The sequence below is a fragment of the Giraffa tippelskirchi genome, chromosome 5 (assembly GCF_054371585.1).
Source record: "Giraffa tippelskirchi isolate mGirTip1 chromosome 5, T2T-mGirTip1v1.2.pri, whole genome shotgun sequence".
Taxonomy (NCBI): Eukaryota; Metazoa; Chordata; class Mammalia; order Artiodactyla; family Giraffidae; genus Giraffa; species Giraffa tippelskirchi.
In genome coordinates, this window is record NC_137279.1 from 131,068,973 (window position 1) to 131,320,644 (window position 251,672).

A 251,672-nucleotide genomic window follows, 5' to 3' on the forward strand; every position below is an offset into this window, starting at 1 on the left:
GACACCCCCCTTTCCTACTGTCTCCCATTTGTCTATCAAATCTACTTGAAACAACTTCAGAAACATCTCTCAGACTCAGCCTCCCTCTCCTGTTTCATCCTTCTTGCCACCGCATCTGTTCAGATCCTTGTCATCTCTTAGGTGAACTAATTGGACTCTCTTTGCAGTATTTTCTTCAACCTAATTGAATTGAAATGAATTATCTCTTCATGGTTGTCTTCCCCAGTAGATTATAAGATCACTAAGGTCAGAGACCAAAGAGAATTGATTAGCCCAGAACATAGATTAGAGTCTGCCATCTAAAGGGATTAAATTAGCATTTGTGAAGGAATATTCAGTGTCATACTATGCCCAGCATCTACAAATCCTTTAGGGGAAAAAAAACACAAAAAACCTTTGTAATAATAACAATTAAATATTATGTGACCCAGATATCACATGAACCCTTTCTGTCCAGCTATGTACCTGAACTGCTAGCACTTGTGGGGGGATCAAGACAAAGTAGGCAAGTTGTCTTCCATTTTAGGGAGTCACCTGCTGGCCTGTAAATTTCTCTTTATTTTAATCATGAAAGAGAGTCTGACCCATGTCCCTCTCAGACCCGTCTCCATCAGGACACACCAAGTGATCAGGGAGTTTGCTGTCTTTCTCAAACGCACCCATACCTGTTTCCCTGAGTCCCCTGAACACTGATAGATTAACTGAGACAGGGTGGAAACTGAGACCCTTTATTGCAAAATACAAAGGAACTATTGTTGTTGCTGTTCAGTTGTTTCTGATTTTGTGACCCCATGGACGGCAGCACTCCAGGCTTCACTGTCCTCCACTGTCTCCTGGAGTTTGCTCAGACTCATGTCCATTGAGTCAGTGATGCCATTCAACTATCTCATCCCCTGTTGTCCCCTTCTCCTCTTGCCCTGAATCTTTACCCACATTAGGGTCATTTGCAATGAGTCAGCTCTTCACATCAGGTGGCCAAAGTGTTGGAGCTTCAGCTTTAGCATCAGTCCTTCCAATGAATATTCAGGATTGATAGCCTTTAGAATTTACTGGTTTGATCTCCTTGCTGTCCAAGGGACTTGTAAGGGTCTTCTCCAGCACCACAATTCGAAAGCAATAATTCTTCAGCTCTCAGCCTTCTTTATGATCCAACTCTCACATCCATACATGATGATTGGAAAAACCACAACTTTGACTCTATGGACCTTTGTTGGCAAAGTGATATCTCTGCTTTTTAATATGCTATCTAGGTATACAGCACCAAAAATAACTGCAAGCATGGGCAGTTGGGACAAATTATGAAAAATAAGATACAAAAATACCAAAAACTGCCACTTCTGAGGAGCTGGGAGCAAAAACAGGGTATCCAGAGCAAAAACAGGGTACTGCACATAAACACAACACCACCAAACAGGTGGTCAAACCACCTCAGCCACCACTCCATCCTGAGCCTTGGACTTTCCCCTACCCTCACCCCATATAAGGATCCAGCTCACTCTACTTGGGGAGTGAGTAAGGGAAGGTGACTTGTTTTCACCCCCACCTGCTGTAGCAGGAGCTCTAATAAATCCTTGCTGGAATTTCTTGTCTGGCCTCTTGTCAATTTCTATTGATTAAGGAGGCCAAGAACCCAGGTCAGTAACATAACCAAAAAAGGGTAAGTTAGCTAAGTATTGCGGGCTTTTCTGGTAGCTCAGTTGGTAAAGAATCCACCTGCAGGAGACCTCGGTCCAATTCCTGGGTCAGGAAGATTCCCCTGGAGAAGGGATAGGCTACCCATTCCGGTATTCTTGGGCTTCCCTGGTGGCTCAGAGAGTAAAGAATCCACCTGCAGTGTGGGAGGCCGGGTTCAACCCCTGGGTTGGGAAGATCCCCTGGAGGAGGGCATGGTAACCCACTCCAGTATTCTTGCCTGGAGAATCCCCATGGACAAAGGTGCCTGGTGGGTCCATTGGGTCACAAAGAGTTGGACACGACTGAGTGACTAAGCACAGCACAGGTAAGTATTGCAAAATCATTCCTAGTAGGAGGAATAGTAGTTATAATCCTACCTTAGTAACCTGCTCCCTACTAGCATCTGGGAAAAGGTAGAGATGAGCAGACGGGACAAGGACTCACAATTGAGGTCTTCGGGAACTATCCCGAATGGATGCTATGTCACTCTCTAGTTCTCTCTCCTCAGACCTCTGCTGTCCTCCTCTTATGTGCTCCCCTCAAGTTTCCCAGATAACATCTCCATCCTTCTGCCACAGAGAATGGCCCCATTCTGCCCTATTCTCCACTAGAGGAAGTGGCCCCATGTTGCTGCTGTCTCTTCTTTTTAAGGGCAAAAATTAATACTGTGGGCTTCAGCTGGATGTTGATGGAAGTTTGCTTGCCCAGCCTGCAGCTCTCTCTGAAGCGGGAGGAACTTGGGCTGGTTTTGTAGCAGAACACAGGTGTACCTTCCCTCTCAGGCAGTGGAGGCTGCTGGTGGGAGCAAGTTTCTTCATGAATTACCTAATGACAAATATCTCCCCATGGTCAGAATTACTTTTCTTCCAAAGACAATGCCGGTCAGGAACAGAGGAGCAAAATATTTTTCAGTGTATTAACGTGTTTTGGGCCTGACCCTTTTATTAAAATTTTGGCATTGTTGTGATAAAGTAGTTTTTGTTTCCTTCCTGAATCTATTTCATTAGAAAGGTCCTTCATTAATGGAGTATGTTTACTTCCTAGGATAGAATTTTGTGATTCCCAAGCTCTCCCCAGATGGAGGGGGAGGTGGGAAGGATCTCGGCTTACCCTGCCACAGCAGTAAATAGAGACTTAAAAGTTCATGTGTACAGTTGGCAAGATCATTGCAAATGGAATGTTGATGGATTCGGGGCCTTGATCTATAAAGTGTCCTTTAGAAACTGAAGGTTTCGATTTCAAAGGAAACAGTGACGTTCCTAACCAACATGTGTCTTTTTGCCTAGGAGCTAGACTCTCCACTCCTCCCCCTCCACTTCCAGCTTCCTATCTGCAAGATGAAAGGGACCAATCTAAGATTTGTAGAAGATTCTTGGAACCCAGATGTAATTCAATTAACATCTTCTGAATGTCTGCATCTGCTATGTGCAGTACAGTGTGGTAAAAATGCAATTTTGTATCATCCAGGGAGGCATTCCCATGGTTTCTACAATCTCGCTTTGAGAAATCAAGCTAGAACGAAGGCTGACACAAAGAGTATTATTTCTTTTGCTGTGTCTACCTAACGGCAAAGGAAGAAAACATTTGTCCAAAATGATTTAGCCTAAAAACCCTGAGCCCTACCGGAAATTCTTGTGGACTAGGTCACTGAGGTTCAGAGTTTATGGAAAGACATTCCTTCTGTCCTTTTCTTCAGTACTGACTTCACTTAAACTTTCCAGTGACAAAGCAACTAATTAAAGGAAAAACAACTTTAAAATAAAAAAAAAGACTTGAACAATAATATTGAATTATTACTGAATATTGAATTATTACTGAACCATCCTTTCTATTGGACATATAATCATATTAGTGGTACCAGAAAAATGTGTTAGAGGCTCAACTGGAGAAAAAAAATATAACTTTTTCTTAAACTCTTTCAAATGACAGAAATCATTTGTAGAAATCCCAAAGGAAGCAATCTTGAAACACTACTGTTTTTACTAGTGGGTCTTCAGAAATACCCTAACTTTCCATCCATCCCTGTTCTAAGAAATCATCTCCTTTCACTGGAAATTCCAGGCTTAGGCAAAAGAGGCTATTAAACTTGCATCATAATGAAAAATATCGTTTGCCAGAGAACTTCCATCATTTATAACACTTATCAGGATAGCTTCTTTTTTAATGATAATTACCAAATTATTCTAAATTCTCAGATACATTTTCTCTTCTACCTTTATTCTAATGTCAGCTTCTAAATGAAATTGCATCAGCACACATACAAACAGACAATTTAGAAAGAAGAGTCATTCTTGATAATTTTCTTTTTCCCATTTATCAAAAATACAAGTTTGGGTTTTTGTTGTTGCTTTTGGTTTTAGTTTCATATCTTAGGAAATGGTGTTACCTGTTACTTATTGTGGAGAAGGACATGGCAACCCACTCCAGTGTTCTTGCCTGGAGAATCCCAGGGACGAGGGTGCCTGGTGGGCGGCCGTCTATGGGGTCACACAGAGTTGGACACAACTGAAGCGACTTAGCAGCAGCAGCAGCTACTTATTGATCAAAACATAAATCTAATTGACATCCTTGATATCTCTTTCCCACCTTCGCTATATCCAATCCATCCATTCGTTCTGTTGGCTCTGCCGTTAAATCATAACCAAAGTCTTCTTCTCTTATCTCTATTGGTCCAAGCCACTGACATCTTGCACAAGGAGTACTACTCTGGTCTCCTAAAACTTCTTCTCCTTCCACTCTTGTTCCTCTAACATTCATTCTTCTCAGTTGCCAGTTTGATCTTCAAGATCTTAAATTTGATCATGTTACTCCTTGTCCCAGGAAGCCCCATAGGTATTTGATAGATGAATGAATATTAAAAATACATACTTCATCTTAGTGATCAATGAGATGGTGGACTAGAACAAGGTTTTGATTTCTGTTTATCTGGATTTGCTGACCTAACTACCAGCCAGAAAAACTATGAGTCAAATCAGTTATTTCAGCATAAATCACTTGCCATACCCTAACTGAAGGAAGGCAGGAAAGAAAGAGAGAAGGCTGGCTTTGAAAGATGACATGGTAATGAATGAAATGGCCCTGCACAGGAATGCCCAGGACAGGCTTGCACAGACAAGGGAAAGAAGATCACATTTGGCTCCTTATGTGATGTAGCTCAATTGGTAAAGAAACTGCCTGCAATGCAGGAGACCTGGGTTCAATTCCTGAGTCAGGAAGATCCCCTGGAGAAGGGAATGGCAACCCACTCCAGTATTCTTGCCTGGAGAATCCCATGGACAGAGGAGTCTGGTGGGCTACTGCCCATGGGGTCACAAGAGTCAGACATGACTTAGCAACTAAACCATCACCGTGGTGTAAATTATGCTAGCTTCTCACTTTCTAGAGCTTATAAAAGACTGAGGCTTGAAGTTCTATATTCCTTTCTCTTTTTTGATTTGTTTATAATTTTATTTATTTATTTATTTGGCTGTGCTGGGTCTTCATTATTGTACAGGCTTTTCTCTAGGTGCAGTGGGCAGGGGCTACTCTCTAGTTGCGGTGTGCAGACTTCTCATTGCAGTGTCTTCTCTTATTGCGGAGCACAGTCTCTAGGCTCACAGGCTTCAGTAGTCGTGGCACATGGGCTCAGTAGTTGTGACTCTAGGGCTCTAGAGCACAGACTCAATGGTTGTGGTGTGTGGGCTTTGTTGCTCTGTGGCATGTGGAATCTTCCTGGACCAGGGATCGAACCTGTGTCTCCTGTATTGTCAGGCAGATTCTTTACCACTGAGCCACCAGGGAAGTCCCTGAATTCTTTTTTTTAATTTTTTATTTTATATTGGAGTGTAGTTGGTTTACAATGTTGTATTAGTCTCATGTGTACAGCAAAGCAATTCAGTTATACATACACAAGTGTCTATTCTTTTCCCATTTAGGTTATTACAGATTATGGAGCTCAGTATTTCTTATCATTCTGCCTAGACTACATTACTAATTAGTGGCCATTAAGAAGGGAAAGGTATTTTAACAATATCTGTGTAGTGACAAACCTCAATTTTGGTTTCTTCTTTACTCCAAACTTCTGCCATGCTCACAACACCTCTGATACCAGATGTATGAGGTTTGTCTGGTGGCTTTTCCCATCCCATGAATTCTATGACATTAGCTGGGTATCCTCCAGTTTTATCCAATTCTGACAGAATCACCTGGAGATAGTATCAGAGTCCACAGGTTAAGGGCTTAGTCCCATGAGACCCTACTTCAAATACCAATTGCAAGCTCTAGGTCGCCAGGTAACTCACAACTTCTGTTCGACTTGGCTACAAATTGGAGGTTCTCATGATCTCTGCCCCTTGGATTCAATTATTTGCTGGAATAGCTCATAGACTTCAGGGAAATACTTAGTACATTTACCAGTTTATGAAAAGATATGATAAAGAATACAGATCAACAGCCAGATGAAGAGATATGTAGGGCAAGTTCTGGGAGGGTCCTGAGCATAGGGAGCTTCTGTCCCCATGGAGTTGGGGTGCATTATCTTCCCTGTAGGTAGATGTGTTGATAAACTTGGAAGCTCCCCAAACCCTATGCTACTGGGACTTTATGGAGATTTTCTCAAGTTCATGTGCATGCTCAGTAGCTCAGTTGTGTCCAGCTCTTTGTGGCCCTGTGGACTGTAGCCTGCAAGACTCCTCTGCCCATGGAATTTTCCAGGCAAGAATACTGGAGTGGGTTGCCATTCCCTTCTCCAGGGGATCTTCCCAAACCAGGGGTTGAGCCTAGGTCTCCAGCATCACAGGCAGATTCTTTACTGTCTGAGCCACCATGGATTAACTCCATTTCCAGCCCTTCTCTCATGCAGGAGACCCAGGTTCAATCCCTGGGTTGGGAAGATCCCCTGGAGAAGGAAATGGCAATCCACTCCAGTATTCTTGCCTGGAGAATCCCGTGGATAGAGGAGCCTGGTAGGCTACAGTCCATGGGGTTGCAAAGAGTCGGACACGACTGAGTGACTTCACTTTCACTTTTCACTTTCTCTTCTCTGGAGAATGGAGGGTGGGGCTGAAAATTCCAAACTCCTTACCATGGCTTGGTCTTTCTGGTGATTGGCCTTCATCCAGGAGCCTACCCAGAGCCCACCCAGAGTCATTAGATTAAAAGATGCTCCTATTGGTCTTATCACTTAAGAGTTGATAAGGGATTTAGGAGACCTGTGTCAGGGACCAGAGGCAGAGACCAATATCTTTTCTATTATCACAGAATATCCCATGAAGAAAAATAATCACGTGACAACTTAATGCAATGCATGACACTTGATTAGATCCTGGGTCAAAATAAAGAACATTTTGGGGACATTTTGGGAAAGTTTGAGTACAAATTGTGTATTAACTACTGCTGTGTAACCAGTCATTTCAAAACGTGGTGGCTTAAAAGACCAATAATCATTTAATTTCTCACAATTTCTTTGCTTAGGCATTTGGGAGTGGCTTGGTTGGACAGATCTGGCTCAGGCTCTATTTTGAGGTTGTATTAAGAGGTTTAACTTGGGTTGCAGGATCCACTTCCAAGGTGGTTCACTCAAACGGTTTAAGTTAGTGCTGGCAAATTGGCTCCTCTTCATGTGGCTGCTTGGGTATCCTCATTACATGGCAACTGGCTTCCCCCAGAATGAGCAAGCCAAGAGACCAAGGTGGAAATTGTAATGCCCCTAGATTTAGAAATCACAAACCATCACCTCCATCCTGTTGTATTCTATTTGTTACAAGAACCAGCCCTGATTCAAAGTATGAGAGAACTGCATAAATGTGTGAATACCGAGAGATGAAGATTGGGTACCATCTTGGAGGCTGGCTGGTACAGATTTTATATTAGATGAAACATTATATTAATTTAAATTTCCTGTATATTATGACTGTAATGTCTTTGTTCTTAAGAGAAATGTGCTAAGGTATTTAAGCTGAAATTTCAAAATGTGAGCAATTCACTCTCAAAAGGTTGAGCAAAAGTAATCATAAATCAGTTCAGTTCAGTTCAGTCGCTCAGTTGTGTCCAACTCTTTGCAACCCCATGAACCACAGCACGCCAGGCCTCCCTGTCCATCACCAACTGTCGTAGTCCACCCAAACCCATGTTCGTTGAGTTGGTGATGCCATCCAACCATCTCTTCCTCTGTTGTCCCCTTCTCCTCCTGCCCTCAATCTTTCCCAGCATCAGGGGCTTTTCAAATGAGTCAGCTCTTCACATCAGGTGGCCAAAGTATTGGAGTTTCAGCTTCAGCATCAGTCCTTCCAATGAACACCCAGGATTGATCTCCTTTAGGATGGACTGGTTGGATATAAATAAAAACAACTTAAAACACCCTATCGGGGCTTCCCTGGTGGCTCAGTGGTAAAGAATTTGCCAGAAAATGCAGGAGGCACAGGTTTGATCCCTGACCTGGGAAGATCTCACATTCATTTACGCGCCACAGAAGACCAACAAACTCTACTACTAGGACTCCTCCTCCCGACCTTGCCCAAGAGCCAGTTATTAAACTTTACTAGCACATACACATTCACACACACACACACACACACACACACACACACATTTGCACACATATAGCTAGAAAGACAGAGGCGAAGAGAGAAAGAGAGGGAAGAAACAAATGAGGCAAATGACAAAAACTGGGCAACCTAGGTGAAGAATACATGGGTGGATTCTTACACTATTACACTATTCTTGCAACTTTTCTATAGATTTAAATTTTTTTCAGATGAAAAGCTGGGGAAAAATTCAAAATATAATTAGGGAAAATACGTAGAAATATATCATAGATAAAAAAATATTGGTCATTAGTTGATCTAGTTAAGTTGGATGAAGTGCTTTTATGATTTATTATAATATTCTTCCTACTTTGGTATATTCTTAAAATTTTTCATAATAAAAAATTAACAAAGTGTATACAAAACAAATTAATATACAAAGGCAGTTAACCAGCAAGAAACATTGCCAATGCATGACAAATGTTAAGGGCAAAAATGTTCATTGAAATCTGCTAATTAGGCTTAGGTGAAGCACTACCCAGAGACAGTACATATTCAAAGGACAAATGTTTGCAAGAAAATCTGAATGTTCAATAACCATACTAGGGATAGGTTGCCTCTACTTTTATAAGGCCTGAACCTTAATCCCTCATGCTACCTGACTTCTATTGAGAGTCAAATTGAACAACTGAACATCAGGAATTTGTGTTTTGTACACAGTAGGCAATCAATATCTATGCATTGAATGAATTAAGAGAAGAATGGATCCCTGTCCTTCTCTCTTTCTAGAACGGTAACTCCATAAACGAGCACAAACACTCTTCTGGCCTAAGACAGAGAGAGACCAGGTAATGAGAACTGTTGCTCAGTAGCTCAGTCATGTCCGACTCTTTGTGACCTAAGAGACTGCAGCACACCAGGCTTCCCTGTCCTTCACCATCTCTTAGAGCTTGCTCAAACTCATGTCCTTTGAGTCAGTGATGCCATCCAACAATCTCATCCTCTGTCATCCCTTCTCCTTCTGCCTTCAATCTTTCCCAGCATGAGGGTCTTTTCTAATAAGTCAGCTCTACACATCAGATAGCCAAAGTATTGGAACTTCAGCTTCAGCATCAGTCCTTCCAATGAATATTCAGGATTGATTTCTTTTAGGATTGACTGGTTTGATCTCTTTGCAGTTCAAGGGACTCTCAAGAGTCTTCTCCAATACCACTGTTCGAAACTATCAATTCTTTGGTGGTTCAGCTCTCACATCTGTACATGACTACTGGAAAAACCATAGCTTTGACTATATGGACCTTTGTCAGCAGTCTCTGCTTTTTAATATGCTGTCTAGGTTTGTCATAACTTTTCTTCCAAGGGGCGTCTTTTAATTTCATGGCTGCACTCACTGTCTGCAGTGATTTTGGAGCCCAAGAAAATAAAGAGAAAATAATGAGAGCCATGGAGAGTCCAGTTGGAAGGATGGGTATTACAGCTCCTGAAGAAACTCTCCTTTCCCCCAGAGATGGGGCAAGGAGCAAGTCCTGCTTTAAAGTCATGAGACCTGTATGGTCACACCACACTTGATTTAATGCTTTGTTGTTGCCATTCTGAAATTTAAAAATTTTTAAACTGCTATTTATTATTATTCTTTCTTTTTGCCTGAGCTGTGCAGCATGTGGGATTTTCTTTCCCTGATCAGGGATCTAACTCATGTCCTCTGCATTGGAAATGGCATCTTAACAGCTCCCACTAGACTACCAGGGAAGTTCCCATTCTGAAATTTTTAATCATTTTATCTTTGGACTTGGATTTTGCAAGTCACATTGATGGGACAAGGGAACTTGTATGAGCAGAGGAGAGAGGTATAATATCAGTTTTTACTCTCTCTGCCTGTTCTGTTTGCATATAACATTCTGGATGTTCCTTGAGCACAGAGCTCCCACAGATTCCGGGATGCCTGGGAGCCCAGCAAGACTCAAGGCAAGAACAGTGTGAGTTCCACCTACTGGAGGGGGAGGGAGAGGCAAGGCACTCACAGTCTTGAGAGGCCCTGCTGTGTGAAGCAGAACTTGATTTGAATGCAGAAAGAAAGAAATGGTGCTCTAGATATCTAGATATAGAGCAATGGTGCTCCCTATCTATATCTATATCTGCATATAGATATCTGTGGAGATAAATGTTTGCTTGGTGATGGCTGGCTCAATCAATGGACGGACAGTTGGACATACATATTGCAAAGGGAAAGAACAGAGTCTGTGAATAAATATATATATATATACATTTATACATACGTTGTTGTTGTTCAGTCACTCAGTCATGTCCAACTATTTGCTACCCCATGGACTGCAGCACACCAGGCTTCCCTGTCCTTCACCATCTCCCGAAGCTTGCTCAAACTTATGTCCATTAATCGGTGATGCCATCCAACCATCTCGTCCTCTGTTGTTCCCTTCTCCTCCTGCCCGCAATCTTTCCCATCATCAGGGTGTTTTCCAATGAGTTGACTCTTCGCATCAGGTGACCAGAGTATTGGAGCTTCAGCTTTAGCATCAGTCCTTCCACTGAATATTCAGAGTTGATTTCCTTTAGGATTGACTGGTTTGATCTCCTTGCAGTCCAAGGGATTCTCAAGAGTTTTCTGCTGCTGCTACTGCTGCTAAGTCGCTTCAGTCGTGTCCAACTCTGTGCGACCCCATAGACGGCAGCCCACCAGGCTCCACCATCCCTGGGATTCTCCAGGCGAGAATACTGAAGTGGGTTGCCATTTCCTTCTCCAGTGCACGAAAGGGAAAAGTGAAAGTGAAGTTGCTTAGTCGTGTCCGACTCTTAGCGACCCCATGGACTGTAGCCTACCAGGCTCCTCCGTCCATGAGATTTTCCAAGCAAGAGTACTGGAGTGGGGTGCCATTGCCTTCTCCCCAAGAGTTTTCTACAGCACCACAATCCCAAATCATCAATTCTTCAGTACTCAGCCTTTTTTTATGGTGCTCTAGATGTAAATGTAATTTAAACATTGAGTAAAGAACCCTATGGATCCTTTCTTATTCATGTTACTTCTCTGAATTAGCTAACTGCTAACATGGAAAGCTATGCCATAGAAGGAAAGGGCAAAATGGTGACCCGCTGTTTCTTTTCAAGTGTTTGTTTATTCACCAGGAAACTAAAGGTAGAGAGTTGGGAGAATGTGTGTGTATCAATACATGAAATAAAAGCAGTTGACTTAGTTTTATCCAGTGTTTCTACTGTTTTATTTAGTAAGCACAAAATCTGTATGTATCTTTGAGCTACAAAATACAAACTGTGTAATCTTACTGTTCTCCATACACATTTAATGCTCTCAAATTTGTATTTAAAATGGACACTGCACAATAAAAAGATGAATGGTAAAATTTATGATAATAATCTAAAACTTTTTTCTTTTCTTAGAATGATATTAAATAGCAAATAAAAAATACCGTTAAGTTGACAGAATGAGGCAGAAAGCATAAAACTTTGTATTTTAAAAATGACCTCTTTCACCCCTAACTTGCTTCTAGCCCCAGTCAGCAAGTGATTTCTCAAGGGGCTTTTCTGCAAGGGGACAAGCCTTTCAACACATTTTTAACATACAGAGCTGTGTACTTGCTCCATCTGCTATCATTTTCCTGTGATATTAAGATTTGCTTATTAATCAAACCTCTCAGTGGAACAGCCGCTCAGTGCTTGAGAGGAGATTATTTTCTGCTCTCTACAGGCTCAAGCCAAGGCTTATCCAGACCAGAACAGCCTGGCAACCATGGGTTGGACACGTGGCTTTAAAGTTTAACTTTATACAAACAGTGCATGCAGCTCAGGGCAACGTCCATATAGGTCCTGACAGCCTTCCCTTTTAGTGCCTTGATGGCTCTGGGTCATTGAGGCCTTTAAGTTTTGGTTTCTACAGGAGAGATTTCAGAGAGATAGTGCTGCTTCTCTTGGCCCTGTGGCTTGTAGCCAGTTGGGTAACCGAAATTATTTCCTCTTCATGCTCTCCAAGCATGAAGCCCTGAGGAGGGAAATATAAGAGGCAGAAAGTACCTTTCACCTGAAAATTTGCATGACAGCTGGTGGAAAGCCTGGGACATGATGTCAGAAGCTCTGTTCTTTTCAGCTGTGTGACTTTGGGCAAGGCTCTCTTTCTGTCTATGCCTCAGATTCCTCATTTTCAAAGTGGGAGCAATGATACTGATCCTGCCTGTTTCTTGAAGTTGTGAAAAGTAAAATGGGATAATTTTATCAGAAAGTTCTTTTATTGGAAAGATCGCAGAACAAAAGCACAACTAAAGTTATAAAAGCATTAAGGATGAAGGGTTCCAGAAAACAGCTTCAAATTAATGTCTTCAATGAACTGAACAAGTGTTTATTAAGTTCCCACCATGCTAGGTTCCATTCTAGGTGATGGAGATAAATCAGTGAACAAACACTTTTTGTGGAGAATTTGTAGTTTGTTATCCAAAGATAGTAACTGTGCAAAAGAGGAAGAGTGGAGTTGCAATTTTAAATCAGATCCTGTGGCAGTTTGCCATAATTATGACCACTGACAAATCAGGCCATCCTGGATCCACATCCCCTTGCAATGGACTCTGCTGTTTCTGACTTGCTCATCAGGAGCCCATGCCCTGAGGAGCCTGGAAGCTTCCACTCTTGCCTTTTTGAAACCTTCATGCTGTTGTGTGAGGAAGCCTGGACTAGACCATAAAAGAAGAAGATACTCCATGAAGAGTGAAACCCTGCCTTCAGCAGCACTGAGGCCCAGCTCTGGGTGAGGCAATTTATATGTTCTGGTCCCAGTTTAGCTGCCAGATGATTGCACCTCAGGATTATCCTGATGAACCTAGCTGATCTACAGAATTGAGGGAAATAATAAATCAGTGTTGTTATGAGGAGGCCAGAGAAAGGAGATGCTTCTCAGAGAAAGCATCTCTGAGAAGGTGAAATGTAAATAAGAAGAGAAGAAGGAAGAAGCTGTTATGGCCTGAATATATGTGTCCTCCCCAAATCCTTATGTTGAGGCCCTAACCCTTCTATGGCTGTACTAGAAGATGGGACCTTTCAGGACATATCTGAGGTTAAACCAGGTCATGAGGTTGCATGGTGTAAAGGCCATGCATGGACATAGCAAGAAGATGGTTGTCTGCAAGCCAGGCGGTGAGCTCTCACCAGAAATCAAATTGGCTCAAAACTTGATGTATGCTTCTGTCTTCCAGGCCTGAGAGAAAATAAATGTCTATTGCTTAAACTGTCCTGTCTGAGGTATTCTGTCGTGGCAACCCGAGCAGACTAAGACAGAAGCCAGGCAGGTATCTGGGGGAGAGCAGGGCCACAGAAGGAACGGCTGGTGCAAAGGCCCTGATGTGACGGTCCGCTGGAGTGTTGATGCTGAGCACAGGAAACGGGTGCAGAACCAGAGGACACGAGATCAGAGGGTAAGGCATGCAAATCAGCAGACCATTGCGAAGCTTTGCCTTTTACCCTCGGTTAAAAGGAAAGTCTGTGCAGTTTTTTGGGGGGTGTGTGTGATATGTTTTCAAAAGACATGCATTTCTGAAATATTTGACTTTTATGTAATGATGAACATGTGCTACTTTGTAATCAGAAAAAAAACCCAAAACATTAGAACACTTAGAAGGCCACATAAGAATAAACAAACAAGTACGAGCTGTGTCCTTTAATGCCAACCTGTGGGTACAGAGGAAAGAGGGGAGGGAGAAAGAGAAAGCAAATGGTAGGAGGCAGAGATCGCAGCTGATTAAAATGCTCATCTTGCTGTGCCACTGCCCTTGGATTCTCTGAGGACCTGTGTGTTCTTTGTCCTCCCATTCGTAATTGCACGCCTGTGCAATTGGTGCCTGGCAAGAGATGGGGGCAGAGGATAGGGCAAGAAGAGAAAACAAGGCCTGGGTTGAATGTTTCTTGAGAGGAATCAAGTACATCTGATTATCCCAGCATTGAGCATATTGTCCAGCCTATGGGGTAGAGCTAGGTTATTTCTTGAAGAAATGAATGAACAGACCTGAGAAGACTCCCTAAATTATTCTGCACCCCGCTTTCCCCATTCTCCCTCCTTCTTTGTTGGTAAAACTGAATTCTAAAAGGGATCTTTAAAACAAAGAATGGATGTAGTGGAGGGTTGATCTTTAACATAATAAAAGAGTATTTAAGCCCTGTATATCTCATGACTGTTTCTAGTTTTAAAAATGTAATAAATTGGGCTGAACTTTCAGGATCTCAGATGTTCTCAGATAACTCTTTACATTAAATCATTTATTTCTAAGTGTGGACTGAGACTGGTAGTGTTAAAAGTGCAGTCATCAAATATTATAAATAAGATACACACATACATACATTGAAATGAATTCTTTAAAGGAAGCAATGACCAGCTATTTGTGATCACAGAGATGATTTTTTCACCCTCTTGAATAAATTAGAAAAGGTTGAATAGTTTCAGCCCCAGTGACCAGTCTTAGGTACAAGTTTTAAGTTGACGAAAAGAAATACAAAATACTGATCAGCTTAGTGAAGGGTGACAGAATATGCCATCCCCAAATATGCTACTTTGGCCTGAGGATTATTTTGAGCTAAAGGAAACTGAGAAGAAGCAAATACAAGAAAAGCTCTCTGCCCATCCCTATTTGCCTAAAAAACGAAACTACACTTGCAAAGGTTTCCTGTCCCTCCTCTCTACTAATAAGGACAGAAGTTAATCCCTGGGGACAACTCTAGACCTCTACCAGCTCAGAGATGGAGCCAGATGATCTATACAACAAGTCTGGCCTAAACTAGCCCTTATTTCATGGGCTTCCCAGGTGGTTCAGTGGTAAAGAATCCGCCTGCCAATGCAGATGCGGGGTTGATCCCTGGTGGGGAAGATCCCCTGGAGGAGGAAATGGCAACCCACTCCAGTATTCTTGCTGGGATAATCCCATGAACAGAGGAGCCTGGCGGGCTAGAGTCCATGGGGTTCCAAAGAGTTGGACATGACTGAGCACGCACGCAGTAGCACACTAGCCCTTATTTACCATTAGGTTCCCCATATATTTGCCTTCCCACAATTTGCCACCTTAGGAGCTCAAAGTCTTTTTCCATTGTCTTGTCACCTCTCTAAAACTTTATTGTTCTTTTGTTAAAATGCTGTATAAGCCCACGCTCTAACCACTCCTTTGAATTACTCATCTTTAGGTGTATACATGATGCACTTATTAATAAAATTCTGTTTGATTTTCTCTTGTTGATATCTTTTCTCAGTCTGATTTACAGCGGCCTGCCAATGAACCTAAGATAAGTAGAGGGAAAATACGTTTTTTCCTCCCTTATACCAGCAACCAATTCCACATCTCCTTTACAAGTAAAAGAGTCAACATGACTTACAAGGACCCAATAAATTAGCCCAAGACAGAGTTCCTTGCAGCTGTTCTTTGGAAATCAGTCTTCAGGCCTTTGGCCAGATGGGTCATTGGGTCTGACCCAAATTTAGAGAACTACTTAGAAACATTCATAACCAACCAAAGAGGGTTCTTATTAATACAAAGTCTGGTTCCTCTGACTTGCTAAGTAAAATAAACAGATTAATAAATGTATAAAAAGCTTCTTGTGAGACATAAAGTCCCCAGTGACTTGTCTTTGTTGGCTTTTGAAAGGAGAGAAAGGCATGATTAGTTCCTACTTGGGAAGTGTCCACTTCCTGAGCTCTAGTATAATTCAAATAGCTTTATTTTCCAGATTTTTTTTTTTTTTTTGCTTATGGACAGATCCTCCAAGTATTTTAGAAACATTATTAGTAAAAACCACTAAAATATATTAAGCATTCAACGTGCTAGACATTGTCCTAAGTGCTTCATGTGTGTTAACTCACTGATTCCACACAACTCTGCTATGAGATAAATATATCATTAACCCCATTTCACAGATGAGGAAGCAAAGGCACACCCATGTCACCCAGGCAAGTGACATGTGAGACAGTTTCAGTCACTTGAACCCTGGCCACTAACTAGGCTGCAGTTTTCCCATTTCAGAGACAAAGAGCAGATCATTGAACTGTTGGCATGTTCTGTCTGAGGCCAAGAAAATTGAACTCACACAATGAGATTTTAGCAACTAAGAAGTCAGTATCAGTAGAGTTAACTCACTCTGTAAGCTTCCCCAAAGCATCTGCAAACAGGTCTGATTCACTGCAATTGAGCACACATGTTATTTACTATGTCTAGCTCTGGCTGGTAGAAGAACTGAGGCCATACTTAGAATGTGTCATTGGGCTAATTTTATTCTGTAAATAATAGAATAACTGTTTACAATATTTTAAAACATCTCCACCTTTTCCCAGGCCCACAGACTTATTGCTCCAGACACAGAGTTTCTTGGTCACTACAGACTTGAAATTTAGTCCTGGCGAATGACAAGATTCTTCTGCTTGTATTGGTTGTCCGTGAGTTATGTTAGCTCGTAAAAGCTCTACTCACTTTTTACAAGGGGTCCAAGTTATAAAACATACATTAGTGTTTCTCAAATGGCAGTTCATGTTTTGGTGAAAATTTGTTCCGTCAAACTGAGCTGACTTTAGGTAAGATGTTAGAACAAATTTAAATGGATAAGGAAGGAAGGCAAAAAAAAAAAAAAAAAAATCAAAATACAAATCTCGAGGTGGTGGTTGTAGATACAGAGATACCAACAGTGGAGCCAGGGGGCGGGAGGCGGTACCTGATTTCTTCTCCTTAGAGTCTTCCATGTGAAACTGGGTTCTTTCTCTACGTGGACCATAGATATAGCATTTCTCTTCCAGCCCAGATAGTGGAGTGTAGTGACCAACAGAAGAGATCCAGTAAAAATGTCAGGATGATGCAGGCACTGGGTGCCTCTTGGGTTAGTAACAGCTTGAGAATCTGTGTCTGAAATGCCAGGCTGGACAGGAAAGTCACATCTGCCCAGAGGGCCTGGCACATGTTACTGTGTTTTTGTGCACCCACCTTTCTGGACCTGTTGAATGTCAATCTCTACTATGTTTACTCTGCATCACATAGCCCAGACAGAGCTTTCTCGTTTCAGAGTAAATGACCATGTGTAAAGACAGTCATGCCTTGAACATTTAGTGAAGGTAACTAATTTCATTACCTTGGGTGGAGCGCCCTTTCACAACCGTCAGGCAGCCTAACAGAGGAAACAAGTCGTATCGCTAAGGGCAGATGCTGAGACACATCAAAAAGTTTTCTCTAGTACTAAAGAATGAAGGAAAATCCTAGCCTGGGGCAGATTTATGTAACCGGATGTCAACACAGATTTCAAAACCTCGTTTGGAATTGCTGACAGAGCCCCAGACATCCGCTGTGTAGCTGGGTGGAAGAGCCGAGCTCTGGTTTCTGACCAGTATCTGCAACTTATGAGGTGGGACCAGAGACAAATCAGCTTCTCTGATACAGTTTCTTCACCTCCTAAATGGGGATAATGCCTTTGTTGTAGTGGTCTTGTGAGGATTCAGTGAGATCAGACAAGTCATTGTCTGACTTAGCAGTGTTCCTGTCACCTGCTGGCTAGGTGACCTTGGGCAGATCGCCTATCTTCACAGTTTCTTCATCTCCTGTTATTGTTGTTCAGTCACTGTCATCTCTCTTTGCGACCCCACAGACTGCAGCATGCCAGGCTTCCCTGACCTTCACTACCTCTTGGATTTGCTCAAACTCATGTCCATTGAGTCAGTGATGCCATCCAACCATCTTATCCTCTGTCGCCTCCTTCTCCTCCTGCCCTCAATCGTTTCCCAGCACCAGGGTCTTCTTCATCTCTATCATAGAGATAATCCACACGTCCCAGGTCTGCGTGACAAGTAGTCAATAAATCAGAGTGAGTTGTATTTATCTAGCATAGAATCCGAGCTATGATTATTCCTACTTATATTGTCCAATCTACCTCCTGTCTTCTTCCACTTTCAGAAATGGAAACTTGAAACACATAATCTGCCAAAGAATCTCCTAAAATAACAGCAGTTACTTAGGCAATGGCACCCCACTCCAGTACTCTTGCCTGGAAAATCCCATGGATGGAGGAGCCTGGTAGGCTACAGTCCATGGGGTCGCTAAGAGTCGGACACGACTGAGCGACTTCACTTTCACTTTTCCCTTTCATGCACTGGAGAAGGAAATGGCAACCCACTCCAGTATTCTTGCCTGGAGAATCCCAGGGAAGGCGGAGCCTGGTGGGCTGCCGTCTATGGGGTCGCACAGAGTCGGACACGACTGAAGTGACTTAGCAGCTTAGCAACTTACAATTGAGAAGTGGAAGGTAGAAGCCTGATTATGCATCAGCTACTTGTTAGGCAGAGATGAAAGCACGGTCTTCAACTGAATTTCCTGCCGACCGTGATGATAAATTAATAGCGAACTATTTAGGCACCGTTTATCTCTAGGGAGCTCTAGTCATTGTGCTGACACAATCTTCACAACATCCTGGGAAGAGAGGATGAGTGATTTAATCACTGTATTCAAGATGGACGGTTATCATCTGGCTGGTGACCAGCTGATTTCACCCCAACCAAAGCCAGATAAAGAGCCAGCAGGCCTAAGTTGCTGTAAAGATCTGAGTTAAACCCTTCAAGATACGTCTTAAAGAGAGTTCCACTCAGGCAGTACTTCATTTCAAAGTACTGAATCATGTGGCTACTATTTACAGTTTTCCAGTGGCAAAGTGAAAAATGTATTTCTTTACTGTATCTACACGGTTTGGCTTAACACCTGGGTGATTCCTTTGGGCAGGTCTACCCTTGAAACTACTCCAGCAAATTTTCATGACAGGCTACTTGGCAGTTTCCCAGGGACATTCAGAAAAGGCTCTGAGCAGGTTATCCCACGGCTGGGTGAGCTTCAAGCAGCTAACCCAGACCCAGTCTGAAGGTTAAACAATGAAATGGGTTTGGCTACCTGAGACTGTGTAGGGTGTCCATGTGTTGAACACGAGTGTGTATGTCACTAGAGCGGTTGTAGGACCTTCAAAACCTCAGGTTCTTGGGAGAATGATATATAATTAATTATAATTATAAGCAGTCAACTATCACCCTTCCTTTCTCTGGTTGCCATGGTGAATGAATGGTACAGATGCCTTTCTCCTTAAGGGCCTGATTCAGAAATTGCATGTTCCCCTTTCATTCCCACCTTTTGGGCTAGAATTAGGTCATTTGGCCCCATCTAGTCTCAAGTAAGGTTGGGAAATAATTTATTTTACACACATTTTATGTTTCCAGGTGTTCACTGAAAATCCCATGACTAAGGAAGTTGAGAATGTATATTAAGGAAGGCTAATAGTCTCTGTCACAGTGGGGGATAAAAACAAGGCTAGCTGAATGCTATTGAGTACTTACTTTCTGCCAGGCAGAGTCCGTTAAATCATTCAGTCTTCACAAAAAAAACGCCACTGGAAGGCATTATTATTTCCAGGCTTCCCAGGTGGCGCTAGAACCCCCCTGTCAATGCAGGAGATGCAAGATACTCAGGTTCCATCCCTGGGTCGGGAAGATCCCCTGGAGGAGGACATGGTAACTCACTCCGGTGTTCTTGCCTGGAGAATCCCATGGACACAGCCTGGTGGGCTACAATCCATGGGGTCGCAATACATGACTTTCAGTCACAACTGAAGCAACTGAGCACACATGGACACACATTATTATTCTTATTTACAGATAAAGCAACTGAGGCTTAGAGAGGTTAAGTTACTTGCTATGGTCATACAGCTGAGGCCAAGGCAGGATTCAAATCCAGACCCTCTCACTCCAGAGCTTGATATCTTGGGAGTAAAGAAAGAACTAAGTATAGAGATGGCAAGCAGGACGGGGCAGTTATCAGAGAGGTCCTGCACTGTGGGAGGGTGGTGAGTTATGAGTCAGAGATGAAGCTGCAGGACTAACCAAGCAAAACAGCTTGCTCATTTCCACCAGCAAGTTGTGGCTTACCTGGGGCAATTTATCTACTGTATTTCCAGAAGAAGTAAGGATGAAGATGGGACTACTATTCCTCTTTGGAGTTTTAAGACTGCCGAGTTAAGGGGCTTTTTCCCCTGATGTTGGTGGTATGATCACCTCCCCAGCCTAGGCCAGACTTGAGGGGTGAGGGCTCTGGCCTTCTGCCACCTCCTCACCAGCAGACACTGCTCTAAATATCTAATGTGCTGTCCCAGAAGGGCCACAGCTGGCTGGGCCAGATGGGGCCACTTCTTTGTATCACAGTCACAAGTTAGAGGACATTTGAAAACTGTTTTTCAGGTTTTTTTTTTTTCCTTCTCTTTTTCATGAAAGGGGCTTTTTGTTAGTACAGTCTTTGTTTAAGGATGATAAAGGGACCATTTTATTGGAATGAATTACTGACGCAAGTGCTGCCAGAGGTCTGAGGGAGAGGACAGCCCTCTGGCTTCACTTCAGCAGGTGAATGGAAACACCCAGTGGGTGCTGGTCTCAAGGGCACTTGGGAGCTTGCTCCATCAGCAACTTCGAGTTTAGCTGCTGGCTGAAGCTGAGTCCAGGAGAGGCAGTCAGAGAAAGTACTAGCAATAATACTAATAAAACATAAGACCTTTTCCTTTGCGCATGAAAAATGTTGAACGATCAGGAATTTTGTCCAGGGCTTACAGAGAATGAACTCTTTCTACCTATTATCAAATTGCTAAGAATCACCTGCAGTGCAGGAGACATAGAAGATGTGGGTTCAACCCCTGGGTCAGGAAGATCTTCTGGAGGAGGAAATGGCAACCCATTCCAGTATTCTTCCCTGCAGAATCCCATGGACAAAGGAGCCTGGTGGGCTACAGTCCACGGGGTTGCAAAGAGTCAGACGCGAGTTACAGACTAAACAACAACAAATCACTACTATGAATGGGGCCCCAGTAACAATCTCAGCTCGTCTTTCTGAACCCCTGAAAAAGCCAATCCTTTCCGCTAAGCCAAAACTGAATGTTGATGGGAAAAAAGTCAAACAGCTGAAAATAAGCCAGGTTCTCAGAAATTCGCATATACATGTAACATTTAAAGATACTTCAAAATAATTTTCTTCAAGTGGTGCTCAAGGAACTTTAGAAGATACGAAAATGCTAGTAAGCCAAACTTGTACATTTTAACTTATGTTTTCCCCATGTCTAGAGCGTGCAGTGCCAACATAAATTTGTGAAGACATATGGGTTGATAGTATATTTGGGCCCATAATCTCATCTGCTGTTTTATTGAGACTCCAAGACCCAGTGCATTTAAAATCTGTTGGATGAATCAGCATTTCTTAGGAAGCCTTGTTTAAAATATGGCTATTTGCAAACAGTGGCAAGGAATGTGGCATTTAAATCAATTGACCATGAACTCTTCAGAGTTCAAGGAAATCATTAAGGGCTGATAAAGTCAATAGAAGTTTGGGTAAGAGCAAAGATACTCCTTGATATTGTTTGAAGGCATGTAATACCAATCAGTTCTAAGTGACTGAACCCCAAGTATTGATAAAGAGACAGGTTCCTAAGGGCAGTTGCCAGTGGTCAAGCTGTGGGAGGGTCGGACTCTGGGTTCCTCCAGGCCTCTTCTCTGACAAGCAAGGTGAGCTGTCACCTGTGCCTACAAGAACAACATGCACTTTTTAGAGAGGAAGACAAGCTTCCTAGTCCATAAAGCAAGGATCCTAAGATCTGGCCTGTTTATCTCACAAGTGAGGCATCCTGCTAAAGATGTTGTACCAATTTTGGGTGGTGGCCTTACTCTTTAGGGAGAACAGCGCCCTGTGGGGCTGGTGGGGAGGAAATGTCCAGGAGTGTCGACAGGCAGAGTTTCTAACTGCAAACTTCCCTGAACCTCCGTTTGAACCAAATGTGCCCCTTTCCAGCTGTTATTCATGCACAGATCCTGTACGCCTTCTACATGACAACTGTAACCAATTATTCGTATTAGTTGCCTAATTGATATGATCTCTCACAGTCTGTTATAAACCCAAGGCTGGGACTTATTCCAACAGTGAATCCTCAGTTCCTTGAATTTCCAAGGCACAAAGTAGGTACATGATCAATACCAGTGAAAGTATCAGTGAATGCTGAGAGAAATGGAAGGTGCCTGCACCGGAGAGAAACTGCTTACACCAAAACTCAGTCACGGTCCTCTGATCTTCTAAACCTGGCCTTTTATGTTACTCTTCTACCTCAAGTCTTCTAGGAAGAGAGGGAGTGGCCAGGATGCTGACGCTGGGGTCAGTTGCTCATTCAGCCACGGTGGCCGCAGCTTCTCCTATCAGTGATAACACCTCTGAAGGTAAGTATTCAGAAGCTATACAGTAGGTAAAGACCACCACTACTTGCAACAGGCCAGCAGCCCCAGAGATCAGTTTGGGGGAGGAAAAGCATGCATGCAAGTCCATCTTTTCACGTTCTCTGCAAAATCTTTCAAGCCATGCTAAGGTGTGATGAGAGACTATCCGAGTGTACAAAAGCCTATGAAATACCTGCCAACCTATACACAGACAGGTGGCAGGAAATTTTTTTATTTTCTGAGATCGATTTAGCTACTTTCTAAGTTAGATAAAGAAGGAAAAACCATCACCCAAAAAGTACATTCTGCTAGCATTTCCCTGAACATGACCCTTTCTAGCTGCACACAAACACAGGAAGTACAGCCTGTCACTAAAATGAATAGAAATAGTTTTCCAACTCAGTGAACTACAAATTCTACTTTTTTCCCCCACAACAGTGGAAAGGGTAAGTAATTTAATGATATTTGCTTTGAATTTGTGTTATCTTCCAAATGGAGATAAATTGTAAGGATGTTAGTCATTAAAACATTAAAACTTTATTTTGGTTGTAATTAAATTTATTTTAAACTAACATTTTCTATTTATTGGCAGGTCTATAGTAGTGATAGAAAAGCATATCATATAATCAGAACTCCAGACTATGGAAAACAACTATTAATAAGGAGAGAGTTCTTTTATTTTTTGCTATTTATTCTTAAAAAACAAACAAACAAAAGTCCCTCAATGATCTATACTCTTTTACTGTATTTCAGGCCTTCAAGAGTGTAAAATCTATAAAATGGGCTTCTCAGAAGTGGTAGTACCAGTTAAATATTATAAGAAGTGCTTATTTTAGGTGCTTGAAATTAAAACAAAAAAGAAATCAGTATTTCAGCAAATCTAAATTTACCTGATATGCCTTCAGTGGTCTGAATTAAAGCATTATTATACCAATTAAGCAAAGTAAATCAAGACACCTCAAAAAAGGTGGTATAGTAAGAAAATGTCAATTTAATCATTTACTTTAGCAGGCAAGCAATTTGTAAACATTCAGTAGCGGCAGCATCCAAGTTACAAACAATTTAAAAAGAAACCAAGATTAGTGATTATAATTTTTCCTTCCCTTTCCCCAGAAAAAAGAAAAAGAGAGAAAAGATTTGGAAGTAAATGACTTAAAACACTACAAACGCTGAACATTCAGTTATGTCTTCTATCAGCCTTCTATGCGTCCTCTCCCTGTGTTGTATTTTTAAAGGTGTATCTACTCCTAAAATGCATCATCTTGCAATAACTGGTACGTGAACATCTGCAATCTAGGAAATGGTTCCTGCACACGTATGTGCACGCAGGATCTCAGTTTAAATCCCATTTGCAAAGGGAATATTTATATCTTGATTCAATGCTTCTTTGACTTCGAGGGGCAGGGTGTCAAAAAGGTGATCTTCCACCACAAGCCCACTTTTCTTGAGCAGGCGACACTGGCCCAGCTGGGCTGGCAGGCGGTCCAAGCAGTTCCCCTTTAGCTCCAGCTGGGTGAGCTGTGACAGCTGACCGATTTTCTCTGGGAGGGATGTGATGCAGTTCTGCCCCAGATTCAAAGTCCTCAACTTAACACATTTAAACAGCTGTTTCGGCAGAACGTCCACTTTGTTCCCCGTGATATGCAAATGCTGCAGGTTCTGAAGTGATCCTATTTCTACTGGGATCATGGAAATGTTGTTGTAACTCACATCTAAGCATCTGAGTTTCTGTAAACTAAACACTGCCACTGGTAGGGATTCCAGCTTGTTGTTAGAGAAATAAAGTGACTCCAAGTTTTTGACGTGGGTGATGGAGGGTGGAATGGTGACAATTTTATTATGCCATAATTTTAAACAAGTCAGTCGTTTTAAATGCTGGAAACTGATGATTTCTTCAATTGTACGGATGTTATTTGACTTTAAATCCAGTTCCTGTAAGTTAGAGAGGCTGAAAATAGCATGTGGAATTCTCTCTAGCTCACAGTTCTGGAGTTCAAGCTCGGCGACATTCATCATTTTCTTAAGGCTGTTCAGTACCAGGAGTTTAGTGCCGTCATTATGAATGACTAACTTGGTGAGATGTGGGGCCACATCAGTAACGTTGGAGGGGACTTTGGTCAAATTGCTCTTCACGTGGAGGATCTTAAGGTGCCGCAATTCTCGGAGAGATTCGAGGCCTATCATCTTATTGTTTTCAGAGTTCAAATTGCCTATCAAGTACAGTTCGCGAAGGTTTTTGAGCAGATATACCCAGGCAGGAATTTCCGCCACATCAGTGAACTTCACGTGAAGGCATCTCAAGTGATCGCGGAGAAAGCTGAAAGCAGTCTGCTCCACTTTTGCAGGGCAGTGGCACAGGTGAAGCTCTTGGAGATTAGTCATCTGAGAAATCTTAGCAGGAAGTTTAGCTTCTGGAATCAGCTCGAGTTTTAGCACATCCAGGTCTGTGAGGTCAAAGACGGCGTCAGGCACGCCTGACAGCATAAACAAATGGAGCTCCTGCTTGTCCTGGGCGTTGCGTGACACGTGTTGTCTCAGTTTTTCAAATGTCCACTCGTGGTTCAAACTAATTTCCCGAAGTTTATTTTCACTGACTTCTGACAAGAACACCCCAAAACGCTTGGAATAGAGCTGGTCATACTGGTCTACCATGTGGAGAAGGAACGCAAAATCGTTTTTGACATCTGGAATGTCACTGAAACTGCTCTCTTCTCTGACTTTTTCAAAAGAATATTCCTTCAAAGGAATCCTGAATAACCAGAAGAGAGTGTAGAGACAGATAAAACCATACACACAAATAATGGATATGTAACTGATGAGCAGCTTTTTCAGCATGTACGCCATGTTGTGAGTGCACTCGAACACTTCGTAACCAGTCAGGTGCTCCACTTTGGGTTTGCAGACGTGTTCAAAGCTGATTGCGTTGACAAAGTTTGCTGTGTAGCAGAGAATAAAAATGAATTTGGCCGTTTTGATAACTGTTTGGACCACATAGAGTTTATAGATCAGGTCACTGTCTTCCACGTGAGCACGGAACTTTCGCACTTTCTCGAACAGGGCTTTAGCCTGTTCCCCGTCCTTTTTATCCAGGATGGTCATGCTGGGGACTTCGATCACCGGCTTCTCGGCTGAAAATTTGAATCCAGTCTTATTGATCATCGGGGTGCTGGCGCTGGGACTCCCTTCATCACTGCTGGTAGACACATGCTTTGGTAGAGTCTGGGCACCTGTTATTCTCTGCTTGTTTTCTTCCGAGTCTTCACACGCTGTCTCAGACAACGCTTTAGTAGTCCAAGGAGATTCAAAGCACTTTCCTAAGATCGAAACGAAATGCTCTACTTTTGAGCATGTTTTGGGATATTTGAACCAAAAGTTGCTACTGACCATGAGAATAATAGTATGTATAAGAGCAAGGTATGGAAAGTACTTGGAATACCACGGAAGGGCTAGATGGTAACACATCTGATTAATAAATACATATTGCTGAAAATCCAAGTTTGTTTTTCGGCCTGTTGGGTCTTTCTTTTCTTTCTTGGCCTCCTGATTTGGAACTGTGGAATCTGCATGAGGATATGTGGCTCTGAGAGGTATGTCAGGTGTGACAGCAGATGCGCCAAAGGAAATCTCATTTGTCATCCGCCCATCTTGGTCTTGGTCTGTGGCTGATTCCATCTTCGGGATGTTGGTGGCAACGTCGGCATTTCCTGGTGTAGCATGTGCCTTTGAATTTACAGGAGCTGGCAATACTGGCAAGCAGACCACCTGATCTTTGGTAAGTTGCATGGTTCCTGCAAAGATGGCTACCATCAGCATAACGACAGCCAGGTAATCCATAAACACGTCCCACCATGGTTTCAGGATTCGGTAAGTTGGCTGAATGTCATTAAGTGAAGCAACTTCCGCAAGGGTAAACATTCCTAGAAAACAGGCAAACAAAAGATATTATGACATAGATGCAAATGAAAACATTAAGTGGCAAAATGCTTTCTATTTCTAGCCTCTTTTTCCACCTTCTCCAATCAGCCAACCTCCCTTGCACTCTACTCCTCCTACGCACTATTTCCTCTGCCTGGAATACTTCCTCCCCACTTCCCTTCACGAGGCTATCAGGTTTATGTTGCCTTTCCCAGGAAGCCTTCCCTGATTCCTAGTCTGGGTGAGGTGTTTCTTTGATGTGCTCTCACAGAACTATGTACTTCTATCCATCACAGCCCTTATTACACTAGTAGAACCAACTGTTTACTTGTCTGATCCTCCCTAAGATTCTAAGTTCCATGGGCACAGGGATCATGTCCATCTTCCTTACTGTTATACAGCCAATGCTTGACACACAGTTGATGCTAAATCAATGAGACATTGTATGTATTCTTGATCATCACCTTTATCGCCATCATCATAATCATCAAAATTCCTCAAGAACATTTATCCATGGTCTACATATGGTACTGGGCAGAAGAGCATTTTATTAAACTTAATTGCCACCACAAGCAACCTGGACGCACATGAGAATAAAAACTATTAGCCAGTCCTCAACATAAACATGGTTAAAGGAATACACAGCAAAGAAGCTGTGGGATCCTTGTAACCACTGACATTTTGCAGCTATCAAAGCTTCAGTGGTGGTTTTCAAGCACCTTGTACTCAGGACAGGTTTTGATCCAAAGAGAAGAGAAGGCTGATTATTTTCCTAGAGGAGGAAGCAAATAAAAGATGGAGGGTGAAGAACACAGCAGGGTACTATAATGTCACACTGACCCTGAATGGTCACCAGCTCTGCCCCATGCATCCTAGCAAGGGTGACAACATCCGAAAAACCAACATCAGCACGCAATGATTCCAGCCTCAGATGGCTCTTCTCTTCTAGCATGCTGCCCACAGCAGCCGCTCCCCACCAAGGGTTCTGTGCCCCTGGCATTTCCTCCAGCCAGTTTCCTTTTTTTTTTTTTTTTTTTCTGTTGAACTCTGACTTATTCTTCAAGTCCCAGCTTAAGCACTACCTCTTTCTCAAGTCCCTATTGTACCCTCTAAAAATAATCTATTTCCAGTGTTGGCCTCTTCAGCTAGCTCTTGAGCTCCTACTGGGTAGAGACTATGTCTTATTCACCCTTGGATCTACCGTGTCCTACTCTCTACCCTTAAGAGCAGAGAAGGCAGTGAGTAGTGATGATGATGATGACGAGGAGGATGATAATGATAGCAGCTATCATTTGTCATCTTCCTTCCGTATACCAAGCACCATACCAGGAGCTATGTATCTTCATAATCCCCTGCTTCTGTACACAGCACACTCCTGAAAATGAATTTGAAGCTTTGGGGGCTGAGGGAATGATTCCACTTCCAAAATGCTACACAGTCTTATAAAATCCACCAGAATGCCTAAAATTAAAAATACAGATAATACTGAAGATGCGAGGATGTGGAGCAATTAGAACTCCAACACTTCTGGTGGGAGTATGAATTTATACAAATATGCTGGGAAATTTTTTTTAGTATCTACCCAAACTGAATAAATGCATACTCTATGGCCCAGAGCTCCCACTGCTACGTATACACCCGTAAGAAATACATATACCCATCAAAAGGCATGAATAAGCAATCACAGTAGCACTCTGCAACACCCCTCAACTGTAGATTATCCAAACATCCATCAGCACTAGAACAGAAAAATCAAATGTGGTGCATTTACAAAGTGGAACTTCAGGCAGTAACGAGAATGAATGATCTGGTGACATGGGTGTGTTCAGTTTATAAAACGTGATCTATACACTTAGGCTATGTACCTTTTTTGGCATGCATGCTTTAACTTCAATAAGGAGCTTCAAAAAGAAATGATAAAAGAAGCTGCAGCAGAAACAGCTGCCCTAGGAATGTGCTGGGACACCACACTGAGGCTTTGCCTCACCCCTGTCCCAAGGCACACCCAGGCCAGCTGGGGTCACAGGCCAGGAGAGTTAGCAACTTCCTCCAACAGCCTGCCCTTACTGTCCTCTCCCTGGCCTGAGAGGAAGGGCCTTCTCTCCCTGGGGTAAAATCTGCCACAGAAAAGAGGGTGCAGAGGTATGAATATATAGTGTGCAAAAGCTCTGGTTGCTAACAGTTGAACATACACAGATGGACTATAAATGGTACACTACCTGGATTCCATCTAACCTTCACAACATTCCTCTAACCTGCCTAGGTGTTACTGCTTTCCTTTGACAAGCAAAGACATAGGCTCTCAGGAGTTAAGTTGTGCAAGTCAAATAATTAGTGGTGGAGTCTCAGCTTAAAATCTGATTTAAGGCCAAACCACCTGTTCTTTCTACCAGATTCTAAGGTCTCTTCTCATGTTTGCAGTGCTTTACAGTTTGCAAGCTACTTTTCCATAAAGTGTCTCAACTGATTCTCACAATAACCCAGTGAACTAGACATTACTATTGCCCAAGGATATGAGGAAACCTGAGGCACAAAAATCTTAAGTGACCTTCCTGAGCCAATTAAGCGACAGAGCTAACAGAATCTTTCATCTTCAAATCTCTTTCTCTATCACACTGTTATCCAGTGACTGTGCTCTTGGTTAAGGCTTGGCTGTTGAAGGAAGGACCTTCTCACTGTTGTCCTTGGCTTTGAGGAGACAGAGGAATGAAATTATGTAATCAACACCTTCCCTAGAACAACCTTTCATGACATTCACTCAGAATTAAAAAAAAACATGCGTCAGGCACCATGGAGGAGAAGATAGAAATGGTCCCTCAAGGAGCTCCTGCTCAAATGGTAGACGGCAAGCAATAAGTGTATTATTATGACATGGTAAGAAAATTGCTCTTACCTGGTTAATGCAAAGTATAGGGGAGGCACAGAACAGGGCAAACTTACAGCCACACTGGGTAAATGGGAGGACTGCAGAGATCTGGTTTTTCAGATGAGACCGGGAGGATGAGAACTTCCATGGGGTTGTGGGGAGTAGAGGAATATAATTTTGGCAGAACAAGTAGCAAGTCAATGGCATAGACACATTGGAGAAATTACATTACAGAAACTATAAGGAATTCTTGTTGTTCAGTCACTAAGTTGTGTCCGACTCTTTGTGATCCTATGAACAGTGGCACACCAGGCTTCCTTGTCCTTCACTATCTCCCTGAGTTTGCTCAAACTCATGTCCACTGAGTCAGTGATGCCATCCAACCATCTCATTCTCTGTTGCCCTCAACCTTTCCCAGCATCAGGGTCTTTTCCAGAGTCAGCTCTTCACATCAGGTGGCCAAATAATTGGAGCTTCAGCATCAGTTCTTCCAACGAATATTCGGGGTTGATTTCCTTTAGGATTGACTGGTTTGATCTCCTTGCTGTCCAAGGGGCTCTCAAGAGTCTTCTCTACCACCATAGTTCAAAACCATCAATTCTTTGATGCTAAGCCTTCTTTATGGTCCAGTTCTCACATCTGTACATTCTAATGTTATTCTATTATTAGTCTAGTATGCCTCTGTATAGATATCACATTTAATGGGTAAGTCAAGAGATGTAAACCAAGGATGGTTTCAATGAAGTTATAAGGAAGTGCCTGGGCCATAAGGCAGGAAACCAGTACTTTTTTGCAATGTCGACCATTGACTAGGTCTTATCTTGAACACAGGACTTCAATTAATGTGTCCATTCTCCAATTTCACCTATCAAAAACTGGGTGGAAAACTGGAAGTGTTTCAACCACTACCTGAATTAAAGATGCAGTGGCACTTTGAAAATAAAAATTGCTCTGCATATATAGTACACGTGTGTGTTTACAAAGTACATTAACTACATATTCATATAACATAGTTTATTAAGTCTCTTATGATCCTCAGGTGATTTTTTTCTAATCTAAAAGTCAAGTTAATGAGGGAGGAGACTGTATCTAGATATCTTGAGGCTTGATCTCCTTAGCCATTAGTCAGAATGGCTATCAATGGTTATTAGGGGATTTTTTTTTTAACCTGAAGAAGGCACATTGATAAATACTAATTGCATACATGCTTTGAGTTCCCCTTTATATGTCTTCAAGAATTACATTATAAGCAAGTAGATTTCACATTCCAAGACTTCTCTATGGCACATATGAAAGTCAGCTTAATATCTTATAAGCAAATATTTCTCATGGATGGTGAGGAAGCTTTTTGTAATAACGTTGAAAGGGGGAAGTTACTGGACTTTGGTTGGACAAAGATGAATCAGAAAATTATAGAGAATGGGTCTATATTATTTTATGATATATGATTCTATTTCTTATCTTACGGCCAATGACAGTGGAATAAACCAACAACTAACAGTCAGATTCAGAAATTAGAAATTACAATGGTTTGACAACCCTGTGACTATACTAAATTAAGCACTGAACTGTACACCTTAAAGGGCTTCCCTGCTGCCTCAGATAGTAATAATTTGCCTGCAATGTAAGAGACCTGGGTTCGATCCCTGGGTTGGGAAGATCCCCTGGAGAAAGAAATGGCAACCCACTCCAGTATTCTTGCCTGGGAAATTCCAAGGACTGAGGAGCCTGGTGGGCTACAGTCCCTGGGGTCACAAAGAGTGAGACATGGCTGAGTGACTATCACTGTACACCTTTTAAATGGGTAAATTTTATAGTATATGAACTATACCCTAGTAAAACTATTAAAATTTAGAAGCTAGACCTCAATCTTTGTTATTTTATTGCCTAAACCAACTCTCAGCAGAAACAGCAAAGTGAAAGTAAATAGGAGTATAGCCTCATTGTTGGCTGGACTACATATATTCTAAGTGCAAATATGTTTTTTATTTATTTTTTATTTTTTTAATTTTTTTTAAAAAGAAATTTATTTATTTTAGTTGGGGGCTAATTACTTTACAATATTGTAATAGTTTTTGCCATACATTGACATGAATCAGCCATGGGTTTACATGTGTTCCCCTTCCTGGACCCCCCACCCACCTCCCTCCCCATCCCATCGCTCTGGGTCATCCCATTGCCCCGGCCCTGAGCCTTTGTCTCATGCATCGAACATGGAATGGTGTTCTGTTTCACATATGATAATATACATGTTTCAATGCTATTCTCCCAGAACGTCCCACCCTCACCTTCTCCCTCAGAGTCCATAAAATTGTTCTATGCATCTGTGTCTCTTATTCTGTCTCGCATATAGGGTTATCGTTACCATCTTTCAAATTCCATATATATGCATTAGTATACTGTATTGTTGTTTTTCTTTCTGGCTTACTTCACTCTGTATAATGGGCTCCAGTTTCATCCATCTCAGTAGAACCGACTCAAATGTATTTTTTTTAATGGCTGAGTAATATTCCATTGTGTATATGTACCTCAGCTTCCTTATCCATTCGTCTGCTGATGGACATCTAGGTTGCTTCCATGTCCTGGCTATTGTAAACAGTGCTGCGATGAACATTGGGGTACACGCATCTCTTTCAATTCTGGTTTCTTCGGTGTGTATACCCAGCAGTGGGATTGCTGGGTCATACGGCAGTTCTATTCCCAGTTTTTTAAGGAATCTCCACACTGTTCTCCATAGTGGCTGTACTAGTTTGCATTCCCACCAACAGTGTAAGAGGGTTCCCTTTTCTCCACACCCTCCCCAGCATTTATTGCTTGTAGACTTTTGGATAGCAGCCATTCTGACTGGTGTGAAATGATACCTCATTGTGGTTTTGATTTGCATTTCTCTAATAATGAGTGATGTTGAGCATCTTTTCATGTGTTTGTTAGCCATCTGGATGTCTTCTTTGGAGAAATGTCTGTTTAGTTCTTTGGCCCATTTTTTGATTGGGTCGTTTATTTTTCTGGAATTCAGCTGCAGAAGTTGCTTGTATATTTTTGAGATTAATTGTTTGTCTGTTGCTTCGTTTGCTATTATTTTCTCCCATTCTGAAGGCTGTCTTTTCACCTTGCTTATAGTTTCCTTTGTTGTGCAAAAGCTTTTAATTTTAATTAGGTCCCATTTGTTTATTTTTGCTTTTATTTCCAATATTCTGGGAGGTGGGTCATGGAGGATCCTGCTGTGATTTATGTCGGAGAGTGTTTTGCCTATGTTTTCCTCTAGGAGTTTTATAGTTTCTGGTCTTACATTTAGGTCTTTAATCCATTTTGAGTTTATTTTTGTGTATGGTGTTAGGAAGTGTTCTAGTTTCATTCTTTTACAAGTGGTTGACCAGTTTTCCCAGCACCACTTGTTAAAGAGATTGTCTTTTCTCCATTGTATATTCTTGCCTCCTTTGTCGAAGATAAGGTGTCCATAGGTGCGTGGGTTTATCTCTGGGCTTTCTATTTTGTTCCATTGATCTATATTTCTATCTTTGTGCCAGTACCATACTGTCTTGATGACTGTGGCTTTGTAGTAGAGCCTGAAGTCAGGCAGGTTGATTCCTCCAGTTCCATTCTTCTTCCTCAAGATTGCTTTGGCTATTCGAGGTTTCTTATATTTCCATACAAATTGTGAGATGATTTGTTCTAGTTCTGTGAAAAATACCATTGGTAGCTTGATAGGGATTGCATTGAATCTATAGATTGCTTTGGGTAGTATACTCATTTTCACTATATTAATTCTTCCAATCCATGAACACGGTATATTTCTCCATCTGTTTGTGTCCTCTTTGATTTCTTTCATCAGTGTTTTATAGTTTTCTATATATAAGTCTTTTGTTTCTTTAGGTAGATATATTCCTAAGTATTTTATTCTTTTTGTTGCAATGGTGAATGGTATTGTTTCCTTAATTTCTCTTTCTGTTTTCTCATTATTGGAGTATAGGAATGCAAGGGATTTCTGTGTGTTAATTTTATATCCTGCAACTTTACTATATTCATTGATTAACTCTAGTAATTTTCTAGTAGAGTCTTTAGGGTTTTCTATGTAGAGGATCATGTCATCTGCAAACAGTGAGAGTTTTACTTCTTCTTTTCCTATCTGTATTCCTTTTATTTCTTTTTCAGCTCTGATTGCTGTGGCCAAAACTTCCAAAACTATGTTGAATAGTAGTGGTGAAAGTGGGCATCCTTGCCTTGTTCCTGACTTTAGGGGAAATGCTTTCAATTTTTCACCATTGAGGATAATGTTTGCTGTGGGTTTGTCATATATAGCTTTTATTATGTTGAGGTATGTTCCTTCTATTCCTGCTTTCTGGAGGGTTTTTATCATAAATGGATGCTGAATTTTGTCAAAGGCTTTTTCTGCATCTATTGAGATAACCATATGGTTTTTTTCTTTCAATTTGTTAATGTGGTGTATTACATTGATTGATTTGCGGATGTTAAAAAAGCCTTGCATTCCTGGGATAAAGCCCACTTGGTCATGATGTATGATCTTTTTAATATGATGTTGGATTCTGTTTGCTAGAATTTTATTAAGGATTTTTGCATCTATGTTCATCAGTGATATTGGCCTGTAGTTTCAGGTTTGCAGTGTTCCTCCCCACAGTACGATTGAACAAGCAAATATGTTTTTAAATGACTGCTATGCTATTGTGAGAAGGCAATGGCACCCCACTCCAGTACTCTTGCCTGGAAAATCCCATGGACGGAGGAGCCTGGTAGGCTAGCTACAGTCCATGGGGCCGCTAGGAGTCGGACACAACTGAGCGACTTCACTTTCCCTTTTCCCTTTCATGCACTGGAGAAGGAAATGGCAACCCACTCCAGTATTCTTGCCTGGAGAATCCCGGGGACCGCAGAGCCTGGTGGGCTGCGGTCTATGGGGTCGCACAGAGTTGGACACGACTGAAGCGACTTAGCACAGCATAGCATAGCATAGCATAGCATAGCATAGCATAGCATAGCATAGCATAGCATAGCATGCTATTGTGATTTGACAGAACTGGTTCTGGAGAAAAATATTTAGCATTTTACTCATCTTCATCCATGCCTCACATATAAAATCTTGATATTAATATCTACCTCTCAGGGTCATGTGGGCCAGGTATTGGAAATGCCTAATTCAGGGTCTGACACAAAGTAAGACTCAAAGACGCCTGCTGAATCAGAATGCAGAGCAGAAAGCAAGGCCATCTTAATCAGTCCTTAATGAAAATGATTAGGCCAAATTCTTGAATTTTGAACTTAGCGTGTAGCACTATGTACACAGAATTCATTCTAAAAAAAAAAAAAAAAGAAAAATTCTGCATTCAATTTCATTTATTCATTCAAAAACATTTCAATTAAAATTATTTATATTAGGAGGTGGCAAATTACCCTAGAAAGAACACAACTTTTATCCAAAGAGACCAGGATTCAAATCCTGCTCTTTTTTCCTGTTTATTAGCATGTAAATGTGGCAGTGTTTGCTGGAAAACATATTAATGAGATTATTCTTAGCATAAAGAAAAAGTCTAGCATTAAAACAGAAAAATACAATCATCTACCCCTACTAAAAAGAAAAAAGTGGGAGAACAAGATGGCAGAGGAGTAGGTGGACATGGAGTACATCTCTCTCCGTGGATACATAAGGAATACACCTTCAGACACAGAAGTGCATGCAGAACACCAGCTGGGAGAGGACAGGAGGACCTGACCAGTGGAAAAGAATATATAGAATCACGCAAAACTCGGTAGGAGGAAGGAACTAGCGGGAAAAAGCAGGAGTATTAATAGGACTGGACCTACCCTCGGCGGGTGGGGGAACTGAAGCAGGAGTCCGATCCCCACAGCGGGGCAATTGTCTGAGTCAGAGGAAAAACATTTAAGGCTGAGATTGAAAGAGTTGATCTGTGGCAACCTAAATGGAATGAGAATCAGACAGTCCTTGCTGCAACCATACATATGCCAGGCAGAAACGCAGGTCTCCTGGAAGGGGCAGTGGCTGGGAGCTGGAGTTTAGGGATTGTGGAGCAATCCCAGTGGTAGGGCTGCTGTTGACTGCAGAGAGACCGATCGAGGGGCTGTGAGGCAGGAGATCATGGTGGGAGATGCCCGTGGAGGAAAGCCAGGCAGCCATGGAAGCAAGGTGATACTGCTGAGTCATGCGTAGGGGGTGTAACTATTACCATAGCCTCTCTCTCCCCACACGCCAGCATCAACAGCTGAACAATAGAGAGGCTGGCCCATCAAACAACTGACACACTGAACTACAGGGTAGGACCCCACCCAGGGGGCCCCTTTAAGTGCCTGATGCGCAGGTCCACAGGGGGGCCCCTCTATATGCCTGATGTGCCGAACAACAGAGAACAACCCCAGGCAAAGGATCCCCCAGGCAAAGTGCCTGAACTGGCGGAGCTACGGAGAAAGACCGACCAAAGAGGCCTTCTGATTGCCAGGTACAAGAGGCTTGGAAAAAAAAGACTCTGATAGGGCCATAACTCCTGCCTCGGAGGCAGTTTGTGTCCCTGAACACTTGGCACCGCCAGGGTCCCTGCAAGCCAAGCAGCTGCACCACCTTCACGCTCAACTCTCACTGGGGCAGAGCTGCCACAGGCAAAAAAAAAAAAAAAAGTCTTGTGTTTATGTATGCAGGGTCCCTTCAGTCCTGTCCGAGTCTCTGCGACCCTGTAGACTGCAGCCTGCCAGGCTTCTCTGTCAGAGAGGGGGTTCTCCAGGCAAGAATACTGGAGCGTATTGGCAAATACTGGTTGCCGTACCCTTCTAGAGCACTATATTTCCTGCCGCCCTAGCCGCCAACCCCCCTGAGTACTTGGTGCTGCCAGAAACCCTGCGACCCAAACAGCTGCACCATTTCCACAGCTGGCCCTCACAGGGGCAAACCTAAATGCTCCAGGGCAGTCTCAGGAGCTAAACCCCAGTGGACAACCGACATGTAATGTGGAAATAAAACCACAATTGAAACCCAGGGGCAGTGTGGCTAAGGAAGAAGACCCAAAACCTTCCTACGAGCTGTACAAGCTGCAGATTAAATCCATATGATCAAATAAGCAAATTCTGTGTCTATGGAATATATAAAAGGCCATTGAGAGCTCTCACAAAAGAAAACGCACTAGCTCTGATAGCTGTGGACACTGGAGGCGAGAACACACAGGTGTAGGACCAGATTAGAATCTGAGCTACCCCCACAGCAGGTCCAGAGATCAGTACAGTGTTGGAGGGCATCCTAGGGAGGTAAGGTGGACTGTGATTCCCAGTGCAGGAAAGGACTCTGACAACAGAGACTCAAGAAAAGCATTTATTATTCTTATTTTTTGACTTGTTCTGTAGATTCTTTTGGATATTTCTTCTTTTTTTCCCCTCTCTGTTGTAGTTGTCGATTTTATTGGCACTAAGAAATCCAATTAAACTTTTGAGTTTTTTTTTTCTTTTTCCTCAGTCACATTTTTAATTGTTGTCATAAACCTCTACATTGGGCTTTTGCAGTTCTGTGGATTTTTCCTCTTTTTATTTTTTTTAATTTTTAATTTTTTAAACCTATTATTTTTTCTACATTTATTTCTTTGTTTGCTTTTCCTATTGTTCTTTTCCCCTTGCAGTTAATCTTTAACTGATATAAATCTTCTTTATCTACTTCTATTTAACCCTGCATATCTATTCTTTCTTTTCTTTCTGCCCTTTCCTCTCAACATATTTGTTAGTTTTATTTTCATTGCTTTATTCCTCAGTTGGCACCTTGCTTTAATTTTGTTTTCCAGTTTGTGCTTCAATTAGTTTTGTTCTGGTAGATATAATTTTTGTTTTCCTTTGTTTGCTAGGTCAATCTATTGTACTTAATTTTTGTTAGACTGTTTTGATTTTGCTTATGGGTGTATATGTATATGTGCATATTCAGTCACACTTTTTATTATTGTTATAACTCCACATTGGGCTTTTGCAGTTCTGTGGAGTTTTCCTTTTTTTCCCTCTTTTTTCTTTCTTCTTTCATTTTTTTTCTTTTCTCTTTTTTTAAAATTTTAATTTTTAATTTTTTAATTTTTTTAAACCTATTATATTTTTTCTACATTTATTCCTTCGTTTGCCTTTCCTACTGTTCTTTTCCCCTTGCAGTTAATCTTTAATGTATATAAATCTTCATCTACCTCTATTTAACTTTACATATCTATTCTTTCTTTCTTTCTTTCCTTTCCTCTCAACGTATTTGTTAGTTTTGTTTTCATTGCTTTATTCTCCACTTGGCACCTTGCTTTAGTTTTGTTTTCCAGTTTGCGCTTAAGTTAGTTTTGTTCTTAACTGGTAAATATAATTTTTGATTTCCTTTGCTCACCAGATCAATCTTCTGTACTTTATTTTTGTTGGACTGTTTTCACTTTGCTCATGGGTGTATATGTATATGTGTATATTCCATTATTTTGATTATTATTTGCCTGATTTTGTAACTGCCATTTGTCTGGCGTTCATCTTTGGTTTCTCGTTTTTGGATATTTGTTTTATTCTCACTTAATGCCATAATAAACCACTTGTGGAATCTTCATTCCTGACCAGAGATCAAACCCTGAGCCTTTAGAGTGGGAACACTGACTCCAAGACCCTAGACTACCAGAGAACTAACCCTAGGGAGTATCAAAGAGTGAGAACTCACACAAAGGAAACCACTTAAATACAAGACCCGGCATCACCCAACCACCAGTAGCACCCTGTGCAGGACGCCTCATCTAAACAACAAACAAAACAAAAACACAAACCCAATCATCAGGAGACAGGATTACCACTTCACTCAGCCTTGCCCATCAAAGGAAAAACAAACAAACAAACAAAAAATCAGCACAAATCTCACCCTATACAAGCTCATACAAACCACTGGACCAACCTTAGGAGGGCAGAAACCAAAAGGAAGAAAGAATTCAACCTTCTTCAAGGAAAGAATTCAACTTTCCTTGAAGCATGGGAAAAGGAGACCTCAAATACAATAACTTAAAAAAAAAATGAAAAGGCAGAGAAATACTGCACAATTGAAGGAACAAACTAGAAACACAGAAGTCCAAATAAATGAAGAGGAAATAGGAAAATTACCTGAAAAAGAATTCAGAGTAATGATAGTAAAGATGATCAAAAACCTTGAAAACAAAATGGAGAAAATGCAAGAACCAATTAACAAAGACCTAAAAGAATTAAAGAATAAGCACACAGAGACAACACAATTACATAAAACAACATAATTACTGAAATTAAAAATACTCTAGAAGGAATCAATAGCAGAAGAACGAATCAGTGAGCAGGAAGATAAAATGGTGGAAATAACTTCTGAAGAGCAGAATAAAGTAAAAAGAAAGAAAAGAGCTGAGGGCAGTCTCAGAGACTTCTGGGACCATATCAAACACACCAACATTCAAATTATAGGGGTCCCAGAAGAAGAAGAGAGAGAAAGAAAGGGTATGAGAAAATTTTTGAAGAGATTATAGTTGAAAATTTCCCCAACATGGAAAAGAAAATAATCAATCAATTCCAAGAGTCACAAAGAGTCCCATACAGGATAAACCCAAGGAGAAACACGCCAAGACACATACTAATCAAACTAACAAACACTAAACACAAGGAAAGAATATTAAAAGCAGCAAGGGAGAAGCAACAAGTAACATACAAGGGAAACCCCATATGCTTAACAGCTGATCTTTCAGCAGAAGCTCTGCAGGCCAGAAGGGCATGGCAGGATATATTTAAAATTGATGGAGAAATAAAAAGCTTTTCAGACAAGCAAAAGTTAAGAGAATTCAGTACCACCAAACCAGCTTTACAACAAATGTTAAATGGACTTATATAGTCAAGAAATACAACAGAAGAAAAAAGATCTACAAAATCAACCCCAAACAATTAGAAAATGGCAATAGGAACACATATATCAATAATTACTTTAAATGTAAATGGATTAAATGCTCCAACCAAAAGACACAGACTGGCTGAATGGATACAAAAACAAGACTCATATATATATGCTGGCTACAAGAAACCCACTTCAGACCTCAAAACACATAAAGACTGAAAGTGAGAGGATAGAAAAATATATTCCATGCAAATGGGAAGCAAAAAAAAAGGCTAGAGTAGCAATCCTCATATCAGACAACATAGACCTTAAAATAAAGAAGATTATAAGAGATAAGGAAGGACACTACATAATGATCAAGGGATCAATCCAAGAGGAAGACATAACAATTGTAAATGTCTATGCACCCAACACAGGAGCACCTCAATACATAAGACAAAACTAACAGACATAAAAGGAGAAATTGACAGTAACACAATAATAGTAGGAGACTTTAACACCCCATTCATACCAATGGACAGATCATCAAAAGGGAAAATTAATAAGGAAACACAAATCTTAAATGATACATTAGATGAGATGGATCTCATTGATATCTTCAGGACATTCCATTCAAATGCAGAATATACCTTCTTCTCAAGTGCACATGGAACATTCTCTAAGATAGACCACATGTTGGGTCACAAATCAAGCCTCAGTAAATTTAAGAAAACTGAAACTGTATCAAGCATCTTCTCCCACCACAATGCTATGAGACTAGGTATCAACTACAAGAAAAAAACTATAAGAAACACAAACACATGGAGATTAAACAACATGTTTCTAAATAACCAATAGGTTACTGAAGAAATCGAAAGGGACATCAAAAAATTTCTAGAAACAAATGACAATGAAAACATGACAACTCAAAACCTATGGGATGCAGCAAAAGCAGTTCTAAGAGGGAAGTTTATAGCAATACAATCCTACCTCAAGAAACAAGAAAACCATCAAATAGACAACCTAACTTCACATCTAAAGTAACTGGAAAAAGAAGAAGAAAAAACCCCAAAAATTAGTAGAAGGAAAGAAGTCATAAAGATCTGAGCAGAAATAAATGAAAAAGAAATGAAAGAAACAATAGTAAAGATTAATAAAACTAAAAGCTGGTTCTTTGAGAAGATAAGCAAAATTGACAAACCCTTAGCCAGATTCATCAAGAAAAAAAGAGAGAGGAATCAAGTCAACAAAATTAGAGATGAAAAAGGAGAGGGTACAATAGACAATGCAGAAATACAAAGGATTATAAGAGACTATTATGATCAACTATATGGCAATAAAATAGACAACCTGGAAGAAATGGACAGATCTTAGAAAAGTTCAATCTTCCAAGACTGAACCAGGAAGAAATAGAAATTATGAACAACCCAACTACAAGCACTGAAATTGAAGCTGTGATCAAAAATCTACCCCCCTCCAAAAAAAAAGCCTAGGACTAGATGGCTTCACAGGAGACGTCTATCAAACATTCAGAGAAGAGCTAATGTCTATCCTTCTAAAACTCCTTCAAAAAGTTGCAGAGGAAGGAACACTTCTAAACTCATTCTACAAGGCCACCATCACCCTGATACCAAAACCAGACAAAGACAACACAAAAAAAGAAAACTACAGGCCAATATCACTGATGAATATAGATGCAAAAATCCTCAACAAAATTTTAGCAAACAGAATTCAGCAACACATCAAAAAGCTCATACACCATGATTAAGTTGGGTTTATTCGAGGGATGCAAGATTCTTCAGTATGCACAAATCAATCAATGTGATACACCATATTAACAAATTGAAAGATAAAAACCATATGATCATCTCAATAGATGCAGAAAAAGCCTTTGACAAAATTCAGCACCCATTTGTGGTTAAAACTCTTCAAAAAACAGGCACAGAAGGAACCTACCTCAACATAGTAAAAGCCATATATAAGCCTACAGCAAACATAATTCTCAATGGTGAAAAACTGAAAGCATTCCCCCTAAGATCAGGAACAAGACAAGGGTGTCCACTTTTGCCACTATTATTCAACATAGTTTTGGAAGTCCTAGCTACAGCAATCAGAGAAGAAAAAGAAATAAAGGAATCCAGATCAGATAAGAAGTAATGTTCTCATTGTTTGCAGATGACATGATACTGTACTTAGAAAACCCTAAAGATAGTATCAGAAAATTACTAGAGTTAATCAGTGAATTTAGCAAAGTTGCAGGATACAAAATCAATACACAGAAATCACTTGCATTTCTATATACTAGCAATGAAAAATCAGAAAGAGAAATGAAGGAATCAATTCCATTCACCACTGCAACAAAAAGAATTAAATATCTAGGAGTCAATTTATCTAAGGAGACAAAAGAACTGTATACAGACTGAACTGAACTGAACTGAATGAAAGAAATCGAAGATGACATAAACAGATAGAGAGATATTCCATGTTCCTGGGTAGGAAGAATCAATACTGTGAAAATGACTATACTACCAAATGCAGTCTACAGATTTAATGCAATCCCTATCAAATTATCAATGGCATTTTTCACAGAACTAGAACAAAAAATTTCACAATTCATATGAAAACACAAAAGACCCCAAATAGCCAAAGCAGTCTTGAGAAAGAAGAATGGAGCTGGAGGAATCAAGCTTCCTGACTTCAGATTATACTACAAAGCTACAGTTATCAAGGCAGCATTGTACTGGCACAAAAACAGAAATATAGACCAATGGAACAAGATAGAAAGCCCAGAAATAAACCTATGCACCTATGGGTACCTTGTTTTTGACAAAGGAGGCAAGAATATACAATGAGGCAAAGACAGCCTCTTCAATAAATGGTGTTGGGAAAACTGGACAGCTACATGTAAAAGAATGAAATTAGAACACTTCTAACACCATACACAAAGATATACTCAAAATGGATTAAAGATCTAAATGTAAGACCAGAAACTGTAAAATATTTAGAGGAAAAAAGGCAGAACACCCAATGACACAAACCAAAGCAAAATCCTCTACGACCCACCTTCCTAGAGTAATGGAAATAAAAACAAAAGTAAACAAGTGGGACCTGATTAAACTTAAAAGATTTTGCACAGCAAAGGAAACTATAAGCAAGGTGAAAAGACAAACCTCAGAATGGGAGAAATTAATAGCAAATGAAACAACCGACAAAGGATTAATTTCCAAAATATATAAGCAGCTCATACAACTCAATACCAGAAAAACAAACAACCCAATCAAAAAGTGGGAAAAAGACCTAAACAGACATTTCTCCAAAGAAGAAACACAGATGGCTAACATACACATGAAAAGATGCTCAATATGGTTCATTATTAGAGAAATGCAAATCAAAACTACAGTGAGATATCACCTCACACTGGTCAGAATGGCCCTCATCAAAAAGTCTACAAACAATAAATGCTGGAAAGGGTGTGGAGAAAAGGGAACACTCTTGCCCTGTTGGTGGGAATGTAAATTGACATAGCCACTATGGAAGAAGGTATGGAGATTCCTTAAAAAACTAGGAATAAAGCCACCATATGACCCAGCAATCCCACTCCTAGGCAAATATCCTGAGGAAACCAAAACTGAAAGAGACACATGTATCCCATTGTTCATTGCAGCACTATTTACAATAACTAGAACATGGAAGCAACCTAGATATCCATCGACAGATGAATGGATAAAGAAGTTGTGGTACATATACACAATGGAATATTACTCAGCCATAGAAAGGAACACATTTGAGTCAGTTCTAATGAGGTGGATGAACCTAGAACCTATTATAGTGAAGTCAGTCAGAAAGAGAAAGATAAATACCATATTCGAACACATGTATATGGAATCTAGAAAAATGGTACTGAAGAATTTACTTACAACAATGGAGCAACAGACATAGAGAATAGACTTATGGGCATGGGGAGAGGGAAGGAGAAGGTGAGATGTATGGAAAGAGTAACATGGAAACTTACATTAGCATATGTAAAATAGATAGCCAATGGGAATTTGATGTATGGCTCAGGAAACTCAAACAGGGGCTCTGTATCAACCTAGAGGGGTGGGATGGGGAGGGAGATGGAAAGGAGTTTCAAAAGGGAGGGGATATATGTATACCTATGGCTGATTCATGTTGAGGTTTGACAGAAAACAGCGAAATTCTGTAAAGCAATTATCCTTCAATAAAAAATGAATTAAAAAAAAGAAAGATCTTATCAAAAAAAGAAAAAAGTCAAATAGCCTTGAAATGTCATTTAATGAAAGAGTTTAATGTATGAAGAAGCAAATATCTTAATTACTCAACCTAATACATATACTTTTCACTTACGCATGAGTATACTACCCAATCAAATACCAACTTTCATTTTCTTTCTACAATGTTCTGTGAGGCTCCCCTTGTGGCTCAGCTGGGATTCATGTTGAGGTTTGACAGAAAACAACAAAATTCTATAAATCAATTATCCTTCAATTAAAAAATAAATTAATTAGAAAAAATGAAATTACAAAAAAAAAAAAAGTGGGACATGAATAAAAAGAAAAACAATCAGCCTTCTTAGTCAAACTGGGAAAATGGGAGAATACCCAAGAGACTGGTGAGGATAAAATTCTCAAACCGTTCACTGAAACAAGTCAAAGGAGAACAAATTAAAGTTCATAAGAGGTAATAAACTATAACTATTACTAATTACCCTTCTTCAACACCCAATATATACTTGTCCATGGACACACACACACTATACCCAATTCAGATCCCTAAAATTCATACAGTTAAAGAAAATAAATGCTTCAGATATAGAATGAGAAGGAATGATTCAGTTTTTTCCCAACAGAGCTCTGTATGACTGGTATGACATAAATGTTGCTTGAAATTTTATTTATTTTATTTTTTAAATTTATTTTTTAATTGAAGGATAATTGCTTTACAGAATTTTGTTGTTTTCTGTCAAACCATCTCCCCCCTATCCCACCCCTCTAGGTTGATACAGAGCCCCTGCTTGAGTTCCCTGAAACATACAGCAAATTTCCTTTGGCTATCTATTTTACCTATGGTAATGTAAGCTTCCATGTTACCATCTCCATACATCTCATCTTCTCCTCCCCTCTCCCCATGTCCATAAATCTGTTCTCTATGTCTGTTTCTCCATTGCTGCCCTGCAAATAAATTCTTCGGTACCATCTTTCAAGATTATGTAAGTATTAACAGATATAGATTACAATGATACAAGATACTCTAATAGCTGATATAATTCTATATACAAATAAAACAAATCACTAGTGTTACTCCCTCAAAGATTATGAAAAGAAATTATGCTTTTAAGAATATTTTTCTTCTAATACTACCTTGGATTAGATGCCTCAAAAATAACTAAAAAGAGTATTCAAAAGAAAAAAATTCCAGATTTTTCAGAAAACTTCTTATATAAACCCTATCAAAATCAGATTCCACATTGGGCACAACTCATCCATTGAACACCAGAAAGAAGAGGACTAGAGAAAATTCAGAACTTGTGAACTCTAAAAAAACTTTACACAAAGTATATTTTAGTATCTACTGGGGTTTTTTCTCTAGAGTACTGCTATTCACAGAGAAAATTTACTTGAAAGCGCTTAAGCTGAGAAACAGAACTCTAAATACATTTTAGCAGATCTAAAGCAAATTTTAAAACAATTCACTGTTGTGAATTGTTTTGCTTTCTCTTTTAGCTTTTAATTCTAAAAGTCAAGGACCATGTTTGCGATCTTATTCATGGAACAATTACAAAAAAAAGCCTCTAAATCAATGGCTTTCCCATTTTATTCCATACAGCATCAGAGTCTCTTCTACAAGTTATCATTAGTGTTCCCTAAACCACAAACTCAGGCCAATAGGATTTCAGAAATGCTTCAGGACCTACAGGACTCCCTTAATATACCTTCTACTAGAAGCTTCATTTCATTCAACAAATATTTATGGAATACACTCTACATGCTGGATACAAGTCCTAGAGATAAAAAGGGAAATAATAATAATAAAGCAGCTGTCCTGCCTGAGAAAGCAGCCTGGAGAAACACAAACAGAAAAATAGATAATGGAAAAATGGTCTGATTAGCCCCTAAAAAAAGAGCCAGCAGGACATTAATAACTTATTGACCAGAGATACATTAATACATCTTGTTACCTGATCACTATTGACCAGAGACATTTCAATATACACTTACCTAACAAATTGCCTGCAGGCGTCAGCTTGGGCAAAACCCTCCCGGATAATAATGTGCATAAGGGATCCAGAGAAAGCTATCCCAAGCTCAGAACCAAGCGTTTGGTCAAACCTCGATAATCATAACCCCATCCAGTTTATTAGGCAGCCAGTGGGACTCCTAAAGGGAGCTTTATTTGCACTTCTGCTGCTTCTTTCCATCTGTAAGATGGAAACTTAGACCTTTTAAGGTCACTCACTTTCAATCTTGTTTCTTTAGAGTATGGCTGGCACATGCCTGAAACTGGGCTAAGTAAAGTGAACTAGGAGCTCCCTGAAGCCCTAGCAGCTTTCCATGGTCCTGGGAAATCTGCCACATTCTCTTCTAGCTGTGCTTGAGTCAGAAAGCTCTGCTGATGACAAACCCATAGATATCTGCTCTGAATGTGGACACCTAGGAGCCTAGTGGTTTTTAATTCCTGGTTTTGTAATAAAAACTGCTAGAAAGCATCTGGGGAGATGGCAATGGCACCCTACTCCAGTCCTCTTGCCTGGGAAACCCCATGGACGGAGGAGCCTGGTAGGCTGCAGACCATGGGGCCGTGAAGAATCAGACACGACTGAGCGACTTCACTTTCACTTTTCACTTTCATGCACTGGGGAAGGAAATGGCAACCCACTCCAGTGTTCTTGCCTGGAGAAACCCAGGGACGGGGGAGCCTGGTGGGCTGCCGTCTATGGGGTCGCACAGAGTCAGACACGACTGACGTCACTTAGCAGCAGCAGCAGCAGAAAGCATCTGAGTACCTCCCTCTTACTCTCAAACACTTCTCGAAGTCAGGAAAATATACTCAGATGCTGATACAGTGTACCTTGGATAGGTAGCTTATTTAGTTGAAAAAGGCTACTCTGCAGTTTATTAGGCGATCTTAACCATCAGTACTAAAAACATACACAGAGTTAAGACAATGGTTGCTCATGGAGACATTTCAATATACACTCAAACCTTTTAATCTGTCGCTCTGTCTGTCTGTCCAGCTCCCTTTCCTCCTCCATCTGGGTTTGAATCCCTAACCTAAAGGGAGGAGAGTTTCTTTCATCTGCGTGCCCTCAGGGGCATGGCACAGGACAGCCACCTGATAAAGGTCTATAACTGAATGAATCACACAGCCCATAACAGCATTCTAAGAGAGGGCTCAGAAGGCCCTGAACCTGGGAGCCAATGCTGTCACTATTAATTACAGTGACATACAAGGTCACTATTAAGGATGCCAAAGTTAAAGTGATCAGCTCTGACAGGCGTTCTTCAAAGTCTAGATGGATGGCACGACACAATTCTTTGGAACAAGTTATTCTGAAGGTAACTCATTCTGACAGACCATCTGCAGGCAGTTTGGTTCATAATTAGACATTTTACAGTAAAACAAAAAGACAAAGGTAAGTCTGGGCACACCTTGAACAGGACAGAATCTGATCCCTGATGGAGTGTGATTAAGTCAGTGTGAACTCTGGGCAGAGGCAAAGGAGCACCAGTTAAACACTCAGCCAGGTGATGTAAAAGGTCAGGAAGGAAGAAGCACAAAAGAGGCAGACTCCCTGAGATAATGAAGCTGCCAGAGCCTCAGGCCTTCCTTCTCCCTGTCCTTATGAGGGTTCGCTGTCCTTCCCCACAGGCAATGGACGCAGAAGTACTGACTGTGTGTGCACAGTTTACTAGGGTCAATAAACATTTAAATCAAAAAACTGTGTCAAAGCACTGAGCAAGTGCCCAGAACAGAGTAATAAGTGCTTAATAAAATTAGCCTTTGTTATTATTCACTGTGTTGAATAAGCTGCTTTATAGAAAGAACCCTAGAAAAATACATCTTTGCTACTAGGTGCAAAAAGATTGTCTCTCATGATTACTGATACAAAGAGCTATGGAGGGACTTCCATGATGATCCAGTAACTAAGACTCTGCATTCCCAATGCAGGGGCCCTGGGTTCGATCCCTAATCAGGGAATTAGATTCCACATGCCACAGTGAAGACTGAAGATTCCACGTGCTGCAATTAAGACCCAGCGCAGTGGCACCCCCCACCCCCCGAAAGGAAAGAGAGTTGTGGAATCCATATTTCTCCACTTAGCTTTGGCTTCCAAGCAATTCGGCTAAATTTTATATATGCATTATACACATTAACTCTTAGCCTGAGCTTTCACTTAATTATTCATTTACTCATACCTCCATCCATTAAAAACATACTGTAACCTCAAGTGTTAACATGATGCACATTCTTGGAGAAACCTTAGTGAGCAAATTCAGACCTACTTCCTTTGATAACATAATCTGTGTTATAGTGGAATTCATTATCAACACTGGAAACCATCTTAGAGTTGACTAAAAATTACCCCAAAGGGTTAGCCTTTTAGAGAAATGCAAACAAAGCCTTATTTTAGAATTAGTCGTGATAAACTGGTAAGTTTGGCAGAATACCACTTTTTTTCCTCTTTCAAAGGAATGCTTTAGTCATCTTCAGTTTGCTGAATCTTGTTTCTAAGGACTTACCATCTATTTATGCAGCTCTTGTGAAAATTATAAACAATATTCAGAAAAGCAGGTAAGATAGGACATTTAACTGGAAAGTCCTTTCACTAGCTAAAATGTGCATGGAGTTCATGCTCCTCTTTTGCCCCCAATTATACAAACTAGTGGTGCTTTAACAGAGAGCCACAGTCATGAGGTTATGAAAGTGAAAGTGTTAGCTGCTCAGTTGTGTCCAACTCTTTGCAACCCCATGGACTGTAGCCTGACAGGCTCCTATGTCCATGGAATTCTCCAGGCAGGAATACTGGAGTGGGTTGCCATTCCCTTCTCCAGAGGACCTTCCTGACCCAGGGATCGAACCTAGGTCTCCCATATTGCAAGCAGAATCTTTACTTTGGAGATGTGGGGATATTTACTTTCTGCTAAAGCAAGACATCTACTTAACTCTAAAAAAAATGGCTCAAGATAACATTTTTGAAAAACCGTGTTATATGCTTGAGTATCAGTGGTAAGTATCTGCAATTCCATTGCAGAGATCACTAATGGCGTTTCCCAAACTAGTTAATGTTGTGGGCCAAGAGAAGATGACATATTTACGTGCCTTTGGGTAAACTAAAGAGGGTGAACACAATCAGGCCCAAGGCTTCTGGCTCTGCCTGAATGAACTTACATTTAACCCATTTGGTACCCGTTCCTAGAACACCCACTGGGAATTTCAGACTAAAGTATCAGATATTGGATGTAAACTAAGGTCTAAATCTTCTAAGTGACAGAATTTATCCTTCTGAGGTCTGGTCATTCGGGGAGTGATTATCATTTCCCTTTCTCATGAGAGGCCAGAACAGTAAAAACAAATCATTACAACCAAGAAACAATTGGATCACTTGTGTAATTTACATGCAACACATTAGAAATATAATCATAATGCCTTCTGTCTTGATGGGCCAATATCATGAGGTAGAGGGTGCCAATGTTAAGACTGAGAGTAACTGTCAATCATTCAGCGATTCATTCTCAAACACCAGTCACTGTGTTAGGTAATAGGGATTTGTAGTTGAAGATAACTTATCTTACCCATCAGAGACCTTAGGAAACTTCTGTTGTCATGAGGTCATTAAGTCTGTACCATTTATATTTTCCATAAATATTTGGCTTAGGTGACCTGACAGTTGCTGAGAATATATACATAATGGAATAAGATAGATATAGTCCTGTGTTCCTAGAGCTTAAAGATCTGTCCATGCCTACCTTAAGTATTCTGCAAAAGATGAACCATGAACCACTACACCATTCTGTCCATAATTATTAGGGTAAACAGTCCTAAAAATGACATCAAAGTTAAGTACATGACCATCAAGGAAACTGCCAATAACTCAGACCAACTATAGGCAACATATAATACACTCTCTGAATTGGAAAACTCTTGATAGTGACAAATGCTAAACAAGGTGAGATGCCAGGATAAGGTATAACTGGGATTTTTCCAGGAAAACCAGAAGTTGTTGTCACCCTAATTATGGGCCACATGGCTAGAAACACATAATGCCATTTTGTAAGGCTGATGTATAAACAAGTCTACATCTTTTAGGCAAATAATCTGTAGACACATTCTATCTTAGGTATTTCACATTACAGCCAATTCAAAGTAGTTGATGTCTCACAGTAGTCTTTACTACTTTATGAATGGAGACACCTTTTATCATGGTAGCATGTTACATATTACAATTACTGAGTTGGCCAAAAAGTTCGTTTGAATTTTTATAAAGACCCAAATGAATTTTCTGGCCAACGCAATATTTTCTAGTAAGAAATCTAGAAACAAAAAAAATTTTTTTAAAAAGAAGAAATAGTCTGAAACCATCTAAACAGCATTTCTTATACTTTGCCCCAACAGGATATACAGAGAAAATGATAATATTTGTACTGTACAAAGTGGAAAAGTGCTGAGGTTGCTCCTCGCTGGAGTGCCCCGAACTGTGGGCTAAGAGGATTTGTATTTTGATAAACAGGTACTCAGGCTGTCACCTGTGTGCTACGTCACACCAGCTGAGAAACTGATCCAATGCTGCAACACACTGATGTTTATCGACAGATCTGAGAGTGAAGAATACAAGATGGCAGGACAAACGATAACTCCACTGAGAAAGAGAATCTGTCAACATTACCTTTCAGAAAATGTTTTGAAAATAATGATAAAATGCTACCAAAAGCTGTACTGAATGCAGAAATATAAATGGCAAGTGTAGAAAGAAATCCCAAGCCACGAACATTACTTTGTATGTATGCTCATGTTATCAAGCGCCACAAATTTTTACCACAGATGCATTAGTTGAAGTATTAGTTGAAGATATGAGCAGCTGACACCTGCTCTTTTTGTTCATATATTCTTAGCCTTGAATAATATACTTTTTTGGGAAGGGGAAGGGAAAAAAAAAGTAAAAAGTGTTGAGTGAATCCTGTAACTTGCATACTGCAGCTGCTGAAACCTTCCAGAGTAGATCCAGCTGAGCTTTTCAAAAAACCACTCATTTTCTGCCCGTTTGACTTTTTAATCAACATAGTTTTTTTTTGTTGTTGACAGAGGCAACTAAGTATCTTCCAGAAAAACCATTCTCCCTTTCCACTTTTTGGCAGTAGACAGGCAGCTTAGCTGGGTGCACTGCTGCCCAGCTAGAACATTTCCTAACCTCATCTGCAACCAGTGATGGCCATGTGACTAAGCTGGGCAAACAGGCTTTGAGAAGTGACTGTGCACTTCCTGGTCACCTCCACAAAGACAAGGCTACTGGACCTGGCCTTCCTTTTCCCCATTCCTGCAGGCTAGGAAACAGGGAACTGGGCACAGTCTTAGAACCCACATATTTCATGGCAGAGCTGTCCTGCCAGCCTTTGGCAGCTAGCACCTGAGCTGTCATATGAGAAGAAAATACACAATTAGTAAATTTCAAATTATTAAAGAGCACCTCTTAAATAAAAGCATCTAGAAAGATTTGGATAGACTCACTTGTGAGCACTCCCCTTTGTTGTTGCCCAGATCACAAAAGTGTGGGGGATTCTGCAGGATAAAGGCTCAGGGAAAGTGTCATCAGATCCAAATTAGAAAGGGACAATAAGGAACCCCTAAGAGTTTGAACAAGGCGAGCAATGAGATCAGCACTCAAGTTTAGAAAGAATTCTATCCAGAGTAAAGAAGGGGGACCAGAGGGAGGAAAGACTCAGGAAGGAACTGTATTAGAAAGTTTACTAGTCAAGATGATTTCCAGATAAATTCAGTTTTCCAGCTTGAAAAGTTTGTCATTCAGTTGCTCAGTCATGTCTGATTCTTTGTGACCCCACGGACTACAGCGCATCAGGCTTCCCTATCCTTCACTATCTCCCAGAGTTCACTCAAACTCACGTCCATTGAGTCAATGATGCCATCCAACCATCTCATCCTCTGTTGTCCCCTTCTCCTGCCCTCAATCTTTCCCAGCATCAGGGTCTTTTCCAATGAATGGGCACCTCACATAAGGTGGCCAAAGTATTGGAGCTTCAGCTTCAGCATCAGTCTTTCCAATGAATATTCAGGGTTGATTTCCTTTAGGATTGACTGATTTGATCTCTGTGCTGTCCAAGGGACACTGAAGAGTCTTCTCCATCACTATAGTTCAAAAGCATCAATTCTTCGGTGCTCAGCCTTATTTATGGTCCAACTCTCACATCCATACATGACTGCTGAAAAAAACACAGCTTTGACTATACAGACCTTTGTCGGCAAAGTGATGTCTCAGCTTTGTAATACGTTTTCTAGGTTTGTCATAGCTTTTCTTCCAAGGAGCAAGCATCTTTTAATTTCATGAAGAATTTCATTGAAGAGTTAGAATCGGTATAATATATTTAAGTAGAGATGACTAGCAGTCAGTAGGCCTGCATCTCAAGAGAAGGACCTGGGGTGAAATTATATTTTATGATTAATCAGTATATGGTAGATGAGACTACCTTAGCTGAGTCCATTTAGAGCAAAAGGTCAAAGAACATTGGAGATGAATAATATTTAGACAACAGGTAGAAGAAAAGAATTTAGCAAAGGAGAGTGAGAAGAAAGGCTCAGAGAAGGAGGAAGAGAACTCTGTCCTGGAAGATGAAGGAGGCACAAACACTCAGAGAATGGGAAGCAGTATCACTCATCACAAGTTAGTCAAGGAAGTTCAGGAGTAGATAAAGAGCGACTACTGGATCTGGCAGCTCAGAGTCCCCTGAGACCTCGGCTCAAGCACTCTTCATGAAGAAGTCTGGCCCACCGCAGGCAAGCAATAAGTGGGAAAGGAACATTCACTTCTCAAAAGTTGGGAAGAAAAACAACAAGCTGGGAAAACAGCAAGAAGGGGAGGCTGGCTTGATGGAAGCATGTATTTTTTAGAATGAAGAGGAACAGGGAGATAGAAGTTAAAAATAACAGAGTAAGAAAGTACAGAGATGTTTTCACTTGTCTGTTTCTTATTTCAAGCATAAAGTTAAATCATATACAGTAAACACATTTCCACTTGGGAACTCTCACCCAAGTAGGTAGCATGCTGTTATGACTACATAAGGGTGTCAAGATAAAAGAATTCATAATCCTATGGACATTCTTAAACCGAGTTTGGATATATATTGTTTGCTTTTCCCTTCAGTGAGCTGGTAAACATTAACCTTGCTAACCACCATATTACTTATCCGGTCGTAAAACTTTAAAAGGTCCTTTTTGGGGAAAGTCTAAAGGACAAAAAAAAAGGTGTCTCACAAAAATAATTCCACAACTCATATAACTCTGAAAAGAAAACACAGCCTGTGGACATAGGACTGAGTAGCTCTGTATATGTTCAAGGAAGCCAAACAGTGTCAAGCCTTCTCACCCACTGAAACTTTCTTTGAAGGTCAAGCATTCAAAGAACCCAAGTCAGATTACACTGAAAGGAAGAAGGTAGGAAAATAAATATTTATTATTCCTAAGGAGAGTGTCAGTGACCTAAAGTGGCTTTATTTTCTTCTCCTTTCCCTGACTGCAGTATGGGGGGGAGGAATATGAGGTGACGGGGCCATTTGGAGGTGGGACCCTTAGGCCACATCTCATCGTGCAACACTGAGACTTGTGCAAACATCTAAGAGGAGATGAGAACACCATCCTGACTGAATGACCAAGCACTCAAACACCAGACTTCATGAAACTGTTGCATCCTTTCTGAGTAGTAGCATTCCCGTTCTAGTTTCATTGAGAGAAAACTGAGGTTTAGAAAAGCCAAGCTTGACCAAGAATGTGCAGTTAAAATATTGTCAGTCAGGATTCAAACCTGGACCTGACTGACTCTATCAAGCTCATACCTGCCCACTTCAGCTTGTTTTAAATTCAAGATTGTTGTTGTTTATAGTCACTAAGTTGTGTCTGACTCTTTTGACCCCGTGAACTATAGCCCGTCATGCTCCTCTGTCCATGGAATTTCCCAGGCAAGCACACTGGAGTGGGTTGCCATTTCCTCCTCCAGGGAATCTTCCCAACCCAGGGATTGAACTCAAGTCGTGCATTGCAGGTGGACTCTACCACTGAGCCACAAGGGGAGAAATTTGATATTAGCTCAAATTTCACAAGTTATTAGAAGGAACTCTTAAGTGAAAGAGACAAAACCCTGGTGCTCAAAGGCTGCCTCAGGACACAAGGAGCAAAGTCTGAAATGTGAAATTACAATTTACAACCCAGGTGACATTTGTTAAGAGTATTACCTCATGTCCTTACCATCAACTCAGTTTTTAAAAGCATTTGCATGGATTCTAACTAATTTGATCTTTACAAACTACTAAGAGATGAAGAAACACTGTCAATTTCATTTTTGGGGCCAAGAAACCGTTGCAACAAGGGAACAGCATAGCTGAGATTAGAACTGGAGGGTTCCATAGCATCAAGTATACTTGAATGGGCCTCTAGCAAGTGTTACGGGCTTCCCTGATGGCTCAGATGGTAAAGAGTCTGCCTGCAATGCAGGAGACCCAGGTTCAATCCGAGTTGGGAAGATCCCCTGGAGAAGAGAATGGCAACCCACTCCAGTATTCTTGCCTGGAGAATTCCATGGACAGAGGAGCTTGAGGGCTTCAGTCCGTGAGGTCACAAAGAGTCAGATATGACTGAGCAACTAACAACTTAACAGTTTTTTCTCACAATTTATCTTCAGAAGGAGATGTTAACAAAGTCAGACCAAATATCCTGTATAAACTTATCTTTAAATTTAACTCACGAAGATTTTTTTATTCTAAATTCATTTAATATAAACTGTGACTCTAAAGGTATAAAGAAGTGACTTGGCCAGCCGGTTCCTAAATGCAATATGTAGTAATTACCCATCATGAACAGAGTACAGCCATAGCTATGCTTTTAGGACTACTAATGGAGGGGGCTAAGGGCTTAAATAAGTGGTAATATCCTTACTCAATAAGGGGACTGGTTATTTTTATTTATTCTTATAATTCTACTTTGCCAAATAAATTTCCTTCTCAAAAGATGTACCACTGTTGCTCCTATACACATTCTCTTTCTCTTAAATTAAAAAAAAAGAGACATTAGAGAAAATATTTCTACCTATTATTTGTAGTTATGGAGTCACTAGTTACACAACCAAATCCACCAAGTTGCAGCCTGGTAATCTATACTAATCTAATGTCAGCTTTCCATAAACTATGGCATATGAAGAGGCAGTGTATTTCTTAAATGAGTTAAGTCTTCATTCTCTAATAATACAACCACAAGCAGAAGAAAAACAAGACCTAAATTGCACAAGCATGACTGAGAGATAGTAATACCACTGATACAAATTACAGGCCTCCTCTAAATCAGACTGTCATCATTCTCACATTGAGCTTCCTGCCCAGTAAAACCTGCCTTAATTGGTTTTCTTTCTGTTGTTGTTGTTGAGAAACAGAGTGAGGCAGCTCAGGCAGCATCATGGGAATTTCAGACACACACACACAAGCACACCCTTTAAAACCCAAGTGAGTACATCTAGTTTTTAAGGAAATACTAACAAGGAACAGGTTGAGGGTATTTTCCACTGGTTTAAAAATAAAGCATTCTAGCCATAAATAAATAAATAAATAAATCTCAGAATTATAGAAACAGGAAGCGGCAGCTGGATTTATCATCCTTCATTTCCTGACAGTGGTAGTAAGGAACTCCCCCTCGAGACCGAAGCAATGGCGGGGTTTAGCCTCCTCCTGCCCAACCCACATGCCTGTGCCGCTGGCTCCAGTGCTGGCTGATCATTTCAGAATCACCCTGCTCACTGCATCTCATAAAGCTTTCTCTGCCCCAGCCCTGCATTTTGAGAAAACAAGAAATCTGACTGGAATTTAAGCACACACAGGTAACTGTCCTAATCCTAGAAGAGTCTGGCTCTCATCTCTCTTGGGCTCACTCACGGAGGCCTTCGGGGGCGGGGTGGGGGGGGCACACCACCCTCTGAGGGACTCTGAGCCTTCTGCAGGTGGCTGTGTTGGAAAGAGCACGAGGGTTGGGTTCAGGCATGCTCCAGCCACTTGTGATTGCAGCCCAAGGACTTCACCTTCCTCAGCTTAATTCTCTCACGTGTGAAACGGCAATGAGACACCTCCAGCAGTATTTCACAGGGGTGTGGTGAACAATACAGGAGACTATGCCTGTGAAGGTACTTTGTAAATTACACAGGCATAATAATAGAGTCCTCACTCCTCTGAGTCCTAGTAGGAGTGGTTGTAGGAGGGGTTTTACGGGTTCCAAAGCTTTCACAGACATTATCGTTTTTGTTTCATCCTCAAAATGATACATGAAGATACAGCGGCAGTGGAGGCATCCTCATCGACACTACCACTATTGTTTTATACACGAGCTAGTCTAGAGAAGCACAATGGGAAAACTGTGTCCTCCCTCCCTCTGTGCGTGAGCATGCGAATCATCTGAAAATATTTCTGGCAGCTTGTGAGCGGTAAGTCCTAGATGAGGAGTCACGAAAGTCCTTCACATTTCAGGTCGACTGGGCAAGTCCCTTAGCCTCTCCAAGCAACATGATTCATCCATTTGTCACCAGGCTGATGACAGATGAAAATTAACTAGACCTGGTTCCAGCACTTGAAGCCCTCACTTGGATACAAGGGTAGGGGGTGGAAAGAAGTGACATATAAACAGATTAATTACAAAATAGGATTTACTTAAAATATAGAGCAGGATCACAAAGCAGGAAATGACTAACTTTGTCTAGAGGGCTCATGGAAGAATTCCTCTCATTTATAAACTGGGAAAAGAAGGAAATCAGATGACATATTTATCAACGTCCCTTTTGTGTGGCTGAAACTCTGAAAAAACTAGGCCTAGAGAGATTGTCAGTAAAATTAATACACAGCACAACTCCTGTTTGTTTTTGTATTCAAATATAACTGCTTTACAAAGTTGCATTAAGCTTCTGCTGTACAACAAAGTGGACACAGTGTGGAAGGGGAGGGTAGGACAAATTGGGAGACTGCCATATACACACAGCATGACTCCTCTTACACGTCCACTCGGCCAACACATCAGTGAAAATAAGTTGGACAGCTTAAGAGCTAGATAACTGTATTCTAGAAAATGCTGAAAAACAAGATTTTTCATAATATTACTTAAACACAAATCACACTTGTAAGTCTGTGGACACTTGTGAAAGCTGGGTCTACAGTAGGCCCTACATGTGGTAATTAGACTGGATCCTAGAGTCAGACTATGTGGGTTAAACTCTTGACTTTATCAGGTAGTAGCTGTGCTACATGGGGTCGCAAAGAGTCGGACACGACCGAGCGACTGAACTGATACTGATAGCTGTGCTACTAGGCAAGTTACTAGGTTTCTCTGTGCTTCAGTTTTCTCAGTTAAGAAATGGTAGTGCTGATAGAAGTAGTGTGCTGAGAGGAGAAGGGAGAGTAATAATAATGATGATGACGGTGATGATGCCACTGCCTTCCTCATTGTTGTGAGGATTAAATGAGCTAATATACATAAGTACTCAGAATGGTTCTTGGCACAAAATAAAGGCTACTTGAGTTAGCCGCTATTGTGATTTGCAAAAGTGTAATAACCAGTATTTTTGAACTGCTTCTCTAAAACATTCTCTTAAGCTCGAAAATTTCCAATTTGATCTCAATCCACAGTTTTCATTTTTTAGAGCTGTATGGAAGATTCAATGAAATGTAGGCTGTCTGCTTCAGAAACAGACTTAAGCAGAATTTGGGGGGACGTACACTAAGTATGATTTTGAATGATATTTTGGAAAGTACAGAAAAGCAGAAATAAAGAAGGAGGAAAGCCCACATTTTCACAAAATTTTTCCTATTGTTTTAGATTTTATATTTAAAACATAATTTATGGTAGTTTAAAATTATCAGCAATTGAAGTAATATTAAAGATGCAAACTTAGTCACCCACTGAAAATCACAAGCATTTAAACAACAAAATTATTTTTACTTATCTCATTGAATAGAATTTTAGGAAATGATTTGGTTTGTTAATAGTATTTTAGAATCATCCTATAGTAACTGTCAAGTGAAATGAATTGTATCCAGATAAAATTAAACTTCTGCAAATCAAATTGTATGTTTTAATTGGTGGCATTAGCAACACTCACCAAACCCAAAGATTCTGCCTTTAATATTTTATATATTAAACATCATTCATCCATTGGCTCTCAACCAACATCAATACTTACTGACTCTTGTGACCTATGGTTTTCATCTCAGTCATTAATGCTTAGGGGTTCAGGCCTTAAATTAATCATTAAAATCTGCTGCTGCAAAAAAATGTTCCCCAGAAACCCAAAAGAATAGAGAGAGGCAGGACATTTATCACATTCTTATTAATGTTCTGAAAAGAGTAGGACAATTTTTCTTAATACAAAACAAGTTTGCTCTATTATAGTCATAGGAAATAAAGCAAAATAATTGAAGCCATAGTTTACTGAGATTCAAGTATGTGCCAGGCACACTGGGGGAGGGGTTTTACAAAGACCATTTAATTTCATTAATACAACTCTTTGAGACAAATTATTTCCCTAATTTTACAGGTTAAAAAAAAAAGTTTAGGAACGTTAGTTAACATCCCTCATAAAGTTCATGAAGTCACAGATTTAAAAACCAGGAGGCAAAACTAAACACATACACACTCTTATGCAGGTTGTCCAGGTAATCATTTTAGAGAAATACAAGGAAGGAAGGTGTTCAAATGATTCTTGACGAGAGTATTATACTAGTCTATTTAATTCTACTAGTCAGGAATTGCAAATGATATGAAAAATAAACTTATAAGTGCTTTGTGGATATATGGTCAAAAATTTAGAAATCAACTTTACAGGAACAGAAATTTTAGGCAGCCCTGAAGGTCAAAAAGCCACTCTAACTCTCATCTAATTAATCCTTTTAATCAGAATCAATTAAAAACAAAAAGAAAAATAGTGATATTTTAATAATTTTATAGAAATGGTTTATTTAAGATAGGATTCAACAGCCAAATAACTCGTGTAATTTATTAAGTTTCTGGTACATTTGGTGCAATGATTTATAGGTCCTAGATTACCTGGGGGCCATAGACTATTCCTATTAGGAAGTTTCCAGACTTCCTTGCTTTTTACTGTTTTTGTAATAAAATATTAAAATAATGCACCTAGTCCATGTACCAGGAAAGCTGTTATTTTAGATTCATACAAACAGTTACTAAATCAATCTTTCTAAGACAGCTTTATGATAAATGTGACTTTAAAAACAACAGGTTGTTTCAGGAGAAACTATACTCAAAACGAATCCCATTTTCCCAAAACAATTATTTCCTTGGGTACCTTGAGTTCTATTTCTAGAAGAAATAGTAAAGTTCTAGTGAAACTCTAGTTTGACACTGACTAGCTATTGTACCATAGCCATGGCAATTAAAATCTCTAGGTCTCCAGTTCCTTATCTGTAAAATGAGAAGACGGTATTAGATTGTCTCTTCCATCCTGATGTAAAATTCTAAGATTCAGTTCACACTTAAAATCCAAGCTCCATTACATCCTTCAGTGAAAGCCATTTGTCTCCCATCCATACTTCAAGGCTGAGTAAGCTACTCAGAGTAGCTGAGTCCCCACACAACTTTATTCACAGTTGTTACAATAATCATTAGGATATAATTATTTGTCTACCTAATAGACTGTACTGTTCATACTGTTCATGGGGTTCTCAAGGTAAGAATACTGAAGTGGTTTGCCATTCCCTTCTCCAGTGGACCACGTTTTGTCAGAACTCTCCACTATGACCCATCCATCTTGGGTGGCCCTACAAGACATGGCTCATAGTTTCATTGAGTTAGATCAGGCTGTGGGTCCATGTGATCAGTTTGATTAGTTTTCTGTGATTGTGGTTTTCATTCATTCGCCCTCTCACAGATAAGGATAAGAGGCTTATTTATGGAAGCTTCCTGATGGGAGAGACTGACTGGGGATTGGGGGGACTGGATCTTGTTCTGATGGGCAGGGCCATGCTCAATAAATATTTAATCCAATCTTCTGTTGATGGCCAGGGCTGTGTTCCCTCCCTGTTGTTTGACCTGAGATCAAACTACAGTGGAGGTAATGAAGATAATGGTGACCTTTTTCAAAAGGTCCCATGCACACACTGATGCACTCAGTACCCCTGACCCTGAAGTAGGCCACTACTGACTCACACCTCCGCCGGAGACTCCTGGACACTCACAGGCAAGTCTAGGTCAGTCTCTCGTGGGGTCACTACTCCTTTCTCCTGGGCCTTGGTGCATACAAGGTTTTTTTTGTGCCGTCCAAGAATCTGTTTCCCCAGTCCTGTGTAAGTTCTGTAATCAAATCCCTCATAGGTAAAGGCTGTATATTGTCACCCTGCTTATTTAACTTATATGCTGAGTACATCATGCGAAATGCCAGGCTGGATGAAGCACAAGCTGGAATCAAGATTGCCAGGAGAAATATCAATAACATCAGATAAGCAGATGACAGAAAGTGAAGAGGAACTAAAGAGCCTCTTGATGAAAGTGAAAGTAAAAGAGGAGAGTGAAAAAGCTGGCTTAAAACTCAATATTCAAAATACTAAGATCACGGCATCTGGTCCCATCACTCCATGGCAAATAGATGGGGAAACAATGGAAACAGTGACAGACTTTATTTTTTTAGGCTCCAAAATCACTGCAGATGGTGACTGCAGCCATGAAATTAAAAGATGCTTGCTCCTTGGAAGAAAAGCTAAGACCAACCTAGACAGCATATTAAAAAGCAGAGACAAACGTCTTTACCGACAAAAGTCTATCTAGTCAAAGCAATGGTTTTTTCAGTAGTCATGTACGGATATGAAAGCTGGAGTATAAAGACACTTGAGCACTGAAGAATTGATGCTTTTGAACTGTGGTGTTGGAGAAGACTCTTCAGAGTCCCTTAGACAGCAAGGAGATTAACCAGTCATCCTAAAGGAAATCAGTCCTGAATATTCATTGGAAGGACTGATACTGAAGCTGAAACTCCAATACTTTGGCCACCTGATGTGAAGAACTGACTGGCTCACTGGAAAAGACTCTGATGCTGGGAAAGATTGAAGGCAGGAGGAGAAGGGGACAGCAGAGGATGAAATAGTTGGATGGCATCACCCACTCGATGGACATGAGTTTGAGCAAGCTCTGGGAGTTGGTGATGGACAGGGAAGCATGGGGTCACAAAGAGTTGGACACGACTGAGCGACTGAACTGAACTGATCCGAATAGACTAAGTTATTTCAGAGGAGAGACTGTCTTAATGATCTTTCTATCTATATTTGTCATTTAACAGATAGATCCTAATTGCCTGCTATACAAAAGAAATGCAACAAATGTTTTTAGAATAAATTTTTTGAATTATCCTATCAAACATTCATAGGGTACTTTGCTTGCACCTAAAGCACATTCTGCAGATATACCAAAGTTCCCTCCCTTTTAAAGTATTTGCAATTTAGAAATAGGCAATCACATGTGATGATGAATAATAATACAAACTTTGTGCATTTTAATTCACTTTTGAGCTCTACAGGAAAAAACATTCTCGTGGCATTTAAGATCTCTAAGATCTTTGAGGCTTTATTTACCATTTTGTGACCGGCTTGCAGGGCTTTACTATTTTTCCTCCCCCATGTTAGCAGCATGAATCTGTTCCATGCTTATTTTTAATGACTCAATTTATGGAGAAGAAAGTGATCTCAAAAGGAGAAAGGCTGATTCAGAGGTAGAAAAGGCTAAAACACTTAAAGATCAGCAAGAGGAAAAACAGGTTAACAAAAATTTTTCATGGGGTGGTGTAAGTTAAGAGTGAGGTTACATTAGGTCAGGGCAAGGGGAAAAAAAAGAAGAAAGACATATATTTTTTGGCCTGAGAGTGTTTAGCTTTCAAGTTCCAAGAGAAAATTTCATGCAGTACTTGTCTGTTCTTTGGTATTTATTTTTCTTGTTCATGCACATCCCTGGCGATTAGTAACAAAGGAAGTGAAGGCTGCTGGCACCTGTGCATAAAGGCTCAGTGGAAGACAGAAGTCCAACACATGATTGGTGGCCAAGAAGCCCTTGGGGACCCTTTGTGTTCTGAATGACCAATCATAGTAGCCTATCTGCATGAGTAAATGCTGACAGGTTTGTATGGAGGAACTGGAGTTACCCACTCCTTTGTGTTTCTTCTAAAATAACACCTAAATCAATATGAGCTATTATAAATGTAGATTCCTTACGCTCCACCTGGGGCTTCTCTGATGGCTCAACGGTAAAGAACCTGCCTCCCAATGCAGGAGACACAGGTTTGATCCCTGGATTGAGAAGATCCTCTGGAGAAGGAAATGGCAGCCCATTCCAGTATTCCTGCCTGGGAAAACTCTCAGACAGAAGGAGCCTGGCGGGCTACAGTCCACAGGGTCACAAGAGTCAGACATGACCTAGCAACTAAACAACAACAACAAAGATCCACCTGGACCTAATCTTTCTATAGAAGCCCCCACTGATCTGCAAAAGAATTCTTGGCAGGTTGGAATGCAGTGAGCAGTAAAGCAAGCCAATGCAGCTGGGGAGCCCTTGCCAGCCAGGCTGAGCCGAGATGACTCAGCAGGCTAGAGCCATGACCCTTGCCTTCTGGAGTCATTATTCTGGTTCTTATTCAGTGGTTACTACAAATGCACACGCATGGATCGGTCTTACTCCAGAGCCCATCTGAGAACATCATGGAGTGACTACCACGGCTGGGCACAATCCACAGGCAGGTTTTCCCACAGAAAGTCAGTCCCAAGCCTGGATGACAACCGGGTTTGGCTGATAACACCAACAAAAAATATCCTGGTTTATCTTAAATTCTGTAAAACTCTTTCTTTAGAAAGCGCACCAAAGTTGGGGAAAGGAGAAAAGAAAAGCTGGGTGTGATTGTGGGGTTCAGTTCAGTTCAGTACTACAAATTCAATTCCCAAGCTAGGAAAAGTCATGGCAATAATAATGATGATGATGAATTCCCTTCAGCAATAATAGTGACTTCTTTTTTCTGTTCTTCAGCAGATTTAACACACTTGCTTCTGTTTGAGTCATGTCATCAGGCAAAGACTCTCTATCCTGCTTACATGTAGGGTAAAATTCACCTTTGGGCTAAGTTATATATACCACCAGATGTTTGAAAGGCAGTACCTTATAAAGAGGATCTGTTACTCTCATCATTTTTTAGTCAAGTAATGATTAATTTTTTTAAATCCTAAAGTGGTGATTGAAAGAAGCCTCAGATGTTGAAAGGGGGCCAGTTAACATGCCAGGGAGAAAGGCGGCAGCCACATAAAACATGCCCTTATTCCACATATAAAAATTCAGCCAGAGCTGTGCAGAATGGCAAAGAAGAGCCATCTAGGGTTCAATCATAGCTGAACAGATGCCCTGTCTCCCCTATCTCCTTTCCTTACTGAATGTCCCTGGAGAGAAAGGCCAGGACCAATCCACCTTTGAAGACCCCACTGCTGGTGTTACAAGAAGACTTTTTATTCCCTTTTTTCCAACCATCCCCTGGCGAGAATCCCCCACAGTAACAGACCTGGCCTCTCTCTCCACCTCCTCCTCCCTCCCTCTGCCTGCCTGCAGAAATGGTGCATTCTAGACTTTTCTCCTGCTGGGTGGTAGGAGGTTTTTTACTGCTCGTTGCCAACTTCCGCTGTTCTGAAGTGCCAGGGAAAGAGTGGGTAAATCTATCTAATTCGAGGATGAAATTTCAGAAGGCTCGCTTGGCTGCAGATCCAAAGTCACATTCTCCAAAAAGCATTTTCAGTAATAAAGATGGCATTTTACTGTCCATTTGCCTGGCTCCTTTATCTCTCTCAAATGCTTTTTAATTCAGGCATGGAGGAGGGCTTATTTATTGGCCTCCTCAAATCTCAAGATAGGGTGGGTCTCCTTGCCTTGGATGTCTGACAGTTTTTAACTGTTTACTGAATGCAAAAATGTGGTGAGAAGGAAACTAAATAATCTGATTAATCTTACTGTTCCTGAGTAGGTACGGGACTATACCCCAAACCACCAAAAGCTGGGCAAGATAGTCTAAAACATGGTAGCCAATTTCTGTGTGAATTCTGAGAGGGAAATAATTCATCTAAAATATACTTAAAAGAGAAACAATCCTATCCAAAATATTGCAGACAGACTCTTTACCATCTGAGCCACTAGGGAAGCTTATTGATGGCTTAGCACATGGAAATACTTTTCTGACCTATGAGAAGTGTTAACCACCTGGGAAGTTTCTTTCAAATGTTTTGTAAGCCAAATGACATAGGTGAACACTTAACCCTTGGGATGATTTCTTTGCGTGTGCTGAAGTAAATCTGAAGAGCACTATCAAATGTCTTCACAAGTTCCTCCTCATTTTTCCAGCCAGGTATTTTACACTATCCATCCTTTATAAAAGTGTTATTTAAAACCTTCAAAATAAATGTTTCCATGTAAAAATTCACGTAGTGAGCCATTGCCTGCAACTAGAAAAGCCAGCTATGGGTAGGAAACATAACAGCAAGGATCAACAGTTCGGTCGCTCAGTTGTGTTCAACTCTTTGTGACCCCATGGACTGCACCTTGCCAGGCCTCCCTGTCCATCACCAACTCCCAGAATTTAGTCAGATTAATGTCCATTGAGTCAGTGATGCCATCCAACCACCTCGTCTGTCGTTCCCTTCTCCTCCTGCCTTCAATCTTTCCCAGCATCAGGGTCTTTTCCAATGAGTCGGCTCTTCACATCAGGTGGCCAAAGTATTTGAGTTTCAGCTTCAGCATCTGTCCTTGCAATGAATATTCAGGACTAATTTCCTTTAGGATGGACTGGTTGGATCTCCTTGCTGTCCAAGGGACTCGCAAGAGTATTCTCCAACACCACAGTTCAAAAGCATCAATTCTTTGGTGATCAGCTTTCTTTATAGTCCAACTCTCACATCCATACATGACCACTGGAAAAACCATAGCTTTGACTAGACAGAATTTCGTTGGCAAAGTAATGTCCCTGCTTTTTAATATGCTGTCTAGTTTAGTCTTTTCTTCTAAGGAGCAAGTGTCTTTTAATTTCATGGCTGCAGTTACCATCTACAGTGATTTTGGAGACCCAAAAAATAAAGTCTGTCATCGTTTCCATTGTTTCCCCATCTATTTGCCATGAAGCGATGGGGCCAGATGGCATGATCTTAAGTTTTCTGAATGTTGAGTTTTAAGTCAATTTTTTTACTCTCCTCTTTCACTTTCATTTAGAGGCTCTTTAGTTCTTCTTCGCTTATGGCAGACCATAAGGGTGGTGTCATCTGCATATCTGAGGTTATTGATATTTCTCCTGGCAATCTTGATTCCAGCTTGTGCTTCATCCAGTCCACCATTTCTCATGATGTACTCTGCATGTAAGTTAAATAAGCAGGGTGACAATATACAGCCTTGACGTACTCCTTTCCTGATTTGGAACCAGTCTGTTGTTCCATGTCCAGTTCTATCTGTTGCTTCTTGACCTGCGTACAGATTTCTCAGGACGCAGGTCAGGTGGTCTGGTATTCCCATCTCTTGAAGAATTTTCCATAGTTTGTGGTGATCCACACAGTCAAAGGCTTTGGCATAGTCAATAAAGCAGAAATAGGTGTTTTTTTGGAACTCTCTTGCTTTTTCGGTGATCCAGTGGATGTTGGCAATTTGATCTCTGGTTCCTCTGCCTTTTCTAAAACCAGCTTGAACATCTGGAAGTTCACAGTTCACGTATTGCTGAAGCCTGGCTTGGAGAATTTTGAGCATTACTTTGCTAGCGTGTGAGATGAGTGCAATTGTGCGGTAGTTTGAACATTCTTTGGCATTGTCTTTCTTTGGGATTGGAATGAAAACTGACCTTTTCCAGTCCTGTGGCCACTGCTGCATTTCCAAATTTTCTGGCATATTGAATGCAGCACTTTCACAGCATCATCTTTGAGGATTTGAAATAGCTCAACTGGAATTCCATCACCTCCACTAGCTTTGTTCGTAGTGATGCTTCCTAAGGCCCACTTGACTTCACATTCCAAGATGTCTGGCTCTACGTGAGTGATCACACCATAGGTGCCCAATATGCTACTGCAGATCAGTGGAGAAATAACTCCAGAAAGAATGAAGAGATGGAGCCAAAGCAAAAACAACTCCCAGTTGTGGATGTGACTGGTGATGGAAGTAAAGTCTGATGCTGTAAAGAGCAATACTGCATAGGAACCTGGAATGTTAGGTCCATGAGTCAAGGCAAATTGGAAGTGGTCAAACAGGAGATGGCAAGAGTGAACATTGACATTTTAGGAATCAGCAAACTAAAATGGACTAGAATGGGTGAATTTAACAGCAAGGATACCAGGCAGCTGACAAAGTGACTTTAATATGTATCATCATCTTAATTTATTCTGAGGCTACCCTGTGAAATATGTACTATCATCAACCTCAAACAGGGGAGAAAACTGTGTTCAAGAGGTTCAACTTCTTGCCCAAGTTTACTTGGCCACTTAACAGTGGTAGCACTGGGACTCAAACCCAGGTCTTGCGATAAAAGAATATAAGTGCCTTCCATGCAATCTTGATTAGAACTGGGATGGGCACTGCATGCCAGCAAAAACAAAATAGAGTAGACAGAAAGGCAAGCTAGCTCACTGAGTTCAGATTCCTCTTTTGCATCCTGCAGAATCCTTTTAAGGAAGAAAAGGGAGTGAATTTGTTTCATTTTATTTCCTTCCTTGCCCTGGTCCTGACCCACAGACACAGCCCAGGAACCAGGCCAGTGGCAGCTGACATCTCTAAAAACAGTTTCACATCTGTTAAACTATAGATACTCCATTAATTCCAAAGAGAACCTGAAGGTCCAACTTCCCTGAATCCCCAGTGGTCAGATGGTCATTTACAGCTTCAATGCACAGCCGAGGCTGGGGACTCCTAAGGGAGCCAACGTAAAGGTGAAAGGTCTTTGGCTTTGATGGAAGCAGGCGGTGGGTGGGCAGTAGAGATCTTTCCAGAGTGCTCAGAACGATGTCTTTATTGTTAACTTTTCATCCCACCTCCTCATTTTAATTCTTAGACTCTACTTTCTCTGGTTTGTCCTTGGAGTACAGCAACAGTCTTGAGGTCTGAGTAGGGGGAATTTGGGTAGTCTCAGAATAAACCGGGAATTCCTAATGATTATTACTCTTTGGGGTGAAAACAATAAATAACTAGACTCCCTCAAGCCACTAGAACCATTAAAAAAAAGTGACACGTGGGCAGTAGATATCAGAATTGTGAGAAGAATCTTAAAAGCGTACTTATGCTTTGGAAGAAATCAATTCAAAGCTAAATATAAGGTTTCTGGGCTCAACTCAAGGCATCAAATTAGTCTTAAGAACTCTCAAAGGAAGTAGCTGACTGAAATGTTCATAGAATGAGACACACCTTTTTATGAACCATGGTTATCACATTTAGGAACATCAGTAAACACTCCCCAAAATCAATGTGGTAAAGAAGCAGAGGCATTATTCTACAATTAGCCAAACACAGAAAGATAAATACATGGTATCACAATATGTGGGATCTAAATAAAAGTTGAACTCATAGAAAAATGGTTACCAGGGTCTGAGGGAGTGGAAGACATAGGGAGATATTGGTAAAAAGGTACAAAAGATGAATATGTTCTGAGTCTCTATTGTGTAACATGGTGAGGATGGTTCATAACACTGTATAGAATAACTGAAATTTGCTGAGAGAAGAAGTTAAATATTCTCACTAAAAAGAAAAACTAAATATATGAGGTAATGGGTGTGTTCATTAATTTGATGGGAAGAATCCCTTCATAATATAACATATATGAAGTCTTCACATTGTACACTTTAAATATCTTACAATGTTGCCAATTATACGCTAGGAAATAAATAAATCAAAATGTATTATGAAAATAAAGGAGCAGAGGAAATAATGTTTAACTTTCTGAAGGACCCCTCCTTCTTAAAACAAACCAGTCAACATCACCAGGATCCTGAAAACACAACTCCATGTACAAAACTGTGCTTGCTTGCTCAGGGAGAGATAAGACACCTAACACCACTCTTTCTGGCTAAAGATGCTGTTTCTCTCAGTGGTGAGAAAAGTGTCACCTGAATGGAAATTACGTTTGGCAATGTGATCCTGTGGACCTCATTGAAAAGGCATCTGTATCAGATAGCTTTTATTTTGATCAAATACTAGTATTAAAAAAAAAAAGATGAGGAGAATAAAAAAGATGGCATTATAGATACTAAAGATATCTAACATATTTAGAGGAGGCACTTTCTGGAATTTCCTCTTTTTGAACAATTCAAACAACTTTCAACTTGTTGAAACTCAGAATGAGTTTTTCCTTCTTCATCCACACATTCTCCAGCCCACCCGACCACTCAGTTCCTTGTCCCCTGAACGTGTAGTACAATGTAATGGTTGAGAGCAGGGGCTCAGAATCACAGTGCTAGAATAAGAATCCTGGCTCTGCCATTAGCTTTATGACCTTCAGGTGTATCAACAGCATCTCTGTCTTTCCAAAACAGTAAGACAGAAAAAGCATCACTCATTTAAGAGGCTGTGGTGAGGATTTAATGAATCCACACATGGACTGCCTTGAGCATGGTGCCTGGCACACAATCCCACAAAACCTTTAACTTAACAATGACAATGACCGTCACATGGGCTTAACCAGACTGTGGTAAAAATAAGGGACTGGGGACCACTTAGTAAAGTGAAAGTCTTTCAGTTGTGTCTGACTCTTTGCAACCCCATGGACTATACAGTCCTTGGAATTCTCCAGGCTAGAATACTGGAGTGGGTAGCCTTTCCCTTCTCCAGGGGATCTTCCCAACCCAGGGATCGAACCCAGGTCTCATGCATTGCAGGAAGATTCTTTACCAGCTGAGCCACAAGGGAAGCCCGGGGATCACTTAGGGTCTATGAAAAAGCCAAATGTTCTCCTAAGCAACAACACAGAGTCTTCTAGAAAAAAGCTCTCTCACCCCGTGGGCCCAAGGGACTCTGCTTGGCTTTTCTTCTCAGTGGCTGCAGCAGCTTATCTGAAGGGACAGGCTCAAAGAACAGAAGACAGGCCAGGAGAGATACGATAAAGGGACAGAGACAGACAGTCCGAGTCTGGGAGAAACCAGTTTGAAGCAGTTCTGAGAATGGGTAGCAGCCAACAATCCACAATCATGGGATTCAGAATTTAGAAATAAAGTAACAGGCCATTCAGATACGCACATGTTGGTATTATGGTAAAACTCTCTACCACTTTTCCTTCAAGGTCCCTCCAGCAGGGAACATCTTTCAAAAACTGCTCTGCCCTTGAATTTCTGTAGCACTCCTTCAAATATTTACAAGCACGTGCAGCATTTAATTGTTGCAGAGAATAACTTATGTCTCAATTTGATGGAAAATTTTGGAGGGCGTGTCTTACAGTCAGATGTCTCTCTTCCTGGCCCCTCTCTGTCCCAGAGCTGAACTCCCCCCATGGAAATGTTCAACTAGAAAGTACACAATAAAATGGAAAGCTCTGAGTAATCCAGGGCTATAGAAATATTAATATACGCCACTGTACTAAAATAAGCACACATCACTTGTACAGAGAAGAGGGCACAAAGCAATGTGCTTGTCCCTGTCTCTGCGAGGCTGTAATGAAAAGGCCGAGTCCAAGAAGTTTACAGGTAGAAGATGAAGCCTTGGGCAGCCTTAAGTACTGACTAGTTGATACCATTCCTCTGAACAGAAATTAAACTAACAAACCATAAAATAATAAGGAAGTCCAGTAAAAGTCTGCAATTTTTTTGCCCCCATGATGACTGCTTGGATATTTTCTAAAGCAGTGAAGATTAAATTCTCTTGCAACCATTTTCTTGGGGTGCCTTTGCTTCGCAGGTGCCCTAAGCACACGTTTGGTCTATCTATCTGGTAATCTAGCTCTACTTGGGCACCAAAGGATTCCCTCTAGGTAGAAACAGGCAATCATGAAAAAACAGAGTCAGGAGGGGCAGCAGGTAGAGAGGGAAGAGTGAAGGAGGTGGTGGGAACCAAGGGGAGGGGCCAAGATGAGAAGAGTTGGAGGCCAGGCAGTGACGCAGTTAGAGTTAAGGTTAGTGCCTTTGACTCCTGCCAGCTTAAGTCCAGAGAGAACTTCAGAGATGATCTAAACCCAATCTTCTCCTTTCACAGGGGAGAAATTATAACTCATGGATGATGACTCACTCAAGGCCAAAACTGCTGCTCTCAGGCCAGAACTGAAATCTGGGTCTCGTGACTGCCCGCTTAGCGCTCTTTCTACTCAGCACATCCCTGCTTTACACTCCCAGGGCCTGGGGAGATCAGGGTTCAGGTAGATAGCTCAGAACTCAAGTAGCCATGAAAAAGCCCTTGCAGCCTCCCCAACCTCAACACCACACGCTGGCAGAGTCAACAGAAGAGACGGGAGAGATTAGGCCCCTTGTCATCATACTGCTTTTGATGAAGCCACTTGGCCTTCTCGGAGGAGTCACTGGACTAGAAATGCACAGGGACAGTCTGTTTCCCAGCCAGGAGGAAGTCTGGCTGGATCACGCTTGACAGTTTGTGGCATGAAAGCGTACAAGAATTACATACCTCTTACCTTACCAGCCCCCCTCCTCCCCCCACTGACAGTTGCAGGAGAAAAAAAAAAATCACCCCCGGGTAGCTGACTTTCTTGCTTTCTGTGATTTCTTGATTCTGAAGAGAGCACAACTGTGGAGAACACAAAGGGTGGGGATAAGACATGTAACTAACTGAGGCGGCTACTTGAAGAGCACTCTTGAGAGGATGACACTGCGATTTTGCTGGCTGTAAAATCAGGGCAGACATGATATTACTCAACAGAAGCCCCTGCTCAGTGTTCTGCATGGTTTGGGGACCATCTCTGGGTTTAATTACAATTCAGATCTCCTGAGCTATAAAGGCTTTCTTTATAAAAGAAAGTCTTCTAATCCACTAAGCTTCAATGCTTACCTCGAGTGTTCAACGTATACTACGCCTGACCTGAGCAAAGTGTTCTTTTTAATCATGGGATTTTGGAGATATATATAAATCACTCAGCCTCATTCCTGTTCCATATCCCTAACGCCTACACAAAATCAGGCAAATGAAGAGGAAAACAGATGACTGTTTTAACCTATAACCCTTGTCTTTCCTTCTCTGGATACTTGCCAATGCACCCTACTCAATGACAAGTCATTTCTCTCAAGGGAAAGCAAGCGAGCATTGAATAAAACACCTCTTAGCAGAAGCATCACAATATCCCTCTTCAGTGTTCTTACCCAGAAGCCTTTGCCCACTGTGTTCCCTCGTTCTCCAATTCGCCCTGTTAACCTCCACTTTGTCCTCCACTAGCATCCGTAGGAAGCCTTTCCTGAAATCCCCATCTCAAGAACCCAGTCCCTCCAGTCCTTCCTTAATGCCCCTAGAGTATCCTGGGCATTTCTGCCCCTCCACACTCTTTTTAAACAGTCACCTGGCTTTTAAGCCTATTCTTTTACTAAGCTGTAAAGTTCTCCAGGGCAGGAATCAAAACTTACTCATATCAAGTTTCCCCAGGGTCAGTACAACACTTGGCACACAGCAGGAGTACAGCAAATATAAGTTGTAAGGCATAATCACACACGTTTCTCAAGTGGATTCTTAAAGGGACACTTAGGCAGGAACTATCAGTCTCATTTTACAATGAGGCTCAGAGGGGTGTTAAGGCTCTCCAAGGCCATCAATTTCCATACTGTTTGGTTCCCTGACTAGATTCTCACTGGACCACATTATGATCAGTTAACTATACAAAGCTCCATATAGAAGATAAAACAGAAAGCACTGATGTTCTGATAGAGGCATATATGTAGTAACCCACATATATGGGGTCATAAACAACTGAAGAAAACATGCACAAAAACTTTCAAATATAGGTAAAAACCACTGTTCTGAAAGCAGGACCCCTGATCAGATTTGCGGCTGCAGCTGACGCTAGTTCTTTTCTCAAGGACCTTTCCATCCTAAAGCTCTGCAGAAATGTCTGTGGACACGACTTTAGATACAAATAAAGGTTTCGCTGGGCTGCTGACAAGTCATGAAACAAACTGTCTTCGGTTAAACTGCCAACACTGCCTTGGATGTCTTGAAGGAGCTGGACGTGGGACAGCAGCAGCTGTTGCCCAACAAGAAGTGATTCGGATGTGGCTGATTCACCATCAGGGCGCAGAGAAGGAACAACGTGCAGAAACCGGGGGCAGCTGGCAGGACGGGGTTGGTTTGGGTCTTTGACTCTTCATGACCCTCTAGGAGAGCTTGAGCCTCTTGCTGAGGAAAGCAGCTTTCAGCACAGCTGCCTCTAACAGGTATCCAACGCCGGGCCACACTCCGGAGGTGCTCACTTAGCTGGCCCTGGGGTGTGGCCCTCCAATCTGCACCTGGAGTGTTCAAAACCTCCCTGTAATTCTAGCATGCAGCCAAAGTTACGGTGACAAGCACAACTGGAGCATCTTCTGAGCCCTTCTACTGCCATGTATTCATCAAAGTTTAAAACACCTAAGTGAACAGCTGCTCAGTACTCTGGGAGTAGTGGCACCACTTTTAAGTTATTTAAAACCAACTTTTCTATGAAAGCAGGACATTGCTCTTACTATATCCTTGACTAAGAGATTTTCCAGCCTCTTCTACTCATGCAGTTCCAACAACAGGAAACTGGCAACCTTAAAAGGCACTTTGGAATTGTATACTTAGAATATGTGAATGTTACAGTTTATAAATTATATCTCGGTAAAGTTCTTTATGTGTGTGTTTAAGGCACTTTGTTTTATTTTGGGAAGGAACAGTGCTTGTTATGAGAAAGTGTTTTGGATTAACCTGTGAAATTAACCTGATGCGTGCATGCCAAGTCGCTTCAGTCATGTCTGACTCTTTGTGACCCCATGGACTGTAGCCCTCCAGGCTCCTCTGTCCATGGGATTCTCCAGGCAAGAATACCGGAGTGGGCTGCCATGCCCTCCTTCACGGGATCTTCCCAACTCATGAATCAAACCCACACCTCTTGCATCTCCTGCATGGGCAAGTGGATTCTTTGCCATTAGCACCACCTGCGAAGCCCACAAAATTGACCACATTATGGTATATACCTACTAGTTCTAGCTTTTTTACTGAGGCCACTCAGGTTTAGTCTAATCCCTCTTTCATTTGGAGGAGGAAATGGTAACCCACTCCAGTATTCTTCTTGCCTGGAGAATCCCATGGACAGAGGAGTCTGGAGGGCTATGGTCCCTAGGGTCGCAAAGAGCTGGACATGACTGAAGTGACTTATCACGTACACACACCTCTTCCACTTGACTTTGGATTCAAGGACAACAGGGTTTGAATTCATTACTAGCTGAGTGGGGCTTCCTAGGTGGCTCAGTGGTGAAGAACAGCCTGCAATGTAGGAGATGCAGGTTAGATCCCTGGGTTGGGAAGATCCCTTGGAGACGGAAAAGGCAACCCACTCCAGTATTCCCGCCTGGTAAATCTCATGGACAGAGGAGCCTGGCAGGCTACAGTCCTAGCGTCATAAAAGAGTCAGATATGACTTAGCGACTAAACAACAACAGCAACTAGCTAGGTGACCCACAGCAAATGATCTCCCTCCAAGATTCAATTTCCTTATTTACAGGAAATGGGAGTGTTACCTTTGTGGGACTGGTGAGGATCAGAAAGGACCTAATATCTGGATCACTGTAAGATGCTCAGTGAATTCTTTCCTTCCCTTCCCCATAAAAGGAGACTACAGGTCTTCCCCCAAAGTTCTTTTTCAGGCTAAACATCCATGAGGTTTCAGTCAGTTCAGTTCAGTTCAGTCATTCAGTCGTGTCTGACTCTTTGCAACCCCATGAATCGCAGCATGCCAGGCCTCCCTGTCCATCACCAACTCCTGGAGTTTACCCAAACCCATGTCCATCAAGTCGGTGATGTCATCCAGCCATCTCATCCTCTGTCGTCCCCTTCTCCTCCTGCCCCCAATCCTTCTCAGCATCAGGGTCTTTTCCAATGAGTCAACTCTTCGCATGAGGTGACCAAAGTATTGGAGTTTCAGCTTCAACATCAGTCCTTCCAATGAACACCCAGGACTGATCTCCTTTAGGATGGGCTGGTTGGATCTTCTTGCAATCCAAGAGACTCTCAAGAGTCTTCTCCAACACCACAGTTCAAAAGCATCAATTCTTCGGTGCTCAGCTTTCTTCACCGTCCAACTCTCACATCCACACATGACCACTGAAAAAACCATAGCCTTGACTAGATGGACCTTGGTTGGTAAAGTAATGTCTCTGCTTTTCAATATGTTATCTAGGTTGGTCATAACCTTCCTTCCAAGGAGTAAGAGTCTTTTAATTTCAACCCACAAATATTTAGTGAGTCCTCATCAGTGTATGGTTTTTCCATTCTTCACCATCTCAGCTTTCCTCCTCTGAACAATTTAAAATTTGGCAATGTTTGTGGTCACCTCACTTCCATAGCACCAGCGGATTCTGGTACAGTGAATGTAGTATACTACCAGCTGCTTACTGGCTCATGTGAAATGTTTTATGAGTTTTAGGAGCCCAAGATTTTCCCTTCTAATTAACAGTTGCCTATGGGCACTAAACCATATACAGAGGTTCAGTCACATTTCAGAGGCAATGAGTCATTTTTATTTAGCTCCTCAGGGGTAAGTGTGAGAATTAGGTAGGAATTCCTTCTGTTAGCCACTGTGCAAGGAGAGGTGACCTTCATTTATTACACCCCAGAAATGCCGTTCTTTTGCTGTAAGCCTTCAGGACTGGGCACACACCACACTGTACTTACCCCATGTCTAACCTGTCACATTTGCCAAGCCCTTTTAAAAAAAATCATTTATTTATTTATTTTTGGCTGTGCTGGGTCTTCATTGCTGCCCAGGTTTTTCTCTAGTTGTGACAAGTCGGGGCTACTCTTTAGTTGCGGTGTGTAGGCTTCTCACTGCAGTGGCTTCTCTTGTTGCAGAGCACCGGCTCTAGGGCACACGGGCTTCAGTAGCAACACATGGGCTCAGCAGTTGCGGCTCCCAGGCTCTGGAGCACAGGCTCAATAGCTGTGGCACATGGGCTCAGCTGCTCCGCCGCATATGGGATCTTCCCAGATCAGGGATTGAACCCGTGTCTCCTGCATGGGCAGGAGGATTCTTTACCACTGAGCCATCAGGGAAGCCCCATCCAGTGCTTTTCTATTTGTGATTCTGGCTTAGCAGAATTAAACTGCAGAAATCCAAGTGATCTGGCTAAAGTAGACAGGTTCAAATCACAGCATTCTCTCTCAGACAAGTTATGTGACCTTGTGCATGTCATTTAACTCTGAGTATCAGCACCCTGCTCTGTGAAAATGGGAACATAGTGCCTTTCTACAGAAGTTACTATGAAAATTAAATAATATGTTACAATAAAATGCATAGCCCAACACCTAATGCATAAGATATCCAAAAAGTAAAAGAGTAATTATTATCATCACTACCATGGTATGGCAATTTTCCATTCTTAGACTGGACTCAGTCCTACATGCTAATCTATTAATACCTGGTGAGGGTCCTGACCACTCTGCTTAGTTCCTGCCATCTCTAGCCTCCTGGAGAGGTAAAACCTGATCCTCATAGAGGAGCTTTCCCCACCCCGTGTCCTTCCTCATAGCGCTCTCTCTCCAAGTCCCAGGGTGTGACTTTCCTATCAGCCTGAATGAAGCAAGAGGGGAATTAGGAGACCTGGACTTTAGGTCCTGCCGGGCCACTAGCCATGTGACTCAGGCTAGTCACACAGATCTTTTGGATCTCTGCTTTCCCTTCTAATGATGGCATTAGATAACTTGATCTAAGATTATGCAGTTCAAACTTGTTCACATCAAAGTAAAATAAAAGTTAGAAACTAAAGATAAGTCAAAGAAAGAAGGAAGAGATACAGCTTTACATAAAAATTTCAAGTCAGCATATATGCTTCTTAGAAGATACATGTACTACATAAAAAAACTTTCTATATAATACATATATTTACATATAGTCTTCTGAGCTTGCTAATGGCTAACCTAAGCTGTCTTGGAAATTTAAGATATCTGGGATAAAACCATGTGGCCATGAATTTTTTCTAAGCCGTCTGCCTGTAATAATCGCTTGAAGAAAATACACCAAGTCTGTCAAGTGGGTAAATACACAGAAATTTAAAACTCTTGTCAAATAAGAAAACAAACAAACGTAATCATCATCTAACAGACTTCATAATTTATGGATATAGTAAGCTTATCTTTCAGGAGTAGGAATGTAAAAAGTCTACATATGCTCCCAAAGTATTGGTTATCATTTTAGGTATATGTAACAATTTGGTTTCTGAAACATTTTCACTATACTATCACACATGTAGCTATTAATCATCCAGCATGCCTATCTGTCCTCAGACAAAGCAGGTGCAGGAGTCAGTTGACGCTGTTCACTGAAACCCCCACCTGTGTGCTCACTGAGGATGGGTGGGCAGCGAGGAGGACATATTCAGGTCCTGGGGCTCACAGAGAAAGAACATGAGCTTGTAGCAGGGAATATGGCTGCTGTTTTTGCCAACTGCAGGGTTCTTTTTTTTTGGTTGTGCTACACAGCATGTGGGATCTTAGTTCATGGACCAGGGATCAAACCCACGTTCCCTGCATTGGAAGCATGCTGTCTTAAACCACTGAACCACCAGGGAAGTCCTTGCAGGGTTCTTTCTGAGCTCGACAGAACCTTCCCTAACATGTAACCAAGGAGTTTCCTCAGCTATAATATAATACAATACACAGAACACCTTGTGTCCTGGAGAAAGGTAAGGGACAACTATTTAAGCAGTGACTTGTGACTGCCTTTGTGAAAATACACTTAAGTCACTCACATCCAAATAATGATTAAGTGTAAACCATGTTTCTCTCATTTAGCTTACTTAATGTTGTACCGATGATGTACATGAACTTTTTCGACATGGTTTACCTTGTTCTCAATTCACTTTCAGCCCATCTATGCCAAGTGCTTAGTCGCTCAGTAGTGTCCTACTCTTTGTGGCACCATGGACTACAGCCCGCCAGGCTCCTCTGTCCATGGGGATTCTCCAGGCAAGAATACTGGAGTAGATTGCCATTTTCTTCTCCAGTGGATCTTCCCAACCCAGGGATCGAACCTGGGTCTCCCACTTGGGTCTCCACCACAGGTGGATTCTTTACTGTCTGAGCCACCAGGGAGGCATCCTTAATTATACTAACTACCTCTGAACCCCAAAGAATCTGACTCTGTTCAATTGACTAAAAGCATTTAACTTACATTTCTCTAAATGTCTATCTAAAAGAATGTTCAAGATAAGGGACCATCTGAATTTCCTATGTTCTGAAAGTTAACACTCAGAGATAAACAATACCCAGACATTTTGGACCCCACACTCCATCCATCGTCTCAGTGTTTCCTCTCATACTCTGTGACGTCAGTGCTGAGAATGCTATATACTTGGCTTACTCTGGGACAAGGAGCAGATAAGTGGTGAGATGACATGGAGATACGGAACCCTCTGCTCCCCGCATATACTGCTCTGCTGAGAGTTATGAAGGAACATTAAGCACATTTTAATTTGAAGTTCATTTGAAAAGAATTTATCAAAAACTAAAAAACATGATTATTTGCAAATATCAAAACACAACAATCCAAACCAAGAAATTATTCCAGATATATATCCAATAAAAGTATTTTTTTCCATTATGCTCTATTGAAAAGACTAAGAAAACAACTTATATTACTTGATTTATACCAAGTCTGAAATCATCAAAACATCCTCATTCTAAAAGCCAAGTGCATATTTCTAGGCAGTATTTTACAACAGATATTAATGCACCCAAAACAATAACCCATTATAGTCCAGTGGGTTTTCTATTTAGGAAATGTCATTGTATCTACCCTAGGGAGAAATGTACACTTGGAAAGATAGGAGTGTTCTTCCCAATTCTCAAACATCTATAATTTCCAACATTTTGTTGTGTTTTTACTTTCAGATGATACTCTGTTCCTGGGGAAAGGCACTAATTCTCTTCTTGCAATTCTGTTCAAACTTTTTTCCAGTCTAGCTGAGCAAACAAGATCAAATTTTAAGCATAAAATTAGACGATTTCTAGGGGGAAAAAAGGAGTAAGTATATCTGTGAAGTAACTAGATGTTATAACATTGTTCTAGCTTACTGACCGACCTTCTGTTCTTTGAGTACGACAAAATCACACCTGCTTCTGCACTTGCTCTTCCCTCTACAGAACCGTTCTTCCCCCAGATCCTCTTGTAGCTCCTTTCTCACCATTTAGCTGCTGCTGCTGCTAAGTCGCTTCAGTCGTGTCCGACTCTGTGCGACCCCATAGATGGCAGCCCACCAGGCTCCCCTGTCCCTGGGATTCTCCTGGGACAACTATCAACTGGGACAACTATCAACTATTCTCCTGGGACAACTAGATCCTGGCTCAACTATCAGCTCTTCACTGAGGCCTCTCCTGACTAGGTCCCAGTCTACTTTATCATCTTCATAGCTTTGATAACTATTTGAAATGTGTTCTTGCTTACATTTTTGTTTGCTTTTTATCCATAAACCAGCAACTCATATATTTTGTTCATATTAGAGTCTTATAAGTTAGAGCAGTGTCTGTTATATAGTAGATGTCCAATAAGTATATGTTTAATGAATGAATGAATGAAAGAAAAAATTAAACAGACATCATGGAAAGATCATAAAGGACATGTACTTAAAATCAACTTTGTCTTATCAAATTTTACCTTTCTGTAGTAAGGAACACCAAAGACAGTTTACTTTATTTTGAGAGAAGTGTTTCACTGTACCTGAAGAGTGCTATGTCAATGTCTCTGCATACTTGGTCCTATCTTATCTCACACTGCTATCAATCATTCGGAAGGAGAAAAATGCTTAGATTGCACAAAGCTGAAAAGATAGCAAATGGGCTAGAGAACAGAATTAGGTATTCAAAAGATCTCCAGTGTTGAAAAGACAGGCTAAACAAACAAGATGGTATTTATAGGGATCAGTCCAAAGCCTTGAACTTAATTTAAAAATTCAGGAGTACAGCGATGGAGTTCAGTATACCTGGTTTAACAGCAGCTGCAGCTGCTGCTGCTGCTGCTGCTGCTAAGTCGCTTCAGTCGTGTCTGACTCTGTGCGACCCCATAGACGGCAGCCCAGCAGGCTCCCCCGTCCCTGAGATTCTCCAGGCAAGAACGCTGGAGTGGGTTGCCATTGCCGTCTCCAAAGCGTGAAAGTGAAAAGTGAAAGTGAAGTCGCTCAGTCATATCTGACTCTTCGAGACCCCATGGACTGTAGCCTACCAGCAGCAGTGCCGGTAAAAAAAGGTCCAATTTTTAATCGATTGTGAACTTTATATGGCTTAGCTACCAAACAGTCAAAACAAGGATGTGAAACAGAACAATGTAACATGTCAGGGAGGATGAACCAAGGTTATAAAGGCTCTAAAACCATATTATTTCATTCAAGTTTCTGAGCATTTACGATGTGATCGGTATTACATACAGAACTGGGCATGCAGGGATAAGAGAACAAAGGTCTAGTGCAGGAGAGAGAAAGCCCAGAATTAGCACAGAGGGTGGGGAAGGATGGTGGCAGATGGGCAAACTGTTAAGTTATAGGAAAAAGAGAGTTATTCAGTCCAAACAGAGAGGCTGGAGAAGATTCTGCAGAAGAGACAACACTTGGGGACAAACTATCTAATTCAGAGGGTATTGTGAAAAGGTGAACTTAAGAGCTTAGCACAGCACCAGGCATATAGCAATTCATAACAACAAGGCTGGGCACTATGACTAACCCTACCTAATTAACAGTTGCAGGCAAGGATCATGGACTGGATGGCAAATATGCAAAAGTATGATGAGAAACAGAATATCTGCATGGTGTCAAAGTATCTATAAGATGCTTATTACAAAGAGAAAAGTAGTACTTTTACAGTGGAGAATCCTGGTAGACACCACTCTGACCAAGAGATCGAAGTTAACATTTGCAGTGATAAGATGTATCAACGTCACGTAGGCCCTGGGTATGACAGGCTGGGAAGAACACACTCTTGTGATTTTCTGGCCAACAATGCATAACCCCAATGCAATCATAAGAGCTGAAAACCCAACTGAAGGATAACATACAAAATAACATAGCCAATATGCTTCAAAAGTGTCAAGGTCATGAAAGACAAAGGAAAACTGAGAAGCTATCACAGAAGGAGGGTGAGGAGTGCCATGTGGGATACAGGGTTAGATCCTGAAATAGAGAAAGAACATCAACAGAAAAACTGGCAACATTCAAACAAGGTCTATAGATTAATCGCATTGCATGAGTGCTAACTTCCTGGCTTCTTCAATTGTTCTGCGTTCCCTAAGACTGCCATTAGGGGAAGCTGGGTGCAGGGTATTTGGGAAATTTCTGTATTATTTTTTGTGACCTTTTCTTTTTTTTAATTTTCTTGGCCGTATCGGGCGGCATGTGGGATCCTAGTTCTCTAGTCAGGGGTGGAGCACACGCTCCCTGCAATGGAAGCTCAGAGTCCTAACCACTGGACCTCCAGGGAAGCCCTTGTGAGTTTCTTAACTCTAAAAATACTTCAACAGATGGCTAACAAACACATGAAAAGATGCTCAACATCACTCATTATTAGAGAAATGCAAATCAAAACCACAATGAGGTATCATTTCACACCAGTCAGAATGGCTGCTATCCAAAAGTCTACAAGCAATAAATGCTGGAGAGGGTGTGGAGAAAAGGGAACCCTCTTACACTGTTGGTGGGAATGCAAACTAGTACAGCCACTATGGAGAACAGTGTGGAGATTCCTTAAAAAACTGGGAATAGAACTGCCATATGACCCAGCAATCCCACTGCTGGGCATATACACCGAGGAAACCAGAATTGAAAGAGACGCGTGTACCCCAATGTTCATCGCAGCACTGTTTACAATAGCCAGGACATGGAAGCAACCTAGATGTCCATCAGCAGACGAATGGATAAGGAAGCTGTGGTACATATACACAATGGAATATTACTCAGCCATTAAAAAAATACATTTGAATCGGTTCTACTGAGATGGATGAAACTGGAGCCCATTATACAGAGTGAAGTAAGCCAGAAAGAAAAACAACAATACAGTATACTAATGCATATATATGGAATTTGAAAGATGGTAACGATAACCCTATATGCGAGACAGAATAAGAGACACAGAGGCATGGAACAATTTTATGGACTCTGAGGGAGAAGGTGAGGGTGGGACGTTCTGGGAGAATAGCATTGAAACATGTATATTATCATATGTGAAACAGAACACCATTCCATGTTCGATGCATGTGACAAGGGCTCAGGGCCGGGGCAATGGGATGATCCAGAAGGATGGGATGGGGAGGGAGGTGGGTGGGGGGTCCAGGAAGGGGAACACATGTAAACCCATGGCTGATTCATGTCAATGTATGGCAAAAACTATTACAATATTGTAAAGTAATTAGCCCCCAACTAAAATAAATAAATTTATTAAAAAAAAATAAAATAAAAAATAAAAATAAAAATACTTCACAATAAAATGTTAATAAAAAGTGGACAAGGCAGAGATTCTGCCAGGGGATAAAAGGAGTGAGGAAAGGCTCCCTCAGACCTGAATTTTGACTATTGGGACTACTAGGCCAAACTACATCACAGGAAGATTGAATGGATGACAGACTGAATATAGAGCCCAGGGCTAGAAATATCAAAAAGTTGGCTCTGACCAAGAAAATGTAGGGAGAACCACTCTGAGTTACAGTGGTATGTGGAGAACAGTTGAACCTGTGCTTGGTGACTCAGCTCTAACATAGAGAACATCAATCAACACAGGGATTTTGTAACAGGAAGGCCCCAAGGCTCATGGGGTGTGGCGTGTTAGAACTCTTGCAATGCTTCTGCAGTCCTGCCACCTTTTTCTTTCTTTAAATAAACCCTTTATTTTAAAATAGTTTCAGATTTACAGAAATGTTGTGAGGCTACTACCAAGAGTGAGAATATAACTCACACTTAGTTTCCCCTATTATTAATATCTTACATTAGTATTATATTTGTCACAACTAATGAACCAACATTAATACATTATTATTCATTAAAAGTTACACTTTTTGCAGATTTCCTGTTTTTTACATAATGTTCTTTCTCTGATCCAGGATAGTAGCATTGTCTCCTTAGGCTCCTCTCGGTTGTAACTGTTGCTCAGACTTCCCTGGTTTTTGATGACCTTGATAGTTTTGAGGAGTGCTGGTCACAGATTTGTAGAATATCCCCCAGTTGGGATTTGTCTCATTTTTCTCAGGATTACGGGATTACACTGGAATTGTGGGTTTGGGGAAGGAACACCCCAGAGGTAAAGTGCCATTTCGTCATGTCGTATCAAGTAGAAATACTACAGTGACTTGTCACTGTGTTGTTATCACCTGTGAACAGCTGGCTGAGACGGTGTTCGTCAGTTCTGTCCCTCTTTCCCACACTGTACTCTTTGGTGGAAGTTACCCTGAAAATCCCACACTTGGGAAGTGGCAAGGATGATCCACCTCCTTGAGGGTGGAGAACATCTACCCACTCCAGCATTCTTGCTTGGAAAATCCCACAGACAGAGGAGTCTGGAGGGTTACAGTCCATGGGGTCAGAAAGCACTGGACATGATTGAGCGCCTAACACTTCCATCCCCATATACATATATATATATTATATATATATATATATAATATATATATATAGTGGTTTCAGATTCATTAACCTATACCCTCACCCTCATGGGAAATGTTCTTCAAGTTGAGTTGATAAAGTACTTTCGTGCATTTCCTCTGCCTTTAGTCTTGCAGTCTCCACTCAGATCCAAATCAGTGTAGATCAGTACCCTTTTCATCTATTCCCTTCAGTGACTTCACTGCATAACGTGTAACACAGTTGGATCCTTCTGTCATAGTTTGAATTCCATCCTGAGATCCTCCAACCCCCTAAATGTCATGTATCCCTCAGGCCTCATCTTTCTGTCTCCTCTGGAGGCATCAGACCATTATTTCAGGCTATGGTCAGTCCACTCATCTCTAAGAACTCTCTCTCCCTCTTCAACTTGTGGCTCCTTATCTGTCATTAGCCAAAAAACTAAATAGATGAGTTTTGTTAGCATTAAAAATAATACAAGAAAAAGCCAGCAGAGAATGAGAGGCTTAGATGTTCATCTATGCTAACCTACACTTTTTCCACAGGGAAGTCCTGAATGCCGGTGCCCAGGGCTCTATGTCCTGTTCCTGTCCTGTCCCACATTTTACATCAATAATATAGTTTCAGCGAAAGTTTTGATTGCACAAAGCTAAAGAGGATAGAGAATGGAACAGAAAAAGAATTGGCAACAAAAACATATCAACAGTCTGAAACTTGGGTCAAAACAAAATAGGTTAGATTTAGTAGGGATCAAGTTAAATATTTAATTCAAATAATTTAAGAGCATGGATTAAGGTTAGAAAACTGGCTTAATAGCTACTGCATCCATGAGAAACACTGCCATGTTTTCATAAATGGGCTCAATATGAGCAAAGATGAGACATGGCCCCAAACAAACATTACCAGAAGGACAATGATCAGGACAGGGGAGGAGATGGTCCCTCTAATCTTTGCACTTGTCAGATCACATCTGCCATGCCGTGTTCTGCCAAACTGGCAAAACTATTAGATGAACCAGGGTGTGAAAAGTCTTGGAAAATTAACCCAACCTTTAGTGAGTACTGGTGGCTCAGATGGTAAAGAATCCACCTGCAACGCGGGAGACCTGGGTTCGACCCCTGGGTCGGGAAGATTCCCTACAGAAGGGAATGGCAACCCACTCCAGTATTCTTGCCTGGAGAATCCCATGGACAGAGTAGCCTGGCAGGCTACAGTCCACAGGGTTGCAAAGAGTCAGACATGACTGAGCAACTAAGCACAGGGAACAGTGACTTATCCGAGGGCTTCCCTGGTAGCTCAGTGGTAAAGAATCCACCTGCAATGCAGAAGATGCGGGTTTGATCCCTGGGTTGGGAAGATCCCCTGGAGAAGGAAATGGCAACACACACCAATATTCTTGCTTGGGAAATCCCATGAACAGAGAAGCCTGGTAGCCTACAGTCCATGGAGTCGCAAAAGAGTCAGATACGACTTAGCAACCAAACGACGATGACAACAACAACTTATTCGAGTTGTTATAAGATGTGCTAATGTTCAGGGGTGATCATGATGAAAATAACCACATTCCAAGAATTGCTCTAAGCACTTTTTATATATTAGTTAATTTACCCAGATGACTGACTTTGCTTCTTGGTAACTTGTCCAGATAACTGAGGCTTCTAAATCTGCCCCGGTGAACAATCACTATATCCAACAGGTTGTATTTAATCCCTTATTCTCCCACATTTTATGCCACATGTTTCCCTTCATTTTCTTCTTTTAAAAAAATTTAATTAAACACCAAATTGATACGTAGCTGTCATTATTTGGCATAACCTTTAAAAAGTGACTTTATAAAGTTAATAACACTCACCAAAGAGAAGCTGGACAATATAGACACAGAGAAAGAAGTAAAAGAAGTGAAACAAATCAGAAAATTTTCTGACTACTGTATACATCTGTGGTACTCCCCTCTGCTTTTTGCTATAAATACATGTATGGTTTTCATGTTACACTGAAGCTATACGGTATATGTGTATTTGTATTTGACCTGGTTAACCTGATAAGCATTTTCCCTTTTACTAAATGAGCTGTGTTACTGTGAATTTATGGGCTGTGAATATACCATATGTTCTGGGATAAAAACTAGAGAAAATGTTTCCTCCTACGCCCCATTTTAAATCACTTATTACCAAGTGATGACTTTACGGTTTCTAAAAAGATGTCCTTAGAAATGAATGCAGTCTCTTAATTGTTACTATGACTTAAGGGCACTTATCTAACTGGACAAGGGGCAATTTTACTGAGTGGGCTAACTACGAGAGCTACCAGATCCTACCCCCATTTCTTATACCTTTAAGAAGAAATTTGGACCAAAAAAAAAGAAAATTCTAACTGCGACTGCTATCTCTTAGGCAGTTACAAATTATTACTTGGCCTGTGCCTCTCAAGAACAGTGTTTTCCATCTTAAGGTGTCTCTTCCACTCTTCACAGATGAAATGAATTGGCAAAAGGAGAAAATCTTGGGATATTTAAGTTCCTATCACCTGCCATGGATGAGGCACTAGATTCTACAAGATGGGAGAGAGAATTTCAAAGATTAATGGAATTCATCACGGATGAGGTGTGACATGGGAGAGATTCTCCCATTAATGCCCCTCTCAGCTTCTCCTTATAAAGTGAGGTAGTGTTTCAACAAACCAGAATAATTTCAATCGTAAAGACCAAGCAAAATAGCATTTGTCTATATGTCCAAGAAATACCTGGTTATGCCTAAAGAAAAATGAGGGGAAGCAACCTGGGGAGTGAACTTAAATGCCTTTTTGCCTATTTCACCACCAGAGGTTGTGGTCAGAAGCTATGGTTTGAGTGGCTGATGGTCCTGGCAGAGACAAGACCAGATCTTGCACTGGGCTCCACACACAGTCTTCACTGATGTCTGAGAAAGATGAGCTTATTCCATCTAAATAAAGGGTTAAAGGTCTTCCCAGGTGGCTCAGTGATAAAGAATCTGCCTGCAATGCAGGAGATGTGAGTTCGATCCCTGGGTAGGGAAGATTCCCTGGAGAAGGAAATGGCTACCCACTCCAGTATTCTTGCCTGGAGAATCCCATGGACAGAGGATCCTGGTGGGCTACCGTCCACGGGGTCGCAAAAGAATTGGACACAACTTAGGGACTAAACAAAAACAACAACAAAAAAAGGAGGCAGTAAATACCAACAATAGCAAAATAAGGATTCTCTGAGGAGTTTAGAAAAAATGTTTTTTAGTGCACATAAACCAGAAACTTACTGTCTTTTTGCTCTTTCCAATGCCTTAACTCAAAGACATCTTCCTCTGCAGTTCAATACTCGTACTAATCTTACAAGGATGTAGTGATACCATTATGAAGCTAATATATCTCAATGCTGTCAGAAAATTATCAAGGCCGAAATGAACCGGAAAGCTGAGGGATATGTGTCAAGATATGAAGTTCCTCATGACGTTTTAGATGAAAGATGAGTTTCTAAGCCCTCATGTTTCTTTCATAACTAATGACACATGCATACATACACATGTGTTTTAAAATGCAGACAATGCTGTATTCAGGCAGTAGAAATGGCCTGAGTAAAGGCACAATGGTAGGTCTGAGTTCATTGGACATCTAAGGTTAGGCTGCCTGATGTGACTGTAGCAAAAAGTTCATACTCAATAGTCATGCAAAATGAAGTCAAAGGTTAAGGTTGAGCTAGATTTCCAAGGACGCTGAATTCCAAAGGGAATTTGGTTTTATTTGGCAGGCAATGGAGAACACAAATTCACAGTAAACAGAGCTTTAGGAAGCAGTCACACCATGGTACATGAGATACGTGCTAAGGACATCATGGTGGTGGGGGAGGGGGAGAACGAGAGGCACCAGAGATAGGCTGGGAGGTTGCTGCCATCACTCAGCTGGAGATGAGGTCAAATATAGTACCAAGGGGACCCAGGCAGAAAGAGCACTTAGGTGAGAGAGACAAGGGACGAGGGACGTAGGTGGGAACTGTGACCATTTGAATAGGGAGGACAAAGGTGAGGGATGTTCAGTGACGCCCAGCTCTAACAGAATACAATCTAAGTAAGGGGTTCTTGGTATTTATCATCAGTCTCTGTACCTTTCTGGTTCAGGCCGTGTTTGCAAGCTTTATAAACCCAATTCCTTTCTACTGTGATACCAACTCTGAGATGAATTCTCATTCTAGTTTACCAAGAGGATGTTGGGATTTAGAGACACTCAGTAGCTTGGGATTTGAACCCTTGTTTGTCTAATTCCATGATTCTTATCCACACTACTGCTTCCTCTGTCAAGGCTTGGAAAAAAAAAAAAAACCAGAAGCAGGCTGCCCTCCACCAAAATTCTTACATCAATTAACATAGTCTCCTATATATCCAGTTCCTCTCTTTTCTTTCTTCAGTTTACAGTAGAACATCATATATATGATTTCTGATATTTGGATGTGAATATACACAGTGTCGGAGAGCTCTGAAGTGTTGAACAGATGTTAGATATTATTTTTATTATTATGTGGGTGTTTTCTTTCAGTGACTAATGGCAGGAAATAGAAAGGGCTCCATTACACAGAGTCTACCTCGTCTACAGCCCACCCTGAAGACTAACTTATTAAGGCTTACTGTGAGATCATTTTCCTTTATAGCAAGATATACAGAACACACAAGAATATGCATTCACGGGTTTGGGAGTCTCGCAGAAAGGTCCACCTGCAATTTTAGGTACAGGCTGCGGCACGACCAGCTGCTGTTCAGAGACCATGCCCTACTTTCTTCAACACTGACAGGGGGAAAAGGGTTAGCATAAAACACACTCTACACTAGCCAATGTGTTTCCCTATAACTTTACCTACAAACTATTAGTAATAATGAGTAAGCAAGCAATATAGATCAAAGTAGCCACACTCTGCCAGGCCCAGATGTCCTCTCTGAGCCGGATGCTGGCGGAGGGTGGCTGGCGCGGCTTTCAGAAAGCACCCAGGTGTTCTAGAGTCCCTGATGTCTCCAATGACGGATTCACAGACTGTTAGTGCTGACCAGGATCTGATGGGTTAATTTGACAAAGGAGGTAATTAAAGCCCTAAGAGATGAATGCTCAGTGTCCCACATTTTCTGCCCAGTTTTCAGTATTCCAGTGACACTACTGGTGCAACAAGTTAAGACACTGTGAAACATACAAGGGCGGGGGGCGGAGGGTAAGCTAGCATGAGCTCTTCTGGTTTTCCTCTCTTGTTCCCCTGCCCAGCTGAAACCCCAAGGTAAACCATGTTAACAGTGGCCCTGAAGGCCCAGAATCTGCAGCCTTGACCAGCTCCTCCAGGAACATCTCTCTCCAGCAGGGGTTTTGCTGAGGGTGTCCCACCCCTGCCTTGACCACGTTTCTGAAAGGCATGCTACTCATCTCACCATCTCAGAGTGACCGTGCACCTCAGAAAGCCTTCCCCCCTTCTCCTACTGGTCCCTTTCCCCTAACCTCCAGTCATGTTTGGGTCTGTTACTAAAACAAAACAAAACAAAACAAAAAACTCATATCTCAGTGACACTTGGAAAAAAAAAAAATCCTATTTTGAGCCTGTGAAAGTGAAGTCACTCAGTCGTGTCCGACTCTTTGCGACCCCATAGACTGTAGCCTACCAGACTCCTCCATCCATGGGATTTTCCAGGCAAGAATACTGGAGTGGGGTGCCATTCCCTTCTCCAGGAGATCTTCCCGACCCAGGGATTGAACCCGGGTCTCCCGTATTGTAGGCAGGTGCTTTACCGTCTGAGCCACCAGGGAAGTCCTGTAACCCCCACCAAATCCACACATCCCACTGCCATCAAAGGTAATTTGTGAAAGTACCCACTGGAACATCTCTTTAAGAACTCTGTTGCTTACTAACTGAAGTCTAAATTCACCTGACATAGCCCCTCCACCTTTTCTCACAACCCCACATTTCCCCACAAGCCTGGTGCTCATCACCAAACAGAATTCCCTGTAGTTTCCTGGGTTTAGTTAGTGGCTCGGGCCATTTCTGGTGCTTGGAATACCTTTGACCATCTCCTTTCTTCTCCTGTGGAACTGCCACCTACTGTCCCAGGTCTGGTTCAAATGAACTTGCTCTCTGCTAAAGTGATGTTAATTTCTGTCTTCCAACACACTTCGTTTTTTGTTAATTCAACCAACATTTATTCAGCACTTGAGCACCAGGTACTCTGCTGGGAATACAAAGATACCTGGAGTCTGAGATACAAATGATCAAATACTGGAAAACTTAAATAGCGGTATGTGCTTCTGGAAGTACAATACAGTGGCTTCTCTTCTTCTGAGTTGATTGTATACTGCCTGAGGGCGGGGGATGTGCCCTTCTCTTCAGCACCTTCCTCATCACTGAACACCATGTGTGGATGCACAGAACTCTCAGGCTATCTCAGTCACAGAGTAAATGTAAATGTACTGTCATTTGTCCGCTTACCCTTGAGCAGACTGACGTTAACATTTTTCCATTCCCAATAGCCAGCTCAGTGCCTGGCATGTAGCAGTCACTCAGTAATTCTGAGGATGAATGAATGAAGGGAAAGAAAGAAGCAAGAGACAAACCACCGTGACAGCAGGGATGTCTACTCTGTTCACCTTTGTGTCCCTGGTGTCAGGACCGAGCTTGGCACATCATGGGAATATAACACACACTGAGCAAATGACCATAGCCACTACCCTCGAGGAACCTGTCTCTCAACCAACTGTTGGGTTTCTATTCTTTCCCCTTGCACCATCAGAGAAAACACTATGGACAGGCTTAGGACAAGAAACAAAAGTCCTGGTCTCGACTCCAGTGGGAGCGAGAACTTAGCCTTGCTTTGCCCTCCCTGGCAGCTGCTCTGTTGGGTAGAACTTAGCACCCAACCCTCCCAAGACATCACTTTACCACCTAAGCAGGGCATGGACTAAGACTTGAGAACAGCTCATAGAGAGGCTTGAAGTGACCAGAGCCAATGCCACCTCTCGGTTCACAGCCAGGGGTACAGCGTGGCCTTGCTTCTCTTGGCTAAGGCTCATTAGGGCCAATGACCACTTTGCTCAGTTATCAGTTTGGAAATGAAAAGCAGAAGCTAAATATAATGTTTAGAGGAACTGTTCAAGGTTAATGGGATGGAAACCACAAAGAATTCATGCCTGAGGGCAAGGCCTGTGGCCTGGGGTGATAGCACACAATCAGCAAGAGACTGGTCAGCCCCCTGCAACCTCTCCAGGCCCCTTCTCAGAACTGCACTAGTGGCTGGGGCCTGCGGGGCACAACTCAGTACTTCATTTGCCTCCACCCACTGTGGCTTCAAATTCTTTCTTGAATAAGGTGAAGTACAGATGCAATTCCATGTGTAAAAACTTTATTTCCCTGGCAAGAATATCCTCAAGGGAAAAAGTGGTGGTCTGGAGGTCTAACTACAACTACTGTTGTTTAGTTAACAACAACAAAAAGTAGTCAGCATTTATAAATTGGGAAATGGCAGAGCAAAATCCTGACTCTACCTTTTCGAAACTGAAAGGTCTAGTAGTCTGGGATCCAGTACTCTTGCCTGGAAAAGCCCATGGACGGAGGAGCCTGGTAGGCTGCAGTCCATGGGGTTGCTAAGAGTTGGTCACAACTGAGTGACTTCACTTTCACTTTTCACTTTCATGCACTGGAGAAGAAAATGGCAACCCACTCCAGTGTTCTTGCCTAGAGAATCCCAGGGACAGGGGAGCCTGGTGGGCTGCCGTCTATGGGGTCGCACAGAGTTGGACACGACTGCCGCGACTTAGCAGCAGCAGCAGCAGTCTGGGATACACCCACCCAGGGTAATAATAGCTACAGCTGAGCTGCCCCACTTCAGAAGGACCAAGTGCCTGCCAGGTGCCCACAGTCTCCACCTACTCCTTATTTTCTGATACTCTTACCTGCCTGGCCTTGTGAACACCTGAACTTGGAAACCACATTTATCAAGTCAACCCAAGCTAAGCCCTGAGCATCATCTCTGACTTCCCTCTTTCCCTCACTCCCCACGTTGTATCAATCACAAAGTTCTACTCAGCTTTTTAAACGCTTCTGAAACCCTGAATTTTCCAAATCATTTCCTTTGACTTCACTCTAATAATCTGTTAACCCCACAGGGACTAAATTCCATGGATCCTATACTTTCTCACAGTCACTCAGCTGCTCATAGCCTCTCTTTCCACACACCTGCTATTTATAAACACTGCCTTCCTTCCTTATTTCCACCTCTGCTCCCCTCACCCCTCTTTCTTCATCCTGCCCATCTGAAAAACCATAGCTCTCATTACAAATCTTAATCTCTGCTCATTCTGCACCTGTACCCAGGCTGCTAAATGTGGCTGGAGAAAAAGATACTCACGGATCTATTTTACACTTATGATCACTTATCTCAGGTGGATCCTTGGGTTAGCCTTGGCAATCCGACTAGATTTATCAGTCCATCCAGCTTCCCCATCCTTGGTGACTATTCCATACATATGCTGCCCTCTCTTTAGTAGTCTCCTGCCCACCCACAGCTGCAAAACCATGTGCTTTGTGTTTCACCGAGAAACAGAAGTGACAAGAGAATTTCCACACACTTCCACTTTCCCCAACCTCCCTGCACTGATGCCCCAACTCTCAGTCCTTCTGTTTCTGTGGAGGAACTATCTGCCCCTATTTACAGCAACTCCTACATCTGTCTCCTAGAACCCACTTTGTCTAACTTCTGCACCACCATCCCCCCCAGCAGCTGTCTCTTCCTCTCCTCCGTCACCCAGCTTCCCCTCGACACTGGGTACTACCTGTCAGCAAACAGCACACTAGAGTTTGCTCATTTAAAAAAAAAAAAAAAACCTCCTTCCCCCACATCCTCCTCTGGGTTCTGTTTTACTCCTCTGATCCCCTTTGCAAGAAAACTCCCAAAAGAGATGTCTGCACTCATTCCTTTGTTGTTATTCAGTTGCTCAGTCGTGTCTGACTCTTTGCGACCCCGTGAACTGCAGCATGCCAGGCTTCCCTGTCCTTCACAATCTCCTAGAGTTCGCTCAGACTCATATTCATTGAGTCCATGATGCCATCCAACCATCTTATCCTCTGTCGCCCCTTTCTCCCCCTGCCCTTAATCTTTCCCAGCATCAGGGTTTTTTCCCAATGAGTCGGCTCTTTGCATTATGTAGCCAAAATATTGGAGCTTCAGCTTCAGCATCAGTCTTTCCAATGAATATTCAGGGTTGATTTCCTTTAGGATTGACTGGCTTGATCTTGCAGTCCAAGTTACTCTCACAGTCTTCTCCAGCACCACAGTTTGAAGGCATCAGTTCTTCAGCGCTCAGCCTACTTTACAGTCCAACTCTCATATCTGTGCCTGACTACTGGAAAAACCATAGCTTTGACTATATGGACCTTTGTCGGCAAAGTAGTATCTCTGCTTTTTAATACGCTGTCTAGGTTTGTCCACTCATTCCTACTCTCTGTCAAAGCCATCTCATCAGGCTTTCATCTCTTTCACTTCACTGGAAACATCAGGCCAGCTCCCCAGCCCCCAAACATTCTTCTGCACTAGAGGCTCGGCCCAGGTTGGCCTTCTGCTTGGCTCAGTCCTGCTCCAGATGTAGCCACACGGCTCCTGCATTCACTTCCTCCAGGCTTTCTTGACTGCTGCCCTTGCACACACACATCTTGACACTGTTTAGCCACCCCCCACCCCCCTTCCTGGGTTTTGTTTTTCTCCACAGCCCTTACTGCCACATGGCATACAGATCCTAAATTTGTTCAGCTGTTACCCATCTCTCTCCCCTCTCACTGGCTTTCTTGCTATTAAGTTTTCAATATGACAATGTGTGCAGGCTTTTATTCTATATGACCTGTGGATATTCTGAGATCACCAAATACTCCTTGGGTTATCTGGAATCTGATAATTCAAAGTACATAATGTACCCTCTTTAGCAGTGTCCCTTCCTCAGGGAAACATGTCTGCACCTCTCGGATGGGTGCCTGGGAAGACTGCTAGGAAACACTTAAGGTGCGTCATCCAACAGTAAACAGCTATAACTCACCGTGAGTCTTTAGACATCCTGATGGGATGGGTTACACATAAACTTGCCACTTACTAAATCACATACAAGTATGTACTGACCGTAAAACTCTATTCAATCATATGCTTGTCAACAGTGTTTTCAAGATTATTCCATAATTCTTCAGAGGCTGAAGTCACTCAGCATAAAATTTTTATAGGTATAAAATTTCTTTTGTCCAAATCACTCAAAGTTGGGGTAAGTGGAATATGTTCAAACCAATGTTTGGTTAAAAAGATGCCATGATTTGTTCATGTCCAGGGAGAGGACAAGTAAAACAAGTACACACTGTACTTTGAAAAATTATTCCATCAAATGGTTCTGGTTATTTTTAATATTAGAAAGACAAGAAGAGCCATTTTGGAAATCTCACCTAAGGAAATATGCCAAAATCTAGGAAAAACTACAGGCGCACAATAATCAGCAATATAGATTATATAGCATTTGGCATTACAGTAAAACACTGCGAACAACCTGATTTTGAACCATAGTGACATACAGTCGTAGAATAGCAATGACTCTACACTGCTGCTGCTGCTAAGTTGCGTCAGTCGTGTCCGACTCTGTGTGACCCCACAGACGGCAGCCCACTAGACTCCTCTGTCCCTGGGATTCTCCAGGCAAGAATACTGAAGTGGGTTGCCATTTCCTCCTCCAGTGCATGAAAGTGAAAAGTGAAAGTGAAGTCGCTCAGTCGAGTCCAACTCTTCACGACCCCATGGGCTCCAGCCTACCAGGCTCCTCCGTCCATGGGGTTTCCCAGGCAAGAGTACTGGAGTGGGGTGCCATTGCCTTCTCCGAATGACTCTATATTAATACGAAAAAAGGTATCTCAAATGCTCTGTATATCACAACTTTATGTTTTTAGAAACACTGAAAGACAGAGAGATATTAAGAGTGATTGTGTGAAGGTTACTTTTTTCTTTTCTCTATTTCCCCAAATCTATCATATTACTTTTTTAATTTAAAAGTGTAACTAAATTTTAAAATTAAGAAAACATAGGCATTTTTGACACACATGTATTAACTCGAAAAAGCTCAAGTGCACATGGTATTTTCTGACTACTGGGTCTTGAGACTTGAGTTCACATCCTGTTTCAAGTCCCCACTCATTCCTAACTTCCTTGTTAAATAGTTTCAGACAATCTTCTCTACTTGATAGTGCTGTTTTAACTTCTAAATAGTTTAGACTTCTATAAAAGTTACAACTTAAAAAATATAGAACAGAAAAATGTATACAGACAGTAACAGATACCTTAAGATGTTATCTCTTTTAACAGACTGAGTTATGTAATACACAAGTACCTATCAATATCACTTTTTTTGAAATAACTATTTCCTTTATTACCCATATTTTTAATTTTGAAGGAATGATATACTTATTTTGTAAATGCTAAGACGAAGAAACAAAGTAAGCAGTTATTGTCCCATTAAAAATTCCACAGTGCCTCAAGAATTTTATACAAGAAGTTGGAATAATTTTGTCAAATTGATATTTAATAATTTATGCAACCAATATTTAGATATCTCTAATGTCAAGTGCCTAGTGCTATATAGAAATGTAAAAATATGTAGTTCAAGTTCTCAGGGTGCTATAGTCTGGAAAGAGTGATATGCACACCTGGTAACATCACTAGGTGATTAAACTGGGATTAACTCCATCTTATTTATCCACCAGGCAATGAAAACGCAGTGTGTCACCATTATCAAGTGCTCAATAAATGCTGGTTGAATTGACGATTGAGTGAAATATGTTACAAGAAATTATAAAGAGCAATAAAAGAGGAAGAAATCCATTGAACCAGCAGAACTAGGGAGAACTAGAATTGGAGGCAGAAATGAGAAGAGGCCTAAGATAGGCAGGTGAGAAAGTGAGATTAATGTTGGTACAGTTGGAGCCAGTAGTTAAGAACCTGCTTTTCATTCTATGGGATGTGAAGTGTGATTGAGGACCTTTAAACAGGAAAGTAACATGATATATATTATACTTGAAAAAGTGAATCTGACCTTCTACATTTAGGATAGCAAGTGTGGAACTTGGTTCAGAGGCTATTGCTGGCTACTGCAAATGTCCTTGCAAGAAAAAATAAGGTGCTAAACTCAGAAGGCTGAGGAGGATAGAAAGAAAATAGATGCAGGATACGTGGCTAACTGGGCAAGAGCTGCTGCTTTAAACACCATTTTATATTTAGATTCAACTGATAACTAAGTTCCTCCTGTACACAAATGACAGGCTTCCCAGGTGGCCCTAGTGGTAAAGAACCCACCTGCCAATGCAGCAAACATAAGAGACGTAGGTTTGATCCTGGATTAGGAAGATCCCCTAGAGAAGGGAATGGCAACCCACTTCTTTAGTATTCTTGTCTGGAGAACCCCATGGACAGAGGAGCCTGGCAGGCTACAGTCCATGGGGTCATACAGAGTCGGACACGACTTAAGTGACTTAGCACGCACACATACACATATGATACCCAGACTAGAACTGTCATATACTCAAGGAACAGTACTTCTGCCCTCCATATTATGGATGAAGAGACTAAGTCTACACAAGATATTCAGCAAATCAGTGGTGGGAGAAAAAAAAAATCAAACCCAGCTCTCTCAACTACAGTGTTCTTGGTTTATGATGAATGTTCAACCTAATGAGATTTCTGTGCATTATACAATCTAGAACTGGAATCTAATGCTCTTCACTCCAAAGCCAATACGTCAGCCTGAAACACTTTGCCTCTTATGGTCCTAGACATGACTCTGGAGAGTCAGTCAGCTTTTGATTAGGATTAGTTAATTTGACCCAGTATACCTTTCCCCTCTCTTATCTGGGCTTCCCTGATAGCTCAGTTGGTAAAGCATCTGCCTGCAATGCAGAGGCCCCAGTTTGATTCCTGGGTCAGGAAGATCCACAGGGGAAGGGATAAGCTATCCACTGCAGTATTCTTAGGCTTCCCTTGTGGCTCAGCTGGTAAAGAATCCACCTGTAATGTGGGAGACCTGGGTTCAACCCCTAGGCTGCGAAGATCCCCTGGAGAAGGGAAAGGCTACCCACTCCAGTATTCTGGCCTGGAGAATTCCATAGACTGTATATTCTATGGGGTCATAAAGAGTTGGATACGACCGAGTGACATTCACTTTCACTTTCTCTCTTACCCAGTTCTCTGTCCTCACACACCCTACTTTCAGCTACTCAACAACTCCTCCTTCACAGACCCTAAATAACTCTCTCCTTGCCCCTAAGCAATTTCTCCATCTGTAGAAGGAGGGTTAATAGCACAGAACGATATAGAGACAAGCAAAGCATATAGAATAATGTCTCACATACGCAGGTACCAAATAAATGTTAATTAATTGTACCCACCCCCTCCAACCTTATTTGTCTTTTAAACTTCAGGCCACTTCAACTCCCTGGATTACTCCAAAAGAGTTAATGGCTTTCTCTTCAACTTTGGTGATTTAAATATTCTTCACAGTCTCAGTTTTGAAATTTATGTCTTGACTCAAGTACACATGCCTATTTCTCCAATTAGAATGCAAAGGCAGTGTCTCATTTATATTTTTATCCTCAATGAGGCTAGCACAGTGTGATGGGTAGAGTCGGCCCCAAATAAGTAACTGTTGAATTTATTCATGTATACTCTCATTAGTGGATAGCTAATTAATTTAAAATAAATCTGCACAGAAGACGATTATACAACACACATAATTAGAACAAATATATCTATTAGCGCCACACCCAGTAAGCTAGTCTCATTCACCTACAACTTTGGAAAAAAGAAGTAATTCTTTGAACATAACATTATAAATAAAGTATTAATAACATCAAGGGTTTAATGCAATTTGTTTTTGTTAAAATATCTTTGAAATATATGACATCATGGCATACAACATTATCTTATCCAGCTTCTTATTCATGTGTACATCCTAAAAGAATCCTAGCAGACTGCTGGTCAGTTCTAGTGCTTAACAAATGTTCCCCTATACTGAGCTTAAGTCAGTCTTCTCATAACTTCTACTCATTAATTCTAGCTCTGCAATTTATATTAATAAGGTTTCTACCCCAAGGAAATCTATAATTGGAACCATAGCCTTCTAAATTGCAAGCTGTACCCTTTCTCTACAGTTCAAACAAAAGGAGAAGAAAAACTATCAAACTTAGGACAGCAGAAGAAAAATTTTCATTGCTTACTGGACAACCTAACCCATTATGGGCCACATCCCATCAGACTTCAATGCTTCCAATCCTCCTATCCTACAGTGACCACAGTTTGAGGCTGTACAAGCTAGAGGATATTAAGAGATCAGCATTTGCTCATTCTTTCTGCTCTGTCCAGTGAGCCCAGGAAAACTCTCAGCAGGTTCAATGCATCTCAGACACACCCAAACACAACCTAGAATTTGAAAATAGAAAACAAGCAGAATACTATGGCCTAATACTCTGTGCATAATGAAACAGCCCCTGCCATCTGGATCTAGCTTTCTTCTCATATTATTTGCTTATCGAGGGGTGTTGCAACATGATCTTACAGATCAAAAAGGCAGCCTTGGGGAGCAACTGCTGAGCACATAAAATCTGCTGAACACTCTGTTGTTCCCTCCTTGGAGAACAGATCTAAGGACTGTTGCATCATTACTGTCTCAGAAAACCTAAAAGTTTATTTTCAAGAGGCCACATTCATTGGTCTCTGAGAAGTTTTACAAAGTGATATTGGTTAGTCATGGCAAGTACATAATGCTGGATTATCAGTAGATGACACTGAAGATGAGAAAGTTAACAAATGAACACGCAATTAAAAAACCTACAGCACTATCATTCTAAATACTTTCTTCACGTTTGGATTCCTGCTACTGTTGTCATTTACACAAAAGATACTCCCACCTCCCAATGTGTTCCTGCCAGCCCTGCTCACACTTCTATAAAAGGGGTGATGTCAAGCTTACTCATGTGAGGAGACTCCCACATGTCTTAAGATAAAATGGAAACATATTTCCTTTCAAATATTACTAGGATTTCTTCAGCCTAGGAACAAGCACTAACACTGTGAAACGTCCTGCTTCTAATTAAGTATTCCTCATTTACTTGTAAAGAGTTTCTACAATATAATGTGGCCATCTTTCAACATTTGCAGTAATCAGTAAAACTATGGCAATACCATGTCACATAAGCCACATGCTGGACCCAATCAGGTTAATCATAGTGAAACTACTGATACATGGAAGGATATGAAGCAGAGCTGGTCTCCAAGTTAGGAACAGACTACCCTAGCCAGGTTAGTGTCATGTTATTCTGGAATTCAAAATCTACTTTCCTTAAACAAAAAAAAAAGGCGGCATGGTAAATAATAAAAATTACTTTCCTAGACTAAGCTGTAAAAATGTATGAAATACTGGTAAAAGCAGAAAACATTTACAATGTTTTTACTATATACAAGGCACTGTTAAAGCCTTTAAACTGCACAACAATCTTGCAAGGTAGGTACTGTCACTCTCCATTTACAAATGCAGAAACTGAGGCAGAGAGAAGCTAAGAAACTTGACCAAGATCAAAAAGCTGATAAGCAGCAGAGGGGAATCCTCACAAAGGTAACACTTAAAACTCACAATGGAAAAATAAAAAGAAAAGTTCTAAAATGCACTCTTTTGGCATGTTCCTTTCTCCAGACTCCCTCTTCTCAGGGGCTTGAAGTAACCAGTATCTAAGACACCTCACAGCCAGCTCCAGTCTGAAACCTTCCCACTCATCCTGCAAAATCTGTTACAGTAGCCATTAGCTAAATTAAAACTAAATAAAATGAAAATTTCCATTACTTGATCACATGAGCTACTCTTCAAGTTCTAGTGGCGATCCTACTGGAGAGCAGGTAAAATGCTTCTATCTTTCCAGGAAGTTCTATTGGGTATTCAGTTGCCTGACAAACTTATTCCATAAAGGGCCAAATAGTAAATATTTTAGGCTTTGCAAGTTGTATAGTCTTTGTAGCAATTACTCAATTCCACCAGTATAGCGCAGTCATAGACAAAACATAAACAAATAAATGTGCCTGTTTCCCAAAAGTAGACAGCTGCCCCGTGGGTCACAATTTACCAATCCTTCTTCTAGATAACTGGAGCATACATGTATACTGCCTCTTAGTTTTTTTGTTTCTTAATTGGAGTATAATTGTATTACAATGCTGTGTTGGTTTCTGCTGAACAATGAACTGAATAAGCTATATGTACACATATATCCCCTTCCTCTTGGATCTCTCTCCCATCCCACCCTCCTTTTTGATCTGCAACTTCTCTTTCCTAACCAAGGGAAAAAAGAACGGTAGTAGGATTATAGATTTTCCTTCTCTCTCTGTGGAGAGAAGCATGCATCACATTGTTTCTTTGTCATCTCATCTCTTTCCCCTCATAAGGTACAAATGCATGTTCTCCAGCCCAATAGTTCTTAAGAAGCTGAAAATCAGATTTGGGGGCCCCATCTGTGAAGGTTAATTTAGCAGATTTAAGGTGAAAATGGCTGTCTGAGGAGACCTCACAAATAGCTGTGAAAAGAAGAGAAGCGAAAAGCAAAGGAGAAAAGGAAAGATATACCCCATTTGAATGCAGAGTTCCAAAGAATAGCAAGGAGAGATAAGAAAGCCTCCTTAGTGATCAGTGCAAAGAAATAGAGGAAAATAACAGAATAGGAAAAACTAGAGGTCTCTTCAAGAAAACTAGAGATACCAAGGGAACATTTCATGCAAAGATGGGCTCAATAAAGGACAGAAATGATATGGACGTAACAGAAGCAGAAGATATTAAGAAAAGGTGGCGAGAATACACAGAAGAACTATACAAAAAAGATCTTCACGACCCAGATAATCACGATGGTGTGATCACTCACCTAGAGACAGACATCCTGGAATGTGAAGTCAAGTGGGCCTTAGGAAGCATCACTACAAAGCTAGTGGAGGTGATGGAATTCCAGTTGAGCTATTTCAAATCCTAAAAGATGATGCTGTGAAAGTGTTGCACTCAATATGCCAGCAAATTTGGAAAACTCAGCAGTGGCCACAGGACTGGAAAAGGTCAGTTTTCATTCCAATCCCAAAGAAAGGCAATGCCAAAGAATGCTCAAACTACTGCACAATTGCACTCATCTCACATGCTAGTAAAGTAATGCTCAAAATTCTCCAAGCCAGGCTTCAGCAATACGTGAACCGTGAACTTCCAGATGTTCAAGCTGGTTTTAGAAAAGGCAGAAGAACCAGAGATCAAACTGCCAACATCTGCTGGATCATCAAAAAAGCAAGAGAGTTCCAGAAAAACATCTATTTCTGCTTTATTGGCTATGCCAAAGCCTTTGACTATTTGGATCACAATAAACTGTGGAAAATTCTGAAAGAGATGGGAATACCAGACCAGTTGACCTGTGTCTTGAAAAATCTGTATGCAGGTCAGGAAGCAACAGTTAGACCTGGACATGGAAAAACAGACTGGTTCCAAATAGGAAAAGGAGTACGTCAAGGTCGTATATTGTCACCCTGCTTATTTAACTTACATGCAGAGGACATCATGAGAAACGCTGGGCTGGAAGAAGCACAAGCTGGAATCAAGATTGCTGGGAGAAATATCAATAACCTCAGATATGCAGATGATACCACCTTTACGGCAGAAAGTGAAGAACTAAAGAGCCTATTGATGAAAGAAGAGAGTGAAAAATTTGGCTTAAAGCTCAACATTCAGAAAACTAAGATCACGGCATCCGGTCCCGTCACTTCATGGCAAATAGATGGGGAAACAGTGGCTGACTTTATTTTTTTGGATTCCAAAATCACTGCAAATGGTGACTGCAGCCATGAAATTAATAAAAGACGCTTACTCCTTGGAAGGAAAGTTATGACCAACCTAGACAGCATATTAAAAAGCAGAGACATTACTTGGCCAACAAAGGTCCGTCTAGTCAAGGCTATGGTTTTTCCAGTAGTCATGTATGGATGTGAGAGTTGGACTGTGAAGAAAGCTGAGTGCCAAATAATTGGTGCTTTTGAACTGTGGTGTTGGAGAAGACTCTTGAGAGGCCCTTGGACTGCAAGGAGATCAAACCAGTCCATCCTAAAGGAGATCAGTCCTGGATGTTCATTGGGAAGACTGATGTTGAAGCTGAAACTCCAATACTTTGGCCACCTCATGTGAAGAGTTGACTCATTGGAAAAGACCCTGATGCTGGGAAAGATTGAGGGCACGAGGAGAAGGGGATGACAGAGGATGAGATGGTTGGATGGCATCACCGACTCAAGGGACATGAGTTTGGGTAGACTCTGGGAGTTGGTGATGGACAGGGAGGCCTGGCGTGCTGCAGTCCATGGGGTCGCAAAGAGTTGGACACGACTGAGCGACTGAACTGAACTGAACTGAAGGTGGAGCCCAGAGAGTGGCATGTTAAATGAGACCCCACGGTGGTTTTAATCTTGGTTGTCTATGGACCACAATATGAAAACTCCTGCTGGTTTTCAAACACTAGTTGGGAGAAGGGATGCGGAGTTAGCTGCTGAATTCCCCTCCAGGAGGTGTAACTGCCAACCACAGAGAGAAATCTATCACTTAACCCCAGCAGTTCCAGGAGTGTCCAAGAGTCACTTGAGCAGATTAGAGGGCAAAGGAGGCTTCAATTATCTCTGGCAGGAAAGAGCTCGGGGTAGGAGTTGGCCTGGGGAAGACAGGTGTCTGCCTGGCGTGGAAGGCAGAGGACAAAGAAGCTTTTCAAAAGGACCTCAGGCACGGACAGGCTCCATGCCACCACGCTCCCAGCTGCTGGGGACCCACCCTGTCTGGTGTTCCTGGAGCCCTGAGGCAGCACAAGTAATCTTCAAGAACCTATCTTTCTTTTTTCTCCCTTTATAAATGGATTCATTCACTATTAGCTGTAACCACGAGCAAGCTTCTCAACATCTTGGTGCCTCAGTTTTCCCATGAAATGAAATAAAGCACACAAAGGGTTCTTGTGAAAATCAAACGAACCAACGCTTGCAAAGCACTCGGAACACAGCTTGGCACAGAGTTAAGTGGCTTTATAAGTGTTCATTAAAGTAATACAAATGCCATTTAACATTTAATTATCACCTCCTGTGTGTCAGGTATAGGGTTAGATGTAAAGATACAAAAATAAAGAGCACCTCAGAGGAGATGGAAGTGGATACACTGTCTGACACAGTGTTTATAGAGCACACAGTGCTGCGGGGACTCAAAAGATACAGTTCTAGAGCTCTCCTATGCTGAACATAGATATGTAATTACTAAACATATTCAAATCCTATGAAGAATAGACCCTGCACTACTGTACATATAGTTCAGGGGCTTCCCAGGTGGTGTAGTGGTAAAGAATCTGCCTGCCAGCACAGGACCTGCAGAAGATGTGGGTTTGATCCCCGGGTCAGAAAGTTCCCCTGGAGGAGAAAATGGCAACACACTCCAATATTCTTGCCTGGAAAATCACATGAACAGAGAAGCCTGGCAGGCTTCGGTCCATGGGGTCGCAAAGAATTGGGACACAGGACTGAGTACTCAAGCACTACACTGTACACTGGATTAAAATGGCAAATTCACATCACATGTTTTTTACCACAGTAGTAAAAACATCACAAATGAAAATTGAGGAGAGAATGTGAGGAGATGGGGAAAGGAAGCCGACTGGGGTAGTTTAGGGCTGCACAGAAGCAAGAGGATGCAGGAGGAATAGAAGACCCAGTTTCTAAGCGGAAGACTGAATTTCATGCACTGAGGATGGAGCCCAGAGATGTGACTAGGAGTTAGGCTAGTGATCTGAGATAGTGTGTGTGTGTGTGTGTGTGTGTATATATTTATATGTAAAAAACTACTTGCTTTTGTTTAGTCATTAAGTTGTGTCTGACTCTTTGCAATCCCATGGATTACAACAAGTCAGGCTTCCCTGTCCTGCACTATCTCCTGGAGTTTGTTTAAATTCATGTCTATTGAGTCGGTGATGCTATCTAATCATCTCATCCTCTGCTGCCCCCTTCTCCTCTTGCCTTCAAACTTCCCCAGCACCAGGGTCTTTTCCAATGAGTTGGCTCTTCACATTAGGTGGCCAAAGTATTAGAACTTCAGCATCAGTCCTTCCAATGACTATTCAGGGTTGATTTCCTCTAGGATTGGCTGGTTTGATCTTCACGCAGTCCAAGGGATTCTCAAGAGTCTTCTCCAGCACAATTTGAAAGCATCAATTCTTTGACACTTAGCCTTCTTTATACATAGTTAATAATACACTACTGTATATTTGAAACTTGTTAAGAGAAGATCTTAAAAGTTCTCATCACAAGGAAAACAAATATAACTATGTGTGGTGAGGAATGTTAACTAAACTTATTGAGGTGACAATTTTCAATATATACAAATATCGAATCACTATGTTTTATACATGAAACTAATGTAATATCATATGTCAATGATATCTCAATATAAAAATACTATCAAGCAGAAAATTGGTGCCTTTTTTTTCTTAAAAGGAAATTGAGTGTTTGGCCTTCCCATCTTGTTTCCAAGATAAAATGGTTTCAGAAACACTCTTTAGTAATGACTTTCACTGTAGATTTATGTGACTGGTATATTTTGTGATATGTGGTAGCATCTTCCTAGAAATGAGAATTTGTCATCTTATGGAAAAATAAAAATCTCATCACTATTCTAACAAACAAACCACCACCACCTAAATGTCAAGAGTATAGTCAGTGGCCCAGAAGGCCTCAGGCCACCTGCACAGCTGGCCTGCACCCTCCTCTGAACTGCGTCCTCTCTCCGCCCCATAGTTGACTCGGCTCCACCAGGGTGCCCTTTTCCAACTACACAGCTGCTGCACGGCTTCTACACCTGTGCTTCCTCTAACCAGAATGTTCCCGATATCCCACCTGGCTTGTACCTTCACTTCCTCCAGGTGTCTGCTCAAGTGTCATCTAAACAGAAGGGCCCTCCGTGACCACCAGCACCCACTTCTCCCCCTTCTCGGCCTCCTTATCACGCTCTAATTTTTTTTGTTAGCACTTACTAGAAGAGACGTAACAGGTTTCCACACTCTATGGTCTCTGGAAGAATCAGGACTTTGTTATACTCATTACATTTCTTCAGCTCCCCAAAACAGTGTGTGGTGTTCAGCAGATGACCAAAAACTATTTATGATATGAAATAGTAAGAATATGAGAAACACTTAATGGACCTTTACATTATGGTATTTTTTGTAAAAGCCAAGTACTCAAATGTTTTGGAGTCTCTCACTTTTAATCACTAGCATATTTTAAAAATTATCATCTAACAAACTCTTCTCATATTAAAGAAATCAAATAACAATATCTAACACTCAAATGGAGAAGGAAGTGGCAACCTACTTCAGTATTCTTGCCTGGAGAATCCCATGAACAGAGGAGCCTGGCAGGCCACAGTCCATGGGGTTGCAAGAGTCGGACACGACTTAGCAACTAAACCACCACCACCACCATCAACACTCAAAAGGACGTTTGAATTTTGAATCAAGTCCAGAAGATTCTACCTGGTTACTTTACACACAAATGAACACTGGTTTATAGCTTTATTTAGGTATTTAGTTTATCTTTATAATGTTCTGAAGGGATAAAGATGGGATAGATATTTCCACCACTTAATAATGGGAAAATAACCAAGAGAAGTTGCCTTGTCACACACATCCAGATCAGCAACAGAGCTGGAAATAAAGATAACTTTTTCTCCTCACAGACTCTGCTGAGTCATTAGGAGCAAATGATTCAAATTCCACTTATGAGATAACCCCGTAGTTTCATGGAAACTACTGAAATGACAGTCATGGCAAAGTCTTAGTAGAACCAGGAATTAAATGGATATGTGAATGAATACTCTCATTAACTAATTCACCCAGCCTCCTCTTCTACCAACCTCTTAACATCTTCAGCCTATGTCTTAAGGCATTATCCTTATGTTTATCTGTGGACATCACAGATACTCTTTAAATGCCACCTTTTGGCTGTAAGACAAATTAAACTTCCACATTCAGATTGCTGCATACTTCATCACTACCAGACGATACTGACATCCCACGTCAGTCCATACTGAATGGAGAAGGAGGCAGAATCCATGAATCAATGGTAACATGTAGACATGTGGCCCCAGTGCTGACTGAACAAGGTGTTTTTCAGGTAATAAAGTCACTGCTGTAGAACAAGAACCCTCAGTACTCTTGATATAGTGAGGCATATCCAAGCAGAACACCTCTTCTCAATAAAAAAAGGTTTGCACTTCTAGAGGAACAGCAAAAGAAAACTGATTTATCACTGAGGGGCATGTGGCCCAATTTCATCTTGTTACAGATAAGAAAACAGAGATCCAAATAAGTTAAAAGAGTTGTCTAAACCCACACAGCTACTTTTTGAAACAGCCATGGCTAAAACCTTAGCATTCTAACTCCCAATCCAGAGTTTTACATTCACAAGCTAGGTAATCCATACAAACTGGACTTTTTCCTCTTATTTCCCCTTGAATGATCTTTTAGGTTTTGTGCAGAGGAAAATTAGTCACGAAAACAAAGTCCCCCAGACTTTCTGATCATTAAATGCCTTATAAATATTTGAGTGAACTGAACCCAATCTGGATATGACTTATCCTCATAAGATGCAGAATGTTTGTGATTTTAAGGCTATACCCATTTGTGATTTTTGGTTTCCACAGTGATAAGTAACATTTACTGCTCCATGTGGTCTGGTTTGTGTCTATGAACAAGCATTTCCTGATGAATGGCAACTCCCATGTGATATAGTTTCCCAAATATTTTAGACAGCTGATGAAGGAAAAACGTTCCCCATAGAAAAGATTAATAACTGATTAGGTCATCTGACATTGAAAGGTGTTCTAAGTCTGCTATGATACAGCTGATACTCTGCCCTCATAAATTAGTTTTAAGAATGTAAGGGTAAACATTTGGCCTTTATTAGCAAACTTAACAGATGGGATTATAAAATTTAGGACTTTAAGAATCACACCATAAATGCAAGAGTTTTCAATCCCATACAATGACAAAGATGTATTTCATATTTTAGTGGTTCAACCATCAGTTTCAGCTTTACAGAGGGTTCTATTTTACATAATGGTGACATCCTCCTTCTGCTATATCTGGCATATTTGGAACATAACAATGCAGTCAGTCCATTTTAGATGTAAACATGGGGTGATGTTCAAAGGAGAAGCCATGGAAAGGAACTAGGAGCTTCAATTGAATCCTTCACTGCCTTCAGCTGCCTATTACGGGGGTAGTTCTGCAAGAACTAAACTTATCAAAAAATGTTCCAGGTATTAAGTCATTAAAAATACAAGAGGAACCTAAAAATGGTATATGTGTAATTATACTTTTTTTTTCCCCCAACATCATCTTCCAGAAGGCTGTAACACACAAACTGATTCTATTTCTTTATTTGGCAATTTTGTGTTGACAGCTTTCAGGGTGCTGAATTAGAGGGAAGGGGTCAAACATTCCCCAAAGAGGACAGGTTGAATCAGTATCTTGATGTTCCCTGCATCTCTATGATCTCTCCCCTATGCAATTACAGAAGCCTGTACATACTGTTTCTAAGAACATTTCAACAAAATTGCCTTTGGTGAGAACAAGACAACTGTTCACAGTCTGGAAAGAATAAGCAAATCTGCACTAGGAGCCTCGTTTTAATATGGCTTAAAAACATCTTTATTCATCTAAGGTCACAAACTATTTCCACCTAAAATTTCCAAGATTTGACCCCAATTTCAGCTCTACACTAATCCTCTCCCAACTTGTGGAAATTAACAAGCAAAATATTGTTACTTAAGAGTTAAGCCACTTGAAGTTTTCATTCATGCAAGCTTTGAGTAGGCACCATAAGCACTTATTATATACCCGGCATAGTGCAGAGGGCTTCCCTGGTGGCTCAGAGGTTAAAGCATCTGCCTGCAATGCAGGAGACCTGGGTTCGATCCCTAGGTTGGGAAGATCCCCTGGAGAAGGAAATGACAACCCACTCCAGTATTCTTGCCTGGAGAATCCCATGGACAGAGCAGCCTGGTGGGCTACAGTCCACGGGGTTGCAAAGAGTCAGACACGACTGAGCAACTTCACTTTCACTTTCACGGTGCAGAAGGTAGAGTGATGGGGGCCTTTAGTTATTTCCATTCACCTGAGAGGGGAGGCACAAAGTTGGGGAAGATGACAAAACATCGCAGTATTCACTTCAGGGAAACCTAGGTGTATTAAATAAGCAGACAGAATCCAGAGAAAAGTTAAATAGTTCAATACAGACACTGTCCAGTTTCTCCAAAGGCGAGCAGAGAGGTCTTTCAACATCAATTTCTAACAACATGGCCATCCTTACGGAAATTATCTTGAAAATGTGGAATGAAGAAATTAAAGCTGGGGAAAGGAGAACAGACTGTGAACATATTTGGAACAGAATATGTTTGGGTTGACGCATGTCTTGCCTCTTCTATTACAAACAACTGAACAAAGTTCTGATCACTATTGTAGAAGGACCCCCATAAAGAATAGAGAAAGGAGACTGACTGCCTCTGGGCAGTTTCAGACCTCATGTTTTAGTGATGAGTCATTTAGCCTGGTAAGGATACGCAACATCTCTGAAAGCAGCTAACAGAATACTCTATGTTCTGCTTCCAGGTAATAAGCCATCCATCGTGCACCCAGGGCAACTCCATTCAACCAGATATTACCAGGAAAGTACCACACAGTTAGCAACATACTGGTAATAATCTACATTTCAGTTAGAGTCCTTGTCACTAAACAACTATCATTTAAACTGGAGACAATATACTCCTAGAAGAATGATTGTTTATACCTTATGTTTATGATTACCTAAGCCACCTTCTAATTTATAAAATAAAAATTTGAAACTCTACAAGAGATTGTCACGTACCGAGGAAGAGATCACTCGAGGAACTGAGCTATACTAGGTAAACAGAGGTATAACGGTCCCAAAGCCAAATGAATGTAAAAGCTATAGATGCTCAAGAGCAAAACTGGAGAAATATGAGATAGCATCCAAAGCAAATAAGCAAAAGCAAATAAATGAATGAAACTATAAAAAAAAAAACCTCATAATAGTTTTCAATGGATTTTTACTACAGAAAAGAGCCACTGAGGGTACTGAAATAAATCTGCCCACCAACTGTACTAAGCCACAGGTAACCAGATATTATGAATCACTGACATGTTCCAACTGCAAGTCATCGGAAAACTTTAAAGTGAAGCCAACCAACATAAACCATTAACTCTCAAGATGATAGTTAAGGTATTTTGTTAGTATTCCTGTAAGTAGCAGAAAGAAGCAAGAGTGCTAATGAAAACTAGAATTCCAGTGCTATCAGAAATCTAAATTACTAAAGGTAATTATGCCCTATGTAAATGAATGCAAATAGCCTAACTCTAAGTTTTAAATTCTGTTCAAATATATTTTAAGTCTAAAAGTCAATATACTTTTTAGGAGTGGTAAGAGGATCTCTTCTGAATATCTCAGCCCCTAAAGACCATTATGTATAGGCACTCAGAAAAAAAGTGTGCTTCTGTATATTTTTAGGGCTTCCCTGATGGCTCAGACAGTAAGGAATCTGGCTGCAATGCAGGAGACCTGGGTTTGATTCCTGGGTCGAGAAGATCCCCTGGAGAAGGAAATGGCAACCCACTCCAATATTCTTACCTGGAGAATCCCATGAACAGAGGAGCCTGGTGGGCTATACAGTCCATAGGGTCGCAAGAGTCGGACATGACTGAGTGACTAATACTTTCTGTGTATTTTTAACTAACCATTAATGAGGCTCTAAATACCAATTCAACCTCAGGTAATCATCTACTCACTTTCTTAAACAAAATAGAAACTTTGTTTTACTGTATAACCCAAGAAACTGTGACACTTAACCCTAGACACATAAGATAATTTAACTTTGTAAACACAGGACAGCTGCAAGAGAAGACCAGACATTCACCATACTAAATGCTTGGGGTCTGTACTTCTGGCAGGAGCAAATAAACTTCTCTTTACTAGCATTTTATCTGTAAACAATTTACATAACTTTGCAACCTTGAGGCACTAAACACCAGAAGCAACTTCATCATCTATCACTGCTGCTGCTGCTAAGTCGCTTCAGTTGTGTCCGACTCTGTGCGACCCCACAGACGGCAGCCCACCAGGCTCCACTGTCCCTGGGATTCTCCAGGCAAGAACACTGGAGTGGGTTGCCATTGCCTTCTCCATCATCTATCACTACAATGCAATATTACCAAGTATCTCATCTCAGAAACAGATTTTGAAGTAAACTATTAAGGTTCAATTCTATGCTTTAACTGAAGGCACAAGTCTGAATTTAATTGTACTAAGAATAAAACGGTGAAATTACTACTGGTTCACTTAAAAATGATCAAATATTCATAAGGCTGATTTGGAAAGGGTACCTAGTTCCACCTTGTCCCTGCTCCATACAGGGTCTATTTCCCTTAAACTCAAGATTTATCTGAGGAATCTTGTAGCTAAGGATGGGATGGATGTGGGACCTACAACTGGGAAAACACTTGCATTATCAGATGGAATTCCTTTGGGGCAAAGCAGAGTTTAAAATGCCTTTCATCAGCTTAGTAACAAAATGTTTCTTGAGTTTCCTTCTAAATACTTCTACTTAAAAGAAAATTTTGCAAAAACCTAGGAAAAACTTTAGTAGGAGCACTAATAGTTTAACTAAATGCTTTTCTTGCCTTCAAGAACTATTTGATACCAGGAGAAATGTTAATGTTCATCAATTTTCTAGATAAACTAAAAGGCAAACAAACACAATTGAACTTCTATCTTCTAATTAAGTAGACTAAAGTACCCAAGATCAAGAGAACCACAAAGGTTCTCAGACCATCAAGAGCCTTGAACTTAAGTCTACCACTGGCTTTGATATTCCTAACCTCATCGATCACCCAATCCTACAACTCTGCATCAATATGGCACCTTGCCCAGGTTTTCTAAGCTACAATTCTTGAAGCATCTTCAAATCCTCTCTCTCTCTCAACTCTCACATCCACAAGGTTACCAGGTACTAAAGGATTCACCTTAGAAGACTTTCACTTTGGTCCTCTCTTCTTCACGGCCTACATTTAAGCTTTGACCCAAAGTCCCTGACACTCATCTCCACCTTCTTCAGCCTATCCTCCACAATGTCACCAGTTACATCTCTTTAGAAAAGAGAAACCTAATCATTACTCTCCCAGGTTAAAAATCCCCTGCTCTGCTGGCTCAAGAATCAAATCCAAACTTCTTAAGTGCGCACGAAGCTGCAGTACCTGCTTCAGGTGCAGCCATGGCCACACACTCTGCAAGGTTCTGCCACACTCAACTGCACCTACAGTGAGCAGGCCAGGGAAGCAATGACAAATCTCCCTCCAAATAACATGGCAGAGGTAGGTACATAAAATTCTCATTCTACATCTTCCCAATTCCTGCTGCATAGACTAAGCGGGGTAAGCAGGACTTTTGTATGGAGTTCAACATACTGTGACTTGTGAACATACCAGACTTGCCTGTGAGGGTCCAGGAGTCTCCAGCGGAGGCAAGGGTCGGTGGTGGCCTGCCGCAGGGTTGGGGGCACTGATGTAGCAGTACATGCATGGGATCTTCTGAAAGAGGTTGCCATTATCTTCATTACCTCCACCATAGTTTGGCCCCAGGTAAATAGCAGGGAGGAAACACAGGTCCACCCATCAACAGAAAATTGGATTAAAGATTTACTGAGCCTTCCCCGCCCATCAGAACATGACCCCGTTTCCCCTTCAGTCAGTCTTTCCCATCAGGAAGCTTCCATGAGCCTCTTATCCTTTTCCATCAGAGGGCAACAGAATGAAAAACACAATCATAGAAAACTAACAAATCTGATCACATGGACCACAGACTTGTCTAACTCAATGAAACTATGAGCCATGCTGTGTAGGGCCACCCAAGACGAACACGTCATGGTGGAGAGTTCTGACAAAACGTGGTCCACTGGAGAAGGGAATGGCAAACCACTTCAGTATTCTTGTCTTGACAACCCCAAGAACAGTATGAAAAGGCCAAAAGATAGGACATTGAAAGGTGAACTCCCCAAGTTGGTAGGTGCCCAACATGCTACTGGAGATCAATGGAGAAATAACTACAGAAAGAATGAAAAGACGGAGCCAAAGCAAAAACAACACCTAGTTGTGGATGGGACTGGTGATAGAAGCAAGGTCTGATGCTGTAAAGAGCAATGTTGCATAGGAATCTGGAATGTTAGGTTCATGAATCAAGGCAAATTGGAAGTGGTCAAACAGGAGATGGCAAGAGTGAACGTTGACATTTTAGGAATCAGTGAACTAAAATGAACTGGCATGGATGAATTTAACTCAGATGACCATTATATCTACTACTGTGAGCAAAAATCCCTTAGAAGAAATGGAGTAGGCATCATAGTCAACAAAAGAGTCTGAAATTCAGTATTTGGATGCAATCTCAAAAACGACAGAATGATCTCTGTTCATTTCCAAGGCAAACCATTCATTACCACAGTAACCCAAGTCTATGCCCTGACCAGTAATGCTGAAGAAGCTGAAGCTGAGTGGTTCTATGAAGACCTACAAGACCTTCTAGAACTAACACCCAAAAAAGATATCCTTTTCATTAAAGGGGAATGGAATGAAAAAGTAGGAAGTCAAGAAACACTTGGAGTAACAGGCAAATTTGGCCTTGGAGTACAGAATGAAGCAGGGCAAAGGCTAATATTTTGCCAAGAGAACACACTGGTCATGGCAAACACCCTCTTCCAACAACACAAGAGAAGACTCTACACATGGACATCACCAGATGGTCAACACTGAAATCAGATTGATTATATTCTTTGCAGCCAAAGGTGGAGAAGCTCTATACAGTCAGCAAAAACAAGACTAGGAGCTGACTGTGGCTCAGATCACGAACTCCTTATTGCCAAATTCACTCTTAAATTGAAGAAAGTAGGGAAAATCACTAGACCATTCAGGTATGACCTAAATCAAACTACTTACGATTATACAGTGGAAGCGATAAATAGATTTAAGGGACTAGATCTGATAGACAGAGTGCCTGGTGAACTATGGATGGAGGTTCATGACGTTGTACAGGAGACAGGGATCAAGACCATCCCCCAGAAAAAGAAATGCAAGAAAGCAAATGGCTATCTGAGGAGGCCTTACAAATAGCTGTGGAAAGAAGAGAAGCAAAAAGCAAAGGAGAAAAGGAAAGATATACCCATTTGAATGCAGAGTTCCAAAGAATAGCAAGGAGAGATAAGAAAGGCTTCCTCAGTGATGAATGCAAGAAATAGAGGAAAACAATAGAATGGGAAAGACTAGAGACCTCTTCAAGAAAATTAGAGATACCAAGGGAACATTTCATGCAAAGATGGGCTCAATAAAGGACAGAAATGGTATGGATCTAACTGAAGCAGAAGATATTAAGAAGAGGTGGCAAGAATACACAGAAGAACTATACAAAAAAGATCTTCACGACCCAGATAATCATGATGGTATGATCACTCACCTAGAGACAGACATCCTGGAATGTGAAGTCAAGTGGGCCTTAGAAAGCATCACTACGAACAAAGCTAGTGGAGGTGATGGAATTCCAGTTGAGCTATTTCAAATCCTAAAAGATGATGCTACGAAAGTGCTGCACTCAGTATACCAGCAAATCTGGAAAACTCAGCAGTGGCCACGGGACTGGAAAAGGTCAGTTTTCATTCCAATCCCAAAGAAAGGCAATGCCAAAGAATGCTCAAACTACCACACAATTGCACTCATCTCACATGCTAACAAAGTAATGCTCAAAATTCTCCAAGCCAGGCTTCAGCAATACGTGAACTGTGAACTTCCAGATGTTCAAGCTGGTTTTAGAAAAGGCAGAGGAACCAGAGATCAAATTGCCAACATCTGCTGGATCATCAAAAAAACAAGAGAGTTCCAGAAAAACATCTATTTCTGCTTTTTTTGAGTATGCCAAAGCCCTTGACTATTTGGATCACAATAAACTGTGGAAAATTCTGAAAGAGATGGGAATACCAGACCACCTGACCTGCCTCTTGAGAAATCTGTATGTAGGTCAGGAAGCAACAGTTAGAACTGGACATGGAACAACAGACTGGTCCCAAATAGGTAAAAGAGTACGTCAAGATCGTATATTGTCACCGCGCTTATTTAAGTTATATGCAGAGTACATCATGAGAAATACTGGGTTGGATGAAGCATAAGCTGGAATCAAGACTGACAGGAAAAATATCAATAACCTCAGATATGCAGATGACACTATCCTTATGGCAGAAAGTGAAGAACTAAAGAGCCTCTTGATGAAAGTGAAAGAGGAGAGTGAAAAAGTTGGCTTAAAGCTCAGTATTCAGAAAACTAAGATCATGGCATCCAGTCCCATCACTTCATGGCAAATAGATGGGGAAACACTGGCAGATTTTATTTTTTGGACTCCAAAATCACTGCAGATGGTAACTGCAGCCATGAAATTAAAACACGCTTACTCCTTGGAAGAAAAGTTATGACCAACCTAGACAGCATATTAAAAAGCAGAGACATTACTTTGCCAACAAAGGTGCATCTAGTCAAGGCTATGGTTTTTCCAGTAGTCATGTGTGGATGTGAGAGTTGGACTATAAAGAAAGCTGAGAGCTGAAAAATTGATGCTTTTGAACTGTGGTGTTGGAGAAGACTCTTGAGAGTCCCTTGGTCTGCAAAGAGATCCAACAAGTCCATCCTAAAGGAAATCAGTCCTGAATATTCATTGGAAGGACTGATGTTGATGCTGAAACTCCAATACTTTGGCCACCTGATGCGAAGAACTGACTCATTTGAAAAGACCCTGATGCTGGGAAAGATTGAACACGGGAAGAGACGGCGACGACAGAGGATGAGATTGTTGGATGGCATCAGCGACTCAATGGACATGAGTTTGAGTAAACTCTGGGAGTTGGTGATGGACAGGAAGGCCTGGTGTGCTGCAGTCCATGGGGTCGCAGAGTCGGACACAACTGAGAGACTGAACTGACAACATACTGAGAGCACCGGCTGGAAGCCTACAATCCTCCTGGCCTGTCTCTTTAGGGCTGGTGTGATATTGGTCAAGTTACTTAATGATGCTGAGCCTAATTTTTTTTTTTTTTGTATAATATAGGAATAAAAGTAGGACAGACCTCACTCAAGTTCTGTATCAATTAAATGGCACAATGATTGTATGTGGTTTTAGCACAGCGCTTAGCATATCCTGTGATCTCAGGATATTATTAGCTCTTCATTTCTGCAAGAACTCATCTGCCTTTGTGAGGGGGGAATGAAGTGAGACATAGAGACATACATAAATCTCATTGGTATCATGGACTCCATACATACTTTCAAGTGTGTGTGGTAACACTCATGGAAGATATTAGGCAGGTATTTTTGAAGAAATCTGTGCAATCTGAGGAGATCTGGTAGAATTTTCTCTATGGTTACTTCACATCACAACCTCACTTTACACAGTATAAAACTTCCATTTCTCATATTTTATAATTCTAAACTCTTGGTCTGTCTGCTATCCTTAAGGATAAACCTTCTCCAATGCCAAGAGTAAATAATTTGTGCCAAACACCAAACAAGATACTGGAGAATATAAAGATGACTTCTCTATTTTCCCATAATTTGAAGGCCATTCTTTGGCTTGGTTGTGTTGGTTAACTTAGGAGCTTGAAAGGGACTCTCCCACACTTGGGCCCATTTTACAACTTCTCCTTCCTTTGCTTATTATGGACAAGGATTCCATATGGAGGTCCCTGACAATGTGATGGTTCAATTGCTTCTACTTAAGTTCTGAATAGTCAGTCCTTAACACTAAGAGCAGTTATTTTCTATCTTCCAATCCCCAAAGATGTACTTGCTTCTTAACTTGTAACCCCAGGAGTAGAGGAAAATTTTAAGAAAAAAAACGTTTTAACTAAATTTTTTAAACTTCACATGAAAAGATGTTCTACACCATTAATCACAGGAGAAATACAAATAAAGATCACAATGGGATACTATTTCATACCTACTAAGATGGTTATAATCAAAAGACAGAAAATAACAAGTGTTGGCCAGAATGTGGAGGACTTGAATCTTCATATGTTGCTGATGGAAATGTAAAATGGTGCAGCCACTTTGGAGAACAGCTGGGCATTTCCTCAAAATGTTAAATACAGAATTACAATATGACATCAATTCTGCTCCTACGGATACACCAAGAAAAATGAAAACATATATCCACACAAAAACTTGTATACAAATAGGCAAAGTGGAAAAAAATGCAAATGTCCATCAACAAATGAGAATGGATAAATAAAATGATGAAGTATACCTAGTTTCAGTTTTGCAAGATGAAAAAGTTCTGGATATCTGTTTCACAACAATGTGAATATAATACTACCGAACAATATACTTGAAGTTTTGCTGGCAAATCTATATAATGAAATATTTGGCGATCAAAAGAAATGAAATACTGACACATGCTGTAACATGGCTGACCTTGGAAACATTACACTCCATGAAAGAAGCCAGAAACAAAGGACCTCATAATATATGATACTATTTATATTAAGTGTCCAGAATAGGCAAATCTACAGAGACAGAAAGTAGACTGGTGGTTGCCAGGGGCTAGGGGACTTGGGAAGAATGGGAATGACTTATAATGGATACAGGGTTTCTCTTGGGGTGATGAAATATTCTAAAATTGACTGTGATGATGGTTTGCAGAAATCCGTGAATGTACTTAACACCAGTGAATAGCACACTTTTATTGGGCCAACTGTATGTATATGAATGTTATCTCAATAATGCTATTAAAATTATATATGCAAAAAAGTTACTTCTAGGTCCTTAGGCTAAAGCCATAATGTAATAAAGTGTCTTCAACTTTGAGGTCTGTATCAGCAAGATCTGCATCAATTTTTCCTTTTCATATTAAGAGTAACAATCTGATATTCTTGAAATCCTCATTGCCTTCTCTACCTGCTCTGCTATGTTCCTCTATGCTCTCTCCTCAACAAGTGCTCTGTGCTCCTGAGTGACAGGCCTGCAGAGTTACCTAGGGAACCACAAAGAGCCAGAGAGAGACTCTGACAGAGAGCCTCTGAGGCCTTAGAGAGACCAGAAAATAAGGCTTCTCCATCCTGCATTGAGAAGGGGCTTGGTTAAGAGGCAGGGACAGAGGCTAACAGGCTAGAGAGAGATAGAGAACCAAGGCAATGACCCCCATGTACCAGAACATTTTCATAAACACAGTGATCTGGCTATGGTTTGTACATGGTCTGCTGCAAATGCTCTCAGCAAATATCCTCAACTAGGGGTCTCAGGATCTCTAGAGACCCACAGATACACTCAGGAAATCTGTGACTTCTCCAAAATAATCTTTCAGTTCTGTATTTTCATCCTAGTGTTCATCCGAAAGAAAGTGATATAAATCCAGATCAGATTATTTTAAGCACCCCTTTACCAACACAGTGCCCAGGTGTACATTTATTATTACATTAGTATTGAGTGATCCTCATCACAAAAACACAGTGTGCAGGCAGGCACACATATGACAGTGACAAAGGTCAACTTCAAGACATTTACTCAACACTAAGACTTTGATTTCATGACACCAGAATGACAGGCACTGGAGTTCTGTGCTATATTCACTGCTACAGCCTAATAAGGAAAAGGACAGAGGCAGACTAGATACATAATCAATGGAGTCACACCAAATGAAGGTCAAATGACATTAAGGCATTCATAACAGTATCTTCATAATGGCATGAAGGTATTGTAGAACAAAGGTTTTGTTTTGGTGGTTCAAAAATTTACAAAGAGAAGGCAATAATAAGAAAAGGAATTATTATGTTCAAGTTGTTTTCAAAACAGTGTAAATGAGTCATTTCCACTATCTATTGACTTCCTTCGGCAGTCTGACACTTGGCTGTATGCTGAAACTGTAAAAATCTGTAAGAACTAAATTTCACAAACATTGTGCTCCTTTTCCTGACTCTAGTAATCATTGAATTGGATGTATGTCTGATGTCAATTTCAGTACCTCTGGAATACTAGTCTTATCTTTGAATGTACAAGACACTAACTACACTAGCAAAGAAATTGGAAATCATTAAAATCATTAAAACTCAAGGACTGCTCACTGACACAGCTGCAGTCTGATGGCCCTGAGATAGCAAGCAAGGCCTTCAAGCCCATAATGTGATTTTGAATAATATATTTATTGCCAACAGGTATTTTTCGAATTACTATTATCAAAATCAAAAGACTGTTATGCATTAAGTATTTATTAGGACCCAAGGAAACAACTTTATATTATTTAAAATAAATAAACATAAGTGATGAAGACTCTTCAAAAAAGCATTCATTAATTTAAATTTTAATTGTTTAATAGTTTTTCCATTTATTGGTGATTTTTAAAAATGTTTTAATAGCTGTATAAAAGCTATAAGCATAAGAAGTATATATTTTATTTCATGTTTATATATAGTTAGTACAATTAAGCAAAGCTAATTTAAGTCAGCAAAAGGAGACGGCTGAAATGCATGTGTGGCTGGCAAACACTAATATGGGGTTGATCTGAACATGTTCATTCATTCAAAAAACATTCAAGATCCTACTGTGGGCCTGGTAATTACGATACAGTGTAGAACAAGACAGACACATCTATGCCTTCATGGGGCTTAGAATCTATTTAAAAAGGCATGTGAATGTAACAAGTGAAATGCCAGAGAGATAGGAAGTATTACAGAAAAAAATGGCAAGGAGACTTTATTTAGTTTATGGGGTGAAGAGGACTCCCTGAGAGGAAATTACATTTAAGCTAAGAAAAAGAGAAGAAATAGGAGCTAGCAGTGGCTTAGACAGTAAAGAATCTGCCTGCAATACAGGAGACCCAGGTTCAATCCCTGGGTTGGGAAGACTCCCTGGAAAAGGGGATGGCAACCCACTCCAGTATTCTCGCCTGGAAAATCCTATGGACAGAGGAACCCGGTGGGCTATAGTCCATGGGGTCACAAACAGTCAGACATGAATGAGTGACTAACACAACTTCAGAGACAAGTGAAGCAACAGAGGGGGAGAGTAATCTCGGCATCAGACACACCCTGCAGACTTGTCAGGAAAGCATAGAAGATTAGAGGAACAGAAAGAAGTCCTGCAAGGCTGTATGTGGAGTGTGAGGCTGGTGTATGCTGGTGGGGGCGAGGGGCTGGCCTGGTGGGGGTAGGGTAAGAGCTGTTGATTCTAGATACAGGCAGGGACTTCCTCTTGCAAGGTCCTAAAGACTTCTTAAGGGGTTTGACTTTTAACTCCTCAGGGAGGACTTCTGAGGGTGATGAGTAATCACTGGAGGGTTTTACACAGGTCACGCATGTTGAGTTTTATTTTGTAAAACCCCCTCAGACTTCAGGAGTACAGAGCACTGGAGGTCAAGGTCAGAAAGGATGGCTAGAGGCAGCTTCAGCAGGCCAGACAAGACAGGAAGGTGGCCACCTGGGAATCCTGCACTAGAGCAGCATATGGGAAAGTTTTATGACATATTGGATAAAATCTAGGAACTTAAGTTTAAGACAGAATTGAGATAGCTTGACAACTCATTGCAGGTGGGAGTTAAGTGAGAAGGATAGATTGGGTTGACCAAAAAGTTCATTCCAGTTTTTCAGTAAGCTGTTACAGAAAAACCTGAATGAACTTTTTGGCCAACCCAATATTATGGAAAATGGCCAAGTGGTAACTGGTGGATGGTGTCTTTCACCAGATGGAGGAAGAATTGCAAATCCTTGTAAGTTGAGGACCACCTGCATTCAAAGGCTGCTTTGTACAAGTTGTTGGAAAAAAAATACTTCTGTTTTTCTTGAAATTTCATACCTCTGCATCCATTATGAATATTTTTTAAAAATACTACTGACTTTCATAATCACTCACACCCAGAGGTGGCAATATTCAAAACAAGCCTGTGTTCTTTTGGGAAAGTCTTGGTTCAAAGACAAAATCTGAGAACAGACAAATCTTTTGATCCTTACTATTGACACGGTGCTTCAATGTAAACCCGAACTACTTGAGACCCTCCTTTGATGGGACAAAGAGCAACAGCTCAACACAGGCACTTAGGTTTAAAAGGCTCCCACTCTCCACTTCATGCCTGAGAAACAGGGATTTAAATATCAAAAGAACTGGGAATTCAAGTTCAAGGGACCACTGCACCTGGCAGAATTTAACCCAGCATTAAACCGCTCCATGCAAATTCACAATTTGCTAAGGACAAACAACTCTGGGAAAAGTTTTCCCATGACCCACTCCCTCATGAACATTTTTAATATTTCAAAAATGCTTAGAAACTGGAACAAAGCAATTTAAAACTCTCAAAGGGTCAGAACAACTAGAATTAGCTGAAGAATGCATTATACATGAAAGACACCAAGACTCTATAAACAGGGCATCTTCTTCACACCAAAGCACAAGAAAACAAAGGAAAAACTAAACTAACACAGACCACAGAAAATATCACATGAAAGGAAATCCATGTCTGGCCTAGCCTACAAAAGAAGAAACTCAAATAAACAGGCTTGGTATCTGTGGGCTCCCTGAAAACAAGGAGCAGAAAGAGGAGAATCATTTTAGTCTTGAAGGTGAGACTTTCAAGGATTTCTAGGATTATTAAGGAGGCAAATAGAGGCAGAGGGTCCCCTGCCTCTGTCTCCACACGTCTCAGTCCATTATCCGCTCACCACAGTGCATGATCTACATTCGGTGTCTGCCTCTAGTTCTTCCTCCAGGGGCCAAAGATGGGAAGACTATTGACATGGATGATCATTTATTTCATCAACACTTGTATCGCACTTGTTATGTGTCAGGCACTATTCTAAATGCCTCACAAATAACAGCCCACTTAATCATAACTACTGCACAAGTTAGGCACCCGGAGTTTTCTTGCTTTACACACAGGGAACTGAGGCATGGAAATGTCACCTATAAAATCTGGTCGAAGTCAAACAGCACTAGTAAGTGATACAGCTGAGATCTGAACCCACTTTTAATCATCTGAGCTACAAAAAGCTATAAAGATTATTGCAATTTTCTTCTTTATTTCTTATATTTTCACATTTTCCTGCAATGAGGATTTACTACTTTTATACTAATGAGAAACTAAAATATCATTTTTACTTTGAAGTATCAAACCAAAAAAATAAATAAAAACAAGGCTTTGAATATCTCATGTATGAAATCACACCTCATCTGTCAGAAGCCATGAGGTTAGGTCAGATGATCCTCTTTGGATCATCTGCCACAAGATTTCAATTCTATGCCTTGTTTTCCATTACACAGGCAGTAAGGGCAGCAGAAATGTAGACAAGGCAGCGATTATGAACACATGGTCTGGAAAACCGATCTGAGACCTAGTTCCAGTTTGCAAACTATAGAATCTGGAATAAATGCTTAAGCCCTGTAAACTTCAGTTTTCTGATCTGATAACTGAGTATAGATAACTATACCTGTCTGCCAGAGTTAGCTCATGTAAACTACTTAAAAACATAAATGTGCCTGGCATGGAGTAAGAGATCAAAAAATTATCAAATATAGGAAAACTAAACTGTCCAGATATTTGCCTATGTAGATTATTCCTGGGCCAGAGGAACCAAATAAAGTGAAAGTCGCTCAGTTGTGTCCGACTCTTTGCAACACCATGGACTATACAGTCCATGGAATTCTCCAGGCCAGAATACTGGAGTGGGTAGCCTTTCCCTTCTCCAGGGGATCTTCCCAACTCAGGGATTGAACCGGGGTCTCCTGCATTGCAGGTGGATTCGTTACCAGCTGAGCTACAAGCAAATCCCCAAATAAATCAAAGATTTCATAAAATCATCAAACATGAACAAAAGAAAGAATCTGAGTAAGAACATGGGAAGTTTTTTATAATCTCATTACTTAGCAACCAGGGCTAACAGAGTATAGAGACCATCTCTGAGCCACAGAGATACGACTCCTAGATCCAGAGGCCAGAGTCATGGTACTGCAGTGGAATGTAAGAAAATAACTACAGTCGTAGGGGCCATGTCTTCCAGTGTGCCTTTGTTTAGTACGAAGAGTTATATTTCAAGGAACAGGTTACTTCATGTCTCTGATTCTCCAGTTCATTATTTATAAGAGAAAATCATTGAACTGAGTGTCCACAAAGTTGCTTTCCAGCCCTAGTAACCTGTATTTTTTTAAGGGTATAGCCACATCTCTTTTAGTCAAGATGTACTAAAGAGTTTCCATCACATTTCTAAGGGCTATCACTCTGTCAAGCAAGTGGTCTTCAAATAGCACCTAATAAATAAAATTTTTATATTGGCCCTTTACTACCCACAGCAATTCCCTAAGGTTATGTTAAATGTTCCTGTTAAAAAGAATGCTTCTGGTTCTGTGGTCCTGATATTCTTCTTCTCTCTAAAATATAATACTCACAATTAGGAGCCTGACTCCCTAAAAGAGACTTAAATAGAGGAAAAATTAAATGCTGCCAGTACATTTTTACTTTCATAATGCTTTGTGTAAAAAAATTTTTCTCTACCCATATCCAACTCCATTCAGTGCTTTCATGGCCATCGACTGTAAAGCTGCAAGTGCCACAGTAAAAGCTAACGCAGCAATGTGTCTTGGCTTTATTAAGATCTTCAGCGCAGTCCCTCATGCCAAATCTAAAGGACACAGAGGATCACCAGTTGTTCACAGACACTGATGGTAAAGTTGCCGAAGGAGCTCAGGGCATCCCTGGCACCATGGGCAAGCCCGAGGACACAGGTAGAGAACTGGAGAGAAAACAGAGACTGCAAAAGAATGAAAGTGAGGGCAGAAAAAGAACAGAAAAGAGGCAGAGAGTGAAAAGCTACAGAATCAGAAGGACTAACTACACCAAGTGCTTTACATTCATTAAGTTCACATAAGCCTCATATCATTTTGTTCTCATTTTAAGGGCAAACTGAGACTTAGAGAAAGTAATCTAGATTACTTTCCTAGAGTTGCAAGCTAGTACACAGCAGAGCGGGTACTTGAACAAAGTTCTTCCAGCACAAAGCTTATGACTGAAGATGCACTTTGTGACCTCAGAGGACATCTCTGATCCCCCTTCTCCCGAGAGTCTCTCTACACCCTTGGCCAAGGATGGGCAACCCCTACAAAGCGCCCTCAGGGCTGCACCCTCGACAATGCCAGGCAGTTGAGTCTGGCTCTGCATGGCTTTAAAGGAGATCTGTCCTCTATATTAAGCTGAAATCTGTCTCCCACCAATTTCCACCTGTCTTTTTCCCAGGAGATGATCATATCTACAACAAACATGAGGCTTCCTGTCAAAGTCCCCATCCATAACTAAACAGAGGGAGGGAAAATGTTAGAAAACTTTCAAAGAAAATCGCAAAAAATTATATAATTTATTTAATCTCAAAAAATTCTGTAATTTTGTTCTAAAAATAGCACGTTCAAGGTAAGGGTAAGGAGCTCTGCGATTAGTAAACTTACTACAGAGAAGTAAACTTATGACAGTTGAAGGTGGGCTTATCTTTGGTTAGTTATCTTCACATTCACAGAGGATGATGTAAATTTATTTCTGTTAAGAAAGAAATCAGTTGCCTTAAGTTTTAGCATAATATTTAGCTTAAAATATGATGAATTTGAAAGAGATCAGAGTACAGAGGTGTTTATTTCTTCCAGAAAAGCTGAAAATGTACATTCCCTTAATTTTGTAATGGTTCAGATAAATCTACTTACTCCTTAAGTTGGAGATTTATAAGCTCTCTTTCCCAGCACTGATGAAAGCTTACTTAGGAATGAACAGCTCATCTACTGTGTGCCCTTCAACTTAAACTTACTGCTTGGTTTTTAGATTCCATCCAGAAAGTGAGAATACTACTTGGTAAATCGTATTTTAAGACTGTTGTAAAAACGTTGCTTTGTTACTGTATCCTAAAATGTAAGAATTACTCATCTAGAATTAAACACTAAAAAAGGTAGGGAACTTCATTTTAGCAAATATGTAAAACATTTTCATATATTTTATTCATTATATGTATTTATAAAATGTGTATCAATCTGGCAATTATATAAGGATTATTTTAATGCTCAGTATTTTTGCAGGTTATGGCCACAGTCATTTTTGCAGTTTTTACATTTTCACTTCACTGTTTACAACCACCTCCTGAAAGCACAAAATGGGAGTCGGCCTCTTTGTCAATGCACTGCTCTAGTATCTAGATCCCATACTGGGCATCTGTGGCAGGGCTGATCACAACCTCATACACTTCTTTCAAAGAGCAAATAATTTAGGAATCATACAGAAGAATCATCATAAAGTAAAAGGATGAAAAGGTACCTCAAAATTAGTGCCTCTTGACTTTTTCCTAAGAGTAGTTATTAAAGCATTAAGGTTTACATTTATAAAAGCTAAGATGACCTATTTATACTATCAGTTCTTCTGGGGTAAAAGCTCAGGATTGCAGATAATCCTCTTTTCTTGTATTTAAATAATGAGCGGATTATTTCTTTTCTCCATTCACAGTTCTTACCCCCAAACCATTTCTCACTTAAGTAATTTTCACAGCTGTACCAGAGGAACAAAAAGGCAGAGAGACTGTTACAACATAGACTTTGACAAATTAAAACCAGAGTGAAGGGACCAGCAACAGCAGGTCAAAGGCACCAAGCCAACACAGGTAATGCTTAGATAAATGAGCTAATGTAGTAACAAGCCCTGGATTTGTCACTGTTGTTTCTCCACTAATACTTCCATGTTCAAGTCTTTCATTCAGAAATGAGTCTAAAAAAGAGGCAAATTACTTCTCTACTTCACACATCTATTAAATAGTCTGCTAATATACTTTATACTGCAAACATAAAAACTCAATAACTTTTCCAACTAATCTTAGTAAGCACCCCAGAAACTTGACTTCTGACTTCTCCACTTCCTGTAAAATATCTAACATAAGACTATTACAAAGAAAGTTTGTTAAATTTTACTCCTAATTCCTTAAATAGCAATATTTAATCTTTACATTTCCTTTAAAATGCATATATATTTTAAGTTGCAATAATAAACGTACTGTGAATTAATTCTTTTTTACACTATTTCATAACATTTCTAATTTTCTGTATACATCTAAATGTATAATTCTATTAGCTTTAAACAGAATACGGCTGCTACTTCAGTTCTAACCTTAAATAAAATTTCCTGACTCTAGTAATAAAATACATAAAAATGGAGACTCACACTTTTTCACTTGGAAAAAGAGAAAACAGTGTTTCTTTTTCAGGCCCTCCTCTTTCAGAAGACAGGAAAAGCTTCACTTGTCTTTTGTTCACTTGAATGCAGCAGTTAAGCAGCAAAAGATAATAGTCCCAACTACACAGACTAACAAACTGCAGTATTTACAAAATTTATGACTTTCTTGAAAACACCCAGCAGGTAACTTGGTACTAAAAACCATTAAAAACAAAAATCTACATTTCATCTGTTTGCACTGAGCCATGCAACCTTAATTGGGTTTGGTTCACATGCACAGGTAAATTCAGAGGATGTAATTAACATTTCTAAAACAGTAATGATAATTTTCTCTAAAACTTCCCAAGGGGGACTGAGCCCCCCAAATCCAGACAGAACAACAGCCTCACATTAGTTACACTATCTTCATTTATTACCACAGATACCAGAACCAAAGAACTATTACAAGTTTTACATGAAAAGCTATACTTTAAACTAGTTTTCGAGTGCTCTTATGCTCCTCATTATTTTTTGAAAGACAGTTCAGAGGCATAAAGACATTCCAAGTAGAAGAAAACTTAATTATGTAGAAATAGAGGTTTTTGGTTCACTGTGTATTAAATGGAAACCTGTCTTATGTCACACTACAGGGGGAACTGATGCTAAGGAATTCGGAGGCTTCGATCTCACTGTATTAGGCACAGAAGGTACAGACCAGGAATTGACAACCTTCCCAGGGCAAGGTCCTTCCCATTTCCTACCCAAGGAGTGCTGGCGGAGTGGGACAGTGTACTTGTCTCAAGTCAGGAGCAGAGAAAGGGTATAAATTTCAGAACCATGGGAGATTTTTCAGCTTGTTTTGCTGTGATTTGCCTTTTCCTTTTCTTCAAAATGAGTAGAGTCCTGTTGTTTCTGATTATAATAATACCTACTTGTTACTTAAAAGAAAATCAGATAATGCAAAAAGCTATAAAAAAGAAAGAAGGAAATCATCTATAATCCTACCACTCAGAGATTGTTGTTGCTTAGTTGCTAAGTCGTGTCTGACTCTGCTACCGTGTGGACTGTAACCCACCAGGCTCCTATGTCCACAGGATTTCCCAGGCAAGAATACTGGAGTGGGTAGCCATTTCCTCCTCCAGGGGATCTTCCCAACCCAGGGATCAAACCTGTGTCTCCTGCAGGTGGATTTTTTTTTATCACTGAACCACAGGGGAAGCCTACCACTCAGAGGTAACTACACTTAATGTCTGGGTACAGATGTTTCCAAATTGTTTCCTATCTATACACACAGAAATGGGGTTTTGTTGTTGTTGCTATTGTGTTTTATTTTTTTTTTTTTTAAGAAAGTGAGATCAATTGTAAGCTCCAGCGTCAGGACTACAAAAATTTTGTAAAGGAAATATATGCTTAAAGAGGAGATAAAAACGGAACTACATAAAATGTTTACTTATAACCACAGAAGGCAAAAGAAGAGTAAAAAACAAAGAACAAATGCAATGAACAGAAAACAGTTGGACATTAGTAGCAGATTCTTTCTTCAGACATTTATCCAACTTTATCAATAATCACCTGTGAATCATCTAAACATACCAACTAAAAGACATTGTCAGAGAAGATTTTAAAAAAGACCCCATATTTGTTATCTACAAGAGATCCACTGTAAAGACTTAGGTTAAAAATAAAGAAACAGAAAGAAACTGAGACCATGGGCTGTCTACTACTTTGAGATTCACCTTTTTACCTTTTTTTGGAATATAGTTGACTTACAATGCTGTGTTAGTTTCAGGTGTACAACACAGTGAATCAGTTACATAAATACATATGTCCACTCTATTAGGCTATTTTCTCATATAGGCTACAGAGTACTGAGTAGATTTCTACTTTTTCTTGAAAGACAAAAAAAAAAACTAGTCTATTGAGAAATTCTATAAAGTTCTCAATGTAAACATAATTTCTGAATATTTATAAAAACTGTTCAATTTTTCAAAATGTTGACCTATTTTATACTATTTGAGAAATATAAAATTCTTTCAGCTCAGAAATGAATGGTAGATGAATACTTAACACATATATTTCTCCCTAATCTTGCTTATAGCTCAGAAAGAAAAATCTGGCAACATAACACAACTAATTTCCTCTCTTTATAATGTGCTCCCACTCCTTATTTCTGGAAGTAGAGAAATACTAATCAATGTCCCTATTCCTGCCTGAGAATTCAGATTACTAGCAGATTCCTTCTTCATTGTAGTTCCATGTTCAACATGAGCTGCTCAACTTTTCTTACTAGCAAAGCTATGAAATAATCACTGACCGAGCAAGTTTTAAGCTCAAGTTGAGATGCTTGCTATATGGATATACAGAAACTCCGTTCGTTGTTGTCTATTCTAAGCTTAACGCTGAAGGACACTTTCTATTGTTGCAGGTCTAACATGCTCATACTGATCATATACATCTTGGAAATGACTCTCCTAGACATATTAGATAGTCACTTTAGGTTACCACAACTTTGTGTATGCCAAAGGTACATTCCTAAATGGTACATACACATCTTGGTTCCTTGTGTTTCAACAAAAAGTATTAGACTTGATTTTCTGAGGTTAGAAAAAATGACTGAAAATTTCCCATTGTACGATGCTGCTGGAATCTCTGATTTCTACTACTCTGAGTTCACAGTTAGGCTACTTAGTTTATTTTGAGAAAGCAAATCCTTCCTGCTGTTTCTCAGGAAATGGAAGAACACATTCATAGACTATGTTTTAATTTTATGTTTCAATGATTTTAGTTTTTTAACTATGTCTCACTTTGAAGAATATTTAATTATGTGGAGATATTAACACTTTCAAAAAGAAGCTAAGGCGGGGTGGGGGGGGTGGGCGGTGGAGAGAAGAGTATTCTCAGAAACTTAAGCTAAAAGAGTGACTTCTCAAAAAATATCTCACACAAACTGTTACACCCTGTTTCTTCCTGTGAAGAATTTTCCAAGCATTAAGTTGTGCAATAGCTTAACGAAGAAAAAAGGAAATGCCCAAGTTTCTCTCAAATATGTAATAGCATAGAGAAATTAGAGGCTTAATTTTGAAGTGCCCTATCACCTGTTTAGGCTTGTGAAATCACTACAATAATCTCTGAGTCACTCAACCCATCTGGACTCACCTTTTCATGCTAGCCACACCCTCCTGGGCTTTCGGAGGCCACCACTGCTCTTAGCAGGGGGCAGAAACAGTTAATGGCTTTGAGAATAAATCTTTCAGGGGATGAACACAACTAACTGAGAAGAATGATGAAATGCTTCCAATTGTTTCTGACTTCTCTACAGGCAAAGATAACCAAGGTATAGTGAAGGAGATGGAAAGGAGACAGGCTGTATAAGCTAAGATGCTACAAATAACGCTCAACCTTTTGAAATGGTTGACTTCTCCCCTACGTAGAACATTTTCAGGTAAGAAGGAGAAACAAATGCAGTGAAAATAAAATGCAATCATACAGGGAAAGAAACAACACAGACGAATGCAAAGACCAGGACCACCCTTATGAAATGACCTGGCATGTTTCAAGGAGCTGTGGCACACAGCAAACCCACCTTCCTGTCCAGCCCTTGCCCAACTCCCCCCAGGCTCTGTTCCCCCTTTCCTGACTTGCTACCTCTCTCCCACTGTCAAGCGCAGCCCAGAGTCAGAGGCCTGGGCACGATCACCTGGCAGCTGCCCTGGTCTCCTGCTGTCAATACTCCAAAGGCACTGGCATTAGAGCCGTTATCAGAAGGACTCATGAGTGATAACTACTCTGATTTTGTCCAATGATGCACAAGTCTCACAGAAGTTCTGAGAGTTACAAGAGACTTGGGGGACATGAAGAGTAACCTCCTCCAGTGAAAGATGAGGAAACTGAGGCTCAGAGGGGTTAGCAGACTTCCCTAAGCCCATCCTTTGTTAATGGAAGAACTAAGACTAGAACACAAGTTCCCTAAACTCGATTTTTGTTCCCTCTCTTATTTTTCCTTCCCCCTACAACATCCTTAAGCTTCCTTGAATCACCACCTAAACTGAACATTTCAGGTAAGGACTGTGTGTTTTATTTTTGAAGGTTATTCATGGTATTCATTTTAGAGTATCAACCAGAAAAGAAAAAATTAAACAAAATTCACTATTGGCATTTAATCCCCACTAACAAAATCCCAACAGGGCCCTCAGTGATACAGGCCTATTATTATACTTGTCCTAAATCAATGAGCTCCTTTTTCCAAGTTAACTGTTACTAACTTTCAACTGTCTTCTCAAGGCCTCCTCACTTTCAGCAGATTTCATTTGCTCCTACCTCTCTGTGAAAACCTAAGCCATCAGGAAGGAACTTTCTCAACTTCCTCCCTGCCTCCACGTGCCCACTCATCCATAGTGGCACGTATCTTTCCCACCTCCTCTCCTGTCTCCAAGGTATGAATGTCCCTATTCCCTCCTGAGACAAGCTTGCGCTCCAGACCCTGGCCACCCTATCTTTTCTGGAACTTTACTCCATTCTACTTCAGTCACTTCTACCTCTCTCTTCTACCTCAGTCACTTCTCCACTCTTCTCAACAAAAATACAAGCTCTAGCTACCACGTCACACAAAAAATATTCCTCATGGACAAATGTGTACACACAGACAGACATGTACACGTACACACACACACTCCACTCAGTGCCCCCACTTCTCAACTCCTACTCTTTCTTCATCCATGACAATCTAGATTTAGACTTTAGAACTTCTACCTATGAAATACCTGATCGCCAAACCCAATCTCCCATTTTCAATCTTTACCTGACCTTCCTGTGGCCTTGGTCACACCTGACAGTTTTCCCTATTTAATACATGGGCAATTTGGCAAGCTGCTCACCCGAGCTTTCAAGATAATTTATCTGTAAAGGATAATAACAATAATTATTTCAGGGGGTACTATAAGGATTCTCTGACATAGCATATGAAAACAACACCAAAAAACCCTAGTGTTTAATATTACTATCATCTGTATTTGTGTATTTTCCTGGTCCTTTTTCTCTCTCCCCTTCTTTTGTCTGTTCAGACTTTGGTCCTTGCATGGGGATTCTCAACTGTATGCATGGCTAGAACCATCAGTTCCAGTCACTCCCCAATACACATCTCCAGCCCTGACTTCTCTCCTGGGGTCTAGGCTTCTCAAGATCAGCTGAATGCCCCAGAGACACCCCAACTTTACTTCAAACTGAACTCACTATTCTCTCCAAACTTGCTTCCTTTCTGTTTTCCATCCTGATGAATGACATCTTGAGCCAGTGAATCTTCCCAACCAGAAACACTGAGTTATTTTCTTCTTCTTTCCTCTTACTCTTCTCCCATTTTTCATCAACTTGGCAACCAATTCTTTCTCCTACATGATTCTCAAATCCATCCTCTCCTTTCCTTCCCCACCATCAGCACCTTAGTTCTGGTCCTCATCATTTCTACCTGGACTATTTCAACAGCCATGGGACTTCTCTCTGCTTTCTTTTCAAACACCTTAAGACATTGATTTAAACATTTACTTCACTTTTGATGATTCCACAATGCTAGTATGTATGATCCTAGACAGGGCTGGACCAAGAATCTGAACCCAGATGCACCTTCTGCCCTCCTCCCCTCTGCACCATGACCTCTCTGTTTCAGCCCCGCACACTTGGTGTTCCTCACAAACTGAGCTCTTCAGGATTCTGAACCTGGGCTTTCTTCTGTTTTCTTTTCCTCCTGTTAAGCCTGGTAAATAATCCTGTCCCTCCAACATTTAGCACCAAAATCACCTCCTGCATGAATTCTTTCCTCCCAAACAAGAAAGAACCAAAAAAAAAAAGGACAGAGAGAGAGAACGAACAAAGAACAAATTACTCCCCTCCTTGGTTCCCCACTCTCCATTATTGTCTATCACAATGGACTGCCATAAAGTGTTTCATATTCTCAGTTCTGATTAACGATTTGTGTATCTTTCTGAGGTCAGGCACTGTGTCATACTCACATTGTAACCTATTCGCAGAGCAGAGAGAGAGACACAGATACAGAGAACAGACACAGGGAGGGTAAGGAGAGTGTGGGACGAACTGAGAGAGTAGCACTGACATGTATACACTGCTGCTGCTGCTGCTGCTGCTGTTGCTAAGTCGCTTCAGTTGTGTCCGACTCTGTGAGACCTCATAGATGGCAGCCCACCAGGTTCCTCCATCCCTGGGATTCTCCAGGCAAGAACACTGGAGTGGGCTGCCATTTCCTTCTCCAATGTATACACTACCATGTGTGAAAAGGACAGCTAGTGAGAAGCTGCTGCACAGCGCAGGGAGCTCAGCTCAGTGCTGTGATGACCTAGAGGGGTGGGGAAGGAGACGCAAGAGGAAGAAGATACGTACAAGTATGGCTGATTCACACTGTTACACAGCAGAACCCAACACAACATTGTAAGGCAATCATGCTCCATTTAAAACATTGAAAAGTTAAAAAAAAAAAAAAGAATTTAGCACGATGACTGGTATACAGCAGAAAGGAAGAAAAGAGATAAAGGAACTAAGATGTAATAGTTTGGAGCTCAGCAAATGTCTGTTAAACAAATGAAGCAGCGTGGCTGTCAATTGTATCAGAAAAATTGAATAGAGAGGAGGCTAGGAAGACAGGTGGGTCTGACAGCTGGTGAGGTGAGCACAGAGGAGCCTGAATGAGAAACGGAAAAGGTCCACTTGGATGAAGTCCTCTCCTGAGGATTTAAGGGCAGTCAGGTCAGTGGCTGGGGCTGTTATCACCAAATTCAGGTGAATAGAGCCTGTTTAAGGCACAATAGGAGAACAAGTCCAACAATCCAAGGACACTGATCTTGTAAGCAGCTTTTGGACTCTAGAACACTCTACACTATCATTTTATCAGATTTTGTGCAAGCCTAGTACATGTCAGTGTTAGACTGTATCCCTCTCCTATATACATAAAGCACCTTAAGAACAGCAGACAAAAGAAAAATAAAATACACCTGTCACCCATTCATGGACCAGAGGGCCTAGATGAACCATGTCATATACTATTATTTTGAGACCACACTTTGTCCCCTACAATAATTTCCAACTTATTTATAATAAGCCGTGGGATGCACAACATGGTTTCATCCCATGTATACTAAGGAAAAAGTACACTGTACTCTTCAAAGGCATGTAAATGCCCGCTTATCAAACAAAGCAACCTAGCATTTGGTGTGACATATATAGGAAACTGGAGGAGGAATGAGACCCCATGAACTGGGAACAGAGTGAAGCAAAGTAAACTTGGAGAAAACCTGAGCTGTAACTGGCAGTGTCTTCCCAATAATAAAGGAACATCTATAATTAATGGGCTTTCAAGAGTGTTCAGCCACGTATTATGGCATCACACCTCATAAAACATTCATTCAAAAGCTGTATCGGGTGTGCACATCCCAGCTCTCTGAGCGTGGCAGAGCACTGAAGAAAGAGGGGACTTGGAAGCGAGACACCCGCTGCCCTACACAGATGACCAAGCATGAAAGGGAGCCATGAGAGCTAAATAACAATAAAACTGAAAAGAAACTGGAATGTTGGTAAAGTTAGGATTAAATTAAATTGTTACTAAATAAATAATGTTCCCAAAAGAGTAAACATATTTCTAGAAAATATGTTTGTAGATGTGAAGGGTTACAGTGAAATTGTTAGTCGCTCAGTCCTGTACCAAGTCTTTGCAACCACATGGTCTGTAGCCTGCCAGGCTCCTCTGTCCATGGGATTCTCCAGGCAAGAATAGTGGAGTGGGAAGCCATTCCCTTCTCCAGGGGATCCTTCCGACCCAGGGATCAAGGCCAGGTCTCCTGCACTACAGGCAGATTCTTTACCGTCTGAGCCACTGGGTAACACATATGCAAATATAGGCAAGAAAGATACCTAAAATAATCTCAACTACTTTTGAACTTTTAAAGTTAAATCAATTATGCTAATAAGAATCAAGTCATAAATGTACATATAACAAGATAAGGCATATTTCAAAGCCCTAGTAATTTAAAAATCAATGACCCAGGAGCACACAAACAAGCCACCTGAACAAGACAGAGATCTCAGAAAGTGATCTGTATAAATGTACATGTTCATGCTAGAGGTGGCACTAAAAATGTGGAGAAAGAGTGGATTATTTGGTAAGTAGTGTTGAGGAAACTGGCTAGCCCACAATATGAACATTTTTTAAAAAATGAATTTACACCTCATATCTTAAGCTCCAAATCATTTAAGAACCCAAAAGTAAACCTATAAAGCTAAAAAAGTGAAGAGATACCATGTGAGCCCAGACTATGGAAGGGTTTCTTAAATGACTCAAAATGTATAATCACAATTAATACTAAAAATTGTGAGTTCAACTACATTATAATTAAAGATTCTGTAGTTGATATTAATGAAGGGCACCACAAAGTTACCAGACAAGTGACTTACTGGAAGAAAAGTATTCACAATATCTACAGTTAACAAGGGATTCATTTCTAGAATCTAAAAGGAACTCCACAAGAATTCTTTCAAGGAACTTCTTACAAGAAAAGGGCAAGAGACCCAATTCACAGAAAAGGGAAATTACATTAAGTAAATGAAGAGACACTCAACCTCACTTATAATCAAAACAAGGCAGAAATGAACCATGAGCCACAATGAACAGCTAATGGATAGCAAATTGAGGAAATGAGTTAATAAAAAAAGGAATCACACGTAGTACTGGTGGAGATCTAAAACTGACAATATTCTGTGCAGTTCGTTGTAAAATTAGTACATTTATGTCCTAATACTCCTTGTGGACAATACTGCCTCAAGAAACACTCACCAATAGATTCAATATACTTATGTTCCTTGGGGGGAAAATAGCACATACATACTGCATGGAAGCCAAAAACATTTATAAAAATGTTGACCCTTTCATGTCCCTATTTCTACAGTCTGCGTATGTGGTAGGATTTTAATGGAACCTTTGCTAAAAAGGTCAGTCAGTTCAGTCGCTCAGTCATGTCTGACTCTTTGCAACCCCATGGACTGCAGCACGCCAGGCCTCCCTGTCCATCACCAACTCCTGGAGCTTACTCAAACTCATGTCCATTGAGTCGGTGATGCCATCCAACAATTTCATCCTCTGTCGTCCCCTTCTCCTCTCACCTTCAATCTTTCCTAGCATCAGGGTCTTTTCAAATGAGTCAGCTCTTCACATCAGGTGACCGAAGTATTGGAGTTTCAGCTTCAACATCCTTCCAATGAACTTTCAGGACTGATTTCCTTTAGGATGGACTGGTTGGATCTCCTTGCAGTCCAAGGGACTCCCAAGAGTCTTCTCCAACACTACAGTTCAAAAGCATCAATTCTTCAGTGCTCAGCTTTCTTTATAGCTAAAAAGGTAGGTTAAGACTAAATGTTCTCATTTCTCTTCACAGATGAGGTTAAGGACAGAGAAAGAAGCAGATCTAACGACACAGATGTTTTAGCGTGTGCATGTGTACGTGGAGAAGGCTTAGAAGAACTCTAGCTATGCATGACTGAGTAACTGCAGGACCTCAAAGCTTGACTATGAAAACAATTAACCTGGAAACAAGATCAGATCGAAAGTCAGGATTTTACACATCAGTCACTGAATGTTCAACAAAGAGGAAAAATTCTACTTGGGAATCTTTATAACCTGATGGCTAACATGCTGTATACATCACCATTTTGGCATTTTCAGCCTGGAGCAGTTGTTTCACTTTGGTCCTCAGTTCCCAACTTAGGGACTCTAGGATCCTGGCAGAGGTCTGTATATTGAACCCTTGTCTCACTCATACATGGACTACTATTTTACAAATATGGAAGATGCTGTGGCCATTCTTTATAATACATATCCAGTTAAGTAATACTAAATAGTAACTCTGCCACTAAATATCAGCAATCATCAGAAATGAGAAGAAAACCCTAAAGAAGCAAAAATCTTTGAAATCTTTTAGTATTAAATAAAAGTGTCCCAATTTTTATAAAGGTTGAGAACCACTGCTTTAAAGTTCACGATTTCTAACTGAAGACAGTTTGTATTTATAATAGACATGAAGGAAAAAGAAAGAGGGTTTCAAAAAACTAAAAATCCTAATGTACATTTATCTCCATTCCAGTCCTCTCCTGACCATAAACTTTCCCTTGGCATTTAACATCAAAGGTAGTTACCCTTTCATTCTTAGTTCACAAGCCATTGCAACCGTTCAAAGACAGAAATGGCAGTGCATTGTGTATTAAGAAAATATACATGTATCATTCCACTCCTCCCTTAAAACAGGAAAGATCACTCAGTTTATTTCTTCTCCCCCCTCTTCCACCTTCTCTTCCTTCTCCTGATGCTCTGACACAATTCTACAAAGGGAAAGTTACAGATCACTACAGATACTCAAAATGTTCAAGAGAAAAAAAAATATTTTATCCAGCATTTCCCAGTGAAAATGTACTCCAAATTTTAATTTATATTCTTCTCAGTGTAACATAAAAATCCTAGCTAAAGACAGCCTCAACATTAAACACTGCAAAAATAAGAAAAATAAACATTTCTGTCTAGGGAGTATTAGAAAAATATTTAATACATAAAGTGTATATGGATTTGGCCATGTCTTTCTATAACATAAACTTTTCAGTAACTTATCCTGAACTGGGATAGGGAGGTTGGGGGGCTATGTAAGGTGGTCATACAGTATGTAGGGTAATGAGGTGTGGAGAGAGTCATATACATTGTTTATTAATTTATCATTTCTTTTCTGGGATGTAAACTGTCCTAAGGGTAAACCAGAAGTGTTTTTTTATTCTAAGAAGTTAAAATATGCTAATCTGAGCTTTTAAAAATACTGTTCACTAGGACCTGACAAGATATCTGTAAATTAAAACATACCATTAGAATTTTGGCAGCAGAAAACAAGTCACAATGATGCAAACACAGCTAAATCTAGTCACTAACGCAGAGGAAGTGTAAATTTAAAAGATGGAAAAAAACAAAACAATAAAACCCCTTAAACTGTGGGTAGAGAGGAATGGGAAAAGACCTACAGATTTAGGTAAAGTTAGTCTGAAGTCAGTGTTTATCAGCTCTCCTTTAGAAAGGTGAAAGGTCATCTGAATCATCACTGCCATCTCCGCCTTAGGCAGCAACTTTCCAGATTTCAAGGGAGTCAAGCATTACAAATCGTTAACACCCCTGTTCAAGTCCCAGAACGTCCATCTGCTACTATGACCACTGACAAGTCACATTTTATCAGCCTCAGTTTCTTCTCTCCATCAAATGGAACAAATGAATCCTATTTCAGACTGTCAAAAGAAAAAATACATTATAAATGAGATAGAGAAAATGCTCTGTGAAAACAGAAAACAGGGGGCTTCCCTGGTGACTCAGCAGTAAAGAACCCACCTGCCAATGCAAGAGACCTGGGTTTGATTCCTGGGTCAGGAAGATCCTCTGGAGAAGGAAATGGCAACCCACTCCAGTATTCTTGCCTGGGAAATCCCATGGACAGAGGAGCCTGGCGGGATATGGTCCATACCGTCACAAGAATTGGACACGACTTATTGACTAAACAACAACAAACAGAAAATGAGGCTCTAAAGGCCACGTATTATTATTCCTGGGTTATTATTTAGTTATTATTAAATTCTACTAGAGTGGGAATAAATCCTGTTCCTAAGCAGGGGATAAGTTTGAGAGGTCACAAAGGCTGTTCTATTTTACCTGAAACAGAATGACAGATGCTGAGGAAAGTCCTCAAGTGAATTAATGAACCAGAAGGCCAAGAGTATATACCTGGGTATAAAAAATAGAGGCAAATGGTTGAACAGGTCTCTCCTTTCAAGAGTCTCTCTTAATGACTTGTTTTCACTAATCTCATGATGCATTTGGCAAGAAGAGGCACAAACACAGACATATGAAAATCAAATTTAAGAAGTTCACATCTATCTAGAAAAAGATAAAATTAATTGCTCAGTGCTCATAGTGTACCTTGGTTACTTAATGCTAACACAGTTATACCAATTACTGATAACATCACAATGCTTAAAGCAGCTGCATTTTTAAAGTTCTGAAGGATTATTGGAATAATGGGATCTTATAATTCAAATTACCTCCGTGCTGCTAAAAAGAAAAAGAAAGGGGAAGGGAGGGTAAAGTACAAATTTACCAGGCTGAGAAACTACCAAAGATTTTCCTTTCAAAGCAAAATCAATTATGTAATAAATATATTTTACTATAAAAAATTCAGCATGGGGGGGCGGGTATGGCGAACACAGAACATCATGAATTTAGGCTCTGCTTCCCGAGGAAGCTCAAATGCCCAATATGATGGAGGGGCTAAGTGTACACAGTACTGCGATTGTGCATTTTTCCTCCTTGCTACAAAAAGAGACCCCTCTTTGCGGAATCTCCTTTTTCTCCCTCCAGTCATTTGCTTGGATCCCTTCTTTCAAAAGAAAGTGAAAGAAGATGTCACTGGCTTAACATCATTCAAACATTTAATTTGAGGCTACAATCTTCCTACCAAACTGACTCTCCTCAACCATCACACCTCCCCTGGTGTCCCTCTGCAAGGCTGGAATTCAACCAGACAGATAAATAAAGGCAGGAAAACAAGGTTGGGCTTTCACGGGGATGGGGGGTGGGGGGTGAATGGGAAGAAGTCCATCTGATTTAGTCCCTGGAGAGAGGAGCTGCCAGAGAAATGAAGTAGCAGAAAGTCTGCGCATAAATATGGTTTTATGACCAACCTTGGCTCTAGCATTTTGTTCTTCACCTCTGCACTTCTGAGACGAAGCAAGACAAGCATGTGAATTGTAATCTACCTAGTGAATTTGAGAAAACTCATTCTCAGTTTTACTCTGATGAAAAATGGCATTTAACGAATAAAGATGTCAGGCTCCTACCTTTAAAAGTACCTCTGTCTCAGTAAGGGAGCCTGGCTAAGAAACCACAACTGGAGTTAACAAACCAGACTCTAGACTAAACATCTCACAACTAGCTGCCCCTCATTCCTGGTCACTACCTTTCCGGTGTGTGTGTGTGAGCACATCGCCAATTCCCTTAGGTCCTGACAGTCTGGCTTTCCCAGAATGGAAAGCAAAGAGCCTGGACTCCTCTGTTAACACCGGCTGAAGAAGTGGGATTTCTGAGTCTGGACACTAAGACTCTTGCTTCCCTTTCCACCTTACACATCACCCTCAACTCATCCTCTTTCTCCCCTAGGTCCCCACCCCACCCACTCACAATACTGTTAATAACACCCTAGCCAACCATTTCTGTAGATAACCCCCAGCCCGGGGAACAAAGTGAAGAACAAAGAGCCGCTGCTTCAAGGCGGCAGGAGGAAGACAGGCGAGGGTGGAGAGGGCAGCTGAGGACTCAGGAAGCCTCCCAGGCACAGTCAGTCCTGCCTGGAAAGCTCCCGCCTAGAGTGAGTGGGTGAGGAAGCAGGGCAGGTCCCCGGGCGCCGCGTGCTGCCGCGCGCGTTTGCGCCCGGGTCCATTGCACCCCGCTGGCAGCACATCCACAGTTTGGAGAGACCATCCGAGAAAGCAAGCAGCCAGGGGCGCACAATGTGGAAAATTAACGCGAGTGAGGCTGCAGCGCTGAGCTGCAGATAGACTGAGTGACAGCCCAGCGCCCAGCCCTCGGGCTCACGACACGGCCTCGCACCTGGACCAGGCGGCCACCCTGCACCCTCAGGGCGCTCTCCTCTCCGGGGACTGGCGGCTGTTGGGCTCCGCGAGCTGGGACCGGCGCGATGCGGCGGGGGGCTTCACTCCATCCTGGGACCCGGCAGCACGTTACAGACGGCCGTGCACTTCCTGTCTGAAACACACAGGGGAGAGAAAGGACTGGAGAGATCCAAGCGCCTGCCGAGCGGAGGCAGGGAGGGAGGCAGGCCGGCGGGGAGGGCAGCCGAGGGGGCTGCGGGTTGCATAACCGCCGCCGCCCGCCTCGCACGGTCGGCGGCCCCCAGCACTCTCCTCGGCGGGCGACCCGCCACCCCGGCGGCCCGCGAGGTGGCCGCCCCGCGGCCCGGCCTCCCCCTGCCGGCCGCCTCGCCCGCGGCGCGCTGGCAGCCCTTCCGTTTCCAGCCCCCGCCTGGGTTCCCCTCCCCGCGCTACCTAAGTCAACTCCACGCTGTCCGCCTGCCTGCCTAGGAGTTCCTCCTTTCCTCTCTTCTCCTCCCCGCCCTCTGGGGGGGTGGGGGTGGGGGTGGAAATCTGCCGAGGGGACGATATAAAGACCAGACAATCCTTACCAGGGGAGAGGAAGCTGGATTTAAGGACAATTTTAAAGTTTAAGAGCCACATCCCCGTATATCCATTCCAGCTCAGGAGCCTAAAGAGCTTCAGGATGGGAAAAGACTTGTCTTGCGCCTGGCTGACTCAAACGGGAGAACGCGCCGGCAGCAGACACGAACTGCCAGAAAAAGAAGAAGAAAAAAGTATTCTGGGTTCCTAGGCTCCCTCTCTACTGAGACCCTTAGCTGCACAGTGCCCTAATATTTATATATACCAATTCCACATGAAAGATCATCATATAGTAAAGAATGCATATAGTGCGTTCTTCCTAAAAACAAGTATTTCTCTGGGCGTACAAATCACTAAGCAGTTCCCAAATTCTGGGTTTATGTCCATTTTGTTACGTTCCGACTTGGGTGAACCTCAGGGTCCTGCTAACAAATGGTTTAAGAATCGGCCATAAGCAGAGCGTACCAGCTCTAGGAGTGTTCAGTGCCCAGTTTCTGGGCTTGCAGGTGAGAACAATTTCATCCCCACCGTGCCTGCCCTTGCCCAAGAATCTATCAGGTTGCCAGGCACTTAAAGCACTGTCTCAGATCAACAGCTTCTTTTATCATCAAGGTGATGGCTTAAATAAAAGTTATTCCCGCTTCAAAACTCAACATGGAGAATAGTATATAAAGAATGATTATTCTACATGAAAAGTTCAATTTTGACTGAAGTAGAAAGAAACTGATAGACATTAAGCTCATGCTCAGCATTAGCATCTCATTTTAAACTCCCTTAAATCTTAATATTTCACAATAGACCTGCAAAAGTCCTATTCTCACATTCCCAATTGAGGAAACTGGGTCAGAGAAGTTAAGTATCTATCCCCATGTCTTAGCTAAAAAGTAGTCAAGTGGAGAGGTCTTTTCTAAGTATGAAGTCTGGACCACTTCCTCTACACTCTAATTCTCAAAACAATCATGAATTCTCAGGGAAAAATCAAGCCCACTATCTGTGATCCATCCCTTTGTCTCCCAATGAGCCTGCAATTCCATACTATCACTCTTGTCACACTAGCTGGGCTCCTTACCCACCTGAATTATATGTACGTTGATGACTCAAGCAGAGGACACTGTGCTCTTTACCATTATCTACCACTGGCTCTGTCAGCCTTTTCGGAATCACTCAGTGGCAAAAGTTCAGAAGGTTATGGGACAGCCACTCATATGCCAAGGTACAAAGTTTGTCCAGTTCAGAACCTAATCTGCTGACTAATATTTGTTCCCTGAATTCTTCTTCTCTAACTGGGCTCTTTTAAGAAGAAGGCAAACAAACAAAACACACAAAAACCACACCCACACAAAATGAATGAAACACGCATGGACTCTACTCTTGATGAAATTTGAAATTCTCTCACTTCTCATTTCCTTCTGTTTTAGCACTTAGTTCACACTCACCTGTCAACAGCATGCTGCTATTAGCCTCCTGACAAGCCAAGAAAAAGTAGGTATTAAAAGGAGATTAAGAATCGTGGCAACAGTGAGACCCCAGACATTTGAAGGGGAGAGTGAGGGAGAAAGTGAGTGAGTGCTCTTGTCTTGTCTCCCGTGAGCTGTGTCTCACTTGCCCTTCCCTGCCACCTCACTCAGCAGCACAGCCTCTGGGAACTCTAGAGCGGGTAAGTTAAGGGCAAGGGCAGTTCAAGTGTGCCAGTAGGGGTTGAGCAGAAGCAGATGCATTCCCATCCTTCAGGTCTGCACAGTGGCATGAGAGCTTATTATTAATACTAAAAAACCTCCTGAGGGCTCTTAGCATCCTTTTAGGGTCCAGCTCTGCCTCTGCTGCTGTCATTTTCCTTTTCGAAGTCCCTTGTTTATCCTGCACCTGTCCACTTTTCATTTCTTTTCACAAACTTAATGCTTCTTCCCAAAGCCCTCCCATTTCTTTCCCACAAAGTACTCACTGGGAGGGAAGGGGGACAGAGAGCAGTTAACTCAAAATTTCTCTCAATTCTCTCTCATTAAAAAAAATAATAATAATTACCATGTTTTGGATACAATTCTATTTTGAAATACTTTTTGGTATCCCTGCCTTCATTGCTGTTACTTATTAATCCAAGAGCCTCGAAGGAAAAACCTCTAAAGAAAAATTAAATTCTTGAGACAAAGCAAAGGAAACATGCTTAAGTTAAGCTGTATGGATCCCAAAGTTCATAGTCTAGATAATGCAAGACTCCTAAGAGTCTGTACCCGACATATATGTATCCTAACCATCACAAGGCCTAAGCATCATATCACACATTCCCATGGCTCAGCTATTCTCCTTCCCCTTCTGTATTTCATGGAAATTGTTTCTTGCTTGCCACTGTTACGTAGGGAAAAAAAAATTAAAATAACAACCTCTTTTTAAGAGGGAAAAAATGCTCCTGGGTAGGCACAAATGACACCACAAAAAAATAAAACTGATTCTGGAAGAATACTGGAGGTTAATTTTTCAAGTCTCCACTCCCTAAGTACCACAATCCATGGACGAATACAGCAAGGGTGTGAAAGCCATTTTTGAAGCTCCAAATTAAGTGACAAGAGACCGCTTTCCTCAGGACTAACGGGTGTGGAGGAGGAGATGATAAACTCATATCCAAAAATGATATTCCTTATCTTTCTTCATCTTAAAAGAGAAAGTCCTTACTTTGACAATTAAAAATGTCTGCCATGAGATTTCTCTGTATGAGGATTCGTGCCCATTACTACAGGATTTTCTGCAAATAAAAAAGGAAACATGACCAGCCATCTGGTTACCTAAGAGATTGCCTCTCTGTACCAGCAGCCTTCACAGTGGCATCCCTGTCTCTGTCTCCACTTCCAGGGAAGCACATGCAACAGGCTCTTCTGGGAAGCAGTTCTCTGGCACTCACACTCACTTCTGGCCTCTGCAAGACCAGGACCATGGTTTTCAAGAAAGATGTCTTCAGAGCCAACTGGCTGGCTTGATTGGCATTTACCCACAGAGGTTATTAGCCATTTTCAAGGTGGCAGAGTATCATTTCCCATGGCAAAAATGTAGCAAGGGGATGGATGCAAATCACATTAAAAAAAAAAAAGTCTGCCGGCAAGATGGTTTAGGCTCCCTCTTGGGCACAGAGTTTCCTGGTTTTAAGAAAGCTGAGAAGGAAAGCATTAGAACACCTGCAGCCTGACTTGGGAGACCCAGCTGCAAGTCAGAAACACAGGCCAGGATGGCTACAGGCCTGAGCTGGTATGTGTACTTCAACACACACATGTTTTGAGCAGAATTCGTACTATTTACATAGGACCCACAGGTGCACTGCCTCACTGGATTCTCAGAACTGCCTTTGCAGGGAGAGAGGACTCGTTACCACCGTGTTAGAAACAGCAGAGCTTATAGGTATTAAGTCATTTTCTCAAAGCAGTAGGTAATGGAGCTAAAATTCACCCTGGGTCTGTTCTTCCTCTTGAGGAGACATGAGTAGGTGCATTTTGGCTGTGGATTTATTATTCTGTGCTACACATCCTTTCCTCAGAAGACTCTCACTTTTAAAACACAACGTGGAATGTTCTCTCTCAGCTACATCCTGTGACTTCATCCCCCTGCCAAGTTTTTTGAAAGTGTAAACTATAAATGCATTCTGCAATGGGCAACTGATTTTTAGCAATATGTCAATATAAATTAGGTTGAATCTGATCTTAGGTTGCAGCTGACAAGTGTTTAATAAAATAATAAAATAGATCCACTCGTCAGTCAAATTGTATGGACAAAATCTTCATACATTTTTTCCAACTTAGAATGCAAATATATATGTAAAGTGGGTCACAATGACTGATGTACTGTGATTTAGTGAGTATAAATATGAAAGATTAGCAAGGAACCATGAAGGCTTAGCTTAGATGCAAATACTTGTACATAAGTTAAAGTATTCAAACTACTCCTGGCACAGACTGCAAGCATGAACAGCCTTGAGTTATTTACTGACTGTTGATCATGATGTGTATTGTGTAGACTAAACAGTGTCCTGTAAGATATTTTTCTTTGGAAGGCATGTTTTGTCTATTCGTCTTTTGTAGTGGGTATCTCTGCCTCCTTATTAAAAAAATATTTTAAAAATTCTCTTTGGGCATCCTTTAAAAATAATATATTAAAGAATCCAACAACTTAAGATAATTTGTCTTAACAGGTCAAATGAACGTAGTACTTATTACTAAGACAATAACATTCTCAAAAGGATTTTAAAAATACCTAAATTTCTGCACCATTACACATGGGGAAGTAGCAATGGGTGAGCTGATACTCACCAATGGGTGTGACGAAGTCACACACTTCACTGACTACTGATATATCAATTCTCAACTATTAAAATGGAGCCTTGCTGCTGCTAAGTTGCTTCACTCGTGTCCGACTCTGTGCGATCCCATAGACGGCAGCCCGCCAGGCTCCGCTGTCCCTGGGATTCTCCAGGCAAGAGCACTGGAGTGGGTTACAAGGTGGCAAAGTGGGACAGTTTCATCTTCATTTCCCTTTCTTTGCCTGTAGTGGCGTGACTAAGGCCAACAGCAGGAAAGAGAAACAAAGTGCCTGGAAAATCCAGAAACGTTATTATAAACTTTTGAAAGATTATTCATAAAGGTTTAAACTAAACCTAGCTAAACAAATTCTGACCACTTTACATGTACTGACTCAATTATTCCTGACAACACCACTTTGAGGCAAGAACTACCATTACCTCCATATTACAGACCAGGAAACAGACATAGAGCTATTAAATAATTTGCCTAAAGTAATACTACCTAGCAAATACCAGACCATGGGCAGCCTAGCCGGCCAGAGTATCTGCCTTTAACCAACACATTTTACTACCAAGGAGACACAATTCGCTTGGACTTGCCTTCTCCAGCATTAAAGTTCATCGAGAATACTCCCATGATAAGGTAGAAGGAGAGAAGTGAAAGGCTCAGAGGTTTCCTTTTCTGCAGCAAGAATGTAACCACTGGTTATACAGGGTCAGGGATACAGCACCTGCTACATGTTGCTGAATAAATGAATCCTGGGAAAAAAGGAAAAGATATTTGCAGAACAGTAAAGTTGGGAAGAAGGGCTACTTCCTTACCTTGACTAGAATCCTGGATTTTAAGGATCCAGGATTGCCTGCCTCCAGCACAACTGAATGAGCAAGGGGAGGGAATGCAGTGCACTCCCTCTGCTTTGATCTTGATGAAGCATTTGATACAGTGTCCCATACAATCAGGATCACCAAATCAACTAAAACTTCAGTTCAGTTTAGTTCAGTCGCTCATTCGTGTCCGACTCTTTGCGACCCCATGAAGTGCAGGACGCCAGGCCTCCCTGTCCATCACCAATCAACTCCAGAGTTTACCCAAACTGAAACTTAAGTGGCTACAAGATTCACGCAGGAGTTAAGCAGGCTGGAAAGAAAAACACCGGATACATCCACCAGTGTGATGAAGAAAAGAACCACAAGGAACAGTATTCAGTTTGTATTCAAAAGTAACTTAGGAATTGTTCACACAGTTATAATCAAATTTGCACATACCATTAATTTGGGAGCTGTAAAAAGGGCAAATAAGGGCAAGCCAACTGACTCAGTTAAATTAACAGAGAGGTGAAGAAAAACAAGAAGTTTGGTTTTATTTTTGTGCTCCCTTTAATTTTCAGGGAGGGGCTGAGAGTGCCCATTGGGTAGTAACCGCCTCTAGACCTGAAATGCCAAGACTGAACTAAGTAAAATAAGCAACAGTAAATTGGATATGTTTAAGATTTTAGGACCTTCCATCTGAACTTCAAAAAGCATGATCCTATTATTGCACGGACCATCAGTAAGGTTCCATGGGAAATGATATTCCTTTCAACAAGACGACTTTGTTAGCAAAACTCAAAGAAATGAAGGGGCTCAGAGGCTGAATTTAGAGGTCAGATGAAAAAGTCAGTAGTGTATGTATAATCTGGCCCTGCTACAAATATGCCGCTCCGGCAGAAGGTCATGAGAATGGTTTGCAAACACACGGCAGGATAAAAAACAACAGAGAAGGAAGAGGGAAGAGAGCAAAAACTTGGACTAACATTATTTTTTTAAGCATAAATTATCATTTCTAATTTTTTTAATGTTGAGAAATTGCTTTTCCCTTGGTAGAACTGTTTGCCTTCTCAGTAGATTTAGAACTCAAGAAACGGAAGTAGGAGAGGTCCAAGACATTTCGGGGAAAAAAAAAAGGCCTAATTCACGCTAGGTCCCAGGAATGCACAAGTGAGCATCATTTCATTCAACTCCTAAGAGACAGAAGAACTGAACTATTAGCTCTGTAGAAACCATGCCCCACACAGTGGACTCCACAGCTCATGAGAGACTGTCTATGAAGGGCCAGTCACCAAGAAATGCTAAATGATCCATTTCCTTTGAAATTAAAAAAAGGGGTGGGGTAGGTGGGAGAATAGCATTGAAACATGTATATTATCATATGTGAAACAGAACACCATTCCATGTTCGATGCATGTGACAAGGGCTCAGGGCTGGGGCAATGGGATGATCCAGAAGGATGGGATGGGGAGGGAGGTGGGTGGGGGGTCCAGGAAGGGGAACACATGTAAACCCATGGCTGATTCATGTCAATGTATGGCAAAAACTATTACAATATTGTAAAGTAATTAGCCCCCAACTAAAATAAATAAATTTATAAAAAAAAAAAAAAGGGGGTGGGGTAGGGGACTTAACACAAAGGCATAAAGATTAGAGCCATAGTGCATTCTCGATATGAGTGGGAAATTTATGTGAAAATGATGATATTCTGAGATTATTTAATACCTATACAGAATAACAAGCAAATGATAAAACCTAAACAGATCTTCTCCAAGGTTTGATTGCTGGCCCCCTCCTAAGGTTTAAAAATCAGATGATGACAGATGATGATATGACGACAAACTCACAGTTGGTCTCAGAATAGCTAAAGGCTAGAGGTCCCTTATCTGACTGCACTCAATCACCTGCAGGCTTTTAAATACCATGTCTAGGGCAGGGGGATTGCCAGTAGCATGGGTGTTCCCACTATCTGTACATTTAAGAAACTCGCAGGAGACCCTATGTTGCAGTCTGGTTGGGGAACTTTTGCTGCAGACATTCTACTCCCTTCTAGACTCTGCCACCAGAACCAGTCACGACAGAGACTAGAGTAAATGATTTCCTTTCTCAAAAACCTTTAATGGAATAACCTTCAAAGGCAATGGAATGAAGTCCAAATTCCTCAGCAGGATACTCGAGGCCCTCTGTGATGTGTCCCAAACTACTTTTCTGCCCTCCTTGGCTCCCACATCCCTCACTCTGTCACTGCACCATTCCCCAAACACATCACACGCTTCTTTTATGTCTTTGGCACTCACTGCCCCAACGTTCCCTCAGCTCACCCACCCTTTCCCTACCAGTCACCATCTTTCTCATCGTTCAAGTCTGGGCTGCTCAAGTTATTTTTCTCTGTGAAACCTTTTCTGATCTTTCCAGCCAAAATCAGTCTCCCCTTCCTCTGAGCAAATGTCCAAAATGCGAGCTCATGCAGAAATGACAGCATATACTGCCTGCTGCACCAAATGACACTGTGGCTTGTGGACTGGTCTCCGCCAGAGAGCAGGGCCACGGATCTCACTCACTTTTCATACTGTGGATGAGAGTCAGACAGGTTCAAAGTTTACTTTTTCAGTTATTCACAAGCACTGTAACCCTTGGTAGGTTATTTAAACACTATGAGCCTCAACCTTACGATCTTTGAAATGGGACCCACAAAGAAGCCCTACCTTCATGACTGATTTGAGAATAAAACAGGAAATGTGTTCGGCCCAATGCAGACCACATAAAATGTACCAAGATGACAGCTGTTAGTATTCTGTATCAACTTTTGTTTCCTTCCCTACTAGAATACATCACAGACACATCACAAAAGTAAGAGCTCCAAAAGCATGTGCTTCCACTCAACAATAAATAAATAATAAACAAAAAGCATTTGCTTTCAAAGTGATAAACAGTGATTTCTTAAAATTTCTTAAAGCCCTTTCTCCTTGCCCAATTTTGTTCTGTTGTGAAGGGCATTTCATAATATTTCTATTGAGAAGTCATCTCTTAATCCCCTTTCTTTCCTTTAAAAATCAATGTACAAAATTCTAACGAACAAGCCCTGTCTGTCCCTCCTACTCCAGCTTGGCTTTCTGCTTTGAACTACAGTAACTGCCTGCAGCCACAGTGTCGCTGCCCAGAGAAATGCCTGCTTCACCCTCACAACAAACAGCACTTTGTAGGCAAACTGGAGGCGAGCCCAAAGTAGGAGGGGGGAAAACCAAGGAAAAGGAGTTTGGGCCAGAAACTTGAGTCGACACCCACATTATCGTCACTCTGTAACACAGGTAAGGAGGGAACAGGAAAGGAGAGAAGCTCAGATCAACGCCAACCTTCCCAATAACTCCCAGGTATCCGGCTCATCACCACCCACCCACGAGAGAGACTCCAAGACTCACAAAGAACAGGCTGGTTCCCAAACGCCCGACATACATGGCCACTGTTGTCGGTAAAATATCATCACGTGTAGTATGCAGCTTATCCCACACAATCAATCCTGTTGCGGTTATCAACCTCTCCACCAATTACAAGGGATGAAACCCAAGTCTCAAGAAGTCCAAAGTCACAGTCAGTAGAGAAGAGTGATAGGACCAATAGTCAAGTCCTCTAAGCTGCAAACCCTTGTCCCTTCCCACTGTCCTTTATGAAATGTGAAGAACGATTTTTAAAACATTCTCAGAAGCTCACCAAATCCCTAAGTTGTAACGGTAAGGTAGTTTTTGTCCTCTTAAAAACAATTCTGGTGCAAAGAGTGAGGACTGTCACAGCAAGGAGGCCCCACCTGCAGCCCTTAGAGGGATCAATCCGGTGTCTCAGGACAGTGCTCCAGGAAGACCCTTTAGTTTCTGTGCCGAGATGGAAAATGTCTCCTGACGATGCTGTCTGCTCATTTGGTTTGGGGATGAAGTGTTAGGGAAGGAGTATAATTTTTTTTTCCTTTTCTTTTTTTTTTTAATCAAACCCTGATCTTTATAAAGGTGAAGTGAGGGGGAAAGCAAAAGTAGATTCTAAGGCCTATTTGTGATCCTTGACGAGAGAAGAGTACAAGAGGCTGTAATGCAATCCTCAGACCATGAATGCCTGCGTTCCAATCACAGCTCTGCCACCTCCAGCTCTGAGGTCTTGAGTCCCTTGGCTGCTCCCAGAGATGGGGAAGCACAGCCAGACGGGGAACTGGACCTTGCCGTCCTCTGCTACAAAATGGGCTGTTGTGAGCAGTACATGAGCTAAAAACACATAAAGTGCTCCAACAGTGCCAGGCACGTGTAAGTATAACGCAAGTGCTTCCTATTACTATTTCCAGAATAGATTAGTCTCCATGATTGTGTTTTTTTAAGTGTGTTTTAGAAGGTTAAAGAAAATTTCTTAGACAAGTTGTTAATCCATAATGCCCCAAAACAGCACAAAGATTTATTCACAAGTTTCACTTCCTGACAGGATCCTCCAGGATTTCCATCTGTGGACTAGAGTCCCTGGAAGAACAAACAGTGGAATCTGAAGAATTTTCCTTCTTCCCAGCAACAGTGCAAGTAAATCTGTACCCATTTTCTCAATACTGCAAACGGGCTTCCACACTGAGAAAAAAAAACAAGAAACTTATAGCATTAAGCTAACTAACACAGGGGGAAATTTTAAAATTCACTTTATATCTGAAAGCAACCGAAATGTTAAAAATTTAAAGTTATACCAGTTGAGAAAGACATGGTCCAGATCACGTTGGGATGACAATCCTAAGGACTGGGATAAAACCTGATGAATCAAAAGATATCTTCCCCATAAAATGTTGGAATTCCAGGAACAATGGGCTATCCCTGGGATGATTAAGAGAAAAAACGGTTTTAAAAATCCCCTCTCAGGCTAAAAGTCTAGACTCAGCTAGACACAGAGCTCTGCTAAAAAACCACCTCTCTTCTCTTTCGGAGAGGGTGTATGTACAACAGTTTAAACAATGGAAGGATTTTTCCCCAAAAGAGCAGATAAAACTAAAGACAGCAGCACTAGAAGGAAGGGTCACAACACTGGTCTGGGGTTGTGTCCCGCCCAGGGGAAGAGAGGCTAAAACTCAGCCCGCACTGGTCTCCAAGCAGCGTGCCTGTTGGAGCAGACGTGGCCCCGCTGCCACTAACTTCACACGGAAGGGTTGTGGGGGCAGTGTCAAGTGGTGCCAAGCACACCAACTCCCCACGAGCAAAGCAAGCTGGTGTCCAGAGCCATCTGGAAGCTGGAGGCCATTGTGCATACCCCCTCAAAACAATGCTGGGCTCTGGAGAGGGGCGGGGAAGAGTCTTGGTTTGTACAACGGAAACATTTTCAGTTTTCCTGGTTTGCTTTATGATGCCAGCTGTTCTATCCCCCTTCCTTTCCTCACTCTATATTTTCCTTTCATTTACACTCCCAATTCTCCTGCAGAAGCCACAAGTTGACGTGCACACTAGGATGGCAAGACAATAGCCCTCCGCCTGCCCACAGAGGTTCTGCACTACTTCTAAACGTGTATCAGATCACAATTTTCCCTTCTACGATAAGGACTCCTCTTTTTCATTTCTCTCCTATTACCCCCCAAATCAATTCTAAGATATAAAGAAACCTTCCTCTTCTCTTCTCTTCTGGGATAGATGATCTTTCTTCACCTCCAGTGGCTCTTACCCTTGTGTTCTGTATTTCTGGGCCCACTTGCCTCCACAGCCTATCTTCTACCTGCTTCGCTCCTGTGCTCTACAGATTTCTCCCTCAATCATTACTCCTTAGGAAGGACAACTCCGTCAAATACATCTACTCTGGATATAACAAATCAAATTTAAAGAGCAGAAATTATTACATTGACAAGTACGCGGAGTTTGGTTTGCTTTGTTCTGTTTTCTGTATGTGGGAGGGGTGGCGGGGGGGGTTAAACAAAAAACAATGACATCAAGTTTTCATTTGTTTCAACATTTTAAAAGAGTATTATGCTTTTTGTTGAATCCTCTGCTTCCATTTACCTGGCCACTAAAGAGCTATCTCTAAGGGCCTAAGATCACAGGCTCTATCCAACCCACAAAGCTATTTTATTTGGTCTGCAGGAAGTTCTTTTTCAAATGTTGAGCTTAGCCAATCTTTCAAAATCAGGAGATTTTTAAGTAATCCAGATTTCTGGCTTACAGTGAAGATCTGTCAAGACTGGCCCACATTCCCATATGGCAACAGTTGGCTGCTGAACAGACTGGCTGAACAGGACCCCCTTTACAGGACCTGCATTTTCTGGTTCAGTCCAGGCCTGCACCCCATCCCTCCATGCCCATCACTCTATCCTGAGGTGAGTACCAGGTGCCATAAGTCACCTCACGTGAGGCCCACTTCAGGCAGTGTTTGGTATATGCCTAAGACCATAGGTAATATCCAACTCCAACTCTCTCTCTGGTTAGTGCAGAACTTATGGGGTAATCAGAAAGTTTCTCCTTGGTACAGAATTTTCCAGGCACAATTCATAAGGAAAAGAACCTACAACTAAGTAAAAAGGAAAATGTCCCATAGTAAAGAAATATTTGAAAAGCATAAGTTAAAGAGAAAGTTTGTATGTGTGGTGTGTGCATGTAGGAAGAGGATTCATTGGGTAAGCTGTGTAACACTGCAGACCATTTTACAATTTGTACTTTATTACTGGCTCAACATTAATATGAAAAATAAAACCATTAAAGTAGAAACTCAGAGTGAATTCACTCCACTGAAATGACTGTACTTGAACATAATAAATCTATAAATGAAACAGGCTATATATATCACATAAATATACAGATATTTATTGATTCATTATTAACTGAGAGGATATGGGTATGATTGTCTTTAATTGCATATACTTGTGATAGCATTTATTCAGCAAACATTTGCACAAAATACCTTCCAAACAGTAGCTACATCCTTTTGTTTATGTACAGTAGTGTTGTAGGATCAGATCTAATTAGGAGGAGGGCACTTAATGTGTGCTATTACAAGTGGCATTCTATTACCAATATTGATGATGATGATAAAAGAGAACAGGACTAGAGAAAGCACCAAAACAAGTGATTTTAAATTACCCTGTCAATTCCAGGATCAACTTTCATTCAAGTGATTTTACTGACAGGCTGGTATTTCTCAAACCACTATGTTGATGAGAGCTCTGTCCTGCAGAGCAGGGTGGCCCACAGCTCCCCTCTTCTCAGCTGTGTGCCCATGCTTCAGATACGGTCCATAAACAAGGAGCAGGAACCAGATGAGCTGTAAGGTCTCTTTACGACTCAAAATCAGATTCTCTTTTTTAACAGAAACATTAATAGTATTATAAAATGAAGAAACACAAACCTAAGAGAAATGAGAGGAATGCCATACATAAGAGAATGAGCTTTGCAATAAAGACTAGTTTCAAATTCCACTTCCACCACTTCCTTGTGATATATATATATTTTTTGGAAAAATCACATAACCTCTCAGGCCTCAGTTACCTCATCTCTAAAGTGGAAATAAGTCCATCTTCCACTCAGGACTGTTTTGCAGATTAAACGAGAATGCATGTAAATTCCAGGGCATGGGCTTGGAATTATCAGTAAATGCCTAATAAATGATGGGTGTTATTACCTATGAGTGTTCCATCAACTGTCCAATTACTTCTTGACCTAAGTTTAAAAAACTAGTTATAGATGATAATAAACTGATCTTAAAAGCTTATGAAGTAGGGTATTATTGCAAGAATCACGGGGGTCATTTTCGAAAGAATTTGAATATTCAAATCCAGTTCTTAGAACTGGATTGGAAACAACCTGTAAAGAGAATGTGACTGACGGTACTTCACGCCCAATGTGAAGGGCATGAATCTGTCTGGTCTCCGTTGAGTGAGCTCGGCAGAGGCAGCTTCCTGGAGGTTGACACCCTTGAGGGAAGGGCTGTCTTACACTTACTTCTCCTTCCTCCTCCCAGCTTTGTAGGCTTCACTGCAGTCTTGGTGATCTGTTGATGCTGAGATTTAGCAATGGGATTTATGGGTTGCTGTGGAAGTGAAGTCTTCTCTGGCAAAGTTCCTAACTATTACCAGCAAGCAGAGAAGGGAAGTAAAAAAGCTTTTTCAGAAAAGAAATGTTTACGATAGAATTGAACATCAGTATGTGTGCTCTTTTCCCAACAGCAGGTGTCAAGAGGAGGAAACGGACATCTCAATACCTCAGGAAGGCAGGAATTCCCAGACTTTTAATATCACAGACTAGTAAAATTTCAAAAGAAGACTGTCATAAAATTGCCAGATTTTAGAAGAAATAATACCAAAGACGAACCATCATCAGTCTTTCATAACCTATCAAAGTAAGCAAGATATCCCAACCAAGACTTTTTAAAAAATCCTTTCAACTGAATCAACTTAGCACTAAAATTAAAACTGAAAAGCCTACTGCATTGTCTTTATTCTTATTTTTCCACAGGCCGGTGTAACTGTCACTATGCATTCAGAATGGACCACAGGATGGTCCCCTCACACCATCCAGTCCAGGATGCAGTATCTCATGGAGCACCAAGGGCCACACAGTGGACGATCTGCTGTCTTGGCCATCATCTTCCAAGGACACAAATGTATCTTTAAAGCTCCTTGTTTATCTTAACTACCAAGTGTGCGCCTGTCAGCCACTAATGTTTCAAAACTTCTCTAAGGTGTCAATACCCACGCTTTCTGTACAACTATGCAAGACGGTGGCTCTCGGTCTTAGCTACTCACCAGAATCACTTTGGAGTGATTTGGAGTATGTCATTGGTGTAGTGTCACACTTACCAGATTTCACATATCTTCAACAAGAAGACATTAGGAAATTACCATTCTTGGATGTCTTTTGAAGCAGATAGGACAGAAATCCTAGGTAACTTAATGCCAGGTTATCCAAATGAAACTTCACTCCCGGAGACTCTGACCCAAAAGATACGGGGAAAGGTCTGGGCTCATGTAACTTTAAAACATTTCCCAGACTGATTCTGATGCCAGCCAGGGCTAAGCAAAACTTTTTACATTATTTCCTGAATTTATATCTTATAAGGCTTTAAGGAATGCACCTCTTCATGTACTCCTTCAGGTGTCAAATACCAACACAGGGCCTGCTGTGCGGGGAGGAGGGACACCAGGAAATCAGTGGCGCCCAAGACAGATACATCTCTGCCCTCACCACACTGACAGAGCACTGGAGCAGGCAACAAGGAAGCTGGCAACTGAAATAGTACGTGGGACTAGGGGGAACAATCCAAGTGTCCTCTGTCCCTATCCTAGTGGTTTCATGGGCGTCAGAATCATCTCCTCCTGGCTGTCTTCTGTCTTCTTTCCAGATACTAGAAACTATATTTTTATCAGAAACACAGATGGGCAAGGCTCTGTCCTCATGGAGCTTACATTCTGGCAGGACTGTCTACCCTTTCTAGGTACATTACATTGGTCATTCGAGCTCTGGTGTCTCACCTAAAGTCAGATGCCCACGCTTTGAACAAAGCACTGTAGAAACTCAATTACGACTACGTTTTCTGTTTTGTTGCCAAAATCTGTTTGATGAAGCTTAGCATTTCCTGTCCTTTTTAATCTGCAACAAGTTGGGAAAACACTGTAAAAATATTTTTGAAGCCCTTTCCTGGATTTTCCCACCAAAAACCATCTTATGACAACTCTGTAATTCCCCTCTTAATACCTGACCTCATATTTGCCCACAAAGAAACACACCTGCAAATCTTCTGATGACTAACATATCCTGGTGCAGTTTCCCTGGAATAAATCCCTGTTGGTTAGCTATTTCACAATTCAGAAGAGCACACTATCATCTGTAAACCTAGAAATTCCGTTGTGTATTCCTTCTTTTGGATCAATTATGTAAATAAGTCCTAAGGGACCCCACTGTTTACTCACCTCCAAGCAGAGTCATCTTTATCCTTACCCTGTATCTGTGGTCTTTCATGCAGGTAGATTCTAATGCCTGCTCCATGACTATGTGTGTAAGCTGCCACTAACCACATCACCTCCTTAGGCCTCAATTTCCTCTTCTACCAAATTCAAGCACTGATCATTCCCATCTATTAAAAATTCTCTCCTTCTACTCAAAAATGATACACTGCACACTTAATTCCAAGGTGACTTCAACTTTGATACAGCCTTTGAAAGTATAAAAGGACAATTTCTAAGGATTTTCAAATATGTCCCCACTCAAGAAATCTCTTACACAAAACACCAGTTCTTATAGGAATATTTTCATCTCCAGAGAATACAGACAGGTTTCCCACGTGGGCCACACACAGAAGTGAGAGCAAGCAGACTGCACCATCTGGACAGGCAACACAGCTGCAATGGACTGGGCACAAGGGACATTCCTAACAAAAGAGGTTACATGTGTTGGCTATGAGATCCGGAATCTTGTTCTAGCACTCTCAACACTACTGGATGGTGACCACCTGAACCAAGTAATTTATTTAAATCTAGTGTGCTGGGCAGATCTAGAACATTTGGATAACCTGGCATTAAGTTACCTAGGATTTCTGTCCTATCTGCTTCAAAAGACATCCAAGAATGGTAATCTCCTAATGTCTTCTCATTGAAGATATGTGAACACTACACCAATGACATACTAAAGCTCAGTTTTAGGAGAAAGGCCTGTCTCTAAGACCCCACCTCTCTCTCCTTCCCCAAAAGTAAATCTGTCACTAATTAAGTATTTCAGGCATTCTAGCAAAAAAAAAAGGAAGAAAAAAAAAAACTTCGCTTGAGTGGGAACAAACCTCATACACGGTTTTTTGCCAATACCAGTTATTACCCTATTTACCTCTTCACAAATTTCAAAAGCAACTCTGATTTGGCAAGCTTCAGATTTGCACAGAACATTAGCAATTCTCTTCCAGATGTCTAAATAGAATTACAAAGACCCCAGAGGATGGAGTACGGATTTCAGAAGCTTGCAACAGACTCAAATAATATCAAAAGGGCACTTCAGGTGCAAACATTAGCAACAACTGAACTCACTGTAGCTTGGCCACAACACAAATTTCTCAGATGCCCTAAGCTCGGGGTTCATCAACCCCTGGAATTCCCCTCCATCACCCAGAACTCCCAGCTTTCAAATAGGACAAGCAGCGCCAAACAAAGTACTGGGTTTCATGAAGCATTAATATTAAGTGACTACAAAGCTTTTGGCAAAGTCATCCTCCACTCCTCTCTCATATGATTAGAAAGCAGAATTCAGATTTTAAAATCTCAAAAGACCTGAAGACTGGACCAAAATAAATAGGACAGTACTTAACAGGGACAAAAAACAAAAAACACCCACTCAGCTTCACACACACACACACACACAGGGACAAAAAACAAAAAACACCCACTCAGCTTCACACACACACACACACACACACACACACACACACACACACTTGCACAATGAACACAGGATGCAACAGCTAATATGACAAATACCTGGGAGTTCTGACTGTCCAGACCCTAAACATGAGTCTGTGCTGGGCTGTTTTGTAAGCTTAAGCTGCAAAAAGTAGATGTTTGTGCCTTGGTCTCAGGAAACAGCTGTCCCACTGTACTCTTTGTGGACCAGGTCAGGTCTCCATTACCATATTCAATTTCAGTCACCATAACTCTCCATAAAGGATGCTGACAAACTCAGGAGGCAGAAACCATGTACCATGTAGAACTGCGAAAAGAATTAGGACTATTTTGCTTTGAGAAAAGTTAATTGGCTGGAGCGGTAAGAAGGAAACATTATTCTGTCTTTGCGCCTTCGCAAGACTGTCTGAGGAGGTGGGTCATTCCAGAGGAATGGAATCAACAGAACAAAGTTTCAGGGAGGCAGTCATCAGCTAATGATCATACACACAGTCCAAAGGTATGATGGCATGTCTTTGTAAGTAGAGAGGTCCCTGTATCTGAGGGTATTTAAACAGATGCTGCCTCACAAGAGTTTACTAAAGAAGTTAGACCAAGACTTCTCGAAAATGCCCAGTCCAATTGTGACTTCCCCATCTGCCAGGATCTCTCAAAAATGCCTTTTTCTCTAATTAGAACTTGCCCAGATCCTAATCCCTTCAGGCCTGAGTGTAGCAGAAGTCCCCTCGACTGGCTTCCCAACTCACGGTCCTTCCTCATCTTTCAAAATCATCTCCTCCGAGGCCTGTGCTGAGATGAAACTTCACTTCACAGTGGCTTCTACCTTCCCTATCTAGGCAGAGTTTCTCAACTTTGGTACTACTGACATTTTGGACGGGATCATTCTTTGTAGTGGGGAACATCCTGCACACTGCAGGATGTTTAGCAAGATTCAGGGTCTCTGCTCACTAGGTGTTGGTAATGCCTGCCTCCTAGCTAGGACAAGCAAAAATACAACTGTGTCCGGATATCCCAAATGTCTGCTGGGAGGCAAAGTACCCCCCTGTTGAGAACCAGGCTTCTTGAGGCAAATAATTAACACCACTGACTTGTGGTTCAAGTCTTCCACTAACTACATCCCCTCTACCTCCCTTCATCAGATGTGTTCTCTGTTCCATCCAGGCAAACCTATTTTTGACCCATGACACACCTCAAAGTTTCCCCTAACACATGTGTCCTCCCTCTTCCACAATACACAAACACTCCCAGCTGGCTCCAAACACCCTTTCCATCTCCATATTCCTTGGCCTTCTAGACAAATGCAATCCCTTGCTTCTGACGGTGATCTCACATGGACCGTCTTGCTTGCTTTCTATTAGTACAAGAACCCTCTCCTTCTTGACTAAGGCACCCCAACACCCACTCAGGTTCTCTGCTTCCTGCTGGTACTCAATAAATATTGGGTGGACTTTTCAGAATGTCAATATCAGCTCCAATGATACATGAAAAACAGGGGAAATCCCTTACCAACTGCCATTTCAAGAACATATGTGATCAGGAGCACACGGGTTTGACAAAACTTTCATGTTTTCACAGTTAGTGCCAATTTAATACCTACAGTACTGAGACTGAATCAAGTCTGACTTCCAAAATACAGCTATCAAAATAATTTAACTATTGGGATATTAAAAACACAGCAAACTTTTTAAAAATCAAAAAGTTCTGAACAGTGTAAAAACTAGGAGGAAAAGGTCAAGTTTTGACAACTCTGTAAACCTTGGCTGAAAGAAAAAGATAGGAATATGGCTCAATACTTGAACTGTTGCATCATACACCACTCCACAGGATCATTAAGAGAATGGGGGACTGGGTCATGTAAGGACAGCTTCCTCTCCAACTTTCTAATGTGTTAGGTTTTAATCAACAAAGTACACACTCAGACGCCCTCAATAAAAAAGAGACAAATCTAAGATAAAATGTTCAAATATATAAATAAACCATGCCAATTCAAGATTTTGGATTGCTTTTTTTCCAGCTCCATGGATTACCATATCATTTCCTTGGCAGCTCCCTTACTAACCGACAGAGACCAAAGACTTTGTCTGCACCTTATTTTACCTGATTTTTATCTCCGGATCTTTCCTATCTTGTTCTTGTATTCTAACAGGGTTTTAGTCAGTGGGTGTAGAAGACAGGAAAAGAGAGGATTCTCACCCTGCGCTAGCTGATGGGAGGTGTCTGGTCAATATTAACGAGCTGTAAAAATAAATGCTGCCTGAAGACCCCATTTATTGGTTTTGGTGCAGTGTTCTTCCCACAGGTCTGTACCATGAAGAGGCCCCAGAACCTAGGAGGGGAAGGTCTGAATCACAGTCATTCTTGGCACTTGGAAGCGCCCTTTGGTTGTTTACGAGGTAAACAGCCCTCCCCAGAACTGCAGACGGGAATTCTCTGGCTGCACAGACTCTTCCAACCTCCAGCACAGAACACATAATAGGTGCTCAATAAACGCAGCCTGACTAGAATTTTATTAGCAAAGCTGCTAAAGAAAGTGTCCAGAAGTCAGCTCTCTCTTTACTCCTGAATCTCTTTCAAAATAATGTCCTCAAGCTTTCTTTGCCCAACAAGAATTTTTTTTTTTTCTAAGTCAAGGAGAAGGAAAGGAGGAAATCTGAGAAACAGAAGAAGCGATATATGCGTCCAAGGGGCTCAAGTTGGGCCCCAGGGCCGGCTAGGACTCCCCAGGACTTCTTCGCCCTCCTTCTGCCCACCTCCTGAGTACTCCACCCTCTCACCTTTGCACTTTTTCTTTCCTGAAACCTCCACCTCCCCATCTTCTGACACAGACACCCCAACTGCGTATCCAAGTGGGGCCGCACACCCCACCTCTCCAGCAGGGACCTACCTCTCCTCCCCTCGACCTGGGGCAGCTCTTCTTTACTGCAGCTGGCTTTTTAAGAAACTAAAAAAACTCATCTCTTTATCCGTGAGGGATACCCCCCCAAATAAAGGGGGTGAGAAACAGAAAGGCCCCTATGAACCCTCCAGTCAGCGGAGGTGTGATTCTGAGCAGCCACCCCCAATCCTCCTCCTTTCCAAGCCCCTGGAAGGGTTTCGCGCAGAAGTCCGGCTCCCAAGTGCCCACGCTTCCAAACAAGCTAGAAGCGGATTATACCGGTACCCAACCCGGAGATGGCCCGCGGCGGGCTGGGTGCACCTGCGGGCCCCCGGCTCCCTCCCCCTCGCGCTGGGGGCGGGGCGCGCCCTCACTTCCCAGCCCAGCCCACCCGGTGCGGGAAGGAGGCGGGAGGGGAGGCGTTTCTGGAGAAGTTGAAGGGCTCACCTTCTGGGCAGCGGGCCAGCGAGGCCAGACACCGAACACCCACCTCCGGGAAGAATCAGCGGAGCCGTAACCGGGTCTCCCCGCCCTTCCGATGGGGCGGAGGGAGGCGAGAGAAGGGAGCGCGCGTGGCGGGGAGTCGGAGAGGGGCGGTCGCAGGCCGGCACGGTCCTCTCACGGGGCCCACTCCGCGGCCCCGGCGCCCGCCGCTCAAATTGCCGAAAGCGGAACGATCTTCGGGGACCGAGGCGAGCGCTCGGCCCGCTTGTCGCCCGCGTCCCCCGGCCCGCGAGGTCCCAGCCGCAGCCTCCGCTCGGGCCGCGGCGCCGCGGGGCAGGTCGCCGGCGCCGGGGTGGCGCGTGTCGGCTCCGGCGCGGCTCCACCAGCACAGTCCTCGGCCCCTGCCCGGGAGAGGCGCGCACCAACCTTGGGGGGCAGCCCGGGCAGCTTTGGCCGCCTAGCCCCGGCTTAGGCGGAGGCGGGAGGTGGCGGCATCACCTGCGGCGTGCGGCTACTGCTGCTCCCGGACGCGCCGGGGCGGCGGAGGCGCGCGGCGCCCTGCACCCTGCTTCCGCGGCCCCGCCCGCGGTTGCCACCTCGAAGCGCGGCGGAGGAGCCGGGGCACCACGGGCGGCGGCGGCAGCGGCGGCGACGGGAGCAGCAGCACATGACTCTGTAACGGGGGGAATTAGACAAAGCGTAACATGGACTCCGGGCCCGTGCAGGCGCTGCAGCTTCGGGACCAACCGCAGCCGGCGAGCGCCGCCACTGGCTCGGCCGCAGCCAATGGGGGCGGGCCCGGGCCTCCATGTGATGGCGAGCTCTCTTCCCCCGCGGCTCTCCGGTGCCTGCCGGGGGTCGGGGCGCTTCCGCCGCCGGGCTGGCTGACCGGAGGGGAGGGATGGCGAGTTCGGTGGCCCGGGGTCGGGCACTGGCGGCGGGAGGCGGCGGCACCGCGCGCAGGTGCACCCGGCGGGGTGGGGGCGGCCGCCGGAGCTCGCCGTCCCCACAGCTGCTAATCAGTGAAATGCCCACCAGGGCCGGGCACGCTGCCCGGCGGCCAGTGTCGCCAGGCGGGCGAGAGTCCATCTCAGGAACGTTCACCCTTCCTGGGGCTAGCCTGTCAACTGAACTCTGATAGTAAGACGGGTGTGGGGCTGGGGTATGCCATGAAATGGTAGGGGGAAATTTGCCTAAAAGTCATTTCGGCGGCTTCCAACTGTACTTACCTGGGATATATAGGGCACATGTGGGGCTGGGGTATGCCATGAAATGGTAGGGGGAAATTTGCCTAAAAGTCATTTCGGCGGCTTCCAACTGTACTTACCTGGGATATATAGGGCACACACAACTTCATCTTGGCGCGAATAGCTTCCCGGCCTAATTTGTTCTGTCTCTGCTATTAAAGATGCAAGAGAGAGCCACTTATTGTTTTTATCTGAGTCTGCTCGCCGCGACTCCCCCCACCCCATTCTTTTTTTGCCAAAAATGTCTTGTATCTGAAGCAGGCAGATGAAAGTTTGTCTTCCACTAAACCGTGTTTCCCAACCTGGTAGTTTTCCCTCTTGTTTTTGTTGTAAGTTCAAAGTATATTTGAAGTCTTTTTCGTGGGTGGGGAGAAGCAGGAGTCAAGAAATAACGTCACGAGGGATGTTTGAAGTGTTCGTTTTTAACATGGCAGGTGGTTCCAGCCCAGTATCCCGATATCTCCTTTTATCTGAATCTACCTGTTTCCATGAACAATGAGTAATGAGTCTATGGCTCAGTCGTGTTTGACTCTGTGCAACACAATGGACTGTAGCCCATCAGGCTCCTCTGTCCGTGGTGGGCTTCTCCAGGCAAGAATACTGGAGTGGATTGCCATTTCCTTCTCCGGGGGATCTTCCTGACCCAGAGATCACACCTGTGTCTCCTACATTGCAAGCAGATTCTTGACCTGCTGAGCCCCATGAAAAATGGGAAATCTCATCTCTTCTACCAAGATGTCTCCATGTCAGTGAATGTTCAATCAACATTGCCTAAGCATCTAAACGTTCTTCATAAGCGTGCTGAAAAATGTTACGGGTACTCAGGAAGTGTGAGTTCAGATACAGTGAGAAAGTAGAGATTCGTTTTTAGGGTTTCAGGGAAGACTTCAGAGACAAGGGAGTAGAACTGACCCTCAGAGAGTGAGCACTTGTTCCCCTGACCCTGGAAGTAAAGAAGAGCAGCCCTGAGGTTGAGTATGAACAGAGCTCCAGCACACACTCAAGGGACTGTCCTAGACTACTTACAAGATGACACTAGATTTTGAGCCCTTCTCACCTCTTGCTCTCTCACCTTCCCTGTCCTGTCCCTTGTGCCAGCAGCCTCTCCTGTCCACACATGGAGCCAAGAAGGAGGTGTGTAGGCAGGAGCTGTGTGTCCCATGATCTAGTTACAGTACCAGATTCGCTGATCTGGGAGGTTGCTGCTGTTTTAAAACTGTTAACGTCTGGTGGTGTGATATTTTGATGGAAAACACCTCACAACTATGATTAATTTGGAATGTTTTGCTGTCTGTAAAAACACTGTTCCACATTTTGATCTTCCCTGAGTTTTAAAGTATGATTTTAGATTTGAGAGAACTGTGATTTCAAGAATGGGAAAAAGTGAGAAAGGAAAAAAGTAGTACTGAAAAAACAAATGTAGAGAAACAGGCACATATTCTCATAAATGTGAGTGTTGATTGGGTAAATCCATTTGGAGGACAATTTAGCAATTTTGGATGAAATTAATATGTGAGGGATTTTTTTGACCAGGCAGTTTCACATCTAGGAATTTCTACTTTGGCCATATGTGTGCGAAAATCATGTATTGCGGAAGCATTTACAAGCATGTAGAAAGCTGTATGTACAGGTATATTTATTGCAGCATTGTTTATGACAGGAAACATTGAAAGGTACGTAAGTTTAATAACAAAATCCCAGTAGGGGACTGGTTAAGCAAATTTAACCTGTTTTATAAAAATAAGAGACCTATTTGTACTAAAATGAAAGAATGTCCAAAGTCTATACATGAAAAAAGCAAGTTGCAGAACAATATGAATAGTATGATACCATTTATAAGCATATTTTGTCAAAAATAGACATGTTATTAAATGTATGCTTAGGGCAAATCTGGAAGCATATATAACAAGCAGTTAACAGTGGTTATCTCTGGATGTGAGATTATTAGAGTTGTTGCTTTCTGTTACAAGTTTCTATATGCTTGAATTGTTTTTATGTTGAGTACCTGTTACTCTGTTAAGAAAATAATAAAAAAAAAATTAAGATAAAATTGCTAAGAGCTGTACCAATAACAAATAATGAGAATCACTCTGAGGATATAGGAAGCAAAAAATGTCAGCTTCCCCTACTCCCCAAGAAAAACAAACAAGTAGGAGGCAGCAAAGGATGATAACTGACTTCACTTTGGATTGAAAATGAAGAAATATGATAGAAGAGGCATCTGAGGCTGCTCAAGGCCTGTCAACAGGGATCAAGTGGGACAAACATAATAAGGCTTCAAGGAAGTTCTAGTCAACAGAGACTTAAGAACACTTACTGTCCTTTGTTGAGTTATGGTCACAAATTGGCAACTGTTTCAATACTTGTTAAATCTGTATCACACAAATAGTGACTACAGCCAACACAGTGCTTGTGATGGGCCAGGCTCTGCTCTGAGTACTGTACATATGTCCACTTTTAGTCCTTGCAGAAAACTTATGAGAGAAATACTATCCTCATTTTTGGGGGGAGGGGCAAAAGGGGGACTTCCCAGGTGGCGTTAGTGGTAAAGAACCTGACTGCCAGTGCAGGTAGACATAAGAGATGTGGGTTCGATCCCTGGGTTGGGGAGATCCCCTGGAGGAGTGCGCGGCAACCCACTTTAGTATTCTTGCCTAGAGAATCCCACGGACAGCCCATAGGGTCGCACCGAGTCCAACACAACTGAAGCAACTAAGCACACATCCTCATTTTTTAGAGAGGCCTGGACTGAAGCGACTTAGCAGCAGCAGCAGGAGGAGGAGTTTATCAAGATCACACAGCCTTCAAGTGGCCTTGCTAGATTTTTAAGCCCAGCGGCCTGGCTCTAGAGATACAAACACAATACTGAAGACCACGTAAGATAAAGGTATTTATATGTGCGCCTTATTCTACCAAGTATTGTAATTCTAAGTTGATTTGTGTTTAGTAGCATTTGGAATGCCCTAAGGCACTCAATAATACTGATTGAATGAGTGAATGAATAATTGAGTTTCCTACTAAAGAAGAATCAGCACTCCTTGGAGGAGTGATTTTGCATTGTTCCCATGTGTGTCACCTAGTAGTGTGCCCAGCATGTGGTAAGCGATATGAATTTCAGTAATCTGTAAACATGTTTTTGAAACGTTGTGCAGAAATCAACCTTTATAAGTTGATCCCAAATACACCAGAGCAGCTTATGAATCATATCATGATGAATTCCTCATAGGGTGAAGAATAGCCCCGAAGGGATGGAGCTAAATCTGCTTGTACCTGTATAAGCATACACAAATAAATGGGGAATATATTTGCTTGGAAAGTGGCAGTAACGCTGGAGAGCTGCGGAATTTCAAATTATGTGAGTCTCTCTCTCTCTTGCCTCTTAGTTTCTGAAGGAGATAATAACACCTATATCCAGATAGTGTGAGACCAAGGATTCATTCACATATGGAAAGGGCTTAGCCAAGTGCTTAGAACATAGGTATTGTTCAGCAGATTTTACCTACTATAAGTATGTCCACATATTGTAAGTGTGATCAGATTTCTGAGTCTATGGTAATTCTGTAAATACTAAGGCTTGCATAACATGTGACACCTGGAAGCTCACATACATATAAGGCTTAGAAATTACATAAAGGACATTTCTGATGGTCCAGTGGTTAAGAATCTGCCTTGCATTGCAGGGGATTTGGGTTCCATCCCTGGTAACAAATCCCACATGCCTGGGAGCAACTAAGCCCACAGGGCCACGACTAGAAAGTCCATGCTCTGCAACAAAAGATACCACATGATGCAATGTGCAGCATCTAAGACCTTAAGTAACCAAATAAATAATAATAAAATTTAAAAAATACATAGTCTGGGCTCAACCTAAGCACATTATAAAGCAGTAGACGTCTCATCTTTCTTCTCCTGTGCTACCTCCCACTATCCTCTTCTATGCTTTATATAAACCATTCACTTCTTGGACTTATTTAAACTCTCAGCCTATTTGAAGGTAGGAGGCAAACTGTCTCCCTTCTTCACAGCTAAGGAAATGGAGATGCTGGAGACCAGACTAGAAACCAGCAGGTAAAGGGTGGAGAAGAGTAGAGAGAAAATGGAACCAGTTAGGGTGGGTGGGGTAACTCTCCATGGGTCCTGACGTAACATAAGGTCCAAAGGGGAAGGGGAATTGCCAGACTGCTATAGTTAGAAATAACATGGTGAAATTGAAACTAGAAAAACTAAGGGTACATGTCTTAATCAACCACAGTGAGAAGAAAGAAATGGACCTCTGCCTTTTGAAATGGACTCATAGGCAGAGTGAATCAGGATTGCCTGTCTGGTAAGCCAGTTTCTTAATTAGCAGCCCAGGACTGAGTGCTCCTTTCACTGGGGAAAATTTTTTTAAAAGCATTAAGAAAGACCAAAATCAACCACTTGAGAATCTGTGCCCATATCCTCTGCCTTTCTGCCTGCTGCTACTTCAGATGAACTTACCCATGTTCTTTCAGAAAGCCAGTGCCTTCATTTTGCACTAGATCTCATTCAATCTCAAATGATAACAGTAGCAACTGACCCCTGTTTCCTATAGCTTTGACTTTCCCTCGCTACTGAATGACTGCCATCACTGTTTCTCCCATCATTAGGAATAAAATTTCTCTTGACCCTTTCCCCACTCCAATTCTTGTTTTTCCTTTGCATCTAAACATCTCAAAAGAATTATTTATACTTATTATCTCCAATTCAATTCTTTCCATTTTCTCTTAACCTAATCAGGAGTTTACTCCCATTATTGCGTCACTGAAATTGATTTTGCAAAGGACACTGACAACTGTCATTTTGCTAAATACAGTGATCAATTCTTGGTCCTTAATTGACCTCTCAGCATCATTGGACACCATTGACTACTCCATCCTCTTTGGTAAGCTGCCTTCTCTTTCATCCCAAAACACTGCACTCCCTCCAAGGAGTTTATCCAGTTTTAGAGCTTTGGATTCCCCCTCTATGCCAAGAACTTCACATTTACACATCCAGCATAGTTTTCTCTCCTTCACACCACGTTGTGTTTCTAACTGTTTACTTGATTTTCCCATTAGACCTCTAATAGAGCTCAAATTTGAGTTCAAAACCAAACTCTGATTTCCCCCTAAAACCTGTGAAACCCACACAGATTTCCCACTCTGAGTAAATGGCAAGTCCGCCTTTCCACTTCCTTGGGCTAAAAGCCTTCAAGTCATCTTTGACTCATCTCTCACAAACAACATCAAAACTGTAGGAAGTCCTATTGACTTTACCTTCTAAATACACACCCTTCAATGCTGCACTTTGGTTCTATCCACCATCATCTCTCTCCTGGCCTAACTCAAGAGCCACTTCACTAGTCTTAGTGCTTCCATTTCACTCTTCTGTCCCATCCCTCCCTTACAGACTATTCTCCGTGGCAGCCAAAGTAATCCTTTTAGCATGTAAGCCTAGTCACCTCATTCCTTTGCCCAGGCCCTGTGATAGCTCTCCATTTTACTCACATTAAAGTCCAAATCCTTATAATGATTTGCAAGGTTCTTACTTGATCTGCATCCTCTAAACACAACCCCATCTAAAAATTAAAATCCCCTTCCAAATTCATTCCTGTTAACTTGCTTTATTATTTTCCTCTGAGCACTCATCATGTATATATATTATATATACATTTATATATTTATATATATATATTTAATATCTGTCTCTTCTAGACTATAAGCCCTTTTTATGATCAACTTTATTTGCTAGTTTATTTTTAGTTGGCTATGCTTCATGGCATGTGGAATCTTAGTTCTTCCACCAGGGGTTGAACCTGTGCTCTTGCAATGGAAGCATGGAGTCCTAACCACTGAACCACCAGGGAATTTCCTAGAATATAAGCCCTTTAAAGACAGAAAATTTTATTTTTCATGCTCACTGACATATCCCAGATATTTAGATAGTGTCTGACACATAGTAGGTAATATTTTAATAAATGAATGAATTTATTACAGATTTTTAATTAATATAAGTATGGGAAAAATTTTCCTAGGAAGAGAGTCTTTTCATATCATGCTGTTCTCTAAGTATTTGTTATTTTGTTAATATGAATGAAAGGCATTAATATTCAGAGTCTCCAAATCCAAATCTTTTACTAAAACTGAACCTTGTAATATGTGTGGCAAAAGAAGAAACAGTAGAAAATATTACCTTTTTGTTAGTTCTCTAGCAAACAGGAAGAGGAAAACAACCTGATCTGATTCAACAACAACAAAAACAATTGCAAAATAATAATTCCAAAGTCCTAAATTATAGTCTTGCTAAGGAAAATATTTAAGCGAGGTAACACAGTAGTGAAAAGAATGTGAGAGAAGATTAAACATTCACTTCCTCCTAACATATTACTTACTTCAAATCTATCCTGTTGGGTAGTAAAGTGGCTGTGTAGTCTAATCTGGCTAAAAGTTTAAGTGAAAGAAAAGAGCATTGATGTGACATAAAGTAACAAGTGGGGACCTTTGTGACAGTTTTGGCAGTTGAAAGTTGAAATGACACAAAAATCCTGAGAAAGAGCCCTGTAAAAAGGAATCAGGCAAGATTTCAAAACAAAACAGAACCAGTTCCCACAGCAAACTGATTTATATGGTCATTTGAAAAGAGGAAGGAAGAATGATTGCCATTTCCAAGTGGTGAGTTGAATGTTTAAAAACCCACACAGAACTACCCCACCAGGACCCTGCCCCCATGCGCGATGTCTGCTTAGAGCTATGTCTGCAGGAAGAGACAATGAACATAGCAAGAGACCTGACCTGTCAAGATGAGGCTGAGCAGGGCTCGGGCTGGAGAGAGGAATGTGAGCTCAGGAACAGAGAAGCCAGCCTGGGGGTTTTCTTACTCAAGGGTGAAATGCTAACATTCTGGGTTTGAAAGATTATTATGTCTGATTACATCTTAAACTTCATCTGACAGCTCTTCAAAACAGTATGGCCCAGGGATGACTTGAAGTGGAGGATGGAGGTAGTCACGAAACTAAAACTCCCCTCTATCCTATGGTGAGGGGCTCCCCACCAGTGCGGCAGAGGAGGCAACCATCCTGGCTCCTGTCCTGATCACTCTCCCAGCCCAGGCAGGACACATGAGCCAAAGGCAAGCTAAGACCTTGAGCCTAAATCTAAATCTGTGTCTGAATCCCTAAGACTAGATGACTAAGGACCTCCCGTTCCCTCATCTCCCCTGGAAGTGTATCTCCAGGGTGCTCATAGTTGTTCTTGCCACTTCCCTCCCTGATTTTCGCCTCATCTCCTAAAATCTCTGGGCTTCCCTAGTGGCTTAGCGGTAAAGAATCCACCTGTAATGCAGGAGACTCAGGTTCTATCCCTGGGTCGAGAAGATCCCCTGGAGGAAGAAATTGCAACCCACTCCAGTATTCTTGCCTGGGAAATCCCATGAACAGAGGAGCCTGGTGGACTACAGTCCATGGGGTCTCGAGGAGTTGGACATGACTTAGTGACTGAACCACCACCACCTAAAATCTCTACTCTCTTTTCTCTTTTTCATGCAGTGAGAGTTCTGTGGGTAACCATGTTTGTCCCCCTTCTCTTTTTGTGATGCCTGGGTGATAACCTATGGACCCATAGCCTGCAGATGTTTTAACTGCAGAATGTTTTCTAAATTTTTTTTTCAATTGTCAATATTTAATAATCAGGAAATGTCACATAAATATCCAGATTTCCAACACTCTTAACAACTAGAACAACCAAACCTTGCTTAGTTCTTGCACAGCAAGCTTGTGCTGGGCTGAGCTGCTGCTGTCCCCTTCCAGCTGCTTCTCACTCTGCAGTTCACAAGCAGCCTGGCCACTCCTGATGGTCTTGGGTGATGGTGTGGGGATGGGGAGTGGGGCAAGGGTGCTGTTGCCCTTTATTATTTTGTGCATGTTGTTTTGTCTATAACAGAAGGCAAGTTCTCTGTGCATGTGTGCGTGCTAAGTTGCTTCAGTCATATCCAACTCTTTGTGACCCTATGGACTGTAGCCCACCAGGCTCCCCTGTCCATGGGATTCTCCAGGCAAGAATACTGGAGTGGATGGATTGCATGCCCTCCTCTAGGGGATCTTCCTGACCCAGGGATCAAACCCAAGTCTTTTGCATTGGCAGGCAGATTCTTTACCATTAGTGCCACCTGGAAAGCCCAAAGTTCTCTGTACCACATCTTAACGTTTTCTCCGAAAGTGCTTCATGTACCTTATACCAGACCTACATTTAAAGTACCTATCTGATTACTCTAGTCTCTTGAGGCTGTGATCCATAGTTTACATTATCTGGCTATACGCCCAGGTATTCAACTAGGAAACCTCTAAACAGAATTCAAGAATGATGTGATGGCACGCCTTACACCCCAAACAATCCAAGGCAGTATGTAATCATTGGGTGGCTAGGCTGAGGACACGCTTTCAACCAGGGCTCTGATAGTCATACCTTATAAATAACTATAAACAAATTTTTCATAGGAATGTGGTCCTGAAGCAATTCTGTGAGGTATGAATCACTGTCCCCCTTTTAATAAACGCAAAAACCAAGACACAGAAAAGTAAAGGAGTTTTCCCTAACCACGCAGCTTGTAAGCACTAGGAGCCCAGCCAGGATTTGTAAGACAGGCTCAGTACTCTTTACAGCTGCTGCATCATGGCTGCTGCACATCACCGTTGTGCTTTGATTGGGAGAAATCTTCAGGACGCTCTTTACCATCAACTCAGTAACATGTTTCAATGCCTCACAGCCCAGCTAGTGAGCAGAAATCCTGAAATCATCTTTGACTTACACCCCTCCAGCCCCCATATCTATCCAGGTAAATGGTCCTGTCTATTTTGCTTTTAAAATAACTATTCTACCAAAATGTTTCTTTATATTCCTTCTACACAATCCCTAACCCAAATCCATTGACTCACTCTTGAATGAATGTAACGGTCTCCAGCTCAGGCCTTCGCATAGCACTCTCTGTTCCTCGAGTGCCTCCCACCCCTACTGTCCCCACCAATCTGTATTTACAAGCAAAGAAGGCGGCCTTGTAACACAGCTTTCTGGTGCCATTGCCTGCCTCAGAAACTTACAGTAGTTTCCTATGCATTAGCTAGAAACCACTGGGCTGATGTTCAAGGTCTATGGTTGTGGTAGCTGTGACATTGTTTCCAATATCTGCTATTATCCTCTGTGGGAAATTTATGCTTTCCCAACCAGCAACCCCAGGCTTGGCCACATGACTTGCTTTGCCAATGAAATGTGAGTGAAAGTGACATGTACCATTTCTGAGCAAGAGTTTTAATAGCCGTTGTGGCTGCTCACCATCTCTCTTTTTGTTGTTTCTGGAGAATATTAACTCGCCAGATTAGAGCTGCTCTTTCAGCCTGGATCTTCAACTAAGGAAAACATGGTACAGAGTTACTACCAGCAACAAAGGCTGAGCCTGGGGCAGTGCATTGCACACTTACCAGAAGACTCCTGTTTATGTAACATATTCACCTAACATGAGCAAGAAATCAACCTCTGCTGTTGTTTGAGAGTTTGAAGCTGTTTATCACGGGGTAGCCAGAGAAAGAAAATGATACAGCCTCCATGAGCAGCCTGTTTCCTTGACCCCACACACTGAGAGCTCCCAGGGCTCTTGCTAGGGTTGTTCATAGCTTTTCTAGTTCTCACTGAATTAGAGCCACTTAACTGGAACTATCATTTTCCTTGGTATCAACTTGGTCCCCAAAGATGTACTTAAGATAGAGATTGCTGAATTTGTCTAAGTTCTCTAGAGCAGGACAAGAGGAAATTAGAACCTGGTAGTTATTCTGTTAATATGCACAATAGAATGATCATACAATCTGACCCTTAATACCCAATGGATGGTACACTAATCAAACAGAGCTCTTAAATGTCCGGCTATTTGAGATTGCACATAAGGTTGCAAGCTTCAGAATCCATAACTTCTTTCTTAGAGAAGTATAAATAAAGTGACCAACAACTTGCTCAAACTTAGATGGTTTCTGTAATTTCTTGTACTCTAGCTGCTGCCTTGGTGGCTGGTTTTTGCACACTATAGTGCCTTTAGTTTGGTAACAGCATTCTCAGGTTGCCTGAATAGATATTGGGAAAGAGTCCTGGAGAGACATAATATAGCAATGTGGAGCCAGAGGTCTGGTGAAACCCTAAGGTAATTGTCTTAGGAGTGCTGTAGCCCAAGGCTGCATCAGGGAGGCAAGGGGATGTTCAGACATTTCCAGAGACAAATTAGGGTCAGAAGCCAGGGACACAGAATTGAGCGTCAGAAAGCCAACAGTAGGGCTTCCCTGGTGGCTCAGACAGTGAAGAATCTGCCTACAATGCAGGAGACCTGGGTTCAATCCCTGGGTGGGGAAAATCCCCTGGAGAAGGGAATGGCCACTCACTCCAGCATTTTTGTCTGTAAAATCCCCTTGAATAGAGGAGCCTGGTGGGCTACAGTCCATGTGGTCGCAAAGAGTCAGACACGAATGAGCAACTGACACACACTTAAGCCAACAGTGGCATTAAGCTGTGAGCATCAAGCAGAATAACTGGCTAGAAAAGGATAAAAGAAAGGTGAGAGCAAGGATGAAGTGACAATTAGCAATTGAGGTGCCAGGTCTGCAGATTCTGGGTTTGAGGCAGAACCTTTCCTTTTTTCCCGTGTGGAACCTAGAGGGCATGGTGGGGTGGGGCAGCTCCTTCTTCAAAGATCTTCCATAACCACTTTGGTCCTCATAGAAGACCTCTAGTGCCAAGGAAATGCTGCACACTAGCCACTGGGCCAACCCCCTCAGGTCTGCCCTGACTCTCAAGAGTGAGGGTTCTGGTGGGTGTCAGTGTGAGCGAGGGCAGCCAGGAAGGAGGAGAGAAGTCACAGGCTAGGTGTTGGTGAGGGGGGTTGGATTTGCAGACTCTTCAAGGGCAAAAACAGGAAGTGGGGTGGAGGCTGGGGAGATGAGAAAGGGGCTGGACTGTTCAGAAAAGCAAAGTAGAACAAGGTGTGAGTGTAAAGTGGGGTCAGGAACAAGCCAGAAAAGAGACTCAGACAGCTATTTGACTTGTAAACATTGGCCTGGGGTAATTCTCTTGGGTAGGGGAGTACCTTGATATTATCAAGCTCTGAAACCCCCCTCCTACTGCTCTGAACCATTGACTGTAAGATGAAATCACAGATTGTGTCATGTTTCCCCTGCTGTTTCAAGTGTGTTTCTCTGACTCTCAACCAGGATCTAACCTCTGTCTTCTGTTTCTTCAGTCTCTCCCCCGTCTTGCACAATGATGAACCAATGGTTATTAATTTATGAATTATCACCTATCATCAGTCCTTTTTATTATCTGTTCTTCTTGCCATTGCCAGACATGCATTCCTTCAACAGGAATTTATTTTTATACATTATAAATAATAACAATATTTATTGAGTACTTATTAGCTGTGAATCAAACATTGTGCTTATACATCAATGGGACATGGGACATATTCTGGATCCCTGAAGAGCTCACAGTCTGATGGGGAAGAGAAAGAAATGCAAACAGAAACATTTTACTCTGCCTAGTGTATCAAGGGAGGCTTCATAGTAGAGGTAATCATTTTGCTGGGTCCCAAAGGGTGGATAAAAGTTCTCTTGATAGACAGGGCAGGGAGACTTCCATGGGCAGAGGGAATAGTATGAGCATAACAGAGGTGTGCTCTTCATCTCTATTCTGTAGCAACAGGACAAGTCCTTCTACACCTAAATTCAAGTCCTTGAATAAGAAAAAACACACAATTTATTCTTATACTCTGCATGAAGTGAATACTGTGGCTTTAGTCTTCGGCCTCACTAGCAAACATGCGACTGAAGTCCTCAGCCAGTTGCTTTTCTGATGGGGCTGTTGAATTTTTAAAATTGCTCATCAGTTTTAAACACACACTTTAAAGGCTAAACATGAGATTCTTAGCTTTTTTCATTATGAGCACTAGACTTGAGTGGCAACTCAAAAGATGTACTCTTTTCCTCTTGTCTGCTTTTGATTAATTAATTGATGTTGTGTACAGCATGAATAAATACTCTATGTTCATTTTGATTACAAACATTCAGTAATAAATTTTAAAGTGACTCCCATTATCTACAAATTTCTCCTTTATTTCTCAGCATCCTAAAAATCTTTTAACTTAGCTGCTGCTGCTGGTGCTAAGTCACTTCAGTCGTGTCCGACTCTGTGCGACCCCACAGACGGCAGCCCACCAGGCTCCGCCATCCCTGGGATTCTCTAGACAAGAACACTGGAGTGGGTTGCCATTTCCTTCTCCAACGCATGAAAGTGAAAGGTGAAAGTGAAGTCGCTCAGTCGTGTCCGACTCATAGCGACCCCCTGGACTGCAGCCCACCAGGCCCCTCCGTCCATGGGATTTTCCAGGCAAGAGTACTGGAGTGGGGTGCCATTGCCTTCTCCTTAACTTAGCTAAGATGGTCCAACAGCACTTAACCCAGCTCTGAGCGAGCACTTTTATCTTCTGAGATTCCATGGAATGCTTGAAATAATCTGGATTCTAAAGACCAGTGCATTGTAACACTAACACAGTTCAGGGAGAGTGGGCTCTTTATCCAAGGAGAAAGTTCTTTCTCTGCTGAAGGCAAGTATTGCCCTCTCTTCTCCCCAGGCTTTCAAATCACCAGCAGCAATTACAGACTCAACTTACTATGCATATAACAGCATACAAAAAGTTCTGGCCACTAGGCCACTTACTGTGAGTCTACTCAATAAAGCCATGGCTGAACGAATTAAGAACGCAAGTGCCGGGACTGAGAGGGTCATCAGTGGACTTTGGATCAACTGCATGACTAGGTGTGAGCATCCAGGAAATGGGAGCTGTCTTCACATGCCTGGAAAGGGCTCCATGATACTTTAACTTGAAAGTCCAAAGAGCAAATGGGTATGTCCTGATTTTGTTGACCCTGCTGGGAGCAACACTGTAATTTGTGAGTTATTTGTAATTTCATCCTGCAGAACAGCTGAGAACCTTTGCCAAAAATCACCTTTGACCCAGAGGGACTCCTGGGTTTGGGTGGGTGGACAGCTGAGATGTTTATTGCCATAGTATCTTAGGCTCTGAAAGAACACCTGTGCTCTTTTTTGTTGTTTTAATTGTTTTTTAAAATAATTGTGTTTATTTATTTTCGGCTGTGTCGGGTTTTTGTTGCTGCGTTTTTTCTCTGGTTACGGTGTGAGGGCTTCTCATTGTGGTGGCTGCTCTTGTTGTGGAGCACAGCCTCTATGGCACCCAGGCTTCAGTAGTTGCAGGCTCCAGAGCACAGCTTCAGTAGCTGTGGGGCACAGGCTTAGTTGCTCTGCAGCATGTGGGATCTTCCCGAACCAAGGATCGAACCCATGTCTCCTGCATTGGCAGGCAGATTCTTTACCACTGAGCCGCTAGGGAAACCCTAGTTGGTGGTGGTGGTGGTGGTGTGGAGGGGGTGTGTGTACTGGTTTTACATGTTCATGAGCAAAGATCTGAAATCTCGCTGTTTCCTATCCTTTGTACTGCTGGCTGTTAGAAGCACAGAGTCATGTCGCGAAAGGTGCTGAAAGCAGCTTTAAGCAGCAGGACTTCCCATCCCTCAGGAACTCTTCCCTCCTTCTCCCAGCCCATCCTCTGCAGCCCTGAGTTCTTTTCCTGAACCTCTCACCCAAATCTCCACTTCTTTTAAGTTCATGATGAACCCTGCGTGGCATGTTTGTGATGTCATGTGGAGACTGCTGTCCAAAAATATACTCCTGTATTCAGAAGAGGAGAGGCTGGTTTGAAGACGCAGGCCAGCCAGCCACGGTGTTCAGTAGCACTCATTGGTTACTGTCTGCAAATTTTCTTTTCTGACAAAAAGCTAAATGGGGCTTATTAAGCTCCTCTTGGTGTAATTTTTTAAAAAAAGGACAAGTTAAAAATATCCTAAGAACAAGTCTCAGAGACAATGAAAGCTTTGGTTGTTAGGAAGAACTGGTGATGAGGTCCAGGAAAGGTTTTCACATTTGAAATTCAAATCTCCCGCAGAGGCCGCGCCCCCACCCCACAGGAGGGAAAGGCTAGAGGGCTGAGTGAGAGAGGCCTGGCTCACTTGCTTGCATGCTAAGTCACTTCAGTTGTGTCCCAACTCTGCGAGCCTATGGACTGTAGCCCACTAGGCTCCTCTGTCCATGGACTTCTCCAGGCAAGAATACTGGAGTGGGTTGCCATTCCTGTCTCCAGTGGATCTTCCTGACCCCGGGATCATACCTGGGTTTCCTGCATTGCAGGCAGATTCTTTACCATCTGAGCCACCACAGAAGCCCAGGCTTACCCTCAGATTCAATTCGATTTCACATTTTCCAGCACCTGTAAACATATTGGTTACCAAATGGTAATAATCAAAGTTCCTGACTCATGTCTGCCTATGAGGTCAGGATCCTGGCACAGTTGCATGAAAGAGTTGACCCAGGAAAACAGAAGGACTGCCCCAGCCCTTTGAGGAAGACAGCTGTCCTGATTCATAATGGCTGACAAGGCCTAGCCTTGGCTACTGTGAGCCAAGAGCAAGCAGACAAACAGGTAAGTGGTGGGTGAGTATGGCCAGAAATGGGGTTTCAGTTACTACTCCTCACTGATGAGCCCCAGTGCTGACAGCTGAGTGAGGAGGCTTCCAGGGGCAGCACATTCTGTCCTGACACCACCCTCCCCAGGCTTTCTTGTCGGTGAAAGGAAAGGTGAGGAGAGCCTTTCAATGAAAATTGAAGTAGTCATTGAGTACTCTGTGGGCTTCCCTGGTGGCTCAGCTGGTAAAGAAAATACCTGCAATGCAGGGGACCTGGGTTTGATCCCTGAGTTGGGAAGATCTCCTGGAGAAGGGAAGCCCAACAGCTTTAAAAGGGGCCTGTGCATGCTGGCTTCTGGACCCAGCACCCACAGGGTTGTATGGCCCTGCTTTTCTGAGTACTGGAGTCTGAGCCACTCTCCTCTGCCAAAGCCTCCCAGCTCTCGGCCTGATACCCACCACCCGTTTACCCAGGACTGAAGATCTCTCTAGCCTGTACCATTTAAAAAAATAATAATTTTTAAAAATTGAAGTCTAGCTGATTTACAATGTTGTGCTAATTTCTGCTCTACTATGAAAAGAGTCAGTTATATATCTCTATATATTCTTGTTTATATTCTTTTCCATTATGGCTTATCACAGGATATCAAATAGAGTCCCCTGTACTAGACAATAGGACCTTGTTGCTGACCAGCGTTAATCTGGACTCATGCACACATGAGCTCCCTGCCTCCTGGAGGGACAAGGGCGGAAGTGGGAGGCAGCAAAGCATGACTCAGCCCACAGGAGGGAGGGGGGAGCTCCAGACTCTTAAGGTTCTGTCCCTACTGGTCCCCACTCCAGGCAGGGCATAGCCGGGACACCCAGGGTTGACTTGAAGATCCTCAAAGGGTTGTCTGGTGATGACTTCCGGTGCTGGGGCTCTGTGCCCTGTCATCCTTGCTGGAGAGCAGTGAAAATGTGGCATTCAGAAGAGGGGTAAGGCTGAGACAGAGATGGAAGTGGAGACAGCCATTTAGCGATAGGGGGTAGGGGGAGGCATGTACCAGATGGGGACCCTGGCTGGGTGACCCGTGAGGTCTCTGTAATCCTAAAATGCAGTGGCTCTCCAGGAATGGGGATGGCACCTGAGTCTGGAGTTGCAGCAGCCCTGGGAGGCCAGTTGGCACCTTTTTTTGTCTCCAGTTTGTGCCATGGACTCAGGAACCCAGGCCTCTTCCCTAAATGCTGAACTGTCCACATACTAATTCACCCTGGTGGCAATAATTCTGTGGGCCCAGACTTCTTGAGTGTGTAATAGGTATATTGGAAGCCTTTGATTGAAGGCTTATCATCTGCCAGAAACCACACCAGGCTTATACCTACATTATCTTACTTATTCATCAGCCAGTCCCAGATTCAAGTCCTAGCTGGGCCATTTGTTATTAGGTATCACTTTAGGCAAACTACTTAGCCTTTCTGGGCTAGTTTTTCAAGTGGCAAAATGTGACTAATGAAAACACTGAGATAACTGAGAAGATTAAATAAGTCAGTGTATGCAAAGAGCTTAGCAGAGTGCCTGACACAGTGCTCAGTAATGCTATTATTTGCCAGGAGTGTCATTATTATTATCAGATCTATTTTATACATGCAGCCAAGGCTCTCCAACCTGGGCTCACTGGACTTTAAAGCTTGGCTTTTTTCCCAGTCTGCCTCATTGCTTCTTAAGACTTCTCTTAAATGTTGTGGCAATTATAAGACTCAGAGTTATTTGAACTCTCTTGCGAGTGGAACAGTGTCATTTCTGGTTTCCTATTAATAGTTAAACACACTGACATATAGATCACAAGATGATTTCACTTTAAATATTACACCTGCAAGTTCAGGAGCTGTGTCTCACACATTTTTGCTTCTCTGGAGTTTAGCAGAGTGCTTGTCACATCAAAGGCACCTACTACATATGTACTGAGTTGAACTGACTTGGATCCAGAGGGAAAATGAAGCTGGTGAAGTAGCTAGGGAGTCACAACTCCCCTTGACCATTCCCTAGGTGCCCTGTTTGGCCCCAAAGGTTATTGTCTCCATATTTCCCAATCTATTGTGAAGTAAGGTATATATATATTTAAGTTTCTTCTCCTATGTTTCTTTCTTCTTATTCATTCTTGTCAGTTTATTCATTCACTTATCTGCAAATAATCATGAAGTGCCGAGTATATATTAGGCTCTGTGCTTGGTGCTGAGATATAATAATGGGCAAGAAAACCAAAGTTCCTGCCCTCCCACAGGGATCCAGGAGGTATTCGGTGGATGAGGTTGGAATAAAGTTGGTAATGAAACACATAACAACGTGTACCTGAAACAGAAAGAGGTGTGTCCTGTATCCATGCCCTGGTGGGAGAGCTATGGGCTGCCATGAGAATATGTGGCCGGAGCACCTCACCTGGACTTGTGATCAGTTCCTGAGGAGCAGTGGGAACTGAGTCTTGAAGGGGAGTGGGTGCTGCCACAGGTAAGGGAAGCAAGGGCAAGTTGTGTTTTTGGCAGGAAGAAGTGCTGGGAAACCCAATAGGGACCTAGTGGGTATGAAAGGGGGGAATAGCGCTTTTACTCTTGAGAAACAAAATGTATAGAAATGAGGCAACCTGGGAAAATGTCTAAAGTAATAGCAACAAATGGCAAATCATATCCGATGATGAATATATGAGTGTGATTCATCCGGAAGAATACAGTAAGAGCTATTTTGTCAAAGTGAAATTCACAAGCTACCTGCATCAGAGTCACCTGGGATGCTTGTTAATTATGCAAGGACACTATCTCAGACCTCAGGAAGCACAACGTCTGAGGTGGGATCTCTGCAAGTTCAACAAGCACCATGGTGCCTCTTAAGATTTGAGAATGACTCTGAACTAGCATTTGATGGGCAACTCTTTGGCCTCTGCTGCTGCTGCTGCTGCTGCTACTTCTAAGTTGCTTCAGTCGTGTCCGACTCTGTGCGACCCCAAAGACAGCAGCCCACCAGGCTCCGCCATCCCTGGGATTCTCCAGGCAGGAACACGGGAGTGGGTTGCCATTTCCTTCTCCAGTGCATGAAAGGGAAAAGTGAAAGCGAAGTCACTCAGTCGTGTCCGACTCTTAGCAACCCCATGGACTGTAGCCTACCAGGCTCCTCCGTCCATGGGATTTTCCAGGCAAGAGTACTGGAGTGGGGTGCCATTGCCTTCTCTGTCTTTGGCCTCAACAAACCCCAATAGTCAGGATCAGAAAACAGGGGTCTAAGGGCCAGAGGAGATGCTCTGAAAGCATGGTGGTCTCAGAGTTGAATAAAGAAAAGGGAGGATGTAGTAGGTGAGGTTGGAAGAAAGTCACTAGAGAGTCCAAAAAGATGTATACATGGGACAGCAAAAATATGGGACTAGCTGGAGTGAAAGAGGGAGACTGTAGAGTAACCAAGATTTAACTAATCAATTCCTAAGGAATTCCGCAAATGAAAGATATTTAATTAGAATGTAGGACATTATTAAACTGTCTTCGGCAGGAAAACACCCTGTGTGGTGGAAATACTACTTCAAAGGTGGTTAATAGTAAAATACTTCTGCATTTATGACTTTGGACATCTCACTTACTTTCACTGAACCTTGATTTCTTCACCTTTAAAGTGGTGATAATAATATCTCTGGTGAAAAGCAGATAATAATACCTACTTTTCAGAGTTGTGAGGACTGAATGATATACATGTGAAAAGTTAAATTTAATCTGGACCAGGGGTATACTGAAACAATAACAAAAACTAAAACCAAATACAAACTTTTATTAATACATTATTGTCACTTGTGATGTCTGCTCCCATGATAATGACTGTACCTGTTCACTGTTTATGGACTTCCCAGGTGGCACAGTGGTAAAGAATCCGCCTGCCAAGCAGGAGGTGCAGGAGACACAGGTTCGACCCCTGAGTAGGGAAGATCCCTTGGAGGAGGAAATGGCAAACCCAGTCCAGTATTCTTGCCTGGGAAATCCCATGGACAGAGGAGCCTGGTGGGCCCCAGTCCGTGGAGTTGCAAAGGGTCAGACACAACCGAGCTACTGAGCATGCGTGCAGGTTAACTCTATCTTCTTTTTTTTTTTTTTTATAAATTTATTTATTTTAGTTGGGGGCTAATTACTTTAACTCTATCTTCTTTCTTGTCTGCTGCATGCTTGCGTCTAGCTGCTCAGTGCTTCCTGGGAGTTCCTCGAGCCAGCCTTCTCATGGTGCGCCCTCTAGTGCCAGACATTGTAATGATTCATTCAGTCTTGGAATGGAGGATCAAGTTTTCTAATCTCACAAGAAATGGTCCTTTAAAGCTAATGTAACCCTGGTGGCTCAAATGGTAAGCAATCTGCCTGCAGTGCGGGAGACCTAGATTTGATATCTGGGTTGGGAAGATCCCCTGGAGGAGGGCATGGCAACCCACTCCAGTATTCTTGCCTAGAGAATCCTCATGGACAGAGAAGCCTGGCTGGCTACAGTTCATGGGGTCGCAAAGAGTCAGACACAAGTGAGTGACTAAGCACAGCGCAGCAACCTAAATCAGGAGTTTAAGATTCGCAGATACAAACTACTATATAGAGTGGATAAACAACAAAGTCCTGCTGTATAGCACTGGTAACTGTATTCAATCTTCTGTGATAAAAGGAAAGAATGAAAAAGAATGTCTATATATGTATAACTGTATCACTTTGCTGTACGGTAGAAAAGGTTTTTTTTAATTTTATTGGAGTATAGTTGATTTACATGTACAGTAGAAATTAACACAGCATTGTAAATCAACTATATTTCAATAAAATAATTTTTTTAAAAAGCCAATATAACCTACATAAAAATACATCTTTAGTAGGATGCTGTACACTGACACCAAAGAAAAATTACTTTGTAATTTTATAGCTATAACATCAACTGCCAATTAAGGATTTTCTACTCAAAACAAAATCTCTTAGCAAATACTGAGGAGTTGAAGATAGAACCAAACATACAAACTTTCTTCATCCCGAGGCTTCCCTATCATGCTTCCAGATGTCTTGGGTAGAGAAGGTTTTTGTAAACAGTCAAGAAAAATGCCACATGGGAGCTGACTGGACTTATTTGTCAACAGTATTCTGAGGGGTGAAGGAAGAGAGGCCCTTCCACAACAACGAGGCAGCTTCATATCAGCAATATTTCCCTGTTTTTTGAAAAACAACTTCTGTTTTCAGGCTGTGTGACTGAAAGGGAGAGGCCAGGTTGCAAAACAATAATGATAAAAGAGGCTAGGTGCCTCCCTCCACTTCCTTTGGAGCCCAGTCTCCCTGAGGCGCCCGCCGGAGGAGGGAGCGCGTGGGCAGACAGGTGCGGAGAGTCTGGGACTGCTGAGGGAGCTGGCTCATTCCTCCCTGCTCTCATTTTAAAAAGACTCCTGCCAGCAGCAAAGTTAGCGTGATGGGCATTCATCTTAGAATCAATGACAGTGATGTTTTATAACCACGCAGCTATAAAGTTGACACCTGTGGGGTGAGGAAGCAGAAAAGCCATGGCTAGGTTTCCCCTGCCCTCTTCGGTGCCCTCCCTCCACGAAGGAAATCAGGGCTTCCTTGCACACTGCCCCGAATCAGTCAGTTGAAGTGGGCATGTCTGCTTTCTGCAGCGCTCCTCACTTTGTTTGCAGTAGCCCAGGAGATGGGTTGGGGAGAATGGGGGAAAGGAGAACGTGCCCCGTGAAAGGGCCCACATTCTGCATTTCTGAGTCCCTTGCTCATACAATTATGAAATCAAACACTTTATAACAATTCAGGGCCCGCCAGACTCTTATGTCTAAGGAATAAGAAAGAAGCCCCTTCATTAAGGAGTCCATCTTTTCTGCAGAGACAGACTGAAATCATAACACCTAGATTGAATCCCAACTCAGTCACTTATCCTCAAGGGCTATAAATAAAGAAAATGTACCCTATCTTCTCTATCTAGCTCAGAGCGGTTATAAGAATGAAAATTAAAATGTGATAAGGTTTATGCGAAGTCTCTGGCAATGAGAAGGAGTATTTAGACATGCCTGCCTGGCCACTGGTTCATACCCAGCAAGTATGTGCTGGAAAGAGCTGTGTAGGATGTCTGGCATGAAACAAGCAAAACTGAGGGGAAGGTATCTGGGGCTTTGTCTTGGCTACTCCCTTCAATCATTTGGGCTTCCCTTGTGGCTCAGTTGGTAAAGAATCTGCCTGCAATGTGGGAAACCTGCGTTCGATCCCTGGGTTGGGAAGATCCCCTGAAGAAGGGAAAGGCTACCCACTCCAGTATTCTAGCCTGGAGAATTCCAAGGACTGTATAGTCCATGGGGTCACAAAGAGTAGGACACGACTGAGCGACTTTCACTTTCACTTTCTTTTCGCTTTCAATCATTTATTTCATCTGTCCATACATGGAAATGGCTTCAGTTCTCTTTGGCCACACCATCCCCATCAAACCGCCATCTGCAAAGGGTACACAGTGGGCCTGATTCTCCAATACCATCACAGCATCCTGGGCCCACCCATATGTGACTGACCGTGTGTGCCCGATGGCTCATCTGTAATGCCGCCTAACATCTATCTTCATATAACAGGAGCCCAGCGTGTCAGTCTCCTGTAGACCTAAAGGAAAAGAGTATCCAGAAATGTACAATCACCTCACTGGGTCCCTTCTAGGCCACAGCTGAATTATGTTTATTGAATTGAAGAGTGCCGTGATCAGTTGCTCAGTTGTGTCTGACCCCTTGTGACCCCAAGGACGGTAGTCTGCCAGGCTCCTCCATCCATGGAATTCTCCAGGCAAGAACATTGGAGTGGGTCGCCATGCTCTTCTCCAGTGGATCTTCCCGACCCAGGGATTGAACCCATGTCTTCTGCATTGGTAGGTGGATTCTTTACCACAGTCCCACCTGGGAAGCCCATTAAATTCAAGAACAGAGCTGCTCAAATGTGCATGAAACTGCCTGGGGAGCTTGTAAAATGTGAATCAGATCCAGACGGTCTGGGTCAGGAACTGGCACCCAGCCCTCAGGGGTGTGCTGATGCTGGTGGTCACAGAGCAGACTTGGACTGGTAAGACTGTGGGAGACTGGCAAGGATGGAATCCTCTCTGCCTCACATCCCCGTTTGCTGTGGTTGACCCAACCCACCCTGTGATTTCAACCCCAGCAAAGCATGGGGTTGTTCCTTCTCCTCCATCTCAGTGGCCAGTGCTCTCTGCCATGGGCAAATGTTCAGAGTGGACTCTTGCACACACAGGCTGCTCTGAGACTCTTCGGACACCCAGACCCTGGGGTCTCTCACCTGCACATCCCAAATTCCATTATCTACTCACAAACTGGCTGCTTGAAACCCCCCTTTTAGCCTCTGTTTTTGGGAGCTGAACTCTCTCTGTTGAAATTCCTTTAGGAATGGCCCTTTGGGGAAAAATCTCTTTAAGGAGGTTCCAGGTCAACTGACCATTGCACACTCCCAAACTGCACTTCTGTTTCACGGTAAACACGCACCTTTGCCCTGTTGCCAGTGATGTGAACTTACTTCTTAATTGACACCCTCTGCACTGTTGTCACAGGTTGCTTCAGTCAGACTCCTGACCTTTAGGTTTCTCAGGCCTGGGGCTGATATGGTCCATGTCCCACCTCCAGGGACATATTTCAATTGCTTCAGAAGGTCTGCATTGTGAGGATTGGGGGTGAACCACACACCATCCACTGACCAGCTCTTCCTTCTGCACTTTCCAGTCTAGCTCTCAGACTCCTCAAGCTCTCTCAGGCTGGGACTGGATAGTAGGCTAAGGTCTCAAACCATTCTTATCTCCTCCTTTGCAAGTCCTGCACAGGAGAGCTAGCAACCCACTCTGGGAAAGGGGAGCACTTGCCACCTGCTGTCCTCTGTCCTCAAAGGCCATCCCAGGATTCTCTGCCACTGTGGTCTTAGATACGCTAACAGACAAGGAAGCGGGGTTTGGGATCACAAAAATTGCTTTTGACTGAGAATAAAATACATCCCTTGCTCCCTAAGCTCCTCAGGTGTTTGAAAAAAAAACCTGTTCAAGTTCTTCTCCAGCTATTAGCAGAGAGTGACAGGTCCTGTCACCCAGCTTCCCAGCGAGCCTACTATCCTGATATCACCCCCCCACGCCAACCCCCTGCAACAGTACAAAAGAGCTCCACTCCAGGGGGTGGAGGAAAGCACAGACTGGGTGACTCCACTCACTTCCCAGCTTGGGAGAAGTTGAGGGAGCCCTGGGCAGAGTGGGCAGGAGCTTTGAAAGTTAGATTATAAGAGCCCCAGGGGCAGAGAAGGCGATGGCAACCCACTCCAGTACTCTTGCCTGGAAACTCCCATGGACGGAGGAGCCTGGTGGGCTGCAGTCCATGGGGTCGCTACGAGTTGGACATGACTGAGCGATTTCACTTTCACTTTTCACGTTCATGCATTGGAAAAGGAAATGGCAATCCACTCCAGTGTTCTTGTCTGGAGAATCCCAGGGACGGTGGAGCCTGGTGGGCTGCCGTCTATGGGGTCGCACAGAGTCGGACACGACTGAAGTGACTTAGCAGCAGCAGCAGCAAGGGCAGGGAGTGGACTCATCCCCTTCATGGTGCCAGTGCCCTTTCTGGCCCACATGGGTGCTCTTGGAATATCTGGGGAATGAATGACCAGGAAAGCTGGAGGCCAGGTCAGCCCATTTCTCTGTGTTGATGATCCTTCCTGAGTCCTGGATTTTTTAAAACAGTTCCAAATCAAAATATGTCCAGATTTGGAATTTAGAAATTATGGTGACTATTTCAGGAAGGGACATGCTCAGTTTGGATGCTCTTTGAGTCCTTGTGTGGAAGGTACCACCCACCCACCTTGGAAAGCAATGTGGCAGGAAAGCCTGGACCTCAGACAGCAGGAGGGACCCTGGGGACATTCAGAAGTTGGTGTCTACTGGGCAGAGTGGCTGACTGAATGTTCAGTGAGGGAAAGGGTGGAGTCCATAGCTATTACAATTATTTTGTAAACCGTACCAGGTATTATTCCCAATGCATTGGACGGCCGTTTAAATGATTGATGAGAGAACTGCCTTCTACATGGATAAATTTATTTCACTAAAATATCAGGAAAAAAATCTAAGTGTAAGTCAATTGTAAAGCTTGATGCCAATTTGCCTCTTTTGTCTGGGGTAATGCTTGGTGAGAGTACCTATTTTCCCCTCACCTCCAGAAATCACACATTCAAAATTCATTAAGAAGAGATGTGTTTATAGGCATCATCACCTCTAATCCTGTAGTAAACTAGGGAGCATTAACAAATTTCCATGGAATTAGCCTATTCACCAGGGGAGACAGGCTGACTATTCTAGCATGCTACAGCACCTCCCAAGCCTTGTATAAGGTAAAATACCTAACATATCCAATGAGTGCACCCGTTATTTGGACTACAAACTCCAAATTTAGTGACTCAAAGCAACAAGCATTTATTATCTCAGTTTCCATAGGTTGGGAGCTGGGGGTGACTCATATAGGTGATTCTGGTGCATGTCATGTCTTATGAGGCAGATGTGATGTCTTCCAGGGCTGCAGTCACCTGGAGGTCTAACTGAGATTTACAGGTGGATTTACTTCCATGCTCACCTCAGTTGCTAGCTGGTTACTGACTGGAGGCCCATTGTAATGATTAAAATGTAATATTTACATATTACATATTATGTTTGTACACATAATTTTATCCCACTAAGTACTTTTCTTTCCTAAAGTGTAGAATTATTGTCATACAGGAGACTGTGAATTTTTTTTTTTAACACTAAAAAGAACATTGGTACTTGAGTTCTTGGCACATGATAGGTGTCCAGTAAATATTTGTTTGACTGGATTAAATCAAATGTAGGACACCATTGAATAAGATGATCCCTTAGGTTTCTGCCAACTCTAAAATCTTATGAATTCTTTACTTTAACTCTGAGGCAATTTTCCGGTTTGAGTTTTACTGCAACCAATCACTTCTACATAATTAAAACCAGGTCTGGTCCACTGCATCAGTTCCTAAACACGGGGAGACTCTTCCGTTTCACATACATATAATGGCATTGCTCCCTTAGTATTCACATCTTCAAAATCCCTTCCTGGAAATAATCTTCCCCTTTTGTATAAATGAAGTAGGTGAAACTTACACTCCATTCTTTGAAGGTTTTGCATTATAAATTCATTCAGGAGCAGGGATTATCTCTGCTTCTGAGGGTAAAATTAGGAGACAATATGGCAAATCCCCAATAGCAGGGTGGGGATTTCCAAGGCTCTTCATAAACCCCAAATTTATTATTTTATGCTGTATAAGGTTATTAAGTTCTAAAATGTTTAATCAAAACTGTGAAACAAAATATGTCGGCTTTTAGGGAAAGGAAGCTCCTGGTGCTTCCCTCATCTGCCTCTGAGGTCCATCCCAAGAAGAGGGATGTTTCTACAGGTTGGTCACGTTCCCATCCAATGTGCAGAGATATTCTTGAGTCATGCTTTCTAAGGCGTGGGGTATGGGAGGCGGAGCTTAAATGAGACTTCCGTCTTTGCCGATAATTTTCCTCCCGAGGGGAAGGAAGAAGGCGGAGTCCTGGCTAATTTACGATTCTCTTTCTTGAATCTCATGATTCTTTCTTCCCTCGCCCTCTTTCCCATCTCTGGATAAGTGAGAAAGGCAGGACTGAGTTCATCTGAAGGCTGGGATTGGCTGCCCTGGGAACTGGTACACACACAGGCTCACTGCTTTGCTTTTCTTGGCCCCCATTCCTGATTGTAGTTGACTTGGTTTTGCCCTGCCATCCAGTGCTGGAATGAGGGTGCCGAGACGAGTAGGGACTAGACTAGGAGGGTTAAATTGGCTGTGGGACCAGTTTTATTTCTAGACTCTGGGCCACTTTAACTGGCTCAGCATCACTTGCTAGTGGAGTACAGTGGCATTGGACGCCAAAGCCCAAGTTTCAGTTTCCCTTGGCACAGCACAGTCTTCTGTATACGTGTCCACCTCCAGAATTTCTCAGAGGGTTAGGAACAAGTGGAGCATGAGATTGAAGGGTTCTGATCTTCTATCCAGGTCATCTATTTTTGTTTGCAACATTATGTCATAAATTATTTAAGAGGGGGATTTTATGTAGAGAACATGGAAAATGCACATTAATTCAGACTGTTCTAAGTTTGAGTTTATAAAACTGGAGATTGTTTTGAAATGTAACAAATCACAAGTGTAAAGTTAGAAAACAGATTAAAATCCCACCCTGTGATATTGGCTAAGATGTTTGATCTCTGGCTTCTTGGAAAGGTCTGTGTTATATATACATCTTATAGGAGAGTTAGTGGTAAATGAGCTATTATATACGCTTATACAAATAGTAGGTGCTTGGTAAATACTTCTTGAAATTCTATGGTAGTTCAAATACATTTTACTGAATTTAAAATTTTTAGGTTATTTCTTCTGAGTATTTTCCAAGACTAATTTATAAATTCATAGCATTCTTTTATTTTCAAAGCAAGGGGTAAAAAATTTATGTTTTTCACTATGCATTTTGGGAATCCATTTGGCAATCAGCTAAATGGCAATCAGTCCATTTTGGGAATCAGCAATTACTTCTTATATTCAAAGAATTGTATGGTCCTGACACTCTACTATTTTAAACTATAACTTTAGTCATTTAGTTAATCTCACTTAATTTATTACATTATACTGGTGTAAATTATGCATATTTTACCTAAAAGGATTAAAAAAACACTTCACAAAGAATATTTTCCACATTGTGTGCTTTCATTCTACAAATAGATATTAGTGATTTTGACCTAGATTTCTCTATTATTCTAACTGAGGGAGATTTTCTTAACATAGAATCAACTTAGTATGTAGTCAAGTTTTTAAATAAACAATTCAGTATTTTATTTTGTTCTTGCAATCATGTAATGGCAACATCATAGACAAAATGAGTCAGTTCTTTGCCCAAGGGTACACATTTAATAAGTGGGAGAAAGATAGTAGCCAATCTGGATAGCCTGGCTTCCCAGGTGGCTCAGTGGTAAAAAATTTGCCTGTCAATGCAGGAGACTCGGGTTTGATCCCTGAGTTGGGAAGATCTCCTGGAGAAGGGAACGGCTACCCACGTCAGTATGCTTGCCTGGAGAATTCCATGGACAGAGGAGCCTGGCGGGCTACAGTTCATGGGGTCGCAAAGAGTCAGACATGACTTAGCGACTACCCAACAACAACTGGACAACCTGACCTTTGAGTCTGAACTCTGAGCAACTTGCTACCCAGTCTCCTAATTGATATCTTAACCACAGTGATCACCATGAATTCGAATTGTCTTCAACAGTCCTGGCTTCAGCTATTCTGTCCCTTTAGTTTATGAAAATGCTCTCACTTGTTGAATTGTATGTCCCATTTTTCAGGTAAAATTTTAACATAGGTGGCAATCACGTATTTATTAAACAGACACTTGCATTGTGCTTACTAGTCTAAATGCTGTATCAAAATTAACTTAATCCTTATCGCAATTGTGTAAACTATGCATTACCATGTCACCTCCATTTTATCCATGAAACAACTGAAGAACAGAGAAGTAACTTGACTAAAGATGCAGAACTAATGAATAGTAAATTGCAGAGCCAGGATTCAAACGCAGGCCACCTGCAATGCCATATTGCCCGTGAAGTGAAGTGAAGTGAAAGTTGCTTGGTCATGCCTGACTCTTTGCAACCCTATGAATTGTACAGTCCATGGAATTCTCCAGGCCAGAATACTGGAGTGGGTAGCCTTTCCCTTCTCCGGGGGATAGTCCATATTGCCCCTACATTTGTGATAACAATGTAGAGGTATACTTCCTCGGCACTCAGTTAGGGGGATATGGACAAGGACGCTACCCGTCATCTGCATACAAATTACAATACTACATTGTTCCCCAGAGAAAGGTAAAGTTGAAGCAGGATCTGAAGGTGCGGCAGACACTGCTGGTTATCTGTGTCAGCTTTAGGCTCTTCCTCTTCCTTTTAACCAAATGCCAGTTTTGTTCAGGATAGCAATGTGCCCAGTAAGAGGTGGCCATGCAATCAAGTTCTGGCCAAGGAGATGACAGAGGAAGTCTGCTGGATGGGGCTTCCTGGAAAGCGATTCTTTTCCTAATAGAGGCACAGATTCAGTCGGCATGCACCTTTGACCCTTTGCCCTTGTCCTTGCCCTTTATTTTTACCTGGGATCCAGACACAATAGTGGCTCAATGGTAAAAGAATCTGCTTGCAATGCAGAAGATGCGACTTTAATCCCTAGGTCGGCAAGATCCCCTGGAGGAGGAAAGGCAGCCCACTCCAGTATTCTTGCCTGGAGAACCCCATGGACAGAGGAGCCTTGTGGGCCACAGTCTATAAGGGTCACAAAGAGTCAGACACCACTGAGCAACTGAACATGCATGCACAGATGTAATACCTGGAGTGGAGCAACTATTCTACAACCACGAGGACTGAAGCCACACACTAAGAATGGCAGACAAGAAAGTTAAAAGCAGCCTTGTCCTTGATGATTTCTTTAAGCAGCTGTAGCAATCCTGGATTGCTGACCTCTAGACTTCTGATGTGTGAGAAAAAATAAACCCTTAACCCTTATACGGTTAAAGTAATGCAGTCAAGTTCCTGTTACAAGTAACTGAATGAAATCCTAACTTATACAGAAAACTTCATAGACTAGTCTTTTTGTAAGCTTTGAAGGTCAGGCATATTCAGCTAGGTTGGGAAAAGAGCAGCATACCAGGTATGGAGTGTATCTGGCCCAATGACCAGAAGCAGATCAAACAGAGTAGGTTCAGGGGAAGGTGGGAAACCAGCAGGTCTGGGAAGACCATGGTTAACAGATCTGTTTAGTACCTGAAGAAGAGCAAGGTAAAGAGCTGATGTGTGAAACAGTGTGGAAGGGGCTGAGACTCATTGAGAGATGAGCCATGGGCCACATCATGGATTTGTAATTAAGAGTTTGGGACTTATAAATACAGAGGTGGGCAACACTGAAGATTTTGGGGCAAGGACATGATATTAAAAAGCCTGCATACAAGTGTTCTGTAAATACTACTAGATCTTCCTGCAGTCAGTCCACAAATATTTTTGGACATTCTTCTGTGTGCCAGCCACTGTTCTAAGCCCAGGTGAGAGATCAAGTTTCTGTAAGATAATATAAGTTCAATGTCTGAGTCCGTAAACAAACATTTTGGAAAAGGGGTCCCATTATTCCTTTTTTTTTTTTTTATAAATTTATTTATTTTAGTTGGGGGCTAATTACTTTACAATATTGTAGTGGTTTTTGCCATACATTGACATGAATCAGCCATGGGTTTACATGTGTTCCCCATGCTGAACCCCCCTCCCACCTCCCTCCCCATCCCATCCCTCTGGGTCATCCCATTGCCCCAGCCCTGAGCATTTGTCTCATGCATTGAACCTGGAATGGTGTTCTGTTTCACATATGATAATATACATGTTTCAATGCTATTGTCCCAGAACATCCCACCCTCACCTTCTCCCTCAGAGTCCATTATTCCTTTTTTAAAATAATAAAACGGAGTGTTTTGAGTGGGACTGCGTGAGCTCAAATCCTGGCTTTGTTACTTTATACCTCTGGCCTCAGTTGCCTTATGCATCTATTAAAAGTACTTGCTTAATTATGAGGATTCTGTGAGGCAGAACTGACTTTGCTTAATTATGAGGATTCTGTGAGGCAGGACTGACTTAGTGCTCCCTGTCTAATGGCTGTTCAAACTTCCCATTGTTCTGGCCCCCAATCATGGAGTACCCCTGACTCCTCACATTAGCAAATCCTGTTGGATTTAACTTTAAAAATATCTCCAGAATCTCACTGCTTTGTAGGATATTCACTGCTGTCATCTGGTCATGGCACCTTCATTTCTGCAGTGGTTATGTTGTGCCTGTTTTTCCCAGATGTCCTAGTGTGCCCATCCTCCACCTGCTGGGTATTGGGTGTTGAATGCACAACCTGCTTCACTCAAAGTGTGCACACTCTTCACAAGGCCAGCCCTGTGAATACATTAGGGACACATGGCAAGAGGGAACCCTGGTGGCAAGTGAACTGCCGTTCAAATGGGGAGCTTACCCTGATCATTTAGGTAGACCCAATGAGTGTAATCACAAGGGTCCCTATATATGAAAGAGGGGGTAGAAGTCAGTGAAGGAGATGGGAAAAGGGGAATACAGCTAGAAGTGATGGATTCCCAGAATTGGATTTTCCTTTAGAACCTCCAGGAGGACGGCAAGCTATGAGACAAGACATTTGTCTTAAGTCACTATGTTTGTGGTATTTTGTTACAGCAGGCACAGGAAATTCATGCAATTTTGGAAACTCTGAAGGGCGATGCCAGCTCCAAAGGCTTTCCCTAGGAGTCGCTGAGGCCTCAGTTGCTACCATCTTGCAGGCTGTCTTCTCTCTGCCCTCATCTGCCTTCTTCATGTCTTTACAGGTGTATTTCCAAACACATGCCCTGAAAGCCTTCTGCATGCAAGTTCCCATCTCAGAATTTGTTTCCAGGGGACCCAAACATAGGCAGTCTCTCACTTGAACTGTTGGACTAGCCCCCTGAATGGTCTCCATGCTTATACCCTGGACTCTCTGCAGATTCTTCTCAACATGTTAATAGCAGACGCAATGACTCTGTGAAAACATAATTTAGATCAAAATAGCCAAAACTTTCCTTTCCACTCAGAGTTCAAATTCCTTAAAGTAACCTAAAGGCCCTTTCATAATCTTCCCAGCCATCCTGCCAGTACCTCCTTTGCCTCATCTCTCATGACCCTACCCCTTGTTTACTCCACTCCGTATACAGTATTCTTGCTTTTCTTGAACTTGCCATGCAAACTCTTGCCCCAGGACCTCTGCATTGACTCTTTTCTCTTTTCAATGCCCCATTTCCAGTGGGGTCCCCGATCACTCTATTTAAAATAACAATTGTCCTTCATCCTACACTGCTACTCCCTATCCCTCTCATCTGCATTATTTTCTCTATGGGCCCTAGAACTTCCTAATATATTATATAATTTATTTATTTTTGTTTATTGCTTTTGTACTCCCACCAGATTATGCCCTCTATGAAGATGCTTATTTATTGCTATATCCCCAGCACTCAGGACTATGCCTGAAAAATAGTGGTCGCTCAATAAAAATTTGTGCAATGAATAAATTAATAAACAAATGCAGTTACAGTATTTAGTGTCTGACACATAACACATACTTAATGAGTGTGAACTATTGCTTTTTGGTAGTGGAGAAGGGGTCATGAGATTCCTGGCATTTCAGAGACTACGTATACTGGTGTTTGGCCCTATGATCCTGCAGGAAAAGGAAGATGAATCACATGCACGTCAGATCAGGACCCTCATTTCCTCGCTTTTGTGTGTGTGATCTAACCTCAGGGATGAGCTGAATTCCCCTTAGAATAGACTTATAAGCAAAAGTCTGAGTCTCTCACATGGACTGAGGGGGTGGTCAAGTGCACAAGAGAAGGATGTGGGCTGTAACTCTTTTGGGAGTTGCAATTTGGGCCCAGGGAACAGAGGTCAGGAGAACTCTGGTCTGGCTTGAGGTCAGGTCTGATTCATCCCAGGACCTCTTTGGGAAATGGTGACAGTTCAGCAGTTATTCTGAGACAGGAAGGTTGATGGCAGTTTATTTATGTATTTTTATACTTTCATATATTTATTTATCTTTTACTGTGCTGGGTCTTTGTTGCTGTGCAGGCTTTTCTCTAGTTGTGGCGAGCCAGGCTACTCTCTAGTTGCAATACACAGGCTTCTCATTGTGGTGGCTTCTCTTGCTGTGGAGCATGGGTGCTTGGGCTTCAGTAGTTGCAGCATGTGGGGTCCAGTGCACAGGCTTAATAGTTCTGGCCCAGGGGCTTAGTCACTCAGACGCATGTGGGATATTCTTGGACCAGGGATTGAACCCACGTCTCCTGCATTGCTAGGTGGATTCTTTACCATTGAGCCATCAGGGAAGCCCCTGATCGAAGTTTATACTGAGTCTAAACTCTTTATTTATTAGAAGGACTGCTCTGTCTTAATGAGATTTCTGTGAAGAAAAGTCTAGAGGTCTATCTCATATCCTTGTTCATGAGCGCTATCCTTTCTTGAATTGAATGTGCTATTGACCTGGGGGACTAGCCAAAGGTAAGTTTCTTTCTTTTGGTAAGTCCTGGTGAAAGAGGCTCAGAAATGTACTTTGAGATGGGAAGGAACAAGAGTATATGCATGTAAATTTGTAAGATATCCATGATTCCTAGGGAAATACACACACATCTTTAAAAAATATCTGTTCTGCTTCGTATATAGATCTGTATTAAATCATAGAAGAACAGCATAGACAATTCTGCCATCTGTTGGTTGTGGGAGCTTTTGAAGACAAGCTCTTGTATATGAGGTACTTAAAATCATTGAGTCCCTGACTCCAAAATATAGATAATGCCTAAACTGTTAAGGTGGAGAAGGAAATGGCAACCCACTCCAGTACTCTTGCCTGGAAAAAAAAAAACTATTACAATATTGTAAAGTAATTAGCCCCCAACTAAAATAAATAAATTTATAAAAATAAATAAATAAATAAAGCAGCTGACTAAAAAAAAAACAAAAAAAAAAAAAAAAATGAAAATCCCATGGACTGAGAAGCTTGGTAGACGACAGTCCATGGGGTTGCAAAGAGGTGGACACGACTGAGTGACTTCACTTTCACTTTCAAACTGTTAAGGACAGGAGGGGATTGGTCCTATTTTAAAGATCTTTTGAGATAGACTTGATAATTTCTGCTACTGGTTCCATCCCAAATTAGAATGTCTTGGAATGTCTTTATAGCACTTAAGCTCAGTTCTGTTTTGACCCCAATTGATGATGGTAGCCCTTAATCAGATGCTAACCCTGGAAGTTGCATACTTGAGATATATATGAAGTAACTCTTGTACTTTTTTCCCCAAGTAAGGTCAATTCCTAATTCTTTGATATTTCCTTTTAAAGAGATGGGATGGGGGAGCTTTCCTGAAACTTGTGTAGTGCCCAGATCATGTCAGAGGGTCTCTGGGCTTCCACTCCTATCATACAGTGTTTGCTTCGTAAAAGTTGAATCCCTAATTTCTTCAAGAATTAACCCATCTTTAAATATCTCTTCTAAATAGTCAGTGAGTAAAACACTATATAGACAACAATATGCACATGGAGGACTTGTTTTAGATCTTTAATAATATATGTCTATGTCGTATTTCTGCTGATGGGAAGTATGAGCTCTATCTCACATTTATGTGTCTTTAGAAAAAATCATTTATTTATTTATGGCTTTGCTGAGTTTTTGCTGCTGAGCACAGACTTTCTCTAGTTGCGGTGTGAGGGCTTCTCATTGTGGTGGCTTCTCTTGTTGTGGAGCACCGGCTCTAGGTGTATGGGCTTCAGTGATCAGAGCACGTGGGCTCAGTAACTGTAGCTCGTGGGCTTAGTTTCCCTGATTGCATGTGGGATCTTCCTGGACCAGGGATTGAACCTGCATCCCCTGCACTGGCAGGCAGATTCTTAACCACTGGACCATGAGGGAAGTCCCATCCTTGTGTCTTAAAAGCTTTTGAAATAACACACATTACTGAAGTAAGATTTTTGCTTAGAAAGTCATAGTTCTTCTTTCATTGCACTTTTATTTAGTAATTTATTTTCCATCTTGTCCCAGGACGAGATGAATTGGACCAAATATGCAACCTCATACCTTCCTTCTTGCTGTATGTATTTCATCTTTGTTTTAGTGGGCCACATTATTAATCTAATTTTGAATAGTAGTCTAATCTTCTCAGGTGTAATAGTCCTATCCAGGGTTGCCTACTCATTCTGCCAGCCCTTCACACCTCACCCTTGTAATCATGGATCACCTTGTCCCTGCTCCATTGATATGGATCAATGACTGATATTTCTAGCCACCTTAGTCTTCATCAAAATGATTTTTTAAATATAATTTCTTCAAACATCATGTATTACAGGGCTGTGTCCGAATCTTCAGATACCTTGTTGAAAGGAAATGTCAGTGGGCAAATTGCCGTCAAGTGTTCTCACTTCCTGCGTTCTCAAGATCACCTCTGAGTCTGCGTTAACGTGACACCTGCTTGAACTTACACTTGTATTTTTTAAAAAATTCTGCATCATCCTTTTCAGTCTTGTTTCTTGGTACCTAATCTAATGTATCTTAGCAACATCTTCAAGCAACAATCAAGGGCATAGGTTCCCAAAACTACAGCATTCAAAACATCCTACTTGGCTGTGTGCTGATATTTTCCAGGCAACCTCTTTTTATTTTAGGAATCGAACATGAATCTAGAAGCTAATGATTTATTGCCTTTCTGTCTTCAAGGTAACACTTCCTGTTACAGCTTAAGGAGCTTCTATTCGCTGCTAACACTCCATCAGCTATTGTTTTTAAGCTTCCCAAGGAAGGCCAAGCGTTTTTGAGGGTTAATTCAGACCATGTCCTGGTGGAAAACACCACCAAAATCTTGTACTCACATGAATCCTGTGAACCTCACCATTAGCTAGAGATTCCAATTTTTTTATTGTTATAGCATGTAAACAGTAAGTGTACAAATCTTGTGTAAACTTGATAATTATACACACACACACACACAATGTAATCACTGCCTAAATCAAGACATTCATTATTTTCAACATTCCAGAAGGTTTTCTTGCCTTCTTTAGCTCTCCTTCTTCTTAGTTAATTCTCCACCCATTAACTAGGAATCTGACTTCCATCAGCATAGATTAGCTTTGTCTGTTTTCTAACTTCATAATAAATGGGTACACATAGTATATGTACTTCCATGTCTGGCCTCTTCCTCATTAGTATATCAGTGAGATCATTTATATTTGTATTTGCAGTAGGACTACTTTCTTTCTTTCTTTTTTTTTTTCCTATTGTTGTGTCTTACTCTATCAATGTTCCACAGTTTATTTTTCCATTCTACTAATGATGGACAGGAGAAGGCAATGGCACCCCACTCCAGTACTCTTGCCTGGAAAATCCCATGGATGGAGGAGCTTGGTAGGCTACAGTCCATGGGGTCGCTAAGAGTCGGACACGACTGAGCGACTTCACTTTCACTTTTCCCTTTCATGCACTGGAGAAGGAAATGGCAACCCACTCCAGTACTCTTGCCTGGAGAATCCCAGGGACGGGGGAGCCTGGTGGGCGGCCGTCTCTGGGGTCGCACAGAGTCGGACACGACTGAAGCGACTTAGCAGCAGCAACAGCAATGATGGACATTTGGATTGTTTATAACTTTGGACTATTTTGAGTAAAGCTGCTTAATCAGAGATTTTCATGTGTAAAAAAAAGTCTTAGCTCCACAAATATTCTGGTATTTGGGCAATTCTTTATATCATGGTAGACACTGAGTAGAAAACAAGATCAAGAACCCTAGGATGCTTTCTGTAAGACTTTCTGTAAGTGTCTGTAAGACACTCAGAATCCATGTGTCATTCAGGTTGAAATCAACTCTAAGAGCACAGGCATCAAAAGAAAAAAAAGGTACAATAGGACTTTATCAGTTTCATGGAGATTTGTGCACCAAAGGATACTATCAAGAAAGCAAAAATACAGCCTACTGAATGGGAGAAAATATTAGCAAATCATTTATCTGATGAGATTATTATCTATAATATATAAAGAGCATGGAAAACTCAACAACAAATAAATAACTGAATTTTTTAAAAAATGAGCAAAAAATTTTTGAATAGATATTTCTCCATAGAAGATATACAAATGACCAATAAGCCCATGAGAAACGCTCAGTATCATTAGTAATTGTTGTTATGTTGTTGTTTAGTCACTCAGTCATATCCAGCTCTTTTTCGACCCCATGGACTGTAGCCTGCAAGGCTCCTCTGTCCATGGGATTGCCCAGGCAAGAATATTGGAGTGGGTTGCCATTTCCTTCTCCAGGGATCTTCCCCACCCAGGGATTGAACCCTCGTCTCCTGCTTGGCAGGTGGATTCTTTCCCAGTGAGCCATCTGGGAAGCCCCTATCATTAGTCACTAAAGCAATGTAAATCAAAACCCTAATGAGATACCACTTCACAATTACTTGGATGAGTATAATTTTATTAAAAAAGAAAAAAATGGAAAATAAATGTTGGCCAGGATGTGAAGAAATTGGAAACCTCATACATTACTGGTACAAAGGTAAAATGGTGTGGCAGCTGTGGCAAATGCCATGGCAGTTTCTTAAAAGGTTGAACACAGAACTATCATATGACCCAGTAATTTCAGTCCTAGGTAAATGTCCCAAAGAACTTAAAGCAGAGACTTGAACAGATATTTGTACAACGATGTTAATAAGAGCATTATTGACAATAGGCAAAAGGTGAAAATAACTGAAGTGTCTATCAACAGATAAATGACTAAACAAATGTGGCATTATACATAAAATGGCATATTGTTCAGCCATAAAAAGAACTAACTTTTCACATATACTGCAACATGAATGAAACTTGAAAACATTATGATTAATGAAATAAGCCAGAGAAAGAAAGGTATCTATTGTTTGATTCCCCTTATGAGGTACCTAGAATGGACAAATTCACAGAGACAAAAAGTATTATTAGAGGTTGCTAATAACTTCTAATAGGTTAAGCAGAAAGGAGAAGTTATTGTTTAATGAATAGAAAGGTTTTGGGTGGGGAGATGATTAAAACTTTTTGGGTGTAAAAAGTAGCAGTTGGTTATATTGTACATTCTGAACGAATTTAACTCTACTGAACTGTATACTTACAAATGGTTAAAATGATAAATAATATATTATGTATATTTTACCACAATAAATTAATCAACTGTAAGTATAAACAATGTTTCCTTGGTATTCAATCATTCAACACACACTTATTGAATATTGGAGAGTATTAGTCTTAGACACTTAAAGAAAGATGAATCAGACATAATGTATTAGCTTCCTATTGCTGTTGTAACAAATTTCCACAAATTTAGTGGCTTAAACAACGTTCATTTATTATCTTACAGTCCTGAAGGTCAGAAGTTCACAATGAGTCTCACTGGGAAAAAAAATCAAGGTAGAGTAGGGCTGTGTTCCTGCTGAAGGCTCTGGTCAAGAACCAGTTTCCTTGCCATTTCCTTGGAAGCTATCTGCATTCCTTAGCTTAGGGCTCGCCCCTTGAACTTCAGTGAAAAACAATCACAACACTTCAACCCTTTTGTTATCATGCCTTCTTTGTTTTTGATTGGCCTGCCTCCCTCTTTCACTTATATGGACCAATGTGATGACATTGGGCCTGCCTGGGTGATCCAGATAATCTCCCCATCTCTACAGCTGATTAACAACCTTAGTTCTATCTGCAACTTTAAATTCTCCCTTTCCATTAGCCTATCATATAGTCACAGATTCCAGGGACTTGGACACTGTCATCTCTGGGGGGCCATTTTTCTGCTTACTACACATATTAATACCTTCTTGACTTCAAAGATTAGCAGGAGAGATACAACAATAAAGTAAGTCATGAACGATGCAGCTGACGTGTTGTGAATTTAGCTTGAGAAAGATTATTTCAGATGAGAGAGAGAATCAAGGGACTCTTCTTGAGACCATACAGAAATCAGTCAAAAAATAATACAAGGATGACCTCTGTGTCAAGGACTTTGGGATTCTCACAGCCTCATGGCACATGTGAGCCGTGTTCCATATCTAATGGCCAGGCAGGATCACCAGAAAGCAGCTGATCAATCAATGCCAGAGAGTGATCCACAGTGGCTGCCCAGAGACAGGATTCAGGTGGGTCAGCGGGAGGACAGGACCATTACATCTCAGTGTAATCCAAAGGTGACTAGTGTGCAGAGTACCTACTGGCAAACCAGAAACCCAGAGAAATGTGAATTCTGGCACTAATATAAAAAATGAGTATGAGACAGACACAGAGAAAAGACTTGTGGTTGCCAAGAGGGAGGGCTGGGGGAGGGGTGGAGTGGGAGTTTAGGATTGCAGATTCAAACCATTATATATAGAATGGCTAAATAACAAGGTCCTACTGTATAACACAGAGAACTATATTCAACATCCTGTGATAAACCATTATAGAAAAGAATATTTTAAAAACATTTTATACACATTTATATATATGTTTTACATAATTTATATTTTTGTATACATTTTATATATAAATGTATAAATGAATCACTTTGCTGTACAACAGAAATTAACACAATATTGTAGATCAACTATACTTCAATTACAACGTAAGGCTGGGTTAGGTAGGCCAACCTAACCAAATGCTTTTATATCTCAAAATAAAAAAGTGAGATTGAGAGACCTAGGAATAATGGCAGCCTGGCCCTGTGATTCTCTTACATACACAATGCAGTGTGGCTACAAGTTGGGTTGTGTACCAGTGTTTGCAGGTGGCACTAGTGGTAAAGAATCCACCTGCCAATGAGACATAGGTTCAATCCCTGGGTAGGGAAGATCCCCTGGAAGAGGGCATGGCAATCCCTTCAGTATGCTGTCTGGAGAATTCCAAGTGTTATGGCCCTTTAAATGGGCCGGAACTTGGGGGTACAGTGTCAACCGATAAGAAAGTAAAAGAAGGAAGAAAAGAGGCTGAGCAGCTTGAAGGGGACAGAGAGAGAGAAAGAGAAAGAGAGAGAGAGAGAAAGACGCAGGGACCAGTGCTCTGGTGGAACAAAGGCGTTTATTTAACATATTGTGGGCATACATATACTCTCTTACAAGATAGCCCTTTTTAGCAGAGACAAGGATCAAGAAATCTAACAAGTCATCCAGAAAGCCAGAGGCTAGAATCATTCTCAAGAGAGGGGGTTGAAAAAGTTACTTCACATATTAGAAGGGAAGAGAGTTGTAAATGGCTGCTGTTCTCTGTATGGAAAAGCTATTTTCCATACGAATGAGATACATGAATTTCTATTATCCCCGAAAGCTGGCTTGCCAGCCCTCTGGCACCTGTATTCAGGTGCTGTTAAGAAACATAGAATTCATGCAAGACTGAAAACAGCACACAGGAAGCCTCCTGTTAAATGTATCCTGACACCCATGGACAGAAAAGCCTGGTGAGCTACAGTCCATTGTGTCTCAAAGAGTCGGAAACCACTGAAGCAACTTAGTACCCACACAAGCACCAGTGTTTGCAGTTGCTGATTTAGCCAAGAAATAACCTCACTAGCATTTTCATGTAAATGGGATGCTAATAAAAACAGCAAGACTCACTACATCTTTTGATGTAAGATTTTTTAAAAGTGACATCTTTGTACCTTCAGTAGCACCAAAAGGCACTTTAACCTCACAAAAATGTGAACTGGGATACACTTCTTTCCAGATAGATGGAGCGGTGAATGCAGAAGTGTTGTGTTTTTTACCTCCAATACACAGCATCACAGAACAACTCTGCTAAGCATCCAGGCATATCCAGCAATGGCCACCATGGTATACCTCACCAACCAGTGTGCTTCAGTTTTGTCCTCCATGTTTGTCATTGAATAGATTAATCCACTGTAAGTATAATATGTGCTCAGTAAATGTTTAATAAATGCATAAAATAGGAATAAGCAAATGACTTCAGGTACCTAAAACTCTTAACCCAGGTCTAGGTTATGGTTTTAAAGGATTATACCTCTGTAATCACACCCATTTCTTTGCAGTGACCTCATGTCTACACACATCCTTGTTTGGTCAGTTTAAGAGACTTGTTGCCAGTCTGTGTCATCTAACAAGAAAAACACATTTAAGGATATTAGAAAAACTATATTTAAAGGTAGTTTTATAAAAATAAGATGGAGAAGGAAATGGCAACCCACTCCAGTATTCTTGCCTGGAAAAGTCCATGGACAGAGGAGCCTGGTGGGCTGCAGTCCATGGGGTTACATGACTGAGCACGCGTGCATGAGGGTGGAGGGAGATGGGTTGGTAGCAATAAGCTGGTAGAACTAAAAAAAAAAAAAAAATATATATATATATATATATATATATATAAATAAGAAACATTTTTATTAGCACTTTTGCCTTGGTTAAAGGAAAACATTACTGTGTCTTGCTTGTGTCCTGCTCCAAGATGATATCTGAACCAGGCTGCTTGGAGCCCAGGAGTCCCCTTTCTCTTCTCTACTCAGTGACACAAAGTAATAATAATCACTTTCAGCTGGGGGATCAAGGTCTGCAAGGCCCAAAGTACTTCACTGTTTGCCCTGAGAGAATGTCTGGGAGAATTGCTTGTAAATCTCTAGACACGGCCAAGGTGACACCCCAGACTCGTGACCCCATTATAAATGGAATGGATTCAAGGATGCATGAAGTCCTCGGGAAATCAGATGCCCCATCTTTGCTTAGGTCTGGAGTAACATTTTATGTCACTTTCTCTTTCTTTTTTTCCATCTATCGCCTTCCTTCCACTTATTTATTAATTCAACAGCTATTATTGAGCACCTGGTGGTTTAGACAGTAAAGAATCTGCTTGTAATGCAGGAGACCCAGGTTCCATCCCTCGATCGGGAAGATTTCCTGGAGAAGGGAATGGCAACCCACTCCAGTATTCTTGCCTGGAGAATTCCATGGACACAGGAGCTTGGTGGGCTACATTCCATGGGGTCACAAAGAGTCGCACGTGACTGAGCGACTAGCACTTTCACTTTTCACAGTGTGCAAGGAGTTAATTATTCAGCTGGGAATAAGACAGAGTGGTTCTTGATTTTATGTACTAGGGAGAGAGTACAGTCATGAACAAGGGAACTAAATGATTAATGAAATATCCTCAGACTATAGGTATTAGGAAGGCAGCTAATAAGCTAATAGAGAATTATGGTGAAAGCGTATTATTTCTTATGCACTGAAATATGTGTAAATGGGCAATTGTCTTCAAGTGTAGAATAACACTGAACCAGCCTTTTTTAGGGCAGCTTCTAGAGGAGAAAGCTGTGTTAGTCTTCCTGGTAAGGGAGGAAAATGAAAACTTAAAATGCCAGGGCAATTTATCTTGTGAGAAACTTAGTAAGGGACATCCATCTTGTTTATCATATTGTGTCCAGTGTACAGCAGTGTGCATACAGAAAATGCTCCAAAAGTAATAGTTTATGGAAAAACCTACTGACGCTACAAAAAGTTCTTTCTTTTGTTCTAGGCAGAAGAAAATCCAGCAGTCTCCAGTGATCTTTAGACATCTTCCCACATATGGCAGATTTTCTGGGAAGGTGCTTAGTAAAAAGTGGCAACAGGTTCAGGGATGCAAGGAGAACTTTCTTCACAGCCTTATCCAGGAGGTCAAACCACAGGAGGACATCTCCTGAAATTATCAAGACGCTGATGGTGGCTGATTGGATGTTTGGGTAAGGATTACCTCTCAGGGCCAGATGGTTATTTACCAGAAGAAAATGGTCACTCTTGGCCCATCCTGGGAGAGGTTCATTAGGAAAACACAATACCTAATTAAAGCGTTTACCCTCTAGTACTTTGTTTAATTGTGTGCACATCAGTCTCACACTCCAGTAGACCATAAGCTTCTCTTGTGACAACTTAAAATGACTGACAGCAAGAAGGGGTCACGCCTTGTCTTGAAGCTGTATTTTCATTATAAGCACGTGTGTACTTAGTCACCCAGTCATGTCCAACTCTTTGTGACCCCATGGACTGCAGCCTGCCAGGCTCCTCTGTCCATGGGGATTCTCTAGGCAAGAATACTGGAGTGGGTTGCCATGCCTTCCTCCAAGGGATCTTCCCAACCCAGGGATCGAACCCAGGGATTGAACCCAGGTCTCCTGCGTTGCAGGCAGATTCATTACTGACTGAGCCACTGGGGAAGCCCAATTACGAGCGTATGTTTTGAGACTGCAGGTTTTATTTACATGAATAAAAATTACATTTTCATTCAATTTCACACTTTTTGTTTACTGTCATCACCATCATGTTACTGGGTGGCTTTGGGGTAGCTGCTAAAAATCAAAGTCAAGCTAGCTCCTGCTGCCCCTACATGTACCACAGATCACCCCCCTCAACCACCAGTCTTTTCTTTAGATTTCTTAAATCCTCAATATTTAGCATATAGTAAGTAATTGTTGCCTTGAGTTTAAACAGTGAGAATAAAGAAGTAATTTTTTAAAATATACTTATACAAGTATTCATCTTATTTCCTAATACCTATATTTTGAATGTGTTTCTCATTATTAGTTATTTTTAACATTTTTAATGTGATAAATAAGACCCTGCAACAGGATAATCATACTTAATTAAAAAAAAATCATTTTAATGCCATCTCCAACAGGATAGACTGGAGACCACAGGGGAGAGGAGAGAGGAATACTGTCTCAAAATATTTAAATTTAATATTTAAATATTATTTTTTTAAACTTTTTATTTTATATTGGACTACAGTCGATTAACAATGTCGTGATAGTTTCAGGTGAACAGCAAAGGGATCCAGCCACACATACACATGTATCCATTCTCCCCTAAACTCCCCTCCCATCCAGGCTGCCACACAGTATTGAGCAGAGTTCCCTGTGCTATACAGTAGGTCCTTGTTGGTTATCCATTTTAAATATAGCAGTGTGTACGTATTAAGTGTATGAAGGCTTAATACAAAAATGAAGACTTAACAAAAATACCTTACCGGCTATGTACAGGTCAGACATTTATACCTACTGTCCGAGTCCTCCCTCTCCCAACTAGACTGATTGACCCCCACCCCAACACCCCCCGCCCCAAGCCTCTAAACCTTCTGTCAGACCAGGTGCAAGAGGCAAAAGACCAGAGAGTCTCCAGGGATAAACTGTCATGGAAGCCCCATAAGCTTTCCTTCCCTAGGACACAGCATTAGAGAAGTGATTTGAGCTAAAATGATTATCACTGGGCTGATACAACAGAGAATATTGTATTCCCAGCTTATTAATAGAAAAAAAAATAAGATGGAAGTTCAATCCAAATGAAATATAATTCTATCTGCTTTTTATCCAAGTGATTTCAGTGGACAAAGGATATTAGCTCTGCAGAGAGCAAATTAAATGAGTCCTGGGATATATCACACAGTGGCTTTTAGGGTGGTGAGAAGGGTGGGCTGGAGACGGAGGGAAGGGCATTCCCCTCTCCCCAGAGGCAAGGCTCTGAATGTCTGAAAAGAGAGGGAGGTGAGGGTGGCTTGAAGCCCTTCCTTAGTGATATTACTCCCCAGAGGAGTGTTCCTCCCTGGGAAAATCACTGCAAGGGGGAGTTACAGAAGATTCTTGAGTAGGGAAGGGGCAGGACCAAAGTAACATTTAAAAAGCTGAAGAAATATTTTTTTAGTGAATGAGTGATAATGAGTGATTCATGTGCAACTCTATCGACTGTAACCCACCAGGCTCCTCTGTCCATAGGATTGTCCAGGCCAGAATACTGCAGTGGATTGCCAAGCCCTCCTCCAGGGAAGCTCTACTAAGGGATTGAACCTGAGTCTCTTATGTCTCCTGCATTGGCAGGTGGATTCTTTACCATTAGCACCACCTGGGAAGCCCAAGACCAAGACAGAGACATGAATTTGGCTACCTCTGAATATGGATTTCAATAAAGATTTTAGAAAAGAAGATTAGAAAATAATATCCAATCGATATCATAATTATAGCTTTAGGTTATTTACAGTTTTCTAATTGTTCATTCTTAAGTTAATACAAGATAGACAGATTTGACTTATGGATGTGATAAGACACAGCTCTATTTTTGTTTTTATTGGTGAGATTTGTGTGGCACTCTGCTTGTCCTGGATAAGTATGATTCACTCACAGGTAATAGGCCGAATCCCTTGGACTCCAAGGAGATCAAATCAGTCAATCCTAAAGAAAATCAATCCTTAATATTCACTGGAAGGATTGATGCTGAAGCTGAAGCTCCAGTACTTTGGCCACTTGATGCAAAAAGCCAACTCATTGGAAAAGACCCTAATGCTGGGAAAGACTGAAGACAGGAGGAGAAAGGGGTGACAAAGGATGAAATGATTGGATGGCATCACTGACTCAAAGAACATGAGTTTGAGCAAGCTCCAGGAGATGGTGAAGGACAGAGAAGCCTGGTGTGCTGCAGTCCATGGGGTTGCAAAGAGTCAGACATGACTGAGCGACTGAACAACAACAATGGACAGTCAGTCCTGTAGTCGTTTTAAGTTGCAAACACAGCCTAAGACACATTAAAACACACAGCCCTGGGAATAATTAAAACCCTGAATTCCATTTAATGACAAATCTCACTTTCTCTGGCCCCACATCTCTCCTTATCTATTGTTTCTTGCTCCTCTCTCACAGAGAAAGGGAGGGTTGGAACACAGAGAAAGGAAAAATGGGAGCAGGAAATGATCTTACTCCTGCTTTATTTGCCATTCCTTGGCTTTGTGTTGAATGAGTCCATTGTGCATACGTGCTCAGTCATGTCTGACTCTTTGGGACTCCATGGACTGTAGCCCGCCAGGCCTCTCTGTCCATGGGATTTCCCAGGCAAGAATACTGGAGTGGGTTGCCATGTCCTTCTCCAGGGGATCTTCCCCACCCAGGGATCAAACATGTGTCTCTTGTGTCTCTGGCATTGAGAGGTGGATTCTTTACCAGTGCACCACTAGACTTGTGTTTAAAGCTGACATTTTCCTGAGTGCACTTTTGGGAGCCTTTGAATTTCTTCTGGGATTCTCCAGAAGTGTTTTTGTTGATGCCGCTCTGTTAGCTGGCAGCCCACCCTCTTCTCTGAGCTTCCATCCACACACTGCTGGAATCCCATTGCACTTTCTAGGTGGTCCTTTCAGGGGGATTCTAAAATAGCCTCAGAATGGCAGACCCTTGATACTGGGGGCTCTGTACTGCAAAAACATTTGGTGTCCTGCTGCCATAGGGGCTTGAAGTAATTTTCCAGGCTTTAAAGTGGCTACTTGCATTGACTCCAACACAGCTTCTGTCCTACCTGGCATATTTTCTGGGGCAGAAATCAGCCCTCAGCTCATTATGACTCCCAGTCTCCGGACAACACCCGCCAGGCTCTCAAAGTGGCCATGTTAAACACCTCCAAGGCTTGACCTCCTTCATTTCCTCATGGGGTGAGAGGGTTTGAGGTTCTTAGGACAAATTTCTCCAAAAGAAGTTCTTCTCTCTAGAATTGTTTGACATCCTTCCCATTCTGTCAAAACATGTTATACTTTTGGAATTCAAAAGAAGCCCCTGCATAAATATCCTGGATTTTTGAAACCAAACCTTCAAAACCTCCAGATTGTCTTAAAGTGTCTTCTTGTGGCACTCCATGTCACATATTTGGTACAGAGAGCTGTAACATCAGTCCCTCTGAAGAAATTGAGGTGAAAATTGTTCTATTTAATATCAGGTTACACTCACTTAAATTCTAAGTAGGGCATTCTATACAGCAGCTTCAATTTCTCTCACTTAGTATTCTTGTCCTCTCAAAGCCTGAAGCTAAAAGAATTTCCAAAGTTCCCAGACAGATTGGTAAATAATATTAGAAATCTTTTTTCATTCATAATTGACTAACTTATTAAACATAAAAATTAAAAGCATAATAGGGTTCCACTTTTCATCTGACAGGTTAATAAATATTAAAAAGTAGAATAAAACAGTGATGATATGAAGAAATTTTCACAAGCTGTTAGTGGAAGTAAACATTAATGCAAGATTTTGGAAGGTAATTTATTAACATATGTCCAAATTTAAAATGCGATCTCTATTGATTGTATCCACTGCCTGACCAACAGAGGCAGCTCTGGGTTATGTAGAAGATTTCACAATTTGAGGAGCATTGTTTAAGAAAAAAAATGCAGGATTAGGAACACAAATTGGATAGGAAAGCAGATATTTACTTAGAAAAAAATTTATAGCAAATTACAAATTTTAAATTGCTAATACCAGAAACATCAAAAATCCAGAAAAATTACATGTTTTTGTGAATAAATTGTCATATACATGTTAATATATGCTTCTAGAATTTCTTTTGAATTTTGATATAATTCAAGAATTCTGAATAAATATAGAAAACTATCTGAAATTAAGGCATGTGCAGGAATAATTAAAATGTGTTAAAACACTTACATTGTATTAAGCTAATTAATTATATAATCATACTATTTTTATATACATTGATTTATTTATAAGTATGTGTAGTGATTCTTTCCCTGGGTTATCTCTTTAAGCTGTTATGCTCCATTGATGGATAACTTTTCATCTTTTTGTCTAAAACTGCTGATTTTCTTCAGCATGTAATGTGATCCATTATGTTGGATGAATGAGATGGTTGGATGGTATCACCAATTCAATGGACATGAACCTGGGTAAAGTCCAGGAGATGGTGAAGGATAGGGAAGCCTGATGTGCTGCAGTCCATGAGGTCTCATAGAGTTGGACACGACTTGGTGACTGAACAACAACATGTTGGATGTATAAAATATGTAACCAAACAAATAGGCCTGGTCACAACGGAATTGGCACTGATTTGTACCTTACAAACTCAGGAAATATGATAAATTCTAATTTATGAAATTTACACCAAAAAAGAAAATGTATATTGTGGGTTTATAATTGCATATAAATATGCAAACATATTTTATGACTGCTTATGAAATATATTCATGGCAGAACTGAACTTTTGACTAGACATTTGTGAGAATCAAATGCCCTGCTTATAATAGTAGATACCTGAAGATTGGCAGAACTTTCATAGACCAGCTTCTGCTTCACATTTTTGAAAACTTGTTGCTCCTTCAATACCCACATACTTCCAATGCCTTGTGAATAGGTCACATTCATTTCCTCTGGCATTGCCAAAGCAGACAATGGGAGCACTGCCGGGAGCCATTCCTGTACCAGAATAGCTAACAATAGCTTAACTTGATGTGAAAGTGAACCCCACAAATATAACCTTCTGAACATAACCTCTGTGTCTCCAACTCAGCTTCCCCTCACCTGAATCCCAAGCAGCCCGTGGTTTCTAACACCAGTCTACAGAAAGGCAAGTGTTAACAGAGAGTAAGTTGTAGAGGGAAGAGATTGAGGTCTTAGCTGACAGTGGCTAAAATAACCTTCACATTTTACAAAAGCATATGATCGTGTGAACATGTTGCTTGGGCCCTAAACAGGGCTATGAAAGGGGCATGTGCATATGAGGGACCTAGATGTCATTAGCTTCAAAGTCAATCTGCCTTGCCAACCAGGAAGGAGAGCCCTGTTTGCATGATCCATCTATTCACATCACACTTATATTCACAAGTTTGGCACACTGGGGTGTTTGTGGGCAAATGCAGTTAGGTTATGTTTAGCAGCTGGCCAACCTCCGACAAGAGTCAGCAATTAAGTATTTTCCTAAATCTTATTTCCTAGCCTCAAGCCCTGAGGATAGTTACTGACCTCATTATGGTGATCATATACCATTGAAAGGTGTTTGACCTAGGAAATGAAGGTATTTGGTAAACTAGCAAGGAGGAGGCTCATGGAAGGAGTGGGTTGTACTCAGACATTGGGAAAATTAAAGAGAGCGTGAGAAGATCCCTTAATGATCAGTTTAAGGACTCTCTTTTGTACACATATTCTATAAGGGAATAGTCAGGAACAGTTTGAGTTGGAAGTAACAGAATACTCAACCAATGGCAGCTTAAATAATCAAGATGCTTAATTAGCTCTTAGAACGAAACATCTAAAGGTAGGAAACCTTATAATTCTGCTATTTTGGGACTTTGGGTCCTTGTCTCTGTGATTCTCCTGGTCAAAAGACAGTTGTCACATGTCTGCTGCTGCTGCTGCTGCTGCTAAGTCGCTTCAGTCGTGTCCGGTCTATGAATCATTTATCCAAAGGCCAAAAACAGGAGACAGTGGGAGAGTATGTGCCTATCTCCTTTTAGCAAGGAGGAAAAGTCTTTCTAAACAGTTTTCCATCAGAATTCCTCTGTAGGTCTCGTTGGCCAAAACTGGGCACATGGGCACCTCTACGAGAAGAGGGAATTGGGAAAGTGGGTGTCTGGCAAAGGGTCATGGGAGTTCTAGGTTTGGCTTAGTCATACTTCATCTTTATGGGCTGAGCATATGATTTTTCTGAATAAAAACATGGATTTTACTGGTCAGGAAGAAAATGGGAATGGCTATTTGGAAGAAACTAATGTTACATGCAGTTGGAACTTTTGGGCTGAATATCAAAAAAAACTATCCTTTACTTATCAATTATTAAACTGACATGAATTGAGAATATATATGAATACAAACTATCAATTATTTACTCAATACTCTGTGCCAGATTGGGTGCTAGCTGTTAGATATACGCTATCTGCAATTAGCCCAGCCCTTCAAGATGAATATTATTATTATTTTCAGAGAGATTAGTTTACCTTCCCACTGAGGAAGTAAGTAGCTCTATTTGTCTTATATCATTAAAGTCTTTGCCTTTCTTGAACTTTAAATGAATTAAATCATATAAAATGTTCTCCTTTGTTTCTTGCTCAATAGTAGGTCGGTGATTCATTCATGTTGGAAAGAGTATCAGTAATTCATTTTTTATCACCATGTATTATCCCATCATTTGAAAATATGACTATTTACTTATCCATTGTACTGTAGATAGATGGGGCTTCCCAAGTGGCACAAGTGGTAAAGAACCTGCCTTCCAGTGCAGGAGATAAAGGAGACATGAGTTGGACCCCTGGGTTGGGAAAATTCCCTGGAGGAGGGCATGGCAACCCACTCCAGTATTCTTGCCTGGAGAATCCCCATGGACAGAGGAGCCTGGCTGGCTACAGTCTATAGGGTCACAAAGAGTCGGACACAACTGAAGTGACTTAGCACGCAGTCACATAGGTAGATATTTGAGTTGTTTCCAGTTTGGAGATATTCTGTATAAAGTTGCTATTAATGTTCTTAATATGTGTCTTTTGGTGGATAGAAGCCCTCCTTTCTGTTGGGTTTACATCCAGGCATAGCTTAGGGTATTTTTAGCTTTAGTAGATACTCATTAAATCTTTAAATGATTTCCAAAGTGGTCATACCAGGTTATACTCCCACAATTTAAGAGACAACCATTTGTTAGTGTTTGATTTTGTTATATAGAAAGTGGTAAGAGAAAAAGTTGGGCAAGACAAAGGGAATTGTTAACACTGGAGGAAAGTGGGGTAGGTTGAAATTTGAAATACAGTGGTTAGGATAAGCTTTCTTTTTTTCTTTTTGAGAAGGTTACATTTGAGAAAAGTTACAAAAGAGGTAAGGGAGTGATCAATGCAGGAACATGGAAAATGTCCTGAGCAGAGGGAAGAGCCAGTGCAAAGGCTGTAGATAAATGCCTGATGCATTCAAGTCAAAGAAACAGGTCAATGTGGAAGAAGTCGAAGGAGTGAGAGGGAAAGCAGTAGAAGATTACATACAAGAGGCAAATAGAGCCAGAGTAGGGGGTCTTGTAGGACACAGGGAGGACTTTGGCTCTTACTCTGAGTGAAATGGGGAACTACAAGAAGGTTTTGAGCAGTTGAGTGACATAACTGACTTACATTTGAAAGAGATAGTTCTGGTTTCTTGGTTGAGAATGGACCGCAGGGTGTGTGTAGTAAACTGTTGCAGGAGGTGATCCTGGCCTGGGCCAGATGGTGACAGAGACATGTCAAGACTAGTTAGATTCTGGATGTATTTCTAATGGAGAGCCATCCTTATTCTTGGCATAACCGGCTTTAGTATTAGCAATGCTATGATAATAATAATAATCATTTTCAGCCCTCTTACTATGTCCATAATCTCTGTTTTATTATCCTCATAAACTAAAGCTCAAAGACATTAAGCAACATCCCTAAGGACACATATTTCATAAGAGATAATCCAGGGGCTCAATCTTAGCTCTAGCAGATTTCAAAGTTCTTAAAACTGCTTTATCACTGGATTCTGGTTTCCTTTTTGTCAAGCTCATTCAGTGCCTTATACATAAAAAGTGATCAATATCTTTATATTGAACTAATTAATGATACCATTCACTTTTTTCTGTACTTCCTGAGATTAAATTACATGTTTGCTTCTGAGGCTTTTTTAAAAGTACTGTTTATTTTATATTTCAGTACAGTAAATTTCACATTTTTGATATACAGTTTTATGAGTTTTAACACATAAATAGATTTGTGCAACCACTACCACAACAGGACTTCTATCAACCTCACCATAAATTCTCTTATGCTGCATCTTAGTCAAACACTATCCTCACTCCTGATCCCTGGTAAATACTGATCTGTTCTTTGTGTATAGATTATGGTGTACAGGTTTTTGTTGCACATAAGTGTGCATTTTTCTAGAGTAAAAACCTAAGCATGGGTTTGTTGGTTCATATGCTTATTGTTTGTTTAACTTTATAAGAAACCACCAAACTGTTTTCTAAACAGCTGTATTGCTTTGCAAGTCCACCAGCACTGTATGAGGATTACAGTTGCTCTGCATCCTTGTCAGCACTTGACATGGCCAATTTCATTTTTTGTTTTAGCCATTCTAATAGGGATGCGATGGTATCTCATCATGGGATACCAATTATTTTTGAAATTCATAGTAAAATGTTTTAGGATTCAGAATTTAATTTATAGGCTATACTCCAAGTAAATTGTGAATAAACATGGTATGTACGTGCGTGCTAAGTCACTTTAGTCATGTCTGACTCTTTGTGACCCTATGGACTATAGCCTGCCAGATTCCTCTGTCCACAGGATTCTCCAGGCAAGAATACTGAAGTGGGTTGCCATACCCTCCTCCAGGGCATCTTCCCAACCCAGGGATCTAATTCTAGTCTTATGTTTCCTGCATTGACAGACAGGTTCTTTACCACTAGCGCCACCTGGGAGGCCAAACATAGCATAAGCATACTTCTAAAAATTGCTATGCTATGCTAAGTTGCTTCAGTCGTGTCCGACTCTGTGTGACCCCATAGACGGCAGCTCACCAGGCTCCGCCGTCCCTAGGATTCTCCAGGCAAGAATACTGGAGTGGGTTGCCATTTCCTTCTCCAGTGCATGAAAGGGAAAAAGTGAAAGTGAAGTCGCTCAGTCGTGTCCGACTCTTAGCGACCCCATGGACTGTAGCCTACCAGGCTCCTCCGTCCATGGGATTTTCCAGGCAAGAGTACTGGAGTGGGGTGCCATTGCCTTCTCCGTTCTAAAAATTGACCCCCTGTAAATTTTGACCCAGAAAACCTTGCCATTTGGACACTGTGTTATTGTGATGTTACTTAAATATAAATAACAAAACTTGTTTGCAAGATTTTGTGGCCAATAAGAAATTGTTTATGAAATAGGCTTAAGCTTTGCTTTTCTTTCAGAGTTGTTATAGAAGTTAGATAATCAAAGGTCATGAGACAATGAATGGAAAATTCCCTCAACATACAAGAACATACATTAATATTATTATTAGAGATGCAGTCACTAAATTAAAGATGCAGTCACTTAATTAAGCAAAGGTGGTGTTTACTAAATAACTAATATAGTGAATATTATGTTAGCTATGGTCTATGGAGACTATATTAGAAAACAGAGCTCTTATCTTTATGACATTTATAATCTACCTATGGAGAGAAGGAAAATGTAAAAGATTTTAAATAACTAATTTCCATAACACATCAGCATGCATTAAAGGATTTATTTAGCTTTTCAAAATGATGGTACAGTTAATAAAAATATCATACTTATCTATTAAACATCCACATATATATTTATATGGTGCACTGAAATAAGTAAGTTTCCTCTCACAATACATAATGTGTGAGATTGACAGGACCAATGTTATTATATTAATCCCTAAGATTTGAGCTGGGCTTGAGACAATAGTGGAATCTTGGTATCAGAGAGGAGGGAGAGGGCATTCCAGGCAAATCAAGTGTCAAGAGCCAAAGCCCAGAGTTAAAAAGTGCAAAGCCTGTGCGGGACCTGTAATGGGGGAGTGATAATTAAGCACTTACCATGTGCAGATGACACCACCCTCATGGCAGAAAGGAAAGAAGAACTAAAGAGCCTCTTGATGAAAGTGAAAGAGGAGAGTGAAAAAGCTAGCTTAAAACTCAACATTCAAAAAACTAAGATCGTGGCATCTGGTCCCATCACTTCATGGCAAATAGATGGGGAAACAATGGAAACAGTGAAAGACTTCATTTTCTTGGGCTCCAAAATCACTGCAGATGGTGAGTGCAGCCATGAAATTAAAAGGCACTTGCTCCTTGCAAAAGCTATGACCAGCCTAAACAGCATATTAAAAAGCAGAAACATTACTTTGCCAAGAAAAGTCCATCTAGTCAAAGCTATGATTTTTCCAGTAGTCATGTATGGATGTGAGAGCTGGACTATAAAGAAAACTGAGTGCTGAAGAATTGATGCTTTTGAGCTGTGGTGTTGGAGAAGACTCTTGAGAATCCCTTGGACTGCAAGGAGATCCAACCAGTCCATCCTAAAGGAAATCAGTCCTGAATATTCATTGGAAGGACTGATGCTAAAGCTGAAACTCCAACACTTTGGCCACCTGATGGGAAGAACTGACTCATTGGAAAAGATCCTGATGCTGGGAAAGGTTGAAGGCAGGAGGAGAAGGGGACGACAGAGGATGAGATGATTGGATGGCATCACCAACACTATGGACATGAGTTTGAGCAAGCTCCAGGAGTTGGTGATGGACAGGGAAGCCTGGCATGCTGCACTCCACAGGGTCACAAACAGTCACACATGACTGAGTGATTGAACTGAACTGAACTATGTGCCAAGCACTGAGCTAAATCTGATCCATGGGCCAGCTCATTAAATATCTTAGTTTCCTAACAGTAAAGAAACTAACAATTTAGAAACTTCCACACAATTACAAAACTGATAAGCTTCAGATCTGGGACTGTAACCCAGATAATCTAATTCTAGCCTAACTTAGACATTACACTGCAGCATTAATGTTAGAAAGGAAATCTGAGGTCAGATTTTGGAGGGCCAAGATATTTGAATTTTTTTACCCAGAGAACTTGTGATTCTTCATCTTTTCACCACTTTTCTAGGTTTGAGAAATTACCCCTCAGTAAGAGGGGTTCAATAGGAGCATGGTTTGAGGGAAAAGCATCCATACCGCCAGCATCCATGTGGGCACGCTGCTTACTTGTCCTGAGACACTGAGACGCCTCTCAGGAAGGGCATCTCCCTTTTGAGAATCGGCACTCTAGGTAATGGGGAAGCAAGAAAGACTCTTAAACAAAGAACAAGGAAGGCAAGAATGAATGTCTGGAAGACAAATTTGGCAACAAGGTGTGGAAAGGATTAGACACAAGAGATGGAGGCAGAGAAGCAGGAAAGAGACTATGGCAGCATCACTCAGCATGGGTGATGAGGTCAGAGCTAGGCTGGGCAACAGGAGAGTTGTTGAGAGAGCAAATTGATAGGACTTGGTGCCCAGGGTCCTCTAGGGGTTATGGAGAGCGAGGAGTTAGGCTCTAAATATATTATTACGTGCTTTTCCTTCCTGAGTCTTCTAAGAGAGCTGACTGACCTGGGCAGAGTCCCTGAGCCCTCAAAGACTATTGTCACATCAGCCACGGCCACTAGAGGGCTTCCCCGCCTCGCCTGCTCGCGCCCAGGGAGGGCTTCTCTGCTGTTTAAAATTCAAGTCAGGCTGGCCCTGGAATGCTTCAGGGTAGCGGGGGTTTAGAGCAGTTGATCTTCACTGACACGGAAACTTAGAGGGTCTCCCACTTGATTGACAATGACTGGAAACCGAGTCTAAGATGTAGCGATGAATGCAGGCGGTAGTGCAGGTGGGGGACCAGGAGGTGGGGAGGAGGAAACAGCTGCCTACAGAACTCCAGAGGCAGCCCTTAGCTGGTCCTGGCCTCAGGGGCCTGAGGCTCCAGAGATTCTGAATCTGCTCTCCATGGTTACTCAGCTGGGCCAGCAGTTATTGTGTTCCTCTCTTTGTCCCAGGTTTGAAGTGTGTGTGAACATGTACCCATGTGGATGCATATGTATAAGGGTGTATATAAACGTGAGCATTGTTTAGTCGCTAAGTTGTGTCCAACTCTTTTGCAACCCCATGGACTGTAGCCCGCCAGGCTCCTCTGTCCATGGGACTTTTCAGGCAAGAATACTGGAGTGGGTTGACATTTCCTCTTCCAGGAGATCTTCCTGACCCAGGGATAGAATCCAGGTCTCCTGCATTGCAGGCAGATTTTTACCACTGAGCCACCAGGGAAGCCCCTATATAAGTGAGGACATGTGTACATATATGTGTGCACGTGTGTGGGTGAGTTCTTGTGTGTACACATGTGGGTGCACGTGTGTTAGTGTACATGTGTGCCTACTTGTGAGATTGGGTGCGTGTGAGCATGCTTGTGTGTGTCTGTGTGTGCCTGCCATGCAGGGGGAATGTTAATGTTTTTTGCTTGGCTTCAGCCCAAAAGAGAAACAAATAATGAGACAAACGGAAGTGAACTCCAGTCTGGGCTTCAGCACTAATTAGCCGCTATCAGTTTTGACAAAAAGGACAGACAATAGTGGCAAATGAGCAAAGGATGGAAAACCCAGGGAGCTGGGTTGTACAGGGAGCCAGGAGGACACTCAGCAGTCCCCTTGGGCAACAAGGCCATCTCAGAAGCCCAGGTGCCTGGGTCAGGCAAGTGATCCTTCCAGCCCTTAGGTGCAGATGAGTGGGCCAGCCCAGCATCTCTTTGGGCTGATTTTGATCTTACTAAGCACTGCTTCACTTTTTGATGGGCTGACAGATATCCACCTCACCTTCCCCTGGGTGGTTTTTTGCTTCTGTTTGTTAGGCTGGCCCCGTCCACATTTCCCAGAGATACGGTCACAGCCTCTTACTCACCAGTTGCTTAGAGGGCCCTGGCTTCAACCTGGGTCTGCACTGAGTCATGTTGTTCTGCCCTTAGGCTCTTCTTTTGCTCCCTGTGGAGGTCTGGAAGAAGAATGGTGGAGGCAGAAGCATGGATTATTTTTGGGGTTGTGAGAAGGAGCTGCTCCTTAACTTCTAGCCTGTGTATATATTTATGTGAAATGGGTGGGGAAATGGTGGTAGAAGGTGATGTCAGAGCCCTCCCACCCCCAGGGAAGCCTTCATCTATCATCAATAGCTGGTGCCCTGTCTATGGGTTTCCCACAGACCCAACTCACATGGGCTTCAAAGACAAGGGCTCAGCTGGGGAATGAGTGTCTCCCTTGCAACTGCAAGGGCTTCCCTGGTTGCTCAGACAGTAAAGAAGCTGCCTGCAGTATAGGAGACCTGGGTTCATTCCCTGGGTTGAAAGATCCCCTGAAGAATGGCTACCCACTCCCGGACCGAGGAGCCTGGCAGGCTACAGTCCAGAGGGTGGCAAAGAGTTGGACACAACTGAACGACTAACGCTTTAACTTTTTCAAATTGCCAAAATGTGCCCCCAACCTTCAGAGAACAGATTCTGTCCTGGGCCTTCACAACCCCTTGGAAACACAACCAGGGGGCACCAGGCCCCTTGAGCAGCAGGACTGTAAGAGTGTTTTCCAAGTCTCTCCATACACAGCAAGTTCTCCTCATACTTGTATGCTAGAATGTGTGTAGAAGGGAAAGGGTGTCAGGGAGCGTCTCTGTCAACATTTCATTCACACCCTGAGAAATCTAGGGAGCAGCTAAGCTAACAGCTTCTTCTTAGAACTTATTCATAACACTTCTTGTTTCTTGATTATCTTGAAATAATATTCCCTGTTCTTCATTTGCCCCTTCAGGGCACACATGACCCAGTCCCAGTTGGTTTTTCTTTCTAATGTGGTTCTTCCTTTACAGTTTGCTAGGATGAACAGCAGTGAGAATTCTCAAATTTTAGTAAAAAAAATCTTCTGCAGAACTTGCTTTAAAGGCAGATTTCTCAGGCCCTGTCCAAATCTATAGAATCAACACGGGAATTTGCATTTTACCAAGCCCTCCCAATCTGCAATCTCAAAAATGACAGAATGATCTGTTTGTTTCCACGGCAAACCATTCAATATCATGGTAATCCAAGTCTACGCCTTGACCAGTAATGCTGAAGAAGCTGAAGTTGAATGGTTCTATGAAGAGCTACAAGACCTTTTGGAACTAACACCCAAAAAAAGATGTCCTTTTCATTATAGGGGACTGGAATGCAAAAGTAGGAAGTCAAGAAACACCTGGAGTAACAGGCAAATTTGGCCTCGAAGTATAGAATGAAGCAGGGCAAATGCTAATAGAGTTTCGCCAAGAGAACGCACTGGTTATAGCAAACACCTTCTTCCAACAACACTAGAGAAGACTCCACACATGGACATCACCAGATGGTCAACACTGAAATCGACTGATTATGTTCTTTGCAGCCAAAGATGGAGAAGCCCTATACAGTCAGCAAAAACAAGACCGGGAGCTGACTGTGGCTCAGATCATGAACTGCTTATTGCCAAATTCAGACTGAAATTGAAGAAAGTGGGGAAAACCACTAGACCATTCAGGTATAATCTAAATCAAATCCCTTATGATTATACAGTGGAAGTGAGAAATAGATTAAGGGACTAGATCTGATAGATAGAATGCCTGATGAACTATGGATGGAGGTTCGTGACATTGTACAGGAGACAGGGATCAAGAAGTGCAAAAAAGCAAAATGGCTGTCTGAGGAGGCCTTACAAATAGCTCTGAAAAGAAGAGAAGTGAAAAGCAAAGGAGAAACGGAAAGGAGAAACTCTTTGAATTCAGAGTTCCAAAGAATAGCAAGGAGAGATAAGAAAACCTTCCTCAGCGATCAATACAAAGAAATAGAGGAAAACAATAGAATGGGAAAGACTAGAGATATCTTCAAGAAAATTAAAGATACCAAGGTAACATTTCATGCAAAGATGGGCTCAATGAAGGACAGAAATGGGATGGACCTAACAGAAGCAGAAGATATTAAGAAGAGGTGATAAGAATACACAGAAGAACTGTACAAAAAAGATCTTCACGACCCAGATAATCACGATGGTGTGATCCCTCACCTAGAACCAGACATCCTGGAATGTGAAGTCAAGTGGGCCTTAGGAAGCATCAGTTCAGTTCAGTTCAGTTCAGTCACTCAGTCGTGTCCGACTCTTCGACCCCATGAACCACAACATGCCAGGCCTCCCTGTCCATCACCAACTCCCGGAATATACTCAAACTCATGTCCATCGAGTCGGTGATGCCATCCAATCATCTCATCCTCTGTCGTCCCCTTCTCCTCCTGCCTTCAACCTTTCCCAGCATCAGGATCTTTTCCAATGAGTCAGTTCTTCCCATCAGGTGGCCAAAGTGTTGGAGTTTCAGCTTTAGCATCAGTCCTTCCAATGAATATTCAGGACTGATTTCCTTTAGGATGGACTGGTTGGATCTCCTTGCAGTCCAAGGGATTCTCAAGAGTCTTCTCCAAAATGACAGTTCAAAAGCATCAATTCTTCAGCACTCAGCTTTCTTTATAGTCCAGCTCTCACATCCATACATGACCACTGGAAACACCATAGCCATGACTAGATGGACCTTTGTTGACAAAGTAATGTCCCTGCTTTTTAATATGCTGTCTAGGTTGGTCATAACTTTCCTTCCAAGCAATAAGTGTCTTTTAATTTCATGGCTGCACTCACCATCTGCAGTGATTTTGGAGCCCCCCAAAATAAGTTAGCCACTGTTTCCACTGTTTCCCCATCTATTTGCCATGAAGTGATGGGACCGGATGCCATGATCTTAGTTTTCTGAATGTTGAGCTTTAAGCCATCTTTTCACTCTTCTCTTTCACTTTCACCAAGAGGCTCTTTAGTTCTTCTTCCCTTTCTGCAATAAGGGTGGTGTCATCTGCATATCTGAGGTTATTGATATTTCTCCTGGCAGTCTTGATTCCAGCTTGTGCTTCTTCCAGCCCAGGGTTTCTCATGATATACTCTGCATCGAAGTTAAATAAGCAGGGTGACAATATTCAGCCTTGAGGTACTCCTTTTCCTATTTGGAACCAGCCTGTTGTTCCATGTCCAGTTCTAACTGTTGCTTCCTGACCTGCATACGGGTTTCTCAAGAGGCAGGTCAGGTGGTCTGATATTCCCATCTCTCAGAATCACTACGAACAAAGCTAGTGGAGGTGATGGAATTCCAGTTGAGCTATTTCAAATCCTAAAAGACGATGCTGTGAAAGTACTGCACTCAATATGTCAGCAAATCTGGAAAACTCAACAGTGGCCACAGGACTGGAAAAATTCAGTTTTCATTCCAATCCCAAAGAAGGGCAATGCCAAAGAATGCTCAAACTACTGCACAATTGCACTCATCTCACACACTAGTAATGTTCAAAATTCTCCAAGTCAGGCTTCAGCAATACGTGAACCGTGAACTTCCAGATGTTCAAGCTGGTTTTAGAAAAGACAGAGGAACCAGAGATCAAATTGCCAACATCCGTTGGATCACCGAAAAAGCAAGAGAGTTCTGGAAAAAACATCTATTTCTGCTTTATTGACTATGCCATCACCTTTGACTGTGTGGATCACAATAAACTATGGAAAATTCTTCAAGAGATGGGAATACCAGACTACTTGATCTGCCTCTTGAGAAACCTGTATGCAGGTCAGGAAACAACAGTTAGAACTGGACATGGAACAACAGGCTAGTTCCAAATAGGAAAAAGAGTATGTCAAGGCTGTACATTGTCACCCTGCTTATTTAACTTATACGCAGAGTACATCATGAGAAACGCTGGGCTGGAAGAAACACAAGCTGGAATCAAGATGGCTGGGAGAAATATCCATAACCTCAGATATGCAGATGACACCACCCTTATGGCAGAAAGTGAGGAAGAACTAAAGAGCCTCTTGATGAAAGTGAAAGAGGAGAGTGAAAAAGTTGGCTTAAAGCTCAACATTCAGAAAACTAAGATCATGGCATCCGGTCCCATCACTTCATGGGAAATAGATGGGGAAACAGTGGAAACAGTGTCAGACTTTATTTTTCTGGGCTCCAAAATCACTGCTGATGGTGATTGCAGCCATGAAATTAAAAGATGCTTACTCCTTGGAAGGAAGGTTATGACCAACCTAGATAGCATATTGAAAAGCAGAGACATTACTTTACCAAAAAAGGTCTGTCTAGTCAAGGCTATGGTTTTTCCAGTGGTCATGTGTGGATGTGAGATTTGGTCTATAAAGAAAGCTGAGCACCAAAGAATTGATGCTTTTGAACTGTGGTGTTGGAGAAGACTCTTGAGAGTCCCTTGGACTGCAAGGAGATCCAACCAGTCCATCCTAAAGAAGATCAGTCCTGGGTGTTCATTGGAAGGACTGATGTTTGAAGCTGAAACTCCAATACTTTGGCCACCTCATGCGAAGAGTTGGCTCATTGGAAAAGACCCTAATGCTGGGAAGGATTGGGGGCAGGAGGAGAAGGGGACGACAGAGGATGAGATGGTTGGATGGCATCTTCGACTCGATGGACATGGGTTTGGGTAAACTCCGGGAGTTGGTGATGGACAGGGAGGCCTGGCATGCTGCGATTCATGGGGTCACAAAGAGTCGGACATGACTGAGCGACTGAACTGAACTAGACCTTAACATTGACAAGAGAGATTTTCCCACTTTATTCTTGTTTTTCAAAACAGCTTTGGCTGGTCCAGAGCCTTTCTCTTCCTGTATAAATTTTAGAAGCCTGTATAGGCCTACAGGAAAACTTGCTAAGATTTAGATTGGAATTACATTAATATGGGTCAGTTTTAAGATAATTTTTTTTTTCTTGTAGCAGAAGGTTTTTAAAAAAACAGCCCTAAAGTCTTACCTGGTTAAAGGTATATTTTTACTTCCAGCCAATACAATCTCTTTTTTGGTTATAGAGAAGAAACTCTATGTGGAAAAGTTGGGGGGCTCTTGTTGGTATAAGATTCATTAATAAATATTGTTCCATCCTAGAATCCAGAAATTAAGAAGACTCGTAAGTGTTCCAAATGGGTGGTGGTGGTGGTTTAGTTACTAAGTCGTGTCCAACTCTTCCTTCCCCGTGGACTGTAGCCCTCCAGGATCCTCTGTTCATGGGATTTCTGATGCAAGAATACTGCAATGGGTTGCCATTTCCTTCTCCAGAGGGGTTCAGAATAAGCCTCCCCCAAATGTCTCACTTTTATATGAGAATTACTTTGAGTTAAAGGCAACTGAGATTCTGGGAGTTCAAGAGAAACTACTGCTCCTCCCTTAGCTACCTAGAAGAATTTGAATTAGGGATGTTCCTCAGAAAAGAGTCATTACCAGAGACAAATTTTATTGACATGGCCTCATCTTTATGGCTGAACAAACATAAAATTACCAAACATCTGCTCTTCCTCTTGTCCTGTGAATAACCCTCCTTGGTTATTCCTTGTCCTTGGAAGCCCAAGGCCCCTATCCCATTCTTTAGCTCAGATGGCATGCATACCTCATTTTATTTGTCTTTGAAACAAAGTATGTGGGGTTTCTGACCCTGTCATGTATGTAGGGTTCCCATACGTATGAATTTAAGTTTGATTTTCTTTTGTTAATGTCTCATGTCAATTTAATTCTTAGACCAGCCAGAAGAACCTAGAAGGGCAGAGGAAAGATTTCTTCTTCCTCAACAGACTCAGTGCTTCTAATTGGCTTCTTCAGTGCCCGTTGTAGCTTCTTAATTCATACATTGTCTTAGGAACACAAAATAGAGGTGTCTTAAGAGAATTAGGTTATACTTCTTGAGTCTGTGAGAACCAAGTGTCTCCTTCAGCCAAATTGATCCTCTTCTCCACTTTGATGGAGAAGGAAGACTGTGTGGATTTATTGGAAATACATCTCTTTCCAGCACCGTCAGGAACTGTTCTGAGGGCAGGGGAAGAAGTGGTGGTGGTACAGTAAAGGGGAATTTTGCTGAAGGCCTTCCAACTTCCCTGTCACTGCTCTTGTTTTCCTCCCGTATTCTCTTAATGCTTCTTACCCATGAGGGAGCCAGCTCGGGCATCAGATCCTCCTGTCTTTACACCCTTCACTTGGGTTTCACCACATCCTCCTTGTCGCAACTTTAGTTCTCCAATCTGTTATCTTATTTTTAGTCAGTGACCCAGATACATGGCATGTTAACCTTCATTTTATTTGATTTTCAAAATTTTTATTGTTGTACTAACTTACATACAATTCACTTGCTTTTACTTGCACAATTCAATGATTTTTGATATATTTACAGAGTTGCCTACCATCACGACAGGCATAGAGGTTTTGTTTTGTTTTGTTTTGTTTTGTTTTGGCCTGGCAGCATGTGGGATCTTAGTTCCCTGACCAGGAATTGAACCTGTACTTCCTACATAGGAAGATTGGAATCTTAACTCCTGGACCTCCAGGAAGTTCCTAACCTTCATTTAAGTTAACACCAAATGAAATGAACTCAGTTCCCCTTCTGTCCTCATCCAAAAGTTGATCCCAAACTAGTTTTAAAAAAATAATCTCTAAATTCACTGTGGGCAAGGCTGAATATTGTGAGCTCCTTTAGTGACATTATTTATACTGGGTCTGTGATGGGCATCACATCAGACCACTGCAAGCATTGCTAGGGAAACGTTTGATAGCAATGACTACTTGTCCAAACTTTGCCCTCAGATTGCGGGAATCCTGACTATGGACAACAGTTTGGGGCATCCCCAGATGCTTTTAAGGTATTAACTCTGAATTTTATAGAAATCAACAATCAAAAGATTTGTTGAGAAGGACAAACCTAACATGAAGTGAGAACTGTATCCAGTTATCTAAACAGTTGTTATATCAGTTAACATTTAAATGTGATATCAACACAGTAAACTTCAAGTGGCATTAGGTACATTGTAACTTAAAATGCCTACACCTTAGGGAATTAATGACAGCTTTTATGGTGCTTCTGTGCGTGCTCAGTGGTGTCCGACTCTTTGGGACACCATAGACTGTAGCCATGCTTCTCTGTCCGTGGGATTATCCTGGCAAAAATACTGAAGCAGGTTTCTGTTTCCTCCTCCAGAGGATCTTCTCAACCCAGGTTTCGAATCCACATCTCCTGCACTGGCAGGTGGAAACTTTGCCACTGAGCCACCTGGGAAACCCCGACAACCTTCATCAGATGTGGCTAAACAAATGACTTGATCTGAACTCAAAGAAGACTTCTTTCCCCACTCCTTCCCCCATCATCCTTATTCTATATTGCTTACACAACCTCTCACGTGTCCTCTGCCATGTTCTATTGGAACAGCTCCTTCTGAATGCAAACTGTAGCTGATGTGGTCATTGTGCCCATTGTCCCCCAGAGTTTACCTGTGATGAAAAGCATGTCCAGGGCCTGAGGGCTGGAACCCAGAGGAAACACAAAGATGGAGTGTTGCTGAACTTAACGAGCAATTATGTGTCCTCTTTGTTTTCTCTCCTTGGACCATGAGGGCACACAGCTGCCTTGCTTGGGATACAGATGCTGTGGGATGAGGCTTGGAAACAATAACACCCAATGGGACTAAACCATCCCTTGTCTTCCTTGCTATGCTCACTTCCATCATTGGAGCAAAAACCAGGTCATCCTTCTCTCCCATCATTTCTGCCCTGTCACCTTATAGGCACATCACACTTTCTCACCTGACTTGCCAGAGAAAGAGAGGATCTCTGTTGGGATGCACAGAGGAGTCCCGAGTTTTATAGTGACATTACTCTGTCCTTCCTTGCTCCCAACTCCTGCTGATTATAGAGTTCTCAGTTCGCGGGGGGGTCCTTCTTTCAGTTCTGCTGTCTGTAGGAATTGGCACAGCTGCTATTTGGAGGATAGTATTTCCCACTGAGGGGCTTCCCAGGGGGCCCTAGTGTTAAAGAATCTGTCTGCCAGTGCAGGAGACATTGGAGACATGGGTTCGATCCCTGAGTCGGGAAGATCCCCTGGAGGAGGAAATGACAGACCCATCCAGTATTCTTGCCTGGAGAAGCCCATGGGCAGAGGAGCTTGGTGGGCTACAACCCATGGAGTCACATAGAGTCAGACACGATTGAGAGACTGAGCACACACTTCTCCCACTGAAGTCTGCATGGACTCTGTCCCTGTAGGCTGCAGAGTTGAGAGTGGTTTTAAGTCCCTAACTTTTTGGCAGGAAGGGAGAAGCTTTCAGATTGAGTATAAGCTAAAACAGGTTTCCCCCTCTGAACTGAGATCCTTGATACTTCCTGTGTTGCAATAACAACCACCCCTCCTCACTGCTGCAGGATATAGGTTCCACAGTTTAACCCCTGCAGGCTCCCTAGGGAGGTGGGGCTCAGAGAGTGGGAGTTAAAGTGCCACCTTTTCATGCAGGCTCCATCTGCAGAGCACTTCCTGTAATTTCCTTTCTGCTTCTGTAATCTCAGTGGGACAGAGCTGTCCCTGTTCCTCTTTGCACAGCCCTGTCTGTGCTCAGCACCTCCTATGCCCTCTATAATTTCCCTCTTCCTTGTAAAATTCAGGCTTCTCTCTCTGTACTTACAGCCATCTAATCAGCTGGTAATTTACTTTCAATTGTGTTTCTCAGGTTCGTATCTCTTCATTTAGTGAGGAAATTATTGCCTTTCCTTTTTACCATTCATTTTACAAGTTAGCTGCCATGTTTTGCTGATTAATGATCCCTTAAGTATGAAGGTATAAACTATCAGCTAAGGGAGGATTTATCAGAAGCTAGACAAGACAAGGCTCCTCAGGTGGTGCAGTGGTAAAGCATCTGCCTGTCAGTGAAGAAGACACAAGAAATGCCGATTTGCTCCACAGGTCAGGAAGATGTCCTGGAGAAAGGAATGGTTACCCACTCCAGTATTCTTCCCTGGGAAACCCCATGGACAGAGGAGCCTGGTGGGCTGCAGTCCACAGGGTTGCAGGAATTGGACACGACTGAGTGACTGAACACACACGCAGACAGTACCTATATCACAGGCAAGTTCAAATGCCAGGAAATGGAGTAGAGTCTTTCCTGCCCAGTCTTATGCTTAGTCTTAAATCTCTCAGTTATCAGTGTCAGATCTAGGTTTCTAGAAGCTTTCTATTATTTAACCCCAGCCAGGAATCATTTTCCTTAACAGGCTGCCTGTCAGGACCATCTTGAATGGTTAGAGGTGGGGGAAGGGTGGTGGGGCTGTGCCAAGGTGTTCTGTGCCTAAGACCTGAGCTACACCAGGTTATAGAGGCTGCTTGATAATGCCTAAAAAACTGTAGGCTAATAACAAGAAATTATTTTTGTGGCTTGTGAAGGTGGTTAAGTCAAGCAGAAGAGAAAGTGGAGCAATAAAGATAGCAGGTGAAGGCAGAGAGATTGAGGGAGATCACAGCCACCCAGACCCCTTAAGTGCACCTTGGATGCTCCACTAGACAGGGGACATGTCCTTAAATGACTGATGTTAGTAATCTGTTGGTCTGTCTTCTCTTCTGAGAAAGACTCTACTAGTGGGACAGGATCAGGGTTGGGAGCCCTTGACCCCTGCCTGCACTCAACACTCTCTCCCTTTGTCTAGTGTATCCCCAAGGGCATTCTAGGATTTCTCTAGAGGGACTTGCTGGCAGCCATCTCTTTGAAGCAGGTAGATAGAGTGATGGATGATAGGGGACCTGTTTCAAACTAGCCTGGCATGATGGGCAAGCTGTTTTTCCTTTATAGGAAAAGTGGGAGAAAAGTGTAGCTCCTAGAGGCAGATTAATAAGTTCAAGTCCCAGGGGCATTGCTTAGCTTTGTGATCCTGGACAGGGTTCTTAACCTTAACATACCTCAGTTTCCCCACATGGGAACTGAGAAGAATCATTTGGGACACTCATTTGGGAGACCTGTCCTCAGAGCTTATTGGCCCAGCCACTAGACCAGGGTCTGGAGTTAGGGGTCTTCCAGAAGAAGGACTGGCAAGGGTGAAGAAATAGCAGACCCCTACCCATTAATAGCAGATCTGTTTAAGGAAGGGGCACTTGGGAACACCAGGCAACCAAATAGCCCACTGGGAGCACTGGATCCTGTCTGGGGTTTGCAGCAGACGTGAGTATGTCCGTTCTCGGGTGTTGTGCGAAGGCCCTGGGGCCAGGGAGGAGACTAAACATCACAAAGTGGGTTAGGCCCTCCCTGCTACTCATGCCTCAGAATCACTTCTATGGCTTCATGAGAGTCAGACCTGGGACTCCACCTTGGAGTTACTGAGATGAACGAATCTGGAGGTCAAGCCTCAAGTTTGCAGCTCTTTCCTGGGCTGACCCCAGGCTCTAACAGGAGGAGCTAAAGTCAGCAAAGCCAGGGGAAGTGAGGTGGAACTCACGCTGGAATCAGCCTGCAAACTCACAGGTCTTTGGACTGATTCTGACTGTATTCATTTGCTAGGGCTGCCGTAACAAAGACCCACAAACAGGGTGACTTACGCAATAGAAATGTGTTGTCTCGTGGTTCTGGATGTTAGAAGTCTGAGATCAAGATGTGGGCAGCCGTGGTTCTTCCCGAGGGCTTGGAGGAAGACCATCTCCCATGGCTTTGTCTTGGATCCTGGGCCTCTGCTCACAATCTTTGATGTTTACAGGCTTGCAATGCATTGCCCCATCTTTGCTTGCAAGTTCACCTCGTGTTTTCTCTATGGTGTGTCTGTCTCTGGGTCCAAATTTCTTCTCTTTGTTGGAGATAAAGATACCATTATTATGGATTATGACCTCATTTTAACTTGATTACCTCTATAAAGACCTTATTTCCTCCCCTCCTCCAAAAAAAAGATTGCATTCTGATGTGCTGGGGGTTAAGGTTTCAACACATCTTTTTGAGGGAAAATAATTCAACCCAAATCTTGACCAGGTGGGAACTGGATGATAAATAGAAGGGGAGTAGGAATCATCTGAATTGCTTGGGAAGGACATCTGGGCTCCTTGACGTGCTCTCAAAACTCAAAACCACATTTGAAAATTTCTGGGGAGAAAAAAAGAAAAACTCACAGTATAATCAAGAGATCTAATCTGGATAGATAAGTAATGTTCAAAAAAATTTCTGATAACACAAGTGGAGGTAATCCTGAAGGAAGAAATTATTGTGTCTGCAAAGAGAACTCTTTGGTAAGTTCGTATCTTAAAGGATCATTGGCAGAGGAATACATAATCAAGAATATAACCTGCAAAAGGAAACTGAGAGTGAAAGGCATCTTACCAAAAACCTTAGGTGATGCAGTGAACTTTGTTACACAGGTGTAGAGCAAGGAGAACAAATGGTAAAGAGGTGATGGATGGTAACTAAACTTACTGTAATCATTTCACTATGTAGACATATATCCAATTATTGTGTTGGGTGCCTTAAACTTCTATAATGTTCTATGCCATGTATCGCAATAAAACTGGAAAGAAATAAAATGTAAATGAGTAATTTAAAAATGAGGAAAATAGTGATTTTTGCCTTAAATAAATGATCTTTACCCTTAGAAGTTCCAAATGTGGAAGAGACACTGCATGGGGCAGAAGATATATGTCAACAGTTGATAATAGGCAGCTATTTTATTTTGAATTCTTTAATAGAAAGAATATATATCAAATTGTAAAGGCAGAAGAGGAAGCATATCCAAATATAGATGAGCTGACAGAAAGAAATCACATAGTCTGCCTCAAATGAGTTCAGAAATTTACCCTAGACCAGGAGTTGGCAAATTGTTTTCTGTAAAGGTGATATTTTAGCCTTTGTGGGCCATGTGGTCGTGGTTGCAGTTACTCAAGACTGTTTTTGTAGTGTGAAAGCAGCCACTGATAATTTGGAAATGAATAGGTGTGGCTGTGCCCTAATGAGACTTTATTTATAAAAGCAGGCAGCTAGCCAGATTTGGGCTAAGCTGTAGTTTGTAGATCCCTGCATTAAAGCAATGACAACCCTGGAAATGGAAAAAAATCACTGTAGGTCATCTTTGAGGAGAAGAGCTGAAAATAAAAAAGGGAGTTTTTTTTTTAAAGTATAATTGATTTACAGTGTTGTGTTAATTTCCGCTGCACAGAAAAGTGACTCACATATATATACACATTAATTTCATATTCTTTCCCACTGCAGTTTATCACAGATACTAAATATAGTTCCCTGTGCTCTATAGTAGTACCTTGTTTATCCATTCTATATATAATAGTCTGCATCTGCTAACACCAACCTTCCACTCCATCCCTCCTCCACCTCCACTCCTCTTTGGCAACCACATGCTTGTTCTCTATGTCAATGAGTCTACTTTTGTTTCATAGGTAGGTTCATTTGTGTCATATTTTAGGTTCCACATGTAAGTGATATTATATGGAATGCATCCTTCTCTTTCTGACACTAGTCTGATAATCTCTAGCTCCATTCATGCTACTGTAAATGGCATTATTTCAATCTTTTTTATAGCTGAGTAATACTCTATTGATGTGAGCAGCTGGCTTATTGGAAAATACCCTGATGCTGGGAAATACTGAAGGAAAAAGGAGAAGAGGGTGGAAGAGGATGAGATGTTTGGATAGCATCACTGACTCAATAGACATGAAGTTGGGCAAACTCTGGGAGGTAATGAGGGAAAGGAAGGCGTGGTGTGTCACAATCCATGGGGTTTCAAAAAGTCAGACATAACTTAGCGACAGAACAACAACATTTTGTTGTATCTATCTATCTATATATATATATATTAATATAGGGTTTATATATATATATATATTAATATAGGGTTTCTCAGGTGGCAGCAGTGGTAAATAATCCACCTGCCAATGCAGGAGACACAAGAGATGCGGGTTCGAACTCTGGGTCAGGAAGGTCTCCTGGAGTAGGAAATGACAACCCACTCTAGTATTCTTCCCTGGAAAATTCCATGGAGAAGAGGAGCCATGAGGTCTCAAAGAGTCAGATATCACTGAGTGACTGAATAAATGAGAGATCTGGACTTGAATTTCTGAAGTCCTTTTCAACCTGAAATTATGCTATCCCAAAACAGCTGAAAGAATCTAGGGATGTGTAGCGTAAAGCAGGAAGTAACGAAAGGGCACAATGGGAGCTCTTTGTAATTATCCAAACGACTGTCTTGAAGAAAAAGGATTAGATTTGTTCTGTATGTCGGGTCAGAGGGAAGACTACTTCTTAATGGTGAAATGGGCTTCCAGGTGAGGCAGTGACCATTTAGCAGAAGTAGGATACAGATTCCCCTCCAGCCTCTCTGAAAGTACTTGGCACAATCATACAAATGTGTGTGAGAATTGTATTAAAATTCCCATCATAAGCACCCACAGAAACCCTTGGGAATTTCTCCAGTCCTGCTCACCTCAAATTCACCTACTCTTTATTTCTCCTCCACTAGCATCCTGTGTATCTGCTTTTGTGGCTCTATGCCCTTTATTCTCTCTTTTGCTCCTGAGATTAGCAAATTTATTTGGTGTTCCCTTTTCAGGTTGTGACTTTCTCTATCTGCCCTTTGGCCATTCAGACCATAACTCAGTAGGTACCATCACCAATGACCTTCCCAAACCAACAGAATGATGTACAGTGAAATTGTCATCGTCTGGCCCCCATCTGACATAGGAGGGATGAAGAACACTGCAGGACTCCCTGTCAGAGCTGCATAGAAGCATCTACATGGGGTGGAAGATTGGACGTGATGGCCACTAATGTTCCCTTCTATGCCCAGATTCTATGACTGTCTCAATTATGTTTGTCACTGTTCACAGGGTGGGCAATAAATAGAAAGTTTAAAATGATTCTTTTCAATGGTAGTGCTTATCTAAGAATGCCACCATTCAATAAGCCACTTATAAGTATAGACGCTTCTCCTTGATTTTGTCTTTGAACTACCTGCAGCAGAGCACAGGCAGCTCTTGGAGCAGAGGAGACGAGCTGATGTTTCTTCATTTACCTTCTTTTGTCTGGTGTCCCATATGACCAAAGGGAGCCTATGAAGTACAGCCAGATGTAGAGAGGAAGAGGGAAGCAGCATTCATCATAGAACAATCCACTGCTGATGGCCTATGTGGCCAAACTTTGGCCTTTCAGCCCTCTGAGCATAACAAGATTCAATGCTGTTTGAAAAGCTTGCAGGGAGGAGAATAGGGACATGGTTGTGTTGACTCCCAAATAAATCAATTCCAGTGAGAAATAACAGTAGACTAGGACCCTGACCCACAGATATCCTGTATAATGGCTCCTCCCCTTCACGGTGATCTTATTTAAAACAAACAAACAAACAAATAAATATGATCACATCGCTCCACCAATACTCTCCAAATGTCTTTATGCTGCTGCTGCTGCTGCTAAGTCGCTTCAGTCGTGTCCGACTCTGTGCGACCCCATAGACGGCAGCCCGTCAGGCTCCGCCGCCCCTGGGATTCTCCAGGCAAGAATACTGGAGTGGATTGCCATTTCCTTCCCCAGTGCATGAAAGGGAAAAGTGAAAGTGAAGTCGCTCAGTCGTGTCCGACTCTTAGCGACCCCATGAACTGTAGCCTACCAGGCTCCTCCATCCATGGGATTTTCCAGGCAAGAGTACTGGAGTGGGGTGCCATTGCCTTCTCCGAAATGTCTTTATAATAATATCCAAATTCTAGATCATGGCTTAAATGGTCTGATTCTTGCCTCTCACTTCAACCTCATCTCATATACTTATTCTAATATTTATTTCTTGAAGGCAGAAACCTTTTCTTGTGCCTTGTTGCATCAGCAATGCTGAGGACAGTACTTGGCATATATTTTAATAACTATTTGTTGAATAAATGAGTTCAGACTTGACTTCCAAAGAACTTGACTGAATTCATATAATGGAACCTCTCATTACTAAATTCTTAAGAATAATCCCTTTTCAGAAATTCCACCTCCATATCCACATCACTCTGAAATAAAAACCATCAGTTTGATTAATAAGAGCACGGCCGAGAAAGTAAAGAATGATATCGTGTCTAGTTCAAAGTCCTTGGGGAAATTTGGTTGGGAGGATGGAATTACCCAAGTTGGACTCTGCCCAGCATACCAGGCTTAAGTTATTGGGTAAGAGTATATTAGAAAAATGAATTTTGGCCGCTGACAAAATATTCTCTTTATGTGGAAGTAAGTGACCTTGGATTTAGTTTCTCTTAAAGACTGGTTTTTTTCTGGCAGGAGCAAGAGATGATACTTTGAAGGAGCCAGGATTTTGCAATGACAGCAGCAAGTACCAGGAAACTTGTGGGTGGTTGTACTGCATCCATTTCTCAGCATCCATTACAGTAGGAATGTGATGGTTCAAATTTGCTTTTTGTTTTGGCAGTGTTTGGCCTCTTCTTTGGGAATCATCCATGACTGTAACTGACTGTATTCCAAGATTCATGAGCCTTGGCACCTGACTCAGATACCTATAGATAAAAAGAAACCATTTATTTACTCTTTTTTTCTTTCTCCTTTCTTCCTCCCCTATTTGACTGTCCCAAGTTGTCAGTGAATGAGTCAAGTATTCAACACTTTTTTCCAGAGACTGGCTTTTAAAAAGCTGTTACAGTCTGTCATACAGTTTCTCAATGAGTTCATCGTGACATTCTGGGATTTTGAAAAGACATATTTTCTATGTCAAGTTGTCCTAGGATAGCTTATATCCCTTTATTCATTTTTGGCAAGATAGATGGAAGACAGGGTGACAACACAGCAAGATGAAAGAAAAAGAGTGGCAGGAGGAAGGTTGTAGAAATTGACGTCAGGAGCGGAGGGTGCAGATGGAGCAGAAGATAAAATGGCAGGGAGGGGTGAAAGACCTCCTTGTCGGAATTGCTCAGCATTCCAGCATGTTCCTAAGACTGGAAAAGAATTTAAACACTGGAGGCCTTCTTTGAGATATTTATAGTCTCTGCTAATAAGATCATAAATAATCACCTTTATTGTGAATCCATATAGAGTACGTAATGCCAGTCATGGTGGGGTTTGGAGGAAACCACCCCAAACGCTTCCCTAACCAGTCTGGTCTGGTGCCTACCAACTCTGCTCCCAACCTTTCTTTGCACAGAAGTCCTATCTCTCAAAGCCCCTGAGAAAGCGCCAGCATTTTACCTGGGAGGGGAGGGAGGTCAGCTGACAGGAATGGGGTCGTTTTATTTAGCTGTCAGCTAAGAATGCAAGAGATCTTAGCTGGAAAGTTTGGAATGAGGTCGTGGAGGTGGGGTGGCAGCTGCGGTTGCTCTCTCACTGGAGAGTTCTGGGGAGGCAAGAACAGCAATAAAAGACACCTGCTTGGGGCCAATGAAGTGACTCAGAAGATTAGTGGCAACACGTGTGAGCTACAAAATGACCATTGCTTTGCTTCTCCCCTTCAAATCTCCTGCAAGAATATCTCCTGTGGCCACTCTAATGGGACACGTGCAGGGGAGGGAACTCTGGGAAAGGCAGTTCATCCTCACCAAGTTGACACTATCAAGCCACCCTGCCGGGCCAGCTGCTTCCATGGCCCTGCCGTGACATCATATCGGCCTTCTCTGAATATTCAGCCTACATTAAGTATTGATACCATAGGCTTCGAGCAGGGCTAGTGCTATTGATAGCACGGAGGGGAAGACTGGGAAGTTAGCATCTTATAGAGGAGATCCAACCACAGATTAAACTCCAGCTGCAAAGGAAAAGGTTCTCATCCTTCGGGTGTATACAATAGGGGTCAGGCATTTTGTTTTTCGTGACCTCAGCCCTCCAGTACTCCCTTCTCACATAGCCAACCACCAGGTGCACTTTTACAGTTTCTGTCCTGCACAAAGATGTCCAACCAAGGAGAAATATAGTCCTACTTCTCTCACAAGTGCTCCAGCCTTGAGGAAAAAAAAATGTTTGCAATCCAAGGGCCTGGAAGAGGCAACTTGTTACAGTTTGCCCAAAGGCACTGGGAGTGTAGCTTCGCCCCTTGCATCACCTGCTTGTAGCTGTCTTCCATGCTTTTTTCATTTGGGACAGCTGAGGCAGGGTGGTGTGCCTGAATTTTGCAGATTGACCCCCAGAGGAGCTCAGCTCCTGGCTCTCCTGTCTGGGGCCTGAGTGCACCTCCATGTTAGGAAGGTGGGAGGTGAGAGGAGCAAAGTTCTCCCAAAGCATTGGAACAATGGTCCCTTCATCATGATTTTGATGCGTTCCTCTTTTTCTCTTTGAAGATCAGCAGAGTATTTCAATGAGAAAACTGAGCTTGATAGAAGAGGATTTGTGGTTTGTGTGTGTGTGTTTTACAAAGTGAGGAGACAGAAGCACATTTTGAAAGAACCAACTTCCCAACAAGATGGGAGGCAGGCTGTTCACTGATTTTGGCCACATACAGTCTGTGGGCTCATAGAACAGAAATGTGCCTTGTCAGGATGCCCTGATAGCTTGGTATCTACTGAGGATGCTTCTTTCTCTCCTGTGTCATGGCTCAGATCCACATGCTTTAGCACATCCAGCCTTCTGCTTTGATGTCACTTTGAGCTTCTGCTTTGGTACTTACAGCCCAGCATGCTCCTGATGGTGCTATTGTGGGATGGATAATGAGCTGGTTTTGAACAATTCTTCATATTTCCTTTTAAGCATCAAATGAAATACTGAAAGTATGTAATGCTTGTGATGAAAATTGTAGTGAAAAGTCCAACTGGCCCAGAGCAGATTCTGCTCTAAGAATCAAAAAAAGATGAACTAGTTGGCTAAAGAGCACACATACATTGTTTTCTAAGCTCTCTGAGATAGACACAGTCAATCATCATTTATGGTGGGCACTTTGTGCTGTTTAGGGGGCCAGGCCTGAAGCCATTCACATACTGACATCTGTAGACCTAACCCAAAGCAAAACTGTGCCATTCAGGAAGTCTGTTTTTATGTCCCCAAATCCTCACTAATTCTCTTTTATCCCTTTTTCTCCTCTCTGGAACTTCATCAGTCTTTACTGTTTTGCAACATGGAAAATACAATAAAGATGGTTAATATGTATTACACACAGGGCATATGCAGGGCATTTTGCTGAGCACTTCACATAAATTGAATATTATCCAATAAATATTTATATAGAACTTACTACATATTAGAAAATATTCCAGGTGCTGGGGATACGGAATAAAGCAGACAAAAATCCCTTCCTATATGGAATTTACATCCCAAAGGGAGATAAAGAGAATTTAAAGGGTAAAACAAATGATATAAAGATAATGATAAATGCATTGTAAAATAAGTAAATACATGCATTGTAGTAAAGTAAAATGAAGTAGGGTGCTAGGAAGTGCTGGTGAGGGTTGAGGAGGGGAGGGTGTGGTTATTGTAAATAGGGTGGATGGCAAACCTGAAAGTAGATCCACATGACATCTCTGGAAGACAGATAATACAGTTATCCTCATTTCACAGATGAAGAAACTGAGGCTTAGAATATAAAAACTTATTCTCAAGAATAGATCTACTAGCTATTCTTATACCAGAGTCTATCTCTTCCAGAAGCATTTGCTATAACTTTCTTCCTAGCTCTAGAACACAAAATTATTGTACACAGTTAAGGAATTATGTCAGCAGAGGCTATGCCCAAAGTGTGAGAAAGAGGAAAAGTTCCATTGTTTGTGGCTCCTATAGTCAGGATGGCTTAGTCAGCTTGCTTACTGGTCTCCTTGTGCTAGAATGGACCTCTCTGCGTGATGCTACCTGGAGTTCCATGGCCACAGAACAGATTTTTTTTTTTATCTCAGTCAACTTAAAAAAACTAGACTTTATTTTTAGAACAGTTTTAGGTTCACAGCAAATTGAGTGGAAAGTACAGAAAATTCCCACCCCTCCCCATTCCCAGCCACCAGCCTCCCCGCTATTTATAAGGGCAACTTCTTCCGTGTCCTGTTCCCTCCTCATGTGTTGAATCTGGGCTGCAGACTCAAACACTATTGCTCCCTGGGTGCTGAGGCCCTGATGCACACTTAGGCTGTCCTGTCCTTCTTGGGGCTGGTCCTTCTTTGCAAGGAGGACCCAGCACCTGCAGAGGAGGTCAGAAGGGCATACAGCAAACCTGGACCTAGAGATGGCTGGCTTTCTGAGTGCTGGCAGAGCTGTGAGCTGATGCAGGTCTGAGGCCGCCTCTGCCTCATATCCCTGTCAATTCAAGCACCCTTCTCCTGGCCAAGGTTACACATCTTTTTTTTTTTTTTTTTTCCCTCCTAGGAATTTCTCAGTCCTGGGTTTCCCTTTTTGCTTTTCAGTTTGTCATTGTGAGCTGGCTCATCTTGCCCTCTAGACTTGCCTGAAAGCTTTTTATTGGATGTTGAACCCTGAACGAATTCCTGTCTGCTGCCACGTGCTGAGTCACGGTTCGTGTGACTCCTCACTGACTCTTGGCTGCCTTCTAGGCAGAAGGGCCTGCCCCAGACTGAGAGGAAGCAGCAGCCAGCCAGACCACCCACACCTCCAGGCAGAGTCACTTATCAGATGCCATATTCCTTCCTCGGGGTGAAAACTAGTCATCGGCCAGCCAGGTGGGGAGAGAGGCGTGGGGTGGGGGTCGGCTAACATCATGCCTGATCTTTCCTGCTGGGTTTGAGGGATGGTCATGGTTAAGCTTGACTTTTGAAGGAAAAGGAGGTGAGGTCATCGATGAGCTTTCTCTGCTTGAGCCTCAGGGGATGAGGTCACTTCTGGGTTTGTCTTCTTTAGGAGAAGAGTGAGATCATGCTGTTTTTTCCCATATTTCAGGTCGAGGAGTGAGGAGAGAGGGTACACTGGACTGGGATGTGCCTTATTTAAGAGGCCGGGGCAGTTTGGAAGCCCTCTCTGCCTTCATACGGAAGAGTGAGCTTCTCTCTGGGAAGGTGCCTGAGGGACCAGCCCTCCTGGGGCAGCACAGGGCTTGGCGAGTCTGCTCTTCTGCCCAGGACACCCAAGTCGGCATTATGATTTTCATGGACTCCTTCCTCCATTTTAAAAAAATTAAGAATGTTATTTTATGATTGTATTGGTACAAAAATAAATATAATGCAGGCTGGAATCATTATTACATATGCATTATTATATTCATTTTCTTCTGATTTTAAAAGAAAATGAAAGCATTTTCTGTGGGTCTCTAAAAAGTTTCATGGACCTTAGGCCCCCTCTGTCTGATGGATAAATTGGCCGTGAGGTCAGAGGTCTTCTCATTTGCAGACAGGAATCTGGGCCTGGAGCAAGAACAGACAGGACACCAGCAGCCCTGCCCTCACTTTGCCTGACTGAGATGCTCTGCTGGAATTGGGCTACAAGACCGTACAGAATGCAGCCTGTCTTCTTATACAGACAGGGCACTGAGCAGAAGCAGAGTGATCCATCAGAAAACAGCCTTGCTTAAGAGGGCTGACTTCTGGTGAACTGCCCTTACACTAAGTAACTAATTCATCCAAGAGCAGTCATTTCCTCAGGCAAAGGTAAACATCAATGGGGGCAGGGTTTGGAAATTCATGCCAGGTGATCAGTGTTGAGGAAGCCATATAAGGTTAAGAGTGGTCACACACATTATTCACGTCCATTTGTTCAACAAATACTTATTGAACATCAACTATGTGCTAAGCACCAGATTTGGGGGGGGGGTGCAACTTCTGACATTCATGGAAGTTACATGAGTATTATACACTCCAAGGTATCTATAGCCACAGATAAGTTAGGAAAAGAGGGAAGGAGAAAGCCATTAAACTGTGAGAAGCCGTGTCACTTATTACCTGCCAGCAGCCTGATACGCATTGTCCCTTTATCCTCCTCTCCACCCATGAAGCACGAATGTGAAGGCAGGTCTATACCTCTGGTTGAGATACTTGCAGCATCAATATGGGTACCACATCTGAAATGTGACTGCCTCACCCAGACACACTCAGCAACTGGGCATGGTAGCCAGTAGAACATGGAATTAGGGGAAGGCTGAGCAGGAAGTTTCTGAAAACAGAAGTCAAATTTCCAGAAACTAGCTGGGGTCAAAATCCTGGGATATATAGAACAGGAATCTCAGATTATCCAAGTCTCCTTCAGGCGAGCACCAATGATCAGGGCACATCCAGCTCAAAGCAGGGAGTCAGAGACCACAGCACCCAAGACCCGGACCCAAGCTCGGTGAATGAAAGCCAGTTCTACAGAGGGAGCTTTTTTTTTTTTTGCCGCATGTTAGGGCTGCATGCGTGTGAACATCAACTGGTTTGATAAAAAAAAAAAAAAAAAGAACTGGTTCCAGGTATTCTTAGGAGCCAGGAATCTAGGAGTTTCTGGATGAACCCTCCTTAGATTATTGTGTTGGTCTCTCAAAAATGTGAAATTGCTCATTCATTTTACACTGCCTCTGCCATAGCATCTACTGAATGAAATTATCTAAAATGTACTTATTATAAGCAGATATGTTTCTTCAACTCTGATACTGTTCTTGTTTTTTCTTATGTATAACCCAGTCCTGCCCCACCCAGCCTTGGTCACATAATAGTAACTCAACAGACTAATGTGCTGAGACCCATAGTTGCCATCATCTGCCGGTCAACTCTCCTTCATTTCTGCTTCTAAGCTCAAACCCCATTACCCACCCACATCACTTTAGAAATAGAAGATTATTTTTTCTTCTTTCCACTCTTAAGTATATGACCACACCACAAATATGTCGTTCTTTGGATGAGATCCAATCTTCCCAGTCTATATGGTCTCCCCTCCTCCCTCCCTCACCTACCTCCCTCCTTTCTTTCCTTCCTACCTTCCTTTTTTCACTTCCTTCTGAGCAGTAAGTAGAGTATAGAACATTCTATACTATACTCAATAGAACATTATTGAGTCTGTTTTGGTTGATAATGAAAATACTTCTGGAATTCCAAACTCACCATTAAGAATTGTTTTCATTGGATAGAATGACAAATACTGATGCGGGAAGTCTGTGGACTAGTCTGAATTGATAAATCCTTGATAAAATGTACTGAAAGTTTGTTATGAGTAATCCTCAATTGACTATTTGAGGATTAATAGTCGCTATTTTTGTGTGAATTTTCCATTTTCTCCTAAAAATCAAAGGCAGATGAATTTCTGATTAACTGAAGTTTCTGGTTATTTGGTCTCTGGTTAAAGCTTTCTTTTCCACTCTCTTCTTTTCCAGATGTGTATGGGTTAAAATTTTAGGAAGAACCTAACAAGGGGGTAGGAGCTTCCCGATGGCTCTAGTAGTATAGAACCTGCCTTATAATGTAGGTACACATAAGAGATTTGGGTTGCGAAGATCCCCTGGAGGAGGGCACAGCAACCCACTCCAGTATTCTTGCCTGGAGAATCCCATGGACAGTGGAGCCTGGCAGGCTGCATGATAGGGCCCACATGGGGTCTCATTGTTAAGATGGCTCATTATGTTAACCTCACAAACAAAAAATAAAATCACAGTGATCTTTGAGGCTGACCAAATTGCCCAAATGACATTCTGTTTTCTCACTGATGCCTATCTTCTCAAAGCTTCGAGACCACCATATTCCAGACCTCCAGCTATGTGACCAAGGACTCAACAACAGGCTAAAAATTAAGCATCCCTTCAGAGAATTTTTCACTGATGGGGTATAAGAAAGACCCTATCAGAAAGGGAGGACGCTGGTTCTCCTTAAGGGCCAGTCATCCTCTTTTCCCTCTAATAAATTCCCCTTTTCTTGCCTGACTGCCTGCCTGCCTCTCTCTCTTTTTCTCTGCACTTACCTTACACTACAGTCCACAGAGTTGCACAGAGTCAGACATGACTGAAGCAACTTAGCATGCATGCAACAATGGGAAAATCCCTTCTTTTTATAAACCATCCACCTATTTGACTGCAGGATCATCTCATGTTCGTAATTGTCTCTGGTTGAAAACATTTTATCTTGATTAATCAAAGCACTTCTGCTGCTACCAACAGCAGGGAAGAGCTTCTGGAAAGGACTCCAAAGTGACTCAGCCTCTTTAAAACCTCTACTGTGCACAAGTCTAGACTAGTACATGCCTTCTAGTACTTTAATTATTTTATCCAGCAAAGCAGGAGTGTGGCAATTACATTCTTTCAATTGCTTCTGTCACAATTGAACTCTACCCATCAAATTAACAACTTCAACCTAAAAAATGTTTTTCTATTTTAAATGCTATATGTTTTCATTGTAGATTATAAAATATAGAGAAACAGAAAAATACGAAGACCAACGTAATCACATTACTAAGCGATAAACTAACATTTTGGTTAATATCTGTCAAGTATTCTTTCTAGTTACACAATTTTTTATATTCAATGTAAATCTTCCATATTAATAGAGTTGATATTTTTTCCACTAAAAATATATCACAGACATTTCCTCCATGCAGATGAGTATCCATAGAGAACGTGGCATTTAATGGCTATGTAGTGTCCAGTTTTGTGTAGATGTATCATGATTTACTTAATAAGTCTATCATGATTTAGTTAATAAAACCAACTACAGTTAGGTTGCTTTTTTTCATTATTGCATGTAGTACAGACATAGACGGCCTTGTACATATATCTCTGCAAGAAACCCCAATTACTGCCTTATGGCAAATTCCCAGAAATGGGATAGCTGGCTGACAAGGCTTAAACTTTTTAAGTCTTTGGCTAAAGTACTACAAAACTGGCTTCCAGAAAGAATATACCAATTCATATTCCTAAGATGGTTAAGAGACCAATTGTATATCTACATCCTCAATGATATACAGTCTTCAAAATAAAACTTCACTAGTTTGGTTGTTGAAAAATGGGAACCTCATTTTCATGGAAACTTGCTTGAATACTGGTAAGGTTGAGTGCTGTTTTACATGTTTAATTGGCTATTTGTATGCGAGCCCTAGGGAATGGTTCATTAATGCCAACTACTCAATTTCCTATTGAGATGGCTATCCTTTTACTTATTGGTTTGTAGGTGACCTAATTGTTTGGCAATTTCCACTGTCAGATCATTTCCAAAGATAAATTTTATGGCTATGTTTGTTCAGCGTGCTTCTTTTCTGTTACCTTCTCTAAGAGGGTCATGGAAAGTGAATGCATGTTAAAAACTGTCCAGATTAAATAACCGTATTTGAAACATTGAACATAAAAGAGAAACACAAATGGCAGAAAAAAGTGGAAACAACTGAAAGAAAGCACTATTTCTCCCCCTCCAAAACAAAGTCATCTGATTAAATATTTTAAAAGAAAAAAGGAATCAAGGAAGTCAGATGATCATATATTTTTTAACAACATAAAGTTACATTTCTTTAGACCTATACGAAAGGTGAAATTACTTTGCTTCCAAATTTGCATATAAAGTTTCTCCTAAGTAATTATTCTGTTTTGAAATGTTGCTGTGACTCCTTTTTACCTTCAGGGTGAAAATGAAATTTACTAGAAAAAAACAGATTTCTTCTAGAGCTATGCTCCTCAATATACACTAGACCTTAGGTAAAGCATTCTCACTGCCTATACAAAAGACTAATAAATAGAGGACAGAAGGAAATTTTAGGAGGTGATGGATGTGTTTATGGCATAGATTGTGGTGATGATTTCACAGGTGTACACTTCTCTCCAAATTTTTCGAGCCGTATACATCAATTATGCACAGCTTTTTGGATGTCAATCACTCCCTAATAAAGTGGTTTAAAAATCACACTAGCCACAGGTGGCTATTTAAATTTAAAAATTGAAATAAAATTAAAATTTCAGTTCCTCACTTGCTCAATAGCCACATGCCACCTGCAGTTACCTTTTTGAACAGCCCCAATATAGTAACTTTCCCATCATTACAGATAGTTCTGGACACCATTGATCAACAGATTTAGCTTTTTCCAGCCTTTGGATCTTCTCGCTTCTGTATCTTCTAACCTCTGCTTGGAATGTCCTTTTCCTTTTCTTTAGATAGCTCCCACATATCCTTTAGCATATAGCTCAGATACCACCTACTCTGAAGAAGTGTCTCCTGACCACTCACAATCCAGACTGTATGTCCTTCTGTGACCTGGGCATAGAATGCCCACAACGGTCAACTGCAATGTCAGTTTGGTGATCCTTATTCCCTACCAACTCACTGAGGGAAGAATGTATGTCTTCCACTTCTGATTCCCCAGGTCCCAGCTTAGTTTCTAAAAAATGGACAAAGCTCAGTATATGTTGAATAAGTGGTTTGCCCATTATTTGTCCCACCCCGTGCAAATGTGATGGTTTACTCTTAAAAATGATCAAGAATTACAAAAATATAGTGCCGAAGAATTGATGCTTTTGAACTGTGGTGTTGGAGAAGACTCTTGAGAGTCCCTTGGACTGCAAGGAGATCCAACCAGTCCATCCTAAAGGAGATCAGTCCTGGGTGTTCATTGGAAGGACTGATGCTGAAGCTGAAACTCCAATACTTTGGCCACCTGATGCAAAGAACTGACTCATTTGAAAAGACCCTGATGCTGGGAAAGATTGAAGGCAGGAGAAGAGGACAGCAGAGGATGAGATGGTTGGATGGCATCACCGACTCAATGGACATGAGTTTGAGTAAACTCCAGGAATTGGTGATGGACAGGGAGGCCTGGCATGCTGCAGTCCATGGGGTCACAAAGAGTGGGACACAACTGAGCGACTGAACTGAGAAAAAAATATATCAATAGAAGTATCTAAGAAACAATACATTTATTTCAGGAAGAGTAAAATTATTAATTATAATAAAGTAATGAAACAAGCGGTCATGCTTTATGAACCGCCTCATAAAAGAGAGTTACAGCAGCAATACTGTAACCCTTCTCTTGATAGAGACATGGACATATTACCTTCAAACTTCAACAAATATGCATTGTTGGAATGATTGCAAAGCACTTCCTCTTTTTTTTATTAATTTATTTATTTTAGTTGGGGACTAATTACTTTACAATATTGTAGTGGTTTTTGCCATACATTGACATGAATCAGCCATGGGTTTACATGTGTTCCCCATCCTGAACCCCCCTCCCACCTCCCTCCCCATCCCATCCCTCTGGGTCATCCCATTGCCCCAGCCCTGAGCATTTGTCTCATGCATCGAATCTGGAATGGCGTTCTGTTTCACATATGATAATATACATGTTTCAAAGCTATTCCCTCAGAATGTCCCACCCTCACCTTCTCCCTCAGAGTCCATAAGACTGTTCTATGCATCTGTTTCTCTTATTCTGTCTCGCATATAGGGTTATCGTTACCATCTTTCAAATTCCATATATATGCATTAGTATACTGTACTTCCTCTTAATAATTCTTGCCAAAAATAAAAGTTTCTCTGTTATCCTTGATCTTCCAGAGTTTCTCTGGGATCTTCATCTCCGGTTTCTTCTAAAATGACAGAATATTGCTGGAGAATGTGAATTGATGAGCACCAGGCAGGCCCAGGGTGTTTTTTTCCTTTTAAATAAAAAAAAAAAAATCGCAATTAATTATATTTCTTAGAGGGAAAACTTAAAATAATGATACATATAAAAAACAAAGGAGAGACTTCCTTGTAGTCCAGTGGTTAAAACTCCATTCTTCCAATGCCAGAGGTGCAGGTTTGATCCCTGGTCTGGGAACTAAGATCCCACATGATAGGAAGTACAGCAAAAAAAGGAAGTAAAAGAAGAAGGAATTCTCAAGACAGCTACACAGAAACCCTGCCTGAGTTTCCAACCATCAGACTCATGATGGCAACATCAGCTATTACCTGAGTCCCCTTCCTAAAAACTTGCTGGACTCCATTACTATGTGAGCCAACTTCTTAAAAAAAAATTTTTTTTAAAAGAACTCACTCATAACTCCACCACCAGATGCCAACTTGTGTTTGCATTTGATATACAACTTTCTCCAGCTTTTCTCTACAAAGAGATAATCTTCTTTTGTTTCTTGCAAAAGTGAGATTACACTGTGCTTAGATTTAATTTTTTTCAATTAACAGTCATAAATAAGTTTGTCAATAAATATGTCTGCAACATTATCTTAAATGTTTATCTAACATTTAAAATAACACTGTCCAATTTGGGAAGCTTAGATTGTTTCCACTTCTTTTTTTCCCCTCTTATTAATAGGGCTGTGATGGTTCTCCTTCTGACTAAATGCTTTCTGGGGATCTACAGATCTGAATGTGTTCTGCTCCAAGACAGAAGCAAGGAATAATCTTCTTTGGGGCATTAGAGGGAAGAGGTGATTAAAACCTGCCCAGGCCAACCTAGGAAAAAACGAACCAAATTAATGGGTCAGTGCTATTCCCTAGAAAACAGTGTGAAGTAAAGCTTACCTGCTAATGTTTCTCTGGGAGGTGCAATGGCAAGGTTGTGAAAGTGAGAGAAAAAGAAAAGCAAGGCAGGGAAGGAGTAAAGTGAGTACTTGTTAACGAGTTGGTCACAGCTTCACGATAAAACTTGACAGGTTTCTTGGTGACATGGGACAGCTCTGGCAGGGCATACCTGACAACTGAGCCTCAGAATGACCCATGGCAGGGAGGAACCCTGGGTCTACTTTGGTTCAAGTAAACCCTGTGGGCATAAACTCCTCCCCACTTCCGAGTAGTGTCATCTGGTCCCTTGGTTGCTGTGGGAGTGGAGTCACACTCAGAGGGGTGGTGCTTCCTCTGGGCCTGAAAGTGGTTGAAAGAGCTGATGCAGGAGATAGATGGGCTCCAGGTTAGACATTGACAACTAGCCTCCTGTTTGCATTTCCTGAGATAAGAGTTAGATCGGCTCCAGTTGAGGCATTTACAATCAGCCTTCTGTTGGCCCTCCAAAATGGAATCAACAACAGAAACAGGGTAGTCAGTGTTTGTCTCTTGTAAACACCTTAAGGTAATAGTCATAGCAAGGAAAAAGAGAAGCAAAACCCTGTTTGAGTAAAAGATTAAGGGATCTCCACTCCTCCCTCTTTTGGGACAAGGGAGATACTACACATGCCCAGAAAGATTCTTCGTGGGTCAAAAGTAAGGGGATAATGCCAGACCAGGGGGCTTCCCTAGTAGCTCAGTTGGTAAAGAATCTGCCTGCAATGCAGGAGACCTGGGTTTGCTCCCTGGGTCAGGAAGATCCCCTGGAGAAGGAAATGGCAACCAACTCCAGTATTCTTGCCTGGCAGGCTATAGTCTCTGGGACTGCAGAGTCAGACACAACTGTTTGTCACATTGTAGCCAATGCCAGACCATAATGAGGCTTGCTTCTCTCAGAAGCCTTCACTTCAAGATCCTTCTTGGCTGAGGGGTGTGTGTGCACCCCAGGGGAGGGTCCCAGGGTAGGTCAGGTGTGGAAAAAGAAACCGGATAATTGGCCTGAAGGAAGACAAAGACCCGGAAGAACTGACCTATATAAATGACTTAACTGCCTCTTTGCTGGGCTTCCCAGGTGGTGCCAGTCGTAAAGAACTTGTCTGCCAATGCAGGAGATGCAAGAAAGGTGGGATTGATTCCTGGGTCAGGAAGGTCCCCTGGAGGAGGGCATGGCAACCCACTCTAGTATTCTTGCTTGGAGAATCTCCATGGACAGAGGACTGGTGGGCTACAGTCCATGGCGTTGGCAAAGAGTTGGACATGACTGAGTGCGTGCCTTTGCTGCACTCCTCCTCTTCTCTCTGAGTGTGTATCTCTGCCTCGCTCCTCTCTCAACTAAACAAACTACATCTCTATGTGCTCTCCCACTTGTTGTTGTGCTATGTCTCTAACAATAAATTTTGTACCTGCATTTACAGTTTCTGCCTCCATGATAAACACATTTTTCACTTGGGGCTGAGATCCAGGGAAACAACAGCTTCTAGACTCTAGCCCTTGCTGGTCTAGTGGGTAGGATTCCTGGTTCTCATCTAGGCTACCCAGGTTTATTTCCTGGACAGGGAATTAAGATCTTGCCTCATGCCACTGTTCACTGTTGCCTCGCCAGCTGAGATCAGATTGAGGGCTCCCCTGGTCTAGTCAGGGTGAACATGGGTTACGAGATGCTCCCACTGTGGCTGGCTCATGGGGACCTGCCAGAAACCGAGCCTCACCCCGAGGGAAGCAGAAAGTGCAAAGAAACTAAGAAACGGAACCAGCAGAGACGGGGGATAACCCCGTCTTTCAATGTGTAGTCTTCCCAGTAGGCCCGTCAAAGCGCTTGGTTTAGAGAAAAAGGAGATTCTGCAGAATGCTATCCATGTGAAAAACCAAATCCCATTCTCCCCAAGAGGTGGGACAGGAGTACAGTGTGGTAAGGAATGGGGAAATGGAAATTAAGTTCTGTGGGCAGGAAAGCTCCACCTTTCCTCTGGGGACAGAAAAAGAGCAGAGGTCAGACAGGGACATTTGGCTGAGTCTAACCACGTCTTCCTCCACATCTCCGGGTCTGGTTCATCCAGCCCAAGTGACTCAAGCAGGCAGCCTGGGCTCAGCCGGGAGCTGGCTTCAGAGAGGGTGGGCAGGTACAGTTGTACATCCTGTTGTGCCCTGAGACCAATGGCACCTCCAAATGAGCATCTCAAAACCACAAGGGGCAGAAGCGGAGGGAGAAGTTTTGCCCTGATAATAACACTCGAGTTCAGTTTAACTGAGTGGTTTCCGTTATGATTTTCCAGACTCTGAACAGGGCAAGTTTCCTGCAATCAGCTGGTCTATTGAAGAAAAAAAAAAATGGCAGCAAAGCAAAGGAAGAAACTAGGGTGTGAAAGGAGAGGAAGAGGCAGGGACAAAGGAGATTGAGTCGGCTGGGTGGTTTCCCTGAGGTCTCCCAGTGCCAAGGACAAGTTAAAGCAACACATTACTGCTTATGAGTCTCATTATGCTCGGCCAAATTTGCTCTGGGCATTGTCAGTCTGCCCACGCTTGGCTTCTCCTTGCAGTCTTTGGTTTTCCTCAAGACCAGATGGTAGTTGTTTGTTTTTTTTTTTTTTTCTTTTTCACAAGGATTTGAAAACAGAGAAGAAGATCTCAGACAGCCTCTGTAAGATTGTCCAGGCTTGGAATATAACTGAGGGTAGGATGAAATACCTTCCTGTTTCCCACCGCCTGAAGGATAAACCAAAGAGCTCTCTGGTGTTGGTGGCATATCCAGGGCATCCTCAAGCTAATCTATCCATCCTTACTTCCCATCATTTCAAAGGTTCTTGATCCTTCCCTGCTCCTAAGCCCTCCAATGATGTCACGCATCTCTCAGACCTCCATGCTCACTCGGAAATCTCTTTCCCCACAGTGCTCTCACTTCTGCCTGGGCGTCACCAGCTTCTGGACCCAGGTCAGGTTCACCTCCTGAAACCCTTCTTAACATCAGGTGAATCTGACTGCATCTTCCCTGTGCTCACATGTAGTGTGAATGCACATCTAGGTGAGATCTCAGTACATACTGTAGCTATTGGAAACAATCCAGTCATTTCCTACTGGATTATGAACTGTTTAAACACAGGAATCATATTCATTTTGTATCCTTCAGCACCTAGAATAATATCTGGTCCCTGCGATGTGCTCAGAAAGTGCTCGCTGGTAGACAAAGTGCCTATGATTTCAGAGTACTGCAGTTGGTTCTGTGGATACAGAGGGCAGATTATTCTACATTATTTTATATAAGGGACTTGAGCAGCCACAGATTTCTGTATCTGCAAGAGGTTCTGGTGCTGTGAAAGGAAAATCAATATGACACCAGTGTTGCTAAGAGAGCTCTCTAAATGAAGCTGTGGAGCCATTGAGGAAGTGTGGCTTGTACTCATCTCTCCTAGATAGAATCAGACCTTTTGACTACCACTGCCTTAATGCAGGCAACCAGAACAAATGCCAGAAACTCAAGATACTTACTCGACACTTACCTTAAAACAACTAGTGTCAGCCATTAAGGACAAATATTTCTTTTCTTAAGTCAGAATACAGCCTCATGGCTTTTGCCGTTATAAGTCCCTGACTCTTTCATTTCCCTGGAATACTCTTGGCTTTACCTGAATCTGTGTCTCCTGAAATGCAATTTTCAGACCCTAAACAAACTCTTTTCCTATTTGCAGCGTTCTGGGCTTTTACAGTCCACAGACTCAATCCCCTGCAGATAAAAAGGGGTGACTTGCTGCATTTACATGCCTGCTGCACTGCTCAGCATGTTGCCCAATGGTAATCGCTTATCTGTGGTTCTCCTGGGATGCTCCAGGTCCTTGAGGGCAGAGGACAATGCCTTTAAGACAATGCCTAGCACATTCTAGATGCAAAATGAGTGTTGACTTTAGGAAAGTGTGCAGTATTGTAGACTACTTTTTACATTATCCAGAGCTCAGTCCATAGTCATTGTAATATTAGCAGATTTCTTGAGTACAAGCACTTAGCTGAGCGTGTCTTACACATCACACAACTAATCGTCACAACAGCCCTTAAGATGTGTACCCCTCCACCTACCACCCACCCATTTTATGAAGAGACTATGACTCAAGTAGCTGAGGGATTTGCCCCAATATACACATCCAGACAGTGGCAGAGATGAGATGTAAACTCTGGTTTGAATTCACATGCTATGAGGCAGCCTGCCTTTGAGCTCTAGCCCTTCCTCCGCATATCTCCAGTTACCTTTCAGTATCTGAACTTTCAAGAAAAGCAAACAAGCTTTCCTTCCCTAACTCTACCCACTTGTTCTCACAGTCCCTGCTAACTGCTCCACCATATAACTAACCAGTCATTTGGTTCACTGCAATATACTACACTGTCATTTCATTTTACTTTCTGGCTATCAAACTTTAGGTTGTATCATAGAGACCTTGAAAATAGCTATGATTTGTGGCTGCGGGTGCAAGTAGAATTTCAAGTGTTCAAGTAGGATTTCAAGAGTACAGATTGTCTTTATCTTGATTGGAACCAGGTTCAGTGAGAACCTATGGAAAGATATTTACTGGATAAAGAAGACGTGGTATGAATATACAAAGGAATATTTTGTTGTGGTGGTTGTTCAGTCACTAAGTTGTGTCCGACTCTGTGACCCCATGGACTGCAGCATGCCAGACTTCCCTGTCCTCCACTACCTCTTGGAGTTTGCTCAAATTCATGTCCATTGAGTTGGTGATGCTATCTAATCATTTCATCCTCTGTTGCCTCCTTCTCCTTATGCCTTCAATCGTTCCCAGCATCAGGGTGTTTTCCAACGAGTCAGCTCTTCCCATCAGTTTAGTTCAGTTCAGTCGCTCAGTCGTGTCTGACTCTTTGCAACCCCATGAATCGCAGCACACCAGGCCTCTCTGTCCATCACCAACTCCCAGAGTCCACCCAAACCCATGTCCATCGAATCGATGATGCCATCCAACCATCTCATCCTCTGTCGTTCCCTTCTCCTCCTACCCTCAATCTTTCCCAGCATCAGGGTCTTTTTCAATAAGTTAGCTCTTTGCATCAGGTGGCCAAGTATTGGAGTTTCAGCTTCAACATCAGTCCTTCCAGTGAACACCCAGGACTGGTCTCCTTTAGGATGGACTGGTTGGATCTTCTTGCAGTCCAAGGGACTCTCAAGAGACTTCTCCAACACCACAGTTCAAAAGCATCAATCCTTTGGCGCTCAGCTTTCTTTATAGTCCAACTCTCACATCCATACATGACCACTGGATGATCTCCTTGCAGTCCAAGGGACTCTCAAAAGAGTCTTCTCTAGCACCACAATTAGAAAGCATCAATTCCTCAGTGCTTAGCCTTCTTTATGGTCCAAGTCTCACTCATGACTACTGGAAAAACCATGGCTTTGATGATATGGATTTTTGTTGGCAAAATGACGTCTCTGCTTTTTAATATGCTGTCTAGGTTTGTCATAGCTTTTCTTCCAAGGAGCAAGCATCTTTTAATTAATTTCATGGCTGCAGTCACCGTCTGCAGTGATTTTGGAGCTGAAGAAAAATAAAATCTGTCACTGCTTCCACTTTTCCCCTTTCTATTTGCTGTGAAGCGATGAGACCAGATGCCATGGTCTTAGTTTTTAGAAAGTTGAATTTCAAGCCAGCTTTATCATTCTCCTCTTTCACCTTCATTAAGACACTCTTTAGTTCCTCTCACTTTCTGCCATTACAGTGGTATCATTTGCATATCTGAGGTTGTTTATGTTTCTCCCAACAATCGTGATTTCAGCTTGTAAGTCATCCACCCAGGCATTTCACACGATGTCCTCTGCATATAAGTTAAATAAGCAGGGTGACAATATACAGCCTTGTACTCCTTTCACAATTTTGAACCAGTCTGTTGTTCCATGTCCAGTTCTGTTACTTCTTGGCCTACATACAGGTTTCTAAGAAGACAGATAAGTTTGTCTGGTATTCCCATCTCTTGAAGAATTTTCCACAGTTTGTTGTGATCCACATAGTCAAAGGCTTTAGCGTAGTCAGTGAAACAGAAGTAGATGTTTTTCTGGAATTCCTTTGCTTTCTCTATGATCCAATGAATGTTGTCAATTTGATCTTTAGTTTCCCTGCCTTTTCTAAACTCAGCTTGTACATCTGGAAGTTCTTGGTTCACATACTGCTGAAGCCTACTCAGCCATCAACAACAATGAAATATGCCATTTGCAGCAACATGGATAGAACTAGAGATTATCTTTCTAAGTGAAGTAAGTTAGAAAGAGAAAGACAAATATCATATGATATCACTTATATTTAAGTCTAAAATAGGACACAAATGAAATTATTTATGAAACAGAAACAGACTCACAGACATGGAGAACAGATTCATGGTTGCCAAGTAGGAGAGGGAGTTGGAGAGGAATGGATTGGGAGTTTGGGATGATCAGATGTAAGCTATTATATATAGAATAGATAAGCAAGCTCTACTGTATAGAACAGGGAACTACATTCAATATCCTGTAATAAAATTGTAATAGAAAATAATACAAAAAAGAATGTGTATATATATATATGAAGTATATACATATATGAATCACTTTGCTGTACAGCAGCAATTAACATTATAAATCAACTATATGTCAATAAAATACATTTTAAGAAAAGAAATGTACAACTTAGTAAGGACAAAATTGGTACCAGTATTGCTATGTAACATTTTAGAACTTCTTGGGAAAGACCAAAATATGGACATCTTTAACATAAACAGACATCAGAGAGTTCACATTCACTTTCCCAAAGTCATACAGCAGGTATACAGAGAGTGACAATTTGAGTTTGCATTGGATAACAGGGCCTGTGTTGGAAATGCAGGTCAGGCCGGGATTGTGTTAGATCATGAAAGGAATTCTAAGACTATATTAAGAAGACAGTGAGAAGATTTTTGAACAGAGGGGCAATACAATCAGAACTATACTTTGGAAAACTACCAATGTAGAAGAGAAAGTGAGGATGGAGGGATGGGAGGTTTGTGGGGAGACCATGAAGGAGGCTGTTGCCCTGACCAGTTTTGCTTCAATGAGATTTGCTCTAGATACATTTAAGACATGTCTTCAGTTAACAGGACAAGCAGGAGCGCCCAGAAGCCAGGTGAAAGTGAGAGGCAGAAGAGAAGTGGTAACTAGAGGCAGAGATCTGTGAGTGGCTCTAGAACACCTGCACAGCCCCGAAAGTAAATGAGATCGCTAGTGGCTGAGGTAAGAACGAAGAGGGGTGAAGGAGTGAGGATTAAACTTGGAGATTTGGGATCTTCAGAGGGAAGGAGAAAGGCAGGAAATTTTGAAGACAGGAGGAATAGTTAAAAGAAGTGAAGCTCAAAGCAACGATTCCCAACCCAGGGATTGAGCCAGGTCTCCTGCATTGCAGCAGATTCTTTACTGTCTGAGCCACAAGGGAAGCTTACCAATGCAGGGGATGCAAGAGACATGGGTTCAATCTCTGGATTGGGAAGATCTCCTGGAGGAGGGCGTGGCACCCCACTCTGGTATTCTTGCCTGGAAAATTCCATGGGCAGAGGAGCCTGGCGGGCTATAGTCCATAGGGTCGCAAAGACTTGGACATGACTGAGCACATACATACACACGGGGAGAACACAGATCTTAAGGCAGCAACACATAGACAGTTCACCTCAATTGCTGCAGGGCCGGCTGCCCAGCTGCAAGTCATTAGCTTAAATTGTCTGCTGGAAAACATCTCTGAGACTTTTCTGGTTCCTTTGTTCATGAGTAATTGTTTCCTAGAAAACTTTTGGAGCCCCCAAATGTTCCTCCTGGGCTAGAAGGGTGGGACCTAACAGAGACCGTTGCTGCAAGCAAGAGGTCAGAGGCTTAATAGACCTGTTCTTGCTGTCTGTCTTGCAGTCACTGTGAGGGTTTGTCAGGCAGGGAGCTGGGGTGGGAGGAAGACTTCTATCCCTGGAAAAGAACATTAACTAAGAAACTTGACAAAGGGAGCAGGGTGCTTTCCCCCACAGACACTGACAGGACTTTTCCTCTTAAGAGTTTGTGTCACAGACCAGGGGAGTGTGCATATGTGTGTACACATGCATCTCTGAGCAACTGAGGAACTTTTGGCTAACATTGGGAGAAACATGTGATATCAAATAAAATTTCTGAATGCACCTTGCTTATACTCAGTCAAAAAGCTGATGATCTTTAAGATAGATTTCAATAAAATGAAACGATGGCTTTCTTCCAGTTATTTCATAGTAGAAATTCTGCCAGGCTCTCCCAGCTTTCCTAAAGAAATTAGAAACAAAGAAGTGAAGAAAATCCTAGCTTTCTCAATTCTCTATTTTTTTACAGTAATCACTGGACATACTGAAAGATTGTGGGAAGTTTGTGAGTGTGCTTGGCCTCTATGGATCCCGCATTTCTTAGCTACAAGTGCCAGTGAACATCAGCAGTAGAGAGGTGCTGCCCAATAGTTGAAGAGGATGATGTGGGTTATGTGTCAGATTATATTTTTCTCAGATTTGTCTCAATAGTATCTGCTGTTCCACGTATGTGGATGGACATGGACACTCCTCCCATCGAAAAGTGGGGCCTGTGTCCCCACTCCTCTGCCCCTGACATGGACAAGATTTACAACTATTTCAACCAATAGAAAAGACCCCGATGCTGGGAAAGGTTGAGGGCAAGAGGAGAAGTGGGCAACAGAGGATAAGATGGCTGGATGGCATCACCGACTCAATGGACATGAGTTTGAGCAAGCTCTGGTAGCTAGTGAAGGACACAAAAGCCTGGCGTGCTGCAGTCCATGGGGTTGCAAAGAGTTGGACATGACTTAGCGAATGGACAACAGCACCAACCAATAGAATATGGCAGAAGTGAGGTCATAAAAGGTGATGCTGTATACTTTCTGCCTGTTGAAATAGCCACCTTGGAACCCTAAGTTATCTTCTAAGATCTCTGATACCCTGAAGCTTCCCAGGCTGTGTGGAGAGGCCCAAAGAGGTTCCAGCCAACACCCAGAATCAAATGCCATGCATGGGAGTAGAGATGTCTTCAGATGCTTTCAGCATCCATCCACTGAGTCTTCCCAACTGGGGTCTCAGATACCTTGGAGCAGAGATGAGCTGTCTTTGCTGTGCCCTTTCCAAATTCCTTATCCACAGAATCTGGGAGTGTAATAAATACTTGCTTCACCCTAGTAAATTTTTGGTTTTTTTTTTTTTTTTTTTACAAGACAATAGTAAGTAGTACAGATATGAAATCAGGAGAACTATCTGGTCTCTGAGTCCTCCTGAGATACATTTTCAGAGAGTTGGAGCTCTTGGAATACTATTTGAAAACCTCTGGATCAACCAAGGCCTCCAAATCCCATGTTTCTAAAAAACCTAGAATGTAATAGCTTTATCAAGAAAGAATTATGTTGCTCAGTGTCATGAATTGTGTCCCCTCCCCCAAAGAAGTAGTCCTAACCCCTACCTGTGAATGTGAACTTACTTGGAAATAAGGTCTTTGCAGATTATCAAGTTAAGATGATGGCATTAGCATGGGCTCTGATCCAATATTACTGTGTCCTTACAATGAAAGACACACAGGGATAATGCCTGTGATAACACCTAATGAAGATGGAGGGAGAAATCAGGTGATGCATTTATCAGCCAAAGATTACCAAAGATTGCCTGCAAACCACAGACTTATGAAACAGTCTCTCCCTCGTGACAATCAGGAGAAACCAACTCTGATGACACCTTGACCTAGAACTATGAGACAATAACTTTGTTTGTTTAACCCACGCAGTGTGTGGTAGTTTGTTACAACTACGTTCAAGAACCAGTTTGAACAGGGATGATGGCCCTTCATAGTTCCAAGGCTCTCAGTTAATGGAATGGTTTTTCAGGGTTGATTTCATAGAAGTCAGAATGAGAAGCACTTAAAAAAATACAAAAATAAATTAGGTCTTGGTTTCCACAATCATTGGAACTCCAGCTCTGGAAGGAGAGACATGGTAAGTTTAAAATAATCATAGTACAAGTGGTAAGCGTGGTAGATAATGAGGCATGCAGAAAGTGTTGAGAGAAATTCTTAATATCTTAAAATTCTTTTAAAATTTCTCTTGGATCTTAATATAAGTAGAGCCAAAATTAGATTTGGATGGATAGGACTGAAGATAGAAGGGGCATTTTTATGAATATTTAACAACCTGTGGATCCCTGTCTAATCAATTGCTGTTGTTGTTCAGTCATGTCCAACTTTTTTCGACCCCATGGACTGTAGCGCGCCAAGCTTCCCTATCCTTCACCAGCTCCCAGTGCTTGCTCAAACTCATGTCCATTGAGTCAGTGATGCCATCTAACCATCTCATCCTCTGTCATCCCCTTCTCCTTCTGCCTTCAATCTTTCCCAGCATCAGGATTTTTTCTAATGAGTCAGCTCTTGCCATCAGGTGGCAAGTATTGGAACTTCAGCTTCAGCATCAGTCCTTCTAATGAATATTCAGGATTGATTTCCTTTAGGATTGGCTGGTTTGATCTCCTTGCAGTCCAAAAGACTCTCAAGAGTCTTCTCCAACACCACAATTCAAAAGCATCAATTCTTCGACGTTCAGCCTTCTCTATGGTCCAACTCTCACATGCATACATGACTATTGGAAAAACCATTGCTTTGACTAGATGGACCTTTGTCAGCAAAGTAATGTCTCTGCTTTTTAATAGGCTGTCAAGGTTTGTCATTGCTTTTCTTCCAAAGAACAAATGTCTTTTAGTTTCGTGGCTGCAGTCACCATCTGCAGTGATTTTGGAGCCCAAGAAAACAAAGTCTGTCACTGTTTCCATTGTTTCCCCATTTATTTGCCATGAAGTGATGGGACCGTATGTCACCATCTTTGTTTTTTGAATGTTGAGTTTTAAGCCAGATGTTTCACTCTCCTCTTTCACCATGAAGAAACTCTTTAGTTCCTCTTCACTTTCTGCCGTAAGTGTGGTGTCAGCTGCATATCTGAGGTTATTGATAACTCCTTTATTGTCATGTCTATTTAAAGCATTTATAGAGTCCTAGACACATTTTTGTATAATGTTTTTTCCTCCTTGTACGCATAAGGAAAAAATATCTATGAGTCTAAATATTTTAAAACAACCTAGAATGTAACTTCTATCTTACAAGTATTTTCTACAAGGTTTTGCAGTAAACTTTCAGGCATTTTTGATGTGACTTCTTGGTCAGATTTATAGTTAAAGCTCTCAATAGTCACTAGTAGTTACTCTTTAAAAATCATTTATTTTTATTTAGTTTATTATATCAGTTTCTGACTTAGGAGAAGTTTTCTGAAAATAATGATCTAGCTAG

At 41.9% G+C, this 251,672-nt stretch overlaps 1 protein-coding gene, 1 long non-coding RNA gene and 1 other non-coding gene across 18 annotated transcripts; 1 reads left to right on the forward strand and 2 right to left on the reverse strand.

Moving 5' to 3' along the window:
• Nucleotides 1–23,396: 23,396 nt before the first annotated feature.
• On the reverse strand, nucleotides 23,397–158,159 carry LRRC8D (leucine rich repeat containing 8 VRAC subunit D). Of its 16 annotated transcripts, none has more exons than XM_081495450.1 (5): nucleotides 157,444–158,159; nucleotides 137,081–137,236; nucleotides 135,128–135,199; nucleotides 134,810–134,921; nucleotides 23,397–26,342 (listed from the first exon to the last, which is right to left on the reverse strand). In XM_081495450.1, exons 4-5 carry the CDS (start codon nucleotides 134,907–134,909, stop codon nucleotides 23,764–23,766), a joined length of 2,679 nt encoding a protein of 892 aa, XP_081351576.1. In that variant the 5' UTR covers nucleotides 134,910–134,921; nucleotides 135,128–135,199; nucleotides 137,081–137,236; nucleotides 157,444–158,159; the 3' UTR covers nucleotides 23,397–23,763. The 16 variants fall into 16 exon arrangements, with proteins under 16 accessions (XP_081351576.1, XP_081351577.1, XP_081351578.1 ...); XM_081495451.1 differs by lacking the exon at nucleotides 157,444–158,159 and adding an exon at nucleotides 157,006–157,266; XM_081495452.1 differs by lacking the exon at nucleotides 135,128–135,199 and having other exon boundaries at nucleotides 134,810–134,971; nucleotides 137,081–137,232.
• Nucleotides 106,016–106,087, forward strand: TRNAC-GCA (transfer RNA cysteine (anticodon GCA)). Its single transcript has one exon. It is a non-coding gene; the product is annotated as a tRNA-Cys (tRNA).
• LOC145507952 (uncharacterized) lies at nucleotides 124,727–128,669 on the reverse strand. Its single transcript, XR_014055253.1, has 2 exons — nucleotides 128,228–128,669; nucleotides 124,727–127,035 (listed from the first exon to the last, which is right to left on the reverse strand). It is a non-coding gene; the product is annotated as an uncharacterized LOC145507952 (long non-coding RNA).
• Nucleotides 158,160–251,672: the final 93,513 nt, after the last annotated feature.

Coding starts and splice junctions, on each gene's coding strand:
- LRRC8D (XM_081495452.1), bottom strand. CDS start 134,909: ATGGGATTTCCCAGGCAAGAATACTGGAGTGGGTTGCCATTTCCTTCT. Junction 26,343..134,809: donor CAGGTCTCTTGCATTGGCAG/GTGGGTTCTTTA, acceptor CCTGTTTTCTAG/GAATGTTTACCCTTGCGGAA.